Consider the following 288,358-nt stretch of genomic DNA (forward strand, 5'->3'; position numbering starts at 1 on the left):
CAAATCAAAGATAACTTAAGGACAGTTATAAATGCTATTGAATATTATGACAAGCGTTGTGACAAGGAGGTTGGTTTCTTCTTTGTGGATGCTGAAAAGGCATTTGACAATTTGAACTGGGACTTTATGTTTGCCACCATGGAACAGCTACAAATGGGGGAAAGATTCATAAGAGCAGTGAAAGAAATTTACAGAGACCAGAGTGCAGCAATTGTGGTGAATGACGAGGTGACTAAGAAACTGACTATAGGTAAAGGTACAAGACAAGGTTGCCCGTTGTCTCCACTGTTGTTTATTTTGGTTTTGGAAATATTGATGATACAGATTCGAGAAGATAATGCAATCCGTGGAATAAAAATAAAAGACTTTTCCTATAAGGTCAGAGCATTTGCGGATGATATAATGTTAATTGTGGAAGATCCAATTGAGAACATGCCAAAGGTAATAGAGAAAATTAAGGAATTTGGAGATTTGGCAGGATTCTATATAAACAAAAAGAAGATTTTATGTAAGAATATGACTAAACAAAAACAACAGTTATTAATGGAAATAACAGACTGTGAAGTAACAAGCAAGGTGAAATATTTGGGAATTGAACTGACTGCAAAGAATATAGATCTATTCAAGAACAACTATGAAAAATTGTGGACTCAGATAGAGCAAGACTTGATTAAATGGAATAGACTGAATTTGTCATGGTTGGGAAGAATTGCAGTAGTTAAGATGAATGTGTTGCCAAGAGTGATGTTTCTGTTACAGACAATACCAATTATTCGGGACTCTAAGCAGTTTGAAAAATGGCAGAGGAAAATATCGGACTTTGTTTGGGCAGGCAAGAAGCCTCGGGTGAAAATGAAAGTATTACAGGATGCAAAAGAGAGAGGTGGAATGCAACTGCCCAATCTAAGACTTTATTATGATGCAATCTGTTTGGTGTGGCTGAAAGACTGGATGACGCTGAAAAACCGCAAATTACTGGCCTTAGAGGGATATAAAAAAATATTTGGATGGCATGCATATCTGTGGTATGACAAAGTAAAAGCAGATTCTATGTTTTTACACCATTATATTCGGAGAAACCTCTTCACAATTTGGAAGAAGTACAGAGATTACCTACAGGAAGGAATTCCCTCCTGGGTGGTTCCATACGAAGTAATAGATCCGAGAACTGTTGATAATGAACAACAGTGCTTAACGTACAAGGAGATAATACGAATAGAATTTTCTAAATTAAGAATAAAGACGCAAGATGAGCTGTCTCCAAGTTACGATTGGTTTCAATATAGACAGATTAGAGATCTTTACAACTCGGATTGTGCGAAGGGAGGGGTAAGAATGGAGAATTCGGAATTAGAGGAGGTAATTCTACAAGAGGATAAAAAGGAAATCTCTAAGACTTACAAAGTGTTGTTAAAATGGTACACAGAAGATGAGATAGTCAAAGTGCAAATGGTGAAGTGGGCCATAAATTTTAATAAAGAAATAACAATGGAGGCGTGGGAATATTTGTGGAAAAAAAGTTGAAGATTACGACATGCACTAATATTAAAGAGAACGTTTATAAAATGATTTATCGTTGGTACCTGACACCGAAGAAAATTGCGCTAGGGAATTTGAACATGTCTAATAAATGCTGGAAATGTAAAAAGCATGAAGGATCTTTGTATCACATGTGGTGGACTTGCGAGGTAGCTAGGCAGTACTGGGGGGAAATAACTAGAGTGATAAGTGAGATTTTACAATTTCAAGTTAATAAGAACCCAGAACTGCTGCTACTGAACTTGTGAATGGAAGACATCCCAGCACAATATAGGACATTGTTATTCTACATGACAGCAGCAGCTAGACTTTTGTATGCGCAAAAGTGGAAAGTACAAGAAGTGCCAACTATCGAGGATTGGATTTATAAATTGCTGTACATGGCGGAAATGGACAGAATGACAAGGAAACTGAGAGACCTTGATCCAGGACAATTTAATATGGATTGGGAGAAGCTGAAACAATATTTGGTGAAAAAATGGGAGGTATTTTAAAAAGTCTTGATATCCAGCACCCTCCCCCCTTACTTTTTTTATTTTTTGTGGGAATTTGATTTTTTCAGGACGTGGCGGGGGGGGGGTGTATTTGTTAACACTTTCAATTCGGGTGACATCTATTAAAGAGCAGCCCTACTGGTCCACTTCGTTATTCTTGGCCGACTAGAAACATTTTCATGACTAAACTAACTACTGGCCACCTGGAAACTGTTGGGGAAAAGTGGGTTAAAATAGTTAAATTCAGAGTTGCAATGGATCTTGATCAATAGAGAGTCAGATGCTTGTTTGCTTTTAAGAAAACATTTACTCTAAAAGAAAAAAGGTACATGAGATTCCTACAAAACAAAGAACTCTATTTCCTACATCTTTACTGTACAAAGTCCACACAAGCAAGATGGAGAATCTGCTTCTTCTTGACTCCAGGAGAGGAAATCTCCTGGATTTCCTCTCCAGGAGAGGAAATCACCTGACCTGTTAACCAATAGTAGTTTCTCCTTGAATTGCTGCTATATGCCAATAAAGGCTAACTTGACTTGACTTAGTAGTTTCTCAGTTTCCCAGGCTTTCAGATAGATAAGGCTATTGGCTCTCTGTCACGTTTCCTTCCAGGTCAATACAAACAGGGAGTACACTGGTTATACACATTAACCTCATAATGACTGAATGTCAGACCTTGCAGCCTATATTCCAACCCCTTCTCATGGAAGTCATTATGCATCCATAGCTAAACAAACATTATTCATCCTTTATCTCAGCATTAGGATTAACCATATTCAACATTTCATGAAGGTATTCAAGCTTTGTCTTAGACAGTCAGGATATCAGCCACCATTTCTCCTGTGCGACAATGTTCAATCTTGATTTGTCCCTTCTGGTACATATCTCTAACAAGTTCACATTTAAGTCCAATAGATCTGCTTCTTGCTTTGGTACTTTCTCAGTTGCATATGGCGATGCAAGCATGAGTATCCTCAAACATAACTACAGGTTTTCTGCCTAGAGGTAACTTTGTAAGGGTCCATACCTGTTTTACATTTATGGATCGCAGTTCTGCTTCCATTGCTTCAATCCATTTCTTCTGCAGGCACTTTAGAGATTTCTTTCCAGTTCTTGGGTTCTTTTATAAGTTGCACAGTTTCACAAAATCCATATTTCTTTGGTGGGTTTCCTTTTTGCTTCTTTCTCATCGTCTCACGGTAGTTGCAGAATCTGTCTCCTCCAGTTCCTGCTTCCTCTTCTGTTTGAGTAGTCTCTTGAGAAGTTGGACTTGCCTGTTTCCCAGGTGTCTCTACAGGTAACCAAATGACAAATTCTTCAAGAACAGTCTCTATATCCTTTGGATCAGTTGTCATTGTGGATTCAGCTGTGTTAGAAGCATGTGGCAAGTGGTTCTCATCCACATATACAACATTGCATTCCCTCACTCTGTGTTCTTGAGCACTGAAAATTCTATATCCTTTTCCACCAATGGGATATCCCACAATTAATCCAACTTCAGCTTGAGGATCTAGCTTTCCTCTTTTCTCATTTGGTATCTGGGCATAGGCTTTGGAACCAAAAGTTTTGATGTGCTTCAGAGCTGGCTTCTTGCCAAACCAAGCTTCAAATGGAGTGATGCTCATCAACTTTGAAGGTACTCTGTTATGTAGCTAGACAGCTGTATTTACAGCTTCGGCCCATAATCCACTGAGCAGTCCAGAATGTATAAGCATAGACCTGCACATATCTTGTATAGTCCTGTTCAATTTCTCAGAAAATCCATTTTGTTGTGGTGATTGAGGCATAGTTACTTTATGCTCAATGCCCTCAAATTCCAAAAATCTTTTGAATTCTGCATTGCAATATTCTCCACCACCATCAGTACATAGACTCTGGGATGCTTTGCCAAATTTATTCTTAACTGTGGCAACAATGAATTTTTCAAATGTTTCATCTTTGCTCTTCATCGGGTATACAAAGCTGTATTTTGTTTTGCTTTCAGTAAATGTTGCAAAATACTTGTTCCTGCCAAAAGATGGTGCTAGTGGGCCAAAGAGGTCAGAGTATACAGTCTGTAGAAACTCCTCATCATGAGTAGTGGCCCAGTTCCCTTTGCTTTAAGACATGTGTCACATTTTTCTTTTGCCTTGTTACAAGTTAACCAGGAACAGAAATTCCACAAGTTAACCAGGAACAGAAATTCCACAGTCTTTTAACAACTTCTCAACACTTTGCACACTATGGTGTCCTAATTTGACCCACCATGAATACAGACATCTGTGATGATCACAAACACCTTGACTAGTTTGACAAACTTGTCCTTCACTATTGTCAACAACTTCTGAGTCTTCACTAACATCCACAAGATAATGAAATCCATTTCTCTCTTCCATCACAATCTTAATGCCAGATTTTTCACCAACAATAATACTTCCACTCAGTTTATCTTGAGAATCACCATATGATTATTTTCTACAAGTCTCTTAGTTGAAATTAAATTCTCTGCTGCTTCAGGAATAAGGGCCACATTCTGTAATTTAGCAGTCACTATATATCCAGTAGTGGTAAGGATTTTGATTGCCACTGTTCCAATCCCTTCTACATGAAGTGGTTCTTTATTAGTTTGTAGAAGTCTGGGCCTGTTCTTAGTAACAAGTTCACAAAAAGTTTCATGATATTTGCAAATGTGCATGCATGATCCACTGGCCAACAATAACAATTTCTTACTTTCAGCATCCTGATTATCACATATTCTTAGCATATCATCACTTCCAACATTCTGCGTATATCTGCCGTTGCCTCTCATTGCATTAAAGTTGCCTCTGGTATGAGGTCTGGGATTCTTTCTGGTGTTAACATTTCCTTTGCTGTTAATTTTTGCTACTGTTAAAATTTTCTCTGCTGGCAGGTGACGCTCTTTCATACTGAGCATGTGAACCACTAGGCTTTTGCGTCTCTGGAGAAATCATTTCCCCCACATGAGAAGCAATTAATTCTTCTATTTTTGTATCCATGCTTCAAACTCAAAACAGCCATTAGACACAGTCCGGATCATCAGCTTCATGCAAATCTGTTTCCTTTCTTAAGACTGACAACAAATCATCAAGTGATAAACCTTTTGATATCTCAGATAAAGCACAAGACCCTTGTAACTGGAAGGGAGACCTTTTAAAATTGTCGCAATAACATCTTTGTCTTCAAGCACTTTCCCCAAATCTTTCAATTGATTATAGATTTCCATGAGCCTTTTCAATTGATCAGGCAACGAATCACTTTCTCTCATTTTAAAATCATATAGTTGAATTTAAGTATAGAACTTTACTTGATGTCTGCCCTTCATACTTTTTCCTTAAAAGTTCAAGCATAGTTTTTGCTGTTTCCAGGGTATGCAAGTTAGGCACCTCATGGCGAGTTACTGAGCTCATAATTAAGGATATTGCCAAGCCAACTTGCTTAAGAAAGTCAATCCTTTCTTGCCCATCTGCTGGGATTTCCTTGGTTAACACTAGACATGGGCACGAATCAAAATATGAATCAAATTTCATGACAAACTGGGCCAATTTGTGTATTATAAAAATGCATTTCATGGGGCCATGTTTTTCATGAAATCCACAACTTTTGGGGCTGATTTGTTTGATTCATGAATGCTTTGTGATGCCAGACAGGCTGGTGCGGATCCATTGATTGCCTAGGCAACATAGACCCTGAATGTCAGCAGACCTTTGGTTGCCATGGAAACCCCAGTCTTAGCTCACATAACCTTGATAGACAGCTCTCCCTGCTAACCTTAGAGCTGAGAAGTGCAGGTCTGTGCAAGTTTACCTGGGAACTGTAGTCAGAGACTCCTTCCCTTCTCTGTTTTCCTTGTCCATTTTTAAGAATGGAATGGTGGAGTAGCAGCAGTGGTGGCAGCCTCAGCAGCTCCTTCTGCCGCTGCTTGCTGCTTTCCAGCTTCAAGAACGCTTCCCTGACTCTCTACCTCCTGTCCTCCTGCTGTTCTGACATGCCTTCTCACCCAGTCCCATCCCCAAGCTCCCTGGAGTGGATCCTGAGCAGATCCGCTCTCCTCCGTTTTTCCTTCGAGAACTTGGAGGCAGAGGATATTGAATGCTTTTGACCCTTGTATATTGTGTTTCACAGATACTGTTATATGCTCACCTTATTAGTGCTAATCGATGCACTTGCACTTTAATATGAACATGCAAAATTGGATATAATAATGTTTGTAATAGCACTTTAGCAGCAGCACTTTATGTATACATAGGTATGAGGTCCTTTAAAGGCAGCACCTATATGAATGATTGTTCCAACTGTGTTCTGAGAATCATATTAACCTGCTAGCCTTCATTGTCTATAAAACAAGTATATAATTGTTCATTAAATTACTGTATTGCTAAGTTTCATCTCGTACAAATACATTTATTAGTAAGTGTAGATGGGTTTTTTGTTTGCTTTTGTGGGTTTGTACCGCATTACTCTCTGTGCTTTGATATCCGTGCTGGGAGCCTGCGGCACTTTGTGCACACACAAGGAACTTCAATAGGTATGTGCCAGATCCCCTCCCCCATCAGGAGGGTAAGGGGACCAGGCAACCCTCGTGACACCACCAATAATAATTGCACTCTTACTAAAATCTTCACTTTTTAAGGCACATCTGTAAAAAAACAACAACAATGCAGCAACAGAAAAAATGTGGCGGGAGAGAAGATGCGTGGAACCCCTGTGCTCAAGGTGATTCTATTGCTAGTAGATTGACTTCTACGAAAAGCAGGAATAGATTGTGAGTGTGGAACAGCTCTAGGATCCAGGAGGCCCAGATATGAAGCCTCAGTGCCATGGAAGCTTGCTGGGTGACCCACTCACTCAGCCCAACACACCTAGCCAATCCCACACACAGCCTAACCTAACTCACAGGATGTGGTGAGAATAAAATAGGGAAGAGGAAAATGATACAAGCCACTTTGGGTCCCCACTGGGGGAAAAGGCAGGCTATAAATGATATAAATAAGTAAAATGGGAGCATGATGTGTCTTGGAGGCCAGTAAGATTGCTGGGTTCTCCCCCACTACTCCCATGGAGAGGTTTCAGGGAGGACGTGATTCAGTAGGTGTATAGTAAATTCAGTGGACTGCAGGCCCCATGTTACTACTAACAGCATTATTGGGTCCCTAACTGGCTCATCATGTAGTTGCAGGATTTGGTCCGGCAAAACTTGGACTTGGAGTGCTACTACTAGTCAGAGAATACATTACCATGCTAGACAGCCCAATGATATAACTCAGTCTATACGGACATTTCTTCTATCCATAGGCAAATGTAAAGGGAAGATCATCTTTCCCCTTTGCATAAGAAAAGCATAGTTGTCAGGACCTACCAGATCTACACCTTTAGGGAACAATTTAATATGTCTCACCTTCTTCATTTTGATTCAAAAGCTAAGCTTGGTTCCATTTATATTTTAAATGCTGTGCATTTGACATCTATCAGCCACTAAGCAGGTCTGAATGGGTAGCATGCACTTCAAAGGGAAACATGGAAATGACTTTTCTAAAGGGATGATATTAAAGCCTGTAGTGGAGATACAAAGATTTCATTTTGTCTGATGCACAGGGCAAAAACTGCTGATCTGTTTAAAAAAGGGTTCTTACATTTAAATCTTTTCTAGATTAGGCATATATTTTCAAGAGTGGTTTTATTTAAAGATTAAGGATTGGATAAAAAAACTGGATCTAAATCCAAAAAATCCCTTCTGTAAGTGAAAGAGAGGAGTCTTCAATTAGACCAATGGCCCAATTGGATCCAGCACATAAATCATAGGAATGGAGCTAGTGAACTGGGGGAGGGAGGTATTTAATGCTGTTGCTTCAGGCTATTGTTTACTCCCTGGATGATGGTGAACAGCAGTGCTGTAGCCAAGTCTGTCTGCATTGTGATCTACTTGACAATGGCTTGGGTCAATGCAGCAATCCATTTAATTACAAATCCTCTTGTGCTATCCAGGGTTCGGCACTTTAAGGAAATGAGGCTGGGCTCTTCTCCAGATCATTGCTTTTGCTTTTCTCTGCTTAATGAAATAAGTTGCGAATGGATACAGGGATTCTGGAGCATGTAGGACTCTGCATCCTCCTGTGGGAACTTTATCAACAGGGAGAATGTGGATTTGTACATGCACATTTCTCCAACTACAAAGAGGCCAGACATAGCTTGAACTTTTGTTAGACACACACCATGCCTTGCATAGTTATCTCTAAACAAAGAAAGGGAGACAAATTTAACATGTTAACCACTCAATAGCAAAAGGAGGTAATTATTGAACATTAAAGAGCCATGACATCTTTTCAGAACACGTCTACTAGTCCCTGTCTGGACAAATTTAGCATTCTGCTAGCTTGTTGCTGTTGCTTTTAAGCTACAATGACTTTTGTTTAGATCTTGAAGGTCACATCTTCAAAGCAGTGAGCTACAATCACAGTAAGACGTAGGCTTAAGCAATACAAATACTGAAAGGGCAGATATAAGGGGGATGGGGGAGGAAGTTTGTGCTGCCCTGTGTTTTATTTTATCCTTTGTAGAAATGTATTCAAACTCTTTGAACGAAAGGCACTAGAGAAATTCAACATGCTTCTATAACTCTTAATGAGCCATGACACTCTTGAGGTATTGATGCTTATTATCTATATGCAACACTTTGGCCGGAATCCAAAGCTGCATGATGAAGGCAAAGGTTTGTGTGTTCCAAGTCTGAAGAATCCCACCCCCCATCTGACCCCCATGCCATTATGCACATCATCCCAGAGGGTTCCTTTCTCAACAGTAGCCATTGGAGGGGATGGGGGGGGGAGAATGGCTGTGGGAAGGAGGCAACAGAAAAATCCAGCATGTGAGCATATCATTGTTCATGATAGTCTGAATTTAAACCTTTGTGGCTACTATCATGATCACTAAAATGGGGCACTTGTATAATGCTTTATTAAGTAATCATAATGATTAGACTAGCCAGAGATCAAGTCACAGATGCTAGAAGGTGTTGTAGGAAATTAACAAGATGGCCCATCAGTCATCATATGTGATTATAGGAAATACCCCCTCCTCCCAATAAGAAATATTTGGTTGAGATGACATGACATAACAAATGGGACCCCATGTATAATTGGGGTTTGACTTTTGCGGCATGATACCAGCTTTTGAGTTTATTCCTCGTTCATATACTCCCCCTCTCTTAACAGGGACTGACACTTCTCAGTTTAACAAGGACTAACACTTCCCATGCTGCTGACATCCTTCCTGCTGAACCTACCAACAACACTTGATCCATTCTTGGTCTAGTTCTTGAGCAATACCATTTAAAAACCTTTTTGAACAGGTGGAATATTCATAAATAGTATTACTATACAAACTTAAGCAGCGTCCTTATATCAAGACATTCTATATTTAAGTCATCAATATTTGTCTTGCTCATAATAAGTCACTCCATAACAAAGATTCAAACTTCCTGATGTTCCTTGAGGATTCATAGAAAGGATGTAAGAAATAAGTCACCTTGTATTTTGCAAAGGCACACGAACACCTTCATTTATCTTGCAGAATCTCAAAGGAACATCTCTGAAGGTTGTTCACTTACTTCAGTGAATTCAGTTGCTACAGCTTGATCTTTGAAGACCATATCAGGTATGGGCTTTTTGCTCTTTAAGTACTCTTCAATATGCAATATTTCTATGGCAACTGACAAGATTTGACACAGAGACTAACATGGGGTGAAATAAATCCTCTCACATTCTGTAGCTAGTATTCCATCTTCTACAAGCACATAGAGCTTTTCTGATTCTTCAGATTATTTACCTCACAACTTTGGACAAGGTCACCTGGAGGATGTGAAATCCCTCAACAGGATGAAGAATTTCTAAAGTTGTATATTCAAGGCCAGTTTTATAGTTATAATGTCATGTATGACCATTATGTGCATCTGAGCACACTCTGATATGTCGCACTGCCCCAGTTTCATTGTTTCTTCAACTACTGCCAATGATGTTGAGCTGAGGCAGGTACCAGATGACCTGCTGGGATAGATTGCCAATGTGTTTTAGATTCTCTTCTATATGAATCAGTGATTCATTAATCTGAAGTGCCAATGAAGATATCCAAAGCACATCAACTTCATATATCATCCAGGGGAATTAGATTTATGAAAAAGGGTGCTTAGGGGGACCTTATAAAATACTGATATTTTTATATGTTAGTTCACATTTCTGTACAATTAGCATTGTCTGCCATATACTTTATGGCACAGTATTTGGGATGACAGCATGTTGAAAGTGTGTGATTTTGCGCGTCCAACTAAATTTGTGTCAGCTTTTGTATTTCTACAGGAGATATCATGGGTTTTTAATAATGTACCATATGATGTAAATCAGAGGTATCTTTGGGATATTCTGCAGCCTAAATAACCAGTCATTGATTAATTTGGCTCACATTTCTTGAAGAAATGCAAAAATATCTATGTATTGCAAAAGCTGGCCTTTGTCATGTATGAGGAAGGCAAAGTCTAAAAAGATCAAAAGTCAATATAAAAATGAAAAAATTACAATCTTCTACGCCAAATCACCAAACAGTGAAACAAAAAGATGGAACGCTACATGCATAAAAATATTTTGTGTGTGTTTTTTTTAATAAATGAAAGTTCAATAATCTTTGCAATCATCCTGCTTGGGTATCAAAATAATTTAGTACCAAATGCTTTTTAATCTCCTTTTCATATTATCTCCTTTGAGGTCATTGTGAGATCACAACCCTTAATTTTGTATCCTTATTTCTGGGCAACAAAAATATTCTTCGCTTTACTCAGTATTCAAAATGTCTAGACTGTGAAATGATTTTCTGATACACTCTTTTCTAACCAAGATGGTGTGCAGAAGCACTAATAAGGTATAAGATGCACAATGTTGCTTTAATATACTATCAATTTCATTCTGATGGAAGAAATAATGCCACCTGATTATTGCTGGCAAGTCATTTTGATTTCAGCCATCAGTATCAAAAGGCACTTTCTACTTCTGCTTAGTAATGAGGTTTTAAACTACTCTGGACAGGCACGCAATTTGAAACTCAGTTACTGCATTCAAATTCATAAGTTATTTTATAGATTTAGATGTTATGTTGATTGTCTGGCATCAGGATGTCAGAGCTGTAGAAAGGGAAACAAAAACAATGTTTGTTGTTTGGAGGGGGTCAAGAAAATTTTGTTTAAAAAGTCATGGAAATATCCAAAGTGCTGACAGACATTCTGCAAAAAAAAATCTGCAAGAAAATCAATCAATACTAACATTTCAGCATAGAGCTGGGAGTACCAGTCCCCAAGCCAAACACAGCTCACAGCAAGTATCACCTGCTCATTCTTGTTGCTAATCAATAAGTACTGTGTAGAGAAAGGGTCAGCTGTGACGATGAGATTTACCTATGGGCTAGTTTGGGAGTTATTCGTCCAAGAAGAAAATTGATTAATGTGAAATATGGTGCTGGAGGATACCATGGATGGCCAAAAAGACAAATAAATGGGTTCCAAATCAAATCAAGACTGAATTCTTCTTAGAATCTAAAATGAAGAAACTGAGGCTACTTTGGTCACATCGTGAGAAGACCTCATTGAAAAAAAATAATGTTGGGAAAGGTGGAAGGCAGTAGAAAAGGAGGAAGATACAAAACGAGGAGGCTTGATTCAATAAAAGAAACAACAGCCTCTAGTTTGCAAGATCTGAGCAAGGCTGCCAATGATAGGGCGCTTTGGAGGTCATTAATTCATAGGGTTTCCAAAAGTCAGAAATGACTTGATGGCACATAACCACATACACTCCTGGTAGGTCTTTTGCCTTCCACTTCAAGTTGTCCTTCAAAAAACAATTGCTAATCATGGAATTAGGTTTGACCGAGGTTCAGCCTAGAGACTGAGACCACTGAGATCCTCATAACTGAGAAGTATAACTGTTCTTTAAGGTACTATTGGACCCAGATCTTGCTCTTAACTGCAGACTGACACTGCTACCCACCTGAAGCTACTTCCCAGTGCAATAGCTGAATTAGTGCTATGCAATTCATTTAGCCTAAAACTAGAAAAGTTTCTTCAGTAACCATTAGTATAGCATGGCCTGCACTCTCTTCTGTTTTTTCCTGGTTCCCAGAAATAACCACACTAATAAACTAATGTTGCTGATTACTGTCAAATTGGGTTAGGTCACAAAATGAGAAAGTTTGTTATAAGGCAAACTAACAACGTAGTCTTTTTGTGGCATATAATATCAGTGCTATATTAGCATATATATGCCTTCTTCATTATATATCTAAGGTTTCACAATTTTTGAGACATATGTTCCCTTGCACTCACACATAAATTATGTAGTCACAACAAACAGAGACCAACAAACATCCGTACCTCCCTCTAGTCTGCATCTAGTCAGTCTTAGTCAGCTCTCTCCATCTATTCTTCAAAGTTTATAGAAACTGGGCACATGGCCACATAGTGTGGAAATATATACTAAGCTCCAAGCTTGTGGAATTTGTAAAAAGCAAAACTTTATAACAGAATGAACACTTTTTAATTGTTCTGTGAGTGAAATTTCAAAAGTCACATATTAAAGAGTCAAAATTCAAGAAGTCCAATTTCAAATCTCAGGTTCTACTATTCATCAGGCTAGCTCATACACATCCATACTTATACATCTTGATTTAATTTGGAGCTACCGGCACCTACAGTATACATGCTTGGTCATTGCCTTTGCAGATGTACCCAATATTTCCTTTCAGTGGTTTTATCTGCACCCTCTTCTCTGCTTTCATAGCCAGCTTTGCTTAGTTCTTCTTTGACAGATGAAGATACTTCCAATCACCTGTGATGACCACTTTTTGTATTAATTATACAAAGCTTTTGGTCCAGCAGGTCATCAACTAGGATTTCAAAACTAGCTGACATGAAACAACACTAAACTTAGCTTATGAGGCACACCAGGAGAGTATGCTATACACAGTCACCATGTTTTCTGAAAAAGGCAACATGGATATTTTGCAGCTTCAACATGCAGTCAACAAAATATATGTGCATTGGGAATCGTGTACTGAGATGATTGCATGTAGCACACTCTCTCGGTATGTGCAATAAGAATGCCTGAAAGGGGTTACTTTGGTAACAAGAAGCAAGTTACAAATTTACAATATATTAACACCAGTGGACTAAAAAGAGTCAGCAAGAAATCTCTCAGATCAGTCAGAATCCACTAATTAGCACCATTCTAAGATCTGAAGAAAAGGCCTTCAAGGCAATAATGCCTTTGCAAAATTCTGAAGATGTTTTCCTCCTTTATAGCTGGGGAGTTTGAGCGGAAATGGTACATCGAAGGTTCAGGCTTCAAAGCCTAACTGTGCATTAATTACAGCAAATGAAAACATCTCCCAAAATTATGCCAATTTATTGACCACATTAAGAGGGAAAGAGAAAGATGCAGCTAGACATTTCATTTTCATTTGGTGTTGGAAAAAATCAGCAACAAAACCCTGTATTGCAGTTTTGCTGTGCTCAAGTTTGCCTTAAGACTTCCTTTTAAAAGTAGAACAACTTAATAAGCATTGAAACTGAAATTTGTATTCTGCATGGGAAATTATCAAAGGCATCATTACAAAATGGTCATAGATCCAGAGGAGTTAGCCGTGTTAGTCTGTAATAGCGAAATCAAAAAGAGTCCAGTAGCACCTTTAAGACTAACCAATTTTATTGTAGCATAAGCTTTTGAGAATCACAGTTCTCGAAAGCTTATGCTACAATAAAATTGGTTAGTCTTAAAGGTGCTACTGGACTCTTTTTGATTTCATTACAAAATGGGGATAACTGACTTTATAACAGCAGGACTTACAGCTGAATCCTATTGATGTGCCCAACAGTGATAAAACACAGTGTAGCAGTCTTTGAGTCTCTTGGTACCTTAGAGACCAACAAGATTTTCAGAGTGTGAGCTTTTGAGAGTCAGAGCTCCCTTCTTCAGGCACATGAAAATCTTATCGGCCTCTAAGGTGCCACTGGACTCAGATCCTGCTGTTCTACTACAGAGTGCAGACCAATACGGCTGCCCACCAAACATCCTTAGAATTTAAGAAGTGTCCTGCTGGATCAAAGCAGTAGTCTAGTCATCCTGTTTAACCTTTGGAGGGCCAATAAACCCTGAAAAGATGGCTTCTCAGTTCACTCAGTTAACATGATGATGCTAGAAGCAAGAGAAAAGATGGAGGAAGCTACATGCTGGATGTTGAAAACTGCTTGCTATTTTATCACCTTTAGCATGCTGAATCGACTGAGTATGAGAGAGATGGCTCACTATATGATGGCTGGGTGAGATATGCAGCTATGGAAACCACTTCAAGATGCTTAGTTAGCTAGCTTTCAAGTTCAGATGGACAACTTTCAGTATTTAGCAACAGTAAGGATTTCTTGTTTTATTGCATGTTGTCTGAATGGAGTGCTTCGTGGTTTTGGAGATACTTGTTGATTAATAAACTTATATTTTATTAAGCTGAAGTCTGGAATTCATGTCTTGCGTGTGGGTACATCCCAGAAATGGACCGGAGATTGGGAAGCCTGGCCTTTGAGAAAGGGAGAGCTTCCAGTCTCTGCTTGCCCGGGCTCTGGAGTGGCTGTGGGTCAGGGCTCAGAATGAGGAGGTCTGAGTCATGAGCTCATGTAGGGAGGCAGCGGCTAAATGGCAGATAATAACAACACCATGGTGATAATACATAGAGAGGATAGTAGTACAAAATAATACTGAGACAATCTACAACACGGGCATTTAATTGCTTGTCACTTTTTATACTCTGTAAAACAATCACTAAATCAAGGCAGTATTGGCAAGACACTTTTTGTTATTGGGGGGGGGGGAAGCTGTTGAGATCCAACCGTGTCTTTTCTTCTCACAAAAGTGAAGACGACGAGACAAATTCAGGGCACCAAGTTAAGTGGATTCTATTGTAATTTGTCTAAAATTAGTAGCAAACAGAGCAGCAATTGACTCCTGGATCTCAAGTGTCAGTTTATAAAACTTCACATGAAAATGAATTACACAAAGCGTTTAACTAAAGAAAGAAAGAAGAGAGCAGATAACTTATTCAGCCCAATCCTGAGGTTAGATATGGGGTAACCATTTTGGTACTTAGTGAAATAATACATTTCAGTCAAAACCTAATTCTGCTGCTTCTCAGAACAAATTGCACAGCACTGTTCTTTCCTGGAGGTTACATAACTTGCCCATTTAATTGTTTTACTCTTCAAGAATACCCTCCACAAATTACACAAAATTTAAAGCAGCCAGCAACCTATTGTCTGAAGGGCTCATCCACAGAGTATGGGTTTTGATTAGCCCATGATCAAGCCCTCTCACTTTATATTCATGCGATGAAAGTGTTGTGAGAAACCTCTTTGGCACAGGGCATAAGCTGATTTGGTTCAGGTTGGCTGCCTGTGCTCAAACACAACTGTGGCTTTTACATGCTCTTGTGAGCCAGTACTTACAAGAATTGGTGTGACTGGTGTGGGGACATGTGCTAGCATGGTAGCTGGGCATAGTAGACTTAGCAGCAGCCACACATCTGTTGCAGTCTTTTTCTCAGACCCTCTTACCACAAACCGTTATGAGATGGCTGAGTGTACAGCAAAGTCTGTCTCTTATTTCCAGTCAACGTCCATCTCTGGGGGTTGTGATACAGAGCAGCCCTCCTGGGAAGAGCTATGCATAGATTTTCTTCACTCCCCTTCTATGCCATGTCAACCTTTTGAGATCCCTCCCGGACATGCACAATAGACCCTACCAGATTGGTTCCACATTCTGTATCCATCCCATTGACTACATCCCCTTTACACTGGCCAAGGACTTTCCTCACCATCTCAGATAGCATGCTCTAAACTAGCCAGCCTCCCTCTAGGCATCTCAGCCATAGCTAGACTCACCTGCCATAGCTGGCCCTTTGTCCTGAGAGTAGCCCTCAGTGTTTCTCTTCCTCCTGTCCCCACCATATGCTGACCTCACCTCCAGATTGGCGTCAAACTGACCCTGAGATGCGAAAGGTTCCTGGCCACCCAAATTGCCCTTCTTGCCACACCTTCCCTCACACTCCAGAAGGAGCTGGTCATCCTGCAGAAGGAGAAAGGAAAAAGTGTTACTTGCCGAGTAGCAACACATGTATACATAAATGCCTTGTGTTGCTAAATCTTCACAATGCTTATTTATTCTTTATTGATATAAATTGCCTCATGAGTTTTTAAACTGTGGGATAAAATCTTTTAAATTAATAATAAGCAGAGCTAGAACACGGGTTAAGTATAAATCAGTTCACATTAGTTTGAGGAGTCTTCATTATAAAAAGGGAAACATGCCTATTTCCAAAAGTAATGGCTTTGATCTAGACAAAGCTAAGCATTTTCTGATTGGTTTCAACAGGCAAGAATTAGCCACGTACCCTTGCTGTTATTTTAATCATTAATAAAACTATGATGGGTTTTGTAGGACTGGTTCTGTATAACTCATTTGGTTCCATTTTACAGTTACTCTGACTTGTCATCTATGTATAAGTTTAATAATGTTTTGATTACATAATCATTACAGATAGTTCCTTTTAAATAAGCCGAGAAAGATATTTTATTTACTTATTTCCTTTGCCACCTGTCTTTCTTACTGAGACTCACAGCTAGTGAAAACTCAGTTATCCTACTATTGTTCACATAGGCCCTTTAATTTATATGGCACTTTGATTAAAAGACAGGTTACTGTGCTTAGGAGGAGGTGGAAACAATAGAGGGATGGGATGTAAGACAGAGCTAAGAGCAGAGGGTTATAGCTGAGCTGAGAATCTGAAACCAGACCTTTCTCATGGAGAGTTCCAAACACATTTTTTTTAAAAAAAAATCATATCCAGCAGCTTTCAGATTCTCCTTCACAGAGCCTCTGGAGGTGCAAGGAGGGCTACAAAGGCACTTCTTCATATTGCCTTGGAACATGGGTCAGAAAAGGCATGTTTTTTCTCAGGTACTGCTGCTGTCCACGCAGAATCTAGTAAAGTATGCCCCTTCTCTGTTGTGCCTATCCAGGGATCCTCCATCCCAGGTGGGCTGCAGAGGTATTTCCTCTGCATGCTGCTTCGGGGACTGGCCAGGTTAGCATGGAGGAGGATGTTTGGGGTGATTCGTTACCTTAAACCACCCCTGACTTCCCCAGGTCTGGTGAGAATGCCGAGCAATGAACATGAGACTGTGAAATCCAAGGTATTTTAGCCCCCACACCCACAAGGTTTTCCAGCAATTTGAAAGAATCTTAATGCATAGCTATGATGCTGTTTCATGACAACTTCCAGTTTTATTCAGGGAGAGGCTTTATTGTTAGATAAATCACAACACCTGAAAACGCATTAGCTGTAATGCATCAATTTGACCAAAAAATGAGCAAATGAGGCTCAAGTCTTTTTATTGTCAGGTATGCAATAGCATGGACTGGTTCAGTGCCAGCCTCCTACACACAGCCTACACAACGTGTCATCTTTCACAATGTGTCAGTAAATTATCTTTTATGTTAGACATTTTAGGTAGTCATAAAGGATGGTTTCAAATAATTATGGCATTTTTCTTCAAAATCCTCCATCAACATTGAATTATACAAAATATTAAAATGGAGAGACATCCCAAACTATGGATTTTGATTTTGTAAAACAAGGTGACCCTGAATGAGATACCAACATGGCCAGATGCCTGGAAAAATAATGTCCTACCCAGGGCTTCTAGAGAACTGTCTATCAATGCCAGTGGGATAAGGTTAAGAAAGGGAGGACACACAGCTGCGGCACAGACTGTATCTACCCTGCTGCTTCCCACTATGTCTCTGCTAAACATTTCCAGAGACTTAGGACAAAATATATTCCCCTTCTTCATACCAGTTTAAAGTTCTCTTCCAGAATTTCAGCCTAGAAGTTTTAATATTGGCCACATGAATGAGTGAATTCTGGAGCACTACCAAGAATTTAAGAGGGCTACTAGATGAGGAACCTGGAAAGTCATTGCCTTCTCCTCACACATAAAGAGTTAATGGTTGCTGGAGACCATTCTTAATGGCTCAGAGTGGATTTCTGCCTTTCATACTACTGGCTCAGGCAAGGCAAGGCTCTACCAAAGCCTGGCACATTTGGATAGAGGCAAAGTTTGGAGAGATTAATATGAATTTACATTTATTGTACTACAGCCCTTGTGCTTTTGCAATTTGCTTTAAATCTTCAGGGTTGCTTTTTTTTACTTCACAATAATCTTGTGAGATAAATGCTTAGAATATTTTTACAGACAAGAACCTAAAGCTCCAAATCCAGCTCTCAAATCCATTGAATCAGAGAGGCCATCCTGCTCACCATAATGTATCTTAAACTTACTAGAAACAAGCAAAAGAGGAACTTCTAAAACAGACTGGAGCAGATGTGGCTGGCAAGACTGATAATCCTTCTTGGTGGGAATTAAACAACAGAGGCCAACAGCTGTTTAATAAGGACACAAGGCAACAAGGAGGATTAATTTGTGTCTTTAATTGCCTTAGCATCTTTCTTTACTTTCTGGAAGAGTGGAACATATTTAAATTAAACTTTGGGGGAAATAGAGTAGTTATTAACTTCTCTGGCTACATGTACGGAACCAGCTCTATAGGTTACACCTATAGAATGAATTTGGTAACAAAACTCCTGTTCATTAATTCAGTCTGACTTTGGCCGTTTCCACACTGTTTACTTTCATCCGGAATGCCATGGAACATTGTGAAAAAAACGCGGAAGATAGCGTTTTCTCGCGCGAGTTTTGAGTGACATCACACAAAACTAGCGCAAGAAGACTCTATCTTCCGTGGGTATTTTTACAATGTTCCGCGGCGTTCCGAATGAAAGTAAGCAGTGTGGAAATGGCCTTCTTGAAAGCTCTTCAACATGTCTTTGGAGTTCTTCTGCAGTTTTCTACTCCATCATCTATCTTCTGAGGACATCATTCCTGGGAAACAGGCACCGTTAAATCTAACTCCAAAACAAATGCTAAAAGAGGTGTTTCCTGGTGGCGGCAATCTTCTGACTTCTTTCCAGCTAGCAAATAACAGCCACAAAATATTTAAGACCAGATTAGGATACTTAACAGATTCATTGTAACATTGTAATCTTCATGGATTATATTTTCCCCCAAAACTGAAACAGATAAATGAGGTGCAGCTTGAATGCTTATTTCATCAGGAGAACAACAATGTCTGCAGCACCTGCTTGACTCATGTCCTTATGGTAAAATATAATAATGTATTTTTATTTTTAAAATAGGTAAATGGTTACAGAAGAGGGGAAGCGAAACAAAGATTTTTTTTAAAGAGAAAAAGATTACACACTGTGTTACCAGGATTATCAAAATACAATAATCATATAACATTTAAAATGTTTTTTTCAAATAAACAACACAAACTTATTTCCTGTCCTCATCCTAGAGAACCTCGTTATTAAATGAGCCTATGATTATATATATTTTAAAAATACTATTACACCAATGTATATTTAAAATACCATTACACCAATATTAGTTCTTGTACTTATCTCTACCTTTATATGTACGTATAGATTTAAAGTATACATCCTAGCAAAATTTCAGTACTGACTATAATAACTTATATTCTACTAGTTATTTTTAAGTAGAATTTTATCATGCCTTTCCCCAAAATAAAGGCTCAGGATAGCCCACAAATAGATATGTTCCCAAAGGCATAAGAATCAGAACCATAATAAAACAATAGTAGAATACTAAAACATAACATAAACCCAGATGGAAAACTTATATCTAGGTTTCTACTTATTATTACCTTAGAAAAGGCTGGATATGGACAAAAAGCACTTGCGTCCTACTTCATAGATGTTGGTACCCACGACAAGTCCTGAAACTTTGGAAAGGGGAGAGGGTCCAACCAGTGTATGCACATGTGTGAATACTAGGGCTTTGATGGTGAGCTGCTGTCACTAGAGGCAGCAGCTGGAGATTATTCCCTTTCTCACTTTTGCCATGATTTGTAGTGGTAACTCAACGTGCAGCATCTGGCATAAGGAGCTGTCCATGTTCAGGCCCTTGTATATTCTGCAGTTGTCTAACACCATGCCAGGGCAGGAGAGTGAGAGTCTTGCTGTAGTGATCTTTCATATTTCTTCACATTCCTTCTCAGGTTCTTGAGTGCCTGAAACTGTGAGAGAGATTTCTACACCTTCACAAACATTTGAAAAATGTTGGTGGTTATCTTCATGAGGGTAGAATAAAGTTTGAAGTACCCAAGGTCGGAGAACTGAGAAGACTTAGCCAATTACTTACAAGTTGAGAAGTATCAAAAACAGCTCCATCAGATACTGCTGAACTTATATTTGAGTTGGGCTGTTCCAATGCTTCTCATGAATTTGTATTTTGGGTTCTATTGTCACTGTCTGAGGGAGAGAAACATTAATCTCCTCAAGGTGGCTAGATTTTCTTTATGGAACTGAAAGATACTTGAAGATCAGTAAAGGTGGGTAGATGGAGTTGCCATCTCCAATTTGGGAAATTTCTGGTGATTTGAGGGCTGAAGCCTGGAGATGGCAGGATTTGGAGAGGGAAAGGACCTCAGCATGGTATAATTCCATAGAGTCCATCCTCCAAAGTAGCCATTTTCTCCAGAGGAACTGATCTCTGTGGCCTGGAGATCCATTGTAATTCCGGGAGATCTCCAGCCGCTACCTGGAGGCTCACAGTATAGGTTCATGGGAGGTAAAGACACTTAAAGATACAGTGTAGCCACTTTCAAAAAATAAGTTTTAACAATGAAATTCTCATAAACCAATTCAGTCAATACAAAAGTATCTGTTTCACAAAACAATTTCATACACAATCAAGCACCTTTCATTAAACAACTGTTAAGACCATATGATCATAAAACCCCTCTCAGTGTTCATAGTCCATAGTCTCTGAAGAAATAATCACTTAGCAGTGATCAGTTCCAACAGAACACTGGAGACGTTGACCCAAACAGAAGTGAAGAAAACACTGTCAGGGAACGCAATTCCTCTTCCCTCCTCCTGTGTGAGGTGCTGAGAGTAGATAAATGTATTTGCATTGTCCCAAACGTTGTTTCTTGTGAATTATTGAATTATGTCTTTAATCTTTAAGGTGGAACACAGAAGAGGAGTCCCCGGAGGGGTCTCCCTTGCCCTACAAGCATCCGGCAATTATTAATCGGTTTGTTTCATGAGTAGATCACTTCCTCAGGGGCCGATAAACAGTCCACCCTCAAAATAAATTATCCAATGAATCAAGCAACTTCAGTCAAATTTTTACATGCATGCAGTTCTGCACATTTCAACCGGTCATTCTAACAGCAACCCCCCCTTTTTTTTTTACACTGAAATGTCCCTAGAGAAAGGACATTTGTGGCCCCTTTCACCTTGCTGAGTGTCACTTGGTTCAGATTCCCATCAACTTCTGAAAACTCACATGAGTAATGCAAAGATGGAGAACCACCACACAGCTTCTGTGCTGAATATGTACAAACCTACTTTTGGAAACATGCAACCACCTCCTTCATATACTCTGCATCCTTGTAATCTCTAGCAGAAGTTGCTGATGAGGTTACTCTTTGCACTGAGCTTTGTTCCAGCCATTGACACATTGGTTTCTGTCCAATACCTGATGACATGAAGTCCAGTCATATGCTGCTTGTTCTGAAGCCTAATATGCTTGCGTTTAACTCATTCCATGAATCATCAACATGCTTTTGCCAAAATCTGATAAGAATTACTCATAGGCACCTATTATTTTATGGAAGTATAGTCTGGATAACTGCTAGGCCAATTTGTTGTCCCTCCCCCCTTTACGTTTGAATTTCTTTCATTTTATGGAACTCCAGTAAAATTTTAAACATCTTCAATCAGTTTGCAAACAATATCAAAACAGTATCAAACACCCAACTTGCACCTTGGCTTGAATAGAGGATTTAGTTAAAAAAAAAGCTGTTGAAAATGAGTCACTCCCTTTTAATGTGTGCTTGGAGCTTGAAAGCATTTGTTAGAGTTTCCATAACATTATTTACACAAAGTCTACCCCTGCCCCAGTTTTAAAGACAACCCACTTTCCTATGTAGCATTCCAAAATGTGATCTGGACTTGCAAATCACATATGAGTAAATACTCTGAACAATTTTGTATTGAGTTGCTAACAAATGTAAAAGCCAAGTTCAGCTTTAGTTCCATCATTCTGGCTCTGATTGAAGCAGCTGATTTTCAGTTCCCAAACTGTGTATTTGATCTCACTATGAGAAGACAACTGGTAATCTGCAATAGACAAACACACCCATAAACAAAAGCTCTTATTAGCCCAAAAGACTCACTTACAGATACAGCTGCCTGTCAAATATTGACATGAGTCACTTGTTCAGCCTTGCATCCTGGAAATCAGCTAAAGAGTGCTAATTTAACTGTATCAGTACATCAGTTCAGCTGAATGAGCCAATCAGTCCCAAACCAGAGATACAGCTGGTTTACTTGCTCTCAGGAGGAAGCTGCCCATTGCATTGCTGCTGAACCATTGCTCTAAACTTGCCTCTTTTTACATTAGGACACAACAAGGTTAGTGAGTTATGTAGAAATATGGACCTCCTCTGATGGCAGGTTATATCTTCTCCTATGTATACCAAAACAACACTCTTCAACTTTAGGAGAGAAATTTTCCAATGTTTTCTGAAGGCAAAGAGTGTTCCACAAGTCTGGGAAACATTGTGCCAGTTGTCTGTTTATACCATGTTTCCAAAACTGGCACTAGGGGAGCAGGAAGTGGGAAGGCTATACATTTCCTTTCTTATGAATCAAAAAGCTGGAAGGAAAGCCAGGAGACCTGAGATCCCAAGGAAGAAATATATGGGAGTAAACAGCAAGCAGCACATGGTGTTAACAGATATGTACAACAGCTGGACAGCCAGGTATGCAGCATGTTTAGTTGAGAGTCAGCAACCAGCACTAGAGGCAGAAAAAAGCATGGATAGAAAAAACTGACAGGTGGCTTCAACAGATGGTGGGTGTGAAGGGGTGCTAAGAGTCCCTTGATGATTAACAGGGATTCAGACATCAGCATGTTCACACAAGACATTGAGCAAGGAATCCAACAATGGAGGAGAAGGGCCAAAAGACTGTAGAGACAGATAACATGGACAGACTGTTGGGATTCTGAATTGTATGCAATTTTGAGTGATTTAAAGACTGTGGGTCTGTCTTAGAGTTTGGAGGCAGGAATTTTTTTTAAACCAGCATTTCTTTTATCGAGGTTTTTCCACTGAAAAATTACCATCACTCAAAAGGTACTTCATGTTTCACTGAAGTACCTTTTGAAATGGCTTTTTTCCTTCAGAAGAAATGGTATCGATATCTAGGGGGTGGAAGGAAGCAGCTGGGGGTAGAATTCAGTGGAAAGTTATTGAAGATAGAAGTTTAAATAAGGTCCTTTCCACACAGATCCTCTCCAAGGCAGTTTTCGCCTTTAGTGGCAGCATTTGTGTTGCTTAAAATGTTAGGGTTCCCCCCTTCCATTCTTTTAAAAAAAGAAAAAACCTTCATGCAACTTAGCATCATTTTTTTTCATTCTGTTGTTCTCCCTAGATAGGATCTCAAGTCTAGATAACTAGTAATGCAATTTGGAGCAGAGAAGACATAATCATGGTGAGAAAGTAGGGTTGTCAGCCTCCAGGTGGTGGCTGGAGATCTCCTGGAATTACAACTGATCTCCAGGTAACAAAGATCAGTTCCCCTGGAGAAAATGGCTGCTTTGGAGGGTGCACTCTATGGAATTATACCCCATTGAGAACCCTCCCCTCCCTAAACCATGCCCTCTCCAGGCTCCACCCCCCAAATCTCCAGGAATTTCCCAACCTGGACCTGGCAACCCTATGAGAAAGGTAGGATACATGCAGAGCTTTAATGTCTCTTATGGCATCTACAGAGTTCTGGGCTAGCTCTGTTGTTTTTTGTTCAAAACTGTCTTACTTAGACCACATTTCTCAATTCTACAACATGAGAACTGGAAACATGAATTTTGAAATGAAAACAGAGATTCACATAAAACTCCTTTCTCAATTAGTGAAATCCTAGGGAACCATGAAATTACACGCAACACCAAATTAAAAGGAAGAGAAACAGCTACCTTTCATGGTGTGCATGTGTGATTTAAACATGCTGCTGGCAATCAAGTACTTACCTATGTTTACCCTGCATGACATTCAAAATGGGCTGCTATGTGTGCATCATTAACGTGCCGGCATAACATTGCTGTTGATTGTGGGCCTCCGCTACTTGCCAGTGTCACATTTAAATTAAATCACAGACAAGGTCAAAGAGGTGTATGCATGCATGAGGGTGAATCAGATACCTTGGTATTCCCACAGAAGAAAAAACCTGTTAATGGAATCCTTGCTGTTGTTCTGTACATGGGACATCACAGACAACCCAAAACTGAATAAGAAGTTAATGGCAAGGAGAAATGCATTTCTTGGCTTCTGTAACATAACAATTCACGTCAGCCAGAAATATCAGGTTTTTTATATCAGAAAAAGCTACAATAAACTAGTTGGTTCATAACAAATTAAAGATCCAACTCGAGGAACCAGATTTTAGTGGTTGTGCATTTGGTTTTCATAGATAAGGAAACATGTGAAATCTCTGGCAACCCCAGTTAAAAGTAGACATAAACGATCTCCACGAGATCTTACAGAAGTACTGCAAGAGTAGACCAAGCATTTGAGAGAGGGAAATTTGTCTCATTTCTGCTCCACTAAATTGACTAAGTGCAATCCTATGCCAGTCTAAATTGCAGAATAAGACCAGTTTAAGCCCATGGGCTTAGATTGGATTAACTCTACATAGGATTGCATTTAGCCAACTAAAACTGGTCGGCAGTATGTTCAGAACTAAAAAGAAAATACCTCCTCAGAAAAATTGAGGCACACAAATTCAACCCAAATAAGTAAAGGCCTTCACCTTGAAGCTTTTTTGTGAGTTACTTGGAATGGCTGACTGGTTAGATCAGACAGACCTTTGTCTGTACAAGCAAGGCAATAACAGGCAGGGATTCATCAGTGTATGTAAGAAACACAGGAGTCCTGGCAGAAAAAGGGTAGCCATTATTATAGATTTGCCTCTTGCCTGGTTGTTGGCAATGAATTTGGTCTATACACAGGAATAAGAAATATACCAACTAAGCTATTTTCAAGGCCCTTTCCTTTCAATAAAAAAGAAAAATTACATACACATCAGCTGAAGAGTCAGAGGTTTTATAAACTAAACAATGAAGGCTATTTCCTCGATAAACAGAGGATAACATGGCATTTCAAATGAGGAAATAAAGATGGAGGTAAATAAATAATTCAGTGGCAAAGACTGCACAGAAGTGCAGGTTGGTCAAGATTTATATTGCTATGAACGAGCAGCAAGGAAGCCACAGAAGACCGGGGGAGAGCTGCGAGCATAGTTCTACCACCTTGGGATGTTCTGTGAAGCAAGGGCAGTTCGTGTTTAATAGATACTGTGTTCAACAGTGTTAATGGACACCAAAAGAACACACCGACAATTTCCCACACTGAGCTGCTTGTTAGTGTTTACAAGGAATTATATAGTCATTATGAACAAGACCCAGGGAGTTCTTTGTTACGGACAGCAAGTGCATACCAAGTTATCAGAGATTCTTGAAAAGAAAAATGTTTGCGGTAGAGATGATGACAGTGACATGCTCTAGCCTTTGAAAAACAGTTTCATTCATCACCTGGCCAGGGTGCAGGGGGAGGACACCAAGTGAGCTGCATTTTCTGATTTCACACAGCAAGCATAATACCTTTAAAAGACCTCGAGTGGGAGAAATATATATGTCAATCCTGCATTTGGATTAGATGCATCTGCAACAGAATTTACAGGCTTCTAGAAAAATGCAGAGCGTTTTCCAGTCTAAATGCCTTTATTTCCAGCCCAGTTCTCCATAACCCAGCCAAAGGTCTTAGACCCCTTAAAACCTTAATAAACTGAACCAACTTAAACTTTTCAACAAGTAAGTTGAATACATTCAACTTCACCACTTTAGATGTTCAAAAATGCTTACTTAAGAGAGAGAACCCTAATATTAACAAAAAAACAAATACTGATATCATGGCTAGAGCAGTCTGAACATAGAACAGGCAGAGTATTATAATAAAAAATCCAGGTGCCCACTTATAATTAATTTTTTTAAGTATTATACAAAGAAGTAAGAATGCATTTGGCTTTAAGGTATAAAACAGACCACTTCTAAAGAACATGAAAAAGTTATACAAATACTATAATAAAACATCCCTTTTACTGTCTTTCCTCTTACTGCCTGATGGCAGGTCTTAAGACTTAGCAGAGGCCTACTTCCTTCTTCATGATGATGATGATGATGATAAACATCATCAACAACATCATTCAATTTATATACCACCCTTCAGGACAACTTAATACCAACTCAGAGCGGTTTACAAAGTATATTATTATTATTCTCGCAACAATCACCCTGTGAGGTGAGTGGGGCTGAGAGAGCTCTGGAAGAGCTGAAACTGACCCAAGGTCACCCAACTGGCTTCAAGTGAAGGAATGGGGAATCAAACCGGGTTCTCCGGATCAGAGTCCTGCTACTCTTAACCACTACACCAAGGCATGGCTCTGAACAGAGAAGCAGCAGGGTCAGCCATATTAGCTGAATATGCCTGAAAATTCATGAGTAGATATGGGCACGAATGGGGAAAAAAAAACCCGAACAAGCTGTTCATTGTTCGATGTATTGTCGAAGGCTTTCACGGCCGGAGAACGATGGTTGTTGTGGGTTTTCCGGGCTGTATTGCCGTGGTCTTGGCATTGTGCCAGACACAGCTGCTGGCGAAACATCAGGAACTACAATGCCAAGACCACGGCCACAACAACCATGTTAATTGTTCGTTGCCATCCACAAACAACGAACAACGAACAGTAACGAACGTGTCCCTGTTCAAAAACATGTTCATTGTTCATTGTTTGTGGCCCCTTAAAGATCCCTTTAAACTATCAGCTGGCAGGTGGCAGGGGGAATTTCCCCCCTGCTGCCTGCCAGCTGATAGTTTAAAGGGCCCTTTCCTGCCATGTGCAAGGGACAGGGCCCTTCAAACACCCCACAAACTGACCTTCCTAATGTTCAATACCCACCAAATTTGCAGGGGACATAGTCCTCACTATCCTCCGAAGACCCCCCAAGTTTCAGAGAGATTGCACCCCGGGAAAGGCATGATGCATGGGTCTCCCCCTTTGTTGTCATTTTCTCTTCACAGTGGTAAAAATGAGACTCTCTGGTGGAAGCTACTTTGAGGGTTACAAACGGATCTCAATGTCCAATACCCACCAAATTTACAGGGGACATAGTCCTCACTGTCCTCCAAAGACCCCCCAAGTTTCAGAGCGATTGCTCCCCGGGAAAGACATGATGCACAGGTCTCCCCCTTTGTTGTCATTTTCTCTTCACAGTGGCAAAAATGGGACTCTCTGCTGGAAGTCCTTTGAAGGGTTAAAGCCAGAAGGAAAGCTAGAAGGAGTTCAGACAGAGTTCAGTCCCTGCCGTTGCCAGGGGAATTGATTGAAAGGCCCCAGACTGTCTGGCTTGACAAACGGCTGATGAAGGCAACGAACAAGGCTTGCAACAACCACTTGTTCATTTAGAATGGAGCCTCACGAATGGCTTGTTCACAAACAGACGAACGGGCTGTTCGTGGGTTTTTTCCATTCTTAATGCTGTTTGTGCCCATATCTATTCATGAGTACTTATTACCACAGTCTACAGATGACCAGGAAGGAAGCTAAATTTTAATTTGTAAACTATGTTTCAGGAACAATTGCAGCCAACAATCTGATTGGAATGTGACCCTCAATGACTAAGCTACAATCAGTATGCCACATAATTTTACTAACAGTTAAATGTGAAGAAAAGAGAATCTGAGGATTCAGCAAGGGGTTTCAAGGGAATCAAAGAGAGGTTTAATAAGATAAGCAGGGTTTCTCAACAGTATTATAGGTAGGTAGCAACTACATTTTGCTTTGAAGTAAAAGCTCATGCAGATCTGGGGATTCATCCCCATGAGAAACATATGAAGAATTTCAGGGGAAGAAGAAGAGTTTTCAGGCAACCAGCAAAAATCTCTTTGGTGTCAAGGGTTTGTTTATTTCTAGCTACAGTAACTTTTTTCAGTGGGAAAGAAGAACAAGGATTGGAATACACAGATATTCCATAACGTAGTAAAAGAGATTTTGTGTTAAGGGTAAGATAAGTGTACACACTCTGGGGCAACACAAAATCCTTACTTAAATATACAGTGGTGAGGTCTGAACCAATGGTGATTGACCAAGGAATCACAGTTGAGAGCTCAGTGAAACTTTTGACACCGTATGCAGCAATAGAGAAGGCAAATTTTATGTTTGAGACTGTTGAGACATTACAGCCAGTATCAATGCTCTTTATTGGTGAAGCCTGTCTTAGAATACTGCATATGGTTTGGGTTTTATTTCAAAATAGTTACTACAGAGCTAGAAAAAATGTGGAAAAGTGCAACCAAAATGATAGTGAGGTTGAAGCACCTTCTTTATGATGAAAGGATATATGGGCTTTTCAGTTCAAAGAAACAGCAACTAACTAAGTGAGAAAATGATAGAACATAGGGGTGCCCAATGAAGTTGATACTAGATTTAGAACAGACAAAAGGATGAACCTGCACAATAACAAATTGCAGCCCTCTGAAAACCAGTGCAACAAGCCTGGGAAGCCCTGGCCTCAGCACCTTTGCTTGTAGGCCTTCTTGGGCATCTGTTTGGTTAGTATACCATCTATATGGGCTAGATGGACCATTGGTCTGATCCAACAGAGCTGTACTGAAAATAATGACTGCCTGTTTCAGAATATTGCAGTGAGAGGAATATAGCAAGTGCTGTTTTAGAGAGAGTTTGTGTTGCCCAGCCTTTTTGAAACAATATTAATTGATCTTCCTTGGGTTTGGGGGACAGCAAGGGGGATGACACCATAGCTATATAAAGCTCAAAACATGCTGCAGCATGACATGATAGGACATCAAAATGAGGAAGGAAAGTCACACATATAATACTCCCCAACAGAAAAACTCCCTTGAACATCTTGAACAGGTCACCAAATTTTAGAAGGAAAATCAGAAACGGTTATCATCAGGAAAGCAATTTTTAAAACTTAGATTAAAGGCAACCTTCATGTGCAGGAAGTCATCCGTTGTCATCCATTTCACCTCTTAACACCAATTGTGGGTACACCAGCTTGTGTATTTTACTGGTATTTGTCACTAGCAGTAAATAAATAAAATCATGACAGTTGTCAGTTCCTTACCCCTGCATGGATTACACTGCCCTAGTAATATTTAAATCCAGTATAATTACTGTCAAGAAGCCTCCCAGATCTTAGGGATATAACAGAAAAGGAAGTGAAGAAAGTTGCAGGATTTGAAGTAATTTCATATGCTTTCCCTGGCAGTTGGCCAGCATGAATGGGATGATGTGGAAAGAAGTGGCTTGACTAAAGCCATCCATCCCATGTCACCATATTTGTAGACTATATACAAGAATACTGCATGCCCATTGGGGAACATGATTCACATTTGGGATAGTCATTCCTCAGTATGAAAGACAGTGCAGAAGAAATCACTGCAACTGGTAAAGAAATTACATGAAGATTAATTACATCCCATGAATAAGACAGAAGCAAAGCAAAGTAATTAAAGTTACCACAAAACTAAGATCAGATGTAGTGACTCAAGGGGGTAAAACAGCAAGTATGAAAAGGCCCAGTATTTATGTTTATGAGACAATTGGCTCAGTTACTGACTATCAAGCAAGCAAGGTCTGAGGGACACATGCCGCGCAAGTCATCACAGCGGCAAGAAAAACAGAGTTCTTCCCAGCAGGGTACCTCTGGTCATTCTGGTGGAATTAATTTAATCTTAATGCCTGAGTGTTTTAATTACATAGTCTCCCTGTGCAAACAGCTATTCCATGTAATTAGAGCCAGGTTAATTATAGTACCAGTCAGTGGGAAGACATACAGAATCACCACATGTTGTGAAGGGAACATTTCACTTGTGCATAGATGGGGGGACAAATGTATACTCTGCTAAAAAGTGATTGTGGGTAAAAACATTTTAGACATTTATACCCCATGATATCCACTCAATTGGCTTTCAACATAGCTTAAGAAGAAATGTAAAAAAACCCCAACAATATAAAAAACCATCATGGAGTCTGAAAAGACAGCAATCTATATATATAAAAACAAGTGTCCTGACTGACTCATCAATGCCCAGCCTAAACCCCTGGACCTAGAAACATGAAATTTGGGCAGGATGTTCCTTTTGTGATGTAGGGGCTCACTAACAAGGGATTCTAAGAAATTCGTCCCCTAAGGGGGTAAAAAAGGGTAAAATGTGTTTTCCCGTAGGGATACAGCTTCCCTGTGTGGCTGGCAGGGTCCTCCCCCCACTCCGCCAACTGCCACTCTTCCCTGAGGTCATTTGCATATGCAGCCTTGGTTGGTCATCTCTCCAACATTCTAAAGAGTATATACTTGCTATTGGGAGTCACTGAATGTGTCCTGAGGTAAAAATACACCTCCCAGTCTAGGGTTGCCAATCTCCCTGTGGGGCCTGGCTTTCCTATGTGGCTGGCAGGCTGGTGGGTCAGCTGTGGAACTCTGTGTTCTGAGGTAAAAATTAGGTAAAGGAAATTGCAGACAGTTGAAGAAAGACAGTACAAGACTCCTGAAAAGGGATTTTATATAAAAGTCAGTATGGCAACAGTATGTTCATAGGAAGATGGTGCACGGCCTTTCTAGGAGCCATTTCAATGTGAACTACTCACATGAACCTGCCAAAGTGCCCACCACACCATCCCTCTCTCAGTCCAACTCCATCTCACACCTCTTGCAGCCATCACCTCTTACTGCCCCCAAGAAACCTCCTGGCAGATGTTGTGCAAGATATACCAATGCAAAAAGGCAGAAGCAACATAGAGATGCGGCAAAAAATATGCACATTGTACTCCTGCGGTGCACTGAGTAGCAGTGGCCAAGTACGTGCAAGTCCCAAGTTCAAAGGAAAGGTGACCATCCCTGCAGGACTGGGCACAGCAGTGACGACCCTAGCAGACCTAACAGCCATGATATTCCCTAATATCGGCACTATCAGGGAGTAGTCCATGAACGGGCTGTGCAAGCGTGCTATTCTGACCCCCAAGAACAACAAGGCTGCCATCATTAATGAAACACAACAACTCCCTCAAAGGGGCAGAAATGGAGTACAGATCTGTGGACTCAGTGGTGCAAATGGATGATGCAGTCCACTACCCTGTGGAGTTCCTCAACATGCTCAACCCTCCTGGCTTCCCAGCCCACAAGCTTCTCCTCAAAGTGAGGGCTCCAGTGATGCTGGTCCAGAACTGCAGCTCACCCAAACTTTGCAATGGTACCAGACTACGTGTGAAAGCCCTCCACAGGAACATCATTGAGGCCACATTGTTCACCAGCAGTGCTTGGGGGGAGTCAGTGTTCATACCACACATTCCATTCATACCATCAGATAACCTGTTCGAGTTCAAGAGACTGCAATTCCACCTCAAGGTCTGCTTTGCTATGATGATCAACAAGTCCCAGGGGCAGATACTGAAGGTGGCAGGAATTGACTTGAGGGAGGACTGCTTCTCACATGGGCAGTTCTACGTGGCCTGCTCCAGAGTGAGCTCACCAAGCAGCCTGGTGATCCTGAGGGGAAAATCACCAATGAGGTCTACAAAGAGGTCCTTCAGTAGGAAAAAAAAAGGTTGTACATATTTTTCACTTTATTTATTGCATTACAATCTTTTCCTTTTAAAAATCTCTTCAATAAATGTTACATTTTGAAATTTCCTTCATCAGTTTTAGGCATCAACATGCTTCGCTTTATTCAAACACTTTTGTGAAGCTCAGGTACTATGCTATTATACTACAAAACCAACTCAACCCCCCCCCCCCAACCAAAAAATGTTACATACCCATAAATATTATGACTGGATTTAAAGTAGTTAAATGAAGCACGGGCATCAAGCTAGTTCTATATATATAAAGACAAGTGTCCTGACAGACTCATCAATGCCCAGCCCAAATCCCTGGGGCTAGAAACATGAAATTTGGAGAGAACAATCCTTTCATGATGTAAACACCCACTAAGAAGGGATTTTTAAGAAATTCGCCCCCTAAGGGGGTAAAATCTGTCTTCCCAAAGGGATACAGCTTCCCTGTGTGACTGGCAAGCTGCACTCCTGCCCACTTCCTGCTTGGCCACTCTTCCATGATTGGGCCAGCTTTCAAGGTCATTTGCATATGCAGGCTGATTGGGGCTCACAACATTCCACATCTCATTCCCCTCCTCCATAGACAGTTGGAACATGGAGGTAATTTGCGTATGGAGCCTGATTGATCCTCACCCCCCACATTCTAAACAGTATGCAGTTGCTATTGAGAGTCACTGAATGTGTCCTGAGGTAAAATTCACCTCTCACTCTTCCCCAAAAAGTTCACTAGATTGTCAATCTCCCTGTGGGGCCTGGCTTTCCTGTGTGGCTGGCAGGCTCCTGCCTGCTTGCACCCCCTCTCTCTGATCGGTCAGTTGTGGACTCATATGGGCAGTTCTATGTGGCCTGCTCCAGAGTGAGCTCACCCAGCAGCCTGGTGATCCTAGCACCTGAGGGGAAAACCACCAATGTGGTCTACAAAGAGGTCCTTCAGTAGGAAAAAATGATTGTACATATTTTTCACTTTAATGTTATATACCCGTAAGTATTATAACCGAATTTAAAGTAGTTAAATACCTTAGCAAAGCACATGTATCAAGCTAGTCAAACAATAACTAAAAACAAAAGTATAAAATTGCTGGTTTTTTAACACCAGGAATGTTGATGTTTTTTATATGGGACAATTTTTTTATATGCAGATATTTATATAGGACAAATATTTTAAATAACTAACCTAAAAATTAAAACAAAAATTAAATAGCATAAAAATCAACAGCATGCAAAATGTATCTAGTGTCATCGGAGTGTGAAAATGGCAGGGAGATAAGCATCATATCACATCAGTTGTGGTAAAACATTAAAAAATAGGATTCCTCAGCAAACAGGAACTCCTCCCACCCCACATACACAATATCTAAATGACGAGTTTTAAAATTTGATACCAGGTAGATAGATATAGAGAGCGTATTCCAAATCTTAGTTGCTTGCTTCAAAGGATGACCCTGTTCCTCACTGCTATACATTTACTCCTACTGCCTGAAGACAAACAGAGCAAGGCCTACAACAATGTCCTCAATTGAAAGACAGTTTGCATGAAAAGAGACTGCCCTCTAAGCATCTTGGGCCCAAGCTGTTATAAGTGTTGATGACCGTGTGTATTGTCTATGTCACCGTTATTGCATGAACTCAGCTCTCCAAGCAGAGGAAGAGGATGGGGGTGAGATGAAGGGATTGACAATGGGGAATTGGATCTGTCCTTTAGTTATGAGAATTGCCTGGTTGTGAAAGTCTCAATTATCTGTCTTCAGAAACTGCGACAGGGAAACCCTAATGTCAAAAATTACATACCAAGTCCCTATTGTCTCCCCCATTTCACTCTAGGAACCCCAGTCAAGTGACTCTTTAAAATAACCAGTGGTTCAAATGCTAGCATAAGAATACATATGCAGGACTTATTTGGATGGCTACCAATACATTTAGAATCACATTTAGGTAAAAATTACTATTAGGGTTCCAAATGAATCAGAGAATTGGAAAGAGTCTTAGCAGACATCTAGTCCAACCCCCTGCTCAAAGGAGAAAATAGAAAACTAAAGCATTTCTTACAAATAACTGTCCAGCTTGAAAATCTCCAATAAAAGAGAGGGGGCCCCAACCCTGTTAATTTTCATTGTCAAACTTCTCTTACCATGAGGAAGTTTCTCCTAATTTTTTGGAGGAGAATAGAAACTATCTTTGCCCTCTTCTTCACAACAGTTGTTCAGGTATTTGAAGAATGCACAAAGTTCCTTTCACCCTTCTTCATACGACTTGCTTTCCATCCAGACCCCTGATTGTCATCCTTGCAGTCCTGTGAATGAGATCCGTTTGCTTACGTAGACATGCATTTGACAAAAATATCTGAAGAAATAATTCTAGAGATCTAACCCACGTTGAGGTCATTTTAATACATATGACTACACCACAGTAGAAGATAGGTATCCTTTGCATATAGAACCTATATACAATAAGGTGATATTAATCCATGCTCCAGTATTTAGTACAAACATGGAAACCCCAGATAAGATGCAGAAATGAGATCCTTATCTAATAATTCAAAAGATAACGTGATTGGTGAAGGTTGCACAGGACATTAGTGGCATTAACAACCGCTGAATGCTTCTCAGAGTCTACACCTGTCATAAGATCAGCTGTTAAATATGAAGATGAATATTAGCAAACAAATTATATAAAGATACATACAAAAGGTGAAAAATACAGGCTAGTGTTGCTATAATGACAATTTAAGTCTCAACTGAAGGAACTTCAGGACATGAAAAAGCCAACTGTTTACATGATAACAAGGAAGAGAGATTGTTCTCCCCCTTAGAGGTGTTTTACTTTAGTAAAGGTGCTTCTGCCATCATTTATTTAATTAAAAAACAGTGATTGTGTGCAAATTATACTTTTGATTTACTGTCAATAAAAGCTCTAATCACCCTATGGGAAGTAGAGAGACTACACAATAATGTTGTTGTTCTGCAAGATGGCTTGTTAAAATGCTTAGCATGAATACCTCAAGTGGTTATTCAGAGTTTAGCTTCTTCTTTTTAAATTTCTGAGTGGAATCTGGAAACATGTATTTCCCATTTTCTATACATGCAAGTTTAAGCATATGAACACTAATACTCAAGTCATGCACAGCCTTCTATTTTACAAAGCAGAGGTATATTTTGAGCCATTAAATAATATATTATAGGGCAGTTATTTTACAGCTGTGCCTGTAACCAAAACACTTCATGGCCTCAGTTATTACATTTGTGGAGGACAGGGTATTATATACTGTAATTGTTCATTTGGTAACAGGCAATGTGCAGTAGCAAAAAAAGTTGGACCTCATCAGTAAATCTTAGTATGAGAACTGATGTGTGGCAATATGTAATGTGTTAAATGTTGAAGGGTATTGTGACATGCCAAATCTGTCCGTTTCATTGGAGTTCAATGACTGAGTTCAATGAACTCAGAGGCTTGATGAGAGTTATTCCATGGGGGAGTGTGCTGGAAGGGAAAGGAACAAGTGAAGGGTGGGCCCTTCTCAAACATGAGCTTTGCAAGCTCAAGCCCTCACTGTCCCAGCAAGATGGAAACGTGGTAAGGGCGCCAAGAAACCAATGTGGATGTACAGAGAGCTCCAGAATAAGCTAAGGGAGAAAAAGGAAATGTTCAGGAAATAGAGAGAAGGACAGATCTTTAAAGAGGAGTATGACAGTTACTAGGTACTGCAGATCAGCCATCAGAGAGGCCAAAGCTCAGTACGAGCTGGGTCTGGCCAGGGGGGCTTGCTACAATAAGAAAATCTTCTACAGATAAGTGAGAGGCAAACGCAAGGTAAAAGAGGCAATTGGACCACTGTTGGGAGTAGATGGAGAAACTCTGATACAGGACAGAGAAAAAGCAGACAGGCTTAATGACTTTTTTGCCTCTGTTTTCTCCCTGAAGAACTCAGGCACATCTAGAGATAGCAGAAAATGTGACAGGATACCTAAGTGGCTAGTTGACATTGACAGAGAGGTTGTGGAGAGGCATCTGGCTGCACTGAATGAATACAAATCCCCTGGGCCGGATGGGGTGCACCCAAGAGTGCTGAAAGAACTTTCTAGAGAACTTGCAGAACCCCTGTCCATCATCTTCAAGGCCTCCTGGAGGACTGGGGATGTGCCACAAGATTGGAGAAGAGCGAATTTTATTCCAATCTTTAAGAAAGGGAAGAAGGATGACCTGGGAAACTACAGGCCGGTCAATCTGACTTCTGTTGCTGGGAAGATATTAGAACAGATTTTAAAGGGATCAATCTGTAAGCATCTGAAGGATCGCTCAGTGATCCGGGGAAGTCAGCATGGTTTTGTCCCGAACAGATCTTGCCAGACCAACCTGGTTTCCTTCTTTGATCGAGTGACCAGCTTACTGGATCGGGGGAACTCTGTTGATGTGATTTATCTGGATTTCAGTAAAGCTTTTGATAAGGTCCCCCATGACATTCTGATGGGCAAACTGGAAGACTGTGGAGTGGACTATAGGACAGTTCGGTGGATAGGGAACTGGTTAGAGGACCGCACCCAAAGAGTGGTGGTCAGCAGCGTTTCATCAGATGGGAGGGAGGTGTCCAGTAGGGTGCCGCAGGGCTCAGTTTTGGGCCCTGTACTTTTCAATATTTTTATCAATGATATGGATGAAGGAGTGGAAGGGCTGCTCATTAAATTTGCTGATGATACCAAATTGGGAGGAGTAGCAAACACCCAAGAAGATAGAATTAAAATTCAACAAGACCTGAATACTCTGGAGAAGTGGGCAGCTGTGAATAGGATGCAATTCAACAAAGACAAGTGCACAGTATTACATCTGGGCCACAAAAATGGGAAGCACAAATACTGGATGGGGGATACACTTCTGGGCAGTAGTATATGTGAAAGAGATCTTGGGGTAAGAGTGGACTGTAAACTAAATATGAGCAGTCAGTGTGATGCGGTGGCAAAAAAGCCCAATTCAATCCTGGGTTGTATCAAAGGGGCTATAGCGTCGAAATCGCAGGAGGTCATTGTCCCTCTCTATACTGCCTTGGTCAGGCCGCACCTGGAGTATTGTGTGCGGTTCTGGAGGCCTCACTTCAAAAAGAATGTGGACAAAATCGAGAGGATGCAGAGGAGAGTGATGAGGATGATCAGGGGTCTGGAGATTGAGCCCTACGAGGAAAGGCTGAGGGCTTGGGAATGTTTAGTTTGGAGAAGAGGAGATTGAGGCGGGACATGATTGCTCTCTTTAAGTATTTGAAAGGCTGTCATTTGGAGGAGGGCAAGGAGCTGTTCCAGTTGGCAGCAGAGGGTAGGACCCGAAATAATGGGCTTAAATTACATGCACAAAGGTACCGGCTGGATATTAGGAAAAACTTTTTCACGGTCAGAGTAGTTCAAAAGTGGAATCAGCTGCCTAGGGAGGCGGTGAGCTCCCCTTCACTGACAGTTTTCAAGAAGAGGCTGGATGAATACTTGTCAGAGATACTTTAGGCTGATCCTGCACCGGGCAGGGGGTTCAACTAGATAGTCTATATGGCCCCTTCCAACTCTATGATTCTATGTTTCTATGATTCTATGACTGGATTCTCCAATTTGCATTTTAGCTGCATGGAACTACTGTGGTGCTGGTGGGGAATGTTAGGGGTTGAAGTTATTGTGTGGTTAGGTAAGCTGAAGGAGAATTAACTCTCACCCTCTACCATGTCATTTTCCTGATTGAAAATAGCCCTCCTGGATATTTTTAAGCCCTAGATTTAAAAAAGACTAGTATTGGGTCACTCACCCACTGGACCTTAAAGCAACCAAGGAACGATGTATTGTCGAAGGCTTTCACGGCCGGAGAACGATGGTTGTTGGGGGTTTTCCGGGCTGTATTGCCGTGGTCTTGGCATTGTAGTTCCTGACGTTTCGCCAGCAGCTGTGGCTGGCATCTTCAGAGGTGTAGCACCAAAAGACAGAGATCTCTCAGTGTCGACACTGAGAGATCTCTGTCTTTTGGTGCTACACCTCTGAAGATGCCAGCCACAGCTGCTGGCGAAACGTCAGGAACTACAATGCCAAGACCACGGCAATACAGCCCGGAAAACCCCCAACAACCAACCAAGGAACGTTTTGGGTTTTGCAAGTGTCATCCAGTCATGAAAGGGTTAAGCTGAAGTTTCTGCAAGCTAATGATAGCAAGTTCAGCATAGAGCCAATTAGGAGTAGAGTAGACTTTTCCCTCCAAAAGGGGCAGAGCTTTGGGGAAAACTTCTGGTTTCTTCTTCTTAGAGAGAGAAAGACAAAGAAGCAATATGGAGTTTAGTTAGGTTGTTGTTTTCTTTTCTATGTAACCTTTTCTCTTATTCTGGAAATAAACTTTTTCTTAGAAGCTAAAAACACACATGTCTGAGCTCCGTTATTTGGCTGTGCTTTATTCACTCTGCTAAACATTTCCAACAGAGACATTTTAATAGCTCAAACAGCACAAGAGTTAAAACCTACCTTCTGCACTAACATAGGCCCACTGGTTGATTTTTGAAGCAAAATGACACATGGGGGGTGTAGTTTCACCCTAAGGTTACCCTGGGAGACTGCCTCTCCCCATATGTACCTCGGAGAGCTCTTAGATCTGCAAGTAAACACCTACTGGTGGTCCCTGGCCCCAGGGAGGCTCGGCTGGCCTCGACCAGGGCCAGGGCATTTTCTGTCCTGGCCCCAACCTGGTCTCTGTCAGAAGACACTTGGGCCCACCAAGATCTTGTATCTTTTCGGTGGGCCTGTAAGACAGAGATGTTCTGCCAGGCATATGGTTGAGGCCAAAACTGGATCCATTTAATTAGCCTCGCTGCCGGTCTCCTGTCAGTGGGGGGGAGCATATGGTTCATCTGCCTCCCCATGCTTGAAGAGTTAGAGGTTCATCAACCCACACCTCCACCCTTTTCTTCCCTTGTGTATGGTGGGAAGGGTGTCCCATTTGGAATGTGGATATCCATGAGATATTTTATTGGTTTTACTTATTGTAATTTATGATTGTAACCCGCCCTGTGCCTGCTTGCAGGGAGGGAGGGCTAAAAATCCAATAAATAAATAAATAAATAAATAAATAAATAAATAAATAAATAAATAAATAAATAAATAAATAAATAAATAAATAAATAAAATCATTAGGACCCAAGTCACATACTACCATGGCCACCTGCTGTAGTTACCTTAATAATACATCCTCTTCTAGTTGTGGATGTTCCACGGTAGGTATAACAAGTGCTCCTAGAGAAACCTTACCCTCTCTGCATTTCTCCATTTACTGCCACTGGCAGTAGTTGCAAGTATTCTGGAGTGAATAACATTTCATCTCACTATCCACCTCTAAGAATACTAACAACTATCACTGTTACCAAAAAAGGAGAAAGATTAGATCTCTCGCTTTAGTCTCTCTTTTTATCTTAAGCTGATTTATCTAATTTTTTCTGGTTTATCAAAATAAAGAGGAATAATATGTTTATAACAACCTGATAATCTTGTTTCTCTTTGGTCACTCTAAGGCTGCCTAGATGACATCTACAAGACTTACTACATACATTTGGCACATTGAGTTGAAAGCCTGCCGCCTCTGGAATCCACCTCAACAATTCTCTGATAGTTTCCAATCATCTTTCTGGCCCATGGCATTTTTAGCATTTGCATTATATGCCCAGGTAGGAAGCTTTCAGTACAGATTGACTATAGAATTCTGATTCCAAACCATCCAAAAGAACAGGAACTATCTAGCTATGTTTATTGCTCTTCTTTCAAAATGCTGGCTTTTACAACTTCCTTTAGGAAGCACATAATACCTTAAGGAATAAAGAAACATGCAGAGCTCTGAGGAAAGATTTTTATTTTTAAAGTCTGTTACACCACCTTCAACAATCAGCACTCATGGCAAGACCTCTTGCCAGATGCAGCATCACCAAACAAGAACATGGCAAGAATATTGTTGACACAAGTTCTGAGTCAACAGTGGACACCATGAACATATTTTTTTAAAGAAAACATATCCATTTCCTCCACCAAGCACTTGAAAACTACCAGCAGCTGATTTCATTAGAAGATGGGCTTTATATTGTTAATTGGAAGAGTAGAATAGATTGTTCTTGCTTGATCTACTGCTTTCATACATGTTGAATAATGCACTTTCAATGCACTTTAGCAATTGTCAGCCATTTCATACTACCTTAAAAAAGTGGCAGGCTCCCGAAACACTGGTGGCTTCTTTGCGTGATGTTTACTTTAAAACGGATGCGGGCCATTTTTTCAGCTCATATCGCACAAAGAAGCTGCCCATGTTCCAGGAGCCTGTCGCTATTTTAAGGCAGTGTGGAAACAGCTGTCAAGTGGATTTTTCCATTTCATACATTAAAAACCAGTTGTAAAATGTACTGAAAGTGGGTTGAAAGTGCAGTATTCAGGGGTGTGGCATTGGACCCCTAGGGAATGGCTAAATGTTAATAGAGCTCTGTTCCCTCAGACCCCCAAACCCCATTTTACAAGTGAGTAATGGCAAACCTGAACAGCATATGATGGAGAAACGAGAACCAGACAAGAAAAAACATTATATGAAGTCTTCAGAAAACCTACAGGTCTTCTTCAGCGTGCCAAAACAATCAAGGCCACAGGACAATGCTGAGGCAACAGGCTCCAAAATGGCCAACACTCAGGAAAACAAGACAATAAATGCCACACAATATGATGACATCTCTCTGGATCTGCAATTAGCAAAATTGCAAGGAAATATTTTACAAAAATGTCTCAACTAATGAAACCTCTAGTGGAACAGCTTAATAAAGTTAAGCTGGAAATAAATAAAATGAACCAAAAAGTGGAGCACACGCTGGAAGCTGGCAGAGAAACAAAAGAAGCTGTAAGCAATTTGAAAAAGATTATTGAAACTCAACAAGAAAAAATACTGAGCCTTGAAAATGGAGCTCGCCAGAAGAATTTGAAGCTTCGTGGGATAGACGAAGGGCACACGCATAATAAGGTTCTTCACAACTGTATAGCAGCTTGGCTTGCAGAACAGATTAATCTAGAAGATGGCATAGCCCCATATATTTCAAGGGCATATCACATTGGCTCAGTCAGGAAATATAACAGCAAGAAAATGCCAAGAGATATAATAATAGAGGTTCCAGATTTCAGAGCATGGAAAAGGATACTAGAGGAAGTGAGGAAAAAAAGGATGCCTGATATTCAAAGGTTCTCCAGTACAAGTCTTCACTGATCTCCCTAACGAGGTTCTACTTAGAAGAAAAGAACTAAAACCGATAATGGAATCGCTGATAAATGCAAACATTCCATACAAATGGATTAATCAAACCTAAATACTGGTCATCCATCAAGGCATACATCACATAGCATCAGATCAAGAATCAAGAGAAAGTCTTTTACTGAACCTGAATGTAGAAACGCCAATGGAAATTAACAAAGCAAATCAAAAAAGGAAACTGCCTTACTCTTCATTGTCTCAAAAGGGAAGCAAAATACCGATTAGACCCACATAATTGTATAATGCTATTGTCTGTTGAACAGAAGGGTAATGTTATTGTTCAAATATACATGCTTAGTTTAATAGCAGGGGGTTTGAGGGAAGAAGGAATGCAAGTTCTTTGACACTGCTCCTTGTATTTTTATTTTTTTCAATTCAGGTTTATTTAGTGTTTAATAACAGCTCATCTGTACTGGTATTACCAGTAACTAGTGGGTGTTTTCCACACTAGTTCAAGTGAGCGGCGTATAGATCTTTGTTTGGCATAATTAAAGTTTTGAAAGCGGGAGGGGAATTAGGGGTTGGAAAGGGAGGACAGGGGGGTATGGTTGGGTGATTTAAAGGGTCTGTGATAGGTTATAGAGCTCATAAAAGAGTCTAAACTTTATAGAAGAAACTCTAGATAAATTATCAAACTTTCAAGAAGGAATTACAATTATAGGAGGAGACCTGAAACATATAATCGATCATAAACTTGACAGGTCACACTTTAACAAGGTATCACTTAATAAGAACCCACATAAAACCAGACTAGCAACAATTCTGGAAAATAATCATCTCCTTGATGTATGGAGATTCTTGCATGGCAAGGAAAAAGGCTATACTTACTTTTCAACTAGACACCATATACATATACATTTCAACTAGACACCATATACAAGGATAGATTTTATTTTGATATCAGACTCATTGAGCAATAAAATAAATCAATCAGAAATACGTAACATCACATTATCGGACCACGCTTGGGTCAACTGTATAATATCAGGTGACTCTGAATCAAACCAAGTAATGCATTGGACATTCAATAAAACACTACTCAGTAATGATAGCTCAGTTAAAGAAATAGAGAAAATGTTAGAGACTGCAATCAAAGATGATAAATCTCAGGAAATCAAACCAAATATACTCTGGGATATGATAAAAGTGGTAGCAAGAGGCCACATTATGGCAATTTCCTCCAGACTAAACAGACAAAAGAGACTACAAAAACAGGAATTGGAAAATAAAATACATTTCCTAGAGGAACGACACAAAAAACCGGAAAGCAAAAAAGTATATCAGGATTTGTTTTGCCAACATAAATTATTGGAATCCTTGGAAGTGAATAAAATCCAGAAAGATCTTTTGTTTGTAAAACAAAAATACTGGTTCAATACTCCTAAATCATTGAAGTTGCTCTCGCATAAGGTTAAAGAGAAGAAATCAGCTAACACTATGAAACAAATATATGGAGGCAAAGGGAAATGCTTTACAAAAGCAAAAGAAATAATAAAAACATTTGTGGACTATTACAGTAATTTATATACAACAAGAACCCTTAGACATGATAAAATCACTAAATTACTCTCTTCATTGGGCAAGATTAAAAAACTAACAGATGAACATCACAACTTATTAGACAGCCCCATCATCCAACAAGAAATTCTATTAACCATTAGGAAATTGAAAAACAACAAATCACCAGGACCAAACGGATACCCGTCTGAATTTTATAAAAAATTCGCACATATACTTTCACAAGCACTTCAGGACGCATGCAACACATTGTTAGAAGCAGGTCCAATGCCCCCAACATGGGATATGGCTTCAATTATTGTCATTCCTAAGCAAGGAAAGGACATGACTAAAACTTCCTCATACCGTCCAATATCTCTCCTCAACCAGGATTACAAAATTTTTACAGCAATCCTAGCACATAGAATCAACTCTTTTATAAGTGATTACATACACCCAAATCAAACAGGGTTTATTCCAACGAGAGACATAACAGACAACATCTATAAAACCTTAAATTTAATATCATATTGTAAGCAACAGAAAAAAGAAGCATTTTACTTTCTTTAGATATCGAAAAGGCTTTCGATTCATTGGAAGTCTCTTACATATACAAAACACTGCAACTTATGGGATTTGGGAACAACTTTCTATGAATAATAAGATCAATCTACACAAACTCTTCAGCAAACCTGAAAATTAATGGTTTAACTTCAGAGAGTATGAAAATTTCAAGGGGTACTAGGCAAGGATGCCCCTTGTCTCCAACTTTATTTGCACTCGCAATTGAACCCTTAGCAATAATGATTAGAGAAAATGACAATATCGCAGGTATTAAAATTAGGGCAGAAGATTACAAAGTTAGTCTTTTTGCAGATGATATGATTCTGTACATCACGGACCCTCATAATTCATTGCATCACTTGCAAAAAGTTTTAACAGGATTTAGTTAGATCTCAGGTCTATAGTTCAATCCTACAAAATCTCAGATTTTGCTGTTTAATGTCACAAAGCAAAAACTGGAAGAAATCAAACATTATTTTCACTTTCAGTGGTCAGATAAAGACTTACCCTATTTAGGGATTACAATCCCAAAGGATAATAAAAACATACTACAAACAAACCATTTGAAATTAATATCACAAATCAAGAACTCTATAAACAATTGGAATAAGATTAATCTCACGTGGTTTGACCAATTCCATTTGATTAAGTCATTTATTCTACCTAAATTGATATTTATTTTCAGAGCCATCCCTATAACAATCCCTAAGAATTTACTCAAACAATGGCAAAACATGTTAAATACTTTTTTGTGGCACAACAAAAAACTCAGAATCACGTTTAAAATTTTAAAATTAAAGAGATCTCAGGGCGGGTTCAATTACCCTGATATAGCATTCTATCACACAGCAATATGGCTTTTGAATTTTCTCCAATTACAACTAACAACAGACACTTCAGATTGGATTGTAATACTGCAATCAATGACAACCAGATACAGCATACTAGAATTAAGATGGACTAAGCCCAGCACTAGACCTCCTGAAATAAAAAACAGTATGATCCTAGATGCAATACTGACTGTATGGGATCAATATAAGAATAAGCTTGTACCAATTATATCTAGATTTTCCCCTTTTGTCTCCCAGCAATGGCTATCTCCTGAATTAAAACAACAATTCAATAAAAATTGGGGAAACTCTGAACACATCAGAATAAAAGATTTAGTGTCAGACAAAGGGCTACTTGAGAAGGCATAGAACAGAAAGTACAAAAATCAATACCATAATCCACAAAAATCCACAAAAATCAATACCAAAATCAAACCATAATCAAACCATAATCCAACAACCAAATGTAAAAAAAATTAATGAAACTACCCAAAACAGAATTTGAAAACCTGATGGATACTACCAAATTTACTAGGAAGGGTATGATAGCTAAGATATACAAAATCCTTTTATCAAGTAACAAAGCTGAAAAATTTAGCTATCAGACAAAGTGGCAAGTAGATTGCAATAAAGAAATTTCATTAGATGACTGGAAAAGAATATGATCTTCAAGTACATATAATTCTATAGCAATAGTTACTAAGCTTCAAACCTACAAAATCTTAAATAGGTGGTACTTAACGCCAAAGAAAATATCATTAATATCCTCATCCGTGTCAGCATTGTGTTGGAAAGGCTGTAAAGTTGAAGGCGCATATGCACATTGCTGGTGGAAATGTTCACGGATCGAAAAATTCTGGAAAGAGGTTCTAATCTCTATTAAAGATATCACCGGATACGTGTTCCTAAGCTACCAGAAATTCTCTTTCTAAATCTATGGGAAAATACTTCAATCCCCTTAATTAGAAGAGACCTTATTAACACACTCTTAATTGCGGCTAAAAGTGCAATCGCAACCAAATGGAAAAATAAATTGGCACCAACATTAGATCTCTGGATGACAAAAATCTGGAATCATTTAATTATGGAAAAAATCAATGACAGGCTCTTTCAGATGGATCACTATCCTCAGGACACAGGCTTCTAGGAGAAATGGCTCCCATTTTATGAATATATTGAGAACAATAGCTTATATCCTACCTCCACCCATTTTTACTCGTTACTGTTGTAATTACTGGAATTAAAGAATTGTTATATTGTTGTTATTGTTACAGAAATTAAGAAACCGTTCTGTAAACTGTTCTTTCTACTTGAGACTGCTTACCTATTGTATTTTGTATTTAACTATTTTATTGTTATTATATTTCTTTGATAATTCTCAATAAAACTCATTAAAAATAAAATAAAAAGAGAAAGTGCAGTATTTAGTGTGTGTGAAAGCAGCATAGAGTATAGTGCAATAAAACCCCAGACACTACTTTTCCAATTGTATCCCTTCCCCAAAAGTAAGATACATATCTTCCCTTGCCTCCCATATTGACTTTTTTTAAAAGAGAGATCTGACCATAGACCTCAGCTATTTCTCCTTTGGTCCAAGGGTAGTTGATGGGCTTGTTAATGCATGTTAAAAGCACACAATCATTGGAACAAGCAGTGTATCCTTGCATATGTGAATGGGCTATTTGCACAACACATACTGCAGACAGAATTTCTAGTACAGCTAAGCATTTCAGTGGATTCAGTTCATACATTCAGTTGCCCGGATACAACTCACAAATTACGTGATGCAAGTACATATACAGGCAAGTTTGAAAGAATAAAGGTTATAAATAAACGGACAGGATAAACACCAGGTTATAACCCAACAATCATACTTTTAATTCCTAATCAGTTTTTCTAGAAACAAAAATTCAATTACTTTAATAAGCCTGACTATTTAAAATATTAACTGAGTCCTGCTTTCAATATTGCCTGGAAAACTGAAAAATATTCTGCCAGGTCATATTGTTTATAATGTTTGGACAACATTAAGATTAAAATATTGTCAAACATAGTTTTCCATTGACTGAATGAAGAATCAATATACCTGCTACATATTAAATGCAGAATCCTTAGTGGAAACTGGTAGACAAGTTCTCAGAATAAGTTCCATGCATTTGTTTCAGATGTAAACAATGTTTTTCATACTTGACCATTTCTATTGTTTGTGTTGGTTTAGGACAGATATTTCCTTTATTTGATATTTGAGGTACCCTTAATTTTAAAGGGCTTTTAGCTTCCTGATTCATCTTTGGGCTGTGTGAAATTGCTGCAGCAAAATGCCCAAACTCTGGCAACTAACTTAGTTCTAAAGTGTCAGATGCCATTTTTACTTTGCTATGGCAGAAAATGTTTACAGATCGTATCTGATAAAATTCTACATTTCCTATTTTTTCTTTATTTAACTTTTAGTCTAACATGTTTACAACTCATACTATCCAAATGTGCCTTTTCAAAATGCCAGAGTATCTTTAGATCTCCTAGTTATAGGTAAGGGTGCACACTCCCCAAGAATCTGGGTAATCTGGATCCAGGGTTCAGCAATAAAAAAACATCTTAAATTCATGAAATCCAGATCAGATGCTCTGATCTGGTTTGGAGAATCCCAGATTTAGCAGACCATTATTTCCTGTGTGGGATAATATCCGGGGGGAGGGGACATTTTAAAAGAAATCTCCACCAATTTTTTAGGGAACCTACCCCTGACTGACCATTAAAGACCCTCATATTTTAGGAGTATCGGACCCTGGGGTCCAATTCTATGGCCTACTGAAAAAGCTGCCTCCAGCCACTCTCCATTGTTTCCTAGAGAGGAAACATTTCCAAGCCTTTTAAACTGTGTGCACCACCCTATAATGTAAAATCCCCACTCATTAGCCCACAGTGAGGTTGATTTTCCCTCCAAAACCAACAAGGTTTTTTTTTTTTACTGGGGCTGGGAAGCCTTAGGTAGTGTATATTTAGGTGTAACTTAGAATCCCTTTTGTCCCACACTTCAAATACTTATATATAGTTGGTTTATTACCCAGCTCAAGTTTAGGTAGAGGAAAAGCAGAGCCCCATGTCTCCTTTAAAGTGAAATGGCACCAGAGGCTTAGAAAATTTTAAAAGATAACAGCAGATTTATTCAACAGGCAGGGTTGGTAAAAAGATAGGCAGGGAAAGGAGAGCTGAGATAAATTTTGGTTTGCTGATAAGGACATTTCACTAGCATGAGGCACAATAGACTTCTTCAAGCTTGAAACTAAGCTTGTATTTACAGATCTTAGATGTGATAGGTTGGTACAGGCTTAAGTTACTTAAAGCAAAGTTCCTCCAGAGATTTCACTTCACAGCTTAAGTGTACAGACTTCCACACACACCACTCTTTTCCTTTTACTCCAGGTCCAGGGTACTCCCAGGGTACTCCACAGAGTCCAAACCCTCATTCCAGACACTGCGTAGTAATTATTCTTCCACTAAAAACATAAGCCTGTTCTTTTGGCTGAAGAGAAGTCTCCTTTTACTACCTACTTCCTCTTTCAACCACATACTCCCAGTTTTAGCTTGTCTGAGTAATATTAGTGCTGGCTTTCCCACTTCAGTTCTTCAGATAGAAACTTTTTATCAACCATAAGCTGTAGCAGTAAGGGCAAACTTTTTCCTTTTCCTCACACAGAAGAATCTTAGTTTGATCCTCCCAGGTCAGATTCCAAATTTCAACTCCCTCCTGAGAAGCCTGTTAGCTCCAATTTGTTACCTTCTTGCTGGCCAATCACAGTGAGGAGGAAGCAGCATGCCAATCATCCTCCCTTCAGGAAGTTGTTTTAACACTCTCTCTCTCACACACACACACACACACAGAGAGAGAGAGAGACAGAGACAGAGCGCTCGGGATTCTCTGGTTCAACATAACTTCCTTGCAAGCTTATTGTTGTTGAACAATAGAATTCCAAGATCGAATCAGAGAATCTCAATGTCAACCAGCAAATCACATAGAGAATCATGATGGTTGTTGTGGGTTTTCCGGGCTGTATTGCCGTGGTCTTGGCATTGTAGTTCCTGACGTTTCGCCAGCAGCTGTGGCTGGCATCTTCAGAGGTGTAGCACCAAAAGACAGAGATCTCTCTGAATCCCTTGACTGAAGCGGGGTGGGGGGTAGGGGTGGAGGGCTTGCCAGCTGGAGAATTTAAAAGACAGCCAGTGGCAGTGGCTTGAAGGAACTTTTTTGGAGCTCAGGTGGGGAAGGGCAGAATGGGATGGGAATGCCCTCTGCCTGCTACCTCCTCCCCAGCCTCATGCTCCTATCACCAGTGTTACTGCTCTGCCTCTGCTGCAGCTGCCTGCAGTGGCTGCCTAAGGCTGGATAATTTGTCCCAGTGAACAAGGGTGCCTGGATGGGTCCAGGGTTCACCCTGGAGAAAAGCTAGCTTTTTTACTGATTTCCCCAGACCCAGGTCACACATCCCTACTTATGGGGCAGGCTAGAAAAGAAGGTGATTGATCTGTTATCAGGCTGTGTGTGTTATAAGATGCTGTCACCCAGAATCCTATGAGGAATAAAAAAAGTTAAAAGCCTCTCTCATTCTATTGTTTTATTTATGACTAGCAACAAAGCCCATTGTGGGAAAAAAATACAACGGGCTCTAGAAAGGGGAGGGTGGGCAGGCAGGCATTTGCTCCTCCTCCATCACTGATTCCAGCTGGTGAAAGAGGGGGGTGGGCATTGTCATCTGTTCCATGCCTGATCTGCCTGATCTTGGCCATGTGAAGGGGTGGTGGGCTTTGCTACCTGCTCCATGCCTGATACATGCCAGGTAAAGGGGGGCATTGCCTCCTGTGCCTGACTATGGCTGAGTGAAGGGGGGCAGGCATTGCCACCTTCTCCCCGCTGGGTGAAGGGAGGAACAGGCATTGCCTCCTGCTCCACACCTGATCCTGACAGGTGAAGGTGGGCGGCAGGATTTGCTACCTACTCTGCTCCTGATCCCAGCTGGGTGAAGTGGGTGCAGGGATTGCCACCTGCTCTGCTCCTGATTCTGGCAGGTTGAAGGGGGGGGGAGGCATTGCTGCATGCTTGGCTCCTGACTCCAGCAGGGTGAAGACAGGGTGGGCATTGCTGCCTGCTTAGTAGCTAATTCCAGTAGATTGAATAGGGCGGGCATTGCCACCTGCTCTGTTCCTTATCCCGGCTGGGTGAAGGGAAGAAGGGCATTGCCTCCTGCTCTGCACCTGATCCTAGCCAGTTGAAGGCATGAGGTGGGCATTGCCACCTGCTCCACTCCTGATACCAAATGGGTGATGGTGGGGAATGGGCATTGCCACCTGCTCTGCCACTAATACCAGCTGGGTTATGGAGGGGAGGGCATTGCCACCTGCTCTAACCTGATCCCAGTCAGGTGAAGGAGTGTGGGCATTGCTATCTGATCTGCTCCTGATCCCAGCTGGGTGAAGGGGGTGGGTATTGTTACCTGCTCTTCTCCTGATCCAAGCTGGGTTAAGGTGGTGGTGGGCATTGCCACTTGCTCCACTCCTAATACCTGCTGGGTTAAGGCAGTGGGTGGGCAAAGCCACCCGCTCTGCTTCTGATCCCAGGTGGGTGAAGGGGAGGTGGGCATTGCCAAGTGCTCCACTCCTAATACCAGCTGGTGGCATTGCCACCTGCTCTGCTCCTAATACCAGCTGGGTTAAGGCAGGGGGAGGGCATTGCCACCTACTTCACTCCTAATACCAGCTGGGTTAAGGCAGGGGGTAGATATTGCCACCTTCTCCGCTCCTAATACCAACTGGGTTAAGGTGGGGGTGGCATTGCCACCTGCTCTGCTCCTAATACCAGCTGGGTTAAGGCGGGGGGAGGGCATTGCCACCTACTTCACTCCTAATACCAGCTGGGTTAAGGCAGGGGGTAGATATTGCCACCTTCTCCGCTCCTAATACCAACTGTGTTAAGGTGTGTGGGGGGGGGGTGGGCATTGCCACCTGCTCCACTCCTAATATCAGCTGGGTTAAGTTGGGTGGTGGGCATTGCCAACTGACTTACATACCAGCTGGGTGAAGGCAGAAAGTGGGCATTGCTACCTGTTCCCATCCTGCTCCCGGCATGGGCTTCCCACCATGGCACATTTTCTGGAGGGACATGGTGCTTTGCCTAGGCTTCCCTCCATGGCAGTGCCCTCTGGTGGTACACCAGGATATAAAATGAGTTGTCTGAAATATGCTTACTCAATTATATAGTAAGATGAAAGCACCTTTTTCAGTTAGAGTTCTGTTAAATCATAATAAGGGAATAATACGTGACAAATATCACACAGGCAAACAAGCTGATCATTTTACAAAAGATATGGATCCCTGAACAAAGTCTTCAGATTATAAGATCCAAAATGGTTATTGTGGTTATAAAGTACTTAATTAATTGTACAATGAAACAGTTGGATTTGAGTCCAGTGGCGCCTTAGAGACCAACAAGATTTACAGGGTATAAAGTTTCAAGAGTGAAAGCTCCCTTCTTCAAATACAGAGAGGAGTGGAGACCCCTGACCCTTTATATCTCAGTGAGGAGGTGGGAGGGGTGAGACAAAGAAGGAACTCAGGATATAAAGCTCCAGTGCTGCTTGATTATAGCAGAAATTAGCATATGTAGTAAAATACAAATCCTGTATCTTTATTCAGCCCTGGGGGTTCCATTGTTCTGAATCTGTGAATAAACTCAAATGCAACAATCTCAGGTTGTAATCTGCCCTTGAAGCTTCCTTGAGAACAGCCACTTTTAGGCCAGCAATGGAATGTCCAGAAAGATTTAAATGTTCTCCCACTGTTTTTTGAGTGATAGAAAAGAGCAAGAGTCCAGTAGCACCTATAAAACTAACAAAATTTGTGGTACCGTATGAGCTTTTTTGTGTGTTGTGATTTTTTAATGTCAGATTTATTTTCATTTATTCTTTTGCATAGGGACTGACCTGTTTGTCCAATGTAGATAGTAGAAGGGCATTGCTGACCTTTGATATTATATATAACATTGGAAGATGATCAAGTGAATAAACCTTAGATAATTTGTGACCACTAGTGGTGTTCTATTGCTGTTTCATTTAGACATACCTTGTAGCAAATAATCCCTTCATAAACTTCTGTCTTTGCCAATCCCTGTCCTTAATACTTCATGTGAGTATTGTATCTCCAAAACATCTGTAGTAGATCTGTATAATAAAATAATGAATGAATAAAAGAAATCTGAAATTTACAACAAAGATCTCTCTCTGTCTCTCTCTCACACACACGCACACACCAGAGGGGAGTAAAAAGCAACTAATGTAGGAAGTTACTTAGATCAGGGAATACAGTGTACTAGGAATAATTTGACTGTTACGGAGAATTGGAGTATGAGGAGAAACTGGAAAATGGAGAATCTCTTTAGAAAGTTTGTAGTCTCTTTGTACAAGCTATTTTCCTTGTGGAAGAATAAGTAAAGTCTAAACAAAATTCTGCTTACCAAAGGAAAGCTTTGAATATTTGGAACACCATAGCATGTGAATACCCAGTGCTGGCCTGCTTCTGCTTCCTGAACAGACAGCAGTAGCAAATCCAATCAGGGATCACATTGAGTGACCATCTGGCTTCCCTGCTGTGACATTGGCTCCAAGCTGCAGATGCATGTGGCTCACATGGGGTGATTATGAAGTTGATCCAAAATAAAATTGTTAGTATCAATTCGAGAAAGCGGAAATGTTACCCTACCCTACCCTTCTATATTCAATGATATTCTCTAATTATTTGTTAATAATGTCTGTAAGTAAGAAGCATTATTTCAAAGGCAGGGTTATAGACTTTTTAATGGAATCGTCTAAGATAGTAAGCAGTTCTTTGGTTCTGCAATATATCCCACTATGAAACTGAAAACAGCATTCTTAGGGTTCACAAGAGGTATTGCGATCTTGCACCAATGAGATACATGCATGCTTGGTTTCTGTGAGGCTGGTGAATCATTCACTTTCCACACATGACTTGGAACCAATGTGGATTGGAACCCGAAGTTTGCTTTATGCTTCTAAATCTGTCATGTCCTTTATGTAATTCCACTTCCCCTATAGTGCACACCTAGAATTCTGCTCATTAGGTACAAACAAGAAGGTGGGCAGACAAAAGAAGCATGTGCGGTGGGTAGAGATGGGCATGAACAGCAATATGAACTTTAAAAAGCCATGAACAGCCCAATCAGCTGTTCGCAATTGGGTTGTTCATGAGGCCCCATTTTAAATGAACAGGTGGTCGTTGCCTCATTTGTTGCTGTTTGTCAGGCCAGACAATCTGGCACCTGCAATCAATTCCTTTGGCAACTGGAGGCAGGGACTGCCTGAACTCTGTCTGAACTCCTGCTGTTGCCCTGGAAACCCCAATCTAAGCCCAATTCAGCTTGATAGGCAGGTCTTCCTTTCAAGCGTGAAGCTCCAAATTTGTTACAAGGAAGCAAAGAGCAGCGGGGAGGGGGGCTCCCAGCTCAGGTTTTGTAGACAGTGAGGGAGAGTTGCTGTTGACATTTTGTGAGAGAGGCAGGGAGAGTGCATTGGCGCTTAAATTTCGGGTTTTTTTTCTGTTCGTGCCCATGTCTAGTGGTGGGATAGAAGGGAAATAAGAAAAAAAAACATTGCAGCATAATTTGTGGAGGAAGCTGCAGGTTCAGCAGTGTAAAGAGATGGTCCCTTTGTAATCATGTAAAACCCCAAGGAAAACTTCTATAACACCTCTTCATATTTTGGGATTTACTCTTGCTTTAACATTCCACAGGTGAAGTTTCTTCTATTAGTTAAGAAAATGTGAAACCTGCTGCATCCTGTTGAGCTTCATTGAATTTTAAAAGCTCAAAAGTCACATCCATTTTGGAATATGGTCATCTTATTCATGCAGCATTACATGTTAGAAATTAAGCAGGTGACTGTGTCAGAGAGATCATTTATTTGAAATGAACTGGTGGCCAACTTGTACGTTGAGGGTTGGGGGCCTCTGCTTATTTATTTAAAACATGTATATGCTATCTTTCGACCCCAAGTTGGGTCCCCAAGCCTGCAAAAAAACAAACATTAAAATATTTAAAATAATATTTAAAATTTATATATCAATACAATAAAATCATGCACACATACTTGAAAAATACACATTATGTGATTCTGCTTAGCCATGTGCCAGAGTATACCTATACACCTTGTGTTTATGGGGTGTGGAAGTAGGAGATCATATTGGTGTGTCAGTGAGCTGAACACATAGGAACAATAGCCATTAGCAACCTCATGTTCTTCCCAGTAAGTGGCTTGTTAGCTAGTCTTCATCCGTGAGTACAGAAATGCCCCCTCCATCCCATTAGCTCCATGATATTTACTTAATCATAAAAGTCAATGAGTGTGTGTGGTACACTATTTCAAGTATCTGGGGGGATAAGCACCCCATCAGTGGTTTTCCTGCTCTTTCTGCCTCTGTTGTACCCTTTCCCCACCATCTTCCAGTAACTACATTTGAAAAGTTGTATTCTAGGGTTAAGGTAACAGTGATGGATTAATGCACACTTCAGAGTGTGTGTTCTTCCAGGGTAAAATGGCTTTCATTTACAAAAAGTCCACTCTATGCTCTATTGATCCTTGAATCTACTGTGATACAAAATAGTCTTGCTCTCATGCAGATCAAACCCAAATATTTTAAATATTTATACAAATGAATTCACAATTACTGTTAAATTTTACTGTTGTAAGGCAGTAGTAATATACCCGAAGATTTAATCATGTCAAGAGTGGGAGACCCATGTATAACATTCTGAATTTACAGCCAGTGTGGTGTAATGGTTAAACTGTCCGTGGGAGACTAGGGTTGAACTTCCCACTTTGCCACCAGTTGGTCACAAATTATCAATCTAATTTACCTCACAGGGATGTTGTGAGGATAAACTGGAGGAGAGGAAAATGATGTAAGCCATTTTCCAACTCATTGTCTACCTTCAGAGACAGCTATTAAGCTACTGTTTTGGGGGCAGGAGACGCAATCTTGCCCCAGGGTACATTTTGCACCTCAGACATAACAGCACGTGTGTGTGTTGAACCCATGCGTGGATCCTCAGATACATCTGAGCCCTGTCCTCTTCTTTCTGTGAAGTACTGGTCGTCTTTACTGCTGCTGCCTTCATGAAACCTTCTTCTTCAAAACTGATATAGACCTCCTTGAAACTGCTTTCCCATTTCCTCACCGTTATCTTAGTTAGCCCTGTGTGTATGCGGTGTGCATTTTCTGTATGCTTGCCTTTTATTTCTCTGTTAATAAAGAAACCTTTCCTGTTAAACACCTGCCTGTTTACTTGACAGTTCTCTAAGGGAATGAGCCTGATATATATTGGTGGAGATCCTGCAGTTACCCTCTCTTGCTGTGTCTCCTTGAATGCTAATTCCCTCAACTCACAAGGAGACCTCCCCCCTTTTAGAGCAACACATTGCCCATGGGAAGCATCATAATCTATTTTGAAACTCCTAGGTCAGAATACCACAATAAAGAACTGCTATTAATGGGACTGAAAGAACAACTGCTAGAAATTAGGGATGTTATTTCTGGTTGAATTACCCCAAGATTGTGTTGAAGTTTTACTTTATAGGATTCTTGGCTACTGATCTTGGAAACTAAATTACTGCTTGTAGCCTCTTAAATCTTTTTTTGTGTAACAGAATGCAGTTAATTTACCCATAGGACTCATGCATAGCATGAATCTGAGCAAGCAGATGGTGAAAGTTGGGTGGTATTTCATAGTAGCATGTGTTTGAATTGCATGACTATAAACCTGTCATGTTCCTTTTTAAAAATGTTGCTTCTAGATGCTACCCTTTGCATTGCTGAACTTCACAGGCTAGTATTTTTATGACTATTTTGGGGATTTATTTTGTTGTTAAACCAGCACTTGCTTTACAGTGGAATCCTAAGAACAGTTAAGCTGGTTGAAACCCATTAAAATCAATGAGCTTAGACTGGAGTAACTCCGCTTGGGATTGCACTGTTAGTCTTCATGTCTGCAATGAACACGGATAACTAGAAATCTAAATAAGCTTACAACCTAGTCCAGAGACAGGAGGAGGGGAAATACCCAAGCCTCTTCTATTGCCTATATTATTTCATTTAAAATGTGAGATGTCAAGTTATCAATAACATTAGAAGTATGAAGAACTCATTTTGGTGTCTGCTTCTACTAAGATCCTTTAGCCATGTTGTATTAAATATACCTATATATATATGTGTGTGTTCTAAAAATTGAGTACTTATACAGTATCCATCGCACTGTAATCAGGACATAAATCTTGTACTGTGCTATGACAACCGCCCTCCCCTTCCCGGCCTGGCCAAACGCCACCTATCCTCCAGGGCTCTGAATCAATCCTTGTGATTTCAGCCTCATGCAAATCTGATTGACAACCAGTCAGAGCCCATGGAACTCCTCTGCATGGCAGGGGGTGAAGCCAGCTTCAGCTTAAAGGAGAAACTTTCCCCCTCAGACTGGGTACTTCAAACTCTGCATAAGAGCATCAGCTTAGCCAGGATTTTTATGTGGCTTCTAGATAAGATTTTGGGTAGGCTTTGGGAAGCTTATTTTGGCATGATTAAATAAGTACCCTAGTAAAAGGTCAAAAGTGAGTGGGAAGATAGCATGGTATAGCTCGATCTCATCAGATCTGGGAAGCTAAGCAGGGCAAGTATTTGGTTGGGACACCACTAAGGAAAGCTTTGCAGAGAAAGGCACTGGCAACCACCTCTGCTTCTCCCTTGCCTTGAAAGCCCCTTGCTGGGGTCACCGTAAGTCAGTTGTGACTTGACAGTGTTTTACACACACACAAAAGCCAGAAGTACCAAATCTACCTGGGCAGTTTCTGAGAACCAGAATATTAGGTGAAAGGGTAAACCTACATCTTTTAGATTACCTGACCGGGGAAAAGTAAATTAAATCTCCCTTCAGTGTTTGTATATGTTAACTGAGGCTCAGTTTCCACATCTTATCCCATATTATGAAAACTTACCACCTTTGGAAAGTGAAGTTGAGAACCAGTTGTGCCGAAGTATATACCGAAGTATTCCCCACAAAACTTTTACCTTGTTACACATCTTATTTTCTGTAAACTAATCCGTTATTCATCGTGTCTTTTATGTCCAGTCAAAATAGCTGTGAAAAGAGGTGTATACTTACCTCACAATTAAGTACATTATTCTAGTAGGGTTCCAAATGAGAGCCCTTTATGGAGTATAAAGCTTCCAAACTACCCTTTATAACAGATTGTGAGCTGCTGGGATTTAAGCAAAAGGTGGGGCCAGAGAGTGTGGGGGTGAACTGCAGTAGGTTCAGAGGGCAGTTACCTCAGAAACTTTTCTCACTCCTCTCTCATTCCGCCCCCATCTTTAGCTACTGAAATGCTCAGGATTTTGAAGCATTGTTTAAAGAGGGCTAATTAGCATGGATTCTGGTATCTGAGATGGAAATCCTAGATTCTGACGTTAGGATCTCAAGTCCATTTCTAGGAGAGAAGGGAAGAAGAGGTGCAACACTGAGCCCTGTGAGTGGGTGGCAGTACAAATAATCTGAATTGATTAGCCTTTGTATAAGTATTAGGGGTCTCACCTTCTATCTTCTTGGTCAACAGACCTATATTTTCCACATAATGCGTTTCAGGTTACCATTTCCCCAGCTCAAGCTACTGAATTCAGTGACCTTGTGCTAGTGACCACTCCTGCTCTAGACAGCCACCCACACTTGATAAGGTGCTTGACTATTAGTAAATACAATGTTGACAACTTTAATAATACTCATAAAAACAAAAAAGGCTAAGAACATTTGTGGTAAAACAAGTTCAAAAGCAAGAGGATGGCACACACTTAAGTTAATAACATATTGAAGATCTTTCGTTTTCAAACTCTGAGACATCTTTTTTGCATATCCAATTAGAGACCAAGCAGATAGTACCAGAACTGAACTTGTAAAGTTATATGAAGACACACTTCTGAGTTACTCTTTCTCCATGAACATAGCACAGCCACATGCTTTGTTCAGGTCAAAGATGGTATCATGAGGCCAACATTCTACATTCAGAATTATCTGTTGAGTGCCAACGATTGTGAAGTTCGAAAACAATAGGCTCATAATGTGAAGGTTTTCTGTTCATAATTCCTGTTTCATTACAAGTTGATCCCCATTGGCAACATACTACCCTGTGTGCAATGTAAAGTAAGATGCATTTCAAATTTATATATTGTTGTATATTCCAACATTCAGACTAAGCCACTGTTGGAGCATGTTCAGAAGTTGATTACTTTAACCCCTTACTTGATCTCAATGAAGCCATGTTCACTTGGTGAAATTGACTTATTTTCATAAATGTAAATACAGCTAGAGCTTTTGTCACTGTCACTAGTTTCCTGAGGGGATACTTGCTGGATACTTTGTTGATGCTCAACATACATGTAAGGGAGCACTGCACAGTTGCCTAAGCAACTTACTGCCTCTCCTCCCAAATTTGTACCATTGTGAGAATATTCATGCACACAGAAAACAGGTGAGTCAATTTAGAATGCATGATAAACAGACGTACCAGTTGTGTGATAATCTGTGGGGAGTCCACACATTACCATGTGCAACTTTCACAATTCCCAGTTATACCAATTACACTTCTCTGACTGAAAGGCAAATTTAAACAAAGTCACCTCAGGTTTGACTGAGGACTAGAATATCTTTTTACTTTATCTCCATTGCCAGCACTTTGTCTTCCAAAATAGCCTAAGATATGGACAGCATATGGTATGTTTAGGGATTGTAGCAGGTACATTATTATTGACAATAGTGTATATTGGTGTTATGTATGAAAGACTGGTGTCATGTATGAAAAAACAAAGGCACCCCCCAAAATATGAATATAGTACATGTATGTTAATTACTTGGAAGATGTCCCTCCACTTGTATAGGTTGGACTAAAAAAGCCCAGTACCTATGTCAGATTGCATTTTCACGGGCCTCGATTTTTTAACAGAACACTTAGGTTAAATTATCAAAATGTGTTGAAGGAGCAGAAGAAAGCCTGCCCCAAAGCCTGAGATAGAAAAAGCCTCAACACCTATTTCAATTTTTCCAAAGTGCATCATATTCACTTGAAAAACTTACTTTTAGACTGCTTTATGCATGTAAGTTTAACTATGTGCTTGACAGATAAACAATGAAATGAAAAAGGACTCTAGATATAGCACTAACTTTTGGGAAAGCCTAGGAATAAGAATGCTCCATTATAAAAAACAATTTAGCTTACCAGTAGGAGCTATATGTGAGGTCCTTTAGTTTTTTCTAAGACACGGTTGAAAGCGAGTCACTGAATCACTATCTAGTCTCTATCATAATTTCATTTTGCCTTTTATCATCTAACATTAAGCAAGCTCCATTTCCCCAGATAGGTTGCTATGCACCTTATAGTCAAACAGCAGAATATTTCCTATTTGTCTATAAATATTTCATGAAACCAAGCTATGCAATCCCATAGATGGACCATGCAATTAATAAAAGCTAGCTCTGTGAGAGTCAAAACCTGCAGTTGAGAGGAGGTTAAGGTAATTTTTTGTGTATGGTTGTCTTCTTTTGATGATACAATCTATATTTCTAATTTGTAAATCAAATAAAGATATTCTTTTGAATAGAGCTTCTTAAATTTTACCCAGTCCCTTTTCAAAAACTCAAGTTCATATAAGCCCTGAAGAAAAAAAATCATTAAATGAAGAAAGCTGTATGTCTTTTCCCCCAAAGTATATTATCTTCACAATGTAATTACAAAATAATGGGACTACCAATGACCCACCTCAAGTATTAAATACACTTTACCTTAGGAGAGAGTAATTTCCAAAGCAAGGAACTTTTACTCAATATGGTAAAGCAGACTACAAAACCAGCTCATTTTGAATACCTAACATTTTAAAGCCAGATTTAAACAGTCCAGTTGTAACTTTGTTTGAAATATTGCAATTCTTACTGTTCAAATAGCTTTTTTTCTACATAAGCTTCATTTTGCATTTGATTTCATAACTGGAAAGGCACAAGCTGTTTTGCACTCACATTTACTGCTGAAGGAAATTTCTTCTGGGATTTACACCTGTGCACTCATGAAAAGAGCATTCAAGATTGTGTGCATCTTGCCAAGAGGCACAGAGAATGACTGAAGCAGAATCTTACCATTAAAAAAGGACTAGATATATCTAGTCAAATGTGAATAATGTAGAGCTACAATAATCAAGTTTAAGTGTAAATATACCCATATAAGATACATTTATAAATTAAAGTGAAAAATTATTTCCAGATAACATAAATGTATTCACAGACTTTAAATGTGATCCCCATAGACTATCACAAGGCGAGACAGAGATTTTGAATACAAGTCTGTCATAATCACTAGCAAGTATATGGGTCAGAGTCAGAGAGAGCTCACAGAAACCCCCTATTGGAGTGCTTATGGTCCTTTTCGCACTGGGACTTTAAAGCATTTCAGCATCTGTTCTGCTTCCCATGTTTGCAGGAGTTTCACACTTGCAAGGTGGTCTATGTCATGGGATGCAGTACCAATGCTTGTCCACGGTATCCCTGATTTTTCCCACTGCGGACACACCGCAATTTTATTTTGAAGCCACTGCCAAGTCACATCTGTCCCGATTAATGTCAGTGCAAACTCTATACTCCCCTTCTGCTTCTCTTCTCCCCCCTCCCTTTGTCCTGGGAGCTGATTGGTCTGTGCGGAATTAACCACTCCCACCCTCCTCAGCTCTCTGAAATCCCTTTTCACCATTTTTATCAGTAAAGCGAGATAAGGATCATAAGGCTGCTTCTCCATTGACTTCCTTCCTCCCGGGTATGCACACACACTTTTTTTTTTCTTCCAAAGCCAGGAACTATTCCTAATGTTGCTGCTTATTCCCTGCTGGCTTTAAAAGCCGGGAAAGGGTTAAATGGCTGCTTTCCCCATCCTCCCTTGAAGGTATGCGCACACTCCCCCCCCCCCCAAAGCCAGGAATGAGTTAAATGGCTGCTTTCCCCTCCCTCCTGGTGTCTTCTGCTAATACCAAAACTCCACCAAGTGTCTTTGTTTGCAAAACAAAGTGGCAGGGAAGCTGCTGGGAGGGGCAGGGGGGGGTCAAAGCAGCATTTTAACCCTTTCCTGCCTTGGCTTTTTAAAAAATAAATGAGAGTGGAACAAGCACGAAAAGTACGTTTTCCCCCAGAACTCCACCACCAATCGTCTCTCCAGTGGGCACAGGACAGCCCAATCAGCAAATACGAGGGGGGATGGGTTGCAACATTACTACGCATGCTCAAAGGTTTTTTTAAAAGTGTGACGGGAAGTGCAAAGCCCCAAAAACCCGAAACTGCACTGAGGCTTCAAAGCCCATCTAAAATGAAATACAAGACACCAAATCTAAACTGCCTTGGACAGTGTGGAACATGGGGGTGCCATGCCGAAGCCATTGTGATTGTGGCAAATGCTCATAAATGGCGGTTTAAACTGTAAGTGCAAAAAGGGCTTATGTCAGGCCCGAGATGCTGCTGCAAGTATGCTTGTCAGCATCCAGGACACAAACTATGGGAACAGCAGCTCACCATTCCTGACCTGAATAGTGTTACACAGACTCAAAACAGCTCCTAAACATTACTGCTTGCTATTACAGACAGGGAGGGAAAGGAGGACATGCCTGAAAAGGATTCATTTTGGGACATCTTCCAATTTCCTGCCAGGAACCTGAACTATTGTTAGTTTTGCTTACAGCACAATAAGACAAAATGAATCCTCCTGCTTACACACATACACAATAGTTGAAGTAAAACTGTAATCTTCCATACAATGTTTTCAGTTTTGAACATGACAAAATTAAAATAAAAAAGCTACATTCTTTATTTTTTGTTTATTTAGAACCAATATTACACACCCAAGCTACAAAATATGAACTTACATTTCAATGTAACACTAGCCATTTAACAACTGCATTTTAAAATATAGATATCAAATTATTTTTGATACTTTTTATTCTGCTCCAGATTATCTCCCTTATTCTAAAAACCCACCTATTTGTACAAGCTGTACACTCATACTTACAAACACATTAAGCAAATGTACAAGTAAAGCAAGCTACATCTATCACCAAAATCCCATTCTGCTTTATACAGCTGGTTATTAATGTATCTACCCACTTTACATAAAAGCTAAATATTAGTTCATAATTTGCATTTCTGTTTCTTGCAATCTATTCTTCTACTTACCTTGAGAAATATACTTGATAAATACTCTTTCCTAAGACCTATTTACATTTCTATAACCCACATGAAACATTTAACACAGTGCCACTCATTAAGGCAGGAAATCAAATGGAATGTAGGCTGGTAGAACAATCCACATTTCTCCAACCACTACCCTTCCCCTGTTATTGGCAGCATGATGGAACTCTCCATTTATGTTTGCAGGTCTAAAAATTAAGAGGCACAATAGGTTACGGTAAGCTGCACTCCGGAAGAAAAAGCAAATGTTTGATGCATCTTGCAGGGCATGTGTAAAGGCTCGATATAGGAGATCTTTATGACTAGAAGATTACACATAATTGGGCCAAAGGAATTAATGAAAAGTACACTGTATGGAAAATACAGTGCAATCCTATGCAGAGTTACTCCAGTCTAAGCCCATTGAAGTCAATGGCCTTAGACTGGAGTAACTCTCCATAGGATTGCACTGTTTATCCCACTGAACTGCCCATTAAATTGTTTCCCAGCCTCATCCACAGAACAGAGTAAAAACAAAAATATATATTACAGCTGTCCATTATTTTTGGTACTGTATGTTGATTTTATTCTTTTTCTTGTAGCATAAAGCCACACTCTTTTTTCAGCAGTCAAGCTGGTATTTCTGGCACATCTAAGCAAATGACTAAGAAAACAAGGTTTAAGTAAAAGAGCATTTATATCAAAGTTAAACCTGAAAGCAATGTTCCATTAAGTGACGCTGTTGCCATTGTGCATGAATGGTTATTCTACCAATTATCTTGAGCAAATGCTAATCAACGAGGGGACACATATTGCCACTTCATTAAGTAGACTATATGTCAGCATTTGGTAAAAAGAAACAAAACAGTTATTGAAAACAAGTATGTAAGGCTGCTGGTAAAATCAGCAGCATATATTTTGCTTTGTTCTCTCTGTCAGTAACATCAACTGCTACAAAATGCATGATGCAACATCATGCACTACTTCCAAGTTAAGCAGGTATACAGAAGACTTACACACAATAGAACCGATGAGATCTGTGACACACTATCCCACCTCTACCTCTCATTTCAGCCCAATTATGTTCCTGGGGGGTAGGTGGTCTTCATGAATAGCACTGTAATGTGAAGATCTGCAGCTGAGGAGGGGGGTAGTGGAAATTGCCTTCCCTCCCTTGTAGTATACAAAACAATGATATTTTTTAGTTGTAGACATTAGGGTGGATTCAAAGATGCTGTCTTATGAGCAGGAGAATGATACAGGGCCTCAATTTTCAGAAGCAATTACATGTGATTGTTAATTCTCTATGTTTAGAAAAGAAAGAATTCAGAACAATGGCTAGGGATTCTAAACTCATTTGTATATTTGAACTACAAATGAATAAATTAACACGTATTCAGAATCCTGTGGGTTTAAATAGATGACTGTGGCCAACACACTTACACAGTTGTCAAGTATCAAAAAACTCTGGTATCAACATTTTTGATCTTTGCCACTATTCCTATCTTCAATTTGTTTCAAAAAGAAAAAAATAGGCAAGTAAAAATATTTACTGAACCTAAAATAAATGGAAATCAACATGGTATACAACAGTGATTAGATTGTAAGTTGTTACGTTAATCACACATAATGTTCCCGGGGATTGATGTAAACTCTTCCACTTTCTGGATTTTGATGCTTCTTATTGCTCCAGTCTTTGCAATTCATCTGCTTGTAAGTTGGGTACATTTGCTGATGGCTGTCTTGAGCCAAGGGATTTTCATCATCATAATTAAATTGCCTGCAGTTTACCATCTTCTAAAGAAAAAAAAAAGTCTGTTACACTTAGTTTTTAATCTGTATTGATTTCTCCTTAAAATGCTGTTCTTATAATATTCAAATTTTTAAAATATACTTATTCATGTTGTGAATAACTTTAATTAATATCACATAAATAGGGATCTTAATTTATTAAAATATTTATACTCGTCTTTCACATGGCTCAAGGTAGCTTATAATTCTAAATTAAAACCACCCATAATACTATAAAACTCATTTCAATCCCCTGCCCCTGCACACAAATGGATGCAGTTCAGATTGTATTAAAAGCTCTGTCAAATAAAATTAGTCTTATAGAGCCTCCTATAATGCTTAAGAATTGTGGCCTCCTCACTGAGCCTGTTCTACAAGGAGGAAGCCCCTACAGAAAAGGACTGGGCTCTGGTAGATGCCAACCAGGGAACGTTAAGCAGGGGAACAACTATAAAGTGCCAGCAAAAGGACCAAAATCAGAACAGAAGGGACATATGGGGAACAATGGTTCTTTAAAAATATGGTTTCTAGCATCCTGAACTTAACTAGGAAGAAAACTGGCGGCCACTGTAGCTGTCATCTTCTTGTTGTTGTTATTTATTTATAGCCTGCCTTTCTCACTGAGATCCAAGGTGAATTACACACTGTAAGTGAAATATAATCAATAGCTAGGACATTCACTGAGCAAAGTACAGTAGTGGACAGATAGGACATTAAAAAACAGAATAGGGTATGTAGCAGAACATTTGATAACAAGCATAAAGCTGAGCACAGGGATGAAATCTTTCTGAATCAGAGTATCACTAATTTATATGGTATGTTTGGCAACATGGAAACTCCCTACTACGAACACATCTACATCAGCAGAAAGTACCCAATAGTGTATTGGGTAGTCCCTGTCCCTACCAAGGCATCCCTCTGAGCTACTTCTTATGACACAGCCCTCTAATCTGGGTAGAAAGCCCTCCTGAGTTTGCAGAAAGCCAGGAGAGTGGGAACTCTCCTGAACTCTTCAGGCAGGTAATTCCACAAGATGGGATCTGCCACAGAGAATGCATGCGACAGGCAGCAACTTATTTTGCTCAGTTGCAGGGTGGTATCTGCAGAAGGCCCTGTCCAGATAACCAAAGCTGCCACGATGGTGCATAAGAAGAGAGGCAGTCCTACAGATATAAGGGGTCAATGTCATGGAGGGTTTTGTAAGTGATAGACAAAACCCTGAATTGAGCCGAGTAACTGATGGGTAGCCCATGGAGTGACTGCAGAACCGAGTAATATAAACACACCCTTTGTCTACATTCAGACAGACTTCATCAACTAAAGCCACCAGAACCACCTCCATCTCATAGCCAGTCCTGAGTGCCATGGTCAATTGTGTCAAAGGCTGCCACAGACCTAACAATAGATCAAGGGCTGATGGGTCATCCAGAAAGGCATGGAGTTGCTCTACCTCCACATGCTCTATCACTTTCCCCCAGAAATGGCAGATTAGAAGACTGCCTATAATGAGACACTTCATCTTTAGCTAATTAAAGTTGTTTTTAAGTCAAGATGCAATAACTTCAGAAGTCTGAGTAAAATCCCCTCATTCAATGAGGTGTTATTTTATTTTAACCCAAAGCTCCATAGCCTTTTCCCAACATGATTTAAAAAACCAGGACAGACATGGAGCAACAGCACCAGTGGTGGATCTCATAACTCCAAGAAGACTGTCAACATCCACTGGCAAGATCAAGCTATCCACATATAAAGGATGCTTCTTACATTACCATTACCACCACTTCATATGCCTGAAAATGGGCTGTATGTTATGCTCTGTCTGATTATGGAAGAGCTCTATGCAACAGAATATAAATTCAGCCTTATGGATATTCTGGACAACAAAACTAAAAGGATGGAGTTAAAGCATATCAGTTTTAAAAGGATGATATTTGTGTCCTGGCCTACTAGCCTTTACACTGGAGTATTTTTCAAATTAGAGAATTATTTAAGAGCTGGAGAACTTCATTTTGAGGCATATATTTACTGTGCCATACAAATAGTAATTTTCCAAACTGTGAATTTGTATAGAGAAATAATTTTTAAGCCGTGGAAAATTTGGAGCAGAAAAACCATTGGTAAGGAATGTGTGGGAAACTATCAAATCCATTTTGTACCACACATGACTTCTCCTCCCAATAATATTGGTTTCACAGGGTTTCACAGGGTGTTAAACTGCACGTATTTAATAACAAAATGTGGCAAAGTAGCTTTTAAATTAACCCCAGCAGGGGGAAGCCAACAGGAGCTGGGGAGTCTCTGGTTCAGGACATGTCAGTCCAAAGGGACTGACATGTGTGAACAGGGTAATGTTGGCAGAAGCACAATAGACCTTGGGAGTGAGAGTAGGATGGCTAAGGAAGGCCATATGAGGAGACAAGGGGTCTGAGGGAGGTGCAGGGTTTTGGAGAAGGAAATGCATTATAGGTTTCTATATGCCAATGCTAGTAGCCTCTGAGTTAAGGGGGAGGAGGACAGCTTGGTGCAAAATGAAATTTAGATATAGTGGGTGTCTCAGAAACATGGTAGAATGGGAAAAAATCAATGGGATAAGGGCATCCCTGAGTATAAACTTCTATAGGCAGGACAGGAAGAGGAGTGTCAGAAGTGCTGCATTGTATATCAAAGAGGGCACAGAATCAAATAGGTTAGAAAATATTCGGGGAATTAACTCAACAGAAGCAATATGAGTGGAAATACTGGGCCCTAGGGGTTACTTAAAAGTGGGGGTGTACTATCACTCACTTGAACAAAACCTTGAGGCGGATCTTGAGATGGACAAGGAAATAAGGGAGGTGAATAAACCAAATAATGTTACTGGGTGACTTCGACTATCCTCACATTGACTGAGTAAACATGTACTCAAATCATATTGTAGAAATGAGATTCCTAAACATTATAAATGACTGTGCACTGGAACAGTTGATCACAGAGCCAGCCAGAAGGGTAGTGATTTTGGACTTAGATCTAAGTGGAGCTCATGACCTAGTGAGAGATGTACATGCTGTTGCATGAGTTGGGAGCAGTGGCCACTAGGGGTGTGCACAGGAAAAAGATTCGGTATTATTGAAGTGGGGAAAAATTTTGGAAAACCCGAATCTCAAATCAGTTTCTCACTTTGGCTTTGCATTTCCAAAGCCACTTTGGTATTAATCTGTAAGCTTCGGCCATTCTTTCCAATGAGAAACACCATTCCCATCTATCCGGGGGCCTGGGGGCATTTTTTTACTGAATAATACCAAATTTGCTGAGGACCTACTCCTAACTGTTCTCTCATGACCATCCAACTTTCATGAACTTCAGGGGGCCATGTTATGCCCCCTCAAAGAAGGTGCCCCTATCCACCTCCTATCTCCATTATTTCCTATGGGGAAAACTTGGAGCTATCCAAGGGGATGGCAGTGGCATTTTACACAATCAAAATTTTCAGGAGACATATCTCTGACTGTTGTCTCAAGACTCCCCAAGTCTCATGAAGAATGAACTTTGGGGAGGCGCTTTTAAAGCTCTCCAAATAAGGTGCCTCATCCACCTCCAATCTCCATTACTCCCTACTAGCAACAAAGCCTGTGGTAAAAAATATAAGGGGCTCTAGAAAGGGGAGGGCAGGCAGGAGGGCATTGCCTCCTGCTCCGTGTCTGATTCCAGCCGGGTGAAGGGGGGTGGGCATTGCTGCCCGATCCGCTCCTGATCCCAGCCAGGTGAAGAGGGGGACAGGGCATTGCTTGATCTCCACCAGGTGAAGGTGGGGGACAGGAATTGCCACGTGCTCCACTTCTGATCCCAGTTGGGTGAAAGCAGAGGGTGGGCATTGCCACCTGCTCCATGCCTGATCCAGGTCGCATGAAGGGAGGGTGGGCATTGCCACCTGCTCTGTGCCTGATTCCAACGGGCTGAAGAGGGAGTGGGGCATTGCCACCTGCTTCGCTCCTGATACCAGCTGGGTGAAGGGGGGAGCAAGCATTGCTTCCTGCTCTGCGTCTGATCCCCGCTGGGCAAAGGCAGGGGGGAGGGAATTGCAACCTGCTCTGCTCCTGATTCCAGCTGGGTGAAGGCGGGGGGCGGGTACTGCCACCCGCTCTGCACTTGATCCCAGCTGGGTGAAGAGGGGTGGGCATTGCCACTAAGCGAGTTTGGAAGGGATTGCAGCAGGAGGTCGGGACAAAGCCCAACCCCTGATTCAGTATCCGTAGCTCAAGGGGTGTTATCGGGCAGGAGGATAAGTTTACTACTACGTCTTCCTGCATCTCCTCATTATGCCTCCCCGTAAAAAATTGCCCCGTTTATTTCCAGTAGTATGATTTCCTCTACTGGCTCTATAGGAGCCTTCTTCTATTGAAGTGTCAGTCTCATCCCCTTCGGAAGTATCCAGTTTGGAGGGGATCTCTATGGGGTCTGACCAGGAAACTTATGATTTTTATTGTTATTTTGTTCTCCCCACCATGAATAGACTCTGCCAGTCATATGATCTCTTGCATCACGATGGAAGATTTTGATTTTGGTCTCTTTTGTTTTCTTTTCAAATTCTGCTATGAATGTTTTCACTTCCTCTAATTTCGTATCAAAATTAGTTAATACAGAATGCCCCTTAATAGATTCCTCTAGGGCCTCTATTTCCTTTCTAACATTTTCAGCCTCCACTTTAGTTTGTTCTATTAAGAGAATCATTAGGTCTGTCGAACATTTATTCAGAACTGCCGCCCATTTACTTTTAAATTCCTCCGAATCCTGAAACATCCCAGGTGGTTTGAATATGTGTAACCCCCTCGGGATCCTGTTAACTCATAAGTAATTGGTGAGGGAGGAGGCATTTAAGTCGTAGCACACTGCCTTCTTTCTAGCAAATTGTAATTGGCTCCATTCATCTCCCAAACTACTCTCATGCTCCTGATCCCAACTAGGTGAAGGCGGGGGGGGGGGGGGTACTGCCACCTGCTCTGCACTTGATCCCAGCTGGGTGAAGAGGGGTGAGCATTGTCACCTGTTCCCTTCCTGATCCCCGTCAGGTAGAGTGGGGTGGGCTTTTCCACCTGCTCCACTCCTGATCCAGGCTGGGTGAAGGGGGGATGGGCATTGCCGCCTGCTCTGCACCTGATCCTAGCCTGGGCTTCCTGCCGCAGTACACTTTCTGGAGGGATAGGCTGCCTTGTCTGGGCTTCACTCCACAGCAAAGCCCTCTGGAGGTGCACCAGTGTAGGTGGTGAGTTGTCAGGAATACAGTTTGCCTTTCATATAGTAGGATGGGGAAGACTAGGGGAACTAACCAAGGGAGCTATGTTGGGGGCATAAACCTGGACCTAAGGTGGCATTTTGCAAGCAAAATTCACCCAATTTGCAGGGAACCTAGTCCTTACCATCCTCTAAAGACCTCCCTTCACATTTTGCAAAAGAAATCTACAAAAATAGATTTACACTGTCCTCTAAAGACCCCCCAAGATTAATGAAGATTTGGCTTCAGGGGGCCTTTTATGGCCATCCAAAGAAGTTGCACCCAGACATTCCATTTTTTCTATTTTGGGAAAAAACTGACTCCAACTGCAGAAACACATGTATCATGGCTGCCATGGCCACAGGCACACTCGTAAATACAATCTCTACACTAGAGAACCCAACCGAACCAAAATGACCCCCCCCAAAAAAACCTAGGACCCTATGAGCAGGCTGACTAGCCACTCTCTATTCTATAGTGGGGGAAAATGAACCCCACTGCAGAAACACATGGATCATGCCCCCCCCCCCCCAGTCTACTATCCGTGAAACTTGGGGGGGGGTTAGGGGAGTCAGGCGTATGTCCACTGAAAAAAAATGGTTTCTTTTGCAAAATGCCAACCCCTTCCCCCTGGATTGCCCCCATAGTATTCCCCGCTACGGAATAATGAAAATTGGAAGTCACTAGAGGCACCTCCTTGGGGGGGGGGCATAAAATGGCTCCCCAAGGTCCAAGAGCCACCAAATTTGCAGGGCACCTATTCCTAACTGTCCACGAAAGACACCCCCCCCCCCCAAGTTTCAGGGAGATTGGACCCTGGGGAAGCCATGATCCATGTGTTTCTGCAGTTGTTCTGCATCCACCTAACAGGTTTTCGTGGAATAACAACACATTTTGTAAACTGCTCTGAGTGGTGTTAAGTTGTCCTGAAGGGCGGTATATAAATTGAAAAAAAATGTCAATGGGAAGTTATCCCTGCAGTCCAAAACAGTAACATTTGATTTCAAAAGAGGAACCTTTGTAAAAATGAGGGGAATAGTTAAAAGGAAGCTGAAAGGGAAACAAAAGAGAGTCAAATACCTAGAGGATACTTGCAAGCTATTTAAAACCACACCAATTGAAGCCCAGATAGAATGCATTCCTAGGTTAGAAAAAGGTACTGCCAAGTCTAAAAGAATGCCTGCTTGGTTAATGACCCAAGTTAAGAAAGCCATATATAAGCAAAATAGCTTCTTTAAAGAAGTGGAGGGTCTGCCTCATGAAGTGAACAGAAGGAAGGATAGGATCTGACAAAAGAAGCAAGTTAATAGACGTGTGAAAAGAGAATTTGAGGAGCAGAACACTAAAAGCATCAAGACAAACAATACACTTTTCTTTCAATATATCTAGAGCAGAAAACCAGCCAGAGAAGTGGTTTGGACCTTGGATGAGCAAGGAATAAAAGGTTTGCTAAAGGAAGACGGGGAAATGGCAGAGAAGCTAAATTAATTCTTTGCATCTGTATTCACTGTGGCAAGCGAGGGGATGTACCCAACCAACAGCCATTATTTTCAGGAAAGGAGTCTGAAGAACTGAGTCAAATTACGGTACTGAGAGAAGTTCTAAACCTATTAGGAAAATATGGCTGCCCCAGGCAAATTAGTGGAAATTGTAATCAAAAGCAACATTATTAGGCACATAGAAGAACAAAGCCTGCTGAGGAAAAATCAACATGGCTTCTGCAAAGGCGAGTTCTGCCTCGTCAATTCTTTGGAGTTCTTTGCGAATGTCAACAAAACATGTAGATAATGGTGACCCAGTAGACATTATATATTTGGGTTTCTGAAAGTCCTTTGACATGGCATCTCACCAAAACTTCTGGGTAAGCTTAGCAGTCATGGAATAAGAGGAAAGGTCCACTTATGGATTAAAAATTGGATAAACAACAAGTAGCATAAAGTAGCAATAAATGGACAGTTCTTGCAATAGAGGGATTTAAGCAGCAAAGTCTCAAAATTATCCACATCGGAGAGCTATTTATTTAAAATTATTTGGAATTGGGGGTTAAAGTGTAGCTGCTATGTCTGCAGATGACAGAATATTCAGGATAGTGAAATCCAAAACAGACTGTGAAAAGCTTCAGGAAGATCTCCACAAATTGGGTGAGTGGGCAACAACAATGTGGCAAATGATGTTCAAAGTTGGCAAGTGTAAGTTGATGGCACATTGAACAAAAAATCCCAGCTTCAAGTATATGCTTGAACTTGCTAAATTCTGAACTTACTGAAACTAAGAGGGAGAGAGACCTTAGGTTTGTACTAGACAGCTTAATGAAGATATCAAACCAGTGTGCCACAGCACTAAAAGCACTAAAAAAAAGGCAAAAGCAAAAAAATCAAAAGGGATTGAAAAGGGGGGGGGGGGAGGAGACCAATATTATAATACCCTGCAGAGAGCTATAGTACAGCCTCATTTGGAACGCTGTGTGCAGTTCCAGTCACTTTATCTCAAAAAGGACACTGTAGAGCTAGAAGTATAAAAGAGGTAATGATTAGGGGGTTGGAGCACCTTTCCTATGAGGAAAAAAAATGAAAAGATCAGGAACGCTTCAGTTTAGAAGAGACACAACTAAGGGGCGGACGGAGGTTTATAAAATTATGCACGGGGTAGAGAAAGTAAAATTCTTCTCCCTCTTCCAAAACATTACAACTCAAGGGCATCCAATGAAGCTGATAGGCAGTAGATTTGGGACAGAAAAAGGAAACAATTCTTTACATAATGATTAAAATGTGGAATTCATTGCCAGAGGATATCCATAGGCACAGGCAACTTTAAAAGGGGATTAGACAGATACAGTAGGTACTAGCCATGATCATACCAATGCCAGGAGGCAATATTAGAGGAGAGCCTTGTCCTCTATGCCCTGTTATTGGCCCTCCAGAGTGACTGGTAGGCCACTCTGTGAGACAGGGTGCTGGATTAGATGGACCACTGGTCTGATCCAGCAAGGCTCTTCTTATGTTCTTATGTAACAACATATTGCTTTTCTGTAATTGGTATTATTCAACGACAGTCATCCTATGTATTTTATGTCCTCATAGATCATGGAAATCTTCTACAGCTAAGCTCAACCATTTGCTAATCACTTCAAAGAGTAGTGTTCTAGTGAATGTCTGGATGTTCCCTTCCTGCTCAATTGCTCTCTAGTCCACCACAACAGGATCTGAACACCTGTTGTGGGAAATGAGGTCTAATTGCACGGCAGCAGACGAGACCACTTTAAGAACATTAGTTACAGTTAGTTTCTTCTTTGCAGTCTCTGTACAGGCACATAATGGGAGATTAGCAAGCTGCTCGACCTAGAGGTGGGAGAAGTAACAAGAAGAGGACATTTACCACTGCCCTGCGAAAACCCCATCTCTGTGCTGGCTCTTATCTCAACCTAGATACCTCAGGCAAACTCAATCTCCTCTGATCTTAGAAGCTAAGCACAGGCAGCCTTGGTTAGTAATTGGATGAGAGACCTCCAAAGAAGATGAGGGTCACTATGCAGAGGCAGGCAATGGCAAACCATCTCTGCTAGCCTTTTGCTTAAAAACCCCAGCAGGGGCTGCCGTAAGTTGGCTAAGGCATGATGGCACTTTCCATTACCACCACTCTCACAATTTGAGGGCATAGTGCTTCATGATAGATACCGGAGGCAAAATTTTAGAATTATTTTGTAAGGTCTGATATGATATCATCCAAGTCTGAACCATACCTCTAAGTTGAGTGGAGTTGTGTCTGACTTACATGGTAAATGTGCACAGGTTTCAACTTTATGTCCCTCCCCTGAAAGAAAAAATTCTACGATAAGGGCCATCTGAAGGGGACAGTTTGCCTCCATGCTGCAAGCTCTTTTAAAAAGGTGTTCCACTGGATCAAAAGTGTATGAAACAGCAGGAAAGCACAAATACGTCTGCTGAAAAAAGGGGGGAAACTGGAGAAAACAGAAAAAGAGAGACAATAGTAGAAATTAAGCTAGACTTTCTTCAGCAATGTCACCTTAAGTTCCTAAATGCTGCTGCTTTTGCAGCAGCCAAAAGTGACCAAAATGGGAAGGCCTGACTCCACTCCTTTAGGCGTGTGTTATAGCACTACTTCTCCAGGTGTGTAGAGCCAGTCAACAAACTCTTGAGCTTAACTCTAAAACAGGGATGGGCAGAAGGTCACTTGAAAGTGACCAGTCACTGTCCAAACAAAAAGTAGTAGCTCTCCATCCCTTTGCTAATGCTGAAATCATGTTCTTATTCTTCCCTTAAAAAGCTACCACAGCAGCTTTTCTCTTCTTTCTTTTGTACAAAGGAGATGTTCATACACACCCCTGCTCTGGATGGGAAAACAGCGCCAACATTCTTCCATGCACTTTTACCTTTGCTTTGAACAGGAAACTAACATGCTATTTACTTTGTCTTTTTGCATCAAAGCTTTTATTTGCCTCTTCCAAGAAAACCTGTCTCTCTGCAGGGCACATTACAATTTAGGGTAAGGTGGTGGTTTGCTTTGGGAAAATAGCAGAAGAAAGGGTTCTTCACCCAAGCAATGCAGATCTGCTCTAAAATGCTGTAATTTTTGTACCTACTGCCACTGTGCAACCACTCTACCCACTAAGGCATTGTTTTGTGCCTGGTCACTACCCTGGTCTGGGGGGAGGGGGAGTAGCTCTCAGAAATATCTCTACACCCTCCTGCTCTAGAATATTCTGAAAGATGTTCTGTGTAGGTACACAACCCACAGCGTGCCTGTATGAAGACCATTATTTATTTATTTAATCACATTTCTAGACCGCCCTCCCCGTCAGACGGGCTCAGGGCGGTTTAACAACAGCTTAAAACAATAAAAACATTATAAAAACATTAAAACATCATATCAAACAATTAAAATTGGTGGGTATAAAATATTAAAATACAGCTTTGTCCTGCATGGGTGGTGGAAGGTCTTCAGTGGTATGGCCGGCGAGAGGACAGCCTAGCCCCCACCAAATGCCTGGTGGAACATCTCCGTCTTGCAGACCCGGCGGAAAGATAACAAATCCTGACGGGCCCTAGTTTCCTCAGACAGAGAGTTCCACCAGGTTGGAGCCAGAACTGAGAAGGCCCTGGCTCTGGTAGACGCCAGGCGGACCTCCCTGGGGCCAGGGACCATCAGCAAGTTCTTAGTGGCTGATCGAAGCGACTTCCGGGGAACATATGGGGAGAGGCGGTCCCGAAGGTATGCTGGGCCCAGTCCGCATAGGGCTTTATAGGTCAACACCAAAACCTTGAACCGGACCCGGTACTCAACCGGTAACCAGTGCAGCTGATGGAGGACAGGTGTTATATGAGCCATGATTGGTGCTCTGGCAACCACCCGTGCAGATGCATTCTGAACCAGCTGCAGTTTCCGGATCGAGCCTAAGGGAAGCCCTGAGTAGAGTGAGTTGCAGTAGTCTAATCTGGAGGTGACCGTTGCCTGGATCACTGTTGTAAGGTCATGGGTCGATAGGTAGGGGACAAGTTGTCGAGCCTGTCTTAGATAGAAGAAAGAGGATCTAACAACCGCTGCGACCTGTGCCTCCATAGACAAGGACGCATCCAGGACCACCCCCAGGCTCCTCACTCTCGACACCGGTGTAAGTGGTGCTCTGTCTAGAGCAGGGAGCTGGAGTCCCACACCCATGGACCCTAGACCCACATGCAGGACCTCCGTCTTCAAGGGATTCAATCTCAGCCAACTCTGCTTCAACCATCCAGTCACAGCTCCAAAGGCACGTTCCAGGACATCTGGGGCAGAGCCAGGCCGGCCGTCCATCATCAGATACAGTTGAATGTCATCTGCGTATTGATGGCACCCAAGTCCGAAACTCCGTACCAGCTGGGCGAGGGGGCGCATACATACGTTAAATAGCAGGGGGGAGAGTATTGCCCCTTGAGGGACACCGCACACTAACGGGTGGTGGGATGACAACTTCTCCCCTAGTGCCACCCTCTGTCCCCGACTGTGGAGAAAAGAAACAAACCACTGCAGAGCTGTCCCTCGAATCCCCACATCGGCAAGGCAGTGGACCAACAGGTCATGATTGACCATGTCGAATGCTGCTGATAGATCTAACAATATCAGCAGCGCCGACCCGCCTTGATCCAGCTGTCTATGGAGATCGTCCATCAGGGCGACCAGCAATGTCTCCGTCCCATGTCCCGGATGGAAGCCCGACTGGAAAGGATCTAGGGATGAGGAATCATTCAGGAAGACCTGCAGCTGCTCTACCACCGCCCGCTCAATCACCTTACCCAGGAACAGGAGGTTCGAAACTGGGCGGTAACTGACCGGGTCGGTAGGGTCCAAAGATGGTTTTTTCAGGAGAGGCCTAACCACAGCTTCCTTCAACGCTTCCGGGAAGATCCCGGAGCTCAGAGACATGTTGACAATGGCCTCCAGGGCATCCCATAGCCCATCTACGCTGGCCTTCACCAGCCACGAAGGGTACGGATCCAAGGAGCATGTGGTAGGCCTAACTGCTCGCAGGATCCTGTCAATCTCATCCCCAGAGAGTGGACTGAAATGGTCTAATATCATACCAGAAGGCGGCCAAGGGGCCTCCAGTTCGCACACTGTATCAACTGTGGCTGGGAGATCACGGCGGAGAGACAAGATTTTATCAGCAAAAAAGCTCCCAAAAGCCTCACAGTTAATATCCGAATTTGAATTTTGATGGTCCCCTCCTGATAAGGGAGTTTCGGACTTGGGTGCCATCCATACAGTTTTGCTGGGCGTGAGCTAGCTGCTGCAATGGAGGCTGCATAGAACTCTTTCTTTGTAGCCTTCACTGCCATCTCATAGGCCTTCATAAACGTCCTATAAGATGCTCTTGCCTCTTCGTCACGAGTTCGCCGCCACACTCGCTCTAGCCATCTCAGCTCCTGCTTCTTCCGACGTAGCTCCTCTGTATACCAGGGAGCTAGTTTAGTACGGGGGCGGAGAGGAAGAACAACATCTTGTTCGGTTTTTAGGCTGCATTCTTCGCTACATTTAGAAGCAACAAAGCACGTTACTTACTCTATGCTGCATATTTCCAATATCCGTGTCTCTACATTGATTTTGCACTGAGAAGTGCTTTTTCTGGAGAGAAAAAAGAAAGTTATTTTGGAACTATTTTAAGAACTACTGCAGAACAGTGATACATTTTTGGCAAAGATGATGAAGTGAAAAGTGCCTTTAGATCCTGCAGCAGTCAGAGTGAGCTGGTGTCTCTGCAATAAATATGCAAAATGTGTTCCTATCCTCATCTAAGGATATGCATGATTAAGGGCACTGCTGCCAGTGAGTTCTCTACCCATCCCCCCCACATTAAACTTTCTCTTCACCCTTTACGTGTTTACAGTGGAAAATACTTAAGGAAGCCTGCTACAATAAAGTGTGAGCTAACCCTCAGTTAACAGTCAGAAATCCCTATTTACATTTTGATTTTTGTATCTGATATCCTCTGTCAGGGCTCATTTACACTGAAACGTTGCCCACAAAAATACACACCTTTTCACCAAAGTGATTGTATTACGCAGGATGTTTACTACATTTTCTTAAATAATGATTTTTTTCTTTTCAATTCAGAAGCAGCATGATCTAAAAATCACCTGCTTACCTGCTAAGTTCCATTGACACAAGGCATTGCTGTTTGAATTTCAGTAACTAACAGGGTTTCTTGACAAGCATTTTTAAAGAAGATAAAGAAAAGATACCTCAGTTAAATATTCTTTAAATGCTCCCATATAACCTTCTAATTCATAATGTTAGCTGGTTACTTGTTGCATATGCATGCAGCAACCTTTTCCTTCCCTACTGAACCAGGGTTCAACAAGTTCACCATGTAGGCTCATGGTTTAAGCCCAGTATTTCCATTTTAACACAAGCTGCCCGAATCATTCTGGGGAAACGGTCTATTTTTTAATAATTAAATTGACTAAAGTAGAATTAATATAGTTCAAGCCAGTTTCTAAAAAAAACTCTAGAGAGCTCCAAGTGTACATTTTTTCTATAATAAGCCTTTTTGAATTACATTTTTGGCTTAATTTAGTATAATATAGTATTTGTGATATTTCTCTTAATCTCTTCTCTGTGTACTAAACTGCACGGATACTACATAGTTTGCTATAAAGTACTGTCCACCCTGTTATTTATACACTGGCTTAGTACTAAGTGAGAAGGGTACCTTCTTTGCAGGTCAGTCTAGATGTTCTCAGGAGATCCCTGAGTGGTGGCAGCTAGAGGTGGGCATGAACCGAAATACAAACCAAAGTTTGTGATGAACCGGGATGGTTTGTGGTTCACGAACCAGTGGTTTGTGGGAGTGCATTTCTGATGATCCGTGACGAACTGTAAGGCGGTTCATTTGGTTTGTGGTTCGTCACTTCCGGGGACCATAGAACACCCCCCTTGTCAGTCAGAGATGCCAAACTCACAGGGAGTCTTCAACAGGCTCTGCTCCAGCCACTCTCCAAGTCTGGCAAAGATTGGATTTCGAATGTCCAAGTTATACACCCAGAACGGCTGCCCCCAGGAAAGTTCCATTGCCAATTGACTTGCATTAGCTCCCTTGAAATGCTATGCAGCACCAAAAAGTTGCAATGAAAACGTGGGATGGAGTTACAGAATCTTCCTCTGAGAACCAGAGGAGTTAGTCGTGTTAGTCTGTAGTTGCAAATAGTAAAGAGTCCAGTAGCACCTTTAAGACTAACCAACTTTATTGTAGCATAAGCTTTCGAGAACCACAGCTCTCTTCATCAAATGCATTGTCAGGCTGTTCTAAGAGGAAGACTGTAATTCCATCTCACATTTTCATTTGCAATTTATTGGTGCTGCAATGTATTTCAATGGAGCCAATGCAAGTCAATTGGCAATGGAACTTTCCTGGGGGCAGCCCTTTGGGGGTGTACAACTCAGACATCCGAAATCCAATCTTCACCAAACTTGGTGAGTGGCTGCAGGAGAGCCTGCTGAAGACCCCCTGTGAGTTTGGCATCTCTGACTGTCAAGGGGGCTGTTCTACAGTCCCTGAAAGTGACAAACCAAATGAACTGCTTCGCAAACCAGGGCAAGTTTGTGAATGTTCATGGTTCGTTTTCCCGGTTCGTGCCCATCTCTAGCGTCAGCTGGTTACCAGGGTGTTCTCCATGGAGACTTTAGTCTAAGGGAGTTTTCTAGCAAGGAAAGACACTTTTCCCTCCCCCTTCCTTCTGTAACATCAGTACACAAGGAAACTCTACAAACCAGAAAGATGAACCCACACATTCAATTCCAGACTTTTTGCTGAACTTTCAAAAGAGACAGAAAATTTTGCTGTAGCAAACATTTTTGCTGGGATGCAGATCCATGACTTTGGGGCATCAACTAAGAATATCCGTCACTGAACCACTGACCTTTGCATAACAGTACCCCAAACTTTGTTACAGATGACATAGGAGGTCCTAGTGGTTAACTATAGTCAAGTGGGACATAAACACTGAAGAATATATCTAAGCAGTTCAGGACCATGAAGATCAAAACAAACACCATGCATATATTCCAAAATTAAGATGATGTTTCATGCTCATGTATGAGTTTAATTTTATGAAGCTGCTATAAGATTACTAATTGTTGTTTAGAATGCAATGGATTTTCAATGGTTAATTCCTAAAATTGTTCAAGCAGTTGTTTTTCATAGATATCAAAAACATACCTCTTTCTCTGTTTACTAACTAGACACTGCTGATTCACTGTCATGTCTCTATTTTTCAACTGTTAAGCATATTTTGTCTGAGTCCATTCTACGTCCTTTGTTATTTTACAACAATGTAAACCAAGTAATTTGTTTCATAATCACTACATAAATACTGTCACTTCTGTGATTCTGCATGATTACTTCTGAATGGTGTATGAAGAACTTGCTTGGACTGCACATTTGCTATTAGATCATATCCAGAAATTTTAACCAGGCATGACTACACAAACCTAACTATGTTAAAGTTTAGCCTATTTATAACATTCAGTGGGACTTAAATGGTTTAAATATGTACTACTCATATTACCTTTCTGGTTTGGCTTGTGCTTCTTTTAGATAGATGCCACAGAACTGAAATATCCTTTTTTTTCATTTACTAAGAAAATAGTGATTTAGAGCCTGCACAAAGATATCCGTATTATAGTACCTATACAAAAACTTCTAGAAATAATTCATAATAAGGTGTTTAAAGGGATATTCTCTCTATAGAAATTATGGACAAAACATTATAGACCTCTAAATATATGCTACAGAAAGCATGCAATGATGGTTAGAATTCAGTAGTGTATGGCTGAAAACAACTGATACAGAGCTTAAGTCACCCTCTAATGATTTAAGCGGTTGCAGCTGGCCCAAAATGTGGCGGTGCGTGTTATCACCGGTGTTCCTGGTAATGCATATATAACACCATTATTGCGCCAGATGCATTGGTTGCCAGTAGAGTACTGAATAAGGTTCAAGGTTTTGGTACTAACCTATAAAGCCCTATGCGGACTGGGACCAGCATATCTGTGGCACCGCCTCACCCTATAAGTGCCCCAGAGGACACTTAGATCAGGTGACAAACAACTATTAGTGATTCTTGGTCCCAGGGAGGCCTGCCTGGCCTCAACCAGAGCCAGGGCCTTTTCAGTTCTGGCTCCAACCTGGTGGAACGCACCATCTAATGAGACCAGGGCCCGGCAGGATTTGTTATCCTTCCTCCAGGCCTGTAAGATGGAGCTGTTCCACCAGGTGTATGGTTGAGGCTGAGCTGGGCCCCCACTGGCCGAAGAAATGAGAACGAGTCCCTCCCTACTAGAAGCATCCACCATCTAACTTTCCACTTCGGATTTCGGAGTTTTTCTCAAAACTTTTTCCTGCGGTGAAGGAGCTTTGCGATGTTGAGATAAATTTAAATGGGAGAGATCCTATTTATGGGAATCTGGGGGAATAACAAAGTACAGGAAAATAGACAGCACTTGTTAAAAGCCATGATTATAACTGCCCATGCTGTAATAGCGTATGGATGGAAAGATGCCTCTAAATGGACTTTGGAAAGATGGAATTGGTATCTATATGAATGGATCCAATCAGACATTTTATCAATATTAAAACAGGGTAAGACATGGGAAAGTAAGACATTAACGATAAGGAAGAAATGGTCTAGATACATAAGATGGGTAAGAGGAGAGACCAACCAAATTATATTAACGAAACTCCAAAGAGTGTGCTCATGGTTAAAGATATAAAGCAGATGATTCTTATGGTCGTTCCTCTTGGGGGAGGGGGAGAAAAGGGGGAAAACAAGCTTGTATTGGATGTATGGATTGTTAAATTTATTCTATATGTAAATGTACATGAAGTATAGACTGTATGTGGAGGTAATATTAATGCATACATCGGTACAATTTTTTAAAAACAAAAACAAAAACTTTTTCCCGCTTCGGGGAAACCTGAATATTTTTCAGGTTCACACCCCTAATACATTCCATATGGATACACTTTTGAGGTTTGACAGGAAACTTATTTTTGGACTCAGATATCCTTATAAACACAGGATATAAAGAATGATAAGAGCTCTTAAACAAGACCTAGGGAAAAAACAAACCAAATTTCTCAGAAGGCATTACCTAATGTTAATTTGTTTGCTTGGAGCTAAGACTAGCCAAACATCAAATTATAACAGAGTATATGAAGCATGAATTTAGTCAACTAGGAAGAAATTGTTAACTGAAACAGAATCAGTTAATTTATGAGACATTGCCTGTTTCTAAACATGAAGTGCAGCATGAAAGAAACAAGCAGGGTCTGCTCCTCAATGAAACATTTGTTGATTCGTGCACGATTGGATCTTCTGCTGCCTTTGTTATCTGGTCTCTCTTGTTTTTTTTAGAGGGTTGGATGGCTCTTTAAAGGGATGTTGCCTTCACTCTTGCCTTCTAGCAGGCAAGAAAGAAACTTGAGGAAAGATATGTACTTTGGCATGAGCCAAAGAATGTCCTTGAACTAATATTACAATTACTTTGTGAGAGTAATTGACTTGGTAAATGTTTGAAAGCTATCTTGAATAAAAGTGTATATACATGGAATAGAGAGGGTAGACTACACTAAACTCACCTAACATTCTCTTTGACATTGACAACCTTAGCAACTTGTAAGATACCGAAATACAAAACCTCAGTATTTGAATATGCTTTCAGAATTCAATGGACTAGTGCATATTAGGCCTACCATGAGTCGTTTGCTAGAACAGTAAAAGAAAAGCCATACTTAGGGACCCTTCTGTTAGACTAAACTACCTAAACAGGAACTTACTTTACAGTCAGGGGTGGCTCCTATTCTTTGTAATCTGTTCTACTCCCGAGACTTACCTTAATTTGAACCTGTTAGTATTCTAAAATCTGCATATTGGAATCCAGCCAATACCTTAATAACTTTAGTATTTGATATATATATATTTTTTCTTATCCATTAAAAATTCTTGGTGACTGAGAAAAAAAGATTATAAAGAATGGACTGCATTGTGACTATCAGGCACCTGTACAAAATGTTCTGTAAACAAATGTTGTATTTTATAAGCATGTATCTTTTTGAAACACATTATCCTTTTGAAGCACAAGTTTTGTTTAGTAACTTACTGGAAGAATGACTTCTTTCTGAGGCAAGGAATGAACTCTTTCTTCATACAAAGATGAAGGTTTGTGTGTTGGGGGGAGATCAATCCTGCAAGAAAAAAGTAAACTTTAATCATTACCACTAGTGAGATGAAATTAAGTTTATATTAATAAACTGTAAAACTAATTATTTGATACTTCATACAAAAGTTAGCACAATTTCATACTGATGGTTTTATATAAACATTTATCCAAGTAATCTAACAGTTATCAGTCCTGTCTATAGCCTGAAGAAAGGAGGATAAAGCACATTACATGAAAAATCATCAATATAATTTGGACGTCATTTTTATGTCATTTATTCGTATCAGTGTAAAATGGCATCAAATCACAACTGACTTTTAGAAACCACATAGGAATACCTATGAAAGACATAACAAAGAAAGAATACCGCCAAGGTTATTTTCTAGATCATATTTGCTCTGTCCTGATTCATATAGGAGTCCATGAATTATTTATTTATTAAATTTATAGTTCGTTCTCCCTGCAAGTGGGCTCAGAGCAAAACAAAACAATTAAGATACATAAAAGATCGAACATTGGTAGCTTAAAAATAAATTAGTTTGTTAAAACATCCTATGTGCAGAGCATATATTGCACAATCTCATCTTCAGTCATTTGGGCCTGTGGGACAGGGTGGCCAACTATCAAATGAACATCAGAATCAAGGGGAGCACAGCCCCCCCTCCCCTTGGTAGGAGGCCGGTTGTGTAATGTGCCTGGGCATGACTGTTGCATGGATCATTGACACAGATAAAATAATGCTGACTTGGCAACCGTCATCAATAAGGAGGCATCCAAGACCATACCCAGACTCCCTCATTCAAAGGAGGTTCACTATATATGGCTGTATCAGCTGTCCATCTTGCTACTACACCTGAAGTCTTCTCATAATGCAAAGCTTCTTTCATTTTTGTATGAACTAGTTATACGGTTATGTTCTTTGGACTGGACTGTGTTCATGCACAGATTTGGGTTACATGATAAATAAATTCTTTTGCTGTTCTTCATGTTCTTCATAAGCATTATTTCTTTTACATCTGAAGCATAAGATGAATTAAAGAGACAAACTAACAGAATCTATTGGATGATTGGAAGGAAACATTCTGACAGCTTAAGCCTAACTGCACTGATTATGCCTCTACATGTGGGGTGTACAGAAACATATGCAAACTATTTAAATACTTCAAGGACTGTGTAAATGCGTATCGGTACAATACAAACCCAGGAGAGAGAGCAATGATTTCAACTGGTTTAAAGAAACATAACTTACACTTTGTCCAGGTATGAGGGCCTTTTCTTCCTGGGAGTCAGTAATACCGTCACAAAAATGGTAATGATAAATAGAGCAAGTACTGCTCCTATAACTGCCCCAGCTACAGCTACAGATGACGACTGCTTAAATGGAACATCTGAAACGTAATTGATCATGCATTATGCTTTTCAAGCAGTATGTCACATTAATCAAAACCCGTCTCAAAATCTGGAAACAGAAATATGGCTGACTGCTTCTGAAAACACAGTTAAACATTTTGTACAAATTCTACAAATTGCTATTTTCAGAGCATATGAGTCATCAACAGCTCCTCAAAATACTGGGAAAAAATGACTGCAAGGAATACATTTTGAATATATAGATTTAAAAGTTTAGAACAAGAATAAAATAGGGAAGATGATACATGGTGACATGCTTTCAGTTCCTAAGACATTAACTATTCTTTAAAAAATTGAACTGCTTAATTTTTGGAAAAGTAATTTTTAGAACACATCTGTAAATCGCATAGCAAAATAACTATTATTTCATTAGGTGGGGCATAGGGCAGGGCATAAAAATGAATACAAGTTATACTGCAAGCCAGTCTGTTTAGAAACTGTTGCCTAAACCATACAAAAGCAAAAAACATATGCTTTACTTACCAAAGCAACCTGACATTATTTTATGTCTCTGAGATAGTGTACATTATGTTCAGTGCATTGATCTAGTTTTACTATCCAATTTCTGTACAAACTGTGTAAGAAATATTAAGCTTTTCTGTAAATATATAAAGAGATGCAATTTTTTTCAACCAAGTATAAACAGGAATGGCTATACCGTTTTCAATTTGGTACAACTGGACCTTATTTTAATACTAATTACTTGACATTAGAAAACTTGGCCTAATTACACACATTTGTATCAGAAATGCTTGAACGTTTTTGCTATTCATTAGTTTTTCCTCTATGCTACATCTATGGATGTGCTCATTTTGCTTCACGGATATTGTCCACATGCAAAACTTTCTACTGTAAGAATGAATGGAAGCAGAACATACAGATAATAATATACTTTAAGAAGATAAGAACGAAGATGAATTTTACAATGCAAGTGTCTTTCAAGGATTATAGACCAAAGTTCAATTCAAAGGTTCAATTAAATTCAAAATTAAACATGATATAGTGTCTATGCTATGAAGTGTGTCCCCAAATATAAATACAAAAATGCAGCCATATAGAATGCAATTTGAACAACAGAAGTGGCATGGACAGCTTTGTTTTGTTTTTACTTCTTTTCTTCTCCTTTCCATTTACGATAAAAATGGGGCAATTTTCACAGAAGTAACACTTGAAGAGTAACACTCCCCTTTCAGCATTAGACCAGTCTTTACAGCTGTAAAAAATATTTGGGACAAAATACATGTAATTCATTATCACTTGCACTTTTACCCTTAAGCCCCACTGGCATCAACAGAAAAAAAAACCGAGTCAGGACTAACTGAAGCTTCTGTTACTTTCTATCGGACACACTTGCAACTTGAAACTCATTTACACTAGAGCTTGCATTCACATTTTCATTTTTGCCAGAAAAGCCTATCAGCTAAATTTTGGCCTACCCTTTTTCTGGCCCAAACTGATCCACAGCTACAGTTCTAAGTTGTTTGTTCAGTGATGCTCAGACACCTTTTATTTGTTCAAAAGCTTAGCATGTGTACTTTATTACTACACAAAGATTGATTTTGCAAACTTTGATATTGCAAACGAATACTGAGCAGTCCAGAGAAGAATCTGCAGGCATAATTTATTTATTTAAATATTACTAATTATACCCTCCCCAAAAACACAAAGGAGCCTAATTGCATCATACGATGCAGCATCCAATGATGCTTGATGGGATGAAGGTTAATAAACTGGAACATAATCCCAGCAAGATGGAGGTGCTACTGGTGGCAGGGGGAAGTTCTGAGTTATCTCCTATTCTAGATGGGGTTGTGCTCCCTCTAAAGGAGCAGGTTTATAGCTTGAGAGTGCTCCTGGATCTGGGCCTCTTGTTGGATAAACAGATGGGTTGCCAGGGATACCTTTCACAAACTTTAGCTGGTGAGCCAGCTGCAGCCTTGTGGCTTAGTAACATCTAGAATAGATTACTGCAATGTGCTTTACTGGGGGCTGCTCTCGAACACTGTCTGGAAGCTTCTGTTGGCACAGAACGCTGTGTCCAGAATGCTAATTGGAGTGGGTTGTACAGACCATATCATTCCAGTCTTGTTCCATTTGCATTGGCACCCAATTTGCTTCAAGGTGCTTGTATTGACCTTTAAAGCCCTATATGGCTTGAGACGAGCACATCTTAAGGACTGCCTTCTTCCACATGGACCTACCCATCCACTCTGGTCATCTTTGGAAGCCCTAGTTTGTGTACCCCAGCCATCTTAAGCTAGACAGGTGGCAACCGAAGAAAAGGCCTTCTCAATCATGGCACAAACATTTTGGAACTCCCTCTTCAGTGAGATTCATGTGTTCTCCTCTACTGTTGTCGTCTGTCAGTGAGTGATGACTTCTTTGTTTTGTCTGGCATACCCCGAATAATGGTAATTGGCCCTCCTCCCTATTTATTGAACTGTTTACATACTATTTTTTTTAAAAAAACCTTTTAAAAATTTTATAGAGTTTTAAAATCTTGTTTTGTTTGTTAGTGTTTTAATGTTCACTATCTTGGGGACTCTAGTTTCTGTAGACAGGAGGCAAAGGAATGTTCTAAATAAAAAATTAATAAATAGTGAAGCTAAACAGATCTGACTGGAAGCTGGCTGGATATGGCATCATATGGAAAGCTGCTCTGAGTTCCACAGAAGAAGAATGGATTACAAATAACTAGTAAATATGACTATCAGGAAGTTTATGACTGCATTAGTCTCAAATCATTAATCCCAATATATCAGGAGGTGAAATGTGCTTTATAAGTAGTGTGTAGGAAACTATGACATACCTTTACACACAAGAATGTACATTTGCTTCCTGATTTGCTACATGTACAACTGACAAAACAGACAAAATTGCATACATTACATGACTGTAAATGCAGTTCATTTAGCATACAAGCTAGCTACTCTCATCTCATGCAAAATTAGCAGCTTAATCCCAGGCATGTTGAACCATTGTGAAAGTACTTAAATAGTTTTCAACCTAGAGCACTATTGTTGCTCTACAAAATAATGTAGTAAACAAGGATTGGGAGGTTTCTCCTGTTCTGTGCATTCACCTTCCATTTGACTTAATTTGGAGAATATCTCAAATTAACTGATGAAATTGCACAATTGTTCTGTTTACTTTTTCTTGTTGTTCTCTTACTGGTTACCAATGACCTACTGCCCAGATTTGCACCAAAACACAGAATAAAAGAGGAATCTTGATGTGATGCAATCACATTAATATTTCTTTTTTACTTTGATTTAATCAAAGTGATTCTGGGATGGAAACCAGTAAATTGTAAGAAAAAAACTGCGAACATGAAACTGCTATGCTCTGAAGTTTGAACCAACCATAGGAATAAAAAATAGAAAAACAGATCTATAATGCGCTGCTGCCATTTTGGAAACAAATAGGCACAAGTATCCAGAGGAGTTAGCCGTGTTAGTCTGTAGTAGCAAAATCAAAAAGAGTGCAGTAGCACCTTTAAGACTACAATAAAGTTGGTTAGTCTTAAAGGTGCTACTGGACTCTTTTTGAAATAGGCACATGTGTAACCCCAACAGCAATTCAGAGAATTTCATATGCTTCCGTAATTGTTAAAACCTGCTGCTGTTTAAATATTCCTCTCTTAACACGGAAACCATACTGTTAGCTACAACAGCTTAGAATGTTCTAGACAGATTTAGAAGTATTAAGTACTTATAGTCTTGATTTTGATCCTGTGGATTTATTCCACCACTGGTGGCACTTCCCTCTAGTGTAAGTAGCATTCCTCTGATGCTGGCAGAAAAGCTGAGCCTCTTCCATCAGAAAGCTCCTTATGCCAGTAGAAAGCACTATGGTTAGAAGAATGGATCTATGGGATCCAATCCCTTAGAGTCTATCCATTTTTCACATATGGCTGGATTCTGTTTTTTGGGGAACTCTGACAGCAACACCAGCTTAAGTCCTGGTGCTTTTTTTTATAGACTTTCTTCTATGGTTGACAAACTAAAACATTTAACCACTTCACTGAATAAAATAGTAGTCTAAACTTTGTATAGCTGAACAACAAAAATGTTATAGCGTTTTCTGCCCTTAGGGTGTGGGTTATATAAACAGTCAGAGGGTGAGTGGTTGCTAGAATGGTTTAAAGTTTACTATACAATCTTTCCCAATGGCAGTCTGCCAGACTGACCAGTCATCAGTTTGTGAAATGCTTTCCAGTGCAACAATACATTCAAATATAATGCACAGAAATACTAATTTGATGCTTTTCAGCTATGTTTATAGTCTAGTTTGCTAGCCTGTTTTAGCATACAACTTTGTGTCTTTAAATTATTTGTGCATAGGACCTGCATTCAAGAAATTAATTTAACAAAAGATTTATTTCACACAACAGCTAATTCATACTTACAATCATTTCTCTATTTACACCAAACATACATTAGGTAAGAAACACTGCAACACTTAACATCTTAACCCTATTATGAACCTCTTCATATTTAACTGTGAAATTCTTGATAAATTTTAACAAACTTAAGATAAAGAACAAAGAGCATTAGGTACTCACTTCCAAATTTGAGTGTTACAAGAAAGTGTTTGGGGGCTTACATGAAGTATGCCACTATTGTTTACAATGGAGATGTTCCTAAGACCACGAGCTATCTTTTAAAAAGATAATAAAAAACAAACACACACAAGAGTTAGGACCTGCTGTTAGCTTAAGGCCTGGCCGTAAGTTCACTGAAGTAAGTTTACATTAGCTAGGGATGGACTAGATCCATAAAGTAATTATAGTAACTCGTTCGAGTTCACAGGCAAGCATGGTTTGATAATTTCACTTCCTAATGTATTGAAAAGAGACTTTGGTCAAGTAAAGTAATGTTACCACTTGAATTATCAATGTGATAGAGATGTATAGAAAACTAGTTTCATATATTTATAAATACTAAACTGCAGTCACATGTTTGAAGACATAGCAACCAAGTCACAGTGTACTGTCAAACTGCACCTTAATACAGATACTGTATTCACTGAAAAGCTCAAAAATACTGTAATCATTTTGTAATGATTTTATATTACTCACAGATATATACTTGGAAATAGTTGCTACAAAGCATTACCCAAGAATGCACATCACCAATTAGACTGCCAAATTAATATAATATTCCATTTGCAAAGATTCTGAATTTGGATAATTTATTGAAACCAAACTATTTTTAGTTTTGAGCATGTTTGCCAAGCCCACTCATGTCAATGGGGCTTGCTTCTAAACTTCAAACTATAATGTCCACGGAGTTCCTCTAATGATGCTGAAGTCTCTGTACAAACTGCATTTTTTCACAACTTTCAAGTGTTGTTAAACAGCAGAATTGTCCCATATCCTATGCCAGATTTCAGAGAAAGCAACACCCTTTCTTACAAACAGTTGTTGCTTCTGTCTCCAATTCAATTCCTTCCTTCTGCAGTAAGTTGTTCTCTGTACACTATTATATTTCTTTTCAAACAGCATTATTTTTTTCAAAAACCCTCTCTATACATTACATAGAATTAGCTGGTATTGCTTCACTTTAAGCTGACATTTGTGTGTCTTGCCACACCTTTTCATGCTTTCACCTCAAAATAGGCAGTTTTTTCAGAATTATACATGCTTTTAAAAAAACAGCGAACGTAAGGTTGCCTTTGCATTTAAAACTTTTATACTCCTTGGTTAATGTTTCTTTATACAGCCCACACACTCCTTGTAATTCCACAAAGGTCTGTGAAAAGCTGATTTTATTCTCTTAAAATGCATCTTCACTCAAATATAGAAGTTGCATCTGTGTTTTAACTGAATGTATTTATAGCTTTGTGCTTAATTAACATTCTGAAGAGTGCATAGGGAAACCTAACATTTTCTGAATATTACTTCTTTATTTTAGTTAAGATGAGCCATTTTTATTGAAGCAACATTTAATCAACCTTTTGGAAAGAATTCTTCCGAAATGCAGCTGAAGTGTTTGGAATCTAATATTCCAGTGTTTGGAATTAAAATGCAGTGTACAAATATAGATAGTGATAATGTTGCAAGACTGTTCATTGAAAGTCTATTTGCAACAGGTTCAGTGCAACAAGTAACCTGTAAGAGGTATCACACCCACTACAGAATCTAATTATGGCAAGTCTCAAAAATGTAGAGGTATTCAATTCTGTGCAGAAAGCCTAAAAATAAAGCTTTGAAAAAACTGTGCCATCAGAATATTTCATATTGTAAAAATTACCTTATGTAAACAAAATGTGCCTTAGATCAGCTCTATATGAGAATCAGTTTCATGTTGCTTTTTACTCAAATATATAGCTCAAAATGATGCATCAAGATAATTCTTGATCACAAGCTTGTAGTCACAAGGAAAGACAGTTGCTTCATTTCAAATTCTTTATAACAATTTCATGGGTTTTTTTCCACTTAGCACTTTGATCTTTAACTTGTGCTATAGGCCAAATAAAGCACTATTTTAAAATTCAGATCTTTTGAAAGACAGTAGTACAGCATTGAAAAAAATCATAAAGCAGCTTCAATACATTTAAACGAGGTTTTACATTTCATTTGTCAAGTTAGAATATAAAAAGCTTGAAAATCAACTTCAAAAAGCTTATTCTTCAAGAAAAAAGTATAAACAATCTGAAAGTGATCAGCTAATGAAAGGGCTTTTATGTACTGTCAAGATTTGAAAGTGGCCCTTACACATACCACTCCTTTCGAGATATTACAGAACCATCTACATGTGAAACTAAGTCATCTTCATTTTCATCGTAACATTCGTCACTCAAGTATTTCATTCCTAGTGTTCCACCTTCATAGTAATCCATAGGTCTTTCATACCTTTCCTGGTACCTGTTTATAGTGTCTACATTATTCCAGTCTGTTTTTTCAGGTTCTCCCAAGTAGTCTTTAGTTATGAGACTGTTCACTGGATGTTTTGTTTCTTTTTTCACACTGTCAGGGTAAGAATCCACATCATCTACCTGGAGAGTATCTATCTGAGATTCCTTTTGCATATCAGATGGTGGAATGTAGTTCTTTGCGAAGTAGTCACCACGGAACGTCCTCCTTCTCCTATACCAGACAGCGCCAACCAAGACACTTACAAGTATCAGGAAAAGAGCCCCGCCCACTGCACTACCGATGATGGTGCCCCAATTGTCTTCCTGCATTTCTGGCCATGGTGATGTTGAAAAAAATATTAGTTTTGGTTGTGTTGTTAAACCTGTGATGCCATCAGTTGGAGAAAGCCATGGAATCGTGGGTGGTGATGTGGTAGTAGGAGGAGGATCTAATGGAAGAGCAAAGAGATACACAAGACACAGAAAAGGCAAAGAATGTCAATGCAAACTAAACCAGTTAAGAGCTGATAAGAAAGCACAGTTGATGGGAAAGTAAGTGTATTTAACATAGTTTTTCATTCTTCTTGTATCTCCATGATATTCATTAATTTTGATAGAAGTACAAACTTGAAACAGTCACACAGCATCTGGACAACTCACTGAAGTATAAAAACTTCTTATTGTCTGCAATTGTTTCCATGCTTTTTTAGAGCAAACAGAAGATTATTTCCATCAGCAAAAAAGTGAAAATTTGTCCTATTCTCTGAAGTCAAGAGCTAAAAGCTAAGTGAAAGAAACACACACAAAACTTATTTTGGGGTGAACTGGAACTTTAACAGTAGTGTCAACATTAGAATAAAGAATGAAAAACTATAGATTACATGCCAAAGTTAGCTAGATATGATTTTAACTCTTGTCCCAAACATGTGGAATTATTAAATTTCATAGCTATAAAAGTGGCAAACGCATACTTAACACATTATGCAAGTCAATGCTTCTGAAATTCTTAACTAGTACTGGAAGGTGCCCAGAAACACTTAAACTGCCTGATTTCTGGAGATAGGTGCAGTGCATACAATGATGCTTCAAGTTCTAATATTTGCCACTGTAAGGTTACATTATTTCCATTACGGAGGGTGTGTACATTTACAGACTGAATAATACACACCATCTTTATTAGACTGGCTTTGCAAGTCAGGTGTAAATTTAGCATATGGGTACTGCAAAGCTTCAGTTTTTGTAGAGTATGCCAACAGCCTGGGTCCAGAGAATTGTGCAATTTGATTAATGTGCCCAAGAACAATCTGCAGTTGTCTACAAGGACAGTATCATAAAACAGTTTGTAATGCAGGATAGGAATCTGCTAGTAAAAAGAAAAAAAGTCTAAAATTTCACTGAGCATGCCCAAGGGCTTTGGATATGCTTATCCTAACTCCAGGGTCCCACCCATAATGTGTAACATTCAAAGATTTTTAACACTTACACAGGACACATCCAAAATGTTGGAGCAATCAATGAAATTTTTTCCCAGAACACTACAAAAAATTAGTGTTAGGAGAAACTCAACAGTTTAGAATTTAAAATCAAAAGGTACCTAATTTAAAGTAGCATGTAGTCCCCTGAAATATAATCAACTGGAGGAAACTGTTAATACAATATTAGTCTAAGACTACTTCTTCTAAGATAGTACCAACTGAGTAGGCAAGACAACAATTTAGAAGGATTCATAAGCCTAGTATTTTTTTTACAGAATCATAACTTAACAAGTTCAGCCACTGATTTGATTACATTTGAACTGTCTATATTTCAAGTAATTCAATGAACCATAATTATCTTCAAAATTTAGTTTTGTTTTATGATCTTTGAAGTATTTTCATGGTGTCTTGCTTACAGAGTTAGAATACAGTTTATTGAACATTATTACTGTTAGATCTGGATACTATCTGTCACTACAGGAACTGTTTATTCACATAAATTAGGTGATTTGTTAACACACATTCTTTGTGAATATATTAAAGCACACTAAACGAAAAAAGGGGAGACAGATGAACATAAATAGAGATACTGCATAGAGGAGATCATGGATCTTAGGCAATGATAGTTTAAACGTAGTTGTTAAAGGCCACTGATTCCTCTACCATCTTATAGTAGTTATATTTCTGGAAAAAAAGCATCACTATGGTACAAACATCTGGAGAACATTTGAAAATTGTGACTATTGTGACCAGATTAAAGTTCATGTCCAGGAATCAAGTCAGGAAACAGGGTTCTCCACCTGCTGCCCAGCCAAGTGACAAAGGCTTAATGAACAGCCACCTGCTAGGCTCAGCTTGGAAGTTGAAGGGTATTTTCCTCACAAATCTCAGAAACTGGTAGAATTGGTTGATAGCAGGTGCTTAATGTTTTCAGGCTCTCAGGCTGAGGCCAACAGAACTCAACTGACCATTAGGCTAGCTGGCTTTGTGTAATCCTACCTTCCTTCTCTACCACACTAAGCATAGATGGAAGACAGAGGGCAGAGCACCTGAAGTGGTTTGGATTGCTTCAAAGGCAGACAACTTGAAAGTGGAAGAAAAAATGGGATGTGAACCATTTTGAAAATTTCCTCTTTGCTTTCTACAATGACCTTTCACCCACAAAGTTTACAATAAATGGAAAGTACCCTGGTCTCCCAAAAGATGTTAGCACCGTGACCACTGCACCACACTGGCTTATGGGGAAAGAATCTGGAAGGCATATAGTCTTTTAGTCTGGTTACCCCAATTTAGGATTATGTCAGGAGCAAAGGCTGGCTCAGGTCCCATTCTTCAGTCAACAACTCCAAGAAACAGGCAGATAACAGGGTGGGGAGGGGGACTGCATCCTGGGACAGGGGAATGGGCTTGCTAGGACTGCCCCATCTAGGGGCTTTGTGTGTTGGCTGAAGGGAAACAAGCTGAGTTTGCTTTCTTTCAGCCCACATCTTTCCCCATCCTGTGCAGCAGGGTTGGTCTCTTTGATCCCAGGAATACTCCCCATTGTGATGGGAGACAGCTCTTAAATGAATAACTCAGGCAAGGCCAACCTCATCAGTTCTCAGAAGCTAGGGTCAGCCTAGGTTAGTAATTGGATGGGAGACCTCCAAAGAAGACGAGGGTTGCAGAAGCAGGCAATGGCAAACCACCTCTGTTAGACTCTTGCCTTGAAAACCCCAACAGGGGTCGCCATAAGTAAGCTATGACTTGATGACACTTTTCTCTTCTACCATCACCACCATCACCCAACCTATATGAAATCTTAAGCCTTTGGAAGAGAAGGCAGTGATTTCTTTCAATCTCTCTCCCATTGCAGACCTCACTTTCCCCCCTCAATACTGTTCCTAACAGTGTAATGACCCACAGAAATAACTGAGGGAGGGGGTGCCAGTGGACTGCAAGATAAGGGGGAAATGGAAAAGTCCTACTCTATGAAGTTAAGCGGAGGGATACACCCCACTAAATACAAAGCCACCTGTGAGTAACAATGGTTGGTTCTAGTCCACAAATGTTTATGCCGCACAAAAAAACTTTGTCTTTGTAAGTGCCCAAGAAACTCCCTCTCTTATTTTAGTAACATACTACTTCAACCATCCTTCCTTTGAAACTTATCCAAAACTGTCTTCACTTTCTTAACATACACTTCCTAAAACATTGTCCAGTATGTGTGTGTCAAGTTCTTCATACCTTTATTGTACTGATTTTGGTTCAAATACTGAGGCAAATGAATCTAATATTTGATGCATTTTATAGGTAAGCAAAATTCTAGATAATAGAATCCTCAAATATATAGTGCCATATAAACTGGAATAGGTAGATAAAGAGAAAGGAAAGAATGTTAAGATATCAGCAAGATGTAAATATGTAATGCATGTCTTCTTTTCACACCATAATATCTATTTTATCACTTCTCAAATAAAATTTAATCTTGCCTTAATAGCCAATTGAAGTAGCACCTTAATACATGTGTAAACAACTAGACTAGAAAAAATGTCCCACAAGACATTTATTTACAAAGAAAGTTACTGCACAGCAAAGTGACAGCAGGCCATTTAAAGTGAGCTGCTTCTTAGAGTGCATTACAAAGAAACATGTTTTATTTAAGAAAAAAGCTGACCTAAAAAGATTAATGAAGTAGGACTTGAAAAAGTTCCAGGCACTTAGGGTGCCATGGCCTAGAAATTTCATTGTGGCGCCTACTATTTTCAGCAATGGTGATCCTCAGAAGAACTACAAAACTATTGTTTATCATTTCACATCAAAATATGTTGTGCCATATGACATAAAAATGTGTATGTATGAAGTTCATGACATTGCTTATTTGTATGTTAATTTACACAATTCAGTGGCGGTGGATGAAATCTTTTCTTAACCAGTTGCTTTCTGTACTGGCTTCAATATTCAGTTACATGGAGCTTTTAAAAACAGCAATATAATATGAGAAATGGGGAAGAAATTAGTTTAGGGCTTAGCTTTTTGTTGTGGTGGTGACAACCAAGATTACCTCATATTTATTTATACACTACAACACTTTTGTCATAGTTTTTTTTTAAATATGAGAAACTGTGGAGAGTTTAGGATTAGGTTTTGTGGCAACAATAATGGTAAAATATGGTCCTTTGGGAATAAAACCCTGAAAGGCTGAAAAGTAAGCCTGGCTCCTGAATTATTGGGTTGAATCCTAAAGCCAAGGACATTTTTGTCAAGTATCTTCATGTAGAGAGTGAGTAGGCAAAGCACATCACATTTTTAATCTCAGTATCAGTTTTCAAGTCTGAATTGTATAGATGAATCCACCCACAATGAACTGACCCATACCTCAAGCTGGTCTACTATATCACAAATATAACAGCTACTTGTGTTGTGGGCAGATACATTCACAAAAATATACAGGTATGCAACACAGATGCCATGCAATAAGAATCAAGTTAATTCACTGAGTTTGTAAGCAACCAATAGATTTCTCAATGTACTTCAGTTAAGAGGAAGTAACAACATACATCCATTTTGACAATTATATTTTTGATAGAATCTTTCTAGAAATCTATGCCTTAAAACATCAGGGAAAGAACTCACCTAGTATGTAGATAGTCTTTTGATCACTTCTTTGGCCAAGAGAATTGGCTACTTTACAAACATAAGTTCCAGTATAATTGTAAGTCAATGGGCTGAGAAAATGCAGTGTATTGTTTAAAGGCTGTAAACCTTCAGGCCATTGCCCATCCAACCTAAATTACAAAACGTTTAGAGGCAGTTTGAATATTCTGAAAATTAAGCTAATAGAATTTCATTTAAATTAGAACAACTGTGAGTTTTTATGCTCTAGAAAACTAAAAGAGGTATGATTACACATCAATACTGCATTTTTCATTTTTTCAGGAATACAGAATATAGACTAAATATGACTTTAAAATGTTGACTTTGTTAATAGCACCCTTGTGAATTTCAGGTAGACAACTTACTTGTTATAATTCTTAATTGCTTTGTCTTGGACAAGTATCTAACATGCATTTGAGTACTTTTTAAGAAGAGTTTTGGCAGTTACTAGAACCTTCTCCTTTAAGGCAGCCACACCAAAAGCAGGAGGCTAGTATAAGCTTCTCCATGAAAATACTAATGTCACTTACAAAAACTAGCATTCTTTTCCACTGTATCCAATAAACTATCAGGGGAAAGTGTTCTGAGTTTTCCCACATTCTTCTTTGCTTTTGATCCCCCAAAAGATTAATCCTGGGTTGTGGAAACCATATGAATGAACAGCTGCATGGTCAGGGATAGAGATGACACAAATTTCTCAAGAAGCTTGTTCGGCAGATGAAGTTACCTTGTTCACTCACAATCAGACTGTGAATTTATCAAAGATATGTTCAGATTGCATCAAGCAACTTGAACAGCTTCCTGTTGATCAGAAGCCAATCACAGCTCACTAGTTCCCTCAGGAAAATAGCTATATAATGGAACTGCAAAAGGGAGCTCTTCCTTCCCCTTCAAGCTGGATTAGGATAGCAACGTAACTACTGACCGCTGCACTGCAAAAGAGAAAGAAAGAGAACATTTCTCTTCCCTCCCTTCCAAGCTGGGTGAGGAAAGATGCAATGCTTTTAAACTCTGCAATTCAACAAGGGAGAGGAGAGCTTGTCTGTCTCCTTTTCTCTGCAAGCCAAGCTGATAGTTTGGAGCGGGGAGAAAAGAAGCAAAATCAGTTGGGTTTATGATCAGCCTCTCCTTCCCACCCACCCACTCCAAGTCTTGTATCTAAACAAGGCTGGGAGATAGCACAATTTCCAAGAGCTTAGACCAACTCCAGATCAGCTGGGACTCATGATTCCCCGATTTACCCCCGAAGCAGGGGGGGAGCAAAATTTCCCCAGCAGGAGATCAGAAACCAACTCTTACCTAATCCCTTCTTAGCTGGGAGTTGGCTTCTGATGGCTGTAAGTAGCCTGCTCCTGCAAAAGGAACAAGGTTGCAAACAGCCTGTCAGTTAACTGGCTGTCTGATCACCACTGGCCAACATGAAATAAGTTGAACTGGCAGATATTCTAGCATCTCTGGTCAGAAATCTGCAAAGGGGAAGAGGGGTGGATACTGCCCTTCCTCCATCATGCATCAGCACAGCTCCACAGAAGGGACAGCAAGGAGAAAGGGAAATTTTCCTCTACTCCACTGCAACTGTTAATCCACAAGGGTCCTAAAATGCCAAGAGTAATCTTTTAAGGGTTAAATGATCCTGCAGGGAAGAGAAGAACACAGCTTCAGTTTCCCCCAACTGAGTAACAACAAAGCTATTTTCCATAGGAAGTTACTTTTTTCTTGTTACTCACAACAAATAACTTCTGCCTCCTGTAACACTAAGAACAGCTGATGGAGGTTACAGCAGTATTCCAGCAAACAATAATGTTTGTTTGACTATTAAATATGCTTGTTACTTTATGGTTCTGGATTTTGAAACCCACCTCTAAACACAGAATGAGATGTGGCAGAAGTATTAAAAATCAATTATTAGTTTGAAACAGTTAAATTAATACCACTCAAGCTGTCTTGATAATCAGTTAGTAGACATACCATTGGCAATAGTCAGGTCCACATATTTCCACCTCCCAGAGGTTTCCCACACCATCCAATAAAGGCTTGCTTGGCTAAGAATTGGGAAGAAGGTGAAAGGGAATGCCTACCATGTGCATACATGCATGATAAGACGTAGGGAAAAGCCAAAAGAAAACAGATACAGGGAAGGCAGAGTTCACCAACAAGATCTTCCATTATCAGTGATTGAAATCAGAGATTTCTGTCATTTCAAAGTCACAGTGTAGTTATGAACAGTGTTTTTCAAATCAAAAGCTCTTTAAATTTTAAACTCATTTGTTAAACTGCGCTCAGCTGTTAAAATAGTTCCAGTAATATGGAGAGAATAGAAGTGCATACATTAATCCTGCAATTCGCTAATATTTTCCCTACCTCTAGGATACCTTGTTCAAAGCAATTTTTTTATGTTTAGCATTGCATTTGTATATCAGTTTCTTTACTACATGCATGACTATATATACAAAGGTATGGAAAGCACTTCTCTTCAAAAAAAGTTGCAAACAAATTACTTCAAACCCGAACAATTACACTGAAAATGAATTTTTAAATTGTTGTAAACAAAATGTCACTACAATACTTCCAAAAGTAAACAGAAGTGTCCTTAGGAGAAACTTCAACCCCAAGAGTGAAAAACTACACCTAAGGGACCCGGAGGAACATACAAAGTATGATCAAACACTGGCAATTTTTAAGTATATTTTTTTGGAATTTAAAGTGACCTAGTGCATATATTGAGAATAAATATAAATTACAATCACATACAAAAATACTTTAAAAATTCTCTGTATACAAAATGCAGGGATATACAACGAAACAATATTCAATAAATAGGCAAACGGCCAAGTGGCAACATATTCATATAAACATTATACAATCTTCTTGCTTGTTAAAGTGTAGTGAAAACAATTCTCTTCTCTTACAGGTGCGGTGTTGACAGGGCATTCCCCAGGGAATCCCCGACAATTAACGGTAAGTATTAACAATAATTGTTGAGAAGAGTCATTAACATTATTCTTTTTCTTATGCAGGTGGAGATGGCTAAAATGGAAATACCAAGGAACCATAGACCCGACAAGGGACTGGTTATCAAGAAGCTTGTTTCCAAGTGCTTCGCTTCATCCGGGGTCAATAGACCTTGCCACCATGCATCTGTAATGAAATTTACAGTCTAATAAATTTTGTAAACCAATTGCGCCTCTCCTTCTTAGAATCTTACAGACTCAAAGAGCTTACCAAAATTGGCGCATGGCATCTCTCTTGCATCAGGAAGGCACACCTCATACACTGGCCATGCACAATGAATTAACTCTAAAGCAAACTTTTAAATGAACTAATTAAAGGTGCACGTCCCCTATTCATTCAAGATACAGACACTACTTCCACGGTTATCTACAGAAAACACGATAAATTCACGGTTAAGACCTAATGGTTTTATACGTCTTAAGAGTATGTATCCAAAGTCTCTCTTTCTGTAACAAAGTTTGTACTTTCTTCTGAGGGGAATCTTTGGGAGCCACAAACAGAACCGTGTATTTAAAGTCATTTTCTCTCTGATGACAATTAAGAAAATGTTCCACTAAAGGGCATCAATTACCCGGTTCCTACTTCTAGAAATGTGCTCCAAAATAGATGTTTTTACTGAATGGCTGCTATTACCAACATATATTTTATTATATGAACATATTATAAGATACACTACCCCTTCCGTCTGGCAGGTGGAGAAAGCAGATCAAAAATGGTAGTCTGTCCGTTGTTAACTATCACTGTGGGTCCTTGCAACACTAGCTGACAAACCTGGCACCTGCAGCAGGGAAAGTGACCTACGGTGTGAGAAATGGGTGCTGCTGAAACCTGTTGATCTGAATGTACCAAAAAATCTTTTAAACTCCTCATTTTCCTAAAACCTACGGTGGGGGGGGGGTCTTTCACAGCCCAGGATGTCCTGTAATATCTGCCAATATTTAAAAATGATCTTGAAAAGATCATTTCAAGGTCTATTGACCTCTGATGAAGCGAAGCACTTGGAGACAAGTGTCTTGATAACCAGTCCCCTGTCGGGTCTATGGTTCCTTGGCATTTCCATTTCAGCCATCTCCACCTGCATAAGAAAAATAATACTGTTAATGACTGTTTTCAACAATTATTGTTAATACTTACCGATAATTGTCGGGGATTCCCTGGGGAATGCCCTGTCAACACTGCACCTGTAAAAGAAGAGAATGGAAGATTTAAATCTCACTTACCATAAAGCTTCCTTTCTCAGTGGTCTGGGAGTGGGTCAGTTCTCATTAATGGGTATAGCTCCTCCTCCAGCGTAGGGTCAATCGACTTTGATTGATCCCGGATGGGGAGGGGCTCTTCCACAGCTCTGCAGTTCATCTTCAAGCCTTGAATCCTATAGAGTTGCTATTACAGAAAGAAATTTTTCCCCTTCCCCCTTCATGCAAGTTCTATACTTAGTGTGCTGGAATGCAGGCAGGGAGTCTGCCACGAGCCTCTCTGAACATCCGGAGTTCAACCAAGCCGACGGGGGAGCAGGCAGGAAGCGTAGTCCAAGGAGCCGAATGCAAGGGTCAGAGCCAAAGAGCAGTCAGAGCAGAACTGAGTTGCAGTAGAACCAGGCGGGTCTGTGCACAGGTGCTTCTGCAACGAGGGAAAGGGCGTCCTGGCTTAAGAGCTCTCACCTGCAGGGCAGTGCTGCACCCTGTTACAACTCAAGGTCGTTACGTCGTTGTTTGAGTGCCTGAAGCCTTGCACTTTGCCTCCTTTCCTGTGCAACAAGACGCTGTCTCCCTCTGCGCTGCCTATCAGGTTCAGGGGAGCTGGGTGGAGATTCTGCCCTGGACTCAGGAGCTGGTGCAGGTAAGGGAACAGCCTCTGTCCCTGAGTCTGCCCTGGATTCCTCAACCAGATCTGGCAAGGGTTCCTGCTGCTCCATTCCCTGCTGGTCTTCCAAGCAGCTGCCTCTGGAGGGGCTTGGAATAGTCCCACTCCTGTCGTCCTCCCCGAGGTCTTCATCCTCTGAAGACTCAGAGGCCACAACACTTAGAAAACCAACTATAATAGAACCTTCTTTTTTGTATATGGGAAAAAGTTACCTGCTGACTAAAGGAAAAACATATTTACAAGAGTTAGACTGTAACACACCCTCCTTCTGTTGGGTGGGTAGGACTGACCCACTTCGGGACTACCAAGAAAAAAAGATTCAAATCTTCCATTCTCCAGTGGTCCTAGGGAGTGGGTCAGTCCTCACTAATGGGACATAGAACAGCAGATTGCCCCAGGGAGGGTTACTTAATGATCACATTCAGATTTGTGTTGCAGAACTCTCCTGCCAAAAGCAGCTTCTGCCGAAGCTATTTTGTCAGTTCTATAATGCTTTGTAAAGGAATGTACAGACCTCCATGAGGCTGCCCTACAAATAGTCTCCATGGATAGGAAAGATCTGTAAGTAGCCAAGGTAGCTGCCCCTCTTAGGGAGTGGGCAGTAACACCTTCAGGAGGTTCCATTTCCCTAGCCTTGTATGCCAGAATGATACATCCCCTTATCCATCTGCTAAGGGTGGATGTTGACACCCTTCCGCCCATAGAAGACTTCCTAAATGAAATGAACATAGACTTACAAATGTGCTTTGTCCTTTCTATGTAGAAGCTTAAGGCTCGTCACACATCTAGACAGTGCCATTCCTTTTCTTTGCAGTGCTTAGGATTGCTACAAAAGGATGGCAGATTTATCTCTTCACCTCTATGAAAGGTGGAATTAACTTTAGGGATGAAAGTTGGATCTGGTCTTAGCACAACTCTGTCCCTATGAAAAATACTAAGTTCCTTATCCACTGACAGGGCATTAAGCTCAGCGACCCTTCTTGCTGATGTAATCCCCACCAAGAACAGTGTCTTAAACACTAACTCCTTTAAGGAGCACGTAGCCATAGGTTCAAAGGGCTCTTTAGTCAACGCCTTTAGTACTAGATTGAGGTTCTATGTAGGGAATCTGTGGACCTGAGGCGGATTTATTAGAGACGTCCCTCTAAGAAACCTTTTGACATGTGAGTACTGAGTTAAGGATCTGCCTTTTCTACACCCACAAAGGGCTGAAATAGCTGCCATTTGGCATTTCAAGGTGCTGGTGCTAAGCCCCTTGTCTAACCCCTCCTGTAACAAAAGTAAAATTTCTTTTACTGACACAGATAAAGGGTTCTTTTGCCTATCCGAACATCAATTATGAAAAACCTGTCAGGTGATATTGTAAATCCTGCTTGTAGATTTTTTCCTAGATGCAAGCATCGTAGAAATCTCCTGCTCAGAATAACCTAACTCTGTAAGTTGGTTGTATTCAATTTCCAGGCAGTGAGGCTTAGAATCTCCGGTTGTGGATGAAGAAGAGGGCCTTGTGTCAGAAGACATTTCTTGATGGGTAATTGCCATGGTTTCATGCTTGATAGTCTCACAAGTCCTGAAACCACGCGATCCTTGGCCAGTGCGGAGCTATCAGAATCACCTCCGTGCGCTGCTGTATGATCTTTTGTACTACTCTGCTGATTAGCTGAATTGAAAGGAATGCATACAGCAGAAGGTTTGGCCAGTTGCAGTTTAGTGCGTCTGGATCTATGGCCTGAGGGTCTTTCCGTCTGGACACGAACCTCTGAACTTGTCAATTTTGACTGGTTGCAAAGAGGTCTATGTCCGGCACGCTGAACTTGTTGCAGACCAGTTGGAAGACATCCTTGTTCAGCATCCACATCGTGTGGTCTATCAGAACGTTGCTTTGGCCTGCCATGTGCACTGCCTTCAACGATAGGACCTTGTTTTCTGCCTATCTCAAGATGGCCCTGGCTTTCCCATACAACATTCTGAACTTGGTCCCCTTTGCCTGTTCAGGTTCGCTTTCGCTGTCATGTTGTCTGTTTGTATCAGAACATGATTTCCGGCTAAGTGGCAGGAGAACTTCTGTAGTCCCTTTCGGATGGCCCTTAATTCCAACAGAGTCATGCTTTTGTACTTCTCTTCCAGTGAACAGGTGCCTTGAGGCGTCCTGCCCTGGGTATGGGCTCCCCAACCCCAGCGGTTGGCATCTGTGGTTAACACCACCCTTCTTGGTTCCCGAAGAGGAACCCTGTCCAGTGTCAGGACTGACTATGTTTCTTATGTGATCTAACCAAAGATACTCCATTTTAATCCTGTCAGTGTTTCAAGTGCTTCTTTTGCAGGTGGCAAGCAGTCCAGTAGCAGTTATCTCAAAGAAGAGGAATGTTATGACTACAACCTTTCCAGCCTTGGGAAAGTTTCACTCTCTCAGCTTCAAGCCGCTTGTTTTGAGAACTATGGGGGGAGGATGGGACCTACTGGGTTATGCTATTCTATACCTTAACCTTTGCCTGTCATTCGTAACAAAATGTCAGACAGTGGCTTACTAAAAGTTGCAATCCAGCCTATCTCTTGCAATTAGACATGAGTCCATTGGTTTCAAAAGATTTTACTGAATATAAACAACCATTATAGTCCACTAACCAAGATGCAATGTTTTGGCTGGTACACGAGTACTGTTATGAATGACAGGCAAAGGTTAAGGTATAGAATAGCATAACCCAGCAGGTCCCATCCTCCCCCCATAGTTCTCAAAACAAGCGGCTTGAAGCTGAGAGAGTGAAACTTTCCCAAGGCTGGAAAGGTTGTAGTCATAACATTCCTCTTCTTTGAGATAACTGCTACTGGACTGCTTGCCACCTGCAAAAGAAGCACTTAAAACACTGACAGGATTAAAATGGAGTCTCTTTGGTTAGATCACATAAGAAACATAGTCAGTCCTGACATCCAGGAACAGGGATGGATTCATCCACCATCTGAGCTCTTGTTGAAGGCTGTCCGGTATTGTTATCAACATGTGCCTCTTGTACGCAATGCCTCTCTGGTAGGGAAGAAGGAACCATTGGAGTGGTCGCATGTGGAAATGTGCCCATTGGAGTACGTCCTGACATGAAACCAATACACCTGCTAGTTGGGTCAGGATCATCAGATCCTGTTGTTGGTTCTTGTAGAATTCAGACATCATAGATTGTAGCTTTTGTTGCCTTTCTAGAGAAATAAGCATCCTGTCTTTTGATATATCTATTAGGACCCCGATATGGACAATCTGCTGGACTGGTAGTAGGCTGCTCTTGCTTAAGTTGATAATAAAGCCGTATTTTTGCAAACACTCCTTTGTCTTCTTCACCGCTTCTAGACTCTGAGAGAAGGAAGGTGCCTTGATTAGGATGTCGTCGAGATAAGGAAACAAAGAGACTCCTTGCACCCTGAGAAGAGCCATCAGGGTCACTAACACTTTGGTGAACACTCTGGGTGAAGACTTGAGACCAAAGGGGAGTGCACGGTACTGAAAATGATCTCCGCCATAGGCGAAACGGAGAAATCTTCTGTGTGCTACCGTGATCGGGATGTGTAGATAAGCCACCGACAGGTCTATGGAGGCCAGGAAATCTCCCTCTTGAATGGTGGTGACAATGGATCACAATGTCTCCATCCAGTATTTGCGGGTCCTGACGTGTTTGTTCAACCACTGCAGATTTAGAATAGCCCTCATGTCCCCGTTCTTCTTTGGTACAAGAAAAAAAATTGAATAAACTCCAGGGTGCTCTTATCTTGAGAAGATGTTGGATGGCTTGTATCATCAACAGGTGCCGCTGGATAGATCTGACTCCTTGCAACCTGCACTACGTGCCTCCTTGGGAAGGTCTTGAATTTCAAAGAGTATCCATTTCTTACGGTGTCCAGGACCCATTTGTCTGAAATATTTTGATGCCAAATGCTTGCAAATTTCTGAAGCCTGCCCCCTATCACCATGGAGTCCCTTGTGGCATCGTAGTCATGCGGAAGACTACATCTTCTGGGTTTTGCTGAACTGGCCGAACTTTGAGAAGGATGCTGATCTGTTGTATGACCGGGACCGGGGTTGCCAGCGCCCCTTGGTGTGTGTGGCACTTCTAAAATGTGGTGTTCTCTTAGAGTCACGAAAGGACTGAAATCGCTTTCTTGGAAGATTTTTCTTCTTCTTTGATGGTAAAACTTTCTTCTTTTCTTTGTCTTCCACCAGATACTTTCCCAATGCCTCACCAAACAGATTTGTGCCATTGAAGGGAATTGCCGCAACTCTTGCTTGTGCCGTCCTATCCACGTCCCATTTTCTCAACCAGTTGTTTCTCCTGGCCACTACATTGAAACCCATAGCTCTGGAAGAAAATTGAAGAGTGTCCATGGAGGCATCCGCTGCGAAGGCTGTTGCAAGCGCTATTTTCTTGACCTCATTTTTGATTTCTTTTGGGACACTACATTCTGCTGCAGCCAAATCAGACGCCAAGAGAAGGCTGACCTAGCAAATGAGCCATTCACTGATGCTCTGAGCGAAGTTGAAGATGCCTCGACTTTCTACGGAGGGCTTGCTCAATCCGTCTGTCGTATGGGTTTTTTTGGTAAACCATCTGCTCCATAGGAAGAACTGAAGTGGTCGCGAGACTAGACACTGGGTCGTCCACTACAGGTAATTTTATTTTATTTGATGCATCTGCCATCAATGAATAACGCTTGTTGACAATAGGACGGCTGGCTTTAGATTTTGCTGGAGCCTCCCATTCAGCCTTCAAGATATCGTGAAAAACCTCAGGCAGGGGGATGTCGGTCTGTACGGGGCCTTTTTTGGGTACGAACCACTCTGATCCCTGGGGAATGGCAGGGTCTGCCTACTTCTTGTCAACAGCCATAGGAGTAATTTCTAGTACTCTCAGAACTTTTGGCAGCAACCTGGCATAGACATCCTGAGGAAAAAGCCTCACCTGCGTTTGTGTCAGAGTCCTCCTCTTCTTCCGATAATTCTCATTCTTCCACAACCAAGGCAAGTTCTGACCTGTCTGAGACTGAGACATCCTCGTACCCTGAAGGGCTAGGGTCCCTTTGAGAGGTTTCTTCCTCCCCCCTCCTTTTTTTAGACTTAGGTGGGGATGGTGAGGACCTACGCCCCTTGCCCCTCTTGGTTGGGCACCCCCGTTTGCACTGCCCTTGTTTAAGGAAAGAACTAGAGTGCTTCTTAAGTAATCCATGTTCTTTTAGGACTTTATTAAACTCCTTCCGAAGTTCTGTACTGAGCCATGATAATAAACCAGCTTTGGTTCCTGGCCCTGTAAGATCTGGTTCATTATTACATTCTCCTTCATCCTTTGGTGACTGATGGGGAGAGAGGGAGGCCGGAGAACTGGGCAGACTGCATAAGGCACTCCCAGCACTGGTAGTGGGGGGGGGGGTTAAACCTGCCTTGGAAACCGTAGTTGGTCACTGGGGTTGGCCCTTGTTCTGAGAAAGAAAAAATGGCCCACGAAGGAAGATAGGGAATCCCGAAAAAAGAGCGGGGGGAAATAGAAGGGAGGGAGGAGGGGCAATGGTGCACGGGAAAATTATCCCAGGGGTCCTTTTACCGGCCTTTTTGCTGCTGCAGCATCTTCTCTTTGTGCAAGGCCAGGTAGGCTGGAAAAACTGTGAAGCCGAGCAGGGTTCAAAAAAGGCACCTCTTGCAGCCTCGACGTTGCTCTGCTGGCGCTCGCTGCCCTGAGGGAGAAAGCCTCTGACCAAGCCACACAGAATGGGAAGAAGGCTTGCCAGCCTGACATCACTCTGCTGGCATCCTCGGCTCAACCGTGCACTCTGCGGCAGCCGCAACACCAACAGGGAGAGTCCCTCAGCCCGGAGGCAGGAGAGACATGTGGGATGTGGGAGCCTATGCGGCAGCCATGGTAACTAGGCAAGCCTAGCGCCACTGGTTCCGCAGCTTGCTCTCTTCTCGACGCATTGTGGGGATGGGGGGCAAAAAGGACTACCCTTCCCTGCGGGACTTTCTCTGCTCAATCCTGTCATTGTTGGAGCTGGGATCAAGGCTCCCATGGAGCTCTAAAGCCAACATCCTGCACCAAAACAGGGTCAGAAAAAAATGCAGAGCCCCTCCCCATCCGGGATCAATCAAAGTCAACTGACCCTGCGCTGGAGGAGGAACTATACCCATTAGTGAGGACTGACCCACTCCCTAAGACCACCAAAGAATTGTTTTCACTACACTTTGACAAGCAAGAAGATTGTATAATGTTTGTGTGAATATGTTGCCACTTGGCAGTTTGCCTATCTAGTGAATGTTGTTTCATCGTATATCCCTGCATTTTGTATAGAGTATGAATTTTTAAAGTATTTTTGTATGTGATTGTGATTTATATATTTATTCTCAATATATGCACTAGGTCACTTTAAATTCCCAAAAAATATACTTAAAAATTGCCAATGTTTGATCATACTTTGTATGTTCTTCCGGGTCCCTTGGGTGTGGTTTTTCACTCTTGGGTTTACTACAATACTTCCAGTAGATAGAGGAGGTAGAGGAGGCTTGTGTCGTACCACTTCTTTCAAATGATAAAAGGTACTTCAACTGTTGGAACGGGAAGTATTTCAACCAACTTCTCCCTAAAAAGTCCAACTTTGCAATCTAAGTTGCTCATGAAGATCCACTGACATCAAGGAACAAAATGGGAGAGGGTGGGCAGTAAGTGGGAAAATCCCATTCTGAGCTCTGCTAGCAGGTTTTGGATACGTTACTATTCACAGTCACTGTTCCATCAAGATACTATGGCTACGTAATCATCCAACCTCCAAGAATCTGTCTCATCTTTTGTTTTTTAAAAGGACAGTATAAGTATCATTATGCCATTAATATCATTATGCTAACAAATTACTAATTTAGGACTAGGGTAATTTACAACTCTGTGCAAAGATTATTCTTTATCACCATTTAAGAAACTGAAATTTAAGAAACAGTTTAACATGTTTTTATGAACATTAATTACAAAGGAGCATTAGATTTAAAGTATCAGATTTATTTGAACAAGAGCTTACCGACTCCATGTGAACTCCATTGGGAGAGGATTTGCATCAGCGTTACACCTGAGTAAAACATTCTCTCGTCCAATATACCAGTTTCCATCATACCCAGTAACTGTAACTTCAGGGGAGTCTACAAATATAATTACAATAAGGAGGTAACAAAAGCATATCAGATGTTCAACCAAAAAAATTATTGTGGAATCCGGCAACTTAAAACGGGTTCCCTTTTAAATGTTTTCCGATCTTCATGTTAGAAATGTTTTTTTCCTGCGTTTGAGAGTCTTCTTTGTGTCAGTCTATATAACAAGTTTCTACAGAATTTATAACCCTAATCACAACACTCTTATTACTATACTGCAAGGCAGAACAAGTTATATGAATCTGGGTAGAACAGGTAAACTATCTCAGGTTTGCAACTCATTTGAGAAAGTGGCGGCTACAAAAAAAAAGGACCCTGATTCCACACACGTATCGACAGATCATGGTTTAGGAGTATAACTCAAACATATCTGAAAGTTGGTGGATTAATGATGGTCCCCTTGTCATGAAGAGTTCATTACTTGCTAGGGTTTAGACTTACAGGGATACCAAGACTCAGTAGGGATTGGGGATCAATGAAGATGATCCACCACTCCCCTCCCCATATCCTAATGGATCTGACTGGTTAACAGAGAGCATTAGGGGATTTTCCTGTTGATATGGTCAGTTCTCATGTTGATGACCTGGTTGGCCTCTGGAATGAGAAAATGACCTGCACAGTTGGCATAATCACTCCTAGGTATCCTCTCTTAAATGTTTACTGAGGAGCTGTGGACAAGTAAGATGGCTATAGTGACAGTGGAGAAAGACTCAGGATGAATCAAACAAGACACAGACTAGAGCTTATTTTAAAGCCTACTCCATGGTAGTGATGGCAGAGAAGAAACAATTATTTCTCTGCCACCACTGCATCTGTACAGTGTAGATCTATGGAACTCTTCTGGGCGGTCAGGGGAATATTGGCTTCTGTCCTACAGGAGGAGGTGAACTGCTCTGTGGCCTGCTGAAATCATTTTGCCAAGTATTTTGCAGATAAAATCTCTCACATCCACTCCAACCTCAACTCTACATTAGCAGTGACAGGACTGGGCGCTCCCAGGGTACTGCTTCCCAGTTGTGTGGGATACCTCAAAAGTAGATTTCAGAGTGAGGTGCTGGAGGACTGTTGCTCTGCCCTGGCTATAGTGTCCTATAGGGTTCTACCCTGTCGCCCATGCTTTTAAACATCTATGTAAAGCCACCAGGAGAGGTCATCCAGAGATTTGGGCTGAATTGACAACTATATGCGGATGACACTCAGTTCTATCTTGCACTTCCAACAAAACAGAGGTATCACTGATGGGCAGAAGGTTTAACCCAGGAATTGGGATTTCTCCTCTTCTGGAAAGGGCTGCACATAAAGCTGTTAGGAAAACAGGTTTGTAACTTGGGGTTGCTGTTGGACATGGGCCTCCTGCTGGATAAAAAGGGAACCACTGTGGCCATGGAAGCCTCTCACCAGCTCCGGCCCTTCTTTTTTGGGAAATATTTTCTATGCACCCTGGTAAAATCTAGATTAGATTACTACAATGTGCTCTATGTGGAGCTACAGCTGGAACAGAATGCAGCTGCCAGAATGATGACTGGAGTAGGTCACAGGGATCATAGCACTCCAGTTTTGTACCATCTACACAGGCTCCTAATTTACTTCTCAGCCCAATACACCGTGCTGGTATTGACCTTTAAAGCCCTATATTGCATGAGGCAAGGACTGCCTTCTCCAATATAAGCCATCCACTCCAGCCATCTTCAGAGACCATGCTTCTGGTGTTTCTACCATCTGAGGTTAGATGGGTGGCAATCCAAGAAAGGGCCTTCCCCATTGTGGTGCCAAAACTCTGAAACTCCCTCCCCAAACTCTGTCTATCACTGTCTCTCACCACTAGGTGAAGACTTTTTTGTTTGGTGTAACACTAGTATTTGCCCCCATCCCTTATTGTGTTAAATGTGTTTATGTTTTTACTGGATTATTTAATATAGACTTTATTTTAAACTCTGTTTTAATACTGAAATGTATTAATGTTTTTATGTTTACCACCTTGCAAACTCTATTTGGGTGGACAGGCAGCACAGAAGTGTTTTAAATTAAAATACCAGCAGTGGTTGTATGTTTCTATCTACTGGATATTTTTTAACTGAACAAGAGTGCCTCTTCAGCATGCCTTTACTATTCCCTTCAAACTTGAAGACTGCGGCTCAGTTATGCAAAACCATAGTTTAATTCACCTAACCATTGTTTGTTCATCATCCAAACCCATGGAACCACACCAATTAGGTTTAGTTTGGGCATCTTAAACCAGGACCCAAAGTAAGGCCATGAAACTGGTTTATTAACCAAAATTAGACTCAACTATGTTCTTGTGTTTTATACATATACTTGATATCCTGATGCCACCCCATCTACATAAAGTGGCCCTGCAATAGCAGCTCAACAGCACAACCGCTCTTGCCTTCAAACCATTTTCATCAGCACTGGGCTCCTCCCTGCACTCATCTCCAAGTCTGTTTAGCATCAACCTCGTATCAACTCACAACCTCTGTTTTCTTAAAAAAAACAGAAGCAGAAGCTTATTCCCAGTATCCTTACAGGGAAAGATGCCTATGGAGCCCAGCTTGTTTATGTTCCACCTACAAAATGGATTATACAAGCACTCTATTCGTATTTATTATACTGGGATACTGGAGGTGGGAGGGGAGAAGTTAAACAAATGCTCTATCACAGTGTTGGTTGTTGTGGATTTTCCAGGCTGTACAGCCGTGGTCTTGGCATTGGAGTTCCTGCCGTTTCGCCAGCAGCTGTGACTGGCATCTTCAGAGGTGTAGCACCAAAAGACAGAAATCTCTCAGTGTCACAGTGTGGAAAGGAGTCATCCTCTAAGAGTTTCCCAGGGTGTGGAATGCTAATGGAGGGAGGCTTCACTGTATTCTGAGGAGGTTCTTTTGCATATGGAATGGTGATTGATATGCTAATTTTCTCTGCAGGGCTATTGTCGGGTATAGAGTATTTTGTTAGCCTGGTGTTTTTCAGGACAGGAAACCATGCTCTGTTCATTCTTAAGGTTTCTTCTTTCCTGTTGAAATTGTGTTTATGCTATAAGCATATACATTATAAAATATATAAATTACCTGCCAACTTCTTTTCCACGCTGTGACACTGAGAGATCTCTGTCTTTTGACACCTCTGAAGATGCCAGTCACAGCTGCTGGCGAAACATCAGGAACTACAATGCCAAGACCACGGCTATACAGCCCAGAAAATCCACAACAACCATCGTTCTCCAGCCGTGAAAGCCTTCGACAATATATCACAGTGTTGTCTGAAGCAATCCCCTTCCCAGGGAATCTAAGTTAGCAGTTACAACTAGGGCTGTGCGCTTCGTTATTTGCTTCGGGTAAAAATACCAGAAGCAGAGCCGATCCAGAAAGATTCTGGATATCCGAATCAAAGCATTCCCAAGCTTTTGGAAATCTTCGGGGCATCATATCACCACCATTGCACAAGGCTGCTGCGATGGCCTGAAGCCTCCAGGCCATCGCAGCCTTGTGCCGCTGCTGCTGCTGCAGCAGCAGCCCACAGCACAGCTGACCCTTCCACCAGGTAAAGTAAGTGGATGGGGGTGGAGGGGTTCCCCAGGGAGGTGGGGGATGGAAGGGTTGCCCTGGGGGGTGGGGAGTAGGGGTGGGGGAGTTGCCCCCCTCGCTTTAGTATGCTCTGAATATTTACGGAGCATACCAAAGCGGGTTTTCCCCGCTTCGGGTAAACCCAAAGCAGGAAACCCAAATCAACCCCCTCCTGCACACCCCTAGTTACAACAGGCACTGCTTAGTACTTGGCTTTCTCTGTTCAGTAAAATACATTTAACCCAATTCTCTTGTGTGTTTATGGTGCAAGCGTAAACAGTAAGAGCATGCTCCTTTCATGGGATTTTGTAGGGCAGGAGACTCCAATACTGAGCATCCTTTCTACATTGTAACTAAGCATGTGAGTAATTTCAATTCAAGTAGTTCAGAAATCACCGAGAGCTTTACATTAATTGTCTTTAATTTTTTTTACTGACATTAAAATTAAATAATGTGATAAAATTACAGTATAAGTTACATAGTATCCTCATAATATGGCATTTTGCTTTGTTTATATTTAAAAGACTGGGCATGAATTTGCAACCGAGATCCATGGATTGGTAAACATTGAAGTAGCTGACTTGAAACATAGAAGGGAAACATGATTGTGTACAATCTTTTATTCTGACAATAATGTAAGTTTCAGGCCCACCCAGAATACAGGAAAGCTTCCACTGCTAGACTGCATTTTCACAACACAGAAACATAAAACTATAATTATTTTTCAACATCACTTCATGAGATTGGTTCTTTAAAAGTGAAGAAACAGTCCTATAAGAAGAAAATGACAAAGGAAGGATCATGCCGTGCCTGCTTCTGGGATTATCATGTTTAAGATTCTGTTAGATCATTTTTCACACAAATGTGAGAAGCAGGTATGATTTTTTTGTTAGTTTCCCTCACAGGAGTATACCTCCCACATTTTTATCCCTCAAAGGAGCTAAAGCCAACATGCATGGCTTTGCTCTCAGTTTTATTTTTGCAGTGATCCTGCATGGCAGGCTCAGAGTGTTCACTGGACAAGATTCACTTAAGCAAATTAATGCCAGAATGAGGATTTGAACTTGAGTCTCTGCAGTCTCAGGGCACACACAAGAGATACTAGGCAATTTTCTAGATGCTCTGTAAATAGGTTTGTTTGCTTTCTCTCATCTAAAAAGCAGATGCTGATATGGGTACTGTATTTTTTCCAGTGGGGCAAGCAGCAGCTCCTATGACCACTTCAGGCTGGAAAAATAACATCGGTGAGGGAGTTAAAACTCCATCACTAAAATTTTGGTCCCTATGGGCCTGATTTTTAAAGAAAATCACTGGAAGCTATGTTCACAGTGTCCAATTACTTTTCTCTTTGAGCACTATTCGAGCATTCTAATCACTACAACAATCCAGCCCCCTCTTGCCTCTCCAATGAGAAAAATAGGTTTATGCATGTATCAGATGGTTAGACATAGGGATACTTACATAGTATAGCCTATAACTGTGCTAGAAACTATTCTCCCACACCAATCAGTCTCAAATGCTGGCAACAAGATGGTTGTGGAACAAATTCTAGAAACTGCTCTAGATTCCATAATTCACTATGAGTTTTAGAAGAACAGAACAAATTCTCTCTCTACCAAACTCAGCAGAGCTATACTGAGTGCTTCTATCCATCACTAGTAATTAGAACTACAAGGCTGAACCGGTAGATTAATCAACTATAGCTTTGGTTAATTAATTGATGCAAATTAATGTTAAATATCAAAGCTGATATTTGTTCATTCTTTCACACTATTTTTGGGATTGGTGAGTTGCTGTAATAGGTAGACAACATTTCCTTCCAGCAGTGAGGAGGCAAACAGATTTGCTCTCTCACACATATATACCTCACAAAGTGGTACTGTCAGTCCTAGGGAGGCAGTTCCTGGCAGTTAGATCCCCAAGTCCCTCACAGCAAGCAGGCAGATGCATTGGTTGAAGAAACTTTATTTAGAGATCTATTTAGTTCAGGCATGCACTCATAGGTAGAAGTTGGCAGAAGTGATTATTCAAACAATAGGACTACTAATTATAGGGGACATTCTCCCACCCACTGGCCCGTTCGCATTCAGGCGCTAAAACCCAAAGTTACATGGGAACTGTGAGGCCCCGCCCTACCCGCCGCCGGCCCCCCCTGCTCTGCCGTACCCTTGGACCCCGGTTGGGGTGGTGGCAAAGGAGTTCCCTCGGCCTCAGACTGGGCAGGGGCAGCAGTTGAGCCACTGGCTTCTGCCTCCTACCAGCTGCCTGGAGAGCCTATGGCCGTTTCCCCTCTCTCTCTCGCTTCCTCGCTCTGGCCGTATGCGCTCTCCCCGCCAACTTCTCCTCCTCGGCGTCCTAGGGCTCTTCCCTTTTGTGCCACCGCCTCAACCCGCTTCTCCCCTCTCCCCCAATCCGCCACCGTGCTCCCTCCTTTCCCCGCCCCGTGCTCTGCTGTCCGTCCTGTCACTGGTGCCTTCCCTTGTCTGTTCCAACCCCTTTCCTCTCAGCTCGCCTGCCTCCTCCGTCTTCCTCCCTTCCCTGCGCTCCGCCGACCCCCTCTCCTTCCCCCTTCTCGTGCCAGTCTCTTCATACTGGGGAGCCCTCCCAACCTTCTGCTCCCCAATCTGGCTCCGCGCTGCCCCGGGTGCCCGCCTCCCTTCCGCTGCTCGCACCCATGCCCTCCCCCTGCCTGGCCCGCCCGGCCGCCATGTCTCCACCCAGCCGCCTCCTCGGCGGAGGCCTCTCCAGGTTTTCAACGCCCGCTGCCGCCCGTGTTGTCGGGGGCGCCGGTCTGGTGCCCATCTGCGGGGGTTGCGGCGGTGGCGGCGGCGGCCTGGCATTCCCCGGCCCGGCCGCTTCCTCTGGCCTGCGCCGCGCCCGGGCGCCGCTCTGCCGCCGCGCCCGTCGGCGCTCCTTCGAGCCAGCTTCCCTCAGGTCTTGAGGTGAGCGCTGGGGGTCTGGCGAGCGGGGGGGCATTGGCGGGGCCTGGCCTCGGTCCGGGGGGGGCCCTGGGTGGGCCCAGTCCGGGGCGGGAAGGTCCCGCTCCGGACAGGAACAAAGTAGTTTAGTCTAGACAAAGTATAGAGTGGAATCATTCCCTCCTGTGAAAACATACATTTCAGTACACAGCTGCAACTTCGGCCCAAGGACACTCAGAAGTGAAAGCGCATATTTCTTAGAGATAACAAAGAGGCCACTTGCTCCTCTGGAAATTAGTATTAGCAGTCTAGACACCCTCAGGTGACTTAAATAAAATGCATAAGATACAGTATTTAACTTTAACATTATATCAGTATGAGTTTAAGATGCAGTATAAGATGCAGAACACAATAATGGCATGGATGCTTGCAGAACACAAGACAGAACACAACAATGGCATGGATGTTGGCATACATAACATACTGCCCCTCTCAAGAGTGCCATCCCCCTTAAATCGGGCCAGGCTTGCCAGGATAGAATCTATGGAATCTAGGAATAAGCCTTGGGGCATTCATATGTGAGCTTTCTATCCATTCCCTGCGGGATTCAGCAAAATATTTCCAGCGAACCCAGTAATACAGCTTGACATGTTTAATTTTAGAATACAAGATATCTTCTATTTCATGGTACACTTGTCCATCTACTAGAATGGGGCGAGGAGCCCCTCGTTCTGGGTGCCACTTGTCAGGTGGGGGAGCTTTTTTTAAGAGGCTGAAGGGGAATACTGGGTGGACTTGTCTTGAGTTCTTTGGTAGAGGCACCTCTACAGTTACTTCATTTATCACTTTCTTTACAGGAAAGGGTCCCAAAAATTTCCATCTGAGTTTTTTACTGGGTTGCTCCCCTCTTAAGTGTTTGGTGGAGATGTACACATAATCTCCTGCTTGCAGTTTCCATTGGACAGATCATTTTCTGTCTGCGAACTTTTTGTAGTCCTCTTTAGCTTTGTCCAAAGTTTTTTGTATGACCTCCCATTGGGTCGTTAAATTAGTCCACCACTCTCCTAGATCTCCTGGTTGCTGAGATTTCGGGGTTTGAGCAAAAGGCATTGCTGTTACCTCGTAGCCTTGTGCTACTTTAGAGGGGGAGGCACCTGCGGAACTGTGTACGGAGTTGTTATAAGCATATTCTTTCTGTTTGCCCAGTCTCTGGACGATGGGCAGAGCTAAGACCTTGTTCGATTCCAGCTACTTTCATTAAACCCCACCAGCAGTTGGCAATGAATTGTGTCCTCCTGTCAGAGATCACCTTTTCTGGAAATGATGGAGTCTGACCACGTGTTTCATGAAAAGGGTGGCCAGTTTCTTTGCTGTAGGAATAGAAGTACACGGACCAGGGGCATATTCATCATTTCTTGCACTCCATGCACTACTTGTCCCATATCTCGCTGAAGGGATTCCATTTGGGCTTCAACAGACCACATTTCTTCGGATTAAAAAGTTACTTGTTCCCCTCTCAGGCTGGCTGCTGGGATTCCCAGGTGGCTTTCCCGACAGGGCATTTTCTAGTCCCAATAATATCCTCTGCGCAGGCAGTTGTGGCGTCTGGCCCCACAACAGGTCTATTGGCCCGGCCGCTGCTGTGCCAAGCTCACACAGTCCTAGGGGATCTTTGCCCATGGCCCCCATCATCAGCAGAAGTTTTTCTTCCTCCCTGATATATTCTTCCATTTCAAGGGAACAGCAGCAGTACGTTGCTCTTCTCCATCGTAGTTTCTCCTTGGTGGTTATCAACCGGCGGGGCGCCCATTCCCTGGTGGTAAGCAGATTCCAGGGGTAGCAGACAACTCCATCCTTAGGGATTGCTCTTAGCTCCCTGTACCTTGGGAGGACGTCCGCTGCTCTGAGTCCACGCACTTCTGCTATGTTTACGTCCTTTAGAACTAGCAAATGCATCAAAGCACAGATCAGGAGTTCTTTTGCAAACATGTTATAGAAATTGGTCACTGGTGGCATAAATATCAACGTTAATGCCAAGTACAGAGAAAGAAGCATTAGCATTTGTTTCCGCTTGTAAAATAATTGTGCATTTTTGTTTGAAAGGCCATTCATTGGAAAGAAAGCCACTATTATTTTAAAGAGAAAATGGTGAGACACATTTACAACAGTTACAATGTTTTTCCTACTGAACTTATGATTTTAAATTATTCCAGGGAGGTCACTGGTTGTTGCAGATACATTATCTAGGTCTTATGTTGAAGTAAAGTAAAAATTAGACAGAACTAGATAACGTGCATGTAAATTTATTGTAAAAGAATTAATGTGGGTTTTGCTAAACCAACACATCACAATGTCATATTGTAACAAGGGAATGGTGATTGTCTAGATTAGAGATGGGCACGAACCAAAATACGAAACAAAGTTCAGCATGAACCACGCCAGTTCGTGGTTCGCGAACCGGTGGTTCACCAGAGCCCATTTCTGACAAATCTTTAAGACAGTTCGTTTGGTTCATTTTTCAGTTCATCACTGCAGACAGCTTGGTGCTGATCAATCAGTTTCCTAGGCAATAGGGGTAGGCTTTCTGCAGACTTTCTGTTGACCTGGAAGTGACCTTCTGCTGATACAGAAGTGACATTTACATGAACCAAACGAACCAGTTCGCGAACTGGGGCAGGTTCGTGAAAGTTTGTGGTTTGTGAAACATGACAAAGCACGAACCGCATGGTTTGTTTTTTTCTGGTTCGTGTCCATCTCTAGTCTAGATATAACAGATTCAGTTGCACTGTGGGAATTTCGACAATGAACTAAGAAATAAGATGGGGTTAAGAACAAATGGAGTGCTGGCTGGATTAGGCCAGTGGGTCATCTAGTCTAGCATCCAGTCTCACTCAGCAGCCACCAATTTCCCTGAGAGCACCATCAAACAAGGCACAGAGGCCAAGGCATTACACTGATGTTGTCTAGTAGCACTGAAGTTTTGGGTGTTTTAAATATAAAAGGATAGTGGTGCACATTAGTCTAAAGAGAGAGATGCTGGAACAGAAAAGTGAAGGTAACTTGGGAATGGAGAAATGTAAAAAGAGATATTATATATTATGGCCACAAATTTATACGTAGAGAATAGTTAAAAACTTATAAAGTATGTCAAATATCAAAACTGTAGTAGGAGGCTATATGATGTATGATTTATAAATAATGCCCTAAAATGTTGTGATGTGTAAATAGTTCTTAACAAGGAGGTTTAAGAAAACTATGGCTTCCAGTTTGCAAGGCTGTTAATGAAAGGACATTTTAGACGTCTTTCATTCATAAGGTTGCCATGTCAGAAGTGACTGGTCAGCACATAACACACATTCATATGCGCACACACACACACACACACACTCATGGTCAAACGTAGGAATAAAAGGAATAGCTATGACTTGATGATAATAGACTGAATTCTGCAGAGTTCCCCCCACCCCGCAACTAAACAGCAGAAAATATCAATTTAACAACTGAGTTTAATCCTAAGCACGTCTACTCAGAAACCTATTCCAGTCGCCAATAGAGTTTAAAACCAGCAGTGTTCTTAGAATTGCACTGCCAATCTCTTTTTGTTAGACATGATACTTTCAAAGGTGGTAAATGATAATGGACTAAGACACAGAGAGAGATAGGCTACATACATCACTCTGCCACAGAAACTCTCTGAATGGCCTTGGGTCAGTTAGTCACACATACCTCTCTAACTAACCTACCTTACAGGGTTATTGTGAGGATAAAATGAAGAGGAGAACTATTTATTGCTAGGGAGAAGAGAATAAAAATCTAAATAAAATTTAACCTAACCTACTTCACATGGAATAAGGACAAAATGGGATACCAGTCTCCTTGAGCTCTTTGATGGAATGGTTGGATGTAAATGTGAGGAGAAAAAAAATTACAACTCTTCCTGCTTAGTGTCCATAAACTGTACACCTTGCTCATATAAGGTAGTCATTACAAGGCGTCAGCTAAGTCTTCCATTTAACAATCCTTTGATCTACTCTGTTGCTGAGACAGCACAAATTATCATCATGTATACATTTACACTGTTATCCTGAAATATGAGTTGAAATAAAAAAGGTTGACCTGTATCCTCACATCCATGTCCCATAGCAAAGACAGCAGACACCACCATACAAACTGTACTTTCAGACAGCCAAACCCATACCTCTGCTCTCAAAGAACTTTCATAGCCATCTGAAAGTATCTAAAGGCTAAAATTATAAGTTTTGTACTAGAAAGATAGCATTTGTAAACTGATTTTTGTGGCAAGTAATACAGAATAAGGACATACATCAGCTACTTACATTGAATATCTAGCACGTAAGAATGTCTTATCTCCTTTTCCAAAGCTGGATGTCGCACAACACAAGAGATACGTCTTCCTCTAGCAAACCTGGTGGGGACAAGCTTGTACTGACTCTCAACTGTCACTGTTTCATTTGGATATGAAGTTGAAGTGGATTCCATTTCACCAAGACCTCCCTCCCAGGTAACATCTGCAGCTGGTTTTCCAGTAGCTGCTGTGCAAATGGCTGCAACTGTCTGATTGCCACCATCTATTAAAGCATTTGGTCCCTTCATTAGGCTCACAACTGGTTCAACTATAGAAAAAATACAGATAAATGTTATTGACACTCGCATTAAGCATATTTTTCTAAAAGTTTCAGAACAATTTCCAGCATCAGCGAGTTTATAGAAATATGATGCTTATCTTCAAATACTTAGAAAACTATATGAACTTTTATCTCTTAAGAAATTATTGCAGTAATTCCTCACTGTGAAACTAAACTCAGTATGGGACATTATTTTCCTGATATCAACCACTTAACTATATACATTTTATGAGTTGATGAGTTAACCAGATAACATAAAAGTTAAATATCATAAAAAGCTTAATTCTAAACAAATCTGAACAGCATCTGACTTGTATAAATACAGGTTTATAAAAAATATTAAATAAACTGAATTTACAGTAGACTGTTATGAGACTAAGAACAAACTGATAAGAATAAAAAAGTTCAAAAGTGTTTTTTTTATTAGATACTTTTCAACAAAAAAAAAGTTCCCAGTGACTTACAAAATGGAAGAATAACGTATCAGTCCACCAAGGGCTGATATTCAGGGTGACTTGACCCTCATAAGCTTTTCTGGGAGGTGGCAGAACCCTCAAGAGGTATCTACAGTCTAATTAAAGCTGCTGCTAGAGTAAAGATTTTCAAGAAGTTTGTTACTACAAACGTAAAATTTATGGAACTTTTGCAACCATGGTGGCAGGGGAGAAAGTTGGCTGGGATTCTGGAAAACACTTTAACCTTTGATGGAATCAATGTACGCTTCCAGAGACACCTTAAAATAATTATGGCAAAAATGAAAACAATTTAGAAGCAAAACATGTCTACAAATGAACACAGAACTTTAAAAATACCTTCTGCCTGACACTAATTTTTTTAAAAAATAAATATGACGTGATATTTTTTACAAACACATTGCACATAATGGAACAGTCTTGTTGGACCACTCTAGTATGTCCAGCTCCCTTAGTGTTCTGTCTTCAACATCTGCCAACCATATGTTATAAGCAGAATCATGTTCAGTTAAACAGGGTTAACTGTGAGGCATGTTAGGACTTCTGTGATCTTAAATAATTTTGAGGTAGAAATTATCATTTGAGTTTCTACATTAGGAAACAGGATACATTATTACTCAATTGCAAACCTTGACGTGCTATAAACAAGTTTATTCAAATATAACGTAATCAAAAAGAAAATAGGGTTTGTTCAAACTGTAACAAATTCTCATGGTTTATTAGTAACCAAACTGTTATACCGATCACTGTACAATACCATCGTTCAGGATTAAATGGTAGGAGAGTGGAGTGAGGCTGACAAGGCAGAAGCAGAGGCAGCAGGGAGAGTAGATTCCCACCCTGCCCCTCCACCCTATCCTGAGCTCCAAAAAAACCCTGCAAACCACCACTGCTGGCAACCTTTTAAACCATGGGGCTCCAGCAAGCCTCAACCTCCAACTTCAATTCAGGGTTCTCTGCTTCACTTTGATTCTGCTGGGTTTTGCTGGTTAACCTTACATGAGAGTGGGACTTGCACTGGGACTGGCTTTTGGCCAGAGGTTGCCTTTGCTTAAGGTTTCCCTTTGCCTACAGAGCCTTGGAAATGTTTCCCCCATAGCAAACTCAAGGGTCCAATCTTCCTGTAATTTGGAGGTTCTTTAGTGGACAGTCAGGAGCAAGTTCTTGGCAAATTTGGCACAGTTTGCTTGAAACATGCCCCCCTCCCATCCCCCAGATATTTTCCCTCATAGGAAATAATGGCTAGATAAATTTGGGATTCTCAGATTCCCAGATTTTTTTCTTCTTTGGTGCACACCCCTACTGAGATCTCTCTAACAAGTAGCCACAGCAGGAAGAAAACAGCATCTAGCTGTGCAAATGTTATTGCTGAAAGGTAATAGTTCCAATGTATTGTTAATTTAATTATTGTTAATTCCTTTATCTTAAGGCAAAAATATTAAATTTACAGATTGTCAGTTATTAAAAGAGAATTAGTATAAAATGATTTCAATATAAAACTATTCATAGCTTAATTACTGTAGTTTGATAATATATTTTATGTAATTTATTTCTGCTACTCTAATACTTTCTGCAGATACCAGAAAAAAGGGCTGCACTAAGTACAGAGTGAGCAACAACAACAAAACCCCCTAATACTTTTTGAACAAATCACTCCTTAACTTTAGCACCCGGGTCTGAGAGGAGGGGTTTGCAGTCAATCTTACTGGGGAGACAGCTATTACAAAAGCTTTGACATGTTGCATCAGTTCATGTGTACATTACATCATTAAATATCCTTTTTTCTCTCTTTCTCAGAAAAACAGAGTGGCCCTCATCTAACGTGTGGAAGCATTTCCACTCTTCAAATCCTTCTGAAAAAAAGCTGTGTTGTGCAAATACTGCTAAATGAAATATGTATTTTTAAATGCTGCAAGGATGACCAAACACATGTAGAAAATGCCCTGCAAACATTAACAAATCTTTCACGAACATAAATGAAGTGGATGACAATTGAAGTAGCACACAAATGTCACTGTGTTAGAAGATAGCCACAGATCTATAGAAGTAAAAGAGAAATGATAAAATATGTGAAATACTGTAGTTGTAATTTTTAAGAAGCAAGAAGAAAATAATGGTAAGAACAGAATAGTGATACACAAGCTCTGTAATAAAACCAGATGAAGTGATGTTGTAATTCCATTTGAAAGTTCACTAAAAAACAAAGAAGTTTTTCAAGAAAGTTATAAGTGAAGAGCTTAAAGTAGCTAGGAGTGTACAGAACACTTTCTTGATGAAGGTATCATCTGGGTTCAGCTGAAGAACTCTGAAGATTCTACATCCAATTTCTTCAGCAATCACTATATCTGAATCAGACAGTGCACTGTTGTCAGACTTTCCTCACTTATTGCACAGAAAAAAAACATTGTATTTGATAGTCTAAGCATATCACCACCACATAAAAGTTTGGAAAAAAAGAAAGATGAAAGTTTAAATTTAAAAACATGAGAAGAATTTTGTTCCCAGCCAATTCATGCAGCTGTAAATTTCTTGGAAATGAGATTTAAAAGTAGTAATGTCAGTGTTGATAGTATTCTTGCTGCATTTGACTGGATTAGTAAACAAGTAACAATACTCTTAGAACTTGGTTGGCAAGGTTCTCTCAAAGACTGCAGAATACAAGACATCATCATGAGTTTCAGCAAAACAAACTGGGACTCTGCGAGACATATTCCTTGTGTAACATGGTGGCAAAGCCTGCATACAACACATTCTCTGACTCTTCTGGCTTCACATCTGGTTCATATTCCCCCCATCTTCTGTAGTGTGTGAAAGCTGCTGCTTTGGAAACAAACAAATCAAGAAACAAACTAGTATGTGGATGAATAGACAAGCTTCTTTTAATTTGTGCAAACCTGTTGTTTTCCAAAGAGCTGCACGAGGATAATGAAGGCCCAGAAGTTCAGAAACTGATTCTGAGTAGAGAATGGAAGATTTGTATCCACTTACCGTGAATCTTCCTTTCTCGGTGGTCCAGGAGTGGGGCAGTCAGCACTAGTGGGTAGCTCCTCCTCCGTCTCTTGCGCAGGGCCGGACAAACTTGCGATCCTCGGGGGAGGGGCTCCCAGGATAACTCAGTTCCTTTCCAAGCCCGTATCAACCCCTTTGAAGTCTCAGTCCAGCTCATTCCTGTTCTGGATCACAACTAACGACAACAGTCAATTAAAACAATCAATCCAACTGGCAAATTACAGGTTAACTCCAGGGACTCTCCACGGTCCATAGACCTTACTGATTTCTTGTTCCCCAACTAAAACCCTTCAGCACTGTTTATATATTTCCAGTCTACCTTTCCTTCCTTGTACGTATGTGTCTTCCCTTATGTCCCCCCCCCTTTTTTTTTGTAAGGGTGGGGTCTGACTGCCCCACTCCTGGACCACCGAGAAAGGAAGATTCACGGTAAGTGGATACAAATCTTCCATTCTCCTGTGGTCCGGAGTGGGGCAGTCAGCACTAGTGGGATATACTCCTAGCAGTGTACCCTTGGGCGGGTATTCTAGGAATCCAGGACGTGCTGTAGCACTCTCCTGCCGAAGGCTGCCTCAGAGGAGGCCATCCGGTCTATCCTATAGTGTTTCGTGAACGTGTGAACTGACCTCCATGTAGCTGCCTTGCATATCCTTTCCAGGGACGGGACCTGTACGCCGCCGAAGTGGCTGCCCCTCTTAGAGAATGAGCCGTGATCCCAGCCGGGGGAGGAACATTCCTAGATTTGTATGCTAGCACAATGCATTCCCTAATCCATCTACTTAGTGTGGGCAGAGAGACTTTCATCCCCAGGGAGCTATTCCTGAAGGATACAAACAAGCTCTCCACCTTCCGTACCTGACTAGTCCTGTCTATGTAGAAACTTAGTGCTCTACGAACGTCTAGTTTGTGCCATTCCCTTTCCTTCTCATGTTTGGGGTTAGCACAGAAGGAGGGCAGGATGATGTCTTCCCCCCTATGAAATGACGTGTTGACCTTAGGGATAAAGGCAGGGTCTGTTCATAGTAGTACTTTATCCTGGTGGAAAATGCACAGCTCCTTACTTATGGATAGTGCCCCTAATTCTGAAACCCTCCTAGCCGAGGTCAGGCCCACTAGGAAGATTGTCTTAAGAGTCAGATTTTTGAGGGAACAAGTCGCCATCGGTTCAAACGGCTCTCTAGTAAGGGCCTTCAAGACTAAGTTCAGGTTCCATGTGGGAAAACGGTGCACTTGAGGTGGGTTCAGCAGCATTGTTCCCCTCAGGAACCTCTTAATATGCGGATGCGAGGTAAGCGATGCCCCCGACTGAGATCCCCTGATTGCAGAGATCGCCGCTACCTGCCGTTTAAGCGTACTAGTGCTGAGCCCTTTGTCTAGACCGTCCTGGAGGAAAACAAGGATCTGCTTCACCGATGCCAACATGGGATCCCGTCCTTTCTCCGCGCACCATTGTGAGAATCGCTGCCACATCCTGTTGTAGCTCTTGTTGGTCGAGCCTTTCCGCGAGGCTAGTATTGTCTCCACTACCTTCTCGGGATATCCTAGTCCCTTGAGCTGTTCACGCTCAACCGCCAAGCCGTCAGATGCAGAGAGCCCGGGTTCGGATGTCGAATTTCCCCTTGTGTTAATAGGTTCTCCTTGCACGGAAGGGTCCACGGATTCGAGTGAGACAGTCTCTTGACGTCTTGGAACCACGGCCTCCTGAGCCAAAATGGTGTAATTAGGACCACGTCCGCTTTCTGATCTATGATCCTCTGTATGACTCTGTGGATGATCTTCGTTGGGGGAAACGCATACAGTAGGCGGCGCGGCCACACCTGACTCAACGCATCCACCCCCATCGCCTCTGGTTCCCTGTACCTTGAAAAGAACTTGGGTACCTGCCTGTTCTTCAGAGATGCAAAAATATCTACCTCCGGAGTGCCAAACCTCATGCACAACTCCCGAAAGGTTTGTCTGTCCAGTGCCCATTCCGAGTGGTCCACTTTGTTCCGACTCAGCCAATCCGCCAGGGTGTTCTGTTGTCCTGCTATATGGCTGGCCCTTATTGATTTCAAGTTCCTTTCCGCCCAGAGAAAGAGTTCCTCCGCTTCCTTGCTCAGTTGCCTGGATCTTGTGCCTCCTTGTCTGTTTATGTAGGCCTTGGCCGTCATGTTGTCTGTGTGTACCATGACGTGATTTCCTTGAAGGGCATCCCTGAACTCCAAGAGCCCGTTCCTGATGGCCTTGAGCTCTAGAAGGTTTATGCTGGCCTCCCATTCTTCCGGGAGCCATTCCCCTTGTGTTATCCTGTCCTTCATGTGGGCTCCCCATCCAGACAGGCTGGCGTCCGTCGTCACCGCTAGTCGGATTGGCTCCCTGAGGGGAGACCCCTCTTCGAATCTGTTCGGTTTCAGCCACCAGCTCAGTTCCTTGTGCAGCGCCTCGGGAATCTCCACCAGTTTGTGCCACCTGTGTGTTATTACCCGCTGATATGGCCGTAGGAATCTCAGCAGGGGTCGGGTATGGAACCTGGCCCATTGAAGGGTATCCTGACAGGATACCATCATGCCTAGCAGTTTGGCCAGCTGCATGACCTCCACCACCCTTCTCAATTGAATGTTCTGAATGAGCGACCTGATTTTCTGCTGTCTCTCCAGAGACACAAAGGTCCTGTCTAGTGCTGCGTCCACGATCACTCCCAGGTGTACAATCCTCTGCGCTGGGGCCAACATGCTCTTCCGTCTGTTGACAATGAAACCGTGGCTCTCCAGGCATTGTATTGTCAGAGACACTGCTGTTTGTGCAGCCGGCAGGGAGGGTGCCTTTATAAGAATGTCGTCCAGATAGGGCGACAGCGCCACCCCCTGGATCCTGAGGAAAGCCACCAACGTGACCAGGACTTTGGTGAAGACCCTCGGGGCGGACTTCAGGCCGAAGGGGAGGGCTCTGTATTGATAGTGGCGTCCGTTGTAGGCGAAACGCAGGTATTTTCTGTGCACTGGACGGATGGGGATATGTAAGTAGGCCTCCGATAGATCTATGGAGGCCAGAAAGTCCCCGTGTTGAATGGCTTCCGTGGTTGACTTCATCGTCTCCATCTTGAATTTCCTGGACCTGATGTGGAGATTTAGCCATTTGAGGTCCAGAATGGCCCTGATCTCTCCGTTCTTCTTCGGTACAGTGAAGAAGATCGAGTACACTCCCAGCTTGCTGGAGTGTTTGGGCACTGGCTCTATAGCCCTGATTTGCAACAGGTGCTTGATTGCCTTCGTGAGTTGAAGATGTTTCAGCCGGGAGCAGTTCCGAGCCATCGGAATAAAGCATCTCTTTGGGATTTTTTCGAATTCCAATGAGTAACCCCTGGAGACTGTCTCCAGCACCCATTCGTCCGAAACTGTCTTTTTCCATTCGGGCACAAATTCCTGCAGGCGCCCCCCTATATGACGAGGTGTGCTGCAATAGTCATGCTTGGTTGGTCTTCTTCTGAGCCTTGGATTGGGAGGCTGGCTTTCTGTAGGCGAAGGGTCTACTGTCGGATCTGGTCTTGGACTGCCATCTACCCTTGAATGGCCTGTCTGAATTTTGCCTAGCTGATCTCTTGAAGTCACGAAAGGAGTGCCTTCCTATGTATTTCGTCTTTTTTTTCTTTGACGGTAGCACCCTCTTCTTGTCTGAGTTTTCTACGAGATACCTGTCCAGTGCTTCTCCAAAGAGTTTGCCTCCTGAGTATGGAATTGCCGCCACTTTGCTGCGGGCTGGTGGGTCTACATCCCAGTTCCGTAGCCAGGTGTTCCTTCTCGCAGCAACGTTGAAACCCATGGCTCTCGAGGACATCTGAAAGGAGTCTAGGGTGGCATCTGCTGCAAAGGCTGCCGCCAGGGCAATCTTTTTTACTTCATTCTTGACCTCTTTGGGCACCTCTCTGCCTGCGGCTGCCAGGTCTGAGGCCCATGTGTAGGCTGCCCTCGCGAACAGTGATCCCACTGAGGAAGACCTCAGAGACGCCGCAGATGCCTCGAAATCTCTACGCAGGGCCTGCTCGATTTTCTTGTCCGATGGGTCCTTGGGCATGCCCTCCGCGTCCATGGGTAGGACTGAGGTCGTTGCCAGACTGGAGACAGGGTCGTCCACTGCAGGGAGTTTGATCTTCTTGGTGTCATCTGGTCCCAGAGAGTAGAATTTGTGGAATACAGACTGGTAGGGTTTAGGCTTGGCCGGGTTATCCCATTCCACTCTCAGTACATCGTGGAAGATGGCTAGCAAGGGCACCCGTGTGCTTCTGGCCCACCTTGGGCAAGGCTCTCTCCAGACCTTGTGGGTAGGCAGATACCGTCTCAGCTTTACTCGCTGAGGACTGGGAAATTTCCAGGGTTCTCAATACTTTTGCAAGCAACTTAGAGTACATTTCCTGCGGAAAGAGCCTGGACTGCGCCTGATCAGCCTCCATCTCCTCTTCCTCTGACAATTCCCCTTCCTCACTTCCTGAGGACTGCGAGGATGAGTCTGGATCTTCCTTAGACTCCTCAGAGGCGCTGGAGTCCACCTCTATCCACTTATCCAGCTTCCTTTTCTTTGGTTTGGACAGTGTGGAGGACCCAGCTTTCTTTTTTCCTTTGGAGGTAATTGGGGTTTTCCTCTTGGAGCCAGGCTGCTCCTTAAGCTCTTTGACTGCACTATCTATTCCTTTCCTAATTTCTTCCTGCAGCCAGGCCAATATATTGGCTTTAGCTTCTGGGCCTGTGAGATCGGGTTCACCGTTCCCTGAGCTCTTCCCTTGGCTAGAGTGGGAGTGATTTGGCCTTTCTGATGCATCCATGCTTTCAGAGGCTTTTTGTTCGGAAGTGCTGGCCTGTGATGTCATTCCCGCCAAAAACGTGTTGCCTAAAGTGGGAGCAAGCATGAGCATGCATTATCCAGATGGCAAATAATTTCCCAAAGCTCACAGTGTCTGAATGGAACAAAATTACAGGGTAGTGCATTAGGGAGATTTTCCCTCTAGCCACCCCCAAAAACGGAGCCGCAATGCCCAGAGAGGAAGGTGCATTAAGAGGCTGCTTTTAACTCCCCTTCCTCTTGAAGCGTTCCGAGGCCGCTCTTGCTCTCTGCGCTCCCAAACGAGGGCCGGGGCCCGTTCTCCCCCCCCCCCGCTTCGCGGAGAGCAAGGGCCTCTCGGCGGGGTTGCATAGTACTCACTGTTTTTGGCGCGCTCTCGGAGGCTTCTGCCGTTTGGAGCCTTTTAAGCTTCCTCTCAGCTCGGCGGCCACCGGAGTTTCCCGCCGCTTTCCACGCCTCCTCTGCAGCAGCCGGGTCCTAGTCAGCTAGGAACGTCGGCTGTGCACTCGCCTCCGCGGCTCCCGTGCCGCTCAGAAAACACTCGGCCAGGAGTGTGGGGGGGGGGGTGGAGGAACACGTCCTTCCTTTCCCCGGTGAGTCAGCGCCTCTAGAAGTCTTTGAAGATCGCCGCTCTCTTAAGAGCTCCGAATTCGCGTCCGCTCTGCTGAGCAGGGCCGGAAAAACTGAGTTATCCTGGGAGCCCCTCCCCCGAGGATCGCAAGTTTGTCCGGCCCTGCGCAAGAGACGGAGGAGGAGCTACCCACTAGTGCTGACTGCCCCACTCCGGACCACAGGAGAATTGAGATGCTCATACTTTTATTTTTAAATGAGACTAGTTTTGTTTATAATTAAAATACTATAATACACTGTTGAATAGCTAAATGCTTTAATGTTATACATATCAAAATATGCAACTAGTTCTATTGTGAGAATGTGACCCTGTTTTCTGACCAAATAATATATATATTATATTATTTACTACAAAGCTTGTGTTTCCTGTTTAACTCCTATTTTTTTCTACTTCTCAGATAGCAAAAATTGAGGTGCATATGCTAAGGTAGCATATGGTGCAGTTTTCTCACAAGTATTGGATATATTTGCAATTTTATTATAGAAAGCTAAGGTGTTCATAGCTTTTACATTCCATAAATATGCCAAATACTGCAGTTTTATGTAAGTTATAAATGATGCACGTTATATTGTTAAAGCAGTAAAATTAGTTTAAGTTTGATAGGACAGTAAATATTGCATATTGGAAAACTGTACTTACTATTAAGGTTTCTTTTGTTTGAGGAGGACATCTTGTCATGCTTGGGTATACTCTTCCCATCATTCGAGGAGGCAAGAATTAGCCTGCTCTTTCTGTCCCCCACGGGGAGAGGAGTTCTTGCCCTTCTCAGTTCAGAGGCTTCCACAGCTCCTAAAAAGACCACTCTGTGTGCCCTGAACATTCCGCCATCTGAAACAACTTGGTCAGTAAAACAACACTTAAACCCTAACATTAACTAGTAAACAGAGGAACAAGCAGTAATAGTTTCACAAATTCACATCCCAGTCAGCAGATGGTTCTCTCACCACTGGAAACATTAATTCCAAAGAGATTGGGTGGGTCCAGGATGACCTCCTCATTCTCAAACAAAAGGAATCTTCACAGTGGATCCAATGCTCCATTTTCATTTGAGTTGAGGAGGGCATTCAGTCATGCTTGGGATGTTACAAAGCTAAGCATCCAATCGGAGGGTCTCAACTGCCAACCACAGACATAGGTCTGTTTACACTCCCTACACACCTTTCAACTAAAGGCTGCATCTGCTGCTGACATTTTGTAATGCCTGACAAATGTTACCTTAGATACTCAAGTAGCTGCTTTGCTATGTCCTCCGCTGTATAAAAGGCTGTCATGGTAGATGCACTTCTGGTAGAATGTGTCATGATTCCTTTTGACAGGCTAGTGCCTTGTGATGAGCAAGTTATTGATATGCACTCTTTCAGCCACCTGCTAACTAACTCTAGAAACGTTTTTGCCTTGCACTACTGAGTGATATGCTACAAACAAGGTCTCTGACCTTCTGGTTGGCTTAGTCCTTCTAACGTATATACGCAATATCCTGCATAGATCCAGCAAAAGCCAGGGTTTTTTTCCTTTGCATGTGATGGATTCGGACAGAAGGATGGTAAGAACAGTTCTTGAGTCCTGTGAAATACTAAATTCATTTTAGGCACAAATGTGGGATCTGGATGTAGGACCACCACATCTTTATAGAAGATGGATAATCCCTTGGAAATCAATAGTGCTCCAAATTCAGATATTCTTCTTGCTGAAGTGACTGTCCCCAGAAACAGTACTTTAAGTGCCAGGAATGTGAGAGACACCTCTTGCAGTGGCTCAAATGGTGGTTTAGTCAGAGCCTGCAGTACTACATGAAGTCTCCACATTGGAAACCTTGGGATTGCTGATGAATTTGATGGGTGCTTGGAAATGGAAAACCTGTCTATATTTGGAATGATAGAAACCAGTGCTGCTACTTGTCTACATATAGCATTTGGCCTAAGGCCTTCAGTCAAACCCTTTTGCAGGAATCAAAATATATGGGGAAGATTTACTGATTGTGATTGGCACTGCTTCCCCCTACACCATTCTCACATATACCTTACATGTGTAGTCATATAAATGTGATGTAGATAGTCAATGTGCAGTTAATATTATCCTCGCTCGAGAGTCTCTCCTTCAAGCCGCTCCCCACCCCTGAGATCTCTAGCATTGAATGTGTAGGCCTGGTGTGGGGTGCCGAGGAGAGTTTGGCCATCTGTCTGGTGTACCGGCCGCCTAGCGCACCAGCAGATACCCTGTCACACCTGCTAGAGGTGGTAGCGGGGTGGGCCTTGGAGTTCTCCAGAGTGTTGGTCTTGGGGGACTTCAACGTCCATGCTGAAGACGCCTCCTCTGCACAGGTTGCGGACCTAGTAGCTTCCATGGCGGCACTGGGACTCTCCCAATTTGTATCGACCCCCCCACACAGAGCGGGCCTCATGTTAGACTTGATCTTTGGGATGGGCCTTGATGTGGCTCTACAGGCAATAGAACCAGTGCCATGGTCAGACCACTCGGTTTTGAGGGCTCGACTGGAGATGCCAACCCCCCTTGCAAGGGCGGTGAGCTGATTTATGCTCACCCGTGGAGACTTATGGATCCAATTGGTTTCCAGAATGCTCTGCGGGATCCTATGCTCCATGGCGGTTCATTAGATGAGCTGATGGAGGACTGGCAATGTCGGCTCTCCGAAGCCATCGATGAAATCGCTCCCGGTCGCCCTCTTTGCCCCCATGTAAGACAGGATCCCTGGTATACAGAGGAGCTTCGAGAAAAGAAGCAGGAGCTAACATGGCTTGAGCGAGTGTGGCGGCGATCTTGCGACGAAGAGGCAAGATCATCTTATAGGACATTTATGAAAGCCTATGAGATAGCTGTAAAGGCTGTGAAGGAGGAGTTTTATACAGACTCCATCACATCAGCTAGCTCACGCCCAGCAAAATTGTTCAATGTGGTTCGGTCACTAGTCTCCCTCCCAGGGGGAGACTGCCAAATTCAGAATTCGGACATCAGCTGTGAGGCCCTTGGGAGCTTTTTTGCTGAAAAAATTTTGCCTCTCCACCACAGTTGATACAGTGAAGGAACTAGAGACCCCTTGGCCGTCTTTAGGGTCAATATTTGATCAGTCCAGTCCACTCTCCGGGGAAGAGATTGACAGGACCTTGTAATCAGTTAGGCCCACCGCGTGCCCCCTGGACCCATGCCCATCGTGGCTGGTAAAGGCCAGTGCCGATGGTCTGCGGTCCTCGTTGGAGGCCATTGTTAACACATCCTTGGGCACTGGGTTTTCCCCGGGCCACTAAAGGAAGCCGTGGTGAGACCGCTCCTGAAGAGACCATCACTGGACCCCACTTACATGGTCAATTATCGCCCAGTCTCGAACCTCCAGTTTCTGGTAAAGTTGATTGAGCAGGCGGCGGTGGGACAGATACAGGGTTTTCTGAATGATGTCTCGGCCCTAGATCCCTTTCAGTCCGGGTTCCAGCCAGGACATGGGACGGAGACATTGCTGGTCGCCCTCACGGATGACCTTCGCAGACATCTGGACCGAGGTGGTTCAGCGCTGCTGATATTATTGGATTTGTCAGCAGCGTTTGACAGTCGATTATGATCTTCTGACTCACCGCCTCACCAATGTGGGGATACGAGAGACTGCCTTACAGTGGCTTGTCTCTTTTCTCCACAGTCGGGGACAGAGGGTGGCGCTTGGGGAGAAATTGTCACCCCGTCACCCACTGGTGTGCAGGGTCCTGCAGGAGGCAATACTCTCCCCTTTACTGTTTAACATCTATATGCGCCCCCTTGCCCAGCTGGTGCAAAGTTTCTGACTTGGGTGCCATCAATATGCAGATGACACCCAGCTGTATCTGATGATGGACGGCCAGCCCGGCTCAGCCCCAGATGTCCTGGAACATGCGTTTGCAGCCATGACCGATTGGTTGAAACAGAATTGACTGAAACTGAACCCAACAAAGACGGAGGTCCTATACTTGAGCCATGGGGGACTGGATTCGGGACTCCAGCTCCCGACCCTCGATGGGGTACAGCTTGTGCCAGTTCCAAGGGTTAAGAGTCTGGGGGTGATCCTAGATGCCTCCCTGAAAATGGAGGCACAGGTCACAGTGGTTGTCAGGTCTTTCTTTTTTCCACCTGCGGCAGACCAGGCAACTTGTCCCTTACCTGTCTACCTGTGACTTAACTACAGTGATCCAGGCAACGGTCATCTCTAGGTTAGATTACTGTAACTCGCTCTACGCGGGCCTGACCCGAAGATTACAGCTGGTGCAAAATGCAGTGGCGCACATCATTATGAAAGCACCAAATAGGGCACATATTACACCAATATTGCACAAGCTGCATTGGTTGCCAGTGGAGTATCGGATCAGGTTCAAGGTTTTGGTATTGACCTATAAGGCCCTGTGCGGACTGGGGCCAGCGTACCTGAGGGACCGTCTCTCCCCGTATATTCCCTAGAGGACCCTCCGATCAGGAGAAAAGAAACTGTTATCAGTCCCTGGCTCCAAGGAGGCCCGCCTGGCCTCGACTAGAGCCAGAGCTTTCTCAGTCCTGGCTCCTACCTGGTGGAATGCTCTGTCTACTGAGACCAGGGATCCCGCCAGGCCCAGCCAGGCTTATGGCTGAGGCTGGGCCTCCACTGGCTGGAGGATATAACATCTACTCCCCTCTCTATGAGAGCTGCCCACTACTGTTCTTAAGCTGCTGCTATGTTCAACTGCACTGTTGCACTATTTGTAATTAATGGTATTGCCGCCATCAAGAAAAAGAGTACTGCTATTTTTTTTACTATTTTTGTACAATGCTTTTAAATGTTTTATATGAAATGTTTCAAATGTTTTTAATGCTGTTATCTGCCCTGAGCCTGCTTGCGGGGAGGGCGGAATATAAATACGATAAAATAAATAAATAAATAAATAAATAAAATACATTAGTATGTTTGGTTCTACTGGTATTTCCCATGGTAGTTGAGTGGACAGGCTACTATACTGGAGAACCAAGGCCTCCTGGGCTACTTTCAAGCCACACTTTTGATTTCCATTTTCTCCTGTTTGATTTTGTGCTACATTTTGAGAATGACTGGAATAGGAGAAAAAACATACAGTAGACTTGTTGGCCACGGGGCCATCAGGGCATTTGCTTGTTCTGCTTAAGGACATATGAATCGGGAGGAGAATCTTGCTACCTTAGTGTTGTCCTTTGACACAGAAGTCTACTTGTGGGTGACCAAAGTGACTCATTGTCTGTTGAAACACGTCTGGGTTTAACGCCCATTCTCCCAGTCTAGCTGGCTTCTGCTTACCCAGTCTACTTGTATATTTAGAGCCGTGAATGTGTTCTGCTCTTATGGAAGCAATATGGGTTTCAGCTCACATTATGCATGCCACTTCCTGCTATAGTGATCTTTATTTGTCCCCTCCTTGGTGATTTATATGCACTTTGGCTGTGTTGCTGTCTGTTCTTATGCAGACATCCATGTTCTTTATTTTCTCTTGAAAATGATGTAGGGGCTAGGTGATCACTCTTAACTCCAAGAAGTTTATGCTGTGTCTGGATCCCATTTTAGGCCATATGTCCTGTACATGTCCAAGTGGGCAATGGGCTCCCCAACCCACCAGGCTTGCTTCTGTAGTAATCTGTATGATTGCTGACAGCGAAATGGCTTTCCCTTGAAGAGATTGTTATTGATTGTCCACCAAATTAAATCCTTCTTCAATGGGCTGGGTATGTTCAGTCTGATGTGTTGAGGGTAATGTCTTCAATATGGTGATATCAGCCACTGTAATTTTCAAGACTGGGCCTTGGCACACAGCACAGAATTGACTGCTGCAATAATTGAGCCCTGTAACTGCGTTAATATCATAAGGACCATTTTCTTTACCACTTGAACTGTCTTGACTTCCTTCATTGCCTTCTGTGGCCTTTCTGGAGATAAAAATACTTTGCCCTGTTGAGAATCTGTAATTGCCTCCAGGTGAAGTACCGACCGCGATGGATGCATCTGGAGCTTCTGGATGTTGATTAGGAACCTGCAATTCATATGGCACTGTATGGTGATCTCTAGATCCTTGACTGCTTTTTTTGTGGGAGGGTGACTTGATTAGAAGGCCATCCAAGTATGGATGTTCACAGATCCTCTGGGTCCTTAGGCAAGCTATTAATTGAACGATTATGTTTGTGAATATTCTTCGAGTTAGCACCAAACAAAAGGCATGGTTTTGTACTGGAAATGGAGCTTACCAAAGGTGAATCTGAGAAAGCACTGTGCTGGGAAAATCAGTACATGGAGATATGCTTGTGTTAAGTCTATCGATGTCATAAGCTCACCTTTCTGTAAAGCCTCTCCGATGGTTCTGGAATTGGGGAAAAAACATACAGTAGACCTGTTGGCCACAGGGTCATCAGGGCATTTGCTTGTTCTGCTTGTTTCTGTGAGTATATAATCTGTCTCTGAAGAGCTTGCTTCTGATGAATGGTCATGTGGCCACATCTGATTGATTTGAGTGTATTCACTGCCCTGCACTTCAGACGGAGGTGCCTCCGCACCGTTACACTGCATGCATAGCCCTTGCTGAGAATTTCATGGAGTCCAGGCTGGCATCTGCCATAAAAGCAGCTGCTCTCTCTCCAGCCTTTTAAGATAAGCTAGGACCTTCTTGTTCAAGTCTGGAAACTCTCCGAGTAATTTTCAGAGCCACATGATAGATGCCCTAGCTGTAACACCAATTTGCAGCTGCTGCTTTAATAGAACCATGGCTTCATGTGATTTGTGTAGAAATGCTTCACTCCTATCACTGGCATCTTTTAGTTTGCCTTCCCCATGAGCGCTATTCCAGATGCCAGGTTAGCTACAGGTACATCCATTGTTGGAATTTTTAGGAGTTTAGATATGCTGGGAGAGAAAGTATACATTCTTTTAGCTTGTCCCACATGCGAGTACAAATATACAGGAGAGACCCACTCCTCCTCGATTTCCTGCTTTAAAATTCTAGAGAAAGGAAAGGCACATCCTAACTCCCTGGGACTAGAGAAAACTGCAGGGGCCCCATCTTTCTCCTCCTCAGACTGTTGTATTTTTGCGGGAGAAAGCTGAAGAATTATGAGAGCCTTGTAGAGAAGTGGGGATAACTCCTGTGTGAAAAACCTTTTAGACTGCTGGCTTGGTTGAGAAGGTTTATCCCCCGATAATTCTCCATCCTCTCTATCCAATTCATTATCAAGATCTCAGAATTTGTGAATGACAATCCTCCTTCTGATCGGTATGAGGGAGAGATGATGTATCTACCTGAAGCAGAAGAAAGTCCCCTTGCATGCTGCTTTGATGGGCCAGACAGTGTCTTTGCTGGTACCCAATATTCCTGTAGTCAGAGTGGCATGTTTTAAAGGCTGGGAGTTTGGGGGGCGGGGGGGGGGGGGAAGAGGTTATTGACTATCCTCATATTGCCTCTTCCTGGAGGTTTGCTTAGGCTTGGGAGTTTTTCCCCCCGTTTCTCTCTATCTGAATATTAAATTCCTCCAAGCCAAGATTAGGAGGAGGAAGGGACTCTAATTGTCTCCGTTTCATTTTCTACTTGAGAGCACTCCACAGGAATCAAAGCTTCCTGCTCACTCTTCCCATCATCCTATGAGATGTCCTAGGTGCCCTCCAGGCAATGTCTGCCTGGCTGCAGAGGTCTGTTCTGGTGAGTTCGAACTTCTCTACAGTGGGGAAGACAAGCAGTCAACAGAATGAGTTTTTTTAAAAAAAAACCCACAGAAACAAGGAAGCTTAGGCACATGAAAGTAAGAGATCCTGCAATCTAGCTGCTCTGTGAGAAACTGGTGTCCCATGGATCTCGAAGAATCCATGCATTCTCTAAGAAGGCAGAAAAGGAACTAAGAAGAGTGGTAATTCCCCTACCTATGTGTGTGTGTGGGGAGGGGGGAGAAGTCTAATTCCTGCCTCCAGGGATGATGGGAAGATGAGTACGCGAGAGTGACATTCTCCATAGCTGTAAAATTTCTGGAAATTTTACATCTGTATCAGAAGCCGTTTAAGACTTCAGTCCTTGTTTTATAAACTCAAAGTACAAAATATACATTGTTATTATACATATACTAGTCAACTAAAACAGAGTTTCGCTTACCGTAACTGCTGTTCATTGACGTCTTCTGTGCAGGCACACATGGGACTGCGCATGCGCAGGCCTGCCAACCGGATCTTTTTTCTCTAGCCAAACGTCCACTAGGGGGCACCCAACAGGATAGTGCGCGTGCATGGCCTTTCCCACCAAGATCGCATCCGGTGGGTGCCCCCCACCCTCCAGTTTCTCCTGTGCCGCCGACCCCCAGAATTTTTTTTTTGACAACTGGAGGAAGCATAGCGGGGCAGGAGGGAGGGTATGTGTGCCTGCACAGAAGACATCAATGAACAGCAGTTACGGTAAGCGAAACTCTGTTTTCACTGTCCGTCTTCTGTGCAGTCCCACATGGGAGACTAGCAAGCTGCTTACCTTGGAGGAGAATATGCTTCTTATGCAAAAAGCGATTGCAGGACAGCCTGACCAACAGCCACTTCCTTACGCTCCAACATATCCAAGGCGTAGTGCTTGGCGAAGGTCTCCAAAGAGGACCACGTAGCCTCTCTGCAAATGTCCCGGATAGGAATACCTCTCAAGAAGGCTGCAGACGATTCTTGAGCCCCAGTGGAATACGCTCGAACCTCTAAAGGACAGTCAACATTAGAGTGTGCATAACAAGTCTTCACAGCCATCGTAACCCACCTAGAAATAGACTGAGGGGTGGCTGACATCCCTTTGCGAGAACCCGAATAACAAACAAAAAGACTATCAACTTTCCTGAATGACCTAGTTCTCTGGAGGTAGAAAAAGATTGCTCTACGCGCATCCAATGAATGCAAGGCCCTTTCCGAGCTATCCGAAGGAGAAGGATAGAACACAGGTAAAATAATGTCCTGAGAAGTGTGAAACTGTGAAGCAACTTTAGGTCGGAATCTAAGATCCGGCCGAAGAACCACCTTATTAGGGTGCACCTTAAGAAAAGGGGGGTCCTGTCTAAGGGCCGCCAGTTCACTGACACGACAGGCCAAAGTAATGGCCACCAAAAAGGAAACCTTTAATGATAAGAACTTCAAAGCACAAGAGGCCAGAGGTTCAAAGGGCACCCTCATCAGAGCAACCAACACTAATTTAAGTGACCATTGAGGCACAATCTCCCTCACTGGGGGGGGGGAACATATTCTGTAAACCTTTAAGGAAGGACCTGGACACACTATGGGAGAAAACAGTCTGACCATCAACCTTGGCGTGAAAGGCGGATATGGCAGCCAAATATACTTTTACTGAAGAATTAGAAAGACCACCATCCTTAAGTGTCAAAAGAAAATCAAAAATGGCCCCCAACTGGCAATTCCAAACATCTACCCCCGTCTCAGCAGCCCAACATTTGAAACGTTTCCATTTCGCTGCATAGGACTTATGAGTGCTATCCTGCCTTGCGTTAACTAAAATTTCCGCAACTCTGTCAGACAATCCCGGGAACCCTGAATTAACCAAGCTGTCAGCTTCAGTTTGGGTAAATCGTGATACAGCACTCCCTTGTAGGAAAGGAGACTGGGAACCAGACCGAAATGATAATATACACCCTGAGATAGCTGCATCACTAGCTGAAACCATGGCTGACGAGGCCAAAAGGGAGTGACTAGAATTACACCGGAACCATCTCGGAGGATCTTGCTGACTGTCCTGGCAATCAGCGAAAAAGGAGGGAAGGCATAGAAGAGAACTCCTGTCCAAGCGATCTGGAAAGCGTCCCCCAAGGAGTTCCGACCCAGACCTCCCCGGGAACAAAACTGCGAGGCCTTTCTGTTGCTCTCCGATGCAAACAGATCCACCTCGGGGAAACCCCAAGTCTCGAACAAGCCTCTCAACTCGAAGTCCGCTATCGTCCACTCGTGGTTGTCAGACGTGAGACGGCTTAGCATGTCTGCGATCACGTTCGAGGTTCCTGGAATGTGAACTGCTTGTAACGAAATGCCCCTGTCTAACGCCCACTCCCAAATCCGCAATGTTTCTTCGCAGAGGAGTCGGGAAGTGGTGCCCCCTTGTTTGTTCAGATAGAACATGGCCGTGCAATTGTCTGTAAGAATTTGCACTGTCTTGTTTCGGAGCATATCTGTAAATGCGATAAGGGCAAAGTGGACAGCCAGCAGCTCTAACATGTTAATATGGAAACACCTCCCCTGGTCAGACCAAGTCCCATGTGCCCTGAGATGTCCACACTGAGCGGCCCAACCAATAGTGCTGGCATCCGTAGAAATGGTGACCTGACACTGCACTGTTCCAAAGGCAATACCCTTAAGGAGGTTATCTTCAGGGAGCCACCACCTCAGGGAGCGAAGGACTCTACGAGGAATGGAGTACTTCCTGGCCTGAGGGGCCGAAAGGAAGTCATGGAAGGAGAGAAACCACAATTGAAGTGGTCGCATGTTTAATCTAGCCATAGGAGTCACAGCCGTGGCAGACGCCATAAGGCCTAACAACGTCTGAATAGCTGCGGCCGATTGGAAGCGGCACCTGGAAAAAAACGCTACTAAGCGCTTAATACGGGAGACACGTTCTGTAGGAAGGAACCCTTTATTGAGCGTCCCGTCCAATACCATGCCTATGAAGGACGCCCTCTGGGAGGGAACTAAGACTGATTTCTGAAAATTAACTAAGAGGCCCAGGCGCGCACAAGTGCGTACCACCAGGTTCACATGTTCGGAAAGGAGGTCCGAGGATGGGGCAGCCAGGAGCCAATCGTCCAAGTATGGAAAAATAGAACATCCCTGACGTATCAGGAAAGCTACCACCGGAGCCATGCACTTAGTGAAGACTCTAGGTGCAGAGGACAGCCCAAAGGGCAGGACCTGATACTGAAAAACCTTACCATTACACAGAAACCTCAGGAACTTCCTATGTTCCGGGTGAATGGAAACATGGAAGTACGCATCCTTGAGGTCCAGTACAGCAAACCACATGTTATCAGGCATCAGCTGCAGGACCATCTGCAAGGTTAGCATTCTAAACTCCCTAGGTCTCACCGATTTATTGAGCCCCCTAAGGTCCAAAATGGGGCGTACTCCCCCATCTTTCTTGTCAACTACGAACATCCTGGAGTAGAACCCAAGGAGAGATTCAACCTGAGGAACCTCCGTAATTGCCCCTTTCTGACGTAGGGCCTGAACAGCCGTCTGGAGCTTCTGTGAATCGGAATCAAACGAGAAATCAGGGAGAGACAACTCCGGATAAACTTCAAATTCAATTTTATAACCAAACTTTATAACATCAAGAACCCAACTGTCAGATTGGATCTCCACCCAGGACACACTAAACTCAGCCAAACGGTCTCCAAAGACCGCAGCCTGATTCACGGCTAGTCAGAACTGCTTAGGTTGGGGAGCCGGTTCTTTCTCAGCCGGACTCCAACGATTCTGTCGCGGACGGTAAGTGGATCTGCGCCGCTGGAAGGATCCCGACTGTTGATGGGGCTGTCTGAAGGAGCCATAAGGAGGATACGGTTGGTACCTCTGGTTCCGGTTCCGGTAGTAGTACGAGGAACGATAAGGAGGACGGTTGAACTGAGAAGGCCTAGTGTGGGCGATGCCATAGGACCGAGCTGTTAAACGGTCCTTTCGCTTCTGGGACAGATATTCATCTGTCTTGCTCGCGAAGAGAGTCTTCCCTTCAAAAGGCATATCCTCGACTTTGCTCTTAGTTTGTGGAGGTAACGCAGTTGTACGCAGCCAGGCATGCCTCCGAAGAATGACAGCTGAAGCCAAAGCTCTTGATGAGGTCTCCAGGGTGTTGCGACCAGTGCTAATTTGCTGCTTTGAGAGGCGTAGAGCCTCATCCATAATAACCTTGGCCAAAACTTTCTGGTCGTCAGGAAGCTTATCAAGGAACACCGCGACACGGTTCCACAGGAATATCTGATAGGCTCCCATTATGGAGGAATAATTCGCAATCTTCACCGACAGGGCCGCCGAGGAGTAGATCTTCTTCCCTAGAGAATCTAACTTCCTACTCTCCTTGTCAGCAGGTACAGCATGCACACTTTGTCTCTGATTGGACTGCATCTCCTCGGCAATCAGCGAAGATGGAGGAGGATGGGTGAAGAGGTATGTGCAGACATTGTCCCGAGTCTTGTATAAAGCCTCCAGACGCCGAGAGGTAGGGTGAACGGAAGCAGGCTTCTCACATATTGAAGTAATGACCTCCTCTAAACCTTCCACAATAGGAAAAGCAATTGAAGCTGGGTTGCCAGAGTATATATGGTGCAAAATCTTATCTTTGGGCTTCGGATTAACTGCAGACACCTCCAGTTCCAACAAGCGAGCCATTCTAAGCATCTGCTCCACATATAGACAAAAGTCCTCTGTAGGGGAGATCCTGCCGGAACCAATAATAACCTCATCAGGAGATGGATCCGACGGAGGGCTCGGGCTCTGGTCACGGCCAAATTCAGAATGATGGTAGCCCTGTTCCCGTCGAGGCGAATCGAAACGGGAATATTCACTAAGAGGCAGCTCCCAGTCATCCCGGACCGATGAGGTGGAATAGGCCTGACGGGGCCGGAGGAGGTCGGAGCCAAGAGTCTCCGAACGGCGACGATGATGTTGAGGGGAGGTCTATTCCGAAGGCCGACAGCGTCCCTCTCGGAACGGGGAACCAGACCAACGATCTCCACGGGGATCCCAATCGCCATCCGACAAATGGTACGATGGCGATCGAATTCGAGAGGGGATTACAGGAGTCTCCCACTCGGTCTCTGTCTGGACTGACGCAGTGTGCTTCTGTTTGCTCTTCTTCTTAGCTTTCTTGGGTGCCGGTCCAGTCTGGTCTTCAACCCTGGAACGTTTCCTCTGAGTCAGATCGGAGCGTCTTGGAACCAACGAACTTGGTGGCTTCGACGGATCCGAACACCTCGACTCCAATCATGCGGTCTCGCTAGGAGGTCACTCAGATCGCACCGGTTCCGAACTCCACGACTCCGACGGCTTCGGTTCCACATTCCTCGGCTCCGATCTTGACGCCGTCGGATCCGGAGCACTTCTCGGACTCGGGGTCGGAGTCCTGGGAGACTTGGACGGCTGGTGGATCTGACCCAACGCCCCGCTCGGATCCGAGGGGGGGGTTGCTCTAGGGTGTCCCGGGGAAGGAGATTTCGCCATAGACGAGGCGCTCCGGGACGACTTTCCACTCACCGAGGGAGGTTTGGGGGGCATCTCCGCGCCATTAGTAGCCCACATTGCCCTCTTCCATAACATTGCCTCTAGCCTGGCTTTTCTTTCGGCCCTGGCTTTGGGCGTAAACTTCTGGAAATGAGCACATTTAGCCACAATATGCGTCTCCCCCAGGCATTCCAGGCAGACAGAATGGCCATCCATCCTGGTCATCTTAGTGGAGCACGTCGTACATTTCTTGAATAAAGCTTTCTCAGACATCGCGGTCGAGAAAAACAAGCTCTCACCGATACTGTTTTTGAGATCTTCCAACACTTTTGCTTTCTTCTTCAGGTCAACGGACGAGCTACATCTTCACCGGTCGGCGGCAAAGAAGAAACTGGAGGGTGGGGGGCGCCCACCGGATGCTATATTGGCGGGAAAGGCCGCGCAGGCACACTATCCAGTTGGGCGCCCCCTAGTGGACATTTGGCTAGAGAAAAAAGATCCGGTCGGCAGGCCTGCACATGCGCAGTCCCATGTGGGACTACACAGAAGATGGACAATGAACACAGGCTTACAGTCTGAACACTGAACAACTGCCTGGGTGATCTGCCAGTCATGCTAATACCAAGTATTTCTTCCATTTCAATTCTGTACACACATCTTAAAACAAATAATGATGATAAAGTCAGATAACGGTGTCTGGCATACACCCAGTAAATATACTCTGTATTCTTCAAAGGCTATATTCAACATGAAATTAAACTTTAACTTTCTTTAAACTTATTTTAAAATGTTTACTAGTAAGTTTTCTTTAGTTAATACTGAACTTCTATTTAAATCAAACAGTTCAAATAAAAGCCAGTATATTCAATGGCCACTAACAAAGTTTCTGCAAACGATGCAAAACCAAACTATTCAAAAAGGCTTTTTACTCAAATTGGAAAGCTGTATTGTAGGGATGGGGTCTCAGATGCTTCGCTAATGAGTTAGTGACCGTAGACTTCATCACTATATTGCCTTACATATTATCTGTTGCTTTAAATATGTGCTCCTATATACCATCTGTACTCCATGTTGTCTAATGTCAGTCCTAGAATTGATTATATTCTGTTTCACTATTTTTTCTACTCTATATTACTATGTCTTTTAAACTTGTATCTATTGACCCTATGGCATTGTTTATGGAAATGTCCTTGATACTGTAGTGAAATGTACTTGACAACTGATTGTGCTAATCTCATACTGTGTAATCCACCTTGAGTCTCAGTGAGAAAGGCGGACCATAAATGACACAAATAAGTAAAATTTATGTATCTAAAAGTAAATCAATTAAGCTGCAAATAGTGATGTCTTTATAAAATGATAAACTTCATATTATGTTAGGGAACCATAACTGGATCTCCTGACACATACTTTAATGTTAAGTACACTGAAGGAAGACTGGAACAATAGGTAAAAAAAATGGAAACTTTTTTTTAAAAAAACCTACCCCGAGGAGTTTTAGTATTTATAATAAAAAAAAAATAGAAGTTTAATGGACCACTAAAAAATGTCCATGAAATGTTTTCTGTTTTGAAATAAGTGAAATACTTAATAAGATTTTACTTACTCAGAAAACAAAGCAACAGGATTGACATTCTTTTATAAATAAAGAGCCAAACAAAGTCAAAATTCAGAACAAAAGATCAAAGACCCAGTATAAAAAAGCCCATTTGCACAACTAAAAAAGTATATATTCCTGATAATTAACAGGTTTCTGCAGCCCATACATTGTCCTTTATTAGGAACTGGCACACATGACATTTTACAATAAGGAATAAATACACAAGACCGCTTTGCACATTTGTTTTAGTGCACCACTATACATTTGTGCATGGCTCACACTTAGATTATTGGAAAGTGTTCACTTCTATCATTACCTTTGTGTAAAGCATCTCTAAGAAGCCCTTTTATCTCATAAAAATCTTGGCCCATTCCCTTTACATCTGGTTATTCTTGCATCCTACCTAGACTTCTGATGGATCTTAAAGATTTCATTTTCTTCTTACAAGTCTACGAACGGAACTAAAAGTGACAAAAGGCACAGATTGGACACTTGTTAGCTTCCCTCAAGCTTTGATGGGAAATGTGGGCATCCTAGTCTTGCAGCTTGGCTCTCTGACTGCTGTCCAATGGACTTTTCAACTGTCACTTGTCCAACATTCCACCAAGCTGCCTACATTTCCCATCAAAACTTGAGGGAAGCTGACAAGTGTCCAATCTGTGCCTTTTGTCACTTGTAGTTCCGCTCTAAGAGTGAAACAGGTAACAGCAACAAGACCAGTGCGAGTAAAGAAAAGAAAAGATGGAGGATTCTCATCATTATAACCTAATGTCCACCACTCTCTTCTGAGAAACAGCCTTCATCTTCAGAAGGCTCAGGAATTAAAATGTTTTAGTGTTTAAAAGAATATAAAACAACAGCTTCTAAGGCTTAATTAACTGCTATATTGCAATATTTGAAATACAGCACAGAACTGAAGCCTTGTTGCTATATCAATGCAAACAGCAGTGAAACAGCCCTTTAAACTCCATCTGGGTCATGTGGGGAATCCATATGCTGCACAGCGGCATGGAAAGGGGCATTTAAAACCCCATGTCCCGAAGCAATACAAATTGCTTCGGGAAGCTTAGATTCAAGATTTCCAAATCGGGTCCAGGATGCCAGGCCTGATCCAGAAATCCCAAATCTTTGCAAATCGGTTCCAATTTGGGTGTTTTACCCAAATTGGAAACCCGATTCGCACATCCCTAATCAGTAATAAAACCAAATATTTCTTCGAAATATATAATGGAACAAATAGGTTAGGAATTTATTCTGAATACAAACTGAATACAAAGGCAATGTTAATAACGACAATCAAAACAGAACAAGGATAGAAAAAATAACAGAAAACACTGTCATTAAAAAACAATCAAATATTTGGGCATATATGTAAAGGGGCAAAATGATAATTTATATAAAGATAACTATTAAAAAGTTTGGACAAGTATTATTGAAAATTTGCAAAGATGGGAAAAGACTGAAAATTTCAGGGCTAGGAAGAATTTCTGCTGTCAAAATGATTACCAAAGATGAACTTTGTTTCAAATGTTACCAATCCATATAGATTTTAAAAGGGCAGAAAAGGAATGTATGGAATGGGAATGGGAAGAAACCAAGAATAAGATTTTAAATACTGCAAGCTAAAAAAAGGAGGAGGTTTAGTGGTATCAAATATTAAACTGTACTGCCAAGCAGCTGCACTAGTTTGGATATCAGATTGGATTATAAACCCAAATAGAAGAAACATCAAATTGGAGACAATTGATACTAAAGAAGGAATTCATAACTATTTATGGATTAAGAAATCATTAAAAACTATTCAAAAACAAGACAACACCCATATTTTGAGGAATGGACTATTAAGAATATGATTGCAGCGCAGAAATAGAGTGAGTCTGCCAATTTTGCCACTGATAACTCCACTTCATGCCTACTGTAACATCAGTATAAGAAATAAAATTGATTATATAAATTATAAATATATAGTGGATAAACGGGGAAAATAAAAACATGGCAAGAAATTCAACATGAAGGAAAAACATTCGTTAGTTGTATTATCAAATGGTGTCTAAATTCAAAGAACAAATCATCAAAGAAGAAAGCTGGTTAAGAGAGAAAATGGTTTTTGAACAACTAATCATTGAAGGTTCAAAACAACTATTAGAGGAAGTATATAAAGTATTATTTCAATATAATACAGAATCAGAGCAAGTAAAAAACTATATGATAAAACTGATGCAAAACTTGGATGCAAAACTTGAAGAAAATATATTCATGAGCCAGTGGAAAAATCTATGGACTAAAGAAATTAAATTTAGAGAATGTCAAATGTTAAGAGCTAATTGGTATAAAATATTCTTCATATGGTATATTACTCCCAAAGACATTGCAAAAGCCATTAAGGGCTATAATGGAAAGTGCTGGAAATGCCAAAACAAGGATGCAACGTATTAGCACATGTGGCAGACATGCAAGAAAGCAAGAACATATTGGATAGAAGTACATAAAGAAATGCAAAAGATATTAAAGTTCAAGTTTGTGATGAACCCCAAAAATATGTTATTGCATTTTTTGCCAAGTAATATTACAAATATACAAAGTTAACTATTTAAGGATATGGTAACGGTAGGAAGAGTAGTATTAGTAGCAAAACAGAAGGCAGAAAGATGTCCAGATCTGACAGTATAGAAGAATAAGCTATACAAATATGCCAATGGCAAAATTAACATATACACAATAGGTCAATTTCAGAATTTTAAGAAAAATGGAAAGTATTTTTGATTATATATTTGAAAATTAAGAATTAAGAACAATTATTATTAGATATAGACGGATATTTAAATAGTACTGAAAAATTAAGAACATGTATAAGCAAGTTTTATATAGATATGATTCAACTGATGACGTGATTTAAATGATACTAGTCTATTCATTATACTTTTTCTTATATGATCTAGATGATGTATTTATGTTTATGTATGATCTAGATGAATACTGATGACTGTAGTAGTGAATGATTGTAGAGGTATGATTTAGATGATTGTAGCTTATGTCTTATGCGTCTGAGTTTATTAACGGAAATAAAAATTCTTAAAATAAAAAAGAGTACTGAAGCAGAAAGCACATCCTTTACACTTTCAGGTCTAAGTCTCCTCCCTGTTATGGCCAGATAAACAGGGGGGGGGGGGCTTGGAAAGAAAGCAACTCCTGACTGCTTTCCACTCCAAGACCAGGCCTTCCCCATCACTGGAACAGTAGTGGAAGAGAAGGCTTGTAACTGAAATGGCATCAGACACACTTTCAGACCCAAACTGCCATTTATCATGGGGTGGAGGGTAAGCAAAGGGATGGGATCTCCCCTACTCCGCAAGTCCTCACAGATCCATTTGTCTAATTATAGCATTTAGGGGGGAAAGCATAAATATAATTAACTGGTTTTCCTCTACCCAAAAAATATTGGAAATTCACCATTAACTCTTGTATACTTGAAAACACTAACAATTAAGCACAACACCAATCTTAAACAATTGTATTACATAAATAGTTTCCAAATACTACAAAAGTTACATATTATCAACAGAGGGAGCTCCTGTAATGGCAGCAGTTTACTCAGCAAAGAATTATGATAGCATGGCAATTTTGCCTTAAATGTGCACCTACAAAAATGTAATAAAGGTGATAAAGAACATGAGCATAACCCCGGAAGGCATGCCTCTCCTCTCTGCAACGTTACCACAGCAAAACAGGAAGGTTGCGTATCACCATTCTGTATGTTTGGATATTGCTGTGAAAAACAATAAGGGCGAAATTTAAGTTGTAAAGTAACGATTAGAGTGATGGAATTTTAGGGAATATCCAGAATATTGCATGTGCCAAGTTCAAAGTAACAAAGGGGTATTCTTAAGGGGGGGGGGAAGGTAAAAGGTAAAGGTAGTCCCCCGTGCAAGCACTGAGTCATTACTGATCCATGGGGGACATCGCATCACGACGTTTTTTTGGCAGACTTTTTTACAGGGTGGTTTGCCATTGCCTTCCCAAGTCATCTACACTTTACTCCCAGGACATTTTACTGACCTCGGAAGGATGGAAGGCTGAGTCAACCTTGAGCCAGCTACCTGAACCCGGCTTCTGCCAGGATCAAACTCAGGTCATGAGCAGAGCTTGGGCTGCAGTACTGCAGCTTACCACTCTGTGCCACGGGGCTCCTTAAGAAAAAAAGGTGGCAATTTCAACAAGTACCTGCTAACAGTGGTGTCTAAAGCTTTAAGAGAAGCTTGATTTTTAAGGCTGTAATTTAGGACTTCAGTTTAGGACTTCATAGGATGCACAGGATCAGTTTCTTCAGTCAAGTATTTGGAAGAAGTTACAATGCCAAAGTTATAGTCCTACACCACTCAGCAGTTCACAGTATAGTTATTCTAAAAGCTCCATTATTTACACAATAGCATGCAGCCCTGATTCAGGCACCTTTGGATTTCTGACAAAGCACAGTGGGCGCAGGCACAAAATGGATGCCACAAAACAGCTGCCATAGGAGGTGGAGCCAGCCATACAATGGCTGTCACAGCATACCTTTAGTCATACAGTAAGATTCTTGTGAATGGCAAAGCAACATTTTTAAAAACCTGCACAGCCAATCAAATCTCCAGTTGCCCATCTGGTTCCACCTGCTTTCTAAAAACACTTGGTGGGTACCAGGAAAAGTGTCAGTGAGCAGCTTGGTGCCCATAGTTAAATTTTATCATAACATCAGTTTCACAACTCTGGAATAACTGCTTCTGTATCCAATCTCAACTAAATGTAGGAAAAAAAACCCTTCCCCACCCCCCTGGCAAAAAATCTGGGGTCTTTTTGAGGCTCCCTGTCACAAGCTGTCAATTTTAAAAAAGAATACATTGGGGGATTTTCTCAAGTATTTCACAAGGTGACTCAGAAAAACCTAAATGGGTAAAATGTGTCCATCCAATTAACCCCCTTTTTCTTAACAAAAGCAAACCAGGGAGGAGGGAGGCTTACTACACACAAACTCAATAGGACTGTGGATCTCTTCAAGAAGGTAGATACACTGTAAACCCTGTGATCCCAGAAGGAAATGATGCTCCTATGTAAAACCAGAATTTTCCAAAAGTCAGGCAATGTTGGATTTGTGTGTAGCAAGCTCCTCCGCTTTGTCAAAGTAAAGTTTTTTTGTGCTGGAAAATAAGAGGGGTGTAAGTACAAACAGGGCAAAAGCATTTCAATAATAAAAAATTTCAAAAAAGCATGTGAGTGAGCCAGTCTCACTCAAAATAAAATTAAGAATTTGAGTTGGTGGATGAGTTCATGTTATGAGGTCCTCAATTCAAGATCAGTTGGCATCACTACTTTTAATTTCAATTTGTAAGCTGTATGCTTGGAAATCTTCATGAAATATTGTATGCTTAAATTGGTCTGATGTTATTCAAAGCATGACACAACAGGAAACCAGACATGACCATATATGTTGAACCTAGAGAAGGAAAGTATTGGTGGTATACAGCAATAAGGTGAACTGTATGCTCTACAACACACCTAACATTTTCTTGCAGCTACATATTAGTGGACCAACTGTCTTTCAGGGAAGTTTGGTGGCCCTTACTGGTTCTCAGTGAAAAACTCAAGGTAATCTGCCAAGAAACCAGAGTTCCCAATACAGAGTACAAAATCTATTTTGTCAAAAGTATCAGAAGTGATGCAAACAGGATTTTCAACAGATACTGAAACAAAAGTGAAACATGAAATAGTACTTTTATCAGAAACCTCACTGTAAGCCACCAGCTTTAATTTGATCTACAGACATTTTACATGAAAACATATGCAAAACAGATACTGAAATAAGCATACCCAATACAGCTACAGTTGTTGATGACTGGGAGTTTCCTAGAGGGAATGTAACTGCTTTGCATACATATTCTCCAGAATCAGAGAAAGTAACATTTGTTAAGATGATTGATGCATCTGTAAGCGAGTTATTTTTAAGTGATACTCTTCCTTGATATTCTCCTTGAACGGAAAATCCATATTCAGGATGATGAACAGCAATAGTCTGTGCACTCTTTCCATGTATCTTCTCCCATGTAATTTGTGTTAATGTTTCATTTATATCAATTATGCATTTCAGTGTAACATCCTTCCCATATACTGCTTTCACATGTGGATCAACGATTGGTCCAGCTAAGGCACCTTGAAAACATAAAAGATAAAAAAGAGGGGGGGGGGAAGAGAAACTGTTAGCTGAGTATGCCACACAGATATTACTGCTTTAGGAAACCTTGTTTGGCATACCACATGCAATTTGTTTAGCTGTTGTACACATAATGACCAACTCGCTTAGGAGTATGTGATTCTCAGATTCACTTACAGCTTTACTAAAGAAATGTTAAACGATAGAAATTCTCAGACATTTCTATCAAAAAAGCCATAAATAGCAGCACTCTAGAAGTTCAGAATTGTTTGGTACAGTGTGAGTAAACTTATTACCAACTGTGCATGTGTCCTCTGGTCCACAAGTTTACATGGCTAAGACATCAAGAGTACTAAAATACCAATAATCAATTGTCACAACACTGTATGCTACAGTGGATTCCAGACAAATTTAGCAATCAAGAATTCAGTACATGTACTGTTAGAAAACACACCAAGAGGTAGCACTAAATCAATGAAACTGGACTGCATGTTTAAAGTATAAGATTTTAAAGTAGTTTAAGTATGTATCAAGTGGACAAAACTATTCAGATCTTGAAAGTAACACAGAAAAATAAAGGGCATCTAAACATAAAGTCAACCTACACTGCTAATAAAGTCTCCAGGACCCCAATCTTCCCAGTAATATTTTCGACTTTGACTTTTTAAAAGGTATATTTTGGGCTTACAAGTGGTTTACCAGTGCAGGTGAAATCGCTGTGAAAGAGATCAAAACATGGTAGTTAGCTCTAAAAATATGAAGGCCTGGAAAAAGAATAAATACAATTCTTTCCTTCATTTCCCTCCTGAAGGTCTTTTTTTAATTTCTCCAGTGGTAAAAATGGAAAATTTTGGAGAACACTGGGACAAAAGTTTCCTATCTCTTCTGGAATGAGTGGACAACGTTTTACTCAGTCAAAATGTGATAGTATTTTTATGTAAGACTATAGCAATAGCTAATGATTATTTCTATGTATACGGAAGCCATCCACAACATATTTTCAATAATATATTATTTAAGTATGAATAATTTTGGCAACAATGTATTATAACAGTTTGCAAGTTTGATGTAACGGTTGAGAGCGGTAGGACTCTAATCTGAAGAACTGGGTTTGATTCCCTACTCCTCTGCTTGAAGCCAGCTCAGTGACCTTGGGTCAGTCACAGCTGTTCCAGAGCTCTCTCAGGCCCACCCACCTCACAGGATGATTGTTGTGAGTATAATAACAACACACTTTATAAACTGCTCTGAGTGGGTGTTAAGTTGTCCTGAAGGCCGGTATGTAAATCAAATGTTGTTGTTATTATTGATATTTACTAAAGAGATCAGTGGTTTCAGTGACAAAGTATAGCATGATATCCAAGTATATTATTGTGGTTGTATGAGACAGTTTCTACCCAAATCATATACTTTTGTTTACTAATTTCATAATTAATTAGCATCTAAGAGATAGGAAAAATAAAGATAAATGTGCTATGGTAGCAAAGGATGCAGTGCTTTGGAGTTCTCTCTCAAATACTGGCTATATTTGCCATTTTACTTTTGGAAATCTAAGGTTTTTACACTTTTAAACTTCATAAATGTCAAATAGTACTTTTTTAAAAAAATGCCAAGTTATAAATAGTACCCATGTAAGAAAACAAATGCTACAAATATTTCATTTCACCCCAAAGCATGTGGCAAAGGTAGACTGCACTCATCCAAACATCCAGTGCTGCAATAAAGGATAAGAGGAAACAAATATTTGGACTCAAACTGAATTGATAAGCAGCTGTCCTAGAATGGAAGCAAGAGGTCTACAGAGAGTAAGGGGCTTTAGAGGGTTTTTTGGCACAGCATCATCAGGCCATATGGCACCATACTCCTAGCCCATCACTATTCTTCCACTTTTATATACAAAAAACAGGTTGTTCAGCTTGACTATTAAAAGCTTGTACGTTGGAAAACTTGTTCTGAGACAAAATCTGTTTCTTAAGCAAGACCAACTTTACCTGGTCAGCAGGTAAAATGATGAAAGTTCAAATAGTGCATCTAAAAGTTAGGGGGAACAGCAAAGCATACAAACTTCAACAATACAGATGAATTTGGACGCCATGTCCAAACTTTAGCAGAGATAGGATAATTTCCTTACAGTGATCAGATGAAACAAAGTTTTAGCATGAACTCTGGCCATTCTATAGCCACTGCGTTATCACTTGAAGAATGGGGCAATATCACAAAACAAGGGTCTTCCCATGTACGTTAAATGGTAAGTTATGTTGCCATCCTGACATCACATTCAATCAGTTCATCAACTTTAATTCCAACATCCTTGGCAACTCAACAGAACCATAAGTCCATGGAATGAGGAAAAACAGAAAGTAATAGTTGTGATCTGTAACTGAGTCTCTCTACACAAGCCCTCTTACACGAGGACGTTCAAGTGAAGGGAGACACAACATTAGCCAGGAAATGTCAGAGTTTAAAAGACAGAGCCAAAGACTTTGTCACTTTCACCTCTCTACAAAGAGCCAGAGATTGCTCCTCCAAGGGTTTGTGAAGGCTATGTTAATTTCACCTCACACTCAGGGAGGCAAAGAAGAAATAAACAAATCTTCCAAGGAGCGATTTCCAGCTCTTTGTAGAGAGGTGAAAGTGAGGAAGCCTTCTGCTCCTTCTTAAACTCCTACGTTTTCCAGTTAACATTATGTCTCCCTTCACTTGAGCATTGTTGGATAAGAGATCTCATGCAGAGAGACTCCAGAGTGCATCCACAGACAACACTAAAATTGGAATGTTTACCATTTGCCCAAGACAAGGAACTTATGTAAACACAAGACCAGAAAGTCTGCAGAAAGACTCATCTGTGTTTACTACAGATTTATAGACAGTTTTCTTGCTAGCATTCAATGAACATGGACAAACACAGCTCCTTAACAGTCCTAGGATGTAGAATCATCCAAAAAATGGTTACATAATTGTCATGGGCTTGGTGATGTTCCAGATGCAGCTGCTTGTACCATTCAGGAGACACCCCAGCCCACAGAAGCTGTACAAGTTGCTCTGGTCATGTAACATCAAGTAATACGTTAATATATTTAATACATTAAAGCAGTAACTTTATCATTTTTAATAATTTGAAAAGTTTGATACTTGTGTTAATTAAAACATCCATTTAATTATAAACTTGGAAAACTAAGTAGGTCTGATACTCAGATGGGAGACCCCTGCCCCCAAGGAAGGCTGGGGCTGCTCTGCAGAGGAAGGCAATAGTAAACCACCTCTTTCCTTGGAAATTCTACAGTAATTAAAACAGTGTATAATTTAAACAAAAACAGTTTCATATTGTCACAATATGACTAGTCATGTTTGGATACAGAGATAAAGTTTATGACACTGAAAACATTGGCCTAATTAGTGGCACATTGTATTCATACATATTAAATGTGAACAAAATTAGTCACATTTAAACAAACAGATTTTTGAAAATGTATATTGTAAACACAGGAATTATCTGTCTCTAGTGATGTGATTTTGTCTTACATTAAAATCTTCATACTACACATTCTGAATAAAACCTTGTCTTAAAAACATTTCATTTATTAGAAAAAAAAATATATAGTTTTCTCCACTGGTCTCCAAAATTCCCAATATTTACAAAGTGAGGGGGGAAATAGTTTTTTTTTCTTTCTTTCATGGTTTCATCTCACCACCCCAAGCTTTCCATCTTCATTTCCATATGAAGGATCCAAATCCAAATCCTTTCCCCAAAGCAAAATGGACTGAATAGTATAAAGAAGTAGAAGTAATACTGGTCATTTCTCCTTCCCACAACAGACCCTCCCACCATATCCCTTAATAATTGAGGATCCCTCAGCTCTTAGGAGTGGCACTTTGGAAGGTATAATGAGCTGCAGCAGGAATGAGGTGGGAAAGATCCATTTCATGAACTCATAGCTCTTTGGATCCAATCCTGAGAATGTTCTGAAGTCATAACAAGCCCTATACCCAATGCATACACTTTGTCATACAATACATTGAATGACACCTGCTGTCTGTTTTTCCAAGCAAAAATTGACAGTTCTGAAAACAAGTAATATGAGCCACAACCTCACACCAAAATTCAATAAACAGGTAGTTTCCCTCAAAACCTACCCCAATCCAGCCACCAAGGCTCTATCAAGTTTGAAAAAGACAGGCATAATCACAAGGGGGGAGGGGGAGAATGCGAAGATGAAAGAAATATGTCTTAAGAAAATTCTGTGGTGCTGTCCTTCTTTAGCTCCTAACCTTCAGTCTTAATTCTCAACATTCCACCTACAGTCCCAGAACAAGTAAGTTCTGTGCTCAGATTCAGTATATTAAATTGTACTAAGTTACTGATCCCCAGTGTGGTATTAATGGCCACCATAGTACTGTTACTGTGTTTTCTTCTTCCCCACAACAAACAGCCAATTCTGCCATTCCTCTATCTCACTCAAATAGGAGGTATTTCAAGCAGGCATCAAATTGGTGACTACAGGAAGCACCCATGGGGAAACAACTGCCATATTTGCATGAAAGGAAGACACACACCCCCTCATGTTTGGCTTTACACAAAAAGGGAGTGTGTTTTCCTTTGGGGTATATACTTGAGAGAGGGGCATTCTCCTTTCACAGATGAGCTTTCTCCAGAAGCCAAAGAGAGAGAGAGGGAGGGAGGGAGGGAGAGAAGGGTGTGCCACCCCCACTTCTCAGACTGACTTGTTGGGATGCTCCAGCTGAGGAGGAGGCAAGTTCTGCTCTGTGCTCCTGCGTTTTCTGGTTCAAGCTTCTTTTCAAGTAGATACAGTATCTTCATCACAGGACCATGCTTAGCTTGGAACTTCCAAGTAGTCTGTGAATGGTCCCAGCCCCCATGGAAGCCATTTTATGGATGTGTTTGCAATGGAAGCCATTTTGTGGTGGCAACCAACTCAATGTTTCAAAAAATCATACTGCTCAAAGGCTCATCAAGGTTGTAGGCCCCTCTTCAAAGCCATTTTCTAAAAAATGAGCCTGCAATACACCAGATGCAGGTCACCAGGACTTAATAAATATCCTATTTTTCTGCGTTCCTGTTTCTGCAAATTCCAGAAGGTTTATTATACTCCTGCAGGGCGATGAGTTGCACAGGTTTGCTGCATGACTATTCAAGTACAAACAGAGACTTATCAGGAAAAAATTACGGAACATTCACATATTAACTGAATGGGATGGAACACTAAATTGTCCACAGAAACTAAGGGCAACAACTCAAGGCTATTCCTGAAATAAAAGGGATAGCCAACAGTTGTGGTCCAGTTATACCGCACAGGTGGGGGAGTAGCCACCTTTGGTGTTCATTTACTCCTGCTATTATAATAAACGTAATAAATAACTTAATAAAATATTAAATAAACTGAATTAATTTTTTATTATGATAATAAACATCAAAGAATTCATACAGGGGAAAATACTCAGAGTGTAGGAAATGCTTCAGCCAGATTGTTTTGCTCTAAAGAAGCCATCCAAAGGCATGAACAACATCAATGAATACCAGACAGTGAGTCATGAATGTCACAAAAATGACAACAGTTTGGTTCAGAAATAACAGGGACATGACAACAGTTTACAAAATTACACTTGGGGAGGTGAACAGACAATATATGTAATGTGTTTGGCAAGCTTGTTGCTTTTAACCATGTTTAAATGTGATTTTATTATGTATATTTTAATTTGCTAGCTGCCTTTGTGGCCCTTGTGAAGGCAGAAAAGTGGGGTAGAAATTCTGTAAAATAATACAATAAAATAACGTATATTAACAGTTTTGATCTCTGTTCATCTCTTTTTTTATAATATAGTTTTTATTAGTTTTAGGTCCAACTTACTTTAACATCAGGTTTAAACAAAGATCTTGCATTTTTTGCTGCATGTTATATAACATGTATTTCATTCTGTCTCTACAATTTCATTATACTTATATTATCTATTCACAAGCTATTGCTACTATAAGTCTACCTTCTTTAGTTCTAATACTTCTTGCTTTTCCTCATTCATTTAGCTGTGTTTTGCTACTGTGCAATTAAGTCCCTATTTTATAGTTTCGTTCAATTCATCTGTAAAGCGAGGTCCATTTTTGCTTCTCATTATGTCTATTTTTTTCTTTCATTAATTCTGTCAGTGTATCCAGTTCAGCCGTCTCTAAAATTTTCTCTATCAATTCTTCTTTTGTTGGTATCTCTGTATTTTTCCAATATCTGGCATATACTATTCTTGCTGCTATTATGTGAAGTATCAAATATCTCTTTCCCCTCATTATCTCATCTGGCAGTATTTTTAACAGGAGCATTTCCGGTTTGAAAGGTATATTCGTTTCTAACACCTCTTGCAACAGTTCATGTATCCCTTTCCAAAATTTGCTTTTGCTTTTTTACATAACCCCCATATATGAAAAAGGTGTCTGTTTTCTCTTTACACTTCCAACACGTATTGGGTACTTCGGGATACATCTTTGCTAATTTTTCTGATGTCACATACCACCTGTAGAACATTTTATATAGGTTTTCTTTGAAGGTGATTGATTTTGTTATTTTAATATTCGTTCTCCATATCTGTAGCCATTTCTCCAAATCTATGCCATATCCCAGATTTTGTTCCCACTTTGCCATATAATCTTTTAGAGCGTCCTCTTCTGTCTTCAATTGTTTTATATAGACATACAATTTTCTAATTAATTTTCCATTTGTTTCTAGCAGCAGCTTATCAAAAGGGCATTGTTCCATGTAGAATCCCTGTGTTTTATCTTTGGTAATTCTGGATACTATTTGCATTCTCAGCCACCATCCTGTCTCTATATTCTGTTCTTTTACCTCTTCTGTTGACTTTAACTTTCCATCATTTCTTAACAGCTGTTCATAGGTATACACAATCTCCCATTTTAATAAGTTTGGTTAGGTAAATGCTTCCACTGGTGATACCCATCTTGGTGCTTTTGTATATATTTGGTTTTTTGTTTTCTCCCAGACATTCATCAGAGATTTTCTTATTATATGGTCCTTAAAGTACTTCTCATAAGGCTATCTTTCAGAGCTGGAGCATAGCAACATTTGATCCATTACAAATTAGACATGACTGGATGATTCCAGGTGGGAGTCTGAGAGTCCTAGCAAAGAAGTCCTTAATCTGCATGGATCTAAAAAAGACTAGTAGTACAAGAAGTGGTGTTTTGCACTAGTAAAGCAACAGAATACAGGCCTTGACAAGGTTTCTTTCACTCTAGTAGCCAGCTCAAAACCTGAGGCACAAGACTCATTTTTCAGTCTTCAGGACTGTGTATTTTAATGACCATATTATTGCAACTACAAAACCTATGACTAAGAACTTTGCAGTTTCTTATAATTTTTTTCAAGTTAAACAACAACACAGTGCTGTGGTATATAAACATAAAAGGAGGAGACATACAAGAACTTGTGGACCATCTCATTTCCCCCTTCCTTATTACTTCCTCTTTCCCTTTCCTGAAAGTGCCTTTCCCCTCATTCCTTCTCTGTTTCCTGCTCACCAGGCAACCTGCCTCTGCCCAGTCTTCAGCTTTTCCTCCTTCCCTACTCCAGGCAACTTCTACTTGATAAAAACTATGGCCCAATTGTGTAGTGCCAGCCACTAGGCTGGGCTCAGGTGGATGATGGAGAACACACAAGGACTTGCAAGGAGTCATCTCAGTTTCCCCTGTACCCCCCCCAATACTTTTTTCTCTTTCCCTCCTCCTAGGTACTTCATCTTTCCCTGCTTTTGTCTCTCCATACCACCAACCAGCTAGCCTTTTATCTGTCCCTCATTTTCAGCTATATTTATTATCTATTTACTTCCTAACCTGCCTTTCTTCACAGAAGCAATACAAAAGCAACTAACATAATTTTCCTATCCTTACAATAACTCTGTGAAGTAAGATCCAGAGGAGTTAGCCATGTTAGTCTGTAGTAGCAAAATCAAAAAGAGTCCAGTAGCACCTTTAAGACCAACCAATTTTATTGTAGCATAAGCTTTCAAGAATCAAGTTCTCTTCGTCAGATGCATAGTACAGAAACTGGTCAAATATAGAAGAGGAGGGGAGGAGAGAGAAGATGCAGTTACGGGGGGAGAGGGAGGGTGCAACCAAAACATTCCTTTGCTAGTAAATGTAAACATCTCCTTTTGGTGTCCTTTCGGGGTCAGTTGGCTTGGGTGAGGCTTCAAGGGAGTTTGCCCTGTTAGTTTGCAGCAGTAAAACAGCTAGACCATCCAATTCCTATGTAGTATAAGCCTTCGATAACCACAGCTCTCCCCATCAGATGCATCTGACAAAGAGAACTGTGGTCCCTGAAGGGGAAACTGTGGTCTTTGGAGAAGTAGGGGAGATAGAAACTTACTTAAGGTTAAAAAGGGGTATATTTTACTGTATTTTATTGGATTCGTATAGTATATTCACAGGGGAGTATAATTATGAATAATAAGGTTATAGGGAGTATATGTGAAATATAGATAATATAGTTAATTGGTATGTAAGGAATAGTATGTTACAGATATATATGTAGTTTTTTTTCTTTTAGTTATTCTTTAGTTTTTCTTTTAGTTATTATTACTTATATAATTTTTATATTTTTAACTAAGATAAGCAATATAGTTAGTGTAGATTGTTAAGATAATTAAAGAGATTTGATAGGTATAATATAGATATATATTACATTATTACATTATTATTATAGACTTTAAGAATTTATATGATATACTTTTTAGATTAAGTTGGGTATGGAAAACTTCTGGGAGTCACCAGAAAAAGGGGGGGGGGAGGATGGGGAAAATGAAATGCAATGGGGTGAATAATGATAATGATTTTTATGTGTATGTTTGTAAACCCATCCAATAAAAATTCTTTTTTAAAAAAAGAGAGAGAACTGTGGTCCCCAAAAGCCCATGCCAGGCGCCACTGGGCTCCCCCAGACCCCGCCTCTGTAAAGGAAATCTGTTACATTATCACATTATCACAGGTAACAGATTTCCTTTACAGAGGCGGGGTCTGGGGGAGCCCAGTGGCGCCTGGCATGGGCTTTCGGGGACCACAGTTCTCTTTGTCAGATGCATCTGATGGGGAGAGCTGTGGTTATCGAAGGCTTATACTACATAGGAATTGGATGGTCTAGCTGGTTTACTGCTGCAAACTAACAGGGCAAACTCCCTTGAAGCCTCACCCAAGCCAACTGACCCCAAAAGGACACCAAAAGGAGATGTTTACATTTACTAGCAAAGGAATGTTTTGGTTGCACCCTCCCTCTCCCCCCGTAACTGCATCTTCTCTCTCCTCCCCTCCTCTTCTATATTTGACCAGTTTCTGTACTATGCATCTGACGAAGAGAACTTGATTCTTGAAAGCTTATGCTACAATAAAATTGGTTGGTCTTAAAGGTGCTACTGGACTCTTTTTGATCTGTGAAGTAAATTAGTCTGAGAAGTTGTGAATGACCCAAGATCACCTAGTGGACTTCCACAGCAGAGTGGGGATTTGAGCTGGACCTCCCAAATCCTACTCTTAAACTCTAACCGCTATACAACACAGATTTTTGTGAGGTGGCTTCTGTTAAATGGCAGCAAGTAGCCCGTCCTGAGTCACACAAGTTGCATTGTATCAAATTGCCAGGTGGTTGCTGGCCCCAATTACTCCTCCCTCAAAGGTACAGACAGTCCTGAAAAGAATCCTGCCCTTCCCCCTTTCTGCTTTCTACTGACATAAACCAAAGCTGGAAGGCTAGCAATACTATTGTGGTTGCCTAGCAACCCCCACCAATGCAACATAGTGCTGCATGTAAAGCTATAGGTATTGCTTCTATTTTGGGGGGTGTCAGCCCCCACTTTTTAAAGATTTCAGATTTTTCTACAAATCTAGAGTTTTTTCAAGTTTGTAGAAAGTTCTGTCTTGTCTGTTCATGGTTCTAGTCTCTGGGTTTAAGTCGCCACAGATTCAACCATGTTGAGAATTAGATATATTAACAAGTGTGGACATGAGGGGGCATCCCATTCTCCATCTCTGCTTCCCCCATCCCTTCTTTTTTTGCTCTTCCCCCTCTTTCTCCCCTCCAACCCTTCTGTCACTCTTTCCCTCCTTCTCCACTCACTCCTTTTCTTTCATTCATCCCTACTCTTCCCCCCACCACTTCTGTCACTACTTCCCCTTTTTTTCTCCTGTTGCACTTTCTCCCTCTCTCTTTCTCACCACACTCATTCTCTGTCACACCCACTCACTGGCTACTCACATGGTGGTTTCTGCTCCTCTTTTCCCTGCACTCCAGTGCTGCCACTGGGGCAGCAAAAACTACAATGTCTCCTCCTCACCCACCTCCAGTGTCACTACCTGGGTGGAAGCCAGAAGAAAGAAACAATGCTGTTTCAGCAGCAGGGACAACTGGGGAGTCTCACACATCTTCCCTCACCCATCTGAAATGTCACCATCTCAGTGGGGGAGAGTATTGCCATCTTAGTGACTGTGAAGGCTGGTGCACCTCCTCCCCCACTGCTCTCCAGCTTTGCCACTTCAGCAGCAGGGGGCAAGGGCAGCGGCATCTGCTCATTCTCCCACACCCTCCTGCTCCCTGCGCATCTCCTACCTCTGAAGAACAGTGGTTTGTGCTGCACTTGCACACAGAAATATTCGTTGGGATTTCTGTAAAAAAAAAAGTTTTTTCTACTTTTAGGATATTTCTGCAAACTCAGGTCTCTCCCCAGTTTCTAGAAACATCTGTTGTGTTTATATGCCCCCAATCTGCAGATTTAAGGATCTGCAGATGAAGACATCATAACAAAAACTTCATCAAAAAAATCACTGCTGAAAATACTAGATGACACAATGAAATTTCTAGTCATGAGAGTGACCTGGTGCCTAGGATTTGTTGAGTCCTGGTAGAATATGCTCAACTTGGGTATTATATGAGTTGTTGCTGGGGTGTTTGATATTTTATTCTTCATCTATTTATATATCTGTGCTTCCACTCCAGAGAGGCTGCTCAAGGCAGCTTACAAAGCAAAATAAAATAAAAATACAACACCATAAAAGCTATTAACAATTAACCTATTAAAACCCAGCCAGAGCATAAAAACATCATAAAACTTTTAGCAGCTTAAAAAGAGCATCATGAATTATTTTCAGGGTAGTTAGTTTAACAATTTAAAAAGATGAACCTCTTCATTAAAAGCCTGAGTAAAAAGTATGTTTTAGTCTTGCATCAAAAGAACAGAGGCTAGGCCCCAAGTGAGCCTCTAGGAAAAGAGCATTCCACAGGTGAGGTTGCTGCTTCCTAAAAAGCTCCAGCTCTGGTCATCACCCACCTTACCTCAGAAGGCAGGGAACAAAGAGTAGGGCTTTAGAGATAGATATTAATTGGCAGGTTAGACAGTATAGAATGAGACAGTCCTTAAAGCACCATGCCCAAGGCATTTAGAGCATGAGAGATAAGAATCAGAGCCCAGAACTGCGCCCAGAAATGAAGAAACAGCCAACGCAGATCTTTCAGCACAAAGGCAATATGGTCCCCGTATTCCACTCCAGACAAGTAGTCTAGCTGCCATTCTGAATCAGTTGGATTTTCCAGAGTTTTCAAATGCAAAAGCACATAGAAAGCGTTACAGTAATCTAACCTGAATGAGTGCATGAATCACCACCATGCCAGATCACAAACTGATAAAGGATGCCACAGATAAATATGAGCCTTTAACAACCCAGAATCCAGCAGCACCTCCAAACTATGGACCTGCTTATTCATGGGGAGGGCAACCTCCTCTAGGACATGTCAACTCAGTTCTCAAACTGCTTTGGTCAATGACAACAACAACTCAAGTCTTATTGGGATTCAGCTTCAGTTTACTGGTCTCATCCATCCCATTACCTTCTCCAGGCACCGGTTAAGGACTTCCACAGACCTGCCCAATTCAGCTATTAAAGAGAAACAAAGCTTAATGTCATCTACTTACTGGTAGCACCTTACTCTGTATCTCCTGATGATCTCTCCCTGTAATTTCTTGCAGACATTAAACAGCATGGATATAGATAGAGAATAAATGCTACAGGGCCTCTGTGATGGTTAGCACTTGGTTGTCATATTTGTTGTATATTGTGACTGCATGACTCAGACTGCCACTGATTTTATTTGTGGCGCAGCCGTGATATGATGGGAAAGGAGAAAGAGGGAGAGCTGAGGGAGAAAACTTTAAAATAAAGGTGCCCTGAACTGAATGCTGTCCTATCACCTCACATTGGCCTCTACTTTCCTTCTGTTCAATCCCCAGCCACCACAATATCAATAAAATGTGGTGGCACACAAGCTGTGTGTTCCCTAAAGGGCTTTTATTTATGACCCTAATAACAGAATCCTTGATAGTGAGGAAGTGCTACACACTATGGAAGAGACTTAAGCCTCCAACTGTAGGCCATGATCCAGTAGCACCTACAAGCTATGAACCTACACCTTCCGGGGGAATGCAACTCAACCAAGGATGGGCTGGCTCTGCAGTTTCTAAGCAGCTCCTCCATTGACCAACAGCACCTTAGTATTGCCTGGATTGGCTTCAATTTATTGGCTCTCATCCATCCCATTACCTTAATCAGGCATCTATTCAGGACTTCCACAGAGCCTTCTTCCAATGATTTCATGTAGATGTTATACAGCATGGGAGATAAGAAGGAACCACGTAGGACCACCAGGGTGGATTTGATTTAAATCACTAGTCATTAAGGCTTGATTTAAATCATAGTTTTCTACATAAAGACTAATTCTTGCTGGTATAAGTTTAATATGCAAGTAGATGCCTGCCTTACCGATAGGTAAAGGAACTTCATTAAAGTATTCCCAAACTGGGTCTCTTTTACGGCCTGCTGCCATTATAGGTTTTTTCCCCCAAGGAAAGAATGTGATAAACCTCAGGTCAAACACACAAAAGATCCAAAGACTTGTGCAGTATTGTGCTCAAAAAGTTTCACTTTCATTTTGTACTGCTTGCCCCTCCCTCCTCACACTTAGTTTCTTCTTGTGCAGATCTATTCCACTCCAAACAATCAGAAAAATATTGTTTCTATTCACTGAACTTCTTGAAACTTAGCACTGGAGGGGTTGATTCTGTCTTCATAGGTTTGTAGAACAACAGGATTAAGGTCTTTTTCTCAACTCTGTTCATGTTATAACATTTTTGCTGTGAAGAAGAGGCATGTGATCTCTGCCGAGCTGACGCAAATTCAGTTTTGAGAACTGCAAAACCAAGCATCTGTGATAATATCTTGTAGGCAGAGAAACTGCCCAATAATCTTACAAAAACCTCTGGAAGAGCATGACATTGTGAATGGATTAATGGAATTTATTTACCAAAAAAATTAAACATACACAGCCTTATTCTACATAATTAAAAACTAATCTTTATTTCATGATGGAATAACCTTTGGATGGTAATATATTTTCCTCAAAAAGCATTTTATTAAAAAAAAAATCCGATTTAAATCAAAAAATCCGATTTTTTTGATTTTTTAAAAAAATCATTGATTTTTATCCACCCTGCGGACAACATAGCATAAATACCATGGAGCCAAGCAACAGTACCCCAGTAGCATCTTCTGGAATTAGTTGGTCTAGTGAGAGCAGAACTACTGAAGCACAGTGCCCCCCGTTATCACAGGAAAATGTAAGATGCCTTGAGTTATACCCAGGAGACACAAATCTATGGGAAAAACAGGAAGGGACTAATGAACTGCTTAAATTGCCAGCTAAATGGAGATGAGTTTCCTGCAAAGAGATAACCAATTGTCCAATTACCAGGAAGGAGCAAGATGGATTGCGCTTTGGGTAACTTGAATGGGGCAATGAAGGCAGGAGACATGCGCTCTCAGCGGATTGAAGAAAGGGGAGCTGAGTATCCCAAAGGAGCATAACTTCCCAAACTTAGGATTGGGTTAAGGGAAACCCACCCAGCTTGAGTAGAAAGGGTTAGAAGATCTGGGTATCCTATTAAAGCTCCTCAAGCAGGACCAGGAATGAGCAAGGGAATAGAGGGGTGTTTGTCTTCATTTTCTAAGTTCTAGCAGACTTGTGCTCATCCCAGGAGGGGATGCCAAGATAACATCTCTGTCTCTAAGTTTAAATTAACATCAAGTGCTATTGTTTCCTTTTCTTAGTTCTGCAATATTCCCTACATAAGTGTGCTCTACAGTGTAAGCTATGTTATAATGAATAAAGTTATTTCTATTTTAAGAACTCAGAATGTTTTCAAAGAGCCTCACCTACATGTTTAATCCACTCTCTCATGCACATGCTGCAAACTCCTGGTTCGGGTGGGTTGAACAGCAAACAGGAGAAAAGGGAGCAAGGAACATCCAGCTCCTTGCATGCACACAAAGATTTACCAGTGCCCCCAAAACAATGGTAAATGAGGAAGTCAGACTTAGCTTGGGTAGTGGCAGGCCTGAAATACCCAGTGGGAAGGTGGAAAGAAGAGTCAAGAATGCCCTCATTCAGCTACTCACACAGCTCCCTGCCTGCAGTAATACCCCCTACTCCTAGCCTAACAAGCTCCTCCAGAAGGATACCATGGTTGATGGTATCAAAAGCTGTTGAGAAGTCCAACAGAATCAACAGGGATGCACTCCCCTATCACTCTTCCAACAAAGTTTGTTAGACAGAGTGACTGTAACGGACAGGAGTGGCCTCAGCTCTGCCTCTCCTGAGGGAATGCCAATGGGAGCTGGTAAAATGCTTGGCCAAACAGACTTAGAGCCCATTGGAGGAAAAAGAGGGCTTTGGAGAGACTGAGAGGGAGAAGGATTTGAGATACTGCTCAGAGAGGCAGCAGAAAAATAGCTGGCTGTTAATCTGTTCTTTTCTTTTCTTTTATTTTCCTGTTTAACCCTGGTATGTGTTTTAGTTCAAATACTATTCACTCCTATGTTCCTTTTTATAAATAAAGTTTATTTTTCTTTGGTTTAACCCTGGCTGGCCTGAAGTTCTTACCTGAGGTGGAAATAAGACACATAGCACAAACGCTCTCGTCACATGGAAAGGGCCTAGTGCATTAAATGATAGAAGTGTATTATTAAGGGAAAATAACCTTCGAGTTCCCTTTACTCCAACAGCCCTGGGCTGTAGGTGGGTGAGGGGAGGTAAGCGCAAGGAACTGGCTGCCTGTCTGGTGGAGCCTCTGGAAGAGGAGACCCTGTGAAGATTTGGGCCAGGGCTCTTTGCCTGATGTAGGAGAGGCTAGACAGGTGGCATATGGCAGGGGACTCCTGGTCTTTACCTGCCTGTGTGGCTGCAGTGTGAAAGGAGAGAGGGGAGGGGGCTACCCACCAATTTCTATCCCAAAGACAGCGTGGAATACAGATTGATACTGATCTAGATAAATCTATCTCCTTCAAGACCACCTGAAGCTATGTAGCCACTATTTGCTCAAGCATCTTGCTCAATTATGGAACCTTAGCCACCAGGCAGTAGTTGCTGAGGTCATTTGGATCCACAGATGCCTTCTTCAGGATGGGTCTCACAATCTCATCGTTCAAAGTGGTCAGAACTACATCCTCCCACAGAGAGTCATTTATTTCCTCCTGGACCCAGTTAATCAATCCAGTCCAATATGATACTATTAGCTACAAAGGGAAATGGTCAAGGCTGCACATGGCAGGTCACACAATTCAAAGCACCTTCTCCACTTCATCAGGCCTTAACAACTGAAAGCCATCCATATATTAAGACCAGACTGTGCTCCAATAACATCCTAAGATTAAACAATTCCAACTATGGCATCTAAACCATGACAGACACAAACAACTTTATCTGAAAAATACTTTTCAAAGGAATGACAGTGGGCTTTTATGTTTTCTGGGTCAAAATCCTTTAAGCCTTGAGATAAAAGCCCTACAAAACAGCATTGTGCAGATGCAACAGTGGCAGAAAAGTGGCAACAGTGGCAGAAAAGTGAGTTCACTTTGCAACCATCACTCACAGAGTTGGCATGCTAATGTGCTCTCACTTGTGTTCAGTCACCTTCACTGAGTTTTCTTCCACTTGCACTCCAATGATCTGCCCAACCATTTCAACATCTGAAGCTCCTCAATAAACCAAGCTTGCATTCCAGACCCTAAGAAGAGGAGACAAAGCACAGGGGCAATCATGTTCATAGCCTGGGTCATCTCCATATTCCACAGGTCAACCAGGGTTGCGACAGGAGTACCAACTTGGTGGCAGAAAAATCCCCAAGAGATATCAGGAATGCCTCTCTCATATGAGACTGAAGGGTAAGTAGAAGTGATGGAAGAAGAGAACTGTGATTCTCGAAAGCTTATGCTACAGTAAAGTTGGTTAGTCTTAAAGGTGCTACTGGACTCTTTTCTAGTGATGGATATGAAATTCTTAATTGTTCGGTGGGTGCACCAGTATCTACCAGCCATCTTAACTCTACCAGTAGTCTTCCATGAGTATGAAGTCATCAGTGGACACAAGACTGCATGCATGAACTACAAACTTTATTATCTCAACCAGAAGATATGGAGAGCAGGCAGCACCATGTAGGCCATAACTTACCTAGAAACCCAGAATGCTACAGAAGCATTCATCTCAATACATTTTCCATCAGCATGACCCTGGAATCTCCTACATATGCATAAAAGCATCCAGGCAGGCCACACAGCAAATATACAGCGCCGTCTCCCTTCTCTCCCTCAGATGATTCCATGAGGACAGCAGAAATGGTTCAGTCCTCATGACACAAGCCGAATGCTGCATGCCTTCAAATGCAGCAGGATGAAGTAATCAGGCTTGAAAGACTTAATATGAACCATGGACAATTGAGGGGCCTGCCAGAACTTAAAGAAGCCCGGCAAGTCTCTCCAAGCTTCCAAGGCAGAATTTGTTTGAGCAAAATCCAACATTATCCTCTAATATCATTGTGATTTTGGCAACAATTACAGTTCAAAATAACTTCAGTCTCCGATGGTTGTTGTGGGTTTTCCGGGCTGTATTGCCGTGGTCTCGGCATTGTAGTTCCTGACGTCAGTCTCCCTTTCTGACAAGATAACCTAGTTACAGAACTATGAGAAGATACTGTTAGTGCAGCATTAACTGAACTTCAATAAAGTTTATTTAATGCAGAAAAAAAATCCAAAAAAAACGGGAAAAAATAGATGCGGGCAATGTTATCATCTACTTCATGCTTTTTCAAGTCTGGGCCATGGAAAAATAAGAACAGGAATTCATCATCTATGCTTATCCTGTGCCCAGGACTTGCATGTACTATGCATTGTCCAGTTATGTACAAAGCAGAACAAGGGGCCAACTATTCAGAGATGGAAATAAAATGTCAAATGTCTTTCTAAAGAAAGAGGGGAAATGATCACTAAATTTTAATTCTAGCTTCATCATTCTTGGGACAAATTTCTATAATGTTCAGAGCATTTCAGGTCTGTGCTGCAAAGAATATGGAGCACCTCCACAGGTCACATTTGTATGACAGAACAAACTTGTCCATGACAGCATGAACAAAGTCTTTGCCATGCTTATGCACTACACTCTCTTCCTCCTCAAACTTGCAACATGGAACATTTTGAAATCTAACCTACAGTTTAACCCCACCTTAGAGTCATTGTTTGTGGAGAGGAAGCAACTTCCAATTTGTTGAGGCACCTGCATTAGGACAGTGACACAGCCAACTGGACTTTGACTCAAGGCTTCCGAAACAAGGAAGCTTCTGACTGTGCACTAATACAGCAAACCACCCAGGTCTGTGTCTGTCAGGCAGAAAAATATATGAATGTGACATTATTACCTGAAATAAGAATTTAACTGGGAAAGCCGTGACTGAATCTTCATATCAGTTTTAAAAGGCAAACAGCAGCTGCCCAGCTTTTAACTAAGATCAGGATGATGGGTATATCTCTTCTACTCTGTGCAGTTTTGTCAACAGAATCTGTGCAAAGAGGTTGCAAAAAATCACAACTGACATTTAAACTTATCTTTCTCAGAATACCTGCTTTTTGTTAAATCAAGCCATCTTGAATATTTGCTCACCATAAGATACTTAAAGAATGCAATAAACATTAGTCCTGGAGGACTGGGGATGTGCCACAAGATTGGAGAAGAGCGACTGCTATCCCAATCTTTAAGAAAGGGAAGAAGGATGACCCGGGAAACTACAGGCCGGTCAGTCTGACTTCTGTTGCTGGGAAGGTATTAGAACAGATTTTAAAGGGATCAATCTGTAAGCATCTGAAGGACCACTCAGTGATCCGGGGAAGTCAGCATGGTTTTGTTCCTAACAGATCTTGCCAGACCAACCTGGTTTCCTTCTTTGATCGAGTGACCAGCTTACTGGATCAGGGGAACTCTGTTGACGTGATTTATCTGGATTTCAGTAAAGCTTTTGATAAGGTCCCCCCATGACATTCTGATGGGCAAACTGGAAGACTGTGGAGTGGACTATAGGACAGTTCGGTGGATAGGGAACTGGTCAGAGGACCACACTCAAAGAGTGGTGGTCAACGGCATTTCATCAGATTGGAGGGGGGTGTCCAGTCGGGTGCCGCAGGGCTCAGTTTTGGGCCCAGTACTTTTCAATATTTTTATCAATGATATGGATGAAGGAGTGGAAGGGCTGCTCATTAAATTTGCTGATGATACCAAATTGGGAGGAGTAGCAAATACCCAAGAAGATAGAATTAAAATTCAACAAGACCTGAATACTCTGGAGAAGTGGGCAGCTGTGAACAGGATGCAATTCAACAAAGACAAGTGCACAAATACTGGATGGGGGATACACTTCTGGGCAGTAGTATATATGAAAGAGATCTTGGGGTAAGAGTGGACTGTAAACTAAAAGGAGCAGTCAGTGTGATGCGGTGGCAAAAAAGGCTAATTCAATCTTGGGTTGTATCAAAGGGGCCATAGCGATGAAATCGCAGGAGGTCATACCCCCTCTCTATACTGCCTTGGTCAGGCCACACCTGGAGTGTTGTGTGCAGTTCTGGAGGCCTCACTTCAAAAAGAATGTGGCCAAAATCGAGAGGGTGCAGAGGAGAGCGACGAGAATGATCAGGGGTCTGGAGACTGAGCCCTACGATGTAAGGCTGAGGGCCTTGGGAATGTTTAGTTTGGAGAAGAGGAGGTTGAGGGGGGACATGATTTCTCTCTCTAAATATTTGAAAGGCTGTCATTTGGAGGAGGGCAAGGAGCTGTTCCAGTTGGCAGCAGAGGGTAGGACCCGAAGCAATGGGCTTAAATTACATGCACAAAGATACCAGCTGGATATTAGGAAAAACTTTTTCATGGTCAGAGTAGTTCGAAAGTGGAATCAGCTGCCTAGGGAGGTGGTGAGCTCCCCCTCACTGGCAGTTTTCAAGAAGAGGCTCGATGAATACTTGTCAGAGATGCTTTAGGCTGATCCTGCACTGGATGGGGGGTTGGACTAGATGGTCTGTATGGCCCCTTCCAACTCTATGATATGATTCTATGTTTAGACAGAGATGGGAGAAAGTAGAAAGGAAACAATTCAAGAGTGTACATGAGTATTCAGCTTTCTGGCACAGTCAAGAACACTTATTTGAAATTTGACCACACTGGTCACAACTTGTAGATTGCTTATGAACTTAACTGGCAATGATAGAGCACTTCTGACAGAAACCCATATATGAACAATTGCACTTAGCTCTGAAAGGGGAGAAAAAAAGGCAGCCTCACTTTGCATGTAATTTTTTAGTTGTGAAATCATGCAAAGATAGAACAGTTAAACATTTCAACCCCCAATGGACACTGAGAACCAAACAAGTGCTATTTACATCTTAAAAGCACTGTGAAGAATAATCACATACCTTCTAGCATCTCATTTAAACACACCCTAAGAAGCACTGAATGACTTGACTCTAGAAGCACCCTGAAGACCAGCAAGTTTTCAAGAGTCAGGCTCCCTTGACTCTCAAGGAGAGAACTGGTTTTTACGGTGCTAGTGGACTTGAATGTTGCTGTTGTACTGCAGACCAGCACAGCTACCTACCTACTACCCTAAGAATCAGGCACTAACAAGTGAAGTTCAATAATAAGAAATCAAAGTTACAAAGCAATCTATGCCAAGAGTACTATAAAGAGGCAGGCATTTTATAATGATTTAAGTTACTTGGAAGATGTATTTATTCATTATAAGTATGTCTGTTCAATGGTGGAAATAGCAAAATACTCTTTCCCTTGGTGACTTAATTTTTTCCTGCATAGAAATTCTAATGTATTAAGAGAAACTTCACTTGAAGAGAGATAAAAAATTGTTTTGGATTGGCAGTTGAATACTATATTTTAAATAGCTATCAACTGCAGCAGAGGTTTTGATGAAGAAATCACATCAATATATATTTAGCAGCAGACTATGCATTCCTTGGGAGCATCCACTTCTGAATGAGCCTACACAGAATCCAGCTGTACAAGAATGAAGAAGCAACATTAAAATGAGACGATACTGAGCCAACAAGCAGAAGCTGATGAGACCAAGGGCGAGATTCGCAATGTCCAGTCCATAGCCAACACACTTTCTCAGCTCTTCCATAAAGAGCTGCAGCATTTCAGGTTTCCAAAAGCTCTCCTTGGCACCCCCCAATATGGTAATAACCACTTAAGTTATTAAGAGTCTCTCTACACAAGACATTTTACATGGGATGCTCAAGTGAAAGATCTTACACTGGTTCTCCCATTGTGGATACACATACACTGCTAGAGAGAGTACAAATGAATATAAGACCACACAGAAAGTAGTCAGTGTAAGATGTCTTGTGTAGAGTGACTCTAAGGGAGCAAACACAAGCAGGTCTACTCAAAAGGAAATCCCATGGTATTCATTAGAGTTTACTCCCATGAAAGTGTTATCAGAATTGCAAATATAATTTAGCAGATTCTTGGGCAGGGGAAGAATAAAACAGACAACGAATTGTAAAGACCAAGAAGACCTGATGAAGATTGTGCCATACACAGATACTTGCATGGGCTTCAGCACCTGCTGCTCCACATCAGACTGGCTATCGGCCAATTCTAGCAAGACGCACCAGTTGTTTTTGGAGTCAGGAGTCAAGTCGAAGGTGCCCCCTCCCCGAAAACGGCGCTTGAGACAGGGAGGGGAGATGCATAAAAGGGCTGCGGCCAGCTGCATAATGCCACCCGCCTGTCCTCCCCACAAATCACCGCCGCCCCATCACCAATCGAGACGGCGCGGAGACAGCAACGCCGCCTCCAGCCGGCCCTGCCCATCCCCGCCGGCAGAATGCTGGACGTAACGGTCTCGGCAGCGGCTCCAGTGACAAGTGGAATCCCAACAGCTCCAACTCCCAGCAACAGCGCCCACAACAAAACACAGCGCGGCGGCGGGACACCCACCGCGCCTCCGCCCGCACGCCCGCAAAAGGCGCTCCCTACAGACGCGCAAGCGACGCCCCAAGCATACAAAAGCAGCCCGAGAGCCGCGTACCTGCACTCGAGGCGCCTGCCATGCGGCCCGTCCCTCAGCCACAGCCACGACAACCGCGGCGGCCCCGCTCTGAGGCGCAGTTTGGATTCCTCCTCTCCGCTGCCTTCCCGGCCGAGTCCAGAGTTCTGTTAGTTTCCGATTCACACAAGCGAAGCCTCACGGACACGCGCACGCCCCCTAACCCGGGGCCTCCCCACCTCCGCAAAGCGCCTCCCTCTCAAGCCCTTCGACCCCTCAGAAGCCACCCAAAAAAGGCCACAGCCCCGCCGAGAAGCTGCCCCCAGCCAGCCACCCCCTCCCCACAAACGGCCACCCCACGCACTCTTACCGGAGAACAAGCCCCGCTGACACCTCCCAGCCTTACCCCCGAGGAGCCGCTCGGGATCGCGCTCCACGCCCAGTAACAAGCCACAAATGGAGAAGCCTTCGCTGCATGGATGAGGGGGGGGGGGGAACGACGACGAGAAAGCCCTTCTCCCCCACCCGGGTCCAAGTCTTCCCTCCCGGCGCCTCGTGGAGCGAAGGGGGGCGCTCTGGCCTTCGGCGGGCCCACCCCGCCCCCTTTCAAACCGCGAACTTCCCTCACCGAGCGCCGCAAAACTTTCCCCGAAGTCCCGCCCGCCTCCCGCCCCCTCCCTCGCTCCCACCCACGGCTGCGGCCCCTTCCATACGCTCCGGGAACTGGTTCGCTCCGGAGAGCCGCCGCCCCAGAAAGTTTCCCAGCGACTCACCGCAGCAGACGCGGGAGAGGAGCAAGCCCAGCGACAGCAAGCCCGGCAAGGCGGGCATGGCCAGGCGGCGGCAGCAGCAGCAGCGGCGCCGGCGACGCCAGGCGAGCGAGGAGGGAAAGGGGCGACCGGGCGGCGCGGGGAGTGGCGGAGTGGCCGCCTCAGGGACCCCGGCCATGCTAGAGGCTCCGCTGCCGGCCAGCCGCCGCCACGACTCCCGAGCGCAGCCTCCGCCGCCGCGTCTCGCCAGCGCCGGGTGCGTGTGTCACTGAGCGGGGAGGTGCCGCGCCCGCCGCCCCTCCCTCCCAAGGAACGGGACGCACCATCCCGCCCGGGGAGGAGGGGGCGGACAGGCGCTCCCCCTCCTCTCCCCGAACCGCCGCTCAGGCCGCCTCGCTTCGCAGGAACCTTCCCTGAAGAACTGAGTGAGCATGCCTGGGGGGGATACGGCCCCTCCCAGCAAGGCGGGCGGCTGGAGGGAGACGGATGCCACCATGTCCTTTCCCTTCTCCCCCTCCTCCGAGAGTTCTTGGTACGTCCCGCTCCTCCCCCGCCCCTTCCCCACTCGCAGCAGTCCAAAGGCGGGGGGGGGGGCCGGAATCAATGTTCCTCACTCTCTGGCTCTCGCTCTTTAAATTTCTTTTCTTTCTGTCTGCGGGTTCGCTTTTGTTCGCAGTCGTTTTCGATTTGCCTTTCCTCTTCCATCACTTCCCTTCTCCATCTTTCCTTCCCAACTCCCGAAGTTATTGGCTCTTCACCTTCTTTCTGACTGACTCTGGATACTCTTAACCATCCCCACCTCCCAGCTTGCTCTTAGTAAAAAGTGAGACTTCGCTTGTCGCCCCGCACGTTTCCTAAGGCCTCTGTTTCTCCTGCCATACCCGGACCTTTCGAGAACCCTCATGCTCTCCCCCGACGAGGCGAAAGAGGCGCGTTCGTACCAGAAACACAGCAAGCAAGCAAGGGAGGGAGACGCGCGGCGAGGGGCTTTCGCCTTCCAGTCACAGCAAAGACCTTCTTCGTCATCTAGTCGTGACATTGGCTTCGAATAAGCACCGTAGAAGTGCTTAATAATGCAGCAAGGGACCGTTTAACACTACCTAGGACTTCTCTCTCTCCCCTTCCCCCTCCCCCCCCCCGCAAAGTGGTGCTAGAAACTGACGGGGTGTGTGTGCTATAATGACTAGAATGGAATTACCATGTTTGGGGTCCTGGCCGAACTGGACCAGCGCTCTGGAAGGAAGGAAGAGGAAAGGATACACTCACGCTGACCAAGTTAGACGAGGCACCCAAATAGTGGACTATTAAAGAATTGATGGCCAGCCGCGTTCGTGGGGAAGATGCCGACTTGCCAACTGCACATTCTGTATCCGTCACAGAGGGAGTGACGGCGCAAGCTGCTCAGTATGCAATTTGCAACCTTGGTGGGCAAGAAAGAAAAGGTTGAACTTGTGGGCCAGGTCGCACCCCTTGCTCTGGTTGTTTTGTGCTGTAGGTGTTTTTTCTGTGCCAGCAGGACTGCAACAAAATTCCTTTTGCACGGTCTGTTAAAGATGTGGGGTGGCACCCAGGCTCCATCGCAATTGCATTGGCATGAGTGAAAAGCTGGATCTCATGTTTCTAATCCTCTTAGCCAATCAGATCTCTTTAGCAAATAATGGGCTTGGAGATGAAGGAAGGATGTTTATGAACGAGTAATGTGTGTAGTACAAAGCAGCCAGCACATATTACTAGCCTGATCCCAACCATCCCCTGAGGACCGTTTGACGTGGCAAGAAATAATAAAGGCTTCAGCACCTTGTTCAGACACTTCGAAGTGTCAATATAACACACTTGTAGGAGCTCTGACTTTAAATACAGACTCAAAGAAGCTTGAGGATGTAGCACAAAAAAAATATATCAAACAGTATCATAGTGAAACTTCTGACCACAGAGTTTTATCATGTAAGAAGTAAGTTTCCAGTTATGTGAACAGGCTTAGCTTAATTATCAAGAACTAACTATATGTTGAATTTTGAGTTGCATTTCATCGTAGATACTAATTTTAACTACTTCCGCACAATACATATCTGTTTCACTGGATCTGCTGAGACTTGAACATTTTAGCATATATTATGTAGAAACACTTGCCTCCTAGATTTGCTGAGAGTGAGAAAGATGCAAAATAAGTGTGTTTGAGAAATGTGTCTTCCAGACTGGATCATTTGTCTGTACAGCACTATGTCACTTTCATACTTTGGTGATCTTATTATCAAGTGCCTGTACAGCTTGGCAAGCTCATTTTTCAAAGGTGCAAATACAAGATAAAAAATACCTCAATTTCATTTGCCGTCTTAACTCTAAACATGTTTACTCAGAACTTGGGTCCTGCTAATTTCAGTTATACGTCCTAATAAGTGTGTTTGGATTTGCAGCCTTAAAATCTGGTGTTAGATAAATTCATGGATGATAAGGGTCTGTCAAAACCTGCTAGGCATGGTAGCTAGATGAAACCTAAAGCATCAGCAGAACAGAACTTTCCTACCCTCTGCAACCCTGGTCTTCATTGGAAGTTCCCCATCCAATTACTAAACAAGGCCAACCCTGCTTAGCTTCTGAGATCTGACAAGATGAGGCTCACCTGGGTTAACCTAGTTAGGGCATCCTCCCACTGATCTCCACAAAAATACTGCTCCTGTGGGATAGGGGACCCTGAGCAATGGCATGAGCAATGTCTGCGGTGATAAGTGGGAATCAGTGGAAATGGTCCATTTAGTCTGGCTCCAAACTATAGGCATTGTATCACTAAATTCCAGCTGCAGGAGGACTGTTGCTTTCATGCTCTGCGTGTATGCTACCCAGAGGCATTTGTGAATAGCTCTGTAGCAGAGCATCCATGCTTTGCAGAAGGTTCCAGGTCCAAACCTTGATTTGGAGACAGTGTTATGTAGTGGTTAGAGTGCTGGACTAGGATCTGGGAGAACCAAGTTTGAATCCCCACTCTGCCATGGAAGCTCGCTTGGTGATCTTGGGCCACACACAAAATCTCAGCCTAACCTACCTCACAGGGTTGTGAAGATAAAATGGAGCAGAATGATGCAAGTCACTTTGAGCCCCCACTGATGAGAAAGATGGGGTATAAATAAAGTAAAGAAATAGATTGATTTCTCTAGTTTATGGATTTCAAGTAGCAGGGAAAGATCAAGTGTCTCTTCCTGAGATCTTGAAGAGCTTCTGCTAGTCAGAGTAGGCAATACTGAGCAAGAGAGATGAATCATCTGACTCAGAATAAGGCCATTTCACACACACACATGTTCATCATGCTGAATACTGTCAGAAACTGGATGCTAGATCAGATAGGCACTTGGTCTGTTACAGCAGGCCACCTCTTACGTTTTTAAAACGTAAGACTAGGCAATTTTGTCAAAATTCTGACTCGGGATTGAGCAAAGGAACCATCGGTAGACAAGAGGAAAATGCCTTGTAACAGAAGCCGCTTGATGTCAGACTGCATCATTCTTTCCTGTCTGTTTGGAACATGCTGTGCTTGAAGGGCAAGAGGTGGAATGTTAAGATCTTGAAGAGGAGTCTCTGGTGAGAAGAGCCAGGGAGATTCCCCATAATTTCAAGATGTAGCAAAAGCTACAGATCAAATCGTGAGATGACTACAAACTGAGTTACTATTAGCTTCCTTTGTCTTTGCTGTCCTTTGCATCCTGTTGTGACCCAAATCCTATTGACAGGCAAGTATGGATTCTCAGTCAGGTTCAAAGAAAATCTGGTTCAGAATTATGAACTAAATAGTGCAATCCTAAAAACAATTACACCAGTCTAAGACAACTGATTTCAATGGGCTTAGACTGGAGTAACTCTGCATAAGGTTGCAATAGAAATAACCGTAGATAGCCATAGATAGGTACCCAGAAGCAGTGTTGGACAAAAGAATTTTTTTCCCAAAAAAGCCATGTAATAAGGACAACCAAAATCATACAAAACAGTATGAACTTGAAAGCCTGCACACTCGTTTTGATTGCTCTTAATAAAAGTTCTTGCCATGGCTTTTTGTGGGGGTTAACTAGATTTATTCTCTTAGATAAACTATTATTTTCAGAGCTGATTTCTGCAATCATAATAACTACAAAGCACACAAAGCATTTTATGGTTCCAGAGAAAAGCAAAAGATAATTGATAAGAACCCCAGGAAAATCCCAACCTTACAGACTGGTGCCATGTATGTTTTCTGGGAAGAAAGTTCCTTTATGATTAATGGGCCTTGCAAGTAAGTGTGCAAGGAGATGCAACTTAGGGCCAAGTAAATGTGCATGGAACAGCAACTGCATATTTACTTAAGCTGTTTTGACCTCAGGAGACCAGAGTTAAATATAAATTTTAGTTAAAATACTGCTACACCACTTTTTCTAGCATTCTCAATAACTTATAAAATACATGTAAAAATCATAACATTATGTTAAAATAATTAATGATTTAAATTTGCGACAATAGAGGAAGTTTTAACTCCAGATCTACAGCAGCAGTTTAAATCTTTCACACCAGCATGAAGTGACCATGCTGCTTATGGAACTTCTGGTTAATATCTGATATCAGGTTGGCGTCATGGATTGCTTGATCCTACAAAGGGAAACTACAATCCACTTACTATGAAATGAGTCCTGGTGAAATCAGTGGGATCTGCTCCTGGGAGCACATTCTTAGGATTGCACTGGCAATTGATCACTGCTATGTCCTGCTTCCTCTAATGATCAGCTAATGCAGAGCAGTGTGATGTAGTAATTAGAACGGTGAACCCGAGGCCGGGCAGAGTAGGGTTCCTCATCCCATGCAGAAGCTCATTGGGTGGTCTTGAGCTAGTCACTATCTTTCAGTCTAGTCTATTTCATTGGGTTGTTATGATACAAATGGAAAGAGAAGAACAGTCTTGGATGAACTAATATTTTTAGAGCTGATATCTGCAATAATAATAATTACGAAGCATGCAAAGTCTTTTATGCTTCCAGAAAAAGCAAATATCAAAGGAAAACCAGCTGTCCCAAACTCCTTAATTTTTATTTTATTTATTTCATTTATACCCACCTTTCTCCTCCATGGTGCTTACATCATTTTCTTCTCCATATTATCCTCACAAGAACCCTGTGAGGTAGGTTAGGCTTAGAATGTGTGAATGGTCCAAGGTCACCCAGCAAGTTTCCATGGCAGAGTGGGGATTTGAACTGATGTCTCCCAGGTGATGATCTTAGTCTGACACTTAACTACTACACCACACAAGCTCTCCAAGTGATAGGGTGATATTTAAAATAATAAAATGAACAGATCAATCTGAGACTGTAATTGAGCTATCAATCAGTATTGTATGGCCCCTGTAGAACTGTTAAACTACAACTAAATTTTCAAACACAACATGTCCTCTGTCCAAGGAACTCACTTTATGAATGTACTTGATACTGACTCATCATTTTGAGACTCTATACCAGTCAATCTTTGTAAAATCAGAGTGTTCGCTTTATTTAATCTCATATCAAAAAGATCTTTTGGATTCAAACCGATCATTCTAGTTTTATCATCTATCCTTGTGGACCATAAGGGATAGGGGTCTGAGGTTAAGAGAAGGGGAATTAGACCCTTCAAGTTAAGATGCATCTTTAACCAATATCGAATCGTGTATTCCTAAATTTTAAGTTCTACTCTGGGTAAACCAGCTTCTTGCCTAAGAATGATTGGGAAGCAAAAATGTGACCTCTCATCAAGGAACCAGAGCATTTGGACACTGCTATCTCTCACTTTTAGAATTAGGTTATATTGCAGTGAAGAATCAATATAGCCATCCTGTCTATAACTATTATTGAGAGTCTCCAATTAGCTACTATTGGGCAGTGAGTAACATGCTCCTGAGGAGTCATTGAACATCTTTCCACCTTGCCCACTCTGGAAAAGCTGGGCATCATCCAGTAAGGTCCTGCGGTTTCCTAGGCAAATGACTGTCACCTGCTGGTTTGGTATGGAACAGTAATAATGTAACAGTTCTTCACCAGTGATTGCAAGTAGAGAAAGTGTGCCCTTATTCTTAGCCCTGTCTATGATTATTTCAAAAATCTCCTGTTACAAGAGTTGTGTTCAATTGGGGCTCTGCCTTTGCTAATGCTTTGGAGATCACAGCCTTAGTTATGTATTTCATTAAAATATTTTGTGTTTGTTAATTTCCATTTAAGCAAGTCAACACCACATCTTCTGGGATCAACACAGCAGTAGTTGTTGTGTAATAGTGTGTATAATTTTAATTCCGTATATCCACGTCCACCCCCCAAGCATCTGGTGTTTATTTTCTTTCCCTGTGAATTCAAGTTAGAGCATCAGCCTTAACTGATTTTCTCACTTTGATGGCTTTAGAGTGATGGTTAAATATTGCTTCAAAATGACTTTGGTGCTCACTTCAGCTTTGTAATATAAGTGACTTATTAAAAAGAAAAAGGAAGAACTTATAACTTCCTTTTGCCTCTGGCGGGCTCCGTGAGTATATAGAATTAAGACTGTGAAAGACGTGTAACAGACTGTAACACAATAATTCATACCTTGTATGTGAAAAAGGGTCATATCTAGTTGAAGGAGAGAAAAACAATAAGAATGGAGGAAAATGCTTTGTACTGAGAAAGCAGAAACATAGTGTTTGATTTTACTTGTTTATACAGGTAAGACAGTGCTAGATGATATGGATTAACCTTTTTCACCATTTGTCATAATCAAAAAGGTCACAGACAAAAAGGTCATAAACAACTTTTTAAAAAAGAGCAATTAACATGGTTTTTCCGATCTCTTCTCAGATGACTTGTTTGCTCATGTAAAGAAGATCAGAACAGAACTAATGAGAAAGAGAGGACAGATGAATACAATGTTTAAAACAGTGGCTAGAGTGCCCATGAACAAAGAGACCTACCTGCTCCCACCTGCCAAAGGTAGTGCTAAATAGTGCCTTAAATGCTTGTCATTTAGGAAGGTGAAATATACATTGTCTATGTAAAGCAGTGGCCCTAAAACAAGAAAAAAGCCCTGTTAAATTTGAGGTTAATTATCCTTCTTTACAGTCTGAATATGACTGACTGGAGCTCCTGTTCCTAGGGTTCAGCAACTGTTGTCAAGTCAGGAAGTCCTGGATCAAGGCCTATATCTGTTGGGAGTAGGTTTTAGCTCTTCCTCCCTGATATACAGTTAAAGAGAGATGAGCTGTTATGCCCAAAGCATTTCTCTTCCATCGCCAACCACTATGGAGTGAGACAGGTAAGTCTGGAATTCCACTCATTTACCGCTAAATGCCCTCTGTGTGATTGTGCTTGAACATCCCATCCCTTGGTACAGGTACAGGTACAGGTATGGACTGAAACAACTTGAATGGTCCTTTTTTTTAAGGCACTGAAATTACAGGAATTGCTGCAATCCCACATAAACATGTCTGGACATTTTTTTTTTATGTTCACACAGGTCCCTGTGCATAGGAATACTCAGATCTCATGATGGTTGCATGGAGTGGTGTGGTTTACTTTTAATATCTCTGTTTAGTTTTAGATGAATGTATAGATTTTTAAAAATTATTTTCATGTATCTCATTTTGAGAACTTTGCTGAAAAAGTCAGTCAGGAAGTTTCTAAATTGAACAGATCCCACATCAGCTCAACCCTTTGGGGTTTATTAATTGAGGACAGTGTTGTCTTTTACATAGGTAGATAACAGAAAAGAACAGTTTTGTTGGGGCAAGTGCTTGAATGCTGCCTTAAGTTACAGCCTAGGAAAATGACATGCCTTGTAGTTGTAGAAGCTAAGTAGTTAAACTAGAAAACGCTACCTCACACTGCTGTTGTCTGCAGCCCAATGGCCTCCCAGGGCTGAACAGAAGATGTGAAGTAGGTAGAAAGCTTCGTATGGATGCACTGCCTGGTTATATATGAAAAGGCCACAGGCATTCATTTCAGTTAATGATATGCAGCTATTTATACAAAACTATTGAATATGTAGATGTCTTTTTCTGTTCATGTATATGCATATCTTGCAGGAGTTGAGAGCAAAGATATAAAGACAAGATGGTAAGTTTTGGAAGGAAATCTTATTAGATTATTATACCTATTTGGAATTTGAAAAATGTTATAACTATAACCTAACAGTGGTCCTTAGAAGAAACTGTAACCCAGCTGAGGTTATTATATTCCTCCGCAAAGTCTTACAGATCTACAATATTGTGGTGACATACGCAGCAGATGAAAGATTTGCAGACTATGCTTTATTTGCTAAGTATGAGGCGGACTGTGCTGTGATTAACACACCACAGGAGCTCTGACAGTATATTTCTGCTGTTCTGGAATAAAAGGCTTAAAGATTTCAACTATCATGTTTAAATGTACTACTGTTTTGAACAAATCTCATATTGCTTGATCATCACATTATGGATTGGTGACAGAGTGCAGATGAATTTGCATGATGTCTCCCTCCCTCTTCTTTGCACAGCTTTCCCCTTCTCCTGAGTTTCTCAAATCATACTTTGCTCTGATATTAACCAGGATTGCCTCCAAATTATGGGTTGCAAACCATGGACTTAAGTCATAGTTCAGAGATTATTCTTGGTTAATGCTATCCAACGTGTGCCTAATATGCACATCATAACAAAGGATGGTTCAAGCAAACCAGGCATGTGTGTCTAGAGGGGAGGGCAATCCATGTACAAGAGGAACAAGTGAAACAAAGCAAGCTCGCAGATTCACTGCAGGCAATGTTGCCACCAAGGGCCAGGCTGCAGTGGAAGCAGGCGTGGTCTGCAGGAGGAAGAGGATGAGCATAGGGAGTTCTCTTCCATGAGGACTACGTGCTGGCACCATTCCAGTGCAGCACTGGCAGGAGCAGGATGCTTTCCCACCCACCCACTGTGCTCCAGGGGGCTAGTGGGCCAGGAACAACTTTAGGGGTTCCGTGGGCGGTTTTGAGGCATTGGGCCAGATCCTCAAGGGGTGAGCAGGGCATATCGGGTGGCTCATCCCTGCGGAATCAGGAGGCAAGGGCTGTACAGCATGGCTGGGGCCAAACACCGCTTGCTCCCATGGGGCTAGCATTGGGCTGGGGTGTCTTGCATCGAAGAGCACCGGGTCTTCAATGCCAGAGGATCCACTTCCCAGATACCTGGCTAATGCTCCAACCTGGCTGTAATCAATAAAGTTGTGGCCATTCCAACCAAAATGGATGTGTCTGTGTATCATTGCTGGAACCCAGCCGAAACCTAGCACATAGGTGGCAACAGGAGGAAGAGCGAGAATGTGTGTAAGACTTCTGATCATCATTATGTGTGACAGTCCAGCAGCACCATGACACCCGAAACAGGTTTTTGTGAGAGGGAAGAGCAAATGTTAGAGTCATCAAATCACAAAGCAAAGACATATATGCTAAATCAGATTTTCGCCATGCTCCTATGAGGTGATTGCTAGACTCTGTGAAGTAAATAAAATAGCAGTTTGTGTCTTTGCTTCTCACCTGGAGAATATGCCTTTTTTAAAATGAGTTTTTAAAATCTAATATATATACAGTACTAGCTAGGACATAATTTTCCAAATACTCATTTGTCTGCAGCTCTTTCTCACTCTGGAAATCTTTACAGCTGACCTACCCAATTTCATGAAAAGAGGTTATGGGAGAATGCCTGCTACACTACTCCTGCTCTGGTTCTCCTCTTGCTGGATTCAAAAGTGGATAGTGGAGTTGGCACCATTTTTTAAGGCCTGTTACAGCTTCCCAGCCATACTGCATGACCTGCTGAGCTAGACTCCCTGTTAATTGTTCAGTTGCCACTGGGATGTTGCCACTGAACTCAGTGAAGAGGAGGAGAGATAAGGGAAGAAAGAAACAGAGCAAAAAAAGCGAGGAGGGAACTGGAGAATGGAGATGAGTGGGTGAGACAATGGGAGTAGGGTTGCAAAGAACCTGGAGAGAAAAATGTCCTGCACTTTGCACTGATGTGTGCATGTAAAGTGCTGTAACAGTCCACTTATGGTGAGACCATAGTGTTTTCAAGGCAAGAGATAGACTGAGATGGTAATAGTAACTTCTATTACCATCTCAGTCGATCTCTTGCCTTAAAAACACTATGGGCTCGCCATGAGTGGGATTCTATTTATTAGGTGATGTTACTTCTCTCTAAGCCATGAAAATCTTCAACTGCCTATTTCCACACATTAAGGCTTATTAAAGGAGCAGGGCATTATTTCCCTCCAGATTTTTAGCACCCCTAAACGTGTGTGTGTGTGTGTGTGTGTATGTGATGGAGATGGATCCATAGAGAGCTGTGGTGCAGAGACAAAAGAAAACTCTATGGCCGTGCAGGGTAGGGTAGGGTAGAGTGAGGAGGCTAACTGAGAGATTGGGCCATGGAGGGACATGTGAATGATGAAATCTGCATCACTAGAAGTAATCTCCACGATTGATTCTTGTATGTATCTAATCACACAGTTCCGAAAACGACACTCTCCAGAAGAGGAGGCAGTGATTTCCCCTGATTCTTCCCTCCTACTGCAGACCCCTACTTCGTCCCTTATGCTGTTCCTGAGCATCTACTGGTCCACAGGAACAAAAGATGGAGGCTGCAATGGGAAAGGGAATTGGGAAAGTCCTGCTCTGTGAAATCCATGGGTGGTTCGTTATATGTAATTAGATTTGCACTTGTTTTTCACAAAGGAAAACTTATTTATTAAAATATACCCCATATTTCCTCTTGATTCAGAGAAACTTGACATGTTGCCTTGTAGCAAACCTACTAGGGGTCCATCTGGCACAAGATAGACTGCTCTGACAGGCTGTGGCTTTCTAAGACCAGACAGAAGTCTGGCACAATCTGCTATATGATGAGATCACTTTTTGAAATAAGATGGGTTAACAAATACAAATCTATAACTGGGGATGCTATAGTGATGGATGAATTTCAATTTGAAGTTCCTAAATGAAGTCCTTGCAAGTCAAAAATAGGGGACTCACACAGGTTCCTCAGGATCACACGGTAGAGAGAAGTGTGTGGAAAGAACATCCATAGTAAAGATACAAGGATGGGAGCACCCGGTTTCAGGACAAGGGAGCTCATATAGCCTATAGTTCTAATTAGCAAACAGAATTAAGGCGCAGAGAGTCTGCCCCATGTGACTAAACCAATGCACACAGATTAACAGAAGGGGGAGCAGACCATTCAATTGTAATATATGCAATAAATACACCACACAACCACTGAGCTATAGGGGACAATGGCATGATATGGCTTAAAGAAGTTTGATACGATCATAGAAGAAAGTTCACATCTTTGGGAACTGATTTGCATCTCATTTGCTAAAAACTTTCTACTAAACTAGTTTGTTGAAAGTAAATATGTTGTTAGGATTTACAAACTATATGTTATATGCTTATTTTTCATCCACCAACCTCACCATATTCTTATCACTAAAGTATATTACTGGAGAAGTCTTCACACTGAACCTATAATCATTGTATGGCCAGGTGCTCTTATAAAAGCTCAAATGAGGAATGATCAAGCAAAGGTTTTTAAAGTAGTTAATGCTACTGAAAATGGGGTAATATAGGAGCAGAGAAGCAGTGATTGCATGTTAGAACTGAGCTAAAGCACTAATTATAAAAAATGAAGAGTTATAGAACAATACTCTGATTACCATTTAACCATTTAATGTTTGTATGCATTGCAACGGCTGCCCATTTCAATACATTTTAGCAAAAAATGACATAGGTAAACTATATAATTTCTCTACAATTAAAAAAATGGAATTAGAAATAGGAAACCTATGAGTTTTTCCAGCAGGCTTATTAGGAACTTGCCACTAGAGTTCTACTCATGTAATCTGAAGGCCACATCACTAATAATTCCAACACCTGTCTTGGATGCTTAAGCTATGAACAGTAAACTTTTTTTTGCTGAATAGCAAGATTTGAGTCCAGTAGCACCTTAAAGACCAACTAGATTTCCAGGGAAATAACATCACCTGTTAAATAACATCCCATTAAGCCTCTGTTAAAGGAACAGGATCCTTTTCTCTCCAGGCTGTTGATGGCCCTGGTTATATCTCAGCTCTATTTTGTGTTACATCTTATACCTTGCTTTTTCGACACACACAAAATACAGAATGAAAGGCATATTGCTGTCCTCTGTCACTCAGACACTAAAGGTAAAGGTAAAGGTAGTCCCCTGTGCAAGCACCGAGTCATTACTGACCTATGGGGGACGTCATCACGACATTTTCTTGGCAGACTTTTTGTTACAGACACTATAAGGAAATAATTGCATTCTCTCCACTATTTGTTACAGGAAAATACTGGAACACACAAGTGAAAGAGGGATTCTCATTCATAGCATGGAAGTGAATAAGTTATCTTCTCTCTTTTCCACCTGCAGTCCCAGTCTGTGGCATTGGTCTCTTTCTTAATACTTTACCTTGCATTTCTTCTCTCTATTTCCCCTATCCCTTTGTCTCTTAAAAAAGAGAAAAAAGAAAGAAAATGATGACAGTGCCATATAAAAGATAGCAGTGTGACCCAGTTAAAGGTCCTGATTCACCAGTGCAAAATATTTATTGTTGTAGCTGTGGGCCATAACTTGTCTAACTTGTACTTGATTTACTAGTTGGTCATCATGACTGAAGAAGCTACCCTTGAGTTGCCAGGTCATATTTTTCTACATATCTGATAATTCATAGTTGGCAGCGACCTTGACCATGTCTATGGGCAGCCTGTTTTTTACAGCTTCATCCATACAGGATCCAGTCAGCTTACTATTAGCTATAACAAGTGAGGAATCTGTGAGGAGCTCATGGGGAAGGAGGATTCCTGGTTCAGCAGCAGTGCCTGCTACTGCCCCGTTCAACTGGCCACCTCCTTTCTGTTGCCTCTGCCACTCTGTCCACCAGCCCCCTCCTCTTTGCTTCTCCTCCCTAGCCTGCTTACTGCCAGCACCACCAGATTGGCCATGGAGGGGGGTGGGGGATCCAATGGCTCTTGTTACATGCCTTCTTCTCTCCTGCCCACCTGCAGCTTTGCCACCTTAGCAGGGGGAGGTGGCAGCGCTGGCTCCAGCAGTGCCCACCTCCATCAGCATCACAGCCTCAGCAGTGGGCATGGGGAGCAAAGACTCCTCCTCCTCCCCCTCCCACTTGTACCTTCATCCCACAGCATTGAGGCAGTGCCATGGCCTCAGCTGCAGAAAGGCAAGCCATAACTCTTGAGCTCCTCTCCTGTCCATTTGCCTGCTGCAATGGTTGGGTCAGTTTTCTACACTTTTGCAGGGAAACCTTGAGTGTAGAGGAGTTTTTTTGTAACACCTTACTTTTTTAAAGTTTTGGGAGGTTTTTTTTGGGAAACCTTGGTGTTGTCCTCCTTTTGTAGAAATATCTCTCTTCTCTGTAAATGTCCGAATCCAAAGATGGAGCCATGTTGCAAATAAGATATATTATGATACATTGTACATTATTTATTTTGTTAGTTACTTCATTTATATCCTACTTTTCTCCCCAGTGAGGACACAAAGTGGATTACAACATTCTTCCTTTCTCTGTTTTATTCCTACAACAACTGCGTGAGTTAGGTTAGGGTGAGCGAGTGATTGACTCAAGCCAAGTATGGATTTGAACCTGGGTCTCCAAGATCCTGGTTTGACACTCTAACCACTATGCCAGGCTAAGGTGTAATTCTTCAATTATTATAGTTATTTAAATATTTTTATCCCACTTTCCCCCCACATTAGGGGACTCAAGTAGTTTGCAAAGTAACATAACTATAAATGTAAACACAAATATAGAAGCCAACAGACATCTGATCACATTTAAAAGGTGATGAGCCATGAGGACATCCTGGACTGGTGCTGCTTCTGCTGGCAAGAGCTTCTGGCCAAGCTAATACCTGCTAAAAAGGGAGAGGCAAATGCTCAGCCCAGAATCAGCAAGCTCTGATCTTCCTAATGTCCTTTTTCCTTTCTGAATATTTTCAGATTTTCAATAGTAAGGGCTCACTAGCAAGGATCTGGAATCCAGCGCCAAGAGAAGATAAATAGCATTGTACCATTCAAATAGACAGCAGAGCCATAATAAGTTAACCACTAGAGACACACGTGTGCTTTAGAGGGGTTGGAGACTGACTGCATAGTGAAGTGTTGAGGGAATACAGAAGTCTGAACTTGCAGCTTGCTGTCAAGAAACATACTTTTGAAGAGACTGATGTTCGTTTACGGATTGGCACAGTCTGTTTGGGTGCTTGCCTCCCCCACATCCTCAACATGTATATTGTAATTAAATAGATACTAAAAAAAAACCTCTAACGCACAATAAGTCTTTGCTCTCACACTGCCCCTGAAATTCCTGCTGTTCAAGGAAGTATCAGTGCGTGAAATGTTCTTTTTCTTTGTGCTTACTGAGGCAGACATCTGAAACCTCAAGCTTCTTTTTGTAAAGAATGGCAGTCGTTGTTTAGAAATTTCCTGTTATATATGGTGTTTTCCATTCACTCATTAATAATAACTGCTCTTATATACCACCCTTCTAGACAGATTAGTGCCCCACTCAGAGCAGTGAACAAGTTAGTGTTATTATTATCCCCCCAATACAGCTGGGGAGCTGGGGCTGAGAGGAGTGGCTTACCCAAGGCTACTTATTGAGCTCATGGCAGTAGTGGGATTCGAACCAGCAGAGTACTGATTCGTGGCCAAACCACTTAACCACTGTGCTACAGAAGCTCATTCATTCATTTATTCATTCATTCATGATCGATTGATCGATCAATCAATCCTTGCTATGTTTCTTCCATCAAAGGGAAAGTTTGTTTTAGAGTTTGCATCAGAACCAACCACCCTCTGAGTAAGCTTGCCAACCTCCAGGTGGGGCCTGGAGATCATTTAGATTTGTAGCTGCTCTCTCAACTACAGAGATCTGTTCCCGTGGAGAAAATGGCAGCTTCAGAGGGTGGAATGTATAACACTATATTCCACTGAGGTCCCTCCTCTCCCCAAATCTCATCCTCCAGAGGCTCTGCTCCTAAATATCCAGGAAATTCACAACCGGAATTGGCAACCCTACCTCTGAGATGTGACCTTTGTAGGCTGTGTGCAGATGATGCCAGCATTTTGCTTATACTTGTTCTTTAAGTACAGGTGATATGTTTTCAATTGTATTGTTTTAAGAATGCAGGAGCATGGAGGCCTCCAAAAGGCATACTGACTTTCCATGAACAGTGTGAAAAGGGCTGCCTGGCATGTGGTCTCAGTGAGGGAGGAGAGGAGGGCAGTGGGGTCCTCAAAACAATTTGAATCAAAAAGGGATCTTCCTTGAGTTGCTAATGTTTGAGAACTACTGGCAATGTTTAATGTATATGGCCAATGGTGGTGGTAGAGAGTGCCAGCAAGTTATAGCTGACTTATGGAGATCCTTGGTGGGGTTTTCATGGCAAGAGACTAACAGGTGGTTTGATATATGGCCAATACTGGGTCTAAAAATGGGATCGATGTGAAATTGTTGCCTAAAAGACATGCCAAGAAAGTTTTCTTCCATGTAAATAACTCTGCTTAGACTGGAGCATGTGTCCTTTTGGGAATTATTTGGTTGTTATTTGTTGGGTCTAGCTAGCTTATTGCAATAACTTGCTAATCCAAATTTGCTGAAACAAGCACATATTCCACACGCAAAAATCTTCATGCATGCTTAAGCATTGAATTGTAATGTGGAAAGATGAAGTAAATCTCTTACTACAATAAATCTCCCCCCCCCTCCCCACCCAAAACATACAACTCAAAAGTGGGAGTGAGAAAGTTTCCATAGCCATTGCTTTTTCAAGGGCAAAGGAAAGGGGCCAGCAGATCTGCTTCCTCAATACTGATTTTACTTCCCTTCCCTAGAATATACTTTCAGTTTTTAGGTAGATGTAACCAGTCACACACAAATGCAAGGCGCCCAGTCTCTTTGTTCTTTCTGTCCCCTTGAATCTATAGGAGAATGTTTTGCCAAAAATAGCGAGACATGTCATATGTAAGGTTTTGCATAAATTAGCACTCACTATTCTGAGGGGAAAGCAACAAAGTGAATGGCAAATAAGTATACATTTGGGTGGCAAATATTGTCCACAAGCAAAATTAGAGCTTACAGTGTGCACAGAGTTCACCATAGAACTGCAACTGATGCCTGCTTTGTCAGTGTTTCTACTTCATTCTGTCCTTCAGCTTTAGAGGGCAAGACATGTGTGCAAAACTCAACATGATGACAATCCCACATCATGCCCTTCCTTTTCTGCAATGTACAACATGATGTCATCACATGCAATTCTGCGTGCCCTTTGTTACTGACTGCCACTGCACAGTGAAGAAATGCCTGTTGTATAACATCATGTCATACATTTCCATAGATACCTTCTACACAGAGGTAAAGAAATATGCCTGAGATTTGGACTTTTCAGAGGGAAACCAGTCTTTGACATCCATCACATCCCACTCAAATATGTAGGACATTAGCAGACTTTTGATTCAATCTATCAGTTTGTTTCAAAATAAAAAAAGAACTCTAATTCCATACTCTGGAAGCTTAATTTTTTTCTTTGCAAAGCATAAAACTGAGTTGCTATAAAATAAGAAATGTGGACAGTGAATTTGGGGAGGGGAGACTGGAAATGCACTACCTGCTACATAAATTCCACCCTTTTGCAGGCAACACACGTGGGGTTAGATTCCAGTTCTTTAAGCACACAGAGCTGCCGCTCTCCAAAATTCTATGGTAATTGCAGACAAAAGCAAAGAATCACTATTATGTGCATGACACCAGCCATCCCCTGCTGTGCCTGATTAAGGAGTAGGCATAACTCCTCTTGCCAATTACTATAGGCATTTCCCCACATGTTTGAAACTTCTATTAAAGGGCCACAAGCGCCTTGGTGAGCAATCTTTAAAACACAGAAATATCAAATAAAGGAAATGTAATAGTAATTGGTCTTTTCAGAAACAGCTGCTTCACAGAGATTAGCTCTGTATGGGTTCCTTTTACATTAGATATTGATATTATATTACAGTAGTGAAAAGGAGATTTATAAACTAGAAATACATTATTTCTTTTAATACAGGGAATCATGTTCTGGGGCAATGGCAGATAGATATGGGTCATTTATTTTTTAATTCTCCTAGAAGGAAGCAAGTATTTTTTTTTCCAGTATGAGATACTATTGAGGGTGGGTGAACTATGGACAGAAGAAGAGTTGCTCCTATAGAGCAAGATTTGTCATACATTTCCCTCCCTCCTCCCTCTCTCTGTGCTGCTCTGTATATTCTTCAACAAACCACCCAGGGTCCCTTGTGGAGAAAGGTGGGATACAAATGTTCTACATCGATCAAATAAAGCTGGCTTCCTTTTTTCAAGGGATTTGCATTTGTGATCCAGTTATCACCTATCAGCAAGCGGTTTTCTAAGTTTGTGCCTTAATGCTTTTATCTGCCTGCCTGCCTGCCTGCCTGTCCTGCCCTTCCTCCAAGTAACTAAGGGTTCCCTGTCCTCACAACAACCATGAGAGGTAGGCTAGACTGAGAGAGAGAGACTTGACCAAAAGCTCCTTTGAGCGCCATGAGTGGAGATATGAACCCAGGTCTTCCCATTTCTATACCACACTGGCCATAGCAAACTAGCTGTTTAATGCTTGAAATATTTGGAGTACGTCTTAATTTAAACTCAATATGAACTTTGTATTAGGGAAGTGTATTTGTTACTGAATTAAGGGGGTGGGGAAAACCCTAATGGAAGAAGACTAGCTTGTTTCTTTCTGTGCAATGAAAATAAAGGGGGAAAACAACAAATGAGCAAACACCATTTGTTCATTCGTTGCCCTTCCTTCCCTCTTTGGTCTTCCAGTACTATCAGAGTACTGGCCAATCTTCCTAAAATGATGGCACTGGGGAAGATGGCCAGCCAGCCAGTTCACAGGTGGCTGAGAGAGAGGAATCACTCCCCCCTCCCTGCCTGATGTGTCCAACTGGGGGAATATTGTTATCAGGAAGCCTGAAATAATGCACTCTCTACCCATTTGCCTATCTACTGACTGTTAGTTGCCTGTATACCATTGCTATCACCACCACCAAAAAGGGCTGGAAAGCTGCAGCTGCAGTCATCAATACAGTAAGGAGGAAGGGAGAGAATTAGCATCCTCCTTACTCTCATATATGACAACAGTGTCTGAAAGGGGAAAGGGGAGCTCGCTGGGCCAATTTTATTATTGGTTGGCAACGCTTCTTTACTCACTTTGCCAGGGCTGGCAATAAGTGTTTCTTCATGGGTCAAAGTTTATCCAAAAACTTTCACTGCTCCTTGTTTCTTCCACTTCCTCCTGTTTGAGTGGGTTCGTAGAGGCCTATATCCAATATATGTATTCAGTCACATTTCTTTTTCCAATTGTGTGAGACTTCTACCTCATAACAGCATTTTGCTTGAGTGATGGTGCAAGAGCTCATCTTTGCCACACCAGGGAGCTGCTCCCATCTTCACACTATCACCAAATCAGGCAATCCTCCATGTTTGCAAGTGAGTAAGTACTAGAGATGGGCACGAATGAAAAAAAACCTCGAACCACATTGTTCGTGGTTCATCAAATTCCACGAACCACGAACTTTCACGAACTTGCCCCTGGTTTGTGAACTGTTTTGTTTGGTTCGTGAAAATGGCACGGTCAGGTCAGAAAACAATCAGTTCTGGGTCAGCAAAAGGTCAGTTCCGGGCTAGCAGAAGTTCAATTCCAGGTCAGCAGAAGGTCTGCAGGAAGTCCATACCCTGTTGCCTAGGAAACTGATTGATTGACACCAGGCTGTCTGCAGTGATGAACCAAAAAATGAACCAAAAGAACCAGCCTAAAGGTTGTGGCAGTTTGTCAGAAATGTGATCTGACAAACCACTGGTTCGTGAACCACGCACCGACCTGGTTCGTGCTTAATTTTGGTTCGTATTTCAGTTCGTGCCCATCTCTAGTAAGTACATCCTTGAAGTAATGAAATAGAAAACTGAATGGTGCCATGTTTGGCTAAATGTCGATTAGAATCCTTGCTCTGAGCAGAGATTTGGACTAAACGATCTTCTGGTGCTCTCAAGCCTCTTCTATGATAAAATTCTGCAGTCACTAATATTGCAATTCATTATTTCTACAACAGAAAATCATATCCATCAATAGAACTCATCACTGTGAGGAAAACATTTGCTGAAACTATAGCTACCTCCTTTATGACTGGCTCACAAAATGTAGGACTTTGAATTTATTAATTCCTGTAGGGCTCACAAAGTCTCCAATAACCATTGTTATGGTACACTGAAAGATTATTAAGAGCCCAAAAGCATAACATTTTGTAGTAAATTAATTAAAGGATTTCATTCTCTACAAAACCCAAAAATCTATATTGTCTGATGCTATAATCTTCTTTATTATAACGAGAGTGTTGTGCATTCAGAATAATCTACTGCTTTCCATAATGTGCAGACTAAAGTATTCATTTTTAATTCCCAAGTCAGCTAAACTGATTAGAATCATTAGGAGAATCAGTAGAACTAGTCAGTGGCAGAAGGCCCTCTAAATCAGAATGGTATGGATGAAAAATATGTGAAAACTGGGCCAAGGAGGTAAACAGATACCATGTGCAGAATCCATCATGCAATTAAATACATATGAACAGGATCTCACTACTTTACTACTATGTACAATCTGTTGTTTTAAGTATGCTATCTGTTGTTTTAAGAACTACTAGGTAGTTCTGTGTTGTTTAATATGTCAGAATTGCCCATGCTGTCTTTCAGCATTTCTTCAACTATCTATTGGATTTCTGTTGGTTTTAAATCTTGCAAATTTGCTTTTATATACCTTATTACATTGTTTATTGAAATTCCCCTGAAATTGTCTGTACTAACGCAAACTATGTAACCCGCCTTGAGTCTCAGTGAAAAAAGCAGACTATAAATAACATTAAATAAATACATACATAAATGGCTTTGTCCCATTGAATTAATTTTGTAAATTAATTTTGAAATAGGTAAAAGAGCAGGAGGAATGCCAGTTATTATTATTATACAAAACAACTTACATGAGGCAGCTGAGGCATGGGACCTAACACAAGTCCACCAGGTTGTACTGTTCCTAGACTGGTGCACATCCAACCTGTTCAGGATCATCAATACTATTGTGGAAAACATTTCCATGAATCAGATTCCTTACAGAAACTCATTTTTTTCACGTTATATGCTGACTGCATTGCCGAACTCCCGACCTCAAGCGATCCGCCGGCCTCAGCCTCCCGTGCTTAGAAGGGAAGATGTTCTACCCTATTGGCATAGAATAGTCATTATCTTAATCTCAGTTACCTGAAACACCTATTAAATTCATATTGTGTGCACATTAACTCCCTATCTGTGTAGCCCTCTCTCCTGGATTTCACATTCTCTGATGGTTTGGGATATTCTTCCAAACATTTGCATAAAAGAAGTGTACCATATCTTTTTAAATCAAGTAAGTAGTAAAAATATTGTGTCTGGTAGTCTTCTAAATGGTAACTGACCAAGAATGATCCAAGGAGATATTGAAGGACATTTTTGACACATTGGCTGTACAGCTTTGGGAAAAATTGAATACTAAAAATATCAATTTTAAAGCATCCAGAAATGTGGGTGCATGGAAGAGGCAAGATGCATTAAATGCCAAGCAGAATATTGAAAATAACATTTTTCTCAGTAATTGTCCCAGTTACAATGGGGTTTGGAAAATAGAATCTGAGGGTATGTATTTCCTTTCAATATCTGTTGGAGGTGGAAATGAAAACCCTGTGACACATGTCTGTGAGTGAGAGAGAGAGTTATTGATAGCACAGTTGGGAATGTGAAGATGTTTGATAATCCAGAAGTCTTTCATCTTGAAACAGACCTTGGAAGAAATGTTTGTGTAACTACAGTAGCCAAGGGGAGCTTTCAGGCATAATGACAATCAAAGTGGTAGCCAAGAACTTAATCCAAAGCCAGATCTAGATCTAAAATAAAAAGACTTTGCTAAAATCATGGGGTGGGGGTGGGGGTTGGAGAGAGAATTACTGAGTAAAAGAAAACATACTTAACATCTTACTGCTAAAGATAAACAAAGCACAAACTTTGAGTGAGATTATCAGTCAGCACTGAGTATAACTGGCTTATCTGGAAAAATCATTTGAGAATAAAGATACAGAGAGATCTGCCATCCTATCAAAAAGCAGTGATGAATATGTCCTTCGCTCCTAAGATCTCCTTTTTAATGTATTAAAAGCAGGGGTCATTTCGTAGAAAAAGAACTGCAGGGACTCATTAGCATAACTCATTAGCATATCTCATTAGCATTTGCCACACTTCCTGACATCACCAGAAGTGTGTCAGAAGGCAACACCCACCCCTCAGGCCCCTTTCCCCCAAAATCTCCAGGTATTTCCTTAAAATAAAGCAGAATGAACTCAAAGCAGCTTACCCACCTCTGGAGAGCCAGCCCCAGCAGTCCTACTTGCACGGACGCACTTACTCACTCACTAGTCACGATAAAGCAGCTTACCCTTCTTTGGCGATCCAGGCCCAGCAGCCGAGCTTGCTTGCTTGCTTGCTTGCTTGCTTGCTTGCACTCACTCACTCACTCACTCACTCACTCACTCACTCACTCACTCACTCACTCACTCACTCACTCACTCTTAGAGCCAAGCTACAAGTGACGCCTTACACAGGTTGGACACTTGTCAGCTTACCTCAAGTTTTGATGGGAAATGTAGGCGTCCTGGTTTTACAGCTTGGCTCTCCATTACAGCTGCAAGGCCAGGATGCCTACATTTCCCATCAAAACTTGAGGGAAGCTGACAAGTGTCCAACCTGCATCAGGCATCACTTGTAGTTTGGCTCTTACTCATGAGTCACAAATGAAAATAAAGCAGCAGAATGAATTGAAGCAGCTTACCCTCCTTTGGAGATCAAGGCCCAGTAGCCCAGCTTGCACTCTCTCTCTCTCTCTCTCTCTCTCTCTCTTTTTCTCTCACTCAGGAGTCACAAATGAAAATAAAGCAGCAGAATGAATTGAAGCAGCTTACCCTCTTTTGGAGGGGAGGCAGAGGGGAGGAAAAGGAATCCCGTAGGTAGGACCAAAACCCATGTGACCACTTTTCAGCTCTACAGGAATGCTCTTCCGGCGCGTTCCCCCTCTAAATGAGCCCTGATTAAGAGTCATATGAAAAAGTAACATTCTCTAGTGAAACAATGTAATGTGTTACACAGAGATAATCTTTCCCCACACTCTTTCACATATGTGATTCTACCTGTAATCACTGGGATTAGTTTACATGTAATTAGGCAGGACTGCAGTCTCAAGAATAAACATTTGGATATGGTTAAACCTGCAAGAATAGACATTTGAATATGGTTCCATCCTTCCGAGGTCAGTAAAATGAGTACCCAGTTTCCTGGAGGTAAAGTGTAGATGACTGGGGAAGGCAATGGCAAACTACCCCATAACAAAAAGTCTGCCAAGAAAATGTCGTGATGTGCTGTTCCCCCATGGGTCAGTAATGACTCGGTGCTTGCACAGGGGACTGCATTTACTTTTAAAGGTAATCAAATTTAATTTCAGCTTAATGTGAAATTTATGTGGCTGTAACAGATGGATATGGATATGGATATATAACCAAATGATGCCTACTGCATTTTGATAAAACTGAACTTTGATCTCACATAAACGTTGGTTTAAAGGAACCGTGTGCTATGTACATCTAATAAAATAAGGGTTTTTTAAAGATTCTATATGGGAAACAGTTCATAAACAGCAGGATTTGTGTTTAGTAGCACCTTAGAGATCAACAAGATTTTCAGGGTATAAACTTTTGAGTGTCAAAGCTCTCTTCTTCAGAAGAGAGTCAGAACTCTGACTCTCTAAAGCTTATGCCCTGAAAATCTTGTTGGTCTCTAAGTTGCCTTGGACCCAAATTCTGCTGTTCTATTGCAGACCAAAACGGCTACCCACTTAAAACAGTTCATAAACGTGCATTCTGTGGGTCTTGTTCAAGTGTATCCTTCATATGCATTTGTAATACTAAAATCATTTTGACTTAGATTTAGAAGAACCTTCTATCAGTTGAATAAAGTGGTCCCCTAGGAGGAAAGGGTCTTTCAATTGCCAGGTAAAGGGCAAAACAGGGCAAGCTACTTGATTTTGCTCTATTCATACTTCCAAGTCTCACTCAAAGTGACAAAGCTACCTCTTTGTGCCCCAAGTCCCTTTTTTTTTTTTGTAAAGTCTTTTGGTTTATTCTCAGCAATCTAGTTATAAGGATAAAGATTGAGCAATCATGACATTCTATCAATGTTTAAATATGTAATTCCATAAAGTTAATTTCCTTTATTGCATATTGTGTTATTCAGTATCTTTATCTGTTTTCAGTATAACAACTGCTTTCTAGTGGTTATTCTCACTTATTCCCACAACTATGCTTAAAGGAGTAGATGTCTCCCTCATCTCCCGCTTGCATGCACTCTAATCTAAATGGACCAATAAGATTTTTCAGACTGGATTTCCCATAACAAATGCTAGCACTCTGTGCACTGCATGGCACTGGATTCCTTTAGCTATATGCAGATATGTACAGCTCTGAGAAAGCATAATACTGATTACTTTAAGCTTTGGAAGTATCCGTTTGTTGTTTTCATTCTTATAGAGAACAATGTAAGTGACGGGCTTTTAGATTAACTGAAAGCAATGACCATATTCTAACAGTAGTTTAAGGATTCTTTGCACAAATGTGATTCTACCTCTAACACAGTTCAGAGGTTGGAATAAACATCTTGAACGCTTTAGGAATTGATGTGGCTTCCTGCTTTAGCTTATCTTATCTTACTTTCTCTGCTACATTACATTTTTATAGTTGTATTTCTTGTGCAGTTGTTCCTTAATCAACATTACAACACTGTCTTGCATGCCTATGGTACCTTTGCTTCACGGTCATAAAGGAAGGAATATATGCCATGGACCCATCAAAAGATTATATCCTTATCAGTCTCCGCCCTGTCGTATTAAGGTCCAGTCAAAAGGAAACCTGTTTTGTAGCTAGCTATCTGTTTATCCAGTATGTTTCCCCCCCCCCCTTTGGCTGGTTTTAACTCCTGATGACATTTGTGTTGCTAATTCCATTTCCAGGATCTAGTATATATCCTGATCCAAATGGCCTGTTCTGTGGTAGTGGACTGACATGAATTCATGTGGAACATGCCCATATTGTGTGATGTTCACATGGGTGCCATGTCTGAGTTATTTAATCTGTGCAGACCAGTCTATGTAGAGAGCTTTACTATCATATTATCACAGTAGTGGAAGGATAGCACATCTGCCAGCAGCAGGATTTTGATCTAGCGGCACCTTACAAACCAAGAAGATTTTTAGAGTGTAAGCTTTCAAGAGTCAGAGCTCCCTTCTTTCAGACACCTGATCCTTGAAAGCTTACACTCTGAAAATCTTGGTCCAATAGAATTTGAGTCCAGGTGCCCCTGGACTCAAATCCTATTGTTCTACTACAGACCAACATGGCTACCTATCCAAACATATCTGCAAAGTCCTCCATCATGTTAAAAATATCATCTCCAGACTGAGTAAGTATGGAAACCAGGTCATAGAATAAAGCCTACATGCTGGTTTAAATACGATTGCCTGATAACACATTCTAATATACAAATTGTCTATCTGTATTACTTAGCTTTTATGCTAAACAACTGGTGTCCTGCTTTTTTTTTCTTTTTAATTTTCATTTTATTGAATATGAGCAAGTAATATACATAAGTCAACAATATAAACGATTAACAATAGTTTAACAACAATATAAACATTTGAACAAGTATTATTACAACTCTTCCAGTATAGTGGTAACATCGATATAGAAAGAGGAATCAAGACAATACAGTTTGTCATATTTTGAAATTACAGAATAAAGTTTCCATATTGAGTTATTGCTTGAGATATTTTTGATTTGGGTTGAATATTATGCATATCTACGTAATCAAAGAAAGGTAGCCATTTTTCCATAAAATTAGAGTTCTTAGGGAACTGTTCTGCTACAATGAGGTCATTGTAAGTTTTTTTTACTATAAAATGATTCCAAATTTCTTCAAACCAGGAGTCAACCAAGGGTACCCTTTCTTTTTTCCATTCTAGTGCTATTGCATTCTTTGCTACCACAAAGAGTGTCGCTATTAGTTCTCTCCTGATCTTTGTTTAATAGTTTTATTTGTTTGGGGCTTTCTGAAAGGACTTTATGTTTTTAAAATATGACTCCTATTAAAATAATTTCATAATGGATTGAGATCCAGTTTGGTATAGTGGTTAAGAGTGCTGGGGCTCTAATCTGGAGAACCAGGTTTGATTCCCATCTCTTCCCCTTGAAGCCAGCTGGGTGATCTTGGGTCAGTCACAGCTCTTCTAGAGCTCTCTCAAACCCACCCACCTCACGGGTTGATTGTTGCAGGGATAATAATAACATACTTTGTAAACATCTCTGAGTGGGTGTTAAGTTGTACTGAAGGGCAACTTATTGTTGTTATTATTACTCTAGTATCAAATGTTGTTCTATTAGTGTTAGGAAACTCAATAAAATATCCCAAGCAGTACACATCACCCCTAACAAGAAAGTACATGTCTTGTCACACCTGTGAAACAAGGTCTCTGTCCATCTCATTCCACAGCATGTAAATCATTGGGTCAGAAATTTCTTTACCTTTACAAATTACAGAAATAGACAAAATTGTTTAAAAACTTTAACTGGACTGAGGGCACCCAGAATGTCCCAGAAGAAATTCTGAATGCTCACAGGGAAAGAGATGCATTATGCATTAGAGTCTCTCAACTTCTTTAAAAGGGCCAGTGGCAGTCATGTATGATTGACTTCTGTTCCCTATTCAGAAATGATGAGTCCTGGCAGCTATTTAGGCCCAAGACTGAGTTCACTGTGACGTGACATGCCATGCTTCGATGACTTCTATAGGACGTTTCAAAGATGTAGGATTATCAAGCACCTGACTATTCTGGTCTCTCCTCTTAACAACCAGGATACACGCCAGGATACAAACAGGCAAGGTTTCATTACTATTAGGTCCCTGTTCTATAATACATCAGGCATGATTTTTTTAAAAAAAACTATTCCACTTCTTCAAGACAATTTGAAAATGCAACAAGCCAACTAAAATGAGAGTAATAAAATGAGAGTAAACAACAAAATCAAATCCAAATTCAAAGAGACAAAAGCTGCTCTGGATTAGTACTATGCAGTCAAATGATACATGAACTTATGCAGCTGCCTTATACTGAGCCAGGCCATAGGTCTCTCAAGGTCAGTATTGTCTACTCTGATGCATAGCAGCTCTCCAGTATCAGAGGGAGAGGTCTCTCCCATCACTTGCTACCTGATACTTTTGTTACCAGTGTCTAAACCTGGGACCTTCTTCATGCAGATGCTCTGCCAGTGAGTCATATAGCCCCTTCTTATGAAAGAGTACAACTGCACATGCCCTATGAAATAAGAAAAGTTAGGGACGGAGTATGTCAGACTTTTTCTGGAAGGCTGTTTCATCATGGAAAACAGCAAAGGAACACGCCCTCTCTGAAACTAACCAAGGAGGCAGGAAACAATAGCAAGAAGAATTATTAGATTATCTGTATTAGTGAGAGGGCATACACAGAGAGGCACCATTTCAGCAAAGTGAGTCCCTTTGTGAAGGACTATATAGATAAGAACCAGACCCTGAACTGAACATGAAAATAAGCAGCCAGTGGATCCAATACCAGCACAATGTGCTCATGGCATGAGTTTCTTCAGAGTGGCCATTATATTTTGCACCAAATGAAGTTTCTGAGATACCTTTGATGGAAATAGTTTGAAAAATGCTGCCAATTGCATGGTACAAGAATGTTTATTTTAAAAGACTATTTTACACCATTACAGTTGAGGACAACAACATAATAACAGATGTAATATAGGAGACTGATTAGTAGATTTCATGATACTTTCCCCCCCCTAAAAGCAGGCCTGAAATTGGATGTGAGCATCAGTACTATAGGGGTAACTCTTTTCCTTAGCATTGTTTCCCTAAAAGGAAAAACCTGTATCATACCTGTCCTCATTTCTCCTCCAGGCTAGCAAAAGTTTTCAGAGGGGCAGTTCAGATCGGGGAAATGGCATGGGAAGAAAAGTTTTAAACCCTTCAACCGTCCTCTGATCCATCTTTGGCTCCTCACTGGCTTCCTGCTTTTAAATAAAATTTTAAAAATTAGGCTGGATCCAACCAGCTTTTACACTGATTAAAAAATCCAGGACGGGGTCCTCTCTTGCCAGCAAAAAAGACTATGCTGGGAATCATGGGATCTGCAGGGGCAAAGTCCATGTGGAACTGAGTTATAGTAAGAAAACCACAATGAGTGATAAAGCTGGCTGGATTCAGTGCACTGAACAAATCAACCACAGATTCTCCCAAATCATGTTTGGTTTGTTCCAAGGTGACATGACTATGTAGAAAAGCAAGAGCTTCCATAAAATGATTGCTTACTTCAACAGTTGGTAGAGTAGAAATGTGTGCTGCAAGTTAAAGAAATCTGTTCTGGAATGTTTATACTTAATCTTCCTCAATGTTTACCTACAGTATGAACTATACTTTGGAAAGTTCAGGGCACAAAATCAGAAGTGCTTTTATTATTTTGAATAATATTCTAAGAAGTAATAATCCCTGTTAACTCCTGACAGACACAACTAAATTTTGAATAAATTGCTACTCTCACATTCCATACATCTACCAGAACTGATTTTCTTGAAGATGTGTATGCTAGTTGGAGTTCAAGAAGGTAGAATTTTCACTAATATTTTTGGGAGGCGGTATTATTATATCAAATGTATGTCCATTCATTTTTTCCCTCTCAAAGATAGCTTACTCTGGCTGCTAATCCATTTTTTTAAAATAAATTTTTATTTTTAATTACTAACATCAAAAACTACAAAATACTACAAAAAACTACAAAAAAGGGGGGGGGGAAGGGAACAGGGGGAGAGGGGAAAGACAACATATAAAAAACACACACTACATCTACAAGTATTGCATTCCCTTCATAATACCATTATTAAAGTTAAACTTTCTAATATGGCTGCTAATCCATTTTTTAGCACACATGCAGGAGTCAGCCCTACAGGAGTAGATGATTCTGTATATTCCTAGTGTTAAAAGGGTGCAGCTGGTACTTGTGTGTACTGTATGGTCTTGTGCTGTGCTGTGAATCTGTTATGGGTGAGCTTTGCTTTCACTTAAAGAGTGCCTTTATATAAGCATTGGTCTATCTCCACTACCTTTCTGATGCTTGAGTCTGTCACAGATAGGGTTGCCAGTAGAGATGGGCACGATCCCCAAAAAATTAACGATCCAGCTGATCGTGGATCGGCACTGGCGACGATCCCGAATTAACAATCCACACCGATCATCTCCCGTTTATGAACCGTGGATTGTGGATTGTGGATGCCAAAGCGGGGCACGCTGGTATTTTCAGCTATGTGGGAAGGTGGGTTGTGGCGGCAGCCGACTCTCTCAGTCTCTCTCTCTCTCTCCAAAGGCTAGCAAGTAGCAAGCAAGAGCTCTGTCCCATTCCACTGCTCGCAGAAAGTGAAACCCAGCCTGGGAGCCCATGGCATGGGTACCATTCAGCAACACAGGAGGTCTGTGTTTGGCCATCAGAGCTGCCTATCAGGGTTTTCAGGGATGCGATTGGAGTGCCCATGGCTACAGAACACCCCCTTCCCCCTCCCTCCCCTGGGTGTCTTCTCCCAACTTGTGACTGCTTTGCTGCTCCATGGTTGGAAGGAAGTCCTGCTGATCAAGGAAAGCTGGGCTTCCATTTGGGTTTCCAGGGTGACAGAAGGAGGGCAAACAGAGCTCAGGCATTTCCCTGGCTCCGTTGCCAGGGGAATAGATTGCTGGCGACTGAGGGTCTGGATTCCCGAACTGAGCCCGATCACCCCGATCCAGGCCTCTCCTGACCGCTGGATCGTTGGCCGTGGACGATCACGATCCGCCGGGTCATGATCGCATGATTGCCATTATTGTGGGTTTTTTCCGATCGTAATGCGGATCGTGCCCATCTCTAGTTGCCAGGTCCCATTATCCTCCTGGTAGAGAAAGGGGAACCTGGCACTTACCCGGATGATTCCTGGGTGCACGCTCCTGGGCAGGCACGATAATGTCACTTCCAGAAGTGATGCCATAGCGCCTGGCAGGAGCGTACTTAAAGAGGCAAGAATTTGTTCTTCTCTTTTGTGAATTGGGCAGGATTTTCACCATTTTTAAATTTTAAATTATTTTTCTCTTTCTAATTGGGCAAGATGGTGAAGTTCTTAAATTGTTAATGTGTCAGCTAAGTGCCATCTCATGAATCATAGTCTATATCTGCTTTGAGAGGACTCTTCCCTCTATTTCAGAAATTTGCATTTAGTATCTCTTTAGGTTCTTGATTAGGGAATTTAATTCAGATTAAAAAATGGGGAACCATTCAAGTTGGTGATCCAGAAATGGCACAATGTGTAAAGTCACTTTGGCTATTTAGATCAATTTCAAAGGCTTTTTATGCTGAAGAGCCCTTTCCTGTGTTACCAGAAAAGGTGCCAAAAAAATGGAATCCAAACAGCCTGCAACCATTTTGAAAATGTACACATCTGGAGTGAAGTGGAAATGCCACTTGCATTCAATGAGTGGCCAAGCCCTTTAAGGATGTGCGAAAATGACCATAGTCAACAGGGTGAGTACCATGTCCCTGCCCACTACACCAGGAGGGTATAGGGACCTGGCAACCCTATTGACTGACCTAGATAGAATGAGACCTTTTCAAGCTCCCACACAGTTTGCTTGACTTAGAATAAATACATTCTCTGACATACACACAGCTCAGATTACCTGATTTGACCAGAATCACTTGACTGATTAATTCGCAGAAACACACAAACACACTCCACACAGTTTGACTGTTTTGATTAGAATGAACACTTTCTCTCAGCTCACTGACTAAAAACTACAGTTCACTCTGGCCTGTAGGAGTGACTAAAAATTACAGTTCACTGACTAAAAACTACGGTTCACTCCGCTACCATCCAGTCTCAGCACACTCCATTCACCCATCCAGCCCTCCTTCATTCCTCAGAGGCCAGTACTTAAACTCACAGGACAAATATTTTAAAACCCACATTAAACAGAAGAAATGAAATACTCAAACTTCTTTACATGCAAAATATTGCAGGTGATTCTCCAGAAATGTGTTGTCGAGATGAACTGTAATACTCTCTTGTTTGGGAGATCAGAGATGCTCTATTGTTTTTGTTATTTAAATTGCACTGTAGTAATTGCGCCCTAGGTATGTTGTGCGGTTAGGTTGTTCACTATCTTACACTTGATTCTTAGGTTTAGGAATGCTTGCCTTAACAGTTTCAAACATTGACACAGTCTTGGGGATCAGAACAGACACAGGTGTAATGAATAGCTCTGTTGGAAAATACCAAATTTTGTATATGTTGTGAATTACAGATAATTACATGGAGAGAATATGTACAATCATCAGTGAAACATGTCAAATGAAGATTAACTTGGCTAAAATCACTGATGATTCTTCATCTTGGAAAATATTAATCTATCTGAGCCATCTCTGCTCACAACCTCATCCCATTCCAAAAAAAGACACATTGGAGAAGGAACAACATTGTCTAGTGTAGCATGGAAGCACATAACATTTAGCAAACAATAAGCAAAAAACCCAAATGTGCTCTAGTATAAGTCTCAGCTTCAATGATAATGTAATCAGGGATGCCATCTTGTCTTGTTTATTGGGGGGCGGGGGAGAAATTGGTAGGAAGTCTCATAGACAGGTGCAAAGGTCTATTCTTTTATTAAACTGCCTCCCCACCCAAAAGGAGCTGTGTTTGTTAAGAGTGTGGGTTGTGCTTAATTTTGGGCATCATAATAACCAGTTATAGGTGCTCTTAAGAAATACTTGTATGTAGTATGAAAGGGTGGGGAGATGCTCCCCATACTGTTGTTAAATGGCAACCTGGAATATAATGGTCTATTATTTTTCCCTTGGAAGATTTTAATCTTGTTCATGTAAGCAATAAACTCTTTTGCCAAGGTTATCTCAGGTTTTTTTCTGAGTCATTTCCTGGTGTCCTGTAACTGAAAATAAGAGATTCATTAACTTGAATATTTTTAAATCAGTCTCATAATCAAAAGTGCAAAGTTCAACACTTTGAGTGTTTGCCCCGAAAGGTGGGATATCAAGTTTTAAATAAACATGTACAGATGATTTCCTGACTAATTTTTGATTGAGATAATATGTTTACTGTAGTTCACTTTACATCAGTTTCTTAGGGGCTAGTGTGATATTTATTTCTTAAGAGAATTTATATCCTGTCTGTCAATAAACATTTGTTCCAAGACACCTTACAAAGCTGCAGAAACTCATTTATAAGATATGTTGCTATGGCCTCAGAAATAGCTCCATATGTGCTCCAGTGCATACATGCAGCTCTGGTGTGAAGAGGCTACTCTTTGTTTAACCCTTGGAAGATGTTTACTGTATGTTTATGTAAGAATGGGGGTTGTGCCTGTTGCCCATGCTTTTGAGGTCTGAATAAAGCCCATGTATGTATGTACCAGGCATGCGGGAGGGAGTGGGGACAGTGGTTGCAATCACATGTCCTCCTTCCATGTGTCCATTGAATGTCTATATAATCCTTATAATAGCAAGGAAAGTTCCACAGATGCCTTCCTTTGCCCATGCAGCTATTGAAGCACACACACAAAAAACCCAACCCCCACCCTCCTTCTGGGCAAAGGAGATCAGAGTGTGTGTTTAAGTTCCAATTCTTGCTGCATCAAGGTGACAAAGTATTTTCTTAACCACAGCTAGCTCTCTGAATGTAAAACTAATATAGCATTCCATAAATATAGCAAGGAGTAGGCTGGGGGAAAATAACATTACCCTCAAGATGTCATGGTGGAATAAAACTACCATGCAACTATAATCATTCAGAATAAGCATCACTGTAGATATACATTTTATCTAATATTAAAAAGTCCATCATAGTGTTTTGTATGTACAATGTAGGCATTTGGAAGATAAAGTAAAATCCTGCCAAAAAGAAAAACAAAAAGAAAGAATGTCAGTTTTGCAACATTGCAGCACTATAGGAGATCATCTATGTACAGAAGTCACATTTGCAAACACAACACGCAGGGACAATCCAATAGCATTAAATTCAGGGAGAATGTTACCATTGATTTCAGTGGGATGTTGCCTGCTAACTTAGGGTTGGAAGTTCATCTAGCTCAAATGGAGCTTTACAATATAAACAGAGCATTTCCACCCTCTTTCCATTGGAGCCTGCTTTGCCATTCAAAATCATGCCCCATGGGCCGGTGGACCCCCAGAAACAAGGTGGGATGGTGAAATGGGCATCTACCATGGAAAGTTGGAATAGGTGGAAACTGCCCTTTCCTTCTAACACAGGCAGAAATGCCTTCTGCAAGCAGAAAAAAGGTCCCGCTTATGGTCCAAGCTTGCCAAACTTAACATCGATAAGCGACTGCTGTTTCTGCTCCATGAGCTGCACAAAGATACCTTTGCTCAAATTAGGGTGGGAACCTCTGGATCATTAAATAACAGAATGCCTATTAGTAGAGGCGTGAAACAGGGTTGTGTGCTGGCCCCTCTACTATTTAACCTGTACGTTAATGATATCAATGGGACTCTGTCAAGTCCCCAATTTATGCCACCTTCTCTGGGACAACAGAAGATTTCAGTTCTCCTTTACGCTGATGACATGGTCCTAACCTCCCTGACCAAGATCGGCTTGAGGAGACTCTTAGATCAGTTAGGCCATTATTGTAACGAAGAAGCCCTCAATGTCAACTACACAAAGACAAAAGTAATGGTTTTCAGGAGAAAGCCAAAAATCTCCCGCTGGAGCATCCTTGGCAACCCAATCCACCAATGCAGCTCATTTAAATATCTAGGGGTAACCTTTAAAGAGACTCTGAATTGGAAGATACACCTTGCGATGGTTAAATCCTCAGCATCAGGGATTGTAGGCTCAATCGTACATTTTTTTCATACAAAGGGGGGGGGGGGTTGACTGATAGATCCAGCACTGAAATTATTTAAGAGCAGCTCCTCCTATATGGAGCTGAAGTGTGGGGTTGGAAGGAAGATATTCTAACCAGTCTTGAGGTAATCTAAAACCAGTTCTTGAGACGAATTTTGGCTTTACCCAAAGGTGCTCCTGCCTCCCTGATGAGGGCCAAAACAGGACTCCCCTTTCTTAGGGTGCGGGTACACCTTGCAGTTTTAAAATACTGGAAAAGGATCAAATTTTCCAGTTCTGACTCCTTAAACTGCTGATCAGTAAATTACTTACTATCCAAAGACCCCACATGCGCTGGCTTTCTATCCACCATTTGCCAAAGGTATACCATCCTGGACGACCTGTTAGGGGTCTCGGCCAACAACCTCCCACTTAAGGAGTGGATCTACAAGTCAGAGGCAGTGATGGATCGGTTATCAATATAAAAATCTAAGGCAGCTCCTTGGTATAAACTAATCAAATTTGACCATTTAAGATCTCCCTACCTAGCCAGTATTTCTCATTATAACCTCAGAGTGTCTTTCACTTTCAGATGATGCAAACAGCTCTTTTGGCAGGGTGTTATTCTCACATCCCTATGGAACATCATACCTGTATTTGTGGATTACCTACAGTGGAGAACCTTCCCCACCACCTACTTTATTGTCTATTATATAGTGTACCCAGAGCTAAATTCTTGGCCAGAATCCTATCAGTCACAAACCCATATTCTGAAATCGAGAAGATTGTTTTTGTTATCTGACACTGATAATCATGTGTCCTACAGAGTCTCTCAGTTTGCACTCGTAGCCAAAAAGAGAAGATCTAAGGTGGTACTGAATGAGGCTGTTTTGTGATTCCTGGGAAAGTTTGGCATACTGTACTGTTTTAATTAATTTTAATTAACCTTTACAAACTGTGATAATGGATTTAACTGTTTATTAGTTGATGTTTGGTAAATTGTGATGGCCTATGGCTATAGACAATGCACTCTTTGGAACATTGGAACTTTGGCAAACAGAAAAGGGAAGATAGAATCTAAGCAATAGTTTTTGATGGTCTTTGTCCATTTTGCCATATTAATTTGTTCCCCAAGTTCCTCTCTTTCAAAAGTATAAGCCCTTTTGTCTTGTGATAACTTTCTTAATAAGAAAATAGTAAAGAGTCCAGCAGCACCTTTAAGACTAACCAACTTGTAGCATAAGCTTTTGAGAGCCACAGCTCTCTTTGTCAGATCTGACAAAGAGAAATGTGGCTCTTGAAAGCTTATACTACAATAAAGTTGGTTAGTCTTAAAGGTTTGACTGGACTCTACTATTTTGCTACTAACACAGCTAACTCCTCTGGATCTCTTTCTTAATTAGGTTAGGTAAGCCTGGGGTAATTTTAGCTCAGTGTCATACTGTAGCTCTTTCAAGGGTTATTTCCTTCATTTGGCTTTTAATTCATTATTTTTAGACGCATCACGCTTTCTGAGCTCATTGGATGGCAAGAATGGAGCAGAAATATTAATTAATTAATTTTTTGCAACAGTCTTTCTGGCAGTTTTATTAGAACTGCTAAAACTGGAGTAAATATGGAAACTAAATTATACCATCTCCCTTGAAAACAGCCTCTGCCAGTCAGGATTCAGGCACCTGGTGGGTAGTGTGGGAGAAAATTGAACTGTTGTTATATTTGTGGTGCCTGAAACAGTGAGTGTATATGGCCGATTCATTTATAGAGCTTTGAATATGACACCTTTTGGCACCATTTATTTCTCCCACATGCTCACACATGTACATAACAGAAGACAGATACTGAGAATTAAAATTTGCTAAATAAAATGCTGCTTAACAAAAACCAAGAACACTTTGACAATAATTATGGCATTATCCTAGTGATTCAAACATCGACTTGGGACTTCAGATTTGCACCTGGAACAGGATTATGCACTACATAGAGCTGCCATCTTCTCCATGCTCTCTTGTCTCTTGACACTCTGTCCTTCCCCTACCACTGGCACCCAGTAATGTGGAACTAAGTCATCACAATGGCTATTCTTGAAGTTCACTGGGAAATCTTGTTCAGAAACTACCTTACTTTCATGGGCAGGGGGTAGTCATTGTTTGCACTCTAGAACTCCTTCAAGAAAGAGTGGGATAGAATTTAAATCGGTAGATAAGGATAAGCCCTTTGCTCTGATTGTGTCTGAAAAATGCTGTACGTTTGTACAACATCTCTTCTATTTTTTGTTGCCCACAGTTATAGTAAATGTCCACTCAGATACCAAGTAGTGCTATTAACAGAACATATTTCATATCTAAGAAGATGTTTACTAGGCTACCTCTGAGAAACTTACGATGGAAATAAAAGCTATTAACTTGCAGCCAACCCATGAAATTATTACTGCAAACATTCATTATTTTATGAAGCAGCCTATTGACAGTCTTTAGCCTGAGGAAAGAATTATGTACTCATAGTAGAGCAGAACACCATAAATGGGGTTTAGCTTCTAAATTCATCATTGTACTTGTAAACTCTCAGTAATGCTTCAGTTTTTTAGGAATAAAATCTGTATTATTTTTCTGGTTCTACAGCAGTTACAGATAGAAAATCCAGTGTTTGAGAAGATAAATTATAAGAATACTCATAAGTCGTATATTATGTCATTGATCTAAATGAGGTGCAACTTCATGTAGCATGTGTGGGTCAAACCACAAAGACCTCTTCTACGTTTGCTCGCGCACATTTGCATTTGTGTTTATAAGTTATCATCTAGCTAGTCTAAGGTATGTACAATAAATCATATTTTCTTCAGCCAACTTTCTGATCATCAATGTTTTCTTCCAAATTCTGATCTCAGGAGGTAGCATCTTAACATAGTTGCTACTATGGGTTGTGTCCACTAAGCTTTTCTACTGGTGAAAAAGGGAGGACAGAATCCCTGCTGACCACCCAAATGGCTATGCTGGGGATTATGGGACCTGCATGGACAAAAGCCATGTAAGACAGAGGTTGTGGTAAGGTCAGGAACTGGGTGAAAGGGAGTGAAAAAGTTGGCTGGATCCAATCCAACAGAAGCTACATTTGTCATTCTGCTTCCACAGACCCCAAGTTGATGCAGTTGTGCTAGTGCTACCTCCAACTGGTACAGGCTACAAACAGGCCATCTTTAAAATGCAGTGCAGATCATAAAATTGCTCTTGGTTGGAAAATGTTTGTTCTCAGAATCTTTGTACAGTTTTGGAAAGTATTTGAAAGACATGTTGTATTGGCTAAACTATTAAATAACATTTCTTTCTTGATTTTTAAAAACTCATTACTTTGTTCATCTCTTTGGAAACGTAACAGACTGTTCATCGGTGACATATTATAGTCAAGAGTTTTTGAGGGGATTTTTTGCATCCCATGTTGGAAATTCTGTTGTACAGGGCATATTTTTATGTTGTTAAGATGAAAACATCTGTACTGCACTAAAGTGTATTGGAGACTTCCCTGAAGTGAACTGATAAATCAGTTGTAATTACAACAAAGTGATTTTGAACCTAAACGGAGATATCCACTTTCATGTGATTTCCATTTGCCAATACACTCTGGCAAATACATTTGACATGTTAGCCCAACTAGAAAATGGAATTTGACACTACTTACAAGATAATCACCATGAATGGGTTTTAGATTTGTATTTTACACATAGTGGGTCAATACAAACATTGTAATTTCTTTTATCTTTGTCTGGGAAGGACATTTATATTGCATTTTTAAGACTTTTCATTCATATAAATATGGAGAATTTATAGGTACAGTTATTTCAGGTGGTACTAAAAGAAGATTTATGTACAGATAAAAGCTTAATCTATATACATATGAAGATATCCTAAAATATAGAATTAAAAGTTATTACTAGACTTGCACTGTTTATCTAATAAAGCCAGCTATTATTTTTCATGTCCTGTGATACTTCTATCTGTAGCATGCAAATCAGTTTTTGTAAGATAACAGGTGTTTGCAGCTTTATGGCTCAGTTCAGACCTCATGGGGTTGGATTCAGGGCAAATACCTTGTGAGGACCATACAAGTATTGCTCCTCTCCTCCCTCCCACCCGCATGAATTCCCAGGGTCATGAGGCCAATTGGCTAGGCAGCTTGGAAGGGTGCAGTGGGATGGAGAAGGGGGTGAAATCACTCCCTTCTTCTTGCCCAGTGGCCTCCCTCTACCCTCTACTCCCTCTGACCTTCAGGCAGTTGTCTGTCAAAGGGCCAGCTGACATTGATCAGTTAGTTAGTCCGCAGCTCTTTATAAGGTGCACCAGTCACCCCACTGGGCCTGGTGGCTGCTGGGGCGGGGGGGGGGGGGAGGCTGAAAGGAAGGGAACATGGTGTTGTTTTATCAGAATGAAGTAAAAATAATTGGTTTTATTTGAACAAGGGAAAAGAAAAACAAATTGGGATCAAAACTGTATTAATCAGAAAAATTTTAAATGATCTCTGCTGCCATCTCTGAAAACTGGCGCAAACAGGTAGGCCTTTCAATATTTTATATGTCTTTACAATATTGTAAATTTTCTGTTTGCTTTGGCCAAAAAATTATCATAAAAAGTACCCATGTTGCAATCTTATTTTAATCTTATTTGTACATCAATAATACTTATTCCAAAAAGATAGCTATGTTTGTCACTTGCCATAAAAATAAACAGGACACCTTAAAGACTAATAATATTTCAGTAAAAGTGTCCACGAGTTAGACTTCACTTGGATGGTTGGGCTTTCCTTGCTTACAGCCTAAATCAGTTCCTTACCAGCAACAATGGACCACCCAGGAGTGGTGTTAGCCACAGGGCATCTAGGGCAGCTGCCCCAGGTCCTAGGCTAGGCAGGGATCTGGCCATCCATGGCCACACAAACCCCAACAGAGGGGGAAATAACAGGGATCAGGTTCTTGTTGCCATGCATGCCCACCCCCTCTAGGGTTAGTGCTGGTGCAATGGTGGCCGTGTGACCCCCATTCCCTGGCTGCCTTTTCCCTGATGCATGGATCTAGAAGCAGAGAGTTGCCTGTCTGCTTACCTACCAGAGATGTCTGGCCAGAGCCGTAGCACTGCCTCCAATCTCCCTCTTCTCTCTTTAAGCTCAGGGGTTGGGAGGAGGCAGGGCAAGACAGGGACTGGGGTGGGGGAATGAGGCTTAAATCCAGCCCTCTTACTGTCTTCCACTGACAGGGCTCTGCAGCTCTTGCTTCTGAAACTTTGCAGCCTGCTTGATGCATTGACAGTGGGCAAAGAAACCCACCACCTAGGCAGCCAGCTCAGAGTTGGCAGCTGTGCACATAACCCCAGGCAGCCAGCATGGTGGCTCAAGGGCTGCCCTTTGTTGTGGGCCTGGAGTGGCCCCAACAGGGGATCATAGAGGGAGCGGGGGTACAGTGATTCTGGGGCCACATCCTAGACTTTTGCTCACCTAACAGAGATAGAGAGACAAACGAAGAATGTCAAATTTGCTCCCATATTTACCTGGGCAATGCTATTACAGGATCTTAGCTACACCATCAGGTGCTAACAATGCCCTTCTGCTCTCTATATAGGACAAATAAGGTATTCCCAGGGAGAACCCCAAAGTGTTTTTTCCCCCTTTTGCTTCATGGTGAAAGGAGGCCATTGTCCTCCCGCCACCGTTTAGTGCACGCTGTCCCTCAGGGGGCAATTCTCTCCCCATTATTGTTTAACATCTATATGCGCCCCCTTGCCCAGCGGGTGCAAAGTTTCAGACTCGGGTGCCATCAATATGCAGATAATACCCAGTTGTATCTGATGATGGATGGCTGGCCCAACTCAGACCCGGATGTCCTGGTGCATGCTTTTGAAACTAAGAGTGGATGGTTGAAGCAGAGTTGACTGAAATTGAATCCTATGAAGACGGATGTCCTGTATGTGAGTCGTAGTAGGTGCTTGGGCTTGGGACTCTGGCTCCTGATCCTTGATGGGGCGCCACTCACGCTGGTTCCAAGGGTTAGGAGCCTGGGGATGATCCTAGATGCCTCCCTGACAATGGAGGCACAGGTCGCAGTGGTTGCCCGGTCTTTGTTTTTTCACCTATGACAGACCAGGCAGCTTGTCCCTTACCTTTCAACCTGTGACTTAACTACACTGATCCAGGCAACAGTTACCTCTAGATTGGATTACTGTAACTCGCTCTATGCAGGGCTTCCCTTGAGTCTGGCCTGAAATTTACAGCTGGTTCAAAATGCAGCTGTGCATGTTATTGTGGGAGTGCCAAATGGGGCTCATATAACACCTATATTGTGCCAGCTGCACTGGCTGCTAGTGGAGTATCGGATCAGGTTCAAGGTTAGGGCTATAAATCCCTATGCAGACTGAGAACAGCATATCTGTGGGACTGCCTTTCCCTATATGTATCCTGGAGGACGCTTCAATCAGTGGAAAAAGAACTATTGGTGGTTCCTAGCCCCAGGGAGTGCCACCTGTCCTTGACCAGAGCCAGGGCCTTTTCGGTCCTGGCCCCAACCTTTTGGAACATTCTGTCTATTGAAACCAGGGCCCGGCAGGATTTGTTATCCTTCAGTTGGGCCTGTAAGATGGAGATATTCTACCAGTCATATGGTTGAAGCTGAGCCAGGCCTCCGCCAGCCATGTACGAGGAGGAGGTAAAAGATTCAAACCTCCCTATAAGATCTGTCCACCACCCTGTATATGTTTTTTAATTAGCTAAGCAGTGACTGCTGCCACCGGGGGGAACTATTTATTATAACTTTGTATCACACTGGCTGATTTTATAATTTTTATGTGTTTTTATGGAAATTGTATTTAATTATGTATTGTGTCTTAAACGATGTGATCTGCCCTGAGCCTGCTTGTGGGGAAGGCAGAATAGAAGCTTAACAAAATAAATAAATAAATAAATAAATAAAATACATAGTGGAAGCAAAATACCATCTAACACTTAAGATTCAATATATTAAGATCAAACACATGATCCCTCCCTCCTCCTTATATGCCTGGGATCCAAATGATGTTGTATGTGAGTGAGTAGTGCTTCTGCTTCCAGGGAGTGGAAAAGAGAGAAAAGTGGCCATTTCCCCTCCAGCTGCAGTCCTTTGAGTGATGTTGACTCCCTCTCTGATGCAACAGTTTTGGGGAAGAACAGAAGGCTGCAGTGGGACCATTGGGTTTCAGCAAAATTTCATTGCCTATGCAGAACTTGATGCACAGCCCTTTGGACCGGGCCAGTGATTGCTTTCAAAAATGTGTTCTTTTCAATTAACAAATGCTTTTCCATAGTTTTGCAGGTCAAGAAGTCAGAGAGTTCCATTAGGCTATGATCTGACCTCCTGCATTCACAGGGCATCCATGTGTCATGTTTGAACTGAAACATAATCTTAAATCTAAAATGCTAAACAATGGTAATGTGATTATTTTTAAGAAGATTAAGTGTTTAGTTAACTTTACTGCCAGCAGGGAAATTTTTACTATATTGAAGTTGCCTGTGTCTCTCCGCAGTATTTCCCTCCAGCCTTGTACAGCCACTGAAGAAAACTCAGCATGGTAAGTCATCACAAAGGCCAGTTTTGTCCCATCATTGCTAGCAGCTAGAGTTTTTTTTACTAGAAAAATACTTATCTATTTATATAAAAGTATAACACTTCTTATACTGAAGGCTTGATGTTAGAAAATGTAGTTTACAAATCATTTCCTTATTAACCTTAACTTTTTTTATCCTTTTTCTCCCACACTAAGAACTGAAATATTCAAAACAAAATACAATGTAAATAAAAATATACATCCCAACGGAGCACCAACAGATCCTTGAAGTGGATAAAGCTCAAGAGCTATGCAAGACTGAAGGTGGTTCTTAGCCTTCAGCTTGTGCCAAAGGTTGTGCCACTGGTGGCCATTTCTAGGCTATAAGGAAGGGACAAATGCTAAGCCTACGTCTTATTCAGTTGCTGAGATATTCCCAATTCTTTTCTTTCTGTAAACAATGCAGTTAAACCAAAATGATAAACAAAATGGCTAAAATCCATTTTATTTTATTTTTGCTTTGCTCCATCTCTGAGCCAGCTCAGATAAACTGTTTTCCTCTATTTCTTTATGGTCAGGTTTCAGCAAGTTTCAGCAGGAAGACAGTCAATATATGTTGAGCAGCCACTAAGAGAGAACCCTTTTCTCTGCAGATCTCAGCAAAGCTGATTTGGTATATATATAATTCAGCTTAGGAGGATGCTGCCCTTTGGTCTGTGATGGGACAACACAATTAGAATAAAATACAAAGGCTTATGATGGCTAGCTAGCACACACAGCTAGCAATGTTGATCTGTGCTTGTTCTTGAGAATTAGTAATTCCAGGTAATGAGACTGTTTCAAATATTAACATATTAATTCCTACACTTGAAGCTACATTATTCCGTCTGACCATTGGTATACCCCATGGTCACTATTGTCTGCACTGCCAGACTACAGTTGTCCAATGTCTCAGCTATATAACCTTTACCTCACCCATTACCTGACCCTTTTAACTAGAGATTCGGAAGGCTGAACCTGGGGCCCTCTGCATGCAAAGCAGCTGTTTTAGCACAGAGACACAGCTCCTTCCCCCAAGACAGCTGTTTCCTAACCTAAGAGATGGTGATATTAATCTCCACACTTTATAGTTGAATATCATTATCAAAAGAAGGCTGGCATTTTGATAGCTAATATCTGTGTGTCACCATGAAAATCCTGCAGCCTCGATGCAGCTCACAGTTATGTTTATATAGAGATTTTTGCCATTTGGAAGCAATTCAGTCCAAATTCCTTAGATCTGCATTTGGGGTTCCTTGTTGCATACTCAATGTGTCCTTCTCAGAGTAGAGTCTGGGCTTCTCGGAGTAGAGTCAGGGTTGGCGCCATTCAAAGCACGCAGTTGGTTCCAAGCAATATGTTGATGGCTCAAGTTAAACTTCAACCCCTCTGGGTTGACTTCATTAATTTTCTTATAGAATTACTGCTCGAGGTGGGTGATAGCTGTTGAAAAGCAATTATAACTGTATGTGTTTAACCCCTTAGCCCTATTGCACATTGGGCTTTGGGAAGCTAAAGAAATAATTAAACAACAAATATGGGATACAGCCCTTCAAGTTGATAGAGCATGAGCTCAATTTGCTGTGGTCGTTGGGAACTGTGGCAAAGTATTTGCCCAAGCAAAACTACCTTTATATATTAGAATTCCCTAAATAGTGAAAAGCATTTACTTGGCTTCTTTCAATGTACTACCACCAGCCCTTCTGAAACGGAGATATTCACGTATTTCTTACTCCCCACATATTTACCCTTGCCAGTCAGGCATACTTGAAACAGTTGAACATGTGCATAAGGACATTTGGCACATATATGTTACCTCAAATTATATTCAAATATCCAGGCAGATCTGACAAATTATATACCTATCTGTTCCTTGCTGACTGTTCTAATGAAATCACCCTTAAGGTGACTAAATTCTATGCTTCAGCATGCTCAATAAGGAAACACTTTGTTCATTATTTTTAATATCTTATCAGTGTTAAAGAGTTATGCAATTCTCATTGTGTGTGTGTATGTTTGTGTGTGTGCGTGCGTGTGTGCACACTGATGGCTTGTGTGCTGTGCTGGGCTGATTGATGATTGTAACAAATAGGCTGAAACTGAAGTAGCACCAATGCAATGCCATATTTGTACATCTGCTGGTGCAGCATTTGGTAAATCCCATGCAAAGTGCTCCATTGGTGATTTGGAAGACTGCAGTGTCCAAACTGATATCACTAGGTACTTATTTCAATAGCTCTTTCTTGGTGGAATTGTTTGTGAATGGGCCAATCTTTTGGAACAATGAGTTTTCAAGGTAGGGTTTTTTTTTGTAATTATCTTAATAGCCTTACTCTTTGTATCATAAAACCAACACTCATTGCTGTAATTAGTTATGTTCTCCTCAAAGGCATTCCTTATCATGAAAAATAGATTTTAACAGTAAAGTAACAATGGACAAATGTAAAAATGAATACCATTGCCCAGAAGGGTAATCATTATATTACATAAAAATATGTGCATAAGGTGTGTGTACTATGTGTGTTTATCTTTTCTGGCTCAGTATATAATGGAAACAATTTTAAAGCAATTCTGTTTTGTTCATGGGCTGTGTGAGTTGAAATGAGACTACAGAATTTAGTTCAGCTCCATATTAGAATAGTAGCTTCTAACTTCTGCCTTGAGAGATCCATTTCCATTTCTCCTTGTCTAGAAGAAAATTCCTGCATGTTGAAGAAGACCCATAATAATGTTTTAGAATGTGTATACTCAGTTCTTGCCAGGTGCTGGTCTGATGTTTTAAGTCTTACTTCATGTGACTAGAAAGTGTGCCCTAGAACACTTTGCATATCTCTGTGGCTTCATGTTTCTGGGTAAAAACAGCACGCAGTAAGGAATCAGGATGCTGCTTCAGGAAAGCTTGTGCAGCCTTAAAGTTTTGATAAACCTTGCCCCCCCAAGGTGACCTTGAATACAGCTTGGAAGCCGCTCCTCAGAAACTTAGTTTATAGTTTTCATTCATTTTTATCTATTCTAACAGAACTGATATGCATATTTTGGCCTCACATGAGGAAATCTTTAGCTTTTGCTTTTTAAAGTAAACCACATCTCAATAAAAGAAGGGACAGAATGAATTTTGTGCTCTGAACTTTATAAATTGAGTACAAAGAATTCTGAACAGTTAAATAGGCATTCATGGTGGTAGTCATGACTATTTTGCTGACACAAATGTCTGTGAATATAGCAAAAGTCACAAGACCCGATAATACATCTTACTCCTAATGCATTTAAAATACCTTCTTATCTAGTGTAAATCTCCCTTCAGAACAGCAGCATGAGTTCAAAGAGATCTCTCTGTGTTTGAAGACATATTTTGAATAGAACAAGATTTACTCTTTGATAGCAGACACAGTAGGCAGTAATTATTAGAAATAATTCCCAGAATGATAATAATAATAATAAGGTCAGACCTGTTTCAGCATTGTCAGCAAGCTGGTGCAAAGCAAACATGATTCTTCTGCAGAATAAGGCCTGTGGGAGGAGTACGAGCAAGTAGGACTAGTAGTCCAAAGGAAAGGTCATTATTGATTAGGTATTTCAAACCTGCTATTCTCCCCAATGGGGAGAAAGCTTTCAATAGAATTCTCTCCTACTTCTGTTTTTATCCTCACAACAACCCTATGAGGTAGGTTAGGCTGAGAGAAGTGGCTGGTCTAAAGTCACCTAGTGAGTTTCTATGACAAAGTGGGGATTTGAACTTGGGTCTTCCAGATTCTAGGTCAACATTGTAACTGCTGTACTACATTTACTCTCAGTAGGGCAACAGTTGAGGTTTTAGGTTGAAAAAAGCCAGCGCCACTCAGGGTCAGAAGAGTGCCATTCCACTTACACAAGGCAGCCAACTCCATAGACCTGCAAGGACCCACTGAAATCAACAAATCATACTGTTCAGGATGTGGGAGATCAAGGCTGTAAATACATTTTCTTCTACCCTACCTTAATACAAAAGAAGTCCAATAAAGTTTTGGAGAACTCTTTGGGGGATTTTGCTGTAGACCAAATGGCTACTTACTATTTGTGGTAAACTTTGGACATACCAGAATTTAGTTGTTGATGAAATAGACACTTCAGCGGGAGAAATAAGAATCTGGGAAACTTTATGAGGTCATAGTACCACCATTTTGCTTATATTGACGTTTTAATTTAAAGTAGTGCAGTCAGTAACCAGTCAATGTAAGCCAAACTGTGGTAGTTTTATCTTGTGACATTTTACATACTAATTTATCTCCCACATTGTTAATATCAAGGCTACTATGATTTTCCTATGATCTCAGTCTTTTAAGGGACTTGTGTATTCCATTTGGCATCACAGAGCCAGTTTGGTGTAGTGGTTAAGAGTGTGGGACTCTAATCTGGAGAACCGGGTTGGATTCCCTGCTCCTCCACTTGTAGCCCGCTGGATGATCTTGAGTCAGTCACAGCTTCCAGGAGCTCTCTCAGCCTCACCCACCTCACAGGATGTTTTGTTGTGAGGATAATAATATCATACTTTGTAAACTGCTCTGAGTGGGTGATAAGTTGTCCTGAAGGGCGATATACTAATTGAATGTTGTTGTTGTTGTTGTTAGATCAGTATTGGTTGTTATATTTTCAACTGGTTTTATTTTTCTATCCTTAGCATATCCTGGATGCACTGATACTTGGTAGTCACATCCTGTGCCTCTTGAAATCAGTAACATATCCTGACCAAGACAAAGAAGCCTCAAGATCATGGCCTAAAGATCTCCTCACCCCCCACTTGACATCCTTCCTGATGAAGAATTTCAGAGAACCTGAAAGTTTACATGCGTTGTGCTATTTTGGTTGGTCTAGCTATGGACGAACATGGCTACATTTTTTTTGGCCTGTTTACTGTGGGAACAATGCTTCTACTTGTATTGTACAGATATTCCACTTAACATCCATATATTGTTATTTATAGGAGAGGGAAAATAATTTTTCAAGGGAGAGGACCACATGACCAAGGACAAATGGATGTTGCAACATCTGTCTCACAGCAGATAGTGCTAGTAAAGGGTATTACAGTGGAAGACAGGAAACGAAGGCACAAATCCTTCATTGGTGATGGTGATATATTGTAGTGACCTCCAACATTTGCCAACAATGATGGTTTGAAGGGGTGGGGAGAGGAGGGGGAAAACAGCTACTTCTTAATCAAAGAGCTACAGGAAAAGACAGGAGCCAGTTCAGAGCTAGTTTGGTGTAGTGGTTAAGAGCAGCGAGACTCTAATCTGGAGAACTGGGTTTGATTCCCCACTCCTTCACTTGAAGCCAGCTGGGTGACCTTGGGTTAGTCACAGCTTCCTGGAGCTCTCTCAGCTCCACGCACCTCACAGGGTGTTTGTTATGGGGATAATAATAACATACTTTGTAAATTGCTCTGAGTGTGTTAAGTGTGTGTACAGAGCAACTGTATTAAGTTGCTCTGAAGGGTGGAACATAAATCAAGTTGTTGTTGTTGTTGTTATAGGATGAGTACACATGATGGGGCTTTTGCAGTCTCCAACAAATGCTATGCCCCTTCTCCTTCCCCTAATTCTATATGGAGCTAGCCATGTAGATCAGAACTGAAGGGAAGTCATATGAAACTGTAGCACAATGAATCAATGTAGGGTCCAGGTCCAAAAGTTGGGTGTAATCTATTAGAATATGCTGGGAAGATCCAACATCATAGCCAAACGGAGAATGTGGCACAGTAGCCCCATTCAGCTAATTGTTTGGCCCTTGCATGCCTCAGGCATGTCTGCCATTTTCACCAGCCCTCTTCATCCCATTCAAAGCCCCATCTGTGCCCAATAGTTATAATGCCAGCTATAACTATGCAATGTTACAATCTACTTCTTGGTTTATTAATATACATATAATAAACAAAAGGAAATAAGAAAGGAAGCTAAGACCCCTAGCAGATGTCTGTATCAAAGTCCTAGGCTGGAGTACCTGTGAAGGTCCAAAAATACAAGAGTTAGCAATATGTTCTTCTGTCTTTGCTGAATGATGGTTGTGTAAAGTGGCCTTTCAGCAGAATTCCCAGCACCCAAACTTCCATGTGTATCTTATATTATTTAAACAAGAGTTGCATGCCATACATTGTCTGGAGTGTTAATTGAATCCAATTCTTGTTTCTTGCTGTGGTAGAAGAGGTAGACATCATGTTGGATCTCCATTGACTTCAATGGGAGCATTTTATTTCACATACCTCTTTTGCAGTTGTAACATTATGTGATATTTGGAGGGCTGGACCAACTTCTGGGCAAGCATAGGATTCTGAGCCAGTCCCATTCATCTCCTGACATCCATGTCCCCTCACACCAACTATATCACAGGGTGGCAATGGTTATATAACATGATTCTGATGCAATCGAATTGTAACCCGGGTGAGTCCAGTACACTGGTGAATTTTAAGGCATTTCCAGCAATTAGTAGCCATTGTATCAAATGCTTGCTGAGTAACAAGTACATTTGAAATAATCTTATCCATATCTAGGAAGCAGGGAGAGAATTGGGCTGTTAACCAACGTCTACTTTTTCATTGCAGCTGATAACAGTAGTGTCTGGTTTGTAACCGAATGGCAGCATTCCTGGAATAACAGGGAGCTATCATTCCGGAAAGGTTAAACAAACAAATTTGTGACAGTGATCAAGTGACTAGACTGACTCTGGTAGTCTTATAAAAGGTGATGCTCTTTTGTAAAGCTGATGTACAATGGAGAAAAGGCAACTGAATAAAAAGGTTATCTGAAGTCCACTGTCTTTTTTTGTTAATTTAGGATTAAGTAGGATGTATGAACCTGATCTTTCTGCTGAAGTCATTATCCAGGAATTCCCTTAGGGCTCATACTTACTGTCACTCTAGGACATGCTGATACCAGCTGTATAGCTTTTTCACTGGTAATATAGTTTGATAAAATGTGGAATAGCTAATATCCACTTTTGCTTCTGAAAGTTTTATGTTGCTCAAGTTTCCAGAAGGCAGGGCTTGAATCATATATTGTTTTCATCATTCAGAGTTTTGTTCTTCACATCATGGCAGCCATGCCAAAATACCTTATAAGTCTGTCACATGTTCCTTTTGGACAACCAAGTTTTAGTTGCTTACATTAACGAGAATTATATATTTTTGTAACATACATGTTCATGCAATACTTTATCTGTTATGTGACAAACCATTCTTGCAATTTCTACATTGCCGTCTCCTGCAGCAAATAATAATTTCTATTATATCCTGGACCTATCTAATTGGCAGTGAGCCACCTAGCCATCTCGAGTTCCATATATCATAAGCACTACCAATCCCATGATGCAGTAACTCTTGAAATTGTTTGCTTGCTGCTTGCTGCTTACAGATGTGTTTAATTCCAACACAGATTTTAAAATTCACTTTCATATTTCAGAATTTTATCAGGAGATGGAAGATTTGGATTGGAGGGATTTATAGTAGCTTAGCCTTTCTACACAAGAGCTTCCTCAGAGGTCCAGCCATGAGGAATTTTGATAAAATACTATAATTCTCTGACAAGGCAAAGCTCTGCAGTTACCTTTAATATATGTGCATGTGCTTTGGACAAAAGGAAGGACAAAAAAGTGAACCTTTGCAACTGAAAGAACACTTTACAAAGACCATTTGCTTGTCATACTTTTAATTTGCATGCAAATGAAAGAAAGCAGAGAAAGAACTGCTTATCTGTATTATACTGATATAAATTTGCAAGGTAAAAAATCAAACTCAGTCAGATATGAATGTATTCAGTGCCAAAATTAACCTAACTACATTTCAGCAGCAAGACAAGTAAAAACTTGTATATAGGAAACTAAAAATTTATAATATGAATAAACGGATATAAACTAAATAACCATTTGTGTTTTCCCTCATTTCCTAGCAATTGCTCAGCCTCTTCTCTATTTTCTCCACCTCATGCTTCTAGCCCTCTATCAGGGCTAGAAGCATGTGTAATAAAGGAAATTTGCATTTGTAAGGCTTCAGGTTGGAAAGTGAATGTTTGTAGTAATCCTGCTGATAGGCTTACCAGTTGCCTGTCGGTGGTGGGCAATCTCCTAGAGGTTTGCCCTGTTGCTAGCCGATCGCTGGTGATTGGCAGGAGGTGACACGCCCCTCCCCAGCAATCTCCCACCACCAGCAGCCAACCCGGGAAAGTGTGTACCAGGCATGTTTCTGGCAAGTGGCACTCTCTCAGGTGGGGCTCTGGCTCAGTGGTAGAGCATCTACGTTGCATGCAGACGACCATCTCCTGTTAAAGAAATTAGGAAAGATCTTTACATGAGACCGTGGAGATCTGCTGCTAATGACAATACTGACTTTGATACATAAATGATCCAATCCAGTATAAGGCAGCTCCATGTGTTTATGTCCCCACCAGTTTAACCTTAGACAATGTAGAAGGTTCAGCCACTGATTTTATGGCTAGGCAGGCTGGTGTAAGAGAAGGCACCCCTTTTGGTACTTTGTGCCTTGGACCCAAGCTATTTTGGACTTTAAAGGTCCAGCATCTTCAACTGAGTCCAAAAGCGGTCAGATTTGAAGTAACAGTATAAGAACCAGAGTTCTATGTTCATTTTGATGGAATCCAATAAGGACCCCAGTTATGAATGTTCTAGCTGAATTTTCTGGATCCTATTCTAGGGCAGTGCCACATGTTGCAATGGTTTAATATGGATGGCATATGACCATGGTTAGATTGGCTTTCTATAGAAACTGCCAGAGTTGGCAAACCACCAGCCCGAGTTGTAAAAAAGCCCTTCAATTGACTTCCATTATCTGCTTCTTTAAGGACAGTGAGAATCAAGAAGCACCCCCAACCTGCATAATTGATCCATTAAGGGAGTATAAAAAAAAAGGTCACATATTAAACTACAGTTTTGTTTGTGTTGTTTAATCCAGGGACAAATTCACTCTTCCACATTTATCAATACAGCTAATTATCAACATGGCCAAATCTGAGAATACTTAAATCCAGAGACTGGAGCCATAAACAGACCAGAAAGATCTTTCTAGAAACCTGAGATGAGCTCCAGATGAGCTTCAACAGCAGCCACCTCATAAAAGCCAGTGTTGTGTACTGATTAGAGTTTTGAACTAGTATCTAGGAGAGTTAAGTTTGAATCGCCAGTCTGCCATGGAAGCTTTGGGCCAGTAACACATTCCCAGCCTAACCCACCTCAGAGAGTTGTTGCAACGATAAAATGCAGGACAGAAGAGTGATGTAATCTGTTTGGGGTTTCCATTTTGGTGAAATACAAAGGGAAGTAAATAAATTTCCATATAGCCAAAGACTGTGTGTGTGTTGATAAAAGAAAGATTGGCTGGTGGGTGGGAATAAGAAAAAGAAACAAGGAAAGTTGAGACTATGGTAATTGCAAAGAGGAGAGCAAGAGGAAATAGTGTGGGGAGGTGGATACAGAGGAAAGTGAGCTCTCCCTGCAACTCCTTGCAGGTGACGTGCTATGCAACTTGGCCAACAGCCACTACTGTACAACAGGTCCATAGTTTTTGGGAGGAGAGGCTACCAGGGGGAGGGAAAGAATAAAAGCGGAATACAGGAGGCAGATAAAGGTAGGTTGGCAGGTCAGTGAGAAGGGGGAAAGGAAGCAGGAAAAGAGGAGAGGCTATGGGGGCTCTTACCACTCATGTAAAGTATGGTAGAGAGAAAAATAATCCATTCACTATTTTGATAAACTGATGGGAAATATTAATTTGACTGTTGATAATATTACTAGAGATTTGCTGTTCACAATATTTTTTCTGTTCATAATATGAAGTAAGTTGTATTATTAAGTATTATTAGCTGGCCGTCTGTGGTAAAGATGAGAAGAAATGAGACCGAGACTTCAAAATAAGGGTGGGTTTTTAACTTGTCCCAGCACTGGTGTGGTTGATGGGCTTAGCAGCATCTTAGGATAGGCAAATGTTTGCCTCAGCCTCACTGTAGAAACCTTTGATAACTTGACAAGCATGGTTTGTTCCTGCTTCTCTACAGCATAGTGGTGTATTTGTGTGCCTCCCATAGTTTTGCTGGCCTTTCTAGAATCTTAGACTTGCTTTGCTCCAGTAAAGATCGCCGTAAAGGCTGGATGGCTGCTGTGTAGGTGGGTGAATTTGTATTTTCTGGTTCACATGGCAGCCATTTTCCTTGAGATTTTCCCAGCAGCAGACATTTCCTCCATTCAGTGTAAAGGTAAAAATGGAGGGAGGGATGCAGGGACCAGGGGACAATTGTTACCCACCTGTGCATGCACAACAAGTACACACGCTACATTGATTGTGTCATTTCTGGTGCAAACCAGAAGTGACAACTTGTACCAGGGCCAATCCCATCGCCTTTGGGTTACACTGGAAATGACATAAGAATCCGAGGATGTGGGTGTGATACATGTGGCCCTCTGGAATTTTTTCTCCCCTGTCTCCTCCCTCTCTGCAGCCCTGTGAAGGACTCCATGTGTCAATGGCCAAGGAGCTATCTGAAATCCCTCGCTACTACTTCTGGGGCTTGCCTTGCAGAAAAACTAATAACTATATATAACGGCAGGATATGCTTAGTTTGGATTTTGATTAATCAACATCTGAATATGTGTTCTTTTTCTACCAGCTCAAGGGGCACATGATCAACCGACTAGGTAGTGATCTTTCACAAAGGATTAACAAGTACAGATTCCAAAGATATTGAACTGATATTTCATCAGGCAATCCAATCCCTGTTATTCAAATATCTTACTCTGGAATTTATCTTTGCAGATTTTATTTGCAATGAGACCTTTACATTTATTTCAGCATTAATCATAGATATGTCCTCAACGTTTGTCTATTCTAGTGAAATCTTCCCCTGTGACAAGAACCAAGGGAGGTCAGGGTCTGGCTTCCTGCAAAACAGAAGTGTAAATGGTGTCACATTGCCAGCAGGCTTAACCTCAAGCAAATGCCTGCCTCATACGCATATCTCATACAGACAGAATACATTCCACCTGGGATTCAGGGTTCATGACAAGGTTACAACCACATAACACTTAGCCAACCATTTGGCTGGAAAACAAAAGTGGTCTTCTAAAATTTGATTTGTGGTTTTATCTTGATCTCTCAAAACTTGAGAATAGTACTGGATTTATTGGTCCAGAACCATGGTGTTTCTCTTCTAGTGGGGCTTTGTTAGCAAGAAAATTTCCTTCAGGATTAGCAAGTATAATGTAGCTAGTGACTCCTTCCCTATAAAGGATGTTCAGTCAGACAATAACTATAAACACAAACCCAATAACTCTACACTTTCATATAGTTATAACTATTTTAAATTTAAAAACTGATTATTGTGAGTAATATTGGGAAGTATTTTGATCTAGCCATTATTCTGATACTTAACTTCTAGAGTTCAAGGAGACCAGAGAGATGGAATCAGCTGGCATGTAAATGATAGGGACATTTACCAACTAGCAGTGTTGCACACTAAATTTGTAACCAAAGAAGATTTAGCTGATATGTCTGTCTTTCTGAAGTATTATTTACCCTAGTCTATTGTTTGTTCACTGGTTTGTTGGAAGGGCTATGATTTAATGAACAGCAGTGGTACTTGTTTGCTTCCTAACCTCTATTTTCTCTGGACTATGCATGTTAGGCACAAAGGCAAATCTTAAAACTTTACAAGTTGTGCCTATGCATGTATAGATATTACAATGAAAAAAAACTGCAAAATGACAACCAAGATCTTGTGAGACTGTCTTGCAATATCTTAGTAGCCATTTTGGATTTCATAGGCAACCACTGACACTGTCGTCTTGGGAGAAGTAGTCTTGTGAGAATTCAATGATCATTTCTGCCAGTATGAAACTGAAGGAAAATGGGGTGAGGGCAGCTATTGAAAAGGAGTTGGCAGACAAGAAAAGTAGGAAGATGGCAACAAGCATAGATGGCTTTAAAAAGGGATTAGACAGGTTGATGATGAATTTTATCCCAATTGGATAAGGAAAGAAAGTTATGCTCAGAAATATTTTTCTAATTCAGATCAATAAACAAACAATTTAATGATTGTAATAAAATCACAAACATTTTAAAACTAAAATACCCAACTATGAAAAAGTGCACATGCCTCGTTCTAAATTTATTTACTTCAAATTAATGGTGAAATAAGTGATGCTTACTTCTGGGTAAATGTAAAAAAGACAGTAGTATTTTAGATTTTAAATGTCCTAGTATTATAGATCTTCAATTTTTCATAAATCAATTTTGGTCACAAAAGTTAATGTTTAGCTACATGGCACAACATTTATCACAAACATTAAAATGATCTGGCTGTGATCCACTGACAAACACTTCTATTATAAAGGAATGTTCTACTTGTACTCCTTCCTTCCTTTCCTTCCTTCCTTCCTTCCTTCCTTGCCACAGGTTTAATTTCAAGGCATGTTTCTAGAGGCAATGCAATCACACACAGTGAAAGCTCATCACAGAAAAAAGTGACGTTAAGTACTCTCAAGGCTTGATCTAAATAAGGCAATGTATACTAAAATACATCTATTTAACAGTAATCAAGATCTAAGAAGCAATGTGCCACATAAGCAGCAGTCAGCCAAATTGCGATTTCACAGATGGAAGGCAGAGCTTCAGCCAAATGATGTCAGTGCAGGACAAATAGGCAATAACATACTTAAAAAGCATTAAATTCTTCTTCCACTAGAAGGACAGTGACCCATTGTTCACACTCCAATGGGGCAATAAACAAGAAGCCGAGTCCTGCATCTGACTGGTATCTTTGCAAAGGCAGTAAAATGTATGGTATCCCAGCTTGTTAGACCGAATTTGTCAGATGCTATTTAAAAGGGGGGGGGCAGGGCTATAATTAATATATACCTTCATAGCAGATTTATTATCCTCACCCTACTGTGTCCCTCGTCCCTCAGAAACACTGAATCTTTGCCTTTATTTCATAAACTAATTAATTCCTGAATAATTAAAAGAGAGCCACTGAATTCATGATTATAATTAAAATGTCTCTTTGTAATACACTTCTTATCCTCTCCTTCACTTCTATTCAGATCTCTTTGTATTTCATGTACTACTGACTGATTCCTGGATATTTTTCTTGACTGAAATAGTCCCTTGATAGGTGATGAGATTTTGTGTTGACTATACTCTTCAATGTTTGTGAATGAGGCTGTATACATATAGATTTTAATATTGGCCTACCATCAAACAATGTTCACCACTGGATTTTCCTACCTGGAAAACAACCCAGGAGGCAGCAAAGCCCCAGTGAGCTACAAGCATGTGATCATCAAAGCTGGCATCAGAGTCATGTGACAGGAAGAGAAGGAGCCAGAATCTCTGAACCTCCTAGTGCTATAAGGGAATCATGTCTGCCACTGAGTGATCTTGCTTTGCTGTCCTGATATTCCTCTCAGCATGCATGCAAAGAGAAGCAGGCAGGTTAATGTCCTTTTCCTCTTCACATGTGCCTTTGCAATGTGTCCTTCCAATAAGCAAAACAAAAAAATATTACGGTTATGATGACCCACATGAGGGTCCTTCCTCGCACATGGACTGACTGGCAGGCTGAGAAATGTTTCACCCAGCACATTTTTGGGACAGGCGGGTATTTGACCAGGATCTTCATGGTCCCATTCTGACATTTTATCCACTGTAATACACCAGCTCTCACCATACTTCTAATTTCCATTGCTGGTGGCCCTTAATGAATTTAAAGCAGCCATCAATTCTACCAAAACTGCTGCCACTTCAAAACAACGAAAAAGGCTTCAGTGCAATGAAAGTGACCAAAATAAACTGAAGATGTTTAATTGCAGACTAGTGCTTTAGTGAAAATTGGTTTTAAATATTCATTTATAAGGCTATTATCAGAAAAAATACTGGCTGCATAGAGTGATTTCCAACAGTTATAACCAAACATGCACATGTACATAACTATAGTAAATTTGAAATGTGCCCCTAATGCTTGCTTATCCATAAATGCCAAGACAGATTTAAAGTCAGTCTCCGGCTTGCTGCCCCCCTTGCTGGCAGGACAGTGGGAGTTGAACTTTAAAAAACATTTGGGGAGATTTTGGCACAATTCCCAAGTTTTTTTTAAAAAAATACAGTCATTGTAAAAAAATTGAATTTAGAAACTGGCAGTCATTAACGTGAGCTAAGAAGCTTATGACCCGCTCTCTTATTCCACTGGATTTGCAGTTCTCCTTGAGCAGGAAAATGGTGAGGAACCAGTCAAGACATTGTACTGAGTCATGGAGAGACTGATGGGGAGAATTCTTCTGGTTAATTTACAAAATAATATTTTCCTAAATACCTGAGGAGTCTCCCTACTTTGTCTGTGGATGACCCTGTTGTGCAACTTTTCTCACCACAGAGGAGTCAAACAGTTTACTCTTAGACAATCTGGGAGGCTGTGTGGGTGGAGGAACACTTTAGAAAATCCTCTCCATTGCACAAAATATCCTCTTTCAGGGTTCAATGTGCTTGTAGAGACCTGAGAAGGTGGATTTCATCCTTACACCTCACTGTTACTCTTCAACTGACACTCAACTGTTCTCAATATTCCATTCCTTCCAGGGCCTATTTAATTATCATCAGATGTTTTTAAGGCGTTTCTCCCTTCTAGATCCAGAGGAGTTAGCCGTGTTAGTCTGTAGTAGCAAAATCAAAAAGAGTCCAGTAGCACCTTTAAGACTAACCAATTTTATTGTAGCATAAGCCCTCCATGCATCTGATGAAGAGAACTGTGATTCTCGAAAGCTTATGCTACAATAAAATTGGTTATTCTAGCACATGGTAGTTTACGGATGTCAAAGAAAGTGCAAGAAGGAGGGGATAATGTAACATGCATGCTTTCATTCTCCCCTCCACTTACTGCGCTGGTTGGCCTGGTGATACTGCAGCTGTGCCCAGGCCAGGAGTTGGGATGCAGCTCCCCTAATGAAGCCAAGCAGGGAGCTGAGGAAGGCTGGCAAGAAAACAGTCTCTCTTTCTTTCTTTCCTACGGGGCCACAACAACCTTGTGAGGTGGGTTGGACTAGGATAATAAGGGACGTGGGTTTGAATCCCTATTTCTACCATAGAAACCCACGGGGTGACCTTGGGCCAGTCACATTTTCTCAGCCTAACCTACCTCACAAGGTTGTTGTTATGAGGAAATGGAGGAGGGAAGAATGATGTTTTCAGCTGCTTTGAGTCCCAATTGGGTGTAAAGCTGAATAAATAACAAGTGGGAAATCCACAAGGACTCGTAGAGGGCATCTCATTTTCCTTTCCCCCACTATTTTCTTTTCCCCTTCCCTGAAAGCCTCCTTAGCCTCTACCCTTTTCCTGTTTCCTTCTTTCCTTCCCACTCACCAGCCAACCTACATTTATCTGCCCCCTAATCTTCACTTTCTCTGCTCCCCTCTGACTGGCAGATGGGAAAACTGGCCAAATTGACTGTACTGACCGCCAGCCCTGGGTCCAGTTGCACAATGGGGAACCAGCAGGGACTTGTGGTGGGCACTTCATTTCCCCCTGTATCTCCTTTCCCACACTATTTCCTCTTTCTCTCCTCCTGGCAGCCCCCTTATCCTTTTCCCTTTCCCTGCTTCCTTCTCTCTGCCCCACCCACCAACCTTTTATCTTCTTCCATCTTCAACTATATTTATTATGTATTTACTTCATCTATACTGTCTTTATTTACAGCTTACATAATTCTTCTCCATATTATTTTTACAACAACCCTGTGAGGTAGGTTAAGTTGTGTGTGTGTGACTAGCCCAAGGTTGCAGTGTGAGTTTCCATGGCAAACTAGGGATTCAAATTTGGGACTCCTAGACCCTCATCTGAAACCCTAACTTCTGTACCACACTGGCTTTCATTTGGACACTGTTGTTGAGGCTATTGTGAGTGGCCAGACCGGTTGAATCATGGCAGTTAGGTGGTGGCAAGTTATCTAGTGGTTGCTGCCATGGGATGTGGAACAGGTGTCTGTACCTGTTCCACATCCCATGTTTTCAGGGGTTTCACATTTGCAAGCTGGTCATGGGACGCAGTGCCGCTCTTTCCCCCCATTACCCTGATTTTTCTCTCTGCTGATATAGCCCAATGTTAATTTTTAATCAGCTGCCCAGTCGGGGCAGACACAATTAATGCCAATGTGAACGTTTTGCGGTGCTCCCCCCACCTTCTTTTCCCTGGTTGCTGATTGGATTGGGTGAAATTAACCACACCCACATAACTCAGCTCTCTGAACTCCTCTTTTCCGCCATTTTTTTGGCTGCACATACAGTCTCTCTTACTTTATGACTCTGACATATACTTTTCCTTTGGGTGGGACCTGCAAGGGAGGGGGGGTTGTTTTAACTTCATTCCCTTTTCTCCGCTTTTCATGCTGTTGTGTACTGGGCCGAGCAAGGCCTCTAAAGTAGTTACTGTATTGATTGTAATGCACTATACTGTGTTGAGCTTGAGGTTCAGTCAAGGCTCCCAAAGCCTGCATTCTCATTGGTCCATAATCCCTGCAATATCACTGGTTACTTTCTCATGACAGCAGCCAATCGGTCCTCTATAATAAAGACCAATCAGTGGCCTGTCTACTTCAAACATTGTATATAGTTTATGCAGATGATGGTATTCTAAAATATGTATTCTCATTGGCTATCAGTTATTCTGGGGGTGGAGCTGCTGTATATATATTGAGGACTTCTGTTCAGTCTGTCAGTGTGTGTTGTGTTCCTGCTAAATAAAGAGCTATTGAATCACCTCGTGTCTGAACCCACTATTTAACACATGCTATCCCTGCGCCCCTGCGCATTTCATGAGAGCGCTGCCTGTTTACTCTTTAAGCCGGGTTGGGTTGTTTTCCTCCCCTTCTCCTCAGCGTGGATCCATTTCCTTTTCTCTCCCTCCCTCAAAAAGTCTCTCAAAACGCTGTCAGTCAGAGTGGCAGGGCTTCTCTTTCATCTCCCCCCCCTTTCAAGCCAGCGAGCGAGAGCGTGAGGTGGGGGCAGAGGAGTGGGTGGTGGGGATGTTAAAGTTACATTACTGGTATGAGGGAGAGGGAAAGAGAGAGAGGTGTACACACACACACACACACACACACACACACACACACAGGCTCTCCACTGGCTCTCCACTTCATGCAGCCAACTTGCTAAGCTCAGCCAAATTGTGCCAGGTTCAAGAGCTGCTGCAGCCTCTCCTCTCTGGTGTGCACGCGTGCAATCCCCACACAAGAGAGAATTTCCACACAAGAGAGAATTTCGCAGCCCCTCAGAAAGCACGCCAAGCCCCGGCTCGGCACGTCTCAGCAGAGCCAGAGGCGGGTATGAGTCTGCTCCCCACCACACCGTGGCCAACCCTTGGGGAGGCAAGTCCTGCCTTACCCCGGGAAGAGTGAGGTGGGAGTGGGTGGTTGAAGGGGCGGCATGGGGGGAGGCTTGTCTGTCCGAAGATGTAACACAGGGTATTACCACGCATGCTCAAAGTTAAAAAAAAAAAAAAGCTGACGTGCACTGCGATGCCCCGAAAGTCTGAAACTGAACAGAGGCTTCCAGGCAGAATCACGAGAGGCCAAATCAGAACTGCTGGGAAGTGTGAAAAGATCAGTGCCAAGCCAACGCCACTGCGGTTGCTAAAAAATGGCGCTTTAAACTGTGAGTGCGAAATCTACCCAACTCAAAATAAAAGGCAGACACAAAGCTTGGGTATAAAATTGGGCCGCTCTATTACAACATAAACTGTCAATACGGCAAGGAATCTAACTAACTATCGGTACAAGTCAAGCCCTGGGGTTACCCATGACTTCCACTGTGACCTGTCTGGGCGAGCCCAGCAGCCAGGCAAATGGTTCCCCCCTCCAAGCCTGCAGCATCTTGCCGTAAAGCAGGAGGGCCTTACTTGTACAGGGGGAGCCACGCAGCACTCTGCCCTCACAACTGACAGCCATACAGCCTACCAGCTGCACCTAACATACCCCAATTCCCCACCAATGGGGATGTGCCAAGGGGTCCACTGGCCTGCTCATTTTCCCATCCTAATCTGCCAGTGGCCTAACTATTTATAGCTCCACCGTACCAATTACCATGACTTCATCTGGCAATACAAGGTAAGCAAAAGACACCTCTCCTTATGCCAATTGGGAGATTCTTTCCTGGCCCTGGTAAACAATGACCGGCTAATCCTGCGCTGCTATAGGGAGGGTGGGTAGGCTGAGCAACAAAGACAACTGTTTGCTGGGAAACGGTGGGGCAGGTTTATATGCCTTTGGCTCTGCCTACCCAGCAAAGGCCCTGAACGCTCGGAGAAAGCCCAGCTGCCTTTCCTTCTTCTGGGGCTACAAATGTGGCCCCCATCCAAGCTGCGGTGCTGCCAGCTGGGAGGGCCAAATTCTTCAAGCATTTAAGCATAGGCTTCATCAGACTGACAGAAAAATCTTAAAGTTAGCATCTATATCAACTTCAGTAGAACATTGTGTGGTATAGTCTTGCATTTAAGAGCTTCGTTCTTTGCTAATCTTCATCTGCAAGCAAAAGAAAATCTAACATCTTGAGGCAGTGACCTTCAAGCTGCCTTGAACACTGGAAGATGATATGAATGTTCACACCGTCATGACATGATCAATTGTCTGGCAAAGAGCAGGGGGCTTGCACTCTGAACCAACTCCTTTCATGGCTGAAACAATGATCCACATCAGAAATTTTGAATTGACTTCTCAAATTCCAGTTCACTCCCTGCACAGGATATGGAAACAGGTTCTTGTTTTATTTGAAAAGAAATCCTTTGGTGTTCCATTTTTTCCTTAGAAAAATGAGTCACTTGCTTAGCAACTTTATGATTTTCATTGCAACTTGATGTCTCTGAGTTTCTCAAAGTCTTTTCCCTTTGTACAATTTCCAGTCTTTTGGTACAGAAATGAAAAACAGATTATGGATGAGGCAGTTTTCATGTGAAATCCTCTATGCAAGGTACAGGGGATAATGCCTAAATAAAATGGCATCTATGCAAGCCACAAGGGCTGTATCGTGGAGTAAAAGCATTTCTGACGTTTTATTTTGAGGGTGGGAGGAACCCTCTGCCTCATTTGAGCAATTTGCTTTAGTTTGGAACAAGCTCCTCAACAGCACTTTAGATAGATTGTTAAAACTGCAAAGAGCTGCAGTGCTCTTACATTAAGAAAGTAATTAGATGCTATTTAGAACATTAGGTATCAGCAGCACTACCACCAGCTCTCTCTCCTGCTAAAGCCTTGTTCCAAGGACCTCAGCCTCGTGTACTATTCAGCCATTCAGTTAAGATCCTCTTCTCATATCCTGACCTCTTTGGCCCCGCCTGAAAAATAGTAGCAGGGTCATGACCTTTTCCGTGGTGGCACCTTACCTGTGGAATGGCATCTATCCTTTAGGCTTGCCTGGTGCCTACCTTACTTTCCCCGACTTTTAAATGAGGATGTAGTGGTTAAGTGGTTGGGCTGTGAATCAGCAATCTATTTGAATCCCACTACTGCCATGAGCTCAATAGATAGCCTTGGGCCAGGCACTCCTCTCAGCCCCAGCTCCCCAGCTGTATCATGAGGATAATGACACCGACTCTGTTCACAGCTCTGAGTGGGGCACTATTCTGTCTAGAAGAGTGGTATATAAGCACAGTTAGTATTATCTTTTTACTTGTTTTTATAGTCTGCTTCTAAACAGAGGATTGTTCTGTTCTATGAATATTAATTTAGGCTACTCGGTATTACTTTGTGCTATTTTTATTTCCCTGGCTTGTGCTTAATGGCTTGGTTTTTTGCTGTTGTTTTTTGTTGTATTGCTTTAGTTTGTGAGCCAGGTCTAGCAGGTCTCTAGAGAAGTTACATATAAAGTTTAAAAAGTATATATTTCTTCAACAGAAGTTCCACTGAAATCATTGGAAATGGTGCACAGTTACCTGAATATGAACTGCCTACAATTATTTGGCTTTGATAATTATTTTATATCTCATTGAATCTGGCAATATTATATGCATATTCATTTTACTTTACTTTACTATATTCCAGAACTACCCAGGGAGTATAAGGTCATAAAGAAACTGCTTGGATTTAATTTTCTCTTTTTTCCCTGACCAAGGTACATGATCTGCAGTCAGTTTTACTAGAATGCTTTGAATTACTAAGTTTCTTCTTTGCTTTTGCTACTTTAGGATGGGTATAATCAATTCTACAATAGCTTCTGTTTTTTCACACTCCTGACTACAGACAACTTGTTAGCTACTGATTCCAGCGGTGATGATGACCTTACCATATGGGAGCTTTCTTTTCATTGGAAATTACTGCTCTTAAGAGATGAAAAGGCTCTTACAGTGCGTCACCTTTTGACAAAAACCTTTGTTGGCCAGACAATCGCTTGATAACAGCAATTATGTACCACTAACTCTTATCTTCAAGGTTGCTGAGTGGCATGTAGTAGCCAATAGGACTGGAAGGGCCAGTCCTGGTCTCATGTGCCTTCTCACAGCATATGCAGAACTTTTAATGTGAATCAAATCTAAATTCCTACCTGAATAAGCCCTGTTCATGTGATCCATCTGCTGCATGAACTAAGAGATAACTCCACATTTAATGCCTGCTCTGAGTCCCACCACCATACGGAAAGGCTACCATGTCAGGGTCTGAGATCAGCATTCATCTTTTTTACATCTCTGTAGGGAAGCTGTGAATTTTGCTGTGAACATGATTGACAGTTGAACTTGGCCATGTTCAAAGACATCGATCAGCTATGAGTTGATCACCTGCTCTGTTGAGTTTGTGCTAATGTCTACTCAACAGCTTTGCATCCTTTTTTTGCAAAACTGCCCATGCACAAAAATGCTGCTGATTCAAACCAATCAGTAGCCACTACTGTCACTACTTAGACAAATATTGAAGAGTAGGCTTTTATTAAAACACAGAATTTATTTAGGATTGATTTTATAGGATTTGTGACTGATTTAATTATCTAAATAACTGTCTACTGGGTAGAGCAAATCATACAGCAACGATGAGGTGGGGGAGTTGAACTTAATTAGACCATGTGAGAACATACATTCAAGGAATATAGTGAAACAACGTGATGAACAGTCACAAACAGTAGAAAAGAGCAAATGTCCAGTAGCACCTATAAGACTAACAAAATTTGTGGTAGGGTATGATAGAAGAAGTGATCTGCCTGTGACTCATGAAAGCTCATACCCTACCACGAATTTTGTTAGCCTTATAGGTGCTACTGGACTCCTGCTTTTTTCTACTGCTACAGACAGACTAACACAGCTACTCATTTTGATCTAGACTTAACTAGACCTGCCTGCAGGACATATCCCAAGATCTTGTGATCTAGTCACAAACAGATTAACACTCAGTTAATCATTAAAAATTGGCTCCCTGGGGGTGAGGGTAAATGCTGTTTCTGTCAAATCCATATTCAGAGTTAGCAGCTACCAAGTATAATACTGGGTAATTTGAAAAAGAGAGTATATATCCCTCCTTGGCAGTATCCACATTCACACTGCATCATTGGCATCAACAACTGGAGGCTCACTTAACAATTTAATAGACACGGGGCGCCACCAGTTATTCTGCTTCCTTTGAGGAGAAATGTGCATACACAGATTCCATGGACAAGGAGAAACAGGGAAAAGCAGAAGATGCCCCTGTAGTTCCCCCCATCACAGTGGCCTGAGGCAAGAGCTCTAAATCCACAGTTGCAAATATGGCTTTACTGAAGTCTGAGAACACAAAAGTGGACTTGCTGAGCTAAGCAATTATCTGACTTGCATTTGAACCACACTGAGAAAACATCAGCGGAGCGGTCATGATGAAAAGCTTGGAACTGTTCCCTATGACTGGCCAAAGGGAGGGGAGACTCAAATATCGGACTAATCTGACTAGATTAACATTAATGCCACTCAGTGTTTGGCTCATGCAGAGCGCTGCACTTAGTGAAGCTGGCACAAAGCAACATTTGCTAAACATTAATATGAACACATTTGCCTGCTCCCCCCTCCCCCTAAAAAAACTGTACAGAAGCCGAATTCCCACTAACTGACCTTTGACAAGATGGCTTGACCCTTGATAAGAATGGCTTATGGCACATTGCCCAAGAGAGCTTTAAACCCAAATTGCACATCATAAACATTTTGAAGAAAACGTAGGGATACAAAGAAAATTTGGGGTCATTTGCTATAGAATGATTTTCCCACAAAGAGTCACCAAAATATTTCCTTCTAGAATTGACTGCAATTTGTTCATGAGGTTATATTTAGCAGTAAAGGACCTCTTGCTGCTTAATGAAGATGCTGGCCATAATCCAGTAATCTCCTTTATAAGCATTCAAGGATTCAAAACACATGCGCAGCATAGTATGAGGACCAACTAGAGGAGAAATCACAAGCATTACAAATAGAGTGAATGCAGTGTTTTGAACACTAGTATATATACGAATTGCAACGTCGTTAATTACGGGACAGATGAGAGTGTATGCATGTGAGAACATCTTTAGCTACTCTGAGGCAACATTTGTGCTTGTGATCACCATGAAGCTGAAAGAGAACATCGAAGGAAGGTATTTGAAATGTGAATGAGCATTCTGGCCAATGTATACTTTATCTCTGCGCTACAGCAACAGAAAGACGAGCTACTTTAAACCTGATATGTGAAAAGTCACTTTTCATATGACTTGCTGGTTACAATTTCCAATGGAATCATTCCATATTGGACATTAAGTACTGTGGACCAAAATGAGCATGGGCTTGTTAGTGAAGTTTGTGCGAACAAAAGGAAATCTGTAGACATTTTGGCTTGATTAAAATGGGCAGAAACCCATTCCAATTTCATTTCATAAGGAAATAATTAGAGGAATAAACACAGGCCACTCTGTTGCAGGTTGAAGGATGGCTTTTAATATGAGCATTTCAGATTGGTCCTTTTATTTGTACCAGCAAGAGTTATTGTATCTATAAAGACAAATACAGGATTGATTATTGCGATTAATTGGTTTCAATTGGTGTTCTCAATTACTGAACAAACACTTGAGTTTACATTTCTGGTACTAACATGCCTTCATGTTAACATGCCCCCTTTGTGTCAAGCTCTTCACTTACTCAAATAAAATAAGTACATATAATATGGATGTCAAGAGATGGATGCATAGAGTGCAAAAGTAGCCAAGCTTTGCTATTAGCACTGGTAATGGGCAACCTGAGCTTGGCCGTTTCCACGCGGCTTACCTTCTTCCAGAAAACAGCGTCTTCATGCACGAAATCACGCTAGAAGACACTGTTATCGCGCAAGAAGACATTGTTATTGCGGAAAACAGCATCTTCTCATGTGATTTCGCGTGATAACAGCATCTTCTCGTGTGATTTCGTGCATGAAGACGCTGTTTTCTGGAAGAAGGTAAGCTGTGTGGAAATGGCCCTTGTCTAAAATGGTTTCAGTATGAGAGGACTTCACCTTATTCAGAGTATACTAGGGATTCAGACTTCCAGGCCCTGTGAATTCAACAAAAATCCTGACAGTAAGAAATAAGCCAGAAACTATAACAGCAAACTTGTTCATTCTAATCAAAGACCTTCCAATGATCAATTATTCCATTATTTGTGGTCCTATTAAAGTGGCACTTGTTTTCCCCATTAGGACCCCCCCCCCATGACTGCAGATTATCTGTCTCAAAAACTCTGTTGAGCAAGTTACAATGAATGCACATACAATCTGTGTACACCGTACACTTGGTATTTCTTTATATGAGTATTGAATAATCCTTATTACATTCAATGTGTACAGTTGAACGTGTGATTGATTTGAAACCACACGTTTGGTACTGGTCACAGATTTCATTTGCAAAGTGAATGCAAATTGGCTCTTCCTTACAAATAGATGTGTGCTTACACATGCAGGGTGTACAAGTATTCACTTATGTGAACAGGGTTAGAGTTTGGTCAGTATGGAGGCCATCCACAATTGAAGAGATACAGGGCCAAACAGTTGACCATTTAAAAATACCAAAAGTGCCCACCCATAGTGCAGCAGTCTTAGGGGCTCTTGTCATCTTCCCACACGTTGTCAAGTATTAAAACAACTCCTGGGGGTTGTTTCAGTGACTGAAAAAGTGCAGGGGAGGGAATGAGAGCACCAGGTCCTTCCATGCTGTGGCAGTGGCAGCATCTCCAGGTTGGATCTAGGGATGTTGTGACATCTAGTTTGGCCTTGGTTTACACATGCAGCAGAATAAGGCAACTTAATTCTGAGGTACCAGAATGAGCTGTACCACCTCAGAAGGCAGGCGAGAAGAGTCAAATTCTTAATGCTCCTCATGTTAAGACTCCCTAACCCCCGCCCCCCAAATTGGCCTGTTGTGCTTGTTTTTCACATACAGAAAATTATTAATGTAGGGGAATTCTGAAAAATATAATTCCTCCCCTGAAGTCTGAGTTGATAGTCAGTCCACCTCAGCATTACCGCCACCTTATTACCTCCAGAAGTCAAGATCCACTCTGTGCTGCTACATATCCTGTAGATGGGTGAGGCTGAGAGAGCTCCAAATAGCTCCCAGCTGGCTTCAAGTGGAGGAGTGGGGAATCAAACCTGGTTCTCCAGATTAGAGTCCTGCCGCTCTTAACCACTACACCAAACTGTGTGTACCTTAGAAACTTGCCTTTAGGCTATAGAGAAATCTAGAAAGGGTCACGGGAGGCACACACGGGGCTCCCATTTCCAGTCTTGACTCAGTGTGTAATCTATCGAATCCTATGTCTCCTGCTCCTAAATCCCATACATAATTATCTTGGGATCCTTAATAGGCTTCCAAATAAACATTTATGAAATTGGTCTGCCTAGTGAATAGTACCATAAACAGCTAATTTTGGGGTATAGAAAATATCAGTCACTCATAGTGGACTTCTAGATTAATATTTTTTGTCAGATATTTTACTTCTTACAAATCGCTGGGAGATTAACAGCCATACTTAAGTGGAATATTTCACATTTGCAAGAATGCATCAAGTACAACCAATTAAATTTGCTTAATCAAGCTTAGCAATGCTACATGCTGGTACTCATCAGAAAGCAAGCAATCTGAAAAATTTCTAAGCTACTTTTCCATAATACTAAAGATCTATTGTTCTTTTATCAGAATCTGCATTTCCGTTTGTGAGTTGACTTCAGAATAGTATATTCCTTCCAAGAGATTATTAACTATTTGGTTAAGGCAGTGCGGTACATCTGAAGCATAGATTACTCAGTCTAAACTAGTCCATTGTGCTGTTATGAGGTTAAATGAAACAGGAATTGCAATGCCTGCCCTGTACAATGAAAAGTATTATAACAATAATATATAAAATTAAGGACAATCAAATTCAGTCATTGGTTTTAATGGGATGGGAGAGTCAAGCAGGTGCTAAACTACTTGTTGAAATCAGTAGCATGGACCATGCTGTTATTTTTCTTAAGTCTAGTAATTTTAAAGCCACATCAAAGTAGCTACCCCATGCATAATACACATAATTTCAGCATGCTTAGTTTCCTGTCTGCCAAATAGTCTTACTGAAGTCAGTGAGCTTCTTTTGACTGAGAGGTTTGAGCAAGCAGCATTTCTAAGCTTGAGTAAGCAAATTTAATTGGCTGTACTTAACACATTTACCTTCCTGTAGGGACCACAACTGTAAAGTTTATGTTGAACACCTCTACCCTTTGCCCAAAGAAGGCTCCGAGGGCCAAGCCCTCCAAATTCATTTTTAGGCAAAGACTTAAAACTTCCTAGTTTAAGTTCTAGAATCTGTATACTCAAGGGGAGAGGCCATGGGTCAGTGGTAGAATATCTGCTTTGCAAGCATAAGATCCCAGATCCAATCCTTGGCATCTCCAGCAAGAAAAAAAAGGATCAGGTAGTAGATAATGTGAAAGACCTTTACTTGGGAACATGGAGAGCCATTGCTAGTCAGAATAGACAGCACTGATCTTTCTTGATAGACTTATGGTCTGACTCAGTATAAGGCAGCTTCATATGTTCACATTAGACTTGCCATTTGCCCACTGACAGCAGACAAACCTCCGTCCACAATGATTTGAGAAGCAGGAGAAAAGGGAGGGGGGAATAACTTTAATGATGACCCTCTAGGATTTGCTTCAGTCTCTATGGTAAGAACATAGAGATAGGAAGGATTCCAAGAACATCATCTTAGATCCAGAGGAGTTAGCCGTGTTAGGCTGTAGTAGCAAAATCAAAAAGAGCCCAGTAACACCTTTAAGACTAACCAATTTTATTGTAGCATAAGCTTTCGAGAATCACGTTCTCTTCGTCAGATGCATGGAGGGCAGAAGGAAACTGGCCAAATATAGAGGAGGAGAGGGGGGGGGAAGGGGGGAAGGAGGAGAGGGGGGGGATGTAAACAACTCCTTTGATATGGAGATGCAGACAGCTCCTTTTGGTGTGGGGATCATTTTGCTTGTGTAAAGATTCAAAGGAGTTTGCCGTGTTAGTCTGTAGTAGCAAAATCAAAAAGAGTTCAGCAGCACTGCAGCACAAGCCCTTGATAACCACAGTCCTCCCCGTCAGATGCATCTGACAAAGAGAACCGCGGTCCTCGAAAGCCCACGCCAGGTGCCACTGGACTCCCCCTGACCCCGCCTCTGTAAAGGACATCATCTGGAAGTGAAGTAACAGTTCCCACCTTCCAAACCTCTATCCAGAAGTGATGTCACTTCCTCTATGTCAGTCCATAACACATGGGGCTGGCAAACTTTGTTTACTGATGAGGAATATCTTTGATTGCTTCAGCTACAATCTAACAGGAATTTCCTGAGAGTATGCCCCACTGAATGAAATAGGATATATTTCTGTGAAGATTTTTACGACTAACATCAAGGTTAGGTTTGTAGTAATGCAGCTCTTGTACTCATTATCCAAATTTCTAGGTAATGCAGTAGAGGTCCTGAGTGGCTTTTTGACAGCTGTGGTCAAATGGCTGGAAGGAAACAAATTGTAATTGAACCCAGACAAGACAGAAGTGACACTGGTTGGGAAAGTGGGTAACTTCATAGAATCATAGAATCACAGAAAGGGCCTTACAGACCATCTAGTCCAAACCCTTGCCCAATGCAGGGACAACCTAAAGCATCCCTGACAAGCATTCATCCAGCCACTCCTTGAAGACTGCCAATGAGGGGGAACTCACCACATCCCTAGGCAGCCGATTCCACTGCTGAATTATTCTTAATACGAAGTTTTTCCTAATGTCCAGCCAGTATCTTTTCTCCTGTAGTTTAAACCAATTGCTTCAAGCTTTATCCTCTGTTGCCAACATGAACAGCTCCCTTCCCTCCTCTAAGTGACAGCCTTTCAAATACTTAAAGAGAGTAATCATGTCTCCCATCCTCTTCCTCTTCTCCAAACTGAACATTCCCAGGTCCCTCAGTCTTTCCTTATAGGGCTTGGTGTCCAGGCCCCTGATCATCCTGGTTGCTCTCCTCTGTACCCATTCCCATTTGTCAACATCCTTTATGACATGTGGCCTCCAGAACTACACATAATTCTCCATGTGGGGCCTGACCAACATGATATATAGTTGGACAATGACATTGTGTGATTTGTTTGTTATGCCTTTGTTGATACACCCAAAGATTGTATTTGCCTTTTTTGATGCTGTATCACATTAACAGCTATTTAGTTTCTCATCCACTCATATTCCCACTGTAGATGGAGTTCGGTGGACCATGGCTGACTCAGTTAAGAGCTTTGGGGTTCTACTGGATCCAGCACTGCTGCCATAAAAACAAGTAAATGCAGAAAAACAAAACAAAACACCCTTCTCCCAACTTAGTCTAGCCTAGAAAATGGTCCCCTACCTTGAAACGGCTGATCCGACCACCTGGATCCATGCTATGGTAACTAGACATGGGCACGAATGGAAAAAAAAAACCCCGAACACCCTGTTTGTCGCTCGTTGCCATCCACGAACAACGAACATGGATGAACATGAACCATGAACTGTTCCCAGACATGTTCGTTGTTCATGGGAGCCAGAACCACCCCCACCCCAAACCCCTTCACTTAGCTCCCCTCCCCTCAAACCAACTTACCTGGCCCTTTAAAGATCCCTTTAAACTATCAACTAGCAGGTGGCAGGGGGGGATTCCCCCCCTGCCGCTTGCCAGCTGATAGTTTAAAGGGCCCTGTCCTGGCAAAAACAGCAGTGTCTGCTGGCAGCTACTTTGAGGGGTTACCAACTGACCTTCCCAATGTCCAATACCCACCATATTTGCAGGGGACATAGTCCTCACTGTCCTCTGAAGACCTCCCAAGTTTCAGAGAGATCGCACCCCGGGAAAGGCATGATCCATGGGTCTCCCCGTTGGCTGTCATTTTCTCTTCACAGTGGCAAAAACGGGACTCTCTGCTGGAAGTACTTTGAAGGGTTAAAGCCAGAAGGAAAGGCAGATGGAGTTCAGACAGAGTTCAGTCCCTGCCTCCGGTTGCCAAGGGGATTGATTGTAGGTGCCAGACTGTCTGGCTTGACTAACCGCTGAAGGCAAGTAACAAGGCTTGCAACGACCACCTGTTCGTTTAGGATGGGGCCTCACGAATAGCTTGTTCACAAACAGCATATTGGGCTGTTTGTGGTTTTTTTCTGTTCGTAATGCTGTTTGTGCCCATGTCTAATGGTAACATAGAGACTAGACTAGTGTAATGCACTCTACATAGGTCTCTCCTCAAAGTCACTTCAGAGAGTCCAGCTGGTGCAAAATATCACAGCTTGTTTACTATCAGGAGCCAGAGCAGCATGCATATTACTCTCATTCTGCAGTCACTCCATTAGCTACCCATTAGTTACCAGGGTCAGTTCAAGGTTTTTACTATCACATACAAAGCCCTCATAGCCTTGGCTGCTCATATCTGCAGGACTGCCTCTCCCCCTATGTTCTGCCACAGCAGCGTTGCTCATAAGAACAAGGCCTTCTACAGATACCATCCTACAGCTGGGCAAAATCAGGTACCCATACACGTACTTTCTCTACAGAATGGCTTGCCTGAAGAGGTCAGGAAATTTCCCATTCTCCTGGCTTTCCACAAACTGCAAAGCTGAATTATTCAGGAGGGCTTTTCTGCTCATGTGACAGATCTGTGCTATAAGGATTGGCTCAGAGAGATACCTTTTAGAGGGACAGAGACTGTAGACTGTTCTGCTGGGTACTACCAGTTGATGCAGACATGCTCCTTCTGGGTAGTTTTCACATTGTTAAAGATGTCATGTTTAATTACTTATGCTTTGTTTTGGCAGTATTTTATCTTTGTATTCAGATTTATGCTTGTTTTCAAATTTCTGTAACCCATACCCTATTGGTCCATTGAATATCATATCAGTTGATTGTATTGACTTACACTATGTGATCAGCCTTGAATCTCAGAGAGAAAGATAGACTAAAAATAAAATAAATACATAAATAAAAGAAATTGTCCTTATATGAATTGCCTTAAAGATATTTGGAACAACACTTCTGTCTGTACTAACTATATTTCAAGGCTCTAAATATGCTTTTACTCACCTTCACAGCAACCTCATCTAATTGCAATTGCCTAGTAAAATTTACACTAAAGTGTTTTAAGAAAAAAAAATGGCTATTTTATCCCAGCTCCCTACATGTGTCAAAACTGAATTCACTAAAGTATTTTGACCCACCTCAAGCTAAACCAGCATAAAAGGGTTTCTGCTGATACAACTGCAACTATGCCAAGCAATTGTAGAGCTATAATAGTAAGTTTCTCTGCAGACATAATTATGTTGGTACAAAAGTTAAATGCAGCCCTAGTCTCAGTAACTATTTTAGAGGAAACAAAGAGTAGGAATAAGTCAAATAATTAGTGTAACTTACCTTATTCATATGAAAATCAAGTACATTGTACTTTTTAGAGACTCCATTTTCCAGCCACGAACCTTTGCTGTTTGATTTATGGTGACTGTCTTGGTTCCAAGTTTATGCAGGACAACAATATCCATGCATATTAAGTAGGATCATTAGCAAGGGTGTAAGAACAGGGGGAATGCGCGTTGTGATCTCTGCCAAAAGCTGTATGAATAGGACTACCGCTCCAAATGAGATACCTCCTACCTCTGATCCAACTCGTGTTCCCATCAATTAAACCAAAATTAAAGTGCTTCAAAATTCATGCAAAATTCACAGGTTATTGATACTAGACTTCCCTATGTAACTTCATTCCTTCCAAAGACAGCACTGCATGTTACACACTTCCTGTGTATAGGAGGCACTTCCTATGTGATGTATGAACCTTTGGAGAAATGTCAAAGTTCCAATGCAGCCAGAGAACAAGAATCTCACTTTGGAGGAGATGTGTGATTTCTCCGTTTGGATTCCTCAGTGCCCACTTTTTACAGTATGAAAAACTACACTTCATTTTCTGAGCTCTTTAATTCCTCAGGATCATGAGCAGCGCTTTCTGACATTGCCCTTGGCCCTTGTGCAAGAGCCATTGCAGCAGCGTCCTTACCATTGCTCAAATTGCAGGATGCCCAGCGGCTGGAACCTGGGTGTCCAGCCTTTGCCATGACAGCCATAGCGAGTGTTTTTAGAAAGCTAAAGGGGGTTGAATTTGTGGGACCCCTGACATCACTTTATGGATGCCATGAAGGGCTTCTTCCAGAAACTGAGTCAGGGCCAGACCTAGAGTTGCCAGCGCCCAGGGCAACCCAAGCCCACCCACCCCTGCGCATGTTCTCCTGGCGCTGCGTGATGATGTCACTTCCATGACGTCATCACGCAGGGTGGAGCGCACCGCCTGTGCGGCAAGCTGGCTGCCCCAGCATGCCGCGGAGTTGGCGGTGGCAGCATGGGTGGCTGGGAGGCCGCCCGTGCCATTTGCCTGCCCCACTGAGGGGGCAGCTGGCTTGCTGAGCAGGTGGCATGCTGACAGGGCAGCAGACTTGCTGGGTGCCCCCTGCCCTTGGGGCAGGCGAATAGCGCAGGCAGGCTCCCAGCCCTCTGCTCAGCCGCCCGCGTGCTCCCGGCGGCTGGCAGCTGTGCCCGGCACCCTCTTTGACGGTGCCGGGGGCAGACTACCCCCCTTCCCCCCCGTCGATCCGGCCCTGAACTGAGTAATGCTTGCATGGGAAGGAGCATGAGCTTTTCACATGTGCCCTAGATCTTCAGGCATCACCTCAGCAGTGAAGAAAGGATAAATATTGCATCAGCCCCATGAAGGAAATGACAGAAAGGAATCTACATTTCCAAATCTTACTTTCTAGAATTAAATGGAAATCTCTCTAAAGAGTTCTATTGCTATTTCTCTCCCTCTGGTTGGCTTTCTACTCTTAGTAGCCCTTAATGCTTGCTTGGGCAGGTAAGTGAAAAATGCATAGCCACATGGAACAGCCACTGGACTATCTGGTGGAGAGAGAAGCCTTTGCCACGATTGGTGGTGGTGATGTGCATGCAAAGGGAGGAAGGCAGGCAGGTAGGTTGAGTCTTTCCAGGGGAGCTCAATGCCGCCACTGTCCTCAGCCTAAGAGAAAATGATGTTACTTGCAGTGCCAGGCCTTCCTAAGGTCATGGAGTCATAGTAATTTCCCAATTGTATCTATCCTTTGCACAGAGGCTGCCTGGATATCTTCTAATGTTCATACAAAATACATGAGCCTTGAAGTTACTTCCTACTTGTTATACTGTAATGAGGCCAAGATTAGTAATAGTGCTTTCACCTACCCCTTGTTTAGATTTGGCTCAGATAGTCGGGTTTATAATCTTCATCAGCAAAGGTTCTGATTTGTTGTTTTGATTTAGTTTTTGCTGTTCATTCATCGTGGGCTGCAGTAGCAAACTCCAGCAGGAAAGCTGCTTGCAGGCATAAGGACTGGCTTATTTGGATTGAATACTCCATTTCTGGGTGATTAACAATCATTGATAACTCAGCTTAATTGGTTTTAATAAGCTATTGCTCATTAGTACTTAAGGGAAAATATTAGTGAAATACATTCTGTATAGCCTGATTCTTAAGGGATCGAGGAAAGGAAGAGCAAGCTCTTCTGTTACCACCAGTGTCTTTATATTTGGATAAGGCTTGGGGCTCAGATTGCCACCAGCTCCACACCTACTCTTTCAATTGTCCAGTTTGTCATCTCTGTGGTTTACTATATTTAACTCACAAATGGGAACGGGGGCAGAGAGAAAGGAAAGGGCAGAACAGCAGTGTCTTATTTCTCCCTCTTCCATTCCTCAGTGACTCTAAGACTGTATCTTAGACAGCACTCATAAAAAGCATCTACATATCCCACATGGCATCATATTTAAAGAGTCCTCTAACCCATGCAGGCTCTTTTGCACGCAATATTTGCTTTCCAACTTAGCCAACGGTTTCTCATATGTGAACACAGCACCTGAAGCCACATGCACATTGGTTAAGAACATTTTTAACTAGATTCTGGGTTGCAGGAACTCTGCCTGGGTATTTTTCATTTTACATATAAATATGCCTTATGTACAAATTATCATCCATAAAAATTTCTTCACATTAAATGTGTTTAGGATTGGGCTAGAAATGACAATGCTGATTAAACATGCCAAGCCATTCTTCTTCAGTATAGTTGCCACATTCACATGCAAGAAAGTCACCATGAGTTTAGGTTGCTTTCTTTCATGCATGCAATCAACCAACGTGAGCAGTATTTACTTATTTATTGCCCACCTTTCTCACTGAGGCTCAAGGCAGATTACATAGTGTAAGTCAATACAATCAACAGCTGGGACATTCAATAAACAGGACAATAGGATATAGGTTGCAGAACTTTGAAAACAAGCAGAAATCAGACAGAGCAAAGAAATAAGGTTGCCAATCTTTATGTGGGACCTGGAGATCTCCCAGAATTTCAAATAAACTACAGACAACAGAGATTAGTTCTCTTGGAGAAAATGCAGCTTTGGAGGGTGGACTCCACGGCATTATACCCTGCTGAGCTCCCTCCCCTTGCGAAACAACACCCACTCCAGGCTCCACCCCCCAAATCTCCAGAAATTTCCCAACTCAGAGTTGGCAACCATACATTGAAACAATGTTGAAACATAAGATTGCCAACTTTTGGACAAAGATTTCAAAACTGCTAATACTCCAAAGAATCCACTGGATAGGACACAGTGGTTTATGGCAGGTCAGAAGTAGGATCCAGTGATTTATGGGAGAGTGATGTAGTGAGATCTGGCAGTTTCTAGCAGATAAGATGGCAAGGCTAACAGCACAAACTTTCTGATCACATAAGCCACACAACTACTGTACGTTTTTAAAAGTCCCATGTTTATGAAGCTGCAAATTATGATAGACAGCTGAAAATCAAACTATTGTAAACCAGATTCCAAATGTTCCATAATGTTCTACAGGCAGATCTAGTCAAATCTCCCTTAGAGTAGGGCCTCAGGCTGGCTGACAAGACTTGGGAGCATAAGCTAGAACTGGAAGCAAGAAGGTGGAGGCTTAAAGCATGCAGCTTACCCCTGATGGACTGGTTGATTCAGCAAAACAGACTTCCCAAGCCACAGCCTAAACAGGTTCTGAGATGATCTGGCTCACCAAAACTTGCTGGCAGGTATCAAAGCTCCTGAGGCTGCACTGTGCTTTGGCCAGGGTGCTGTGAGGAAGTACTACCATCAGCATTCTGCTCTGGATCTACAGGGAAGTGGCAGTCAGCTGGAACTTTGCCTCCTTTGTGCTACTTCAGCCTAGGCCTTCTGCTGCCACCATTCCTGCAGAGAGGGAGAAGGTCCTGGTGGCATTCAGGTTCAGTTCCTGCTGGAGACCTAGCAGCTGCCTCATGTGCTGGTGGCATAGTTTCTTTTGCAGGTTCTGGCAGGGTGGCCTCTGGTGCAGCTGATTCATCCTCAACAAGTACGTCTGCAGTGCTAGGCCCTCCCTGGCCCCTCTGGTCTTCCTTGGCCTTTGGACCTGGCTCCTCCAGCTCTTCCTTTGAGTGCTCTGATTCAGTCACTAGGCTGGTTACAGGGGGTCATGATACATAAATAGAAAGCAAGAATAAATTACATGCCAGCAGATAACTCAACCTGAACTATTATACCAATTGCAAATCAAATCATGGAAATTTGACTAGTGGTACTCCACGGCTCACAGACAGCCACATTTGCAATTATTATGAACCCAAAGAGCCACATGGCTCTGTATACTCTGTCCACCACATCATCAAACACACATATCAATATATCTAATTTTCAATGTGGACAAGTCTATTGTTACTTAAACCCAGAGACTGGAGCCACGAACAGACAAAACTGCTCTTTCTAAAAGCCTGAGAAAAGCTCCAGGCTTGCAGAAAAATCTAATATATTAGATGGGTGAGTGATGTAGTGAGATCTGGCAGTTTCTAGCAGATAAGATGACAAGGCTAACAGCACAAACTTTCTGATCACATAAGCCACATAACTACTGTATGTTTTTAAAAGTCCCGTGTTTATGAAGCTGCAAATTATATAAATAAATAAATAAATAAATAAATAAATAAATAAATAAATAAATAAATAAATAAATAAATAAATAAATAAATAAATAAATAAATAAAAATACACTGAAGGGTTACCCCCCCCCAGTAATAAAAGCACTGACTGTGGCTTTAAGAAACAACCTCAGTTGCTGTTGCTAGGCAATCACAACAGTATTATCAGCCTTCAAGCCTTAACTTTTTTTATTAAAAGGCAAAGGGGAAAGGGCCTGACTCTTTTGGCTTTTGAGGAAGGACTCATTGGGACCAGGCTCAGCAGCAATAAGTGGCTGGCTTGCTAGCACCAGCCTTGCATGACTCACTTAGGTTCAGCTGCTCACCACTGTTCAACAGCAGCCCCCCACCCCGTGAAAATTAATGTGATTTCAGAATAGGATCAGGAAGACCCAAGTTTGAATCTCCACTTTGTGAGGATGCTCACTGAGTGACTTTGGGCTAGTCACACACTCTCAGCCTAACTTATCTCATAAGGTGGAGAGGAGAGGAGAACAATGTAAACTGCTTTGGATCCCCATTAGGGAGAAAGGCAGGGCATAAATAAAGTAAATAAATAAAAAATATAACTGAAGATGGGGGGCAGATAAAAGGTAGGTTGGTGTGTAAGCTGCCCTCTGAAGTCATTTCAGGTTCCCCATTGTGTAAGTGGGCACAGCTCAGTCTGGCAGCCAGAACCACACAGAGTTTTCCCAGGGAGAAGCTGCTGGGAAGAGGGAGGGAGAGTGGGAAAACTGGAGAAGGCAGCAGATAAAAGGTAGGCTGACTAATGGGTGGGAGGGAGAGAAGGAATCAGAAAAAGGGAATAGGGCCTTCCAGAAAGGGAAAATGAGATGCCTCCCACAAGTCCTTGTACAATAATATAAGACTATTGATATAAAAGATATAACTATATACCAATTTTAATTACCAGAGTACCTCTGCATATACAGGGTTCTCTCTCTCTACCACTGTTAGCCAGCCCTTGTTTATCTGGAGTGAGGGTAAGGGCTTCCCTCTTGGCTGTCCCATTGTCTCCCCAGTGTGAGGCACAGCAGCTGAGGCAAAAGAATGAGACTGTCAAGGGACCCAGAGGAAAGTAATTTGGCTGTGCAGAAAGGGGAGAGACAAACCACACCACTGACCAGCTTGATCTTTCCTGGGTGGCTGCTGTGGTGGTGATGGTTTTACTCTCACTTATTGGCAGACAGCTTGTCTTCCCACCAGCAGCCACCTGGAACATGGGAGTGGTGCCACATTGGATAAGCCACGTGTAGCTTCTGAGTATTAGACACAGAGATGGAAAATATTATTACAAATATAAATAGATAAAATTCTGGAAAATTTTGGGTGACTAGTGACCATAGTAGGTGCTAGTAACATACATGTTTGCACGGAGCTATAAATAGTATGTATGCATTTTTAAAAGTTCAAATCTCAAACATAACAATTCAATAGAAACCAGTCTCGGAAAAGATCAAATTACAGTTTTTAAAGATCTATCGAAAGCCAGGCTTCTCCAGAAAATGAAAACTCTAATTTCGTATCACACTGGGTGCATACAAAAGATATGTTCTCTATGCTAACATAAGATTTGTAGTACAATCCTATGAAGAGTTACTCTATTATAAATCCATTGAGATAAATAGGCTCTAAGATATCCTTAGCAGATCTCACAAGAAGTCAGTTCCATGTTATTCAATGGGACTTACTCCCAGAAAAGTGTCCTTAGGATTGCAGCCTTAGACTGCAGTACCTCTGCCTAGCATCATAGCTGTAGTCAGCGGTCATTTCGTAGAAAAGGAGCTGGAGGAACTTATTAGCATAACTCATTAGCATAACTCATTAGCATATGTCACGCCTCTTGCCATCGCTGGAAGTGTGTCATTAGTCTAATTGGTTTGCATATGCCACACCTCCTGACATCACCTATTCTGGCTGTTTTGGACCCAATCCTGGCCATTCAGGGCCAAAATTGGGCCCAAAATGGCAAAAAGGGGCTGAAAATGGCTGGAAAAGGGCCCAAAATGGTCAGGATCAGGCCAGTGATGAGCGAGAGAGCAACCCTCCACCCGTCAGAGGCCCAATCCAGGCTGTTTTGGCCCCAATCCAGGCCAAAATGGGCCCCAAATTGCCGAGTCAGGTGGATGGGGCCACCTGACATGTGACCTCTTTGGGGAACTGCGTTCCTGTGCATTCCCCTTCAAAATGAGCCCTGGCTGTAGTGATTTTATCACTTCAAAGGTGAATGTTAGAATTGAACCATAATTATGAAATTCTTTTTCTTTATTAAGTTGTTTCTTTTTGACAAAGTCTGAGTATCATTGCACTACTTCATTTGAATGCACACCTCATAGCTTAAATTTTCATGTCATTTACAACATATTTGATGCCTCTCTGTGTTCTGCAATAGTTAGCATTTTAGCCCGTCTCCATTAGTATTGTCTGCTCCTCTTGTAAAAACATTGCCTGTGCCTGCGTTCACAAATCACATTAAAGGCTAGAGACATTTTGCTATGTTCTCAGTCTGACATATGATTTGTACAAGATTTCATGTCCTGCATGTAGTGTTTCAACATATTGTGTTTGAACCAATGTTTGACCCCCAAACACTCTCAGGACAAAATCCTCAACTTTCTGAGAAATCTATGCATCAGTGTCTTAGGGTTACTTTCTATATACCATGTATGAATGAAGCTCTCCTGCCCAGAACTTTTATCATATTCCTATCAATGGAGGGAGTTAATTCATGAACTTGGCTTTACAAAGTACAAATGAAACAGAAATATGACTTAACGTTTTTCTGTTGGTACACTCTGCAATGAAACTGAGCTTCACCCAAGACAGGTGTTTTGTGTGTGTGTGTGTGTGTTTGTGTGTGTTCACATATTTCTGTCTCCCTACTCCCCTTGGGTATGGATCTTGATTAAAGTCTTCCTGGTTTTACAAAGCCCCTCTTTGTTGTGCTGTCCAAATGCATGTATGATTTGGCAAAGTGGACTGAAGTGAAGCCAGGCCCTTTCAGATAATCTACCCCTACTGCATCCAGAAGTACTAGTTTTTTCCACTAGATTTTTAAAAAAAGTTTCTAAAAAATTGATATTCAAATAGTACTACCATATGCACACACAGTATCTCTTCTACCTGTCATATCTTAACTCTTTTGATGACATGATAGTATGTATCTTCTTCAACTTTCAGGGTGTTAAATGCCATTCTGGAAATACTTGAAAATAGTTCTTCTCACAAATTAATACAAGGTAATAATCTCATGTGCCAAATGTACTTACAGAATGCTTTGGCAGTTCTTTATCAAGATTCTTATTTCATTTATTACAACCACATTCTTCTCAATACACAATATCTTTATTTGATATCTTTCTGCAACCTTTTACTCACACCGTCAATTATTTTCTCAGTTCCATCTCATTTCTTGATCTTTCTGTAAGTGATTCTTGTTATACCCAATCTCCTCAAAAATACGGGAAAAGGAAATAATTGTCCATTCTTGCTCCTCTAGCAATTTTTCATAAAATGTTCAACAATCAAAGAAAACAGACAGTATAGCTGGATTCTGACAGAATGAATACATTTCTTTAAAGAGTAGACTATATAAATCTTTTGATTCAAAACCTGTTGGTTTATCTTCTATGAGCATTCTTTTTTACCTACCTCTTTGTTACACATCTCCTCGGAAGAAATAATGCAGACCACCAATAGGGATAAATTGAGGGGCATCTAAAAAAAAAAGGCCTCAGTGGTGAACGTATGTTATGTTCTATTGTTTTTGAAACCATCTCTTCCTCCTCACTGGCCTACTGATAGATAAAGAGCTGTCAAAGCATTAGACTTCATCAGTATGCATCCTTTCTGTTCACAAAGACTGACCATGCTGCTTAATGAACCCAGAAAGTGGAAAATTGGTCATTCATATCTCAAATGTTACATGTACTATAATATATACCACGAACCAATCTTAAATGTTTTAAAATGTTTAAATTAGAGATGAGTTTGAGTGGCAGAATTTTATTCCAGATTTGAGCATTACTGGAGCCAGTATTTCTGTCTTCCTCTAATAGCTCTTATATATTTCCTTTGAATAAAGCAATGTTTAAGTGCTTTTATATTTCTAAAAGCCATGTTACAGACTGTCCAAGCATACTATGAGCCAATGAACACATGTAATTTCCACCATGCTCTTTTTATTGAATTTCTCATGGATTTTTGTAATTTAAACACTGAAAACCTAATCTTGTGCTTTGATGCAACCAATGCAAGATGCATTTAATCTATTGCCATCCAGCAGAGTTAATATTGATTGGATATGAAAATCAACTTAAAATGTAAGATGTGATGATAATCTGAAATCTAAACACAAATGCATATAAATAATTTTTAAAATACTTAGCAAATAGAGACCTACAAAAGTTCACGGCTATATGTAAAATGTGATGGCTTCAGTATTTGTCTACCTTGCTTACCAGTCAGGATCTACTTTACATTACTTTTTTCTTGTGTCTTCTCCAGCTCCTTCCAAGCAAATATGGGCTGCAAATTCCATGCTGGTACTCAGTTCCCTGAGGTGTAGATCTAATTCAGACTGAGACCACAACATGTGGGTAGAGGGGGCTTAAGCCATGCACTATGCTACTTTCCTACCCTAAACAGCTCCAAGGAGCTTCTATTTGCCCTACTGATGAATAAAATACAATGTTCACAGGCTCGGCTTAGGTTTTCTCTGTCTAAGCCATAGCAATCTGTTGACGATTTATGACAAAATGTTGCCGAAGACCTTGAAATGGAATGAAGAATCTCTGTTTTTATTTCATCCTTCTGAAGAGTGGATCTGGAAAGAAAAATGTGCATTTTTCAAAACACAAATTGGAGGGTGTTATCAAGCATATGCCACTGTGTACAAACTTTAATTTCCTGTGGGATACTTATTTCTTCAAATCATTTTTCATTCCGTTTTGCTAAACATTTAATATCCTGGAGCCACCTGCTTCATTTGTAAATAAGTTTGAGAAAGGCAAGAGAGGCAACCCAGTTTTCAAAGAAGCAATGCTTTGTGAAAAACTTCTTTCTGAATAACAGGGTCAGTATGCATAAATGTATGTTTAAAAATTTGTAGAGTAATTGCAAAATAATAAGATGAAACTTATTTGCAAATCTGGAAGTAGAATGAGCAATAATTCTTGCAGCATTACGCAGATATCTAGATGCCATAAACAAACTTTAGTTTGTTCTTTCCAAGGTCAAGCTTACTTTGTCTTGGATTTGTACACACACACACACACATCTGTATTGGTACAAAATTGAAAACTTCATGGTTTAGGAAGTCTTTAATCTAACCACTGTTCATTGAGATAACTATGTTTCGGTGTATCAATAAACTGGGATTTATTTCTTGTCCACAAACCACAATAACATTTGAAATCCTAAGCAGAGTTACTCTAGTATAAGCCCTTTGATTTCAATGGACTCTGGGCCAAGCTACACATGACGAATGACACTTGAATGGCAAGTGGATTGAGTGGAGGGCAAGTGAACAGGGAGAAATACACTTGCTGTTCAAGTGTCATTCGTCATGTGTAGCTTGGCCCTTAGACTGGAGTAACTCTGCTTTGGATTTCACTGTTGGAATCCTAGTTTGTGGATGAGCAACCTCCAATTTGTTGATGCACCCAAATTCAAATGTCATAAGCTGTGATTATATCAGAGTCTTCTTAATGCAGGAAGTCTTCAGTTTCATCTCTGTACATCAGAGAAGAGGAGAAGGAATGGAGTTCATGAGCCCAAGACTAAACTTGACCCAATCTTGTCCAAATACAATTTAAGTAGCTACAGTGATAGGTAGCCCTTACCTTTTAATAAATCCTGATAAATTGAAGTCTGTAAGCCTGCTAACAAAGGTTGAGTTCATAAGTAATCTTGATGGCAAGGTCACTGCTACAACACCATTGTACAATATAGCCCCCATAGTCGGCAATCATGCCATATAACTAATGCATTAATGTTCCACATTATACAGTTAGCTCAGATCAGCACTGATAGCTTCTATACCAGTTTCTGCTTTCTATTAAGCCCACTGATATGGGAAGAGTGATCAAGGATGATACCATACACTACGGTTGTAGACTAGGAACCAACCACTAGTTTTATATGCATTCACGCTACAAAGCTGAAGCCAGAGTAGTGAGAAAAGTATAATTTGTGGGATTTGGATGGGATGCAAACTTGACTTTCAGTTGAAATCACTGACAGCCCAATGAATAGTTTCAGGGAAATAGTCACTGCTGGGTCATTCATGGCAGCTGCTGAGTAAAATAAGTTACCCCTCATACCAGATAGTGTCAAATCCTATGGCCCACTATCCACACTCAGCAGCACATTGGAATAGTCCATTGATTATTTAACTTACTAGTATCCATCCATTAAAGGTAAGTGTGTCTAGTCTTTTACTGGCATCATAAAGGAAGGGATTCATTGGGTTCAACTCCTGCACTTCCATTGAGGGTAGAACATCAGCCATGGCTGGAAAAATTCAGGGGGTTGTAGCCTACCAGCTTTCCTGCTGACACAAGCGAGGGGGGGGGGGGGAGTGATCTCATTCAATTCCCTTCCTTACAGCAGCCCCGCCATGGATTTCTTTTTGTTCACGCAGGTCTCAGAATCCTTTGGGGCACTCAAAAGGGAGGTAGTATTTTAGTATGTGTTTAAATAGAGAAAATGAATATCAGAGTCTATTGGCCATAGTCTTTTATAGGAAGACTGTTAAAATGTCATATTTTGTTGGGAAGGCTTATCTATCAGTGAAGGTGTTCTCTACATAGTGATATTACCCAGAGTAAATCTCCTGAGCTCCCTCTGTGTAACAGTTATTGAAAAACCCATTAAATGGAGGCAGAATAACAAATATGTCAAGGAGACTAGTATTACAGCTGTGATTTAATCAGTGCTGTCTATGCAAACTTCTGACTTCCACAGAAATTGCCACATTTATATTCTACCACCTTTAGCTGAGATGCATCATTCATTTGGTTATCAAGTTTGGACACGCAGGGGAGATAAGTCATGTGACTGAATGCTAGGAACAACAAGAACTTGTGCATCATTGTATGGCAAGCCGGGAACATATTGGAACATATGGGAAACATATTGGAATAAAGTTTCAGGTGGGTATCTGACAAAGGAAGCCTTGAGTCTTGAAAGCTTATACCCTGAAAATGTTGTTGGTCTTTAAAGTGCTACTGGACTCAAATACTGAAATACACCACGACATGTACATCATTAATGATCCAATTAGGAAGGTAGTGAATGATGGGGACTGTGAAACTTTGACTTGTAATGGTGTCCTGATGTCCCTGAGTAACCCAATGTGACTCAGGATAAGAAATTAACAAGCAGAAGAAATCGTTGTATTTCATTTGCTAGTAGAGTTACTCAATCAAAAACATTTTCCCAACTTGCAGTAATAAATCTTTAGGCAATTAAATTGTAGAAACGATGGCATGTACAGTTTATTGATTCCATTCACAGTATTTTCTTGCAGCAGAAAGAATCCTGGTGTAAAGCATTACTTTTCCTATAGCACAGCCAGCTAGTTCAGCATCATGGCTGTATGAATATAAGAGGGAAATTCCTCATCGCAGGGGGACATACTCAAGATACTCAGCTACAGCACAGGAGAGTTTCTAAATTAGGAACCAGCATTATCCTACCCACAAAGGTAGAAAGGTACAGCCAGATGGTTTTCGGAGTGGTAACTGAGGGCCAAGCTACACATGACGAATGACACTTGAATGGCAAGTGTATTTCTCCCTGTTCACTTGCCCTCCACTCAATCCACTTGCCGTTCAAGTGTCATTCGTCATGTGTAGCTTGGCCCTGACTCAGGGCGAAGCTACAAGTGACGAATGACACTTGAACAGCAAGTGGATTGAGTGGAGGGCAAGTGAATAGGGAGAAATACACTTGCCGTTCAAGTGTCATTCATCACTTGTAGCTTCGCCCTCAGGCTGGGGTTTGGATTGTCCACTATTTTTAAAGCAATTTTCTTGTTAATACTCTACAAGATGATGGCCTGAAGTAAATCACGGTGTGGTTCTATTTTTGATAAGCCATTTTCTTTCTGATGCTAATGTGAAGTGGCATTTTATTCCATAATTCAAAATACAAGTAGTTGTGAAAACATTCTCTGTCAGTAACTGTTATTGCTGTTGTTAGACAGCATCAGACTTCCTATACAACCGTATAGTAGCATGGAGTAGCATGTCACTTTCAAAGGATTAAAGCTACCAAACTTACAACTACTTAAAGCTGTAAATGCTAATTTTCCACATGCTGTCACATTGTAGTAAAAGGAAGTACCTGTCACTGCTACTGCACTGTGGCCATTTAGCCTCTCTGCTTTGTCAGTGATTGTTGAAAAAATAAATATAGGTACTCCTTATAGAGTACTTCGCTGGGGGCTTATCTAACAATTCTATTGAACCACAATATGCATATTGACAAAATAGCCTAGCCTCTTGTGGCATAACTTTACAGAATTATCTTTCTTAATGTTTGCAAAACATTATATTTGGGACTTCATAAACACTTCTGAAAAATTACAATTTAAAATCACAACAAATTATTTGTTACATCTGAAAATTAATTCATTGTATGTGGAATAGTGATTAGAACATTGGACTAGAATGTGGCCGAGGCCCATTTGAATCTCCCCGCTCCCTCGTGGGAGCTTGCTGGGGGATCCTGGGCCAGTCACACTTTTCCAGCCTAACCTGTTGTTGTCCTAAGGACAATGCAGCAGGGGCTGGGGTGATAGCATAAGTTCCTTTGGGTCCTCACTGGGGAGAAAACAGGGTATAAGTGAATTTTAAAATATTATTTTATGTACTCCTCATATCAATGGTATGTGCAAAATTTAATAAAGAGGTGCCATGAAATAACAGGCACATTATTGAACATTAATCTATAGAAAAGCCACATGGCCTAAGTCGCAGATAGAAAGTTACTCTTTTTTAAAAAAATTGAATGCTGAAGCATCAATCCCAGGAATGTTTTTAGTATGTGAAGCAGTATGTTGTTTCATTAATATTATTGGGAGACTCTGTGCAATAAATTTCAGTCAATGAGGCCACAATGCTTCACCTGTTTGCATGTATTAAAACTGTGTTGATTTTAGTGGGCTTGTCATGACTTGCCTCAGCTCATAATGACATCTTGGACAAAGAAGAGCCCCTCACAGGCCCTGAGATGCTCCTCTGAACTCTTCACAGGTAGATCCTGTGATCCTTCCTCAGCAACTAGGCCCATCCCCATCTCCAGGGATTCAACCAACCAGGAACATCCTGAGGAGATCTGTACTCTATGGATACATCCATCTGAGCTGGAGCCCAGCCAAGACTCTGCACCCCCAGAGTCTCCCCCCAGACCACTGGGAATGGAGAAGGAAGAGAACCAGGGCAGTGGCATAGACATTGTAAGGGAATTCATGAGAGGTAGCCTGGGGCTTAGCACCTTCTAGCCTTTCTTAGGAGAAGGCAAGGCTGGGCTGTCATAAGTCTTGGCAGGAGGCAAGATCTTAACCAGGCTACCAGGAAAGGCAGAGATTCCAGTTTCCTATACAAACCTGAAGATCACTAGACAGCTTGCTGGTTCAACAGCTCCCCCTAGTCACTTGTGCCTAGCCAGTAAAAAACTGGTACTTCTACTGCCTTCCTGATGCTCACAAGGCTTCTACTCCCTTCCCGTGAGGAGGCCACTGCAACCCCAGCTGATGTTGTCAGCTAGACCAGGACGGGGGTTAGGTCCAGTCTTGCACTTGGAGACCTTTGGGGTATTGAGTTCGGCCAAAAAACTACTTGCCTTTCAGACATAGAAAAAATTCTCCTTCCAAGAGAAAAATGGAGAAGATCCATAGTTCAGTGTTACTGCACATGCCTTCCATGCAAAAGCTTCTCAATTCAGTCTTGGCATCTCCAGTTAAAGGAAGATGCAAGTATGGGGAAGAGCTATGACCAATCAGAGCATACAATACTGACAGCCCAATAGTGTGTTTGAGTCGTATAAGGCAGCATCTTATGTTCATAGTATGCTTTTCCCAGTATGCCTGCAAATAAAAGTAGAATCAAACTTGATTAGAAGTTCTAGGATCTCAAGTTTTTAGGGAAGACATTTTTGTTTCTCTTATCCACCAGCCAGCCAATACATCAAATACTTACTCATACCTTGAAAATTACCTCCCACAAAATTGCAAATTCACCATGGAAATTCATGTTATAACAACAGCTTGATTGGTGCCTGTGGCCACTACCCCTGAGGTTCTTATCCAGTTTCCCCAGTTGTGCCTGAGTGGGTAGAGAACTCCAGATGATTGTGTTACATATTCTATACACTTGAAACTTAAAAAAAAAAAAAACAGATTCTGAAGATCCTCAATATCACATTTGCAAAATAATATTTTTTTCTAAATTCACTGTGGCGAGTGCAATGCTTACGTACATTTTGTTGGTAATAGATCCCATGGAATTCAGTGTGATTTTCATCTGTGTATACATGTTTATTTAGGTTCACAGTTCTTTAAGCATATTATCATGTGTGCATGTTTATTTTCAATTTTTTTTAGAGTGCATCCAAATTGCAAGAATGGCACCACGGGTATTAATAATGATGGTTTCTTCTAGGAACAAACAATTGTATTCTGTAATGAATTTCCTAGTACAATAGATTTTAATTTGGACTTGAAAAAATCCAAACTGTGCCACCCCATTGAAGCCAACTTGTGCTTAGGATCACAGTGCACGTTATTTGTCTGATGCCTTTTTAATACTTATTTTTATTTAATTCCACATTCAGATGAAATTACATTTCTATTTATTTCCATGTGTTTTCATGAATTCAGACAATTAATAAAATCTTAGTTTGCCAAAGAAGCTACACATTTTATATTTCTTCACGTTTATGTCTTCCTTTTATAATACTCTAATTAACAGTGAAGGACTTTGGTTCGTCTTCTGCTGAAATAAAGGAAAACACTTTGAATTTCAGTTCCTTGGCATGTAAAACATGGTTCGTCTTCTGCTGAAATAAAGGAAAACACTTTGAATTTCAGTTCCTTGGCATGTAAAACATAAACTGTAGTATCATAAGGAGTATGGCAAATTGCCCTGAAGTTTTGTCATTCTGCATAATCTTCAGCATCAGTTTTCACCATTTATAACTTCTCTATTAAGATAGTTAACAAAGATGTTGATTCACTAATTATTTCTGTGGAGGATTAACAGTCTTACTTGCCTCAGAGCCGTCTCTTCCTCTGATATCCCTCAGCCCCTGCGTAGGAGAGGAAGGAGTTTTGGCATCACCTGAATCCTACTCTTCCTTCTTAAATCTCTTTCTTGGCTGGCTGTCTTTTCTGCCTTCAAACAAGGCACTGCAATCCACACATTTCATTCCAAATGTTGTGGAATGTCACAAGATTTCCAGGTCTTGTCCTAGTCCTGTCAAGCTTCACAAGGCTGCAGCCCCAAGAGTACATTTCTGGAAGTAAACCTATTTAGGATTGCTTTCAAGATCACTTTTCTCTCATAATCTTGTGAGCTACTTCATAATAACATCAGTATGGGTTGCATGTTGCTGTGGGATAATCCAAACATGATTTTATGGTTGATTCAGGACCTGCTTCGATCAGGACCACCTCTGCAAAGGGTGAGAAGCAGAAATCACCAGGTCCCAGACATTCTGCCTCATAATGGGGACACCGATACACCAAAACCTTAACACTGAGGCCTGATATATTCTAGAACTAAGTGCAAGTGATTTACGGCTGTTTAAAAATCAGGACTAACTCAGGGAACTAGCAAGGAGAAAGGAATCATATACCTTAGGATGGTACTAGACATTGGGAGAAAACATGTTGTTCTCTCACAAATGAAGAGGTTAAAGGTACTTGCATAGGGAAATAGTACACATCTCTTTTCTCATTATCTAATTCTCCCCTTTTCTCATTGTCTGAATCCTTCCCCTGAACATTTTAACTTTCTTTTCCTCATATAGGTTCTGAAGTCAGGAAGTAGTCTAACTCTGCGCTTCAACTATAAGTAAAATAGTAAGGACCCTTCAATGAAATCTACATGCTCCACTCCCTTTCCTCCCTCATTTGTAGCCCTTCCTGCTGGTCTGCATATGGCACACTCCATGTTTCAGGGAGTGTTGTGCCAATTATTTTTATAATTTCGTGACCATTTTCAATCAAGTTTGTGAGGGCACATTGCAACAATCAGGAAAGTATTGGGGGATTTTATGCCCCTTCAGTTCAGATTACAAATTGTACCAAGACTAGCAACCTCCTACTACTGGTAAAGCTCACTAAAATGAGAAAACCAGGTCCATCTTCTTGTTTGCATTACTTTCTAGTACCTGTTAATAAACATGGTATTCCCCATTACTACGTATGGATGCAAAAGTTGGACATTGAAGAATGCTGACAAGAAGAAAATTGACTCATTTGAAATGTGCTGTTGGAGGATGGCTTTACAGATACTATGAACTATCAAAAAAAGAGTGGGTTTTAGATCAAATCAAGCCTTTATTCTCTGAAAAAGCTAAAATGACTAAACTGAGGCTATTGGACTGGTCACATCATGAGGAGATTAGATTCACTGGAAGTCAATAATGGTAGGGAAAGCTGAATGCAGTAGGAAAAGCAGAAGACAACATGGGAAGTGTTGGATAAGAATTGTTGCAGAGTGGAATATGCACAGCAGATAAGGAATCACAGACAAATGTATGTTTTAGCTTCTAAAATAAAGGTTTACTACATACAGGGAAAAACAAAGTACATTGGAGATAAAATAAAGAATACCTAATTTATGGTTGTTGTGGGTTTTCCAGGCTGTATTGCCGTGGTCTTGGCACTGTAGTTCCTGACGTTTCGCCAGCAGCTGTGGCTGGCATCTTCAGAGGTGTAGCATCAAAAGACAGAGATCTCTCAGTGTCACAGTGTCATCCCCAAGCTTACATTCCTTAACCACCAATGTGGAAGTAGGTGAATATCTTGGGGGAGATCACCTCCCTTTGATTCTCAAATTCACACCTCAGCAGATGGATATGCCCACCTATATCACTATGGCCCCCCAAGATCGGGCCCTTTTCAAGAAATCTATCAAATGGTCCCATGAGATCGAGTCCCAGATAGCTGAATTGCTTAATCAAGGAAAGCCTGATATATGCTGGGTACAACACTGCCATTCAGATGAAACGCAAGGAGGCTTGGAATATTATAGAATGTTGATGAGGAGTTTGTCATCTTTCTTCTCTGTAGATAAGAGGGTTATTAAGCAAGAAAATGTTGCACCTAATTTAAGGGGTAATAATTGGTATGATGAGGAATGTAGAAAGCTGAAGAGATTAATCAGAACACAGTTTAGAGTCGCTAAAATCACAGGTCTTCAGAAGGAAGTTGTAAAGATCAGACTTCTTAAACAAGAATACAGGAAGACCATTAAAAGGAAGAAAGAGTTGGCAGCCTTGAAAGACTGGGAATCCCTTCATCTAGCGACAGTAAAAAATGATCATAAGCTTTTCTGGAAGCTAGTCAAAAATTCATCTACTTACTCACATGAAAACTCAGATATTACCACACACCAGTGGATTTCTCATTTTAGTGCCCTTTTTCAGAGTACAAAAGAACCTATACAAACCACTATCACAGTACCTTGCTTTTCAAATGAGAACACTGGAACTTGGCCAATGGTCTCTCCAAGCCAAATAACTAATATAATAAAACGTCTGAAACGGGGCAAAGCACCCGGACCAGATTTTATCCCTCCTGAATTGTTCCTAATGAACCCTGACTGGTGGGGGGCTTGTTTAGCTCCCATATTTTCATCAATAAATAGTTCAGGTTCCATGCCATCTGACTGGAAGCGTTCAATTATAATCCCAATTTATAAGAAAGGTAATAGGTCCGACCCTCATAACTATCGTCCTATAAGCCTACTTTCTATTCCAGGGAAAATCTTTGCGGCACAACTTCTTGATAGGTTAACGGATTGGATGGATCAAGAAGCAGTACTCTACCCTGAACAAACAGGCTTCCGTACAGGGGCCTCGACTATGGATCATTGTTTGGTTTTACACCATCTAGCAAGCAAATATTTGGCACCCCCCGGCGGTAAACTCTATGCGGCCTTCATGGATTTGAAGACCGCATTTGACTCTATTAATCGTTGTAGATTGTGGCGTAAATTGTCAGAATCTACAATAGATAAAAGACTTTTATATTTAATAACAAATTTATATACTGACACTTCCGCCCAAATTAGGTACAACCGGCAGGGTCAATTAACTCCAAGTTTTCAAACCGATAAAGGTGTGAAACAAGGTTGTTTGCTGGCTCCATCCTTATTTAATCTATTCATTAATGACATGATTCCATTTGTGAAATCACATACCAGACACCCCCCTTATCTAGCAAATACTCCAATTTCGATTCTTTTATACGCAGACGATGCTCTCCTTATCTCCAAAACAGAACTAGGTTTAAAATCACTAATTAACGCATTTATTACATATTGTAATAATGAGGAACTTAAAGTTAATTATGCTAAATCAAAAGTCCTGAGATTTTCCAGGTCCTTCCATAACGGCCCCAAATCGATAAGAGTACTGGGAGGGGCTTTGGAGAGAGTCCCCTCCTTTAGTTATCTTGGTATCACTTTTAACTACAATCTATCATGGAAACCACATATTCAGGCTGCTCTGAAGGCTGCAAACATCTCATCAATGGCAATTAAAAAATTCTTTTACTCCAAAGGAGCAAAACATATACCAGCAGCCATTAGGATTTTTAATGCTAAGGTTATCCCACAGATACTTTATGGGTGTGGAGTGTGGATTGAAGGTGTATCCGACAACCTTGACACCCCTCTACACACATTTTTGAGGGAGATAGCGGCAGTCCCGAGATGCGTAGCAGGTACTGCACTTAGAGTCGAATTCGCCCAACCCTCAATTGAGAAGAGAGCATGGATTACAGCCTTTAAGTTGTTCTTGAACAAGGAAATTTACAAGGACAATTCAGGGAAAGTAGGTTTTGCACACTTGATCCCGCAGGATACCTATAAGAGTAGCCGAACTAATTTAATTAACCAGAAACTAAAAATTCTGGATATTGATATAACATCTTTACAATCAAATGAGGCCCTAAGAGTTATAAAATTAAAACTAAAGGATCTCGATTACAGCAGTACTCTCCAGAGAGCCAGGCGTACATGTTCGGGCTTATCCCTGGGACTTTCACCCCCAGAGGCTATTCCATCTTATTGCTATTCTTTAAAGATTCCAGCTCAACGCAGAGCCTTCACATTGGCTAGACTTAACTCCTTCCCCTCTAAAGTGCTTTCTGGTCGTTTCTCTGGACTCCCTTATTCTGAACGAGTTTGTGACTGTGGACAAGGAAAGTTAGAGACCTTGGATCATATAATAGTTTTTTGCCCTAAGTGGAGTAAGGAAAGAGAGAGAGTTATTATTCCTATTATGTTAAAAGAAAAGCTTCCCTTCCTTCCTTGGGCAATCTCAGTGCTACTGTCTGATAACTTTCCTGACAATCAAACCTCTGCTATAGTGGCTTCCTTTTTAGCCACGGTGATAAAGAAACAAAATCTTCATGAGCTTAGATAGTTTAAAGTGATAATGACGAGTTATGTCTGTGTGAATTGGGTCTGTTCAAGTGTACAGTGTAATTCCCCTTTTACTCTGGTGGGAAGAACAACTTGACATCTAACTGGTTTCATACAAACTAGTTGTCTCTAACTAAACACAAACAATTTAACTCTTTCATGACTGAAGAGAATGACACTTGTAAAAATCCCAACAGGAAGCCACTGCCTCCAGTTTGCAAGATCTGAGCAAGACTGTTAGGATATTTTGAAGGTCATTAATTCACAGGGTCACCATAATTCAGAAACGACTTGATGGTGCATAACATTATGCCACAATGGATATCCCCAGCAACCTTCTATAAAAATGAGAACACAAGAACTTTCTGTGTAACAGCCACCGCTCCTGTTGCGTATATAAATCAGGCCTGATGGATTCACACTTATATGCATCTGATGAGGTGAGCTCTGACTCACAAAAGCTTATGCTGGAATAAATGTTGTTCGTCTTTAAAGTGCCACTGGACTTCTGTTTTATTTTGCTGCTGAAGTTAAACATGGCTACCCCTCTGCTCTTCTAGATGTTTGTCTCACTTCTCTGAAGTGCACATGGTTCAATTAGTAGGCAAGCTTTATTTGAGCCAAGACTCACTGGGGCACAGGTAGGGAGACCAGCTCTCCTGCTTTGATGAGAGACCTCCTGCCATCCAGCAACTCTGCCCACCACTGCCCAACTGGGCAGTAAGAAGAAAATGCCAGGGAAATGGGGGGGGGGAAGGAAACTGGTGTTGTACCAACTCCATGATGCCACTTACAGCATAAATTTGCGGTGAATGGTAGAGCATCACCCCAGCATGATGATGTCACTTCTTGGCAATGCTGGAACTAACTTCATGGCATTGGCATGATGCCAAAAAGGTAAGTCCCCACCCTAGACAGAGCATGTTTTCAGTGCTATGACTTAAATAGTAGTGAAAAATAAAAATACATCTTTGAGCATGTTGAGAAAATCTTTCTCTGTATGAGTAACCACCACATCCACCACAGCCTTTTGGAAGGCTGCCACACGCCCATATTTGCAGTATAAACAATACTGTTGCCCTGCAGTGATAGCTATGAAATGAATGCCTTTCTATGACTCCTGGGATTTTACAATATTTACTATGATGGTGTCAGAAGAGGGAAATAGTTCTGCATAGCAACTTGATCCGTTTTGTCAGGGACTGGTGCTGCTTTTCCTCTAGAGATGCAGTTCTTTAAAAAGGGGAAAAACAAGGCTAAGAAGGCATAAAGAAAACAAACTTAAATTATAGCTGGCACTTGCAAATTGTTCATAAGTATCTGGGAACTGCATGCTGACATTTAACTACTCTGTCAGTATTAGGCAATTTGCATTTGTAAAATTTCTGCATAATGAGTTTAAGATGTGAATTGATCCTGTTTTCATCTTATATGGAGTGCAACAAAGCACTCTAACCACCTACACGCCCATAAATCAAGCACAATAGACAAAATGACTTGGAAAGCAAATGATGTCATTAAGGGGAGTCTTATGAAAAGCTGCAGCCACAGTCAGAGTTCCCTGCTATTGCCATTGTAGTATGCTAGTCTATACTGCTTTGCACTATCTTTAATTCAAAGGTTAAGTGCTAATTCAGAACTTACTCTGCAGCCTTTTGAGAGAACGAACAATGCAGTATCAAGTTTATATAATGTTCTAACTGCACCTACTATAAACCTTTTAAAAAACCATTGAATTCCACAAAACAAGGACTAACACACACATTAGAACATCTTCATGTTTGTAGGCGATGGCACTTTGAGTCAGACGTGATGGGGATGTTTTTGCCTCCAAGATGCGTACTGGGTCATTTCCTGCTCATCATGACTATGGCACACAGAAAGAAGAATCTTTTGCCTGTGTTCCAATTGTGTGTCCTCAAACAGCTCAGTGTACCTGCTATTGACTCCATTATGAAAACTGCGTAAAGCCATATAAGTAAAGTGATTATTGTAATGGAGCCAATAGCAGCTCCACGGAACAGCTGTGGATAAAAATAGGCATGGAGAGGAAGGCTGAAGCTGATTCTTCATCCTTGTCACAGTCATGAGTAGAAAAGGGTTGATGTGCATCTGGGAGATATGAAATTACCATTGTATTTATGATGCAAAGTCCTTGTGTTGTCCCATAACTAACAACAGGATGTTGATACATGCAGATTAGTCCCAAGTCTTCTATGCCTCTCTCTGATTTCATTTTCCAAAGCAGCTCCAAAATGATGAAGCATATTGCATTGTTTAATTGAAATGTTAATTGTTAAGTTTGCAGGTGGCACAGCTATCTGTCAAGAAGCTTTCGAATCTTGGTTTGCAATGAAATTCATTTGAATTTCCTTTAACCACTTCAAATGAGTTTGTTTGCAAGTAGCTAGACATAAACAGAAACAAGGATGAAAAAGTAATACATGCATACTCTCTTTGCTAGTATTGACAGAGACGCATTTGTAATTATGCAGGAAGGCATTTATGATTCCTCAGGAAGGTTATAACTGCCTTTCATTAATGCATGCTATTTGACTAATTTCTACCTTATAAAGTACCAAGAATGGAACAGGCTGTAAAGCCCTTAGATGTGATGTGTCATACTATCTTCAAATTCTAATGAAACATGTAAGCATTTTTATACCATGAGTGGAGTGGGTCAATAGCCTTTAAAACTACTTATCCCAAGATTGTATAAGTAGCTTAAAGCTAGGGTTGCTAGTCCCCCACTGGGACGGAGAATTCCCTGCTCCCACCCTCAAATCCCCACCCCCACTTACCGGCCAGTGGGGGGAATGTACTTCCATAGGTACACTCCCAAGCCATTTGGTACACTCCTGGGCACCACAGCAGCCCAATCCAGGCCCGATTCAGGGCCGAATCAACCCAGATTTGGTCCATATCAGCCCACTGCAGAATGCAGGAGAGCTCCTATGCTCCCCAGCAGCCCAATCCAGGCAGATTCAGCCCCGATTTGGGCTTATTCAGCCCAGATTGTGCCACTAGGGAGTGCAGCAGCACTCCCACACTCCCCAGTGGCCTGATCCAGGGCAAATCAGTCCAATCTGGGTCTGATTTGGCCTGAATCAGGCCCCTGCAGAGCGTGGGAGAGCTCCCAGGGTGGCCCGTAGCCCACGCGATAATGTCACTTCCTGGAAGTGACATCATCACACAGCCCAGAAGCACGCGCATGCACTTTGTGCATGTGCAGCCAGAGAAGACAAGGTAGGTGCCGGGCCTCCCACCTCTTGCCTGGGGGGGGGGGCGGTAGGGGGGACCTGGCAACACTACTTGAAGCATTCTGAAAAATAAAATGAAATAAATAATAAAAAATAAAAAATGAAATAATATTTCAGGTTAAACGATAAAACCTCTCTGTTTTACAGTGCCATACTAAGCAAGGCCTGTTCAGAATCCTACTGAAGTCTATTCACTGGGGTCTACTAGCAGGAAAATGCTCTTAAGATTTCATGGTTAGAGACTTGTTTTTCTCTCTGTAAGTGGCTTTTGTATGGCACATAGCTCAGGAGGGATAATAGACACAAGAATGAAATAAGGTAGTAGTTTGGGGTGTGCTTTTGTTTTTAAATTAAAAAAAAATAGTAAAAAGAAAGCTGGATACAGAACTTTACAATTCATCCACAACTCTATAAACAAGTCATATAGGTATTATTAAATTCAATTTACCATCCTAATTAAAATATAATAGATTTTTTTAAAAAAAATTCTGCTTCAAAGTTCTTGCAGACATAATTGCTCATATAGAAAATTGGAAGAGTCTGTCCTAGACAGTGCACAACACACAGCAGGAAGGGAGCATTTGGACACAACTTTTAACCCACACAGTTTTCCAAGCTTTGCACAGGAAGTGTTAAATATATACTTTTTGCCATTTTTGAACAAATGCGTCCATGGCATATGGTAATGCTTACCAAAGGAAAAATGTATAATCTTACTCTTGTGTTATTGTATTGTTCAGTTGTCTAGTGTCCACTTGCCATTGATTGAGAGTTTGTTTTCTTCTCGTGTTGTGCTCATATTGACAGAATTGGATTAGATGATTACTGCAGACTTCTCTAGGAGATAATATATTTTATGTGTTTCTACAAATGCATTGCTTATTGAGTTAGACTAGCACCTTGATGCCCTTTTACTGACCATAAGGGAACATAAGATCCCCCCATTGCTCAAACCAATTTAAAATAAGGTTTTCAGCATCTGTTTTATGACCTCCAAAAACAACAGTTAATTAGAGGGAAGGTATTCACTCTGCCCTCTGTTTTGATTCCTTAAAGAACTGAGCATGCAAAAGATGGGTTCTTAGTTTTATAGCCCATCAGTTATGCATTCAGTCCTTCACTACTATCTAATTTACACCAGCCTACCTCCACTGAGAGCCTACACAGATGTTTACTTTCCTCAGAAAACCTGTGCTGGAACTGTGGTCTTCAGCTTGGGGGAGGGGGTCACCATAACACTGTGGCTGCTGCCACAAGGAACTTTAGCTCTGTTTCCTCCCCCTCCTCCAAAACTGCTGTTTATTTTTAGATTCCACATGACATTATCATGCAGTCGTCCACTTTCCAGGTTCTACTCGGCCTCACAACGTATTCTCTAAAACCTGCTTTGGTACGATCTTTCTGGGAAGGCAGTACTCAGCATAGCTTTGGTCACAAGATGGATGGAAAAGTGCAGATTCTCAAGTCTCCCATTCATATTCAGCACCCTTTTTCTCCATTTCCTTTCACACCAGCCATTTTTTCCTGTCACCGGTAGGCTTTTTGCTTTTGTTTTTTAAAATCAGTAGTAATTATATTGCTATAGCATCATAATGCTACAGTGATACTGTATATTTAAAAAGCTGGCAAACACACTTCAGCAATAAGGGAGGAGAAAGAGTGGGTCTAAGAGGAAATGGAACAAAAGCACAAGAAAATCCCAGTATGGAAGCTTAGTGTAATGAGAACAATGTGGGGAATAACCGCTGCATGTAAGCAACATGCTGCTGTTCCTTTAACAGCTCTAGAGCAGCAAGATGTTATGCATCTTTTTCTCTCAATCCAGAGGGGAACCTGTCTGACCTTCCATGTCAGATTCTCACACATACCAGGCCACTGTGCCATTACAGGAGGGGTTACGGCATGTAAGTCTGGGATACGCCAATGTAACCCTAGAGGACTTCTAGGGTGCTTTTGCCCCCCAGGATTGCACTGCCCATGAAGCACATGGTATGAAAACTGAACAGACCACCATGGCTGAGTTTGTAACATTCTGTAGTTATTGTTACCATCCCTGGCACTGTTTCTATGGAGTGAAAATCTTGGTTCTACCTAGAGATGCCACAGCTATCAAAGATACCTTGTTTTACAGCCACAGTCACCTGTAAGTTGAACATCTGAGCTCTTCACCTGTTCATCAAAAAAAAAGAGAGAGATCAAAAAGTTTCTGAACAGCTTCGTAGCTGCACAATAGCCATGGTGCTTGAGTCTTTCCCCACTTGTGAAAGAGCACTTTCATTCCCTTGCCTTGCTTTTGCATCTGCTCAGTAGGTGAGGTTGATTCTGCCAGGGGTTGTGGATGGTCAGTTCAGGTCATTAAATAACAAGAGAGGAAAATTGTATGTTCCATAAAACTGGGTGAAAATGTGTATGTGTAAAATAATGTCATGGATTTGAATCCAAATTGTAAGAATTTTAAAACATTTTTAGTGTTTATTTATAATCATTGGGTGGCTGATTGGATTGTTCACTCTTTATATCATTTGGCAGTGTGCAGCACCAACAAATATGTGGGGAGGGTTAAATGAGTCTACCATCAGGTTTTCTAAGAATGTGCATGTGTGAAATACTGCTGCTTGCTCTGTACTGAACAGCGCTGCTTGAATATCTAAGTGGTAACCTGTTGAAGAGGCTTCAGCTGCTTGTAAACAGTGGACTGACTGATAGATATTTGGCTCCTTGTTCACAACTGGCAAACGGTGAGGTAAACCACGTCATGCTTCTCATGGATCTCCTCTTCAAAGCTGCCATTTCCTCCTGGTGAACTGATCAGTTTTAATAGTGGGAGAACTCTAGGCCCCGCCTGGAAGTTGCTAAACTTAGGGTCATGTATGGTACAGAGTTACTCTTCCCAGTTAATAGCGAATGACAGTTTTTATTTTTTAAAAAATAATTACGTCTTTACAGGGGCATAGACTTTCCAATTTCCCAGGTGGGGGGCTGGGGCTAGGGCTGGGTCAGAGGCATTGCTATATCTGGTCCTTAAAAGAGCCGGGGCCCAGTGACATAATAGGGAGGAGCCAATGACATCACATGGAGCGGCTTCCATTGCCACCATCTATGGAGGTGAGGCCATGGAGGATTTAGGGAGGGGCTCCCCACAAATTTAGGGGGACCCAGGCACCCATGGGGACCCCCCTAACAATGCCCCTGGGCTGAGCCAAACCTAGGGAAAGATGGGAGTTGGCCAGTGGTTATAGTGCTATCTCAGCAATCTCCTGCTGTGTCCTGTTTTTGAAATTCACTTTTAGGTTAGTCACTTTAAGATCTACAAATATACATACTATGCGTATAGGACAACTAATGGTCACAAATTTGACACTAAGAAAGTCAATATAGAAAAGCCTGTAGGGGAATATTTTTTAAGTTTTCTTGGACGTTCATTTACAGGAGTCTTGATTCTGCCTTATTCATAAGGGTGATTTAGTACTGAAATTTACTAAATTGTGGCATCACAGATGAACCAGGGCAGAATACAAAACAGTTGCTATGCGCTCGATTTCTGAGTAATATGCAGAGTTCAGAGTAGTAGCAATCTCTTCATTTCAAACTCATATCCTATAAGTGAGTACAAGCACAGTTTGAGGCAATTCAGAACAGTGCTAGTCACGACCCCAAAGAAAACTCACAGTTATACTACCTAGGATGGTATATACCTTGCTTTCTTAGCACACTGCTTAAAACTCCATCTTAAACACACAGACATTCAGAACACATTATTAACAAAATCACAAAATTAAGTTCACGTTCCTTGCCAATGTTCTCTCTGGGCTGCATACAGAGCAAAAGGAAATTTTAAGAAGGCCTCTGATCTGCACCCCATCCCCAGTCTTGTTCGTGCAGATGGGCTTTCTCATTGTTTCAGAGAGACAGAACTCAGGCTGCCATTTTAGGAATTGTCCTTTTCTGTAATAGATACCACCTCTCCATTTAAAAATGGAATGGAAATTGAAAGAGGGGCTTCGGAGGGGCTGAAGCACACCCCCACTACCATGAAACAAGCTAACTGTTCTCCCATACCCAGCCCCCCCCCAAAAAACAGCAGGCAAGCAAACAAACAAAGCTATTTCAACAAGGAAACAGAGGGTCTACCCTTTCCCAGTGTTCCATTTCCAAAGTACAATGTAATGATAAAGTAACTGAAAAGTAAAATAAAACAGAGACTCGTTTTTCCCCTATTAAAAGGAACATAAACTGTTCCTTAACAGAGTAGCATTGATTGCAGAGAAAATGTGATGATGGGTGGTTGGAGCGTGATGGCTGGTGTGAGAGTGAAAACAAAAGAGAATATAAACTTATATTTGCCTTAGTTTTAGAAAAGTAAGAGTTCCTTATTATAGGAATTCCATACTTTGATAGGAAAGTGGAGAGATAGATTCCTATCTACCAATCTATTCCTGAGGAGGAAGTCCTGAGATTAGCAATCTACACATCAAAGGATAGTTCAGGGCAGTAAAGGAGTAAACAGTAAACAGATGCCCTGACCTGTCTGTCTTTCTAACTCCCTGGTTTCTCCGCCTCTAAAACCTGAGGAAAGGGACAGCCTTAGGAGTGGAGTTTTGTTCTTGTTGTTATGTGCCATCAAGTTACTCCAACCTATGACACCCCTATGAATGAAATGCCTCCAAAACATCCTATCATTTACAGACTTGCTCAGATCCTGCAAACTGGAGGACATGGCTTCTTTTATTGAATCAAGTCATCTCGTTTTAGGTCTTCCTTTTTTCCTACTGCCTTCTACTTTCCCTAGCATTATTGACTTTTCCAGAGAATCTTGTCTTCTCTGATGTGACCAAAGTACAATAGCCTCAGTTTTGTCATTTTAGCTTCTAGGGAAAATTCATGCTTGATTTGATGTAGTACCCACTTATTTGTCTTTCTGGCTGTCCATGGTATCCACAAAACTCTCCTCCAGCACCACATTTCAAATGAATCCATTTTTCTTCCTGCTAGCTTTCTTCACTCTCCAGCTTTCACATCCATAATGGGGAAAACCACAGTTTGTATTATCTTGATCTTGGTTTCCAGAGAGACATTGGCTGATTTCACACACGTTGGATAATGCACTTTCAATGCACTTTATCAATCGTTTGAGGTGGATTTTTTGTTCCGCAAACAAAAAAATCCGTTCCAAATGATCTATAAAGAGGATTGGAAGTGCATTATCCAACGTGTGCAGAATCACTCATCTTTGTCTTTAGGGATCTTCTCTAGCTCCATCACAGCTGCTCTTCCAAGTCTCAATCTTCTTCTGATTTCTTCATTGCAGTCTCCCTTTTGGTTGATGACTGAGCCAAGGAATAGAAAATCTTGGACAATTTCTGTTTACTCATTCTTAACTTTAAAATGGTATAATTCCTCAGTTGTCATTACTTTTGTCTTCTTGATGTTCAGTTGTAATCCTGCTTTGGTGCTTTCCCCTTTAACCTTCATCAGTAGTTTAACATTCAAGTCTTCACTGTTTTCTGCCAGTATGTGGTGTCACCTGCATATCTAAAATTGTTAATGTTCCTTCCACTAATTTTCACTCCATCTTCTTCTAGATCTAATCCAGCTTTCCTTATGATATGCTCTGCATAGAGGTTGAACAGGTAGGGAAATAATATGCATCCTTGTTTGACACCTTTGCCAATTGGAAACCATTCTGTTTCCCTATGTTCTGTCCTCACAGTACCCTCTTGTCCAGAGTACAGGTTGCACATCAAAACAATCAGATGTTGGGGCACCCCCATTTCTTTTAACAGTCCCCATAGCTTTTCATGATCCACATAGACAAAAGCTTTGCTGTAATCTATAAAGCACAGGATGATTTTTTCCTGAAATTCCCTAGTATGTTCCATTAGCCATCATAAATTTGCAGTGTGATCTCTGGTGCATCTTCCTTTTCTGAATCCAGCTTGAAATCTGGCATTTCTCATTCCATATATGGTAAGAGTCTTTGCTTTAGAATTTTGAGCATCACTTTGCTTGCATGGGAAATTAACACAATAGTTCGATAGTTGTTGCACTCTGGCATCCCCTTTTTGGGGAATTGGAATGTAGACTGAGCATTTTCAGTCTATGGCCCATTGTTTTGTTTTCCAAATGTAAATTGAAGCCAAGCAATTACATTGCAATTATGTCCAACAGAGACTTTGCAATCTGACTGTTGCTACATTGAAAGTGGGTGCAGCCAGCCAGGGTTAAGGACTAAGCTCCTTAGTGTGGACCATAGCCATAGGTATTTTAAGGCAGTTTATATGTTCTTTTTAATATAAAATTTATTTTTATAAATATAAGCAGAATAGAGAAAATAAAATTAAAAAGTACAATTGTAATTACATCAAAAGAAAAAGAAAAGAAAGAGTAAACATATAATAAACAATGTAAATAACTTTTTATATCCAGCATATATCAATCCTTGAATGTGTTTGGTGTCTATCAGAAAAGAAAGTATAGTCTCCAATATTCAAATTTTTGATCCTCCAAGCATCTTCCAAGTGTAACATTTCTGTATAATTAAACACATTTTTGGGAAGTTTCCCTTCTTTGGGTTTTTTCACCTATCTTTTTTTTTAGATCCATTACCCCATTCATGTCTCCAAAGATCATTATCTTATTGAAAATGGATTAGAAAACATTTTCATAATTTTTTTTCTCTTGCATTGTTTGGTGCATATATTGTTGCTAGTGTGTAAATCTTGCCTTCCAGGAGACTGATTTTCAAAATCATACATCTTCCATCAGAGTCTCTTAATTCTTCTGTAACATTTATTTGTAAACTGTTTATATAAACTACAACTCTTTTTTAAAATTATAAATTTTTAATAAACACAGAAATATATAAGAGCAAAAAACAGGAACAAAGCTCCAAAGACTCATGGAAATTGCAATATGATACAATAGGAATGGTGGACAGACCTGTGCTTCATCTGTCATTATAACTGAGTCCCTCATGTGAGTTTGTCATTGCTTGCCCCCCTGGCCAAATCTAAGGAGGCTTGGGCCCCTCAGCCCCCAAGGAGGCTTGGGCCCCTCAGCCCCCAGTTCACCGGTTGCCCGGAGGGCTTAGTCCCCCCTGACCAAATCCAGGGTGGGGGCCTTGAGCCCCTCAGTCCCCCTGTAGTTTACACCTATGCATCTCTAGCCCCTTCCATTGAGAAGATATGCCCGTCTCCACAAGGGAAGGGGCTAGAGACTTACTTTAGAAAAAAAGAAAAGCTCAGAATTCAGAGAACCTGTTATACCTATTGTTATTGCAATATATCAATACAACTATATGCTTTGTGTAAAGTGCCATCAAGTCACAGCCAATTTATGGCAATCCCTTCTGAGGTTTTTAAGGCAGGAGACAAACAGAGGTGGCTTGCCATTGCCAACCCTGCTCAGATTTCAAGAGCTGACAAAATTTGGCTACCCTGGGCTGTCCAGGTCAGGAATGCCAGTGGTGAATTTTTAAAAAGGAGTGAAAGTAGGTTCGAATTTTGTAAGTATGGGTTTATTTGAAAATATATATCTTAAATGCTCTAAGATTTTTGTCCTCTGATAGCCCTTGTAACACATAGTTCTGTTTTTTGTTCCTTTTTTTCTTTAAATTTTTGTCCCCTTTTGGCATTGTGAAATCTAAAAATGATGGAAACAAACGGAAGACAAAATACTACTTACAAAATACTTTAGGTATTAAACTCTAGCTTGTGGAACACCTTTCCTATTCACTGTTATTAACCATGGATTACTAATGTAAGCAATGATCTAACTACAGAGGAAATAAGCCTTACTATTTGATAAAGGCCTCAAACTTTATCATAGATAATCATGTGTGGCAGAAAAAAGTTACACAGCATTTGTTGTAACATCAATGACCAAGCAATCTTCTGGCAGAAAACACTACCATGTGGCAAAGTGGTTGTCTCTGACCTCATTTATGTAAAGAGCATCTATAAGAGCACCTTGGTAATGGGTTTTCACTGCATGTGCTTACAAATGCATACATACACATACACATATAACACTTGAGCAATAACCTTAGCACCTGTGAGCGAACCATTTGGTAGAGCAACCCTGACTGATGACTGTGCATTTATTAACTGGGAAGAGTAACTCTGCACCATACATGACACTAAGTTTAGCAACTTCCAGGCAGGGCCTAGAGTTCTCCCACTATTAAAACTGATCAGTTCACCAGGAGGAAATGGCAGCTTTGAAAAGGAGATTCATGAGGAGCATTAGGGAATAAGCTGTTTAAGTCTCCCTTCAAACCTTTTTCCCAATGAAAATTAGCACCCTCAACTTCTTTCATCCCATTGGGAAGGGATGGCCAGGTCCCCCCAGCAACTAGTGGGGAGTAGGGGAACATACCAGATGTTGGATGTGCTTGCCAGTGATGTTGTCATGTCACCAATAATACACTGATATTACTCTTGGAAATGATGTCATCATATCTCCGGGTCTGCCAGAAGTGCTCTAATATTTGGGCAAAACTGTTTTGTTGCAGAAAAACCAAGTGTACTAGCCTGGTCTTCCCAGGAGCCCAGGGCAGGGGTTCAGGAGCCAATCACAGCAAAGTTGAAAAGAGTAGTCAAAGTCCAGTCCAAAAGTCAGGAGTTCCAGAAAGCAGGTATGCCAAATCTAGTCAAGGGTAAAGGGATCCAGGCAGCAGGTCCAGGGTCAGGGGTCCCAGCAAAGCCAATAGTCACTCACATCCAGTCCAGGGGTCAAGGTTCCAGAAGTTTGGTAACAGCAAGATCAGTGGAGCAGTCGTAAAGCATACTTGCTGCATCCACAACCCATTGCTTCTTCCTGTTGATTTTATGGCTAAGTTTTAATGAACTAATCTCCCAGCCAATTACTTGGCAGCCATCCCAAAACTACTTATCCATTTTGGTGTTTGACAGTTGCTGACGGCCCATGAGTCTCACACTCCTCGTCCATTCCTGCAACTCTGGGCGCCCTGACAGCATTGGCGTTGTAATGGTGTGGGTGAGCTAGGTGGGCTGGAAGTGGCCTCCGAACACTCATTGACTGTTTTAAAGCAACATGGTGTTGGCTCGGTTTCAGTTATAGGCTGTGATTGGTAACTTGATCTCTTGTTGCTCTCCTCCTGGCTCAGGATCAGCTGTAGCTGGTTGTTCAGTTACTGGCTGAGGGCTAGCTGCAGGCAGCTCTTTGTCTGATGAATCCATGCCATCGCTGGGCACAGACTGACACCAAGGTCTCACCCTGGTGACATTGCTTCGAGGCATAAAGAGAGTGAAGTCAGCACATCGCCACACTGCCTAGGTTCCTCACAGTTTCCCCACTCTTTTTTCTCCTGCTGGTCAGCTGAGCACTAGCTGAGGGTGCCGGTTGGCAGGAAGCCCTAGCTGAGGGTGGGGACCCAGCAACCCTGCACTGGGAGTAAAAGCAGATTGTGATTTTTTGTGTGTGTGGGAATGTGGCAGAAAGAGAAAGAGTTAAATAGCCTCCACTACTGTTCCTCGTTAAACTATTTCAAATCTGTTAAAATATCAGGAAAAATATTTACAGAACTCTCTGCACTTAATGAGATTAGTCATTAGAGTTTAGAGCAGACTAAAATGGAGATAGATAGAAATCTTATAGTCAGATCAATTAAATAGATCATAACATTTAAAAACAAACATGTCCTTGCTATTCATTGAATTTTTAAAGAAATGATCATCAGCAGCAAACACAGGGCCAAGCTACAAGTAACGAATGACACTTGAACAGCAAGTGAACAGACTAAGAGCGGAACTACAAGTGACAAAAGGCACAGGTACCCAGGTACACAAACAGTTTGCCTGACTGAGGGCCAAACTACAAGTGATGCCTGACACTAGTTGGACACTTGTCAGCTTCCCTCAAGTTTTGATGGGAAATGTAGGCAGCTTGGCGGAATGTTAGACAAGTGACAGTTGAAAAGTCCATTGGACAGCAGTCAGAGAGCCAAGCTGCAAGACCAAGACATCTACATTTCCCATCAAAACTTGAGGGAAGCTGACAAGTGTCCAACCTGTGCCTTTTGTCACTTGTAGTTCCGCTCTCACGTGAACAAGTGGAGCGCAAGTGAACAGGGAGGAATACATGTGAGTGGTCACTTGCCATTCAAGTGTTATTCGTCACTTGTAGCTTGGCCCACAGAAAGATAACACTTGGCTGTTTATATTTTTCCTGGTAAAGTGTCAATCAAATGCCTATTAACTCTGATAGCTAAATAGAACCTTCATTTTCACAGGCAATATCTAGCAGGACCTTTGCCTTCATGCCCTGATTGTAAACTTCTCAGAAGTTTCTGGATGGTATTCACTACGAACAGACTATATGACTATGGGCTCTTGATCTGACCCAGCAGAGTACATGCTTAGGAAAAAGCAAAAATTTTCCCATGCAAGTTCTAAACAAGCAGGTTTACCCACCGCCATCAAATATCTGAGGAAGCAATTTGATATACAGGATATAATTTCTAATGTATGGGAATGTCTTAACCCAAGTGCATTTCGTACAATACATTCATGTCTGGAGCAACAGGAAACATAATGAAGGGAAACTTTTGAATAAATACAGAAAGAAAACCCCCACCCCCACCCCTAACCTGCACAGAGAACGTGGTCTTTTTAATGCAGCAGAACAATACAGTGAACAGGCTAGTAAACATTACAGTACTTAATCCTCCTTGGAAGGCTGAAGGGCTCAGCAGGCAACAAAAGCGGTACAGCTTTTTGTGTTGAAGTGTTTTGCACAAAACAGCATCACCAATAGCTGCTAGAAGGGCTAACTCTTGGCACTGCTCCAAATAAGCTCTGTAAAATCACCTTGTTGAGAAGGACACCGCAGGACACTGACAGAAGGTGACACAAAAAAAATGACAGACAAGACACTTCTAGGTAGACTTGTACAGAAGTAGCAGGATCAACATGTAACGTTTACAACACAAACTACAGCCTGGGTCAGCAGCGCAGTCACCTGATCCTATGCAAATGTGCACTGAGTTAAATGGGGCTTCCTCTTGTGCAATTCTAAATAGGATTGTGGCCTGAAACTGATTTCGTAATATCCTGAATCTAATTTACGGTGTTGCCTTTGAATGACTGTGCCACATTGGAGCTTGGTGGTGGCTCATTGGGGAGGACTTTTTGTGAAAGAATTAAGAAACTGGGCAAAATCAGCCACATGAGAAATACACAGAAGTCTTATACAACCATCTTTATGAGATTTTAATAACTGGCTCAATTTTATGTTAAACTAATTTACCCAAGTCTTGTTTTCAGAATCCCCGAAGTCTGTCGCAATATATAAAACACGTCTATTACTATGAATTTTCTACCAATTTAATTTGTTGTTGTGTGTGCTGCTGCTTTCTTTTGAATTAAGGAATTGTAAAATGAAAAAGCCAGCTGGCTCCCAATGCTTTCACTTTCTTTGATTTGTCTTAATCCCCTTCCTGATTCTTTTTCAAACCAGACTCCTTGTTCTACTGAAACACAGTTGGAGGCTTTTGAATTAACTTCTACTGTCTTCTTGAATTATCATTGCCATCAACTCGCTCCTATTTTCTACTTAAACACTGAGAGAGATAACTTTACACATACCTTGCTCTGCTTTTCCTCCTCCCTCTGCTGTGTGACAGCCTTCCAGTTCCTGAACCCTTTAATGTTATTCAGTCCATTAGCTCAAGATTCCCCCCCCACCCCCGTTAGAATGCACCTTGATCCATGTGCAATTTTTATTTATCTTTTATTGAGGGTTAGGGCTTAATTTAGAAAATTGTGGAAGGACTTCTAAAATAGTCCTGGATACATTTTTTCATGCAACACCTTATTTCATGTGTTAAATCTTGTAGCCTTGATCCTATTTTAAAACAAATCTGCTGATTGTGATAGAACTACCTTTCTGAAACCTAGCCATTGCATGTTTACTGCTAGTGACCCAGCCAATAGCTTAACTGCAGTCATGAAATGTTCATGAACATTCTAACTTCTGGGTAGAATGACAGGCTGCTAATGAGAGGGAAACAAATGTTTGGGTTCATTGGAGGAAACTCTCACATAATTTATTTTACAATATTTATGCCCTGCCTAAGCCTTTGGGCCCTCATTAGGGTCACCAAAGTGCATAACAAATTAAAACGTACATTATAAAATCACATCTTAAAACCTGTAAAAATAACATTGTTAAAAACAATTGAAAGAAGACAGAAGAATCACTGTCTAAATTACAGTATAAAACATCTCTAACAACCTGATCCTGTATTCCAGCTATGCAAGCTACTGTTGTCATCAGTAAAACAAGCTTTGAATTGTAGCTCCCCCAGCAGCACAGTGAAAAGGCACAATGTGTTTCCCACCTTTCTTCCATCATGGTACTCAAGGTGCTATAAATGGGGTTCTCGGGAAGTTTATTTTTCCAAGAACTGAACATAAACTTACCAGTTCAGCATCAGCAAGTTTGCTGTCTCGTGTCTTATACCACAGGACTTACAACATCCATAGCAACAATGAGAGGTGTTCTCACAGAATCTCTTACACTGTTGTCACTCTGATCACAATGATACTAATTGACAATGCCTCCAAATTAGCCATGCATGAAAGGCACAAATAACTCCCAGAGAAAGCAGGAATGCCAAGATGACATCACTAAATCCCTTTCATACTCTTCTCACATACCATGTGCAAGTAAGCTGCTAAGAAAAGCCCTACTGCAAATTCTCCCATCACATGCTCCCCTAACCCAGTGTTCAGGAAGCTTGCACACAGAACGCAATGGTATAGGCTTCCAAGGAGAAAGAATTAATCATCAATGCTTCTGTATATGCAATGTTCATAAAACTGCACAAAATATGTTTCTATCAGTGGCTGAGTGATGGAAACAATATTTTTTAAAGAGAGGAGAATGAGAGCATCATGGTCAAGGAAGAACAGAACACTGCAATAACAAGGGCATAGGAGGTAATACTGCCAGCTTTCTGGCAAGTTATTGGTGTAAAGGATAGTCCTAGAACAAAGAGTGTACATTCACACAAGCCTAGCAAGTATTCAGGAAATTGCTTAAAAGCAAAGGATGGGTTTGTGGTGTCCTACACCCCAAGGGACCATTGGACCAGAATCTATACCCCATTCCAGAGAGCAACAGTTTAACTGCATAGCTATTGGAGCAAACAGAAGAAAGATCCATGATGAAGGCCTTGTAGTCATTTAGGGTATTGGACAGGATCCGAAATGTCAGTTTGGAAGAGCTGTTTTAATACTAAAGTTTTACACTTTCTTGACAGTGGTGGGAAATTTAAGCTTAAGGTCTATGTAGGGAATGTTAATGCCCTGACCAGGATCACAGAAGCTAAGCAGGATCGGCCCTGGTTAGTAATTGGATGGGAGACCTCCCATGAAGACCAGGGTTGCAGAGGCAGGCAATGGCAAACCAGCTCTGTTAGCTTCCTACCATGGAAACCCCACTGGGGGTTGCCATAAGTCAGCTATGACTTGAGGGCATTCTCTACCGCTAGGGAATGTTAATAGGGCAGGTGATTAAGTTACTGTCCTGAAGAATGACTTGATTGGGTTACAGGCAGACCTATGTAACAGGGTGCTCTTGAGTAAGGTGGGATGGGAGATTATTGTCCTATAAACAGTGGTTGATCATCAGGAATTGAGCGCCTGAAGATTCCCGAGAGTCACAGAACTAGGTGTGTGACAGTTTTCCCATAGGAGCTGGTTGTATTATTTGAGGATGACCTTAATTGCACAAAGGTCTGATTATGGTACTCTAATTTGATACAAGATGGAGCCTCTCACTTCACAGGCTGTTGGGTTCATGGGGAGCTCTGGTGGAGGGTGCGTCTCATGGCTCTTGACAAGGAGGTGAGGTCAGCAGATAACACACCTCCCAATTCCTTACCTAGCACACAGCGCTCATAGTTACATTGCGTAGTGCTGAAAGGTTCCTTTGTGGAACTAGACATCAACAGAATAGTTTAGAATGCAAATGCTTCCACATTTGATCGCCAGCCACATTCTCCCAGGATAAAGGAATGAGAAAATCATGCCCCCCCTCCATGTTCTTACATGTATGTGTGTACACCAATACACAAACTAAGGCAGGGCAAAACTATGGCCCTGGTAACTTTCTGCATTATTTAGGCATGAGAATACATTTCATTTCTTTTAGTCCAGGCCCTTTTGGCTGATTCAGCCTCACTTCCATCATGTTCATTTAGTTGCTTTACAGTATCCTCTGATTATTACCTCAGGACACTTTGTTTTTTACTCCTGTCCCATTCATGGCAGCATGTCTACCTATGGCTTATCATAAAGGAAGTCACCATGGGAAATGTTAGCAGGACACTGGCCTATTTGACTTGCTGGTGCTCAAGTGGTAAGACTGTGGGCAAGCTAACTTTAATGATAACGAGGATGAAGATGAACCCTCTGCCCCCATCTTACTTTGAAGATAAGCAATGGGAGGGAAGGCTCAACTAACAACTATGAGAACAGACAGCTGAAACTGATTTTACTGAACAGTATCAGATGTGGAGTGAGTTCTGACAGCACTCTTCAGAAGTGGAATAGCCAGCCTTTCTGTTCTTGCAAGGCCCCAGTGCTTTTGAAAGCAGCTTGACACACTGGGGTCTAACTCGTACAACTGTCTTTACCACTACAGAACATGGTAGTAGTGTTCTTGGGTATAGCACCATTTTACTAAGTGCATCATAAATGCAAAGGATGGCATCATTCCTGGCTTAGTGGATATGATCTGATATAGACCAGCCATTTCTGTGCTGTAAATAGAGGTGGGCACGATCCAAAAAAAATTACCGATTAAGCTGATCGGGTATCGGTGCTGGCAACGACCCCAAATCACCGATCCACACTGGTCATCTCCCGTTTCCGATCCGTGGATCGGGGATCGGGGAGGCCAAAGTGGAGGGGCGCCCCGCTGTTCCCAGCTATGTGGGAAGGTGGGTGGGGGTGGCGACCGCTGGGCCCAGTGGGCACAGGGAGGCAGCAACGAGCCGCCTCCCCTCAGGGAGGGGACGTTCACACACACACACACACACACACACACACACACTTAGAGCAGGGGGGGGAAAGTTTTTAACCCAGCGACGAGCCGCCTTCGCTCAGGGAGGGGACGGACGTTCACACACACACACACACACTTAGAGCAGAGGGGGGAAAAGTTTTTAACCCGTCCCTGCCTCTCCAAATAGAGAGAGACACCCCGTCAACATGTTTCAGCCAGCTTCTAAAAAAAAGCAGGGACAGAATCTTCCATTCTTCCCCACCCGATTTTAAAAGCAAGCAGCCAGTCTTCCAAAAGCATATTTTAAACACACACACAGAGCCGTGAATGAGGTTTTCCCACAAAATACAGTGTTTTAAAAGCAGGTTAAAAACAGAGAGAGACAGACAGAAAAACAGCCATTCCTCCTACAAAGCCCCATTTTTTAAAAAAGCAAAAAACGTTTGGAGTGCCCATGGCTACAGAACACCCCCTTCCCCCTCCCTCCCCTGGGTCTCTTCTCCCAACTGGTGAGTGTGTTGCTGCTCCATGGTTGGAAGGAAGCCCTGCTAATCAAGGAAAGCTGGGCTTCCATTTGGGTTTCCAGGGCAACAGAAGGAGGGCAAACTCAGCTCAGGCATTCCCCTGGCTCTGTTGCCCTGGGAATAGATTACTGGTGCCTGATTGTCTGGATCCCTGATCAGATCCCGATGGCCCGATCAAGCCCCGATGAAGGCCTCCCCTCCCCGAACACTGGATCGGTCACCGTGGACGGCACCGATCCGCCGGGTCCTGGTCGCGCGAATGCCATTATCGTGGGTATTTTTCTATCGTAATGCCGACCGTGCCCATCTCTAGCTGTAAACTTCACAGCAACTAGGTTCTGCAGGTGAACATACTAGACCTGTGCAAAGGAGTTCGTTCATTTCTTTCATTATTATAAAATATTATAAAATATTATAAAATAATATTATAAAATCCCAAAGGGACTGTTTCATTATTGAGTTGTTTTGTATGGTTTTGTTTAATTATTTAATGTTTTGTTAATGTTGTTTCATTTTCATAATTCTGTTTTGTTATTATTTCCCATTGTTTTCAATAGAACACACACACACACACACACCAATCTTTCTTGGGTCTGTACCTTCCTAGTTTTCTATCTAAACTTGGTAAAACTCTGGGAGATTACAGCAGTCCACTAGGACATCTACAAAGCCAAATATTAGATGAATAGAATAAAGCAGGGCCTTTTTTTAAGGCTATGAGATGTGCCCATGTTCAACAGTAGTCTATGGGAGCATTGGGAGCAAACAGTAATGCATAAAGCTGCTTGAGGAATTGACACTGCAACTGCTTAGTCTGAAGAACAGTAGCTTGGGCTTGCAGGGGGCAATTTCCAGTGCCAGGTAGACTGCTACTACTGTTGGGTGCTTCTTTTTCAAAATCACCCCTTCCTCTCCCTCTTCCAGATCTGCCCCCGCCATGCTGCACATTCTTCTCACCAGAGCAGGAAGATCCCCTGCCAGTTATGATGCACTCAACAGATGTCAAATAAGATACTGTGTTATGTGTATGAAATGCATGTAATGTTATTACTGGACTTTGTGTGATAAAATAAATAAATAAAAGTGTTGTGGTTGGGTTACACTTGGGACACCCAGATATACAATGCAGACTGAGTTACACAAGACAGACAATCTCAAATTAATTGTAATTCCCAAAGAACTTCAACAGCTTAAGGAAAGGGCAATTAAAAATCAAAACATGCTCAGGCACTCTCAGGCAACACAGCCAGTCACACACTAATAAAGAATTAATGAAGAATATAAGGCTGAGGGGAGAATCATCCCACCAAGTCTCAGTAATTCCTACTATATCATAGCCCTCTGTTTGCAAGAGAAGCTCAAGCTCTTCCTTCTTATTACCCATACTTCGGGCATTGGTATATAGGCACTTGTAGCCTTGTACCTTTGTTTGATCTGTCCTACCCAGGTGGGCCCCTGCTGTTATCACTTCTTTGTTGAAACCCCATGTTGAGGTCTCCTTCCACTTGCAGCATCAGTTTAAAGCTTTCTTGATGAAGCTCTCTAGGTTCTTTCCAAACATTTTCTTCCCTGACCCTCATGTGCTAGAAGGCCTTCGCTAAGAAAACTTATCCCATGGTCCCAGAACCCAAAGCGCTCCTGCTGGCACAACCACCTCAGCCAATGATTCACCTCGAGCATGGTCTGCTCCCTTTGCATTCCTCTTCCTTTGACAGGAAGGATAGAAGAGAATACCACCTGTGCCCCCATTGTCTTCAACTGCCTTCCAAGAGCTTCACAGTCCTTGTTAATTCTTGTGATGGTATTTGTGGCCATGTCATTCGTTCTCACATGAACCAGCACAAATGGGTACTGATCAGTTGGTCTGATTAGTTTCAGCAGTCGGTCTGTAATATCCTGAATTCTGGCTCCTGGCAAGCAACACATCTCTCGGAGTAGGGGATCTGGCCTGGATGTTCCATACCCCTGAGCAGAGAGTCCCCAATGACCACCATCTTCTGTTTTCTTCCACTTCTGTGTGGCCCCATGCCCTCTTCACTCCCTCCTCCAGGTTTTTGTGGTTCTCCTTCCACTCTTGTCTCCATCACCATCTCAAGCATCTCAAAACGATTCTTGACCTCCAGTGGACCGGAGCATCACATTAGTCCATGTTTGGACTAGTTAGATGATGATATACAAGCCTGATGTCCTTCTACTACTAAGGCAAGGTTTCCTGGTAGGCCTGGTCTTGACTTTTCCTTAACTGCATGATAGGTACAAAAAAAGAGTCATCTGTAAGGGTTTGACAAGTTTTTAACCTGAATAACTCATTCCTAAACTCAGAAGAGTAGCTGTGAGGGAGCTAGAAAAGATCCTTAAAGATCCTTAAAGATAAAGATGTCTCTCTGGGAACCAAGATCTAGATAATCCAAACTATGGTATTCCCCATTACTATTTATGGATGTGAAAGTTGGATGGTGAAGAAAGATGACAGGAAGAAAATAGATTAATTTGAAATGTGGTGCTGGAGGAGAGTTTTACAGATACCATGGACAGCCAAAAAGACAAATAAGTCGGTAATAGATCAAATCAAGCCTGATTTCTCCCTAGAAGCTAAAATAACAAAACTGAGGCTATCATTACTTTGGTCACATCATGAGAAGACAAAATTCTCTGGAAAAATCAATAATACTAGGAAAAGTGGAAGGCAGTAGGAAAAGCGGAAGACCTAAAACAAGATGGTTTGACTCAATAAAAGAAGCCATATCTTCCACTTTGCAGGATCTGAGCAAGTCTATTAATGATAGGATTTTTGGAGGCATTTCATTCATAGGGCTGCCATAAGTCGGAGGTGACTTGACGGCACATAATACACAAACATTCCTAAACAGAGCTACACCCTTCTACGTTCATGCCCTTAAAAGGGTGTAATTGCTTAGAATTGTACCCTTTGACCCACAGAGACCTCCTCTATTATCCCAAGATTATTCACCTGATATTTCATATTATCCAAATACAACATGACCCTATTTAAATAAACATGACTCCCATAGCACACACTTTTGTCCTTAGTCCCTTTGGGTGAAAGAAGGTTGCACTGTACTTGTGAAGTAGGTTGCATTTTTATCCCAGGATAAAAAACTTTATACCTGCTGGTTTATTTTGCTCCTTCATGCTACCACACTGCAACATTGTGCATTCACGAGTTTGAAGCTGATAAGATCTGCTAGCATATGTTGGCCTGATCTAAAGCTTCAGGTTTATCCCCAAGAATGTATTCTTCTGGGACTTGAGATCATATATAAATAGTGGCAGCATACCCGGGATGTTTCTAACATTTCTCCCATAATAGTAATGGAGACACATTTTTTTTAAAAGAAAGAAAGAGAACAGCTGTTGCAGATTTTTCAGCTGAACAAACTTACATTCCCAGTTTTGGTTCCTGAGCAGCCTCTTTCCCTGGATGTCTTTAGCAGATAAGAAAACCATCTTGAACTTCTCTTTGTAGAAATGCTGTCACTTATCATAAGGATGTAAACAAACCACTTACAAGCCTCACTGCACATGTCAAGGAAACAGTCATTGAGACTATTAAGTGGGATGCAAGTAATACAAGACAACATGCATACACCTGTTTTTTCCCCCTCCAGTGTCTGTGAACAGAGTATAGGCCCAACTATTTACAATTATTAAAGAAAATCAAACTTCAGACCTGGACTTACTAACATGTAATTTTGGAGCTTCTGTAAGAAGCTCCAAAATTCTTCTTCTGTCCCAGAAGAATCCAATGTAAGATTCTATTTATTTATTTACAATATTTGTATTCCACTTTCTGCCCAATCAGGGCTGCCAAAATAAACTTTCTACCCATATCCTCTACATCTCAATTTGTTCTCTGGGGATATACTGGAGGGTCTGTAATTCCACAGCATCTGGCACTTAGTTTATCTGATTACACTAGTTTATGAAGTTGTTGAAGTTGAATAAACCTACCATAGAACAGCAATTACAGCAGTGACATTTTAAAAATATTTAGGGTTGAAAATTGATTAAAATATAAATGAAACCTTCAAATCCTGTAAGTAGAACAAATTTGTCATGTCAGTACCCCTACATCCATGTCATAGTTCTAGGTGGTGAACCATTGCTAATGCTGTACCTTAATTTCATTTTGCAAATGCTCTAACCATCACTTTCATTTCTCTAGCAGCCTGAGAAGCTGAGAACACAGCTGTCCTATCTCTTTTCTTTGAAGCTCACAGAAGTGACCTTGTACTGTCTGAAATGTTACAGTTTACTCTTATGCCTTTTGTCCTGTCTAGGCTGATGTATAAACTCTAGAAGAAATTCCTAGACCCTTTCCCGCACAAACCTGTGGTCTAAGGGCCAAGCTACACATGACGAATGACACTTGAACGGCAAGTGGATTGAGTGGAGGGCAAGTGAACAGGGAGAAATACACTTGCTGTTCAAGTGTCATTCGTCATGTGTAGCTTGGCCCTCAGTGGGAGGGGGGAAATGATTGGGTATTTAGAACTGTATTTTCTTCAAGTTTCTATTCCTATCAAGGAAGCGTGTACTGCTTGGATGCTTTCTTGCCTCTGAGTAAACCTATATATATGGAAAGAACTGGATTTCTGAATAAAAACCATTTAACCAAGAACCCGTGTCTTGCTGCAATGGTCCAGGGATCTGTCTACCATATCCTGTCACCCATAGCCTGACAAAATTGCTGGAGAATATTTGAATGATCCTCAAAATAGGGATCTGTGGAGTTGTCCTTGATTTCTGAGAAGTCTGCCAGTGGCAATGAGTTCCAATGTTATGCTGGTTGGGTGGCATAAGAGTAGGGATACTTGAACACGTGTATATTTTTTGCTATAGGTATCAGATCCCCCAAGGGCCAAACTGTAGGGGCAGAGGACAGAGTGAACTTCCCTCCCACTTGTGCCAACCTGGCGCACCCAGAAATGATGTCATTTTCTGGCATGGCACAGAAGCTACAGGTTGCACCAGGGTGTGTGTGATTAGCTAAAAATCTCCTCAACTTAGTGTTTGGGGGCATTTTTAGTGCATTACTCCCTGGTGCAACCTGTAGTTTCAATATGCCAGAAAATGACATTTCCCAGCATGTCATGGAAGTGTGCATGTGTGTGTGTGCTCCCTTCATGTGCCTTCCCCCAGCCAGCCAGGGAAGTGAGAGGTGACCCCCAGCAGGGGATTGCATTCCTAGTTTTTTGGACAGCTTCATGTGAGCTGTATGACTGGAATGTGGTAGTGGATGGGTACGAGTTGTTCAAGAAAATCTGGAATGGTAGAAGAGGAGGAGGAGTGGCATTGTATGTGAGGAGAGGGCTTGATTGTCAGCAAGTTCTCGAGAATGTGGTTGACAACCCAGTGGAAAGTATATGGGTGGAAATAAGGAGAGGAAGGACAAAGGGTATTGTTGCTGGAGTCTGCTACAGACTGTCTGACCATGGAGAGAAAATGGATGCTGTCCTCCTTGAACTGATTGGTAGAGTATCCAAACATCAGAACCTTACAATTATGGGTGACTTCAGCTTCCCCGATGTGTGCTGGGAACAAGCTCAGTAAAGCGACAAGATTCACGCAACTTCCTGACCTGCCTGGCCGATAACTTCCTTTTTCAAATGGTGGAGGAAGCTACAAGGGGCTCAGCCATACTAGACAATATTAACCAACAGGGAAGAATTGGCAGATGGGGCAAAGGTGGTGGGGACCTTAGGGGGAAGTGACCATGTCCTTCTTAAATTCCAGGTGCTGTGGGGGGCCAAGAAAGTTCATAGCCAAACTCGTAGGTTATATTTTCGTAGGGCTGACTTCAATGAACTCAGAGGCTTGATGAGAGTCATTCAGTGGGGGAGTGTGCTGGAAGGGAAAGGAGCAACGAAAGGGTGGGCTCTTCTCAAACATGAGCTTTTGCAAGCTCAAGCCCTCACTATTCCAGCAAGACGGAAACATGGTAAGGGCTCAAAAAAACCGATGTGGATGAACAGAGAGCTCCGGAATAAGCTAAGGGAGAAAAATGAAATTTTCAGGCAATGGAGAGAAGGACAGACCTCTAAAGAGGAATATATGAGGGTTACTAGATACTGAAGATCAGCCATCAGAGAAGCCAAAACTCAGTATGAGCTGGGTCTGGCCAGGGGGGCTCACTATGAAAAACTGCTACTGATATGTGAGAAGCAAATGTAAGGTAAAAGAGGCAATTGGACCACTGTTGGGAGTGGAAGGGGAAACTCTGATGGAGGACAGAGAAAAAGCAGACAGGCTTAATGACTTTTTGCCTCTGTTTTCTCCCTGAAGAACTTGAGCCCATCTAGAGATGGTAGTAGATACGACAGGACACCTGAATGGCTAGTTGACATTGACAGAGAGGTTGTGGAGAGGCACCTGGCTGCACTGGACAAATACAAATCCCCTGGGCCTGATAGTATGCACCCAAGAGTGCTCAAAGAACTTTCTAGAGAACTTGCAAAGCCTCTGTCTATCATCTTCAAGGCCTCCTGGAGGACTGGGGATTTGCTGCAAGATTGGAGAAGAGCGAATGTTACCCCAATCTTTAAGAAAGGAAAGAAGGATGACCCGGGAAACTACAGGCTGGTCAGTCTGACTTCTGTTGCTGGGAAGGTATTAGAGCAGATTTTAAAGGGATCTATCTGTAAACATCTGAAGAACCACTTAGTGATCTGGGGAAATCAACATGGTTTTGTCCCCAACAGATCTTGTCAGACCAACCTGGTTTCCTTCTTTGATCGAGTGACGAGCTTACTGGACCGTGGGAACTCTGTCGAAGTGATTTACTTGGATTTCAGTAAAACTTTTGATAAGGTTCCCCATGACATTCTAATGGGTAAACTGGAAGACTGCAGACTGGACTATAGAACAGTTTGGTGGGTAGGGAACTGGTTAGAGGACCACACCCAAAGTGTGGTGGTCAATGGTGTTTCATCAGATTGGAGGAAAGTGTCCAGTGGGATGCTGCAGGGCTCGGTTTTAGGCCCAGTACTTTTCAATATGTTTATCAATGATCTGGATGAAGGGGTAAACGGGCTACTCATTACCTTTGCTGATGATACCAAATTGGGAGGAGTGACAAACACCCAAGAAGTTAGAATTAAATTTCAACAAGACCTGAAAACTCTGTAGAAGTGGGCTATTGTGAACAGGATGCAATTCAACATAGATAAGTGCACAGTATTACATCTGGGCCACAAAAATGTGAAACACAAATGCAGGATGGGGAATACACTTCTGGGCAGTAGTATATGCAAAAGAGATCTTGGGGTAAGAGTGGACTCTAAATATGAGCAGTCAGTGTGATGCGGTGGCAAAAAAAGGCAAACTCAGTCTTGGGTTGTATCAAAGGGGCCATAGCGTCAAAATCACAGGAGGTCATAGCCCCTCTCTTTACTACCTTGGTCAGGCTGCACCTAGAGTACTGTGTGCAGTTCTGGAGGCCCCACTTTAAAAAGGATGTGAACAAAATTGAGAGGGTGCAGAAGAGAGCGACGAGAATGATCAGAGGTCTGGAGACTGAGCTCTACGAGGAAAGGCTGAGGGCCTTGGGAATGTTTAGTTTGGGGAAGAGGAGATTGAAGGGGGACATGATTGTTCTCTTTAAATATTTGAAAGGCTGTCATTTGGAGGAGGGCAAGGAGCTGTTCCAGTTGGCAGCAGAGGATAGAACTTGAAACAACGGGCTTAAATTACATGCAGAAAGGTACCGGCTGGATATTAGGAAAACTTTTTTATGGTCAGAGTAGTTCAAAGGTGGAATCAGCTGCCTAGGGAGGTGGTAAAGGAACCTATAATGCCCTAAACGGACTGGGACCAGCATACCTAAGGGACCGTCTCTCCCTGTATGTGCCCCAGAGAGCACTTTGTTCAACTGGAAAACATCTACTGGTGGTCTCTGGCCCTAGGGAGGCTTGGCTGGCCTCTACCAGGGCCAGGGCTTTTTTGGTTCTGGCCCCAACCTGGTGGAAGTCTCTGTCTGAGGACACTTGGGCCTGCAAGGATCTTGTGTCATTTAGGTGGGCCTGTAAGACAGAGATGTTCCTCCAGGCATATGGTGGAGTCTAATTTTAGCCCCTCATTGCCGAGCCGTCCACCTGTCTCCCTCTACAAAGGGTATGGAGAGTCCACTGATGCTGGTTGCCCTGAAAGGGGTACAATATTTTATCTGTTGCTGCTTTTATGATTGATTTTAAGTTGTATTTTAATCAATGTTGTACCCCGCCCTGAGCCCACTTGTGGGGAGAGTGGGTTAAAAATAAATAAATAAATAAATAAATAAGCTCCCCTTCACTGGCAGTTTTCAAGAAGAGGCTGGATGAATATTTGTCAAAGATGCTTTAGGCTTATCCTGCATTGGGCAGGGGATTGGACTAGAAGGTCTGTATGGCCCTTTCCAGTTCTGTGATTCTGTGAACTCTGACCAAAGAAGAGAGGTGCATGGAGAGCAGCACAGCAGGAAAGAACCAATAACTTGCAGCTTTTCAGCTGGCATTGTCTGATCCCTATCCAAGAGTCTGGGTCAGGTTTTCTTGTTGGCCTAATCAACTGGGAATCTATTTTGCCTATCTTAACATGAGCTGAGTAGTAAGAGAATCCATATTGCTGCCATCTCCAGTGAACAGCAAGAGGAGTGTTTGGTTTAGTACTGCCTCTAGCAATGAATGCTGACATAAATCTATGATAACCTAGGCAGGACTTGGACAGAAAGGTGGGCAATGAATGCCCAGCCCCACCTCCATGACTGCCTGCCACTTAGCAGCGCAGCCGGCAGATCTACATAAGCCACTGC

General features: G+C 41.6%; 1 protein-coding gene across 3 annotated transcripts; it reads right to left on the reverse strand.

Moving 5' to 3' along the window:
* Positions 1-61,096: 61,096 nt before the first annotated feature.
* Positions 61,097-170,238, reverse strand: NECTIN3 (nectin cell adhesion molecule 3). 3 transcript variants are annotated; one of them, XM_054973527.1, is made up of 9 exons: positions 169,815-170,238; positions 147,270-147,608; positions 117,400-117,696; positions 106,458-106,575; positions 94,527-94,678; positions 82,418-82,556; positions 81,109-81,193; positions 75,511-75,573; positions 61,097-63,215 (listed from the first exon to the last, which is right to left on the reverse strand). In XM_054973527.1, exons 1-9 carry the CDS (start codon positions 169,987-169,989, stop codon positions 63,039-63,041), a joined length of 1,545 nt encoding a protein of 514 aa, XP_054829502.1. In that variant the 5' UTR covers positions 169,990-170,238; the 3' UTR covers positions 61,097-63,038. The 3 variants fall into 3 exon arrangements, with proteins under 3 accessions (XP_054829502.1, XP_054829503.1, XP_054829501.1); XM_054973528.1 differs by lacking the exon at positions 75,511-75,573; XM_054973526.1 differs by lacking the exons at positions 61,097-63,215; positions 75,511-75,573; positions 81,109-81,193; positions 82,418-82,556 and adding an exon at positions 86,939-89,885.
* Between the last annotated feature and the right edge of the window lie 118,120 nt (positions 170,239-288,358).

This window comes from Eublepharis macularius, chromosome 3, assembly GCF_028583425.1.
Source record: "Eublepharis macularius isolate TG4126 chromosome 3, MPM_Emac_v1.0, whole genome shotgun sequence".
NCBI lineage: Eukaryota > Metazoa > Chordata > Lepidosauria > Squamata > Eublepharidae > Eublepharis > Eublepharis macularius.

Coding starts and splice junctions, on each gene's coding strand:
- NECTIN3 (XM_054973526.1), bottom strand. CDS start 169,989: ATGGCCGGGGTCCCTGAGGCGGCCACTCCGCCACTCCCCGCGCCGCCC. Junction 106,576..117,399: donor TTACGTGCTAGATATTCAAT/GTAAGTAGCTGA, acceptor TTATATTTGTAG/ACTCCCCTGAAGTTACAGTT. Junction 89,886..94,526: donor AAAGACTATCTACATACTAG/GTGAGTTCTTTC, acceptor CTCTTCCATTAG/ATCCTCCTCCTACTACCACA.